This window comes from Amblyomma mixtum, chromosome 4 (assembly GCF_055824585.1).
Source record: "Amblyomma mixtum isolate Tamu chromosome 4, ASM5582458v1, whole genome shotgun sequence".
NCBI lineage: Eukaryota > Metazoa > Arthropoda > Arachnida > Ixodida > Ixodidae > Amblyomma > Amblyomma mixtum.
Genome location: NC_143015.1, coordinates 18221412 through 18509769, shown reverse-complemented (window position 1 = coordinate 18509769; position 288358 = coordinate 18221412). Strand labels below are relative to the sequence as shown.

At 46.8% G+C, this 288358-nt stretch overlaps 1 protein-coding gene and 1 pseudogene across 1 annotated transcript; both read left to right on the top strand.

The window, feature by feature from the left end:
* The first annotated feature begins 44924 nt into the window (after positions 1-44924).
* On the top strand, positions 44925-45647 carry LOC149345802 (uncharacterized; annotated as a pseudogene).
* A 98475-nt stretch (positions 45648-144122) lies between these two features.
* LOC149345801 (uncharacterized) lies at positions 144123-145311 on the top strand. The gene has a single exon (XM_089585294.1). The coding sequence runs from the start codon at positions 144123-144125 to the stop codon at positions 145041-145043; it is 921 nt and encodes a 306-aa protein (XP_089441420.1). The 3' UTR covers positions 145044-145311.
* Positions 145312-288358: the final 143047 nt, after the last annotated feature.

Here is a 288358-nt window from a genome sequence, read left to right as displayed (position 1 = left end):
CGCGACCGACGCGGTACGCGGCGACTGTCCTGCGCTTCATGCACACCAGTCAACGCTGCGAAGGATGCGGAAGCAGTGCGCCCGCAGCGCCGTATTACTCGGCCACGTAACATTCAACCTGCTCGAAGCCTCGGCGAGTGTTTGGATGAAATCTAATGGTGTCTTCGGCTGACGACACTCGTGGAGTTTTCTACGCACTCGTGCGGTGCCCGACGTTCGGCTGGATGCCACTCGTGCAGTGCCATACATTCGGGTGGGACGAGCACGACACGCGTGCGCGCCACCGCGCCACCGTGGAGACCGACGGTGGTGGTGGTGGAAAACATTTATTTACACATGCACTACTGGAGGTATTGCATGAGCTGACCCAGAGGGGGCCAGCCCTTACAAGTACTAGGTGGAGGTCCCTAGTTCGGGACCCCAGTGGCGTCGGCCGCCGCCCGGGCACGCGCGACCAAGGCCCGTTGGGCCTGCAGGTCAGAGCAGCCGAGCAGGGTCGCCTCCCAGTCCTCCCGGGTTGGGTTGGGGTTAGGGGGGATAGCAGGGTTGGAGGGGCAGGCCCACACCATGTGGTAAATGTCCGAAGACTTCTCCGCACAGTGCGGACAGCTGCCCGAGAAAGAAGGGTCGAAGTGTTTGAGAGCTGCCGGGCACAGCAAAGTATTGGTATACAGGCGAAGCAAAAGCCGCTCCTCCGCCTTTGAGAGACCTTTACACGGGCGGGGATAAAGACCATGGCCAGATTGATAATGTAAAACAATGTCTTTAAAGGAGTAAGCGGGAGTGAATTCGAGTTCCTGATCGTCGGGGTCGGAGGGGAATGTCCGGTGAGAGAGCGCGCGGGCGGCGGCGTCAGCTGCCTCATTTCCCTCAAGGCCCATGTGAGCAGGAGCCCAAACGATACGCCGGTGCGCGGGGTCCCCGGTGTAGACGCTGCTTTGGAGAATGCGGTAGGCTAGATATGGTACCCAGCCCTGCTCGACGTTCCGACATGCCCCTCGCGAGTCGGAAATAATTGTTTTTGAATTGGAATCAGATGCAGCCAACGCAATGGCGACCTCCTCCGCGTGTGTTATGTCACGGGCTCGGAAAGTAAGGCCGTTCACTGTTTTGGATTGGTGGACGACTGCGGCCGTGTACCATCCCCCGTGGTGGGGGCCGGAGGCATCCACGTAGAATACGCCGGGTTTCGATCCATAGTGGCGGGCCAGGGCTTCCGCCCGCGCCAGGCGCCGGCCATTATGGTCTTCATGGTTCATGTTCGCGGGAAGAGGGCGCACGTGGAGGGCGCATCTCCACTGGGATGGAATACGTGTGCGCTCTTCCATAAGAGTGGTGTGTTGGATGTGCAGTCGGGCAAGCAGGCGGCGACCCGACGATGTCTTTGAGAGACGTGTGTATTGGTTGGTCAAGTGGGCTTCGCGGAGCTCCCGAAATGTGTTCACCATGCCCAGCCCCAGGAGGCGCTTGTTGGAGGTGTTCACGGGGAGGCCCAGAGCTCGCTTAATAATTTTGCGGAGGAAGACTTCGAGTGAATCCTCGTCTTGCTTCTGCAGGTGGAGGTATGGAGTCGAATATAGAATTCGACTGGTTACAAATGCATGCGCCAGCCGCAAGGCGTCCTTACATCGTAACCCCCCGCGCTTGTTAGAAACCCGGCGGACCAAGCGGCCCACCTGGTCACCCACCTGACGGAGTTTGGCCAATGTTGTTTCTGACCGTCTGTTTTGATGTATGAAGAGCCCCAGTACCCGGACTTCGATATTTTCAGGAATTGGACCTGTCTCAAGAGACAATGAAATTTTGGCTGTGCACTTTGGTGAGGGGCGTATGTGCACAAATTCAGACTTTTGGGTGGAGCATTGGAGGCCGCAGCGGCGAGCATAACGGTCCACTATGGTCGCCGCCTCCTGCAGGTTGGCCTCAATGTCTCCAAGGAACCCTGTGAGCGCGGTGCAATGCAGTCGTGCAGCGCGCGCTAGGAGACGACGCTGTTCACGCTCGTTGGTTAAGGCAGCATCGACGAAGAGGAAAAACGAACGAAGCATAACAAGTGGGCACATTTTAAAGAAATGTTAAATATTATAGCAGCTGCAATACATTTATTCGCGCTGCAATCACGCAGCCACCGGCCGGCGAGCCGTGTGCTTACCATTATGAGGAAATGAAAGGTTTGTCAATATTTTTAGTCTTGCAAGTTCTGCCTTAGTTTTTGCATCGAACGGCATATGCTGTTCAACCGGCATGCCTGCACTTCATAACATCGTACTTTTTGCCAACGTATGCGCAGGTTAAAGGATATCAATAAAGCGACAATATGGGGCGCTTAGTGGATTAAGAATCACCCGGTGACATTTTCAGAAGTTACTCTAGCTGAAGATCTAAAGGCGTATGCATCGAAACCGGTGAGCATAAACGCCTTGGTGTGGAGTATTACAAACCTACGCCCCCATAATTAATCGCAGTATCTGACGAGCAGGCTCGTGGGTCCCGCGTTTCCCGCCGATTCTATCAACTCCTGTTACAAGCGCGGTACTGCACTGTTCTGAAGAGGCTGTTGCTAATTGTACAAACTGCGCTCGTTGGCGTCGGTCGCTCGCAGGAATATCCTCTGAGATCTACGAGGGTCTCGGAGGCCTCGGTTAACAGACGGCAGAAAGAGCAACGGCACTCTGCGAGTGTTTCGCACGTTCGGCTGATGTGCAAGGAGACGTCCCACTAGTGTAGTATTTGACGTCACTTCCTGCGCACCGGCACGGAGGCCGTGCGTGTCAGCCGAAGACACCATAAGAGTTGTATAAATCCAAGTGCCAGCTTTGGGAATCATGGTCGCAGCTGTGAGGCGCTCATTGTTGGGCCCCTCTGGCTCTTTAGTTTTGACTGAGTGTGAGCTGCTGTCGGAGCGATTCGCCTTATCAGCCACGTATAACATCGCCACATGTGATTCTTGTCGAGTCTCGGTGTGTCACAGGATGAAAATGTGGCCAGGCGTAAAACAAAGTGCACGAAGGTGCCAGTCACCGTACTTCGGATTTCTCACAACGAAATATATATGACCGAGTTCACTTCGGTTGTATGGCGAACTACGTTTTGGGCGCACACTTAGCTTGCGCGAACATGCACGCTGCTTTCGCAGCGTTGACTGTTGTGCATGAAACGGAGCATGCAACACGAACGTGATTACCGTAGTGTAGCTATTCTCAAGGACAGAACGAGCTCTGTTCCCCACCGCGAAACTGCTATGGAAAGAAAGTGGGTACGTACATAAATAAAAACTCGCACAAGAACGCAGGCTCGCGGCGGTTGGACGCCCTTGTACACGCCCACATTCACTGCAGGTAACCGGCGGAGGGGTGTCTGGGTGCGCGGCTCGTGGGTTCTTTGAGACGTCGGTTTTCGCCGTTGTTACAGTGTACTACTTGTCTATCCCCGAAATGTCGAGTTTCCTAGAAAACGCTCCGTAATCTCGACTCAATGCGGGGCACAATGTGGCAGTACAAAACGCGCCTGAAGAAACTGCGGCGGAACGAGCTTTCCACGACACATACGTGGCTTGTGCAACCACGCCACAGTCTACTCTCGTCACCGCCGCCAGAGTAGTAGCTCACTCTCCGACAGCGGCAGAAGAAACCGCCATCGCGCTGGCCATCGCTGACCCAAGTACGCGCACAGTCCTCAGCGACTCCAAAAGAGCAATACAAAATTACTCGGCAGGTTTTATCTGCCACCCCGCTGCACGCATCCTTCGCGGCTGCATTCCCGACCATAAGATCAACCTGGTCTGGGTACCCGCCCACGCGGAAAACTCTGGAAACAAAGGGGTCGACCGACTAGCCCGAGGACTAACCAATCGGGCGGCCGGCCCCACGGACCCAGACGCTCTTGCCGAGGCTCCCCAGACCTTTGCCGAAATTACCAACCTCTACAGAGAGATGAGACGCCAGTTCCCGCCTCCACACTCCGACTTGAATCGAGCGCAAGCCACCTTGCTCCGCAGGTTGCAGACACACTCTATCCTTAGCCATTCCAGACTTTCACTCATCACAGACGGGGAATACGACCCCGTCTGCCAAAATTGTGACCAGGGAGAAATCGCCACCCAGGCTCACATCCTCTGGGGTTGCGCGGGAAATCCGCCCCCTCGAACCTTACTGCCAGCTCCCTCCGAAGACGGATGGAACGAACTCCTCAAAAGGCCAGACAAGAGCATCCAACTGGCACTCATTTCATGGGCCCAGGAAGTCGCCCCCACCTGGGGGCCACACCAAGCCCACCTGCCCTAAATCCCGCCAATCTATGGCAATAAAGTTGTTTCTCTCTCTCTCTCTCCACGGTATGCCATTTCAGGCTTAACAAGCAAGTTCCCACAAAGACCAATGCCCGCGTGCTGCATGCAGTGTAAAGTCGTCCACATAACCGCTTTCAACAGTACTAATAAGTCAGGGGGCACTTTGGCTCTCTAAAGTGCTGCAAGGCGAAAGCGTTTACTGGCCACTGTTTGTTTTTATTTACTTTTTTTCATATTGTGACGCTCATGAAAAGGCAATACCCATTCTGCGTGGTCGGCGTTGCTGGATAAGCCGAAGATGAGAACGAAGTTGGTGGCATCTCGTGCTCGGCAAGCGGACCCCGGTGTTCTTCGATCCTCCGTCCCGGTCTTAATAAACCACTGGGCGTAACATCTTGGTGGAAGGTGCCGGGTATTCAGGTGCCTCCGAAGACGCATCCCCAGATTCACATTCGCCGCAGTCGTCGCATTGTTGGTCTGCCGCCTTCTGTGGCAATGATGTCCCTGGACGGCGACGCTTCGAGGTCTGTGCCCAGCAGTTCGTGGCAGCAATACCGGGAGCCACGGTCATTCTCGGGTTCATCTAGCGACGACGTTGATGAATGGCTGACCCACTACCTACGGGTGAGTCGCTACAACAAGTGGAACTCCTCCGCCCGGCTTGCGAACGTCGTGTTTTCACTAACCGACACGGCCCTAACGTGGTTTGACTACCACGAGGATTCCCTCACGACTTGGGACCGCTTTGTAGAGGAGCTGAAGAAGTGCTTCGGTGATTCAGTCGCGAAGAAGAAGCGCGCTGAACGAACACTGGCGAAAAGGGCTCAGCTCCTCGGGGAAACATGCACGAAGTATATTGAGGAAATCGTGAAGCTATGCAAGGTCGTCTCTCCTGCCATGACAGAGGAAGACAAAGTTGGCCATTTGCTCAAAGGATTCGCCGAAGACGTCTACAATTTTTTGATCGGAAAAGAAAGTCTCGAGTCCGTGTCTGACGTCATCAAGCACTGCCGGACGTTCGAGACGTTGAAAATGCGTCGCATCACGCCGAAATTCGGACGTTTGGCCGAGGTGACGACGGTGGCAGCTGTAGATACGCCATCGTCTATCGATCTGGCTTCCACAATCCGCCAGATCGTTCGCGAAGAGTTAACGAGGTCACTGGAACTCACTCGAAATTCATGAGAGCTCTCTCATGTGCATCTCACGCGTCCTAATCCGCCAACCGACGTTAACACAGCGGACTTTGAGGATCACCAGGTACCCCGAGGGCCGCGGCCGAACAACACACCGCGATTGCCCCCAGAGCACCGGTCCGGCTTTTACCAGCCGGTGCCGGCCACATACGACGAGAACTTTCAGCCCAGTCCTTCGTATGGTGACTACTTGCCGGCGCAGCCTGCTCCCGGTCCCTTTCTTGTGTGTTACCGCTGTGGTCAACCCGGACACATCTCCCGATTTTGTCCCCGCCGACAACCATCCCGTTACGACTCCTCGACCTATCCTCGGCGTCCGGAATACCAACCCGGTCCCTCTCGATACCCGTTCTGTCTGCCTGATTCTGGCAATTCATGGCCTGTACAAACGCGGAAACATTCGCCGGCATCTGACAGAAGTGTGACGCCGCCTCCAGCTTTCCGAACACGTCGATCTCCATCACCCCGACGCCGCTCCTCCTCGCCTCCGCCGGAAAACTAGTCGGTGCGACCGATGGGGGTGAGGTCGCTGGAAGTCTGCCGCCGGAAGTGATACCCCTGCCTGTAGTTATGTTACAGAACAAAGTGCATGTGCTAGTGGATGGTGTACCTGTGAAGGCTTTAGTGGATACCGGTGCTACTGTTTCGGTTATGAGTGCTGCGTTTAAGTGTCTCCTGGGAAGAAAAGTTTTGGTTCGATGGGACAAAAATTTTCAGTTCTGTGGCGTGAGTGGTGAACCGTTGCCAGCAGTTGGAGTGTGTAGTGTTAAGGTTTATTTGGGTGGTGAAGTCTTCAGCACGGAAATGGTGGTGTTCGCCCCGGTCGACGCACGACGTTATTCTTGGCCTCGACTTTTTGCAGATGTGTGGCACTAACGTCGACTGTCACACAGGTGAGCTCAATGTCGGCAAATGTTCCACCACCGATCTTCTAGAAGGCTCATGTAGTGGAGAGAGTGTGTTTTGTGTTGCCCGAGATAATGTCGTGCCTCCTTCTTCGGCTGTGTGCGTACCGGTTTCCTGCCCCGATACTGCTCTCGACGTGTTTGATGCGGCTGTGGAACCGAACCACTTGAACTGCATGAAGAAGAACATCTTGGTTCCTCATGCCATGGTTTCCGTCATCAACGGAAGAACTGAACTGTGGACAGTGAACAGTTGGACGGAATCTGTAGTTCTGCCTGAAAGCCTGAAGCTTGCGTCATGCAGCAAGCTTCAGGCTTCAGGAAATAACACTAACTGAAGAAGGAATATTTGCCCTACTTCTCAGTCTTGACACGAAAAAATCGGCAGGCCCAGACAATATACCGAACGCATTTCTGAAACGTTACGCTGAATGGGTTTCCAAGTATTTGCTTATTTTATACAAAAAACAAATAGAAAATGCAGAACTCCCAGAAATGTGGAAAATAGCCAAGGTAATTCCGGTACATAAATCAGGAGACCCAGCAAATGCTTCCAACTATCGCCCTATTTCTCTTACATGTACGGCTTGTAAAATCTTAGAACATTTAATTTTGAAGCACATTACAACGTTTGTAGAAAACCACAATTTACTTAATCCCAATCAACATGGCTTCCGAAAAGGTTTGTCCACGACAACGCAATTAGTAGAAACTGTCCACGACCTAGCTATGACAATAGACAAAGGGGGGCAAATAGATATGGTATTCCTTGATTTCTCAAAAGCATTCGACCGGGTATCTCATTCTAAACTTCACTACAAGCTAGTTCATTTTCTTGGGAACGGATCAATAACTAATTGGATAAAAGCCTACTTAACTGATCGACATCAGTTTGTCTGTTTTGAAAACAGCCAGTCGGATTTAGCAGAAGTATTATCTGGCGTGCCACAAGTGTCAGTGCTCGCCCCAATTCTTTTCCTTCTCTTTATTAATGATCTGTGCAAGAATATTGATGCAACAGTACGTATGTTTGCGGATGATTGTGTGATGTACAAAGAAATCAATAGCGCTGCCGACCAAATATTGCTAAACAAATCCCTGCTGTACATATTGGAATGGTGCGACAACTGGCAGATAGCCCTCAACCTGGAGAAAAACGTCTGCATGACCGTCACAAGAAAGAAACAATCATTAAACTTCACTTATGGAATTGAACAGAAGTCCCTTACAAAAGTAGAGCAATTCAAGTATCTTAATGTGATTATTAGCTCCGATCTACGATGGAACAAGCACGTGACACACATTGCCACAAAGGCACATTCCGCGCTTTATACCATAAGACGTTCCCTTCGACTTGCTTCACCTGAAACAAAACTGTTAGCCTACATTTTACTTGTCCGCTCAGTTATAGAATACGGTATTATTGCCTGGTTGCCCTACACTAAACAATATATTGATAGATTAGAAAGTGTTCAGCGAAAAGCTGTCCGCTTCATTTATATCAAATACAGTCGCCATGACTCTCCCTCACTGCTTTTACAAAAAGCCGGCCTATCTACAATTCACACGCGAGCTAGACTGTTGCGGCTTAAGTTCTTGTTCCTCCTCTTGAATAACGACACAAAACTTGATAAAACTAGATACCTGCTTACGCCTAATACACGTGTCACAAGAACAAAACATGAAAAACATCTATCTGAATATAGATACCACAGTGATGCATTCAAATTTTCATACTTCCTGCATGTAATCCGTGAGTGGAATATGTTGCCTTCTGAAATTGTAAGCAGCTCACTCCTGAAGCATTCGTGTCGAAGGTAGCAAACCACTTTCAAAACGGTTAACATTGTCACCATGTGTCATTTACCATGTTTCTATGAGAGTGAAAAGTTCCTTCTCTGCAGTCTTTTATTGTGTACTTTTTCATGCATATGTGCACCCAATCCTGTTACGGCCTCAAAGAGAGGCCAACAGTATGTAATAAATAAATAAATAAATAAATAAAAATAAATAAATACACGCCGGTATCCATTGCCTTGGTTACCGACGCCTTGGGCGCAGCAACACCAGAGTTTTACGACGAATCGCAGTTGCTCCGAATGATCGACAACTCGCTTTCCACGCATGAGCGCCGTGCAGTGTTGACAATCCTCCAGCGATACTCCACTGTGTTTCACTTTTAAACAGCCTGCCGAAATTACATGAATGGCAGGATAGGTCGTCACGCGCTCCGTATACTCCTCGCAGCGAGCGACAGAATTAAAAACCAGGAAGAACAAAACAACAAGATCCGACACAAAATTGTGTGGGTACCGGGGCACACGGGGGTGGGAGGGAACCGAGAGGCCGACAGGATAGCTCGGGGATACATTACTTTCCGAGCATCCGACGAAACCGCGGAACTCGCGCCAGCACCCAGGGAATACTCGGCCATACTACAAAACTATAGAGGAAGAAGAATGCGATATCCCCCACTGCACAAATCTCTCAGCAGAGAGGAAGCTGTCACTTGGAGACAATTACAAACAGGCTCTTTCCCAAACCTACATATACTAAACAAAATGCACCCTACGTTATACACGAACAAATGTCCCTGGTGCGACGAAAAACCTACTCTATACCACATCACATGGGCCTGCCAAAACATAGACGTGGTCCCCAAAATACAAAACCCGAGTGCGGAGCAGTGGGAGACTCTGCTGTCCAGCGACCGCTGTGAAGACCAACAAGGTCTGGTACGGCGAGCTCAACGGGCGGCAGTGGCCAGCGGAGCCCTGGACTGAGGGCAACCGACCACTGATTAGAGGCGGACGACTTCGACAGAGATGGCTCCTGGGGGTAGAACCAAGACGTCTCTGAAGATGCCCCCAAACCGCAGGAAAAACCATTAGTGTAAATAAAGTTTTCCCTTCCTTCGCCGCCCGGCGGCCCATCTTCCATCCCCTTGTCTCGAACCCTGCATAGGCTTGACACTGGTACCTCACATCCGATCCGTCAAAAGCCCTACCGAGTGTCACCGTCTGAACGCATGGCTATCAATGACCAAGTGGAGGAGATGCTAACCAAAGGCGTTATACAAGAGTCCTCAAGTCCCTGGGCTGCTCCAGTAATTCTTGTTCGGAAGAAGGATGGATCATGGCATTTTTGCGTGGATTACCGTCGTCTGAATGCCGTCATGAGAAAAGATGTATACCCCCTACCTCAGATCGACGATGCCATCGACTGCCTTTTTTCAGCGTACTACTTCTCTTCTATTGATCTTCGGTCGGGGTATTGGCAAATTCCATGCATCCAGCGGACAAAGAAAAAACAGCTTTTATTACGCCTGATGGCCTTTATGAGTTTAATGTGATGCCATTTGGCCTCTGCAATGCACCTGCCACCTTCGAGAGATATATGGACACTATACTCCGCGGTTTGAAATGGGAAATCTGCATGTGCTACCTCGACGACGTTGTCATTTTCGGGAAGACGTTCAGCGAGCACAACGACCGTTTAGCTGTCGTCCGCGACTGTATGCGCCAAGCTGGCCTTGTGCTTAACTCTAAAAAGTGCCACTTTGGTGCGCGTCAAGCGTTAGTTCTTGGACACCTCGTTGATAAAGACGGCGTCAGGCCTGATCCAGCCAAGACTGCAGCTGTCGAGTCGTTCAAGCCACCACAGTCTTTTAAAGAGGTGCGGAATTTCTTGGGCTTATGCTCTTACTTTCGCCGCTTTATTCATCGCTTTGCGGATGTAGCTTACCCTCTGTCAGGTCTACTTCAGAAAGATGTGGCTTTCGAGTGGACACCTGAGTGCGACTCCGCATTTCGCCAACTAAAATTCCTTTTGATGTCCCACCCTGTACTTCGCCACTTCGATTCCTCCGCTCCCACAGAGATTCACACCGACGCCAGCGGTGTTGGCCTCGGCGCTGTTCTCGTCCAGCTAAGCGACAACAAAGAGCACGTTGTTGCGTATGCGAGTCGCTCGCGCAGCAAGCCGGAGCGCAAGTATACAGTCATCGAGCAAGAATGCTTGGCTGTCGTCTTCGCCACACAGCGTTTCCGTTCCCATCTGTACGGACGACCGTTCATCATCGTCACCCACGATCATGCCCTCTGCTGGCTCGTTAACCTTCGTGACCCGTGCGGACACCTTGCACGGTGGGCTCTCCGGACACGAGTTCGACTACACAGTCGTCTACAAGAGTGGTCGCCGTCACGCTGACGCGGACTGTCTTTCGAGGCTGCCCCTTCCTGAGTCGGAGTCTAACATCGATACTTTGGACTACTGCGTCGCGTCAGTGTCACCTGTTTTTCCTGATGTCGCAACGTTCAAAGCGGAACAGCAGAAAGACTTAACCCTACAGTCTCTCCTTGCGGAGGCTGAAGACCCTTCCAACGTCAGCAACTTTTGTGTGCGAGATGGTCTTTTGTGGAAGAAAAACTATTCTTCTACGGGTCAGCGCTTTCTGCTGGTAGTTCCGAAGAGCCTGTACTCCTCTGCCTTGCAGGCCATGCACGATGACCCTACATCTGGACATCTTGGTTCGGCACGGACGCTGCACCGTACCCAGGCACGCTTCTATTGGCCGAAAATGCGGGCCAGGACTGAGCGGTACGTCTCCAGCTGCACTCAGTGTCAACGATACAAGCGACCTACTAGCTCATGATGAGGAAGTTAGAGCGCAAAAAAACAAAGACAAAGTGGAGACGTGGACGAGACAAGCGCTTGTCCCGTCCACGTCTCCACTTTGTTTTTTTTTTGCGCTCTAACTTCCTCATCATGAACTACCAACAGGCCCAAATTACTACTCTGCTGACCTACTAGCCTTGCATCTGGTCAGCTTCACCCTGTGACACCGTCTGCAGCACCGTTTGAGCAAGTGGGCATAGATCTGCTGGGCCCGTTTCCAAAGTGCTATCATGGGAACCGCTGGATAGTGGTTTGCGTCGATTACCTTACTCGTTATTGTGAAACGGCAGCCCTACCCGCGGCTACAGCGTATCATGTGTCCTCTTTTTTGCACCGATTCATAGTTCTCCGTCATGGACCTCCAAAAGTTATCATCAGTGAACGTGGTCGGCAGTTCACCGCTGACGTCGTGGAGCAGCTTCTCCGTTCCTGCTCATCGCATTTTCGCCCTTCCTCGCCTTACCATCCCCAGACGAATGGGCTCACTGAGCGCACGAACCGCACGCTCACTAACATGCTGTCAATGTATGTTGATTCAAGGCACAAGAACTGGGATAGCGTCCTGCCGTTCATCACGTATGCGTTCAATACCGCGCGCCATGAGACTACTGGCTACAGCCCCTTCTTTTTACTCTATGCTCGCCCCCCACGCTACACCCTGGACACCATACTACCATTTTCTGACGAGCTTCATGAAGATCCCTCTATCGCTGAGGCACTTTGTGTCGCCGAAGAAGCCCGGCGCCTTGCTCGCCTTCGTGTTCTCGCCTCCCAAGATCGGTCAAAAGCGCGCTACGATGCCCACCACCGTCGCGTTACTTACAGCGCCGGTGATTTAGTCTTGTTGTCGCGGCCTATCAGAAAGCGAGGGTTGTCTCAAAAGCTGCTGTGCCACTACGATGGACCCTATGTCATTATTGACCAAATTAGCGAGCTCAATTATCGCATAGCTCGTCTCACGGCAAGCCGCCGTCGTTCAACGCGAACCGAAGTCACTCACGTTGCCCGGCTGAAGCCCTACCATTCGCGCGGCGCTTTTTACCTCTCCCAGCGGGCTTCGGCTACGTATGGGATGTGTGACGCCCATGAAAAGGCAATAGCCATTCTGCGTGGTCGGCGTTGCTGGATAAGCCGAAGATGAGGAGAACGAAGTTGGTGGCGTCTCGTGCTCGGCAAGCGGACCCAGGTGTTCTTCGATCCTCCGTCCCGGTCTTAATAAACCACTGAGCGTAACAATAGTTTGTTTTTTTATTAATTTTTTTACTTTTCTTAATTCTATTGCTTTTCATTTTTATTTTCACGTCTTATGTTTATTTTGTTTTTATTTTTGTTTATTTTCTTATTTCTATTTCTTATTTTCCTTTTCTTGACTTTACTCCTTTTATTTATAAAGCCATGTATTCACTAGATGCGCTTTTATTCATGCTGCAACCTTGAGCTTTTTAAGCAGTGACGCCGAAAGGCGGACGAATTTACCGACGCGCCTGTCGACACTTCTGCCGACGCGTCGGTCGACACTCCTGCCGACGCGTCTGTCGACACGGCTGCCGATGCGTCTGCTAACGACAGTATGAGGTATTAAAGGCTTTCGCCTTAATAACAAAAATTTCGAGGGGGCACTTTGGTGATCTGAAGTGCGACGAAGCGAAAGGTTTTCCCGCAACGCTCTCTAGCATCCTTACTCTAGACACGGAGAACTGCATATGCGTTGGCAGGAACTAGGCTCAGCATAGTGGTTAGCACGCTTAGATGGGTGGCGCCATCTTTTGTAAACGCCAAAAATCACGAACATTTTGTGCAACGGACGGAAGAACAGAAGAAAAGACAGAGTCATGGCAGGCCAGTAAGAGCCATTAAAGGCATTCGCCTTAATTCCACATCGGGACCGCTCCCATCAGCGACATTTGCCACCTCTTTCGTCCTGTCTTCGACGATTCCCGCCAAAAAGTTCCTAGCCCGTAGTACGGCTCTTGCCTGGGCTGAACGCCACCATAGTTCTCGCCGCAGTACGCTACGCGTGTGCTCTCATGGCACGCAATCGTCACCCGCGGAATCTCGGCGTGGCTCGAGCAACTCCCAGGATTCGACGACCGTCAAAGGCAGACACTTCACAGTAGGCATTCATGACGCGCACTCCAAATTTCTACCAGCGGATGACCGTTTTCGAGAATGCGTCTCATAGCTCAATAAGAAAACTTAGCGGTCCCAAGCATTCAACCCTAACACACAGCTTCATTAAGGCATGCACGTATACGTACCTCTGTGCAACGGGAGGACACTCTTCCTTGCTTGCGTCGTTGTCCGTTCCTTGGTTCACCTCCTTTCCATCGCCATCCATGTCTTCGTTTGAACTCGCTCAACTAGAGCAAAGCTGTCGAGTACCAAGGATGCAATCGCGCCACAACCAGACAGTACAGGTACCGCTTCGGCGTGTAACTGCTTCTGAAGAGAGCGTCCGCGCGTGATAGAAGCACCGCTGCTGTGTGCGCATGCTCCGCGTTCCTATAGCAACGCAGACGCTAGCGTCTCTCGGCTCGCTGCCCGTGGGCTCTCTCGGCGGCCGCCGCCTCAGGACTCCGCGGACGCTGGTAGCGCTTAGAAACCACAAAAAATTCAGAAGGCACTTTCTCTAAAGTGTGTAGAGGTGAAAACGTTTTCCGCACAACTTTGACTGCCTCTCTGGCACTGGTGACGTCACCACTGGATGATGTGAAACGTAAATAAGCACTAAATACTAAGTAATGACCAATTACTAACTAATGGCTAATTACTGATTAAAAATTCAGGGGGCACTTTGTTGACCTAAAGTGCGGTGAGGCGAAAGCCTTAAGCGCAGTGTTGCTGCATGTGTCACTGATGTGTGGTTAAGATGTTAAGCTTCGCCTCTAAGAACGGAACGCGACAGCGTCTTGCAACGCTGCCAGAGAGTCCATAGAACGCCATGTCCCGTTCGGTTTTACGCCTTGCTCGTCGGTAAATTGGTTTTTGAGGAAAGGAATTGTGTCTCTCATATCTCGGTGTGCACTTAAACCTCGCCGTAACGGGAAGGGAGGACGATCAGAGTGAACGAAAACACCGTATTCACTAGACGCGCCTTTGTTCATTCCAAACCATCGAGCTGCCATGCCAGAGTGGTAGCGTGCTCGTCTCGCACTCCGGAGACCGGGTTCGATTCCCAAGCTCGGCCAATTTCCTACTCGGTTTAATTTATCTATCTGGTCTGACTAGAAAGGTTAATTAGGCTAATTGGTTAAGTAAGCAATTAACTAAACTCAGTCCTACTTACTTGGAGCATCACTATACGATCCCTTTAATTGGTTGCATGGTTAGTAGCCAAAGTGCAATTGGCTCTGTTTGAAATTCGCGCACTGCGACATCACGACCGTTTCGCCCAATCATCAGTTACATCACTGTCGACAACTGCTGCTTACAACGATGAGGCATTAAAGGCTTCCGCCTTAATAGCTAAATACTAATGGACTGCTAATTAACAGCGCTTAAGCTTCGCCTTTAGGAGTGGAACGCGACAGCGTGTTGTAGCGCTGCCAGGGGGTCCACGGAACGCCACCATCCGCTCGGCACGATGCGTTGCCCTTTGCACGCAACGCTTTTTGAGGAAAGGAAATGGGGCAGAAATACTCTGCCATCTCGGTGGACACATTAACCGCACCGTGCAGGAAGGGAGGAAGTGGGAGTGAAAGAAGAAAGAAAGGCCGTAATGAAGAAAATGAAAATTTCATTCGAGGAAAGGGAATTACGCAGTAACTGTCTCACATATCTCGGTGGACACCCGTCATCGTCGATGAGTCACCCCAGGGGCTGGATGTAACGCCGACGGACGGACTGGAGTATGGGCCATTAAAGGCTTTCGCATTAAAAAAATTATGCTTTTTGAGGAAAAGAAATGACGTAGTAAATGGGCAACTGTCTCACTTTCGGTGGACTCCTCAAATGCGCAGTCAGTGAAGGGAGGAGGGTAGGAGTGGAAGAAGAAAGAGGTAAAAGAGGTGCCCTAGTGGAAGGAAGGGAAAACTTTATTTACACTACTGGTTTTTCCTGCGGTTTGGGGGCATCTTCAGAGACGTCTTGGTTCTACCCCCAGGAGCCTTCTCTGTCGAAGTCGTCCGCCTCTAATCAGTGGTCGGTTGCCCTCAGTCCAGGGCTCCGCTGGCCACTGCCGCCCGTTGAGCTCGCTGTACCAGACCTTGTTAGTCTTCGCAGCGGTCGCTGGACAGCAGAGTCTCCCACTGCTCCGCACACGGGTTTTGTATTTTGGGGACCGCGTCTATGTTTTGGCAGGCCCATGTGATGTGGTATAGTGTAGGTTTTTCGTCGCACCAGGGACATTTGTTCGTGTATATCGTAGGGTGCATTTTGTTTAGTATATGTAGGTTTGGGAAAGAGCCTGTTTGTAATTGTCTCCAAGTGACAGCTTCCTCACTGCTGAGAGATTTGTGCGGTGGGGGATATCGCATTCTATTGCCTCTATAGTTTTGTAGTATGGCCGAGTATTCTCTGGGTGCTGGCGCGAGTTCCGCGGTCTCGTCGGAAGCTCGGAAAGTAATGTACCCTCGAGCTATCCTGTCGGCCTCTCGGTTCCCTGGCACCCCCGTGTGCCCCGGTACCCACACAATTTTGTGTCGGATCTTGTCATTTTGTTCTTCCCGGTTTTTAATTCTGTCACTCGCTGCGAGGAGTATACGGAGCGCGTGACGACCTATACTGCCATTCATGTAATTTCGGCAGGCTGTTTGAGAGTCCGTAAGTATTGTTAGTGACCGCCCGGTTCTATAGCCCTCCGCCACCGCTAGAGCAACGGCTACTTCCTCGGACTGTGCAGCTGTGCAGCCTCAGAGAGACGCGCTGGTCATTTCGCGTAAAGACGAATCGACCACCGCCGCTACAGCGATTTTGGTATCTCCTCCTCTCCAAGACGCGTCTGTATACACGGTCGTGGCTTGAGGAGCGTATGTTTTCTCGATGAATTCGGCCCTCGCTTCTCTTCTGCCTCGATGGAGGTTGGGATCCATGTTTTTTGGAATTGGCGCTACCTTGAGGGTCTTGCGAAGCTCGTCGGGGATCGTTGCCGTCCTCGACACTTCTCGCATCTGCTCGCGGTATCCGAGCCTCTGCAGGAGCTGGGGCTTAGCTAAAGTTAGGCCTGGATATCTCGAAGTGAAAAGCTGCGGTGATGCTTATGGTTTAGCTTATTGGCATGCTTTATGATTTAGCCTATGGATATGCTTACGGTTTAACTTATGGATGTGCCAATGGTTGAACGTTCTCAGCTGACATGGCCGAACGTCACTGCTCAGCTTCGTTTTCACGCCGTTTAGCGAGACGCGCCTCGCTGTGAGGGGAAAAACTGCAGGCTAAATTTACGCGTTAAAATTCATGAGTTAAAGGTACAAGAAGAAATGAACGGCGGCGCAACAAGAAGAACACAACAAGAGAGGGGACACCACATGCGCACATGTGGTGTCCGCAAGTGGTGCGCATGTGCGCATGTGGTGTCATCATCATGCACCAACTCGCCCCTCAGGCCATTCTTCTAAGGTACAAGAAATAAACGAGGCGCATTTGGAGGAAAGGAAACTCTAATTTAAGTATTGAAATGAAAAGGGGAAAAAAAACAAGAGGAGAAAGAAAAGGAAAAGAAAACAAAACAATCGCGAGAAGAGAGCTAGGAAAGGAAAATCACACTCAAGAAAACCTCACGTGTATCTTTTTTCCGAGCTCCAAAGAAAGCCCGCGAAATACAAAACAAATCACGTGACTAGCGCATTTTCGCACCACGATTGTGCTGCTCTCAACCGTGGCTTGAGTGAACGAAATCAGCTGTTGGAAAGGCGCGAAGACCTCAATGCGCCGGCAGGCCGATATGTCAAATGTGGCTGCGGCGCCAGCGCGAGCCAGTCTGCAAGCGCGACGGTGCAAGTTGCAGCGGACGCGCCGGGCATTGTGAGCTATGAAATGGCCAAAGTTGACGAACACAAATGAGACGAGTTTTATTCGGCACTGAGAGGCTAAAGAAGATAAGTAAAAGAAGATAGGCAAGTATTTTACATATCTTGTTTTGCCTCTCAGTGGCGAATAAAACTCGTCTCATTTGTGTTCGTCAACTTTATATAGCTTGTTAGGACAGAAATAATAGCAGCCTTTCATATTACTAACACTGGTGGCAAATGCATTAGCACTGTTTCTGTTGTACTGCAGGACAAATATATAACATTCTTAGATGGACATGTTGGTTGGTTTATGGGGTTTAACGTCCCAAAGCGACTAAGGCTATGAGAGACTCTTAGATGGACATGCGTGATTTCCTTTTCCTGTTTGCCTTAACTCGGTTTAATGGTAGTTTTCTGTTAGCGTAGCCTTCGAATCGTGTTTCTTTAAATCAACCTTTATCCAGCGTTTTTATCGTGTTGGCTTTTAGTTATTTTTCTTGCTTTATTGACACTGTTTTTGCTACGATGAGCAAATCTTACGCATTGACCGCTTTATTGTTTTTATTTACTTCGACGCTGCTTTTCCTAAGAGATGTTTTAGAGCTATGTTCATGGTTCACCTCATCCATGATCCTTCCTTTTGTTTTTGTCATTTTATATTATTATAGAATTTAAGGGTTCTATATCAATTTCAAAATAAGGAAATAGTTGCAGGTATCTACATAGATTTCACAAAAGCGTTTGATTTATTAAGTCACAAAATTCTCTTACATAAAATGGAAACCTACGGTATCCGTGGAAAAGCACTAGACTTAATGGAATCATACCTCTCCCATAGAACACAGTATGTAGACTTTAAAAGCTCCTTGTCCTCAGTACAGAATATCTGCACAGGAGTTCCCCAGGGAAGCATATTGGGTCCGCTTTTATTTTTAATTTATCTAAATGATATTGTGCATTGTGAACCTGATAGTACATTTGTATCTTACGCCGATGATACTTCACTGTTCATTTCTGGGAAATCAGAAGATGATATTGAAGAAAAAACAGGTAGAACAATTAATGCATTAAATACATGGGCAAAAGCAAATTTTCTGAAGATTAATCCTAAAAAGACTAAAATAGTGTTGTACTTGCCGAAAGGGAAGGTATTGTTTAGGCCACTCAATGTATGTTTAAACCATGATCCTGTGGAGATAATGGATTCTGTCAAAATCCTTGGTGTCGTGTTTTCAAAGCACTTGACTTGGAATGATCATGTGGATTATATCAGATCCAAAATATCTTCAACTGTCGGAGTTTTGTCGCGCCTGCGCACCATTCTTCCTGTCAAAATTAGGCTGTTGCTGTATAACTCCTTAATTCTATCTCTCTTACAATACTGCATTATCGTTTGGGGTACCACCGGTATCACGAACATGACCAAGTTACATCTCCAAAAAAGAGCTGTGAGATGCATTGCTGGTGTTCCGTATTGTTTCCCTACGAGTGACCTCTTTTTAAAATATGAAATCCTGCCAGTCTTAGCTTTACACGAACACAGACTTTTAATGAGTTTCAAAAGTGCTTCGCGGAGCAATGAAAATTATGTTGGTAATTTGGCAGAACTTGCAAAAAACACCCATATTCCACAAACCAGAAATAAAGAAATGTGGCTAGTTCCTACACCTAGAGCATATTACTCACAACAATCTATCTCGTATACGCTGCCAGTGCTATTAAATAACTTAAACAAAGAAATGTTTGACCCTTTCCAGCATTCAAATACCGTTATTAAGAAATTTTTCTGAACAAGTTTGTGTCATGACCCTGCATGTATTTTTATGTTGGTACTTTTTGCTTTTTTTTCAAGGTGTGTTATTTTCTTTTGTGCTATAATGTATAGCGCAGAATTTATTGCCGCTTGTCTGTTGCAATGCCAGCGTGAAAAAAGGGGGCAGGACCTCTGTCAAGCTTTCGAGCTTTTAGTCCTGTCTCCTTCTCTAATATAGAGAAAATAAAAGGCAGATTGGTTGATTGATTGAATTTTACGCAATCTGGTGTAATTTTACAATTTTACACTCTGGTGGCACGCTTGGTGGCGGGATGCTGAGATGAACAGTGCTTGTAATTGCCTGTTAATCTAGTGACTTTCCAGAACGGGTATAAATGTATCTGCCTTCTACGAAAATAAACTAGTTGGCAGTTCTGCTCTGTACATATCGTGTGTGCTCCTTTGTTGTGTCCCATCTTCTTCGCGCAAGTACGTACCCGTTCAAAGATGAACCAACTCGCTCAAACAAGAGTACTACTAGGGCATGTAATGTGAAGGCAAGATAACCACTGGTCCTTAAGGGTAACGGAGTGGATTCCAAGAGGAGGCAAGCGTAGCAGGGGGCGGCAGATAGTTAGGTGGGCGGATGAGATTAAGAAGTTTCCGGGAATACAGTGGCCGCAACTGGCAAAGGACAGGGTTAATTGGAGAGACAGGGGAGATGCCTTAGCCTTGCAGTGGTAGTAGTAGGGCTGCCGATGATGATGGCGATGATCCATCGAAATCACTCCCCAAGTCATCATGACCACTGTGCACAGAATTAAACTTTCTTTAGGCGCAGGAGCAGACCAATTCTATTCACTAAGATAAAAAAATTCAAACAAACACATTTGTGACATATACCTTTCATTATTGTCTTCGCAATCGCTTTTTACAGGATTCCTCCCTAACGACGCGAAGGTTAGGGGGGGGGGGGGGGTCATTCCGGACCACAAATCAATTAAAAAGGTTCATCCGTTAAATCATTATCTCATATTCTTGTCCAGTGTTCCATGCAATCAAGTGTCGCTGCTGTCGTTACAGTGTGCGTCTTCGCTTGCGAGAGACGCACCAATCTAAACCATCACTACTTGGCACATGCGCGCGTACAACTGGGATTCCCGCTGCCCCAAGCTCCGCTGTACCTATTGATTCTGCTGCCGTTGCCCACCTGCTGAAGTTGGACGCGTCACGGCGGTGGAAGCGGCAGCACAAGTGGTAGGTTTCTCCTTTCAGTACAGAAATGTGAGCGTCGCGGCGGTCGCCTCCTCATTGTTTCAGCAGCAGTGGCGGCGAGCGCATGAGCCTCTAATCTAGTGCATGTACCGTCGTTTCTGGTTGATGCGCAATCTCTTGTTTTCAGTTAGCCGACTCATGGTTGTTTACCCACTGCTGCTGCCCTTTTGAACGTGATCTTGTTAATACTGTCTACTTGTTTCTCGTCTCGCTCATGCTGCTTTCAAGTACATCTGATGAAATTCCAGAATTTTTTTTTTGACAAATGGGCTGTTCCCATAACAAAACCGATGCGCATCTGCTTTGCTGCAAATGTCCGGGTCAATTTCACTTCATAAATACTTGCTTTGCTGCCAATGTCCGGGACAATTTCACTTCATAAATACTTGTTCTAGTAACCAAGAAAATATTCTGTCCAATATCATTGCGTTTTCTTTTTTTGGTTTTTTTAATTTTGTTTATTTTGTGTCTTGTTGTTCCGCCACATTTCGATTCTTGCTGACTACCAGTTATTGCTCTTTTCTTGCTTCTCCCCCCGCCGCGGTGGCTCAGTGGCTGTGGTGCTCGGCTGCTGGCCCGAAACACGCGGGTTCGATCCCGGCCGCGGCGGTTGAATTTCTTTGGAGGAGAAATTCTAGAGGCCCGTGTACTGTGCGATGTCAGTGCAAGTTAAATAACCCCAGGTGGTCGAAATTTCCGGAGCCCTCCACTACGGCGCCTCTCATAGCCTTAGTCGCTTTGGGACATTAAACCCCATAAACCAACCAACCATCTTTTCTTGCTTCTTTTTTTTTTTGCCCTGTTACTCATGTTAATGTTCCTTCTATGTATTCAAGTTGAAATTTTTACCACCCCCTATGTAATACCCTCGTGAAGAGGGCCTTTAGGGGTATCTTGAAATAAATAAATAATAAATAAATACGGTGAACCCTTCCAGCTGTAGCCTTCACCGTTAAAAGGGCTCAACTGGTAGGCCGAAGTGAGGGGTGATCATCATCATCAGCCTGATTACGCCCAATGCAGTGCAATGGCCTCTCCATTGCGTCTCTAATTGACCCTCAAGAGTGGGTCAACAGTATCAATAAAAAAAAACCCTGTCCTTTGCCAGCGGCGCCCACCGTATCCTCGCAAAGTTCTTAACCTCATCCACCCACCTAAATATCTGCCGCCCCCTGCTATGCTTGTCTTCTCTTGGAATCCACTCCGTTACCCTTGAGGACCAGCGGTTATCCTACCTTCGCTTTACGTGCCCTGTCCACGGCGATTTATTTCTCTTGATTTCGACTAGGTTGTCGTTAACCCGCGTTTCTTCCCTCACCCACTGTGTCCGCTTCTGGTTTCTTAACGTTACACCTATCATTTGACTTTCTGTAGCTCGCTGCGTTGTCCTTAACTTAAGCTGAACCCTTTTCGTTAGCCTCCATGTTTCTGCCTCATGGGTGAGTATCGGTAAGATACAACTGTTGTATACTTTTCCCTGAAGAGATATTTGTAAACTGCTATTGATGATTTGAAAAAAACCTGCCATATGCGCTCCGCTATTATTCTTCTAGTTATTTTCCTTTTATGATCCGGTGGTCACTACTTACCCTAAGTAGAGGCATTTCATTACAACTTCCGACACATTGCTAATAATTGTGTAGTGCTAGTCTCCTGTTATAATGCTGAACATTAATTTGTCGGTGGGGCGATCGGTCAGCGTCAAAACCAAAATCTGAGGCTACCCGGCTCTTCGCCCAGCAGGCCTGCAAGTGTGACTCTTTCGTTGGTGCCTGGCGTCATTGTGCGCGTCAAATAGACGGAGGGGAGCACAACAGTGCGTGTCGGTGACTTGCGGTCATTTATGGAACCTCCGGGACTTAATCAGTGTTTTTCGGGGGAGGAGGAGCACCGGAAACCAAAATGCGGATGCGGCTGGCAACTTCGCTCTGTGGGCGATTTAGCTGACGGGTGTGCCTCAAATACACGGCCGGCGTGGTCAGCAGTGTCCTGATGTCCCTAGATGCCTCCACATTTACCTGAACCAGCATATTCTTCGGCGATGCCGGAGCAGGGAGAGTGAACGGGATGACTCCAGATACAACGCACCTGCCGCGGTGGCTCAGTGGTTACGGTGCTTGGCTGCTGTCCCGGAAGACGCCGGTTCGATCCAGGCCGCGGCGGCTGAATTTCGATGAAGGCGAAATTGTACAGGCCCGTGGGCTGTGCGATGTCAGTGCACGTTAAAGAACCCCAGGAGGTAGAAATTTCCAGAGCCCTTTACTACAGCGTCCCTCATAGGCTGAGTTGCTACGGGACGTTAAACCCCAATAAACAAAACCAAACCAAGATACAACGCGCTCGTTACATTTTTGTATTGCTCCCGTACTCTCTGTAATTAGGTGCATTTCCAACATGCCTTCCTTGTTTATTGTGATTTTTTAAGAGAACACGTACTGCGCGTATTGATAGTTGAGGATTCGCGTGGCACTGTGTCACTTCATGCTCCAAGCAGCCACGCTTGTTGCGCTTTCTCTCTCTGCAGCACCGCTGCTTCGAGCTGCGGCTATCGTAGTGTGCGCAGGTGCTTCATGACAGCTGTGCGTGTCTGGCAGACTATTCTTCCCTTTTCATTACCCCGCTTCCTCTGAGGGGGGAGGAGGCGGAGGCGTGGGGGGGGGGGGGGGGGCGTGCCCATTGTATTCAGGATCGGAGCACGGTGCGCCCCATGCTTGCGCGACATTTACGTGATATGCTCCCCTGCGCAGCAGGACGTCAAATTTAAAGGACGCGGAGGTAAAGGCAATGATCGGAGGCGTCACTAACCAGACAGAACGGAGGTTTTCGGTCCGCTGCACCTTACTGATACAGAAGTGCAGTGTGGTGTTGTCTGTGAAACTGCGACACATTCGCCAACCGTGCTGAACACCTGCAGAATTTTTGAAGACGATGTTTTGGACTGGTTCCACCTGCGCAGTGCCATCTGTGGACAGCGTCAAAGTAGGATTACATTGTTGCTAGGGGATCTTATTCATTCACTTCATAGGACATTTTATTCCCTTTTTTTAACTGCGTCGTGGGGTCGAATCCTAACCACGTATTTCCAAACAATACGCCATGAAGGCGGCGTGTTCAGTAACATTTCGTAGCACGAATGTGGCGGAACAGCCCATGATATGCAACCAAGGTGGCAACATATATCCGGTGGAAATGAAAATGATTTGCCTGCTGGTGACGGTTGCTTAAAAAATGAAAAAAAAATTCATTCTGTGCGCGAGGTTTAAACGGTGAATCTGGCTTTACATTGTCTCATTGACACCTAAGAGGTAGCGCATTCTCAGCGTAAATGATAGCTCACTTCCTTGCGGTTGAGTCTTAGTTAGAAAAAAAAAACAACGAGAAAAACTTCAGTTCAAGGAAAATTATTTTGGTGCTTTGGAAAAGGCGCCGCTAAGACATTGCGCCGCGGAACCTTCTTTTTCGTTGCCGCCAAAATATTATACTCCATATGCAATTAAAATGTTTATGCCTCGCGTATAAAGGGAAAAATGTCCTGTTCACTTTAATTATCGAATGCAAGGCAGCCAGTCAGGTGCCGGATTCTCGAATTTTAATGGTTTAAGCACATCTTGCAATCGCTTCTTAAAATTGCTGCCCAACTGGCGGTTCCCAATAATCTGCTTTAGCCGCACTGCCATCCTGCACCGCCGTATGCTGTTTAGGGGCAAAACGATGACAAGGCATCATAGCACTCCATTCTCGATTTCGATCCAGAGGTATGTGGTGCCATGGGGGTCAACCGGAAAATTCTTTCTACCTTCCTTCAGGGGATACCGCGCAAGTAAATCTCACGGCAGCAGTCAAGGAAAACGCTCTCATTGTTTCGTTTTTTCTGGATAGAAAAAGCGCACTTTTCATGACACGAATAACCCCTTCACTTATAACCACATTTTTGCGGGCGAAGTGCCACTGGATAAAGGAAAAAGAATAGTTTTATCAGCAGTTTTTTTCGCGGTTTTTATACATCTTGCCCTGGACCTGAATTGGACAAAGCCCAGTGCAATGTTGGAGGGAACAAGACCGCAAAAAGGTCTGTATAAAGCAATTTTCGAGTTGCCCTAGTGAGACCATCACAGGAAAGTGTGTGTACGGCAATGGCAGGATTGTCCTTTTTTTATGAATATAGAAACTGTGCAATGAACGGGATACAGAAGAACGCAACCTACACGTACAATCAGAAGGTGACTGTATTTGATGCCAATGAGCATTTGGTTTTCATGCACTTCTTTGCTGAAAAAAGAAGGAGGCACTGGCGCAATAAACCAGTCTTAAGCCTGCGCTCGCCCCGCATGCCTCTTTTCTGCGGCTCGTCCTTTGCACAGTTTTCATATTTATAGAATATCAGAAAAATTACCACCCTACTGCACTATTCTGGTTTGTAAAGTTTCATTCAAATATCAATATAAAGTTGTTTTCGCTAAAATATGATTTAATCACAAATTAAGACAACACTCTTCCCAACCACATTTCAATTGAAAGACATGAGCTTAATGGTACTTTTAACCATTATCGATGAAACTCTCCTATTTTTCATTAGGTGGCACAGCAGGCCTGCTCTGTGCAGGGTAAGAAAGGAAATGGTGCGTTCCTGCCGCAGATGCAAAGAGGCGAAATGAAAAAATCACGCCGTGTGCTGTGCGGTCTCCGCGCACGGTAAAAAGAACCCCACGAGCCTAAGTTATCCCGGAGTCCTCCACTACGGTTTACCTCATAGCCCATGTGTCGCTTCGGGACATTAAACTTTACATATGATTAATAATGGAAGCTTTTTTGAATGAAAGCCAATTATAAGCTTGAAAAGTAGAAGCACATTGGTGCGGGACAAAGCACTTAGGCTAGGTTAGCAGCCAGTTAATCCTATTTAATCAGGACAAGATTCTTGTCCTTTCGCTTGACACCCGGAACGTTTGGTGTCATGCGCGTGGATAATCGCCATCGCTGGCCGGGAGCTTCGACGCGTTCCGTCTGCCTTTGTCGCAGGATTCATGGACACCACCGCCCTGTTCCGCCCCAGTCCGACCTGACCAGATCAGAGACAGCCGCTCTCCCTCTGCCCCGTCCCCAGCCCGGCCACTCGACACGACGACGACGCAATGATGAGACTGGTGTGAGACGACCTCACGATGCTACAACACCAAACAATGTGGCACCCCCGCTCTCGCTGTCATTAACTTATTGATGACTTAATTTTTACTTACAATGATGTTTTGTGATTCTTTGCCATTTTCACACTGCACTCATATTAAACCTGGCTAGAGATTTTATGTGCGTTATATTATATTTCTTTAATAACGATGTAGTTGTTACTCGGACAATTGTATACTCATTTTATTTATTTATTGTTACTGCGGTCTTTTTACTCAATATCAACATGATGGCCCACAATACCCATGTGAAAAAAGCTGGAACCAATGCAACTTCAAGATGTCGCAACAAAGAAAACTAGAAAACATCATGAACAGGATTGAAAAAAGTGCATAAATACAAATACAACACAATGATGTCAAACTGTGCGAACCAAAAAGCAAATTAAAGTTGGGTTTCAAACATATTTAGTAAATTTGCCGTTACTGCATCGTTAGTACGATTACTACAGTCTAGTCGCTCTGGGGCCGGCCTACTAGGACTTGGAGAACGAAGCAGAAAGGGCAGAGAAACATTATTTCCGATGCGCTGCTGCCAAGACAACAGTAACTAACGACAACTGCTTTTCTACGTGTTTTAACTATGTTAATTTTCAGTAGCAGATCATCTGACGGCTTTTTAACCACGGGACTTCCTACACTGCTAAATTCTTGTATTCGTTTTTCTTCTATTTTTACTGTATTCGTAAATTCCAACTGAACTACACAACACTACACTACACCACTCTAAACTACACTACACTACAATAAACTACAATGCACTACACTGGAGTACACTACAAGGCAATTATTATGTTATTTTGTCTATTTGTTTTGGATATTTTTGTCATTTTCGTCGAGCGGCTAAGTTCTTTCTTTTGGAGCGGTACTGCAGACCTTCCCAGATGAGCGTCAAAGCAGGCGATTGATCACAGCAGTGTTTGGAGTGTTTCGAGTTCTGTTCGCAAGTGCTACGACACTAACAATAGGTTTCAAGAACAGCAGTTCGTTCGCTGAGGTCAGATATTTTTTTCTCTTTTAGTACGTGTAGTTTTTCAGGCCTGAGACTTGGGAAATATGTGTTGACTGACCAAGGATCAACTTCTGTAGCTGGGCCAAGACAGCATCAGCGTTAGATAGTTCCCGATCTGTTTCCGGACTATTTCTAGTAATCCTTCTTGGATCCTGCATGTTACTACCATAACATCGTCAGCAAACAAGATGTTAGGTTTCCTAAAGCGCCATCTTCACCGTGCTCGCCAACGTGTCAAGCTTAGAAATCATTCGTGAGGTCCAAACTAGAATCTGCGTCGCCCATCTGGAATACTCATCAAGCATATCTCATCAATGCCCTCGAATCTGTTCAGAATCGCACTGCTCGTTTCATTTATTCATCCTGCTCTTATGACATCAGCGCTTCCTCCTTAAAAACAAAATCTGGATTACCACCCTTATCGATACGCCGTCGCATTGCCAGCATGTCTTTATTTCACAAATTCTTCCACAGCCCTATGCACATCACACCTTATATTCTTACCCCAGCACGCATATCTCATCGCACCAGCCACCACCTAAAAGTTTCCCGTCCACGCTCACGCACCGTCACTTTTTCTAATTCCTTCTTTCCTCGTCCAGCCGCAGACGGGAACGGCCTTCCAAACAACGTTGCCATCATCACTTGCCCAAGTGTTTTCACTGATAATGTAGAAACTTTCCTGTTATTGTGAATTTGTGCTTTTAGTTCTTCCCACCCCTTATGTAACACCCCTTCTAAGGGACCTTTAAGGTAATAAAATGAAAAGAAATGAGCCACTCATCTCCACTGGGTGGCTGGATTCCGCATTGCGAGACAAGCGTGAGTGTAGCCACCGGAAGTTGGACGGCCTATGCCGGAAGTAGGGTGTCTGCTGTGTAATGCAATGCGAAAAGTCGTGTTTTCGCTCTTTTGTTTTCAGTTTTTGTCGTTGTTCTCGTGTAATGTCTGCTGTTATATGAAAGGAACAAGCAAGCTGGAAGCGAGAAATGTGAGCATTATGTGCAAAACCCTGTAATTTCAAAGAAACCGAAGAAAACAGGCACGCAGGCCTCACCCTGCCGCGGCAAAGGTGTACGTGAATCAAACACTATTTTCTTCCGAGCCTACAGGAAAAGTAGTAAATGAGGATGAGGCTAGGTCATCTAGAAACCAAATTTTTGTGTAGCAATGAATGATGGCGCGGAAATCCTTACACCCGAAGAGCCACTCCTTCTGCAACTGCCGCAGTTTCAGCTTCGAATTGGTAGCGGACGATGACTCTTCCCATCGATGACAGGTGATGTTTACGTGCTTTTGACCTAACTCCAAAGCACAGCCACTCTTCAGCTGCACAGCGCGATAGAAACGACTGACAATCAAGACGAATGCCGCAGCACGTGTGAGGATTCAATTCAATTCAATTCAATTTCATTTATTTTCCAGAAAATTCTGGCGGCTGCCTGGACTAAAAGCTGTAGGTATACAGCTTGACGAGGCCCAGGCAGCCGTTACACAGGATCGCTGTTAGAAGTTAACTGCGCCAAGCATCGTGAATAAAAGCCCATTCAGGCTTAACTTGCTGCAGTACGATACAGAACATGACACGCTCCGTCATAAAAGCCATACATTTTGGAGGCTTGAATGTTAACCAACCGAACACCGTCGACGCGTCACCAGATAGTAGCCAAGCCCTCGCTCCGGTTCGATCTAGACATAATTCGGTAAAATGGTCAATGCAAAAAGTCGGCTGCCTGGTGAAGGATTCCACGTAATCTTTCTGAAATTTATCCCCCATTGATAGCACAATTTGGGCTTGGGCGTGGGAACGTGCATCACTGTAAAGAGCGTAGTTAGCGACGCTAGCGCCACGGGACGACAAAGAGCTGAGCAGACGAGGCTCCATACTTGCTGTGTGTAGCGACGTTCTGTCGTCTGCTAGTGTCGTCCCGTTGAGATCCAATGGACCCATATTGTGAAACGTCTTTCCCGAAGACTTTGCTGGTCTCCTCATGCAGTTGAGGGCGCAACAGGTAGGCACTGTCGTGGAAAAAGATGAGAACGGCGAAAAGACGAAATGCTAAGTGGAAAAACAAAACTGAAACTGAAATCCGTGCTGAGGTCCGATTTCGTGCACTGCCAGAAGCTGACTTCCGGGAAAAAAGCCGCTTATTTCTGGTGGCGTCATTTTTGGGCGCTCCATGTGCCATCCCGCCCCCTAGTGAAGATCACTGGTTTCAACCTCATCCGAGAGGCGCAGAAAGAACGGAGGACATTGACAGGCTAAACAGCAATGCAAAAAGCAGCGCGCTGAACTCGGTGCTGTACCAAGTTATAAATACTAGTTTTCTTCGCCAAAATGGTATAGTGACAACGAACCTGCATAACAACGACAAGGTGATGAGTGGCCTGTGCACGGGCATAGCAACAGAGCCCCCAATGTGCAGAAGGCGGATGTCACTGCTTTACAGGTCACTTATCCGTTGTTGTCAGTGACGATGGTGCCACTGATGCGGCTTCTTTATTCCGGTATTGAAGAGGTGGTGCTGTCAGGGGTTCCGAATTGTCGGTGGTGACCAGGCGGCGAGCGCACAATTCGCCTTCTAGGTGTAGTGTCTAGACGGCTGCTGCGAAGACGGGTGTCGTGGCCATCAAGACCGACAAGAGAGTAAAGCTGATGATATCAGCAGGGACCTGCATGACAAAGGTTGTCGGGTTAGCCGTTTGTGCAGCACACATGAAACCACAAAAATATACATAGTGTCACATATTATTAAAAATTATATAAGCTTTAATTCAGGTTCAAAGTGTCAAGCTAAAAATTAGAACAAAACTTCATAAGAGCAACAGACACTAAACAAATTAATACCAGCTGATACAAATTAATACGAAGAATAGACTTCAAATTAAACAACAAAAAACATTATTTTAAAAAATATAATGCAAAATGAACACAATGCATTGGTGTTGAGCAAAGTGCGCAAGAAGTTGAGCAGTAGTTATGGTAGGCATGAGAGCGTTCGAGGTCGTGGTAGACCTAAGAGGTAAATAAACCTGCAACTGTGCAGTTCACAAAAAAATGTACTTTAAAAGAAAAATAGACCATCAACGCAGTGCACATGTAAATGCACAAGTACTGCAACACAAAATTTCTAATGTGTATTTCACGCAAGTATATTGCGCAGCGATGAGAACAAAGTTGAATACACTCTCAAAACGCACGAAACACACGAAGCATGGTAGCTTGTCAAACATCCGGCGCTCCTAATCTAACAATGAAGTGATGTGACCTGGCTCAAAGAGAAGTAGAAGGCTTGAATTTATGAGATAGCCGCAAGAATGGCCGGGAAGCGCTTCCTGTTACGAGTGGTTTTTGGCAAAAAAAAAAGAGTTGCTGGATGCTGCAGCCAAGCATTTACATTCACATACTCTTTTTTTGCGGTCAAGGCATGCGGATAACTAGTATAGTTTGAAGATATATGTTTAGCGTTGATTACCAATGTGCGAATAGTAAACGTTATGTAAAAGCTTCAGCCTAGGGTTGGTTCGGCGATGGTCTAATAATTTGCAAACTCTACCTTTTTACCCATTGTTGCACTGATTTGGAGACAGGGTGTGATGTCATGCCTCCGCTAAGTGTACCGCTTTGTGTTCATCATGAAGGTAACCATCTGGAGGAGCGTGCATTCGGCTCTCACGGTAGCTTACTTCTCATTTTAGGTCCTCAAGCGGTCCTTCACTCCGTTCTGTTTGCAAAGAGGCTGTACAGTAGCGCCCTCTTTTCACCCAGCCACATCTTCATCCTTGCCGGCGTCCTCTTCGGCACTGCCGAAGCTCACATCGTAAACAATTTGAAAGCAGAGCAAAAACAAAGTTCAGTGCTGCTAGCTAATTACCGAGTTTGCGAACCCGTGCTGTGCGGTTTACCGCGCCCACCAATATGTGCCTTCCGCGCTGCGTCCGCTCTTTTAGCGATGCTTTGCGCCATCGCCCTCTGCCGGTCGCGTTGAAGCTCACTTAATTGGTTGGCCAGACACGATAAAAGCGGACGCACGCTGCGAGTTACCGGCGCGCTCTACTCCGTATCGTAACGAAGTTAGCGTGTTGAGCTCATGCATAATTCAACGCGGCGTTTCCCCTTTCGCAGTCAGTAAACGTCAGCTGATAGCGCCTGTCTGACCCGAAGCGCTTTTGTTGGCTGCGCTGGGCCACAGGTGCCCTGGAAGTTTGCCCTCCTACAGCTTTCCCCGTGTTCTTGCATGCCTTCTAAAGTTTAGTCTGCTTTGTCCTGAAATTCTGAGTTGAAGGCTAGATACTTTAGCAAACACTGCCATTTCCTAATCACTTCCAAAATGTGGCCTTTTTGGGGACAAGGAGGGCAACAATATGCAGTTTTTGTTGTTGGAAAAAATCCAATACTATGGCTATGTCTGGTTATGGCATTGCCTGTACGGCAGCAAGAGACCCATACAATAAGTAAGAATAACTAAGAACATTGTTTTTCTCAGCACCCAATTTAGCCATGATGCCAAGACCTTAAAAGGCTGCTATCACCTTTTCGAAGTCAGCCTAGCATCAGGGATCTGCAGAAAAAAAAACTTTTTCGATGCACCGCCGTTTGCATGCGGGAAGGCTGCTTCAGTCCAGCTAATTTCAGTTTTATTCCAATCGCGTACAATGATTAAGGAGTGTTTAAAAAGTACCGATCTGCTGTGCCAGATGGGCATTGCGACTGCAGTTTATAAGCAAAAACAAAAACAAAAAGGTGACCTGCATAAAGTAATAGACACAATTGCTTCGCAACAGGTCCCAAAGAAAAATCACAATACAGTTTACTTACCCACAAAGAAAAGGTTAAAGATGCACTACAGAGGTACCTGACCTCGTCTTTTTTACCGCAGAAACCCCATCCACACGTTCCGAGCATTCTTCGAAACTTCGAGTTATAGTCACGTGGTGCCGAATTCCCCAATTTAAATCGCATTAAACGTCCCAGTTCCCGCCATTTTTTGAACTCACCGCTGACGGTAGGAGGAGTCTAACAACCAAAGATTTTAGCCTCGGCAGATGTCACCCCCTTTTGTTTTGACGAAGCGAGTGCGCTTGAGGCATTACATTTGACTGAACAGTTTTGCGAGCTATTAGGTGCGGCTGTTAATTTAGATGAATCCAAGGGCTTTTGGTGGGGCCAGTGGGGTACAACACCAACGGTTGCATAAGCTAGGACTGTGGGTCATTCGCTACCTAGGTGTTCCTCTTCACCAAATTCGCAACAGTGGCGCCTTCTGGGATTCACAAGTAATCTCCATGAAGCGAAAAACCCAATTTTGGCTGGGATAGGGAACTGCCAGCGTTTGCTTGGGCTCAAGTCTGCAATATTTTTTTATTTGCAAGACTTGCCTGTGTGCTGCAGGTTCTCCACTGTGCGAGGAAGAAAAAGCACTTGAAGCACAGAATATTTCTACCTTCGTTTGGCGTTCCCAACAGGAACCCATGCGTCCCGATAACATATTTCTTTCTATAGAGTTTGGTGGAATAGGCCTTGTTCACTTGTTCGTGCATCAGCTTGTTCAGCGTTTTTTTCTTTTTTAAAATCGGCAAACCACCCTTCTTTAGTTGGTGTGCTTATTAGGCACAGCTCATTTGCTGAGTGCTCATTTGCCGTTCCTGTTCGCACACTCGTGAGGGGCCTTTATGGGGATTCCTTAAGGAAGTTGCTGACACCTTCAATTTCCTCACTGTGCCGTTTTGTTTAGAATACCTCTATAGCCTCTCCAGAAGACAGATGACTAAGGCGCTTAGAGAGTATTTGTTCCCTGTACCGTTGTACAGGAAACTTCATTGTGGAAAATAAACCTTTCCTGGAGTTCCTTGACACCAGCGTTTTAAAACGTGTTAGGCGAAAGTGCTTGTCTCCTGCTGCAAAAACATTTAAACTGCACACATCTATGCTGCCTTTCAAGGCATGGTTCATGCGAAGGAGATGCTTGCGCCATGGACGGTGAATTGCCGCCTGCGCAGTACACCAGAGACAATTGACCATTGTTATTGGGTCTTTATTCAGAGAATTTGTCCCAAAAGAAAAGAGGGCCCTAGTCCCTTGGAAGGTACAGACTGCCTCCCCGAGCAGCTGCTCTCTTCCGCTGCTGGAGGAAGGCTCCCCTCGTTGACTGCCGCTCCATCGAACGCCGTGCCCACGTGACCAAGATGCGCGTTCTCGGAAGGAAGCGTCATTCGGCGTTGACGGTCGCGTTTTGAAACGCCGAACATGAGCCCTGCGACCGCGTCAAGGACGGCACCCAGCGGCGCCGAGAGTAAGTCGGAACACTCTCGGCACAAACAGTTTCCGGAGCTCGCGGGCCCACAGGCGAGCAGTGTCTTGCAACGCAACAAAATCCTCCCCCAGATGAAGTCCTTCGCCGAGGCTGCGTCCCCAGATGCAGGGTCGAGAGAAGGCGCTCCGAACGGCCACAGGTTACATGCATGCGCTCACTTTATACGCACACACACACACGTTCGGAGAAACCCTTGGCTGACGGTGACCAAGCGACGGACGACTGCCAGACGGCGTTTACCAGAAAACGTCTCCTTGTCTGTTTTCGCTGAACAAGTATCCGGATCTCGACAGACACAATTTATTGTCAGTTGCCACGATTTGCCAAAACATTACACCACAAACATTACCACCCACAAAAGCGACAACACCCAGGAACGACCACATCCTCCCCCCGCTAGGACCCAGGACACCTCTACACAGTTCACTCCAAAGACTCGCGACGCTGGCACACAGACGGTAACCGTGGATCCCACACCAGCGGAACAGCACGTAGGAATCCCACCGAAAGTAGCCACTAAACAACAAAGCCACCGCTTCACACAGACACCTACGCGATCAGTGACGCACACTAGCACCCAGATTGGCACCGACGCGGACCTCGACACCGATACCACCCCCAAACAGAAGTCCCCTAAACACACAACACCCGTCAAGAGGTCCACTCGGCACAAGCACAGATGACTTACATCTGGCAGCACCAATCGCCCCGAACCCAAAAGACGAATTTTCCTGGTCGCCAGAAAACTAGCCACTAAACAAACTAACTACAGATTCCACCTACACACTTACAAATCCTACTCGCAGCACAGGACAATACCCAAAGGACTTCGAGTTAATGTTAGGTGCTCCCTCGCTGCGCTCAGGCCCGAACTCCTCGCTCGATGAGAAAATGTTTCAAAGGACGCATCCCTTTCATTCATAGCTATTTTAAAAGAACATTGTCAAGAGCACTTAAATTCCCTCGATGATCAACTTAGTAAGATAGAACTAAATTCGGACGAAAGCCAGGCATTAGCAGATTTTGTAGCCAGATAGGAACGCAATGCTGCAGGATAAACAACAGCGTAAACAAATTAGAGATAAATTTCCGCCAGATACGAATACATCTGGACAGTTTAACAACCGCCCGCCAATTTCGATACAGACAAAAGATACCCCCTTTCTGCCGCAGGACACTGACAGCAACATTGTCGATATTTCCAAATCCCTAAGTGATAGCTACAAACGGATTCTGAAGCATGGCCTTACATTTTGCCCAACTAACAATAATTTTAACGAGTGTGAACTTCACAGAGATCTCACAGAATTTGCGCGAAGATTGCGAATTAAGGAATTCTTTGCTGAAAAAACGAACACCCCGATTATTAACCTAGCTCTTTCCTGTAACACGTGGTCAACACGTGCTCACCCTACTGAAGTAACCAGCCTTAATCCCATCCCTCTCAAAGCCGAAAGCACGTGGACGCCGGAAGCGCAGCAGAGTCCCGAATTAGACTTGTACATTAAATCTGTCTCGAAAGAAATTATAGACCAAACAAAGCAAGCTCGAAAACGCAGAAACGTTACCCCAACGGAACAGGCTACTCTAAACCACTTAGCTTCTAGAACCGATATAGTCATTAAGCCTGCAGACAAAGGAGGTAGCATAGTTATTCTGCCGGCCAAAAAATACAAAAAAGAAGCTTTTAGGCAACTCAACAACCCTTGTCATTATAGGAAATTAGATTCAGATCCCACTTCAGAGTTCTGCAAATTGATTCTGAACAAACTGGCAAACTTATTATCAAGGGAACTAATCACGCAGTCCGACTACCACTTCTTAAATCCGCTAAACAAACAGGCAGGACGCTTTTACCTACTTCCCAAAATCCATAAGGTATCCGCAGAAGACTTGTTTATCGCATATATCCCCGGCAGACCTATCGTTTCAAACAATAACACGCCCACAGAGAACCTATCAGTTTTCCTGGACAACTCTCTTGCAGATATTTCCACCCAGCTCGCTTCCTTTGTCGAAGATACACCGCACTTTCTCCGCATAATAGAGTCTCTGAATGACGCTTCCATTATTCCAGCAGATAGCATACTTGTCACACTTGACGTCGCCGCGTTGTACACAAATATTCCCATAAATGAAGGTATCGACGCACTCTCCAAAATTCTAACTCAAAGTCCTCACCCGCACCAAACTGAAGTGTACCTCACGCTACTTGAATTGGTACTAACACTCAACTACTTTGAATTCGATTCTTCTTACTACTTTCAAGTATTTGGAACAAGCATGGGCACTGCCTTCGCACCCACCTACGCGAACATTTTTATGGGGCTACTAGAATCTAAACTTCTAAATTCATTTCTAAAAAAAAAACTACTTATATACCTCCGTTACATAGACGACATTTTCATGATATGGGAGCATGGGGCTGAGTCCCTGAAGGCATTCGTCACACATTTCAATTCATGTCACTCCAGCATTAAATTCACCTTCAACTCCTCGAAAACGCAAGTCAATTTCCTTGACACCACTGTCCATTTAGAAAATAGCAAGCTCAAAACCACACTTTACAGGAAGCCTACTGAGTGACAACAATACTTAGATTTCACTAGCCATCATCCAAGACACTGCGAACAAGGTATATTCGTAGGACAGGCAACGAGACTAAGAAGAAAATGTAGCGACGACGACGACTACCTGAAAGACCTCCACTCGCTAAAAAACACACTAATCACCAGAAACCATCCACAGACAACCCTTAATAATGCGTTCCAACGAGCAGCCACTTTGAAACGAGATGTAGTTCTTAAAAAACGAACAAAAGCTAACAGAAGGGTATATGCTTGGGCATGTTGGTTCATAACTAAAAGGTGAAAAACGTAGCGCAAAGAGACGAGGACACAGAAAGACGGACAACACACGGCGCCGTGTGTTGTCCGTCTTTCTGTGTCCTCGTCTCTTTGCGCTACGTTTTTCACCTTTCAACGCCCTCCTGCACTTATAACAAAATACTCAAACGCGCTTCCAAACATAAACAATATCCTGCGGAAATACCACCCCATTTTAACTGGTAACGACCGTCTCAAGAAAATATTTCCCGACGCACCAAGGGTAACATACAGACGCAACACAACCTCAAGGACATCCTGGTGCATGCTAGGCTCGGTAAGAAACCACCACCGGCAGTAACTTCATGCTCTCGACCTAGATGCAAGACATGCAAACATTTATAAAGGGACACTGCGGTTAAAAGTACGGCAAGCGATTTCAGTTTCGATATTAAGACCAGTTTTGACTGCACATCGTCCAATATTATTTATTTATTTATTATTTATTACAGATACCTGCAGCGCCCAAGGGCATTATTGCACTGGGGGAAACACAATAACGTCTGCTCATTTGGCCGAAAGATACACGTAATAACAGAAATATAATCACACAACTAATAGATGAGAAAAAAACATGCACTGAAGGAAGACAACCACGCTCCAGAAATAAAATAACACTAATGAAATTAAAAAGACACGCGCAAGACAACTGCGCGCCACGTCACACATCAGATAAAAATGCGCGGAATTGACCTTCCGTGCAGCACTAAGTGACGCCGGCTGGTAGCCTGTTCCACTCCTTGATCGTCCGTGGAAAGAACGAGGTTTTATAAACATCTGTGCGACACTTAATCTCTCGGATCTTCCACTGATGATCAACTCGTCTAAAAAAAAAATGAGGTTGAAGCAGATACCGGTCTTTGTCAATGCTCAGCTTTCCAATATAGATGCGATGCATGATTTGTAATCTAAAATGTTTCCTACGGTTAGCTAAAGATCCCCAGCCAAGGTGGTTTTTAAGAGACGTGGCACTAGTTGAGAAGCTGTAATTATTGGACACAAATCTCACAGCATTATTTTGGACGCGCTCGAGCATATCACATAAGTAAGCAAACTGGGGGTCCCATACAGGACAGGCGTATTCAAGAATTGGTCGGATGTAAGTGAAATACAGGAGTTGTTTGACATTAGACGGTGCTTTATTGAAATTTCTTTTTAAGAAATTAAGCACTCTGCAGGCTTTGGATGTAGTGTACTCAACTTGCCTCGTCCATGTTAGGTTAGATGAAAAATAAACGCCGAGGTACTTGTATTCAAGTACTTTTTGCAAGGGAACATTATGTAGTGAGTAATTTGTTTGTAATGGGGAACGCTTTCGAGTGAAAGAGACAAATTGGCATTTTGTGGCATTCAAAGACATTTGCCATTTTAAGCACCAGGACTGGATGGAATCCAAGTTTCGCTGTAGTTTTAACGCATCAGAGGAATTTTCCACAACAGTGTAAACGACACAATTGTCAGCATAGAGCCGAACTTTGCAGGTAAGATCCAAGAATATATCATTGATGTAAATCAGAAAAAGAAGGGGTCCAAGAACAGACCCCTGCGGTACACCTGAGGAAACGTTTACATAATCTGAGTGCGAACCATTAATCAAAACACGCTGCATGCGGCCCTGAAGATACGAATGAAGCCAATCGATGACACTGGGGTGCAGACCAAGACAACGTAACTTATGTAACAATAGTAAATGAGGTACAGAGTCGAAGGCTTTCTTAAAATCTAGAAATACGCAATCTATTTGAGAGCCACGGTCACAGGAAGAAACCAGATCATTACTAAACTCAAGCAACTGAGTAGTACAGGAAAAACCTGACCTAAAGCCATGCTGAACTTCTGTAAAATACCCATGAGAGTCAAGGTGTTTTATGACTGCACTATATATTATGTGCTCTAACGTTTTACAACAGACACTCGTTAAAGAAATCGGTCGGTAATTAACAACAGAGCTTTTTGAACCACTCTTATGCACTGGTACCACATTAGCATTTTTCCAGTCATTTGGCAGAGACGCCGACTTAAGTGATGATCGGAACAAGATGACTAAGTAGTAAGATATTTCATCTACATGCTCCAGTGCTCCTTCTGCCATAAACAATATATCGGAGAAACCGGGCAAACAATGAGTGCCACATTAAACGGGCACCGGGCTGACACAACACGGAATGAACAGAAGGCAGTGTCGACCCATTTTAATCAACGCCATCACACATTCGACGAACTCAAGTTGTTCATTCTTCAGTCAGGCTTCAAATCGACTAGGGACAGAAAATACAGAGAAGCATTCCTAATCTACAAATTTAAAACACTGCAACCAACAGGGATTAACATGTCCAGAGGAAACCTGGAATCTCTCAGGTACATTCCAGGGTTAGCATAATTTTAAATTAACAAATGTCTTGCATGCGGTCAGAGCATTTCCTAGAACCTCGCATAAGTATATTATCGCTCTTTGCACTCTTCCCACGTCATATCTTCCACCCCATTTCCGGCCTTCTCACCCTCTCCCTTTGTTCACCCCTTTTTTTTTCTCCTAATCCCCTACTATCAGTTCTCGGAAACCATGACATTCCTGTTACCCCCTCCGCCCCACCTTTTTGGCTTTCTCTGAACTCGAGCCATTCCCCCCCCCCCGTGCCTTGTCCTTCCTTGGAAATGCCCCCCCCCCTTTCTTTGGAAATGCCCCTCCTTCCAGTGCCAGCCTATGTTGTTTGCCTTCTCATTTCCCTGTACCACACTGACTAATCCTCTTATCTGAGTTTTTCAGGTCCTACAGCACCTCCCCCCGTCGCAGCCCCTTCAAAGCCTTTGTTCATTACACACACCCCGTATATAGGTTTTTCCACTATTTCAGCTTAACGAATCAAGGTTCACCTCCCTCCCCTTCCTGACACGCATCCCCTCACACACCACTTTCCTTCCCCACCCCCGGGGCCTTCCTCCTCGGAGCGAAGGCCCTATTTAATCCCTGCCAATGATGAACGCTTTGCCCAGACGAAGACAAGTCCCCTTGTCGAAACGTTGGCTCAAGCAACCTGAGGTTTCCCCCTCCCTTGTTCATTTTGTGTTCACTATCTATGTGAGAGTGGTCTAAGCTCTTGGCAAAATGGACTAAACTTACTTTTCGCTGTAGTCTGCTTTTTTTACTACGGCAAAATCATTAACCATTAACCGAGACCTTGTTGTCTAAATAAAGATCTATCTATCTATCTATCTATCTATCTATCTATCTATCTATCTATCTATCTATCTATCTATCTATCTATCTATCTATCTATCTATCTATCTATCTATCTATCTATCTATCTATCTATCTATCTATCTATCTATCTATCTATCTATCTATCTATCTATCTATCTATCTATCTATCTATCTATCTATCTATCTATCTATCTATCTATCTATCTATCTATCTATCTATCTATCTATCTATCTATCTATCTATCTATCTATCTATCTATCTATCTATCTATCTATCTATCTATCTATCTATCTATCTATCTATCTATCTATCTATCTATCTATCTATCTATCTATCTATCTATCTATCTATCTATCTATCTATCTATCTATCTATCTATCTATCTATCTATCTATCTATCTATCTATCTATCTATCTATCTATCTATCTATCTATCTATCTATCTATCTATCTATCTATCTATCTATCTATCTATCTATCTATCTATCTATCTATCTATCTATCTATCTATCTATCTATCTATCTATCTATCTATCTATCTATCTATCTATCTATCTATCTATCTATCTATCTATCTATCTATCTATCTATCTATCTATCTATCTATCTATCTATCTATCTATCTATCTATCTATCTATCTATCTATCTATCTATCTATCTATCTATCTATCTATCTATCTATCTATCTATCTATCTATCTATCTATCTATCTATCTATCTATCTATCTATCTATCTATCTATCTATCTATCTATCTATCTATCTATCTATCTATCTATCTATCTATCTATCTATCTATCTATCTATCTATCTATCTATCTATCTATCTATCTATCTATCTATCTATCTATCTATCTATCTATCTATCTATCTATCTATCTATCTATCTATCTATCTATCTATCTATCTATCTATCTATCTATCTATCTATCTATCTATCTATCTATCTATCTATCTATCTATCTATCTATCTATCTATCTATCTATCTATCTATCTATCTATCTATCTATCTATCTATCTATCTATCTATCTATCTATCTATCTATCTATCTATCTATCTATCTATCTATCTATCTATCTATCTATCTATCTATCTATCTATCTATCTATCTATCTATCTATCTATCTATCTATCTATCTATCTATCTATCTATCTATCTATCTATCTATCTATCTATCTATCTATCTATCTATCTATCTATCTATCTATCTATCTATCTATCTATCTATCTATCTATCTAACATAACACCTGAATAGCAAGTTCTTGGTCCTAACAATTTACTCTCCAGGACCCAGCAGAAACTTTCACTGGGCTGTAGCCTGTCAACACGTTGTCAAGCAATGACATGAACCATTTCAAAATGCTCACAAAAAGAAAACGATAAGCAGAAGTACCCTCTCTTTTGTGCTCGGGGATTAACATTTCCGCTGTGCCCTTCGGAGTCGCGTACGTCTGAACCCTCCAACTGCGGAAGCGCGACGAATGAAGTCAGCTCTCGCGTTAGACGTTCTTTGACCGCTGTGTTCGTCTCTGTGCCCTTTCCAGACACTGTGAAAGCCTCGGTAGCACGTGTAGTGCCGAGCCTTACTATACAACAATGGTCTGCGAGCAAGACAATTGCCTGTCCCCGCTTCACACTCTGAGCCGGCTCAAATATTCTCCTTCTGACCCGTCTGCTTACACAGCAGACGCAAACGAGTTTCCCGTGCCTTTTCCTGTAGCCTGGCGCCACAAACTTGCTGTGGGGGCTTTCGACGTCGTTTATTCGGCGGATCGTTCCACACAATTTCAAAGAGTCTCGCGGTTGTGTGTATGTGCAGTTAGGGTTGTTTACTTGTATTTTGTTCTCGTTTTTCGAGAAGCCAATGCTCTGTTTCTAGCAGGAAATGTGAGCCCCTTGTGGGCTCTTTTGAACTGCTCCAAAGTTTCTTCCAACACGTTGGGCGTGGCAAAGGTTTTATCTGCACAAACCAAAAAGTCGTCTACATAACGGAAGCACTTTGTAACACCAAGCGGTACCAATGTTTTTTCCAACTCTCTGTCCCCTCTGGCAAGGAAGATGTCACAGAGAACGGGGGCTATAGCAGATCCTATGCAAATTCCGTCATTTTGAGAGAAAACAGCACCATTGAACTCGACACACAATGATGAAAGGTATGCTTTCAGCAGAGCAAGGAAATCTGTGGTACTAATGGCGCTCTCATTCACAAATTGCACGCAGCCATATTCTCCAATGCACTCTTCTACGCACTCAAGCACCTGCTCCCGCGGTACACAGTAGAAAAGGTCTGTCACGTCAATGGAGAAACAAGTCACACTGGGATCATTCTTCAGGTATTCGATGACTTCGTTCGAATTTCTGATGACGAACGGGTCTTTCACCGGAAGCTTGTTCAGATGGCACTGGAGGTATCCCGCTATGTTCCTTTGCCATGTGCCCTTATCCTCAACTATAGTTCGGAATGGTGCTCCTGGTTTGTGCGTCTTAATTGAGAAGAATGGCCTCAGAGTAAGCTTCTTGCTGTCCTTAACTGCTTTAGCGAGTTTTTCCAGGCCTGCGCTCTCGCATAGCTTTGCCGCTTGGTTGCGGTTTTTCTTCAGGGTTCTTTCGTTGAGTTGCTCTTGCCTGGTGAAATTTTTTGAGATTGCATCCAGAGCTTTTGCGTGGTAGTCACCTGCTTCCACTACGGCAAAGCCTCCTGTCTTGTCTGCCATCAAAAGTTTCAGTCTGTTATTACGTAGAAAATCGACAGTTTTCTTTGGAACCACTCTGGCATCCTTTTGCTTGCTTCTTTCATTTATGCACAATAATGCCTCTTTGACGCATGCATTCTTTTCTTCTGATTGAGCTCGGTTTGCAATGGAGCGAATCAAGCCTAGAACTTCCAATGGCTTGAGGGTTCCTTGAGGGACCTACAGTTCCTTGATCTAGCTCTCACTCTTGAACCACATATATGCTGGCAGTACAAAACGCGGAATGAGAAAGGCCTACTACCGTATGACTCTGCCCATTCCAAGCTGATCAAACGAAATATGGCCATGTCATGTTTTGAGCAGGCCATAAAGAAATCATGCAGCCACAAGATGCAAGAAAGCTTCCATCTGCAGGCAACACGCCTGAGAAAAGCAGGCTATCCGACACCTTTGCTCGTTTCCGTGGCAGAGAAAGTGCTAAGAAGGACAGTCCGAACAAAGGACCAAGGCAATGCCAAAGAAAAGAAGAGGCCTGTGGTTATCCCATACGTCCATGCACTTTCCCACAACCTGAAAAAGGTTGCACAAAGACACGACGTAAAAGTTGTTTTTTCAGCACCCAAAAAATTGAAAGCAATGTGCGCGAAAGTAAACGACGAAGACAATGCCGAGAAAGAGGTGTCATGTGGCGTCAAACATGAGACAAAGTTCGTGGAATGCCGCGAAGGTGTTGTGTATAAGATACCGCTATCATGCGGGCAAACGTACGTTGGCCAGACCAGTAGGTGCCTCAATGAGAGGCTCAGAGAACATAGGCGCAACTGCAGTCTTGTCAACTCACCGGGAAATCTGGCAGCGCATTGCGCCAGATGCAAAAATTGCACACCTCACTTGAAGCAGACAGCAATACTGCTCGGTTCAAGAGAGAAGCTAATCAGGGAACTTTGGGAAGCATACTGCATACAATCAGGAAAAGAAGGGCCATGTGTAAGCGTGCCTTCTATCGAGCTCTCAAATCAGGAAAAAGAATTTTTGGAAAAATAAAAACAAACAGCTAAGTCAGAAAGATAATGCATGTTTTTTACTGCTGGACAGGACGTTAAAAGATATCTTGCCATGACGATGTGATCACGGATTTGTTTTTGTTTTTGTTTTTGTCTTGACAATGCCTATATATCCATGCACTCAGAAATAAACTTGCAGTTGATAGTTTGCGCACATCTGTTCTGTGTCGTCCCTGATTGTGTCCCAGTTCCTTCGTAAGCGCAACAATGCACGAGAATAACAACCACCAACTAGCCCAATTTGAAACTCTCCTAACATATTTGAAAGCTCTACCATGAATGCAGATGGAATTTAGGAAACTAAGCTGGCTACTGATGGGAATGCAGAAACTGCTCTTGGAATGTTTGTAACGCGATGTTATATTACTGCCAGACATTCGAAAGACATCTCTGGAGGGTGCATGCTTTTTGTTTTTGCTCTATACTGGATACAGCTGACCTGTCGTATTGCATTGCTGATGAGGGGCGCCTCATATGTTCTGGCCTCGCCATTTTGGGTCAGCAGTGCCGAGTTACTTGTGAGTATGTGTCTGAAAAGCAGGAAGATAGAAAAGTGCTTTTTTCGTCTGGCAAACGTCCGGCGCACGGTTCGGGAAATTTTACTGCTGGGAGACTGCAGTTGTGTATTTAACCAAGAGGATCGATCGGTATATCAAGGACGTGATGACCCAGTTCTGCAGTTCTCACCGACTTAGTTTGTGAGCACAACCTTGTTGACATTTCCAGAATAAAAAGCGATATCATTCAAGAATTTCCAGTCATCTTCGAATTCTCGACTTGACAGGGTTTACATTTCAGCTGGCACATTACCTACTGGGCATGGATATTGGGTGAGGCCGATATTTTTCAGTGACCACTCCGTGGTGTCTGTACGGATTACTAGGTAGACTCGGCGGCTGCTCCAGCCATGTTGGGAGTTATGACAGCTAAATAATTCCCTTCTCTCAAATTTTTTTTTTGCGCACTGTAGCTGTTGCTTCAAAGAGACATGGACTCGTACATATCTCTCATTCTTTCAAAAGTGCGGCCTCTTTGAACAGGAGGTTGAAAATAATGCTATTGAAATGTCATCACGGGTCACATTCTTGAAGCGCCTTGACCTTCGTGAATTGAAGCGCACGTGGAAGGAATTGAATGAGTTGGGAAGTATTGCTCCGGGATCGTATCATCACCAGAACGGGAGACTAGGCGAGCTTGTGTGGGTTGATGCTTAAGCAGCGTCAAAAGGGAGGACAAAACAGGACAAAAGGGAGGCGCTCTTCCTTCTGTCCTGTTTTCTCCGATGCTTAAGAAAGAATAATATCTTGAAGATACCAAAAAAATTAATTAAAGCGCAGATATATCAGTTCAGTTTAACGCACAAAAATATCAAGGTGTACTGTCTTCATTAGTTCGCGAACACGGGGGTTCGTTAATGAACGACCGTCTCGCCGCGCGTGCAGTGATGACAGGCAGGCTGCTCTTTTTAAAGAGGATTTAGAAATTCTTTGAGGCGGTAATACTGACACACCAAGTATTATTCGGGCTTTTTTTAGCTATTATATGCGGCTCTTTGGTGGTAATAGTGATTCGATCAGTGGGTATAATTTCAGTCACTTAAAAGAAACATTTCCTAGCCTTGAAGATGAGCAGCGTGCAGTCATTGAGGGACTTATTACTTTAGATGAGGTCAAATCGGCCATTTCTTTTCTACAGGGTCAGAAGTCCCCTGTCCCGGATGGTCTACGTAGCGAGTTCTATACAGTTTTTTATCCATAGCTTAGCCTCTACCTTGGAAGTTTTCAGTGCAGCTTATGGGGTGGGCGTTTTACCTCCCTCGTTCTACACTAGCCTCACCATAGTAATCACGAAAAGTTCAGTCGCAGATGGGTTGAAAACTGTTGAAGGGCATCGTCCGATATCCTTATGCAACGTGTATTATAGGATGTTTTCGAAGGTTCTTTCTTCTCGATTGCAGCTTGTGGCTTTAGACTTACTAGGGCCGCACCAAGCGTGCGGAATGAAGCGTGCCCGCATACTGCGGCATGCCCGCACACTGCACTAAGTGTGCGGGCACATCGCAGGCACGGGTTCCATTCCCACTTTGAGCTAAGTTGTGGTGATAGCGCCTGTGCCGCGTGTCATGTGTCTGCGTTATCGGATGCCTGAAACGTTGTCTGTCCATGACATCACTTGTCACATGAGTGCTTGCTATATAAAGATGCTGCTTGCGTGAAATAAAGGCTGGTTGTTATCGTGCCGGGATCGGGGCCCGTCTCAGTTCCTTCCTGCCCGCTGCCCGGCCGCGCTCGGCGTCCGGCAAGGGCCCTATCGCCACATGGTGTCAGAAGTGGCGGGATCCTCTGGCATTTGAAGGGCATCGCCTTAACTTCGTCAACCGGCGCCATGTAAGAGGACAAGGCAGTCAAGCCCGTTCACGGCATGTTCGCGGTTCCAGCTCCGCCAAGGTTTGACTTCAACCGGACGTCCCAATTACCCGCTTGGATCCAACTCTTTGATGACTACCGCTTCGCCTCGGGCCTAAATGAGCAGAGTGAAGAAGCGCAGGTCCGGACTCTACTATATACGACGGGCAGGCAAGCAAGAGAAATCTTCTCTACTTTTGCATTACCGAAGAAGAACAAAAGCAATACGAAGTCGTCAAAAAGAAGTTCGACAAGCACTTCGTCGCCGCAAGGAACCTTCTTTATGAGAGCGCGTGCTTTCACCGTCGCACTCAAGGACCTGGAGAGTCAGTCGACCAAATCGTTACCGCGTTGCACACGCTCGCGGACCGGTGAGACTACAAGGAAAAAGAGCGCATGATTCGCGACAGCTTCGTGGTCGGCCTCAGGGATGCTAAGCTCTGCGAGTCGCTTCAAATGGATGCGGATTTGACTCTCGCCAGCGCTTTGGCAAAAGCGCGCTTAAAGGATACCGTCCAACGACAGCAGCAGCAACTGCGAGAAACCGATTACGAACCCTTGGTAGCGGCGACCGGAAATCTTGACGCGGTCAGCAAGCAAGGGCAGCCCGGAAAATCTTCTTCAGGACAGCACTCTGGCAGCTCGTCAAAGAAGTGTTCACCTGGAATGCAAGGTACGCGCCCCAGAGTCCAGTCCTACCGACCAGGCACCCCCGGGTCATGCCCCAACTGCGGTCAAGGAGCGCGCCCCAGAGCCTCGTGCCCGGCAAAAGCAGCGAAATGCAACTACTGCGGTTGTTCCGGACACTTTGCAGCTGTGTGTCGGAAAAAGGCTGCACGTGATGTAGAGAAGGTACAACTTTCATCTTTCCATGTGGACAAGGGGGCGTACTTCGTTGGCGCGGTGAACGGGTAGTACTCTTATTCCCGTTATGTACAAGTCGTCATTAACGGCACTACGTGTTCGCTAAAGTAGATTCCGGTGCCGAAGTTTCCGTTGTGCCCTCAACGTTTCCCGGTTTGCCTACCAGGCTAGAAAACTGCGACCTAATCCTAACAGGCCCGCCGAATGAGCCACTAAATGTTCTGGGAAAGTTTCATGCCACTATCCAGTGGAAACAAAACGCTGTCCAGCAAATCGTGTACGTGGTCTCACCGTTAAGCTCCGTACTTTTGGGTCTCCCAGCGCTTGAGGCTCTGGAAGTTATTAAATTCGCGGACTCGGTCAGTAGCGCAACAGCAGTCGAAGCTTCCTATCCGCAGCTTTTCAGTGGTCTGGGAGCGATAAAAGGAGAATACAAAATTAGACTAAAGCCGAACTCGATACCTTTTGCAATTCATGTCGCGCGTCGCATAGCCTTACCCTTGCGTGACCGAGTTGAGCAAGAGCTCGAGAGTATGGAGCGAGATGGCGTGATCCGCAAAGTAGATGAACCAACAGAATGGTGTGCAGGAATTGGGCCAGTACTCAAACCATCTGGAGCGGTTCGTAGTTGTGTTGACTTGACGCAGGTAAACAAAAGTGTACTTCGCAAGCGCTATGTCATGCCGACAGTGGATGATAGCCTCGGTCTTTTAAGTGGGGCCTCTGTGTTTTCAAACTTGGACGCCAACTCTGGCTTCTTTCAAATTAAGTTGTCGCCTGAAAGCCAGTTGTTAACTACGTTCATAACGCCAGTTGGGCGATACTGATTTCAAAGACTGCCGTTTGGAATAACGTCAGCACCCGAGATCTTTGAGAAAAAAATGTCGCAGATACTTCACGGAATCCCAGGCGTGATAAACCTGATGGATGATGTTCTCATTTTTGGCAACGACAAGGCTCAAGATGACGAGCGCCTGCGTCTAACTTTCGAACGTCTCGCTAGTGCCGGCGTCACGCTAAACAAAGAAAAGTGTTGTTTTGGGGTAACTGAAATAAAATTTCTTGGCTGTGTGCTTAGTAGAGATGGTATCAAGCCGGATCCTGAAAAAGTTCGTGCTATCAAAGAACTGGCGACGCCAGATAACGTGTCTGACGTTCGACGGCTGCTCGGTATGGCTAATCATCTGGCAAGATTCATACTAAATTTGGCTTCGAAAACGGCGCCTTTACGTCACTTGCTTTTGAAGGGTTCCGAATGGACGTGGGTAACCAGCCCAAGAGCAAGCGCTGTCGAACGTCAACGACGTTCTCTCTACGGCGCGCGTCATGGCCAACTATGATGTAAAGTACCCTACGATTCTTTCCGCTGACGCGTCATCGTTCGGTTTGGGGGCCGTATTGATACAAAATCCATATGTATCAGCAGCACGAACACCACACAGGAAGAAGGAGAAGAAGGTAAAGAGCGCTCTTTACCTTCTTCTCCTTCTTCTTCCTGTGTGGTGTTCGCGCTGCTGATACATATGGATCGCAACCAACTAGCCCGACAGATGGTGGTATTGATACAAGTTCAACCAAACAGTGAAAAAAGACCTGTTGCATTTGCTTCACGCTCGTTGACGCCTGCCGAAACCACATACTCTCAGATTGAGAAGGAAGCGTTGGCAATGACTTGGACGGCAGAACGATTCGAAGGGTACATCAAAGGTCCTGAAATTTTGTTTGAAACCGACCACAAACAACTCGTAACGTTGTTGGGAAAATCACCTTAAGATTTTTTGCCACCTCGTATTCAGCGCTTTTGCATGAGGCTTATGCGGTTCAGCTTTTCTATTGTGCACGTCCCGGGTAAGAGCCTCGTTACTGCGGATGTATTATCTAGAGCCCCGATTCAGGGAAACCAAATCGATGCTTTTGGCAGTCAGCGGCAATCCGCTTCTTAGTCCAACCCTGCTTCTCGCTCTTGGCAGGCCGATCAGGTGTACCGCGATCTTCAAAGGGGCGGCTGCGCCCGCACGGCGATCTCGGACGCTGCCACAAGGACTGTCCCGTTGCGCATGCGTCCACCTGGTCGGTTATCATCCACGTGCAGTCGACAAGCCCAAAGTACCCGGATGCAAGAAGCCGGGCGGAGGATCACGTGATGTCCGCCAACAGCTATATAAACCGTCAACACCCAGGCATCATCGCAGTAAGCGGCAATCCGCTTCTTTGTCTAACCCTGCTTCTCGCTCTTGGCAGGTGAGTTTGATTTGCCAATTGCTGTAACTGGATATATTGTTTTTTTTTTTCGCCGCTGACTGCAAAATGCCTGTTACATGCTCTGCTTGTTCCAAACCCGTGGACGGAAAGTGTTTGACTTGTTCTCGTTGCAAAAGTAGCTACCACTTTGGAAAGAGCTGTTCTGCTATCACGAAAAATGCTTTTTCAAAAATGTCGACTGCTAAGCGTGAAACCTGGACATGCCCATCATGCGAATCCAGTGCAAGCAATCACTCAGACTCAGATGATAGTGACGTTTCTTTTGGTCATGAATTCTCTGCAGTTAACAGCAAACTTGACCAACTGAGAGCTACGGTTGAAGCTCTCACAACTAAAGTGGAGGAACTGCTCCAATTAAAGGCAACAGGTGAAAAGATGGCTGAAACCGTCACTGAAATCCAAACGTCAATTGAGTTCCTTTCTAATAAATATGACTCTGTTATGTCTACCCTAGAAGCGAATCAAGCTGAGCTAACTCAGCTACATGCCCGAGTGGAATCACTTTCTGAGACTGTTGTCGCTCAAGCTGAGCTGCTGGATCAATCAATTATGAGAACAAAAGTAACTGCGCAAAAGGACGGGACAAGTGAAAGGGAACCACGCGGGACAAACGCAGACTGACAACTGATTTATTCCACCAACTCCTCTTTCCTTCAGCAGCAAAGCGCATGCGCACCAACCACAAAAACAAAAAACACAAGCGACACTCATCTCGTGGAATCAAGGAACTCGAACTCCTTGCGGTACAGGTGTACTGAAGCATCGCTAATGCACTTATCAGGCCCTAACCTTGCGATTTCCAAGGCCTCGATAATTTCTCGTTCTTTCTTATCCCTAGAGCGTCCGATAATCTTAGTCCTATCGAAAAGCGGATTACAATCTTTGTCATCATGCTTGCAAGTGTGACAATGCTTAGGCAGATGCTGCCCCCTTGAATCATCTAAGGAATTTGCGTGCTCTAATAATTTAATGTTGACGCAGCGGCCAGTTTGCCCTATGTAGACCCTACCACAGCTCAGGGGAATCTGATAAATTACATTGCATGTACACTGTACGAACTTATTCCTGTGGTTAATGCCACACACAACCTTCTTTTGCTTATCTTTTCTCGCCAAATTGCACAAACGCGACAATTTGCAAGGTGCAGAAAAAATGACCTCTACGCCGAATTTCCCGGCGACCATCTTCAGGCCATGCGAGACCCTGTGAACATAGGGCATCACTTCATACTTCCGCCTGTCCAGTGCATCCGCCCCCCGAGGTTTTGAGTTTGGGCGGAAGGACTTCAACAGGGACTCAGCGACAGCCTCAAGAAGGGCCAGCGGAAAACCAGCAGACCTAAGGCGATCAACCTGAGCCTCAAAGCTAACCTGAACCTTATGTGGACAGGACTTGGCTAATGAAGCCCTGAGGCTTCATTAGCCAAGTGAAGTGGTGAAAAATTGTAGTGCTCACTCTGTTCTTCAGTGCCAAGAGCCACAAGATAGAATGCCCTTTTAGAGCCATTGTTGCAGAAACTGGATCCTGGCAAGCTATGGTCAGTCAGTATACCATCAGCGCCATCTGGGAAGTCTGGCGCCCGACGATCCGTACAAGGTCAGCAGCTCAGACCGAGTGGCCGAAATGTTAGGGGATAGCCTCTCCGATGTTAACTCGGTCTTCTCGGTTGACATCGAAGAGTTGTTCTACTCCCTTCCCCACGATGACCTGTTCCGTGCAGTCCGGAACTGTATCGAACGTTCTGGTGTTGTGTCTTTCCAGAATGCGTGCGGTATTTCTGTTGAAGGTTTTTTGGAATTGCTTAAGGTTTATCTTACTTCAACGATTGTGAGTTTCATGAAAAATTTTACGTGCAGAAACGCGGAATTTGCAGCGGGTCATGTGTAGCCCCAGTTTTATCGGAAATCCTTTTAGCTTAAATTGACCGTTCGCTATCGCGGGTACTATCTAACGACCGTATCGTTCGAGTGTTCCGATACGTGGACGACTTTTTAATTCTTTTAAATATTGACCACAACGACGACTTAGCCCAGGTGGCAATGGAGGTTTTAGCATCTTTTAAGTCAGCCTTTCCGAGTTTTAATTTTACCATTGAACTTCCTGAAAACTCTTGTTTGCAATTCTTAGATTTGAAATTATTTTTTAACGATCCTAACCACCTCTGCTGGGCGTACATGCCTAGGTCGAAAAAGGCCCTCCTACCCTTTAACTCGTGCCAATCGAAGCTGGTCAAGAGGGGTATTGTATGAACTTGCCTCAGGGCTTCATTAGCCAAGTCCTGTCCACATAAGGTTCAGGTTAGCTTTGAGGCTCAGGTTGATCGCCTTAGGACTGCTGGTTTTCCGCTGGCCCTTCTTCAGGCTGTCGCTGAGTCCCTGTTGAAGTCCTTCCGCCCAAACTCAAAACCTCGGGGGGCGGATGCACTGGACAGGCGGAAGTATGAAGTGGTGCCCTATGTTCACAGGGTCTCGCACGGCCTGAAGAGGGTCGCCGGAAACTTCGGCGTTGAGGTCATTTTTTCTGCACCTTGCAAATGGTCGCGTTTGTGCAATTTGGCGAGAAAAGATAAGCAAAAGAAGGTTGTGTGTGGCATTAACCACAGGAATAAGTCGTACAGTGTACATGCAATGTAATATATCAGATTCCCCTGAGGTGTGGTAGGGTCTACATAGGACAAACTGGCCGCTGCGTCAACATTAGATTATTAGAGCACGCAAATTCCTTAGATGATTCAAGGGGGCAGCATCTGCCTAAGCATTGTCACACTTGCAAGCATGATGACAAAAATTGTAATCCGCTTTTCGATAGGACTAAGATTATCGGACGCTCGAGGGATAAGAAAGAACGAGAAATTATCGAGGCCTTGGAAATCGCAAGGTTAGGGCCTGCTAAGTGCATTAGCGATGCTTCAGTACACCTGTACCGCAAGGAGTTCGAGTTCCTTGATTCCACGAGATGAGTGTCGCTTCTGTTTTTTGTTTTTGTGGTTGGTGCGCATGCGCTTTGCTGCTGAAGGAAAGAGGAGTTGGTGGAATAAATCAGTTGTCAGTCTGCGTTTGTCCCGTGTGGTTCTCTTTCTCTTGTCCCGTCATTTGCGCAGTTACTTTTGTTCTCATAATGTCGTACCAACTAACCCCTCACCGCACTCTTCTGGATCAATCAAGGTGCGCAGTTAACGATCATGAACAGTACAGCAGGCGATGCAACTTTGAAATACATGGCCTCCCAACCTACCCTAATGAGAATTTGGTTTCTTTCATGGGCGATCTAGCTCAGACACTAGAGTTTCCAGAATTTGAAGCGAATACAGTAGCTTCAATACACAGACTGCCGAAAAAGGACAGTTCGTCTCCCCCTATCCTTGTGGAGATGCGTGACGGGGCGTCTAAAGAAGTACAGCTTGCTCTACGGAAAAAGCTTCGCGATTTGCCTACGGATGAGTCTCACCCTCGGCTGTATTTCAACGAAAATTTGACACGGACAAAAAAGGAGCTTTTCCGATTGGCCAGGTCCAAGGGAAAAGAAAAGCAGTACAAATCTGTTTGGACACGTAACGGCAAAGTACTGGCCAAGAAATCAGAAGAAGTGAAGACTGTTATCCGCATTGAGAAGATGTCTGACCTGGATAAGATCTGCTGAGCATGGGTGATCTCGAATTCCTTGCATGTACGGCCGCCGCGGTGGCTGAGTGGCTATGGTGCTCGGCTGCTGACCCAAAAGACGCGGGTTCGATCCCGGCCACGGCGGCTAGAATTTCTTTGGAGGAGAAATTCTAGAGGCCCGTGTACTGTGCGATGTCAGTGCACGTTAAAGAACCCCAGGTGGTCGAAATTTCCGGAGCCCTTCACTACGGCGTCTCTCATAGCCTTAGTCGCTTTGGGACGTTAAACCCCCCAAAACCAAACCATCCTTGCATGTACAACATTTTCCGAACTAACAAAATTTTTCACCAGTGACGCACAACCTGCTTTTCGCGCGACGCACGTCAATATCAGCAGTATCTGAAAGCACTGGGATGAAATCATGGCACTAACTTCACCTTTTCATTCTACATTTGACGTATTTGTACTGACGGAAATCAATATTCCAGCCGATATTTTCAATCATTATGCAATACCAGGTTACCAAGCAATTTCCTGTACCCGACCTGCTAGAAAAGGGGGTAGCGTTGCAGTTTTTGTGAGAGACAGTTGGACTTTCACAGAGCTAAATTTTGACTTCCAGCAAGCAGAAGTAGTAGCATTGCGTATGAGCACGCCTGCTCTCTCTCTGATACTCTTTTCAGTATACCTACCCCCTGCTTCAACGGCAGGCTCTTTTTGGCCGAACTTGACAACGCCCTCTCTGCCCACTCGCATGAAGATTATATCTGTGTTATAGGCGATGTTAACATAGATACATTTCGCCCTTCTAGGGCTCTGGTCTCAGATTATCTTGATCTCTTATCAAAATGGGGACTGCAACCAACTATCCAGAAAGCTACGCGAGAATTTCTGTCGGGGCAACTTGTCGTCTCTTGCATCGACCACATAAACATAAGAGCTCCGAATTCTGCCCTACATTCTGCTATCGTCGAAGCAAAACTGTCAGACCACTACTTTGTCTGTTGTTCTTTAGCCCGGAAATTGATCCCTCCAACAGCAGATAGCGGTAAAAAAGAAATTTCCATCTGCGATCCCAAAATCTTTTACTGACTGGCATCGGAATACGATTGAGAAGTGTTCTTGGAAAACGTGCCCCCGAAAGACATTTATGATAAGCTTGTTGAGCTACTACAAGAGTTTAATTAAGACAGCGGCTACTCGCGTGGTTGAAATCAGGCAGCGCAATAAAGAAAACTCATGGATGACCTTAAATATACTATCAGCTATAAAAGAAAAAGATTTGCTCTCGGCCCAGTCGAAAAGGGCACCTGCATCTATCCTGCTACGGTCCAAGTTTAAGGTTGCAAGAAATAAAGTAAACGCAATGATTCGTCAGGCTGAAAGAGTACATTTTCGTAACAAGTTCAAGAATGCAGGCTCTGATACTAGAAAAACATGGTCTTTGATTAACAATCTACGAGGTGTCAAAAGGCGTGGTAATGATGGTAAAGTTTTTGTGTCGTATTTCGGCACTGATGAAGAAAAAATAGCTAATGAATTCAACAGGTTCTTCTCCCAAGTTTCGGGCAGTGCGCAACCGAATCCCTTAGTTTGTACTCTGAAGAACAGCACAGTTGAATCTGCACACCTACCTTTGCTAAGTGAGGATGAGCTCTGTTCAATTATTTTTTGTCTTAAACGCAATAGATCTGTGGGAATAGTTGGCTTATCAGTTGATGATTTGCGAACCTTGGTCTACATACTTAAAGGCGTGTTGCTGTCGCTGTTCAACAGCATTATCTCAAGTGGCATGATCCCGGTGAACATGAAAGCGGCTATAGTTACCCGAATTCACATAGGTGGTGCACGTAATAGGTTTGAGAATTATCGTCCTATTTCAGTCTTGCCCTGTTTGACTCAAATATTAGAAAAACATCTGCTGTTTACAATGACAAGTTTTTTAGATAGTAGTAGTAGTAGTAGTAGTAGTAGGTTTATTTGGCCATATTATATACAATATGCCCTCGAGGTGAGGCTAAAGGAGGTAGACCAAGCATGCCTCCTGACAAGGCCTACACCCCGATCACACATCATGGAAACGGGGGCCGAATGGACAAGAGATAAAAAAACAATGAGCAAACATGATCACAATAGAAAATAGTTAATGATAGACAATAATAAATATCAATTAACAATAAACAAAACATTTCATAATATGCACATTTAAAAAAAAAAGCAGAACACAAACACACACTAAAAAAAACAACTAAGTATACAGAATTAGCTGAAATTTAACCGGGCGAGAAAAGAATCGTCAGTTTTTTCTTGAATACAGACACACTATAACTTTCTAAAGCAATCTGAATAAGAGACTGGTAGGTATTACACAATGTTATAATTTGATAATCGGTTGTTTGTTTACCATAATTTGTTCTGGGTCTTGCAGTAGATAGGGCAACGGAACGTAGACCATACGCAACGTTTCTTGAATTATAAGTGTTAGAAAAAGAGCTAAAGTCATGCTTGACTTTATAAAAAATATGAAGAGCCAAACTAAAATTGTATGAATGAAAGAAATTGCGAACATGAAATGTTTCGAAAAGATTTGTTTCAACAGATGAACTTGAACTTAATAAACGTAGAGCTCTTTTCTGGAGAGAAAGCAATTTGTATGAATCAGTTTTGTTGCATGTACCCCACACTAGGTTGCAATACACCAGGTGAGAATGAACAAGGGCAAAATATAGCTGTTTTTTAACTTGTAGTGGGAGGAGATGTCTAACACGATAAATAACATAAATAGATCTGGCCATTTTTAGTCTAATGTAGTTTATATGATCAGTCCAACCCAAATCGCTACGAAAAAACACACCAAGGAACCGGCAACTATGAACTTGCTCGATGTTAAAGTCATTAAAAAATAGTTTGATGTGATGATCTAATGGTTTGTTTTTTGGATGGAAGAGCATAAACTTTGTTTTGTTTACGTTTAATTGAAGTTGATTAACATAGAGCCAAACCGCTAACTCCTCAAGCCAGGCATTACATTGGTGTTCAATTACTTGGAGACTGGAGCCGGAAAAAAAGACATTAGTATCGTCGGCATACATCATGATATTAGGAGTTAATGGAATGTTTACAATGTCATTAATATAGAGAATAAATAAAAGTGGTCCCAAAATTGAACCCTGAGGGACACCGAATTTTATCATACCAAAACTGGATTTTACATCATTAATCTGAGTGTACTGTATCCGTGCAGTTAGATAACTTTCCAAAAGTGAATTTGCCACTCCACGGATCCCGTAAGTCTTTAAATTATGGAGCAGTATTGTATGTTGCACAGAATCGAAAGCTTTGCGCAGATCAAGAAAAATTCCAACTGAAAAAAGCTTAGTTTCTAAATTGTTAATTATAGAGTTCTTAATATCTAACAGAGCAGATCCTGTTGATTTACCGGCCTGAAAGCCATACTGTTGGGGGCAGATAAGATGTTTAGCTTGTAAGAAATTGTTTAGTCGCCTATAGAGTACACGCTCAGCTAACTTCGAAAACAAAGGCAATACCGAAATAGGACGGTAATTATTTGGGTCATTTTTGTTGCCTCCTTTGAATAAAACGGTAACTCGTGCGACTTTTAATTTGCTAGGGAATACACCAGAAAGTAGCATTCTGTTGCAAATATGCGTAAGAGGGCCAGCAATAATATTTACAGCACATTTGATAGGAAAAGCAGCAACTTCGTCATCTCCAGGTGAGCAGGTGTTCCTAAAAGAATTAATGATAGAAATAACTTCATCCTCTGAAGTAGGGGACAAAAATATAGATTCAGTACTGCAAGAGGGTAAGTATGAGTCTACAGTCCGAGTTGAATGACAGCTAGCAGAGGGTCGGTATGCTCCGGCACCTAAAAAGTGTTCATTCAGCATATTGGCAAGTGAAACTCCAGCATAATTCACCCCATTGACTTTCAGCTCAGAGGGAAGACAATTCTTCCTGTTCCCTATAATAACGTTAATACCTTGCCAAAGTAATTTAGGATTGTGTAAGATTGACGAAAACTTATTAATATAGAAAAAAGATTTAGCTTTCTTTAGATTTGAGTTTAATTTATTTCGAAACTTCTTAAACTTAACTAAATCATCCGGGCATCGCGTTTCCAAAAAACGAGAGAACATTTTGTTCTTTTCTTTAATTTGTTTCAAAAGTGCTCCTGTCATCCATTCTTTTCTAGCCTTTCTATGTTTTTTTATAGTTTGAGTTGGGAACGCAGCGTAATAGCATTCAAGCAGCTTCTGAATAAATATATCATAAGCACGGGACGAGTCATTTTCACCATATACATCTACCCAATTAATTGTAGACAACAAGTGACAAAATGTGGAGATGCTCTTCTCATCATTAACTCTACGAGCGTGAACGGGTTTGCTCAATTTGGTCGTATCAGGAAAAAGTGAAAAGAAAGGCAAGTGATCACTAATCCCAGAAGAAAAACACCGGATATGCAACTCTGAGGTGGGAAATTAGTGAAGCACAAATCAATTAATGTTTCAGAGTGCAAGGATATGCGAGTAGGCAATTCAATAGTATTGTCACAACCATTAGACAGCATTATTTCATTTAAATTAATCTTCAGAGCGTTATCCTCCAAAAAGTTGATATTGAAGTCACCTAGCACAATGATACGCCAGTTGTTTTGGTTTGCAAACTTCAGAAAACAATCAATGAAGCGAAAAAAATTGTCAGAATTTCCTTGAGGGGGGCGATACACAACCATAATAGCAACTCTATGAAAAGCAATACAGACAGTTTCAAAATCAGTACAAACAAGTGAATAATCCGACAAGACCTCAAAGCACAAATAATTTTGCACATATAAAGATACACCACCACCACGCTTTCCATCTCGAAATACTGAAATAGGTTTGTAACCAGGAAACTCGCTGACATCTGCATTTGAGGTAAACCATGTTTCAGTGAAGGCAATAAGGTCAAAATTAAAGTTCAGTTTAGTTAATTCAGCTTCTACTTCTTCTGATTTATTTTTTAGGCTTTGACAATTCAAGTGGTAAAGAGATAGTGTGTTGCGAGGATTGTAAGCACCGTCCTTTAGAAAGTCGGTGAATGACTCGGCAGTAAAATAAGCCATTGTTGAGCAGGTGTACTGCGCAGTCTCGCAGCAACAGTGATTAAACCATCTTATCAATGTCCTCCTCACAAGCTATCCTGATGGCTCGTGCACCAGCCTGCTTTCGAGCGTAGATCTTTCCTTCCTTTGACCAGACGAAAGCGTACTTCATTTCCTTAGCCTTCATTTTAGCGAGCCACAGTAAATTCCTGCTAGAAGCCGGCAGGTTATCAAAGAATCGAATGTCATCATCGCATTCTTTGCGCTGTGAAATCCAGTCTGTTTTTGTGGATCGGTTGGCAAAACGGATCAAAACCACAGGCACCTTGTCAGGTTGAGATGGAAGGCGGTGTAGCCCTTCAATGTCCTTTGCTACAAGTGTGGGCAAGTCAAGCTTCACAGCAAGGCTATTTACTTTGCTCAGTAAATCTTCACCATCTGTCACAGGCATTCCATGTATTTCCATGTTTTGCCGCCTACTGTACTGGCTCAGGTCGTTCAATTCCTGACGCAGTTTTCGAATTTGCTGCTCGTCCTGGTTTGCCTCAATGTCGTCAACTCTCTTACGTAGGAGCTCGATTTCCTTTTCATGCCTATTAGATACTTCGAGCAATTTGTCATACGTGTCAGACATATGTTGTACAGACATTTCAATGCTTGAAACGGTTTCCTTCAAAGATGTCAGATCATCCACTTTGGCTGTGAGATTTGCCAAAGACCTACTAATCTCAGCAGGCTGTTTGCATAAGACAGCAGAAGATGCATTACTGCTGCCATCATGACTGCGAGACGCCGAAGATCGACATGTCAAGCATTTCAGGGCTTTTCTTAATTCAGCATTTTTTGCTTTGAAACTCCGCTCCCCAACCCCTGCACACTTCCCTATATGAAACCTTTGACAGCAATCCGCACAAGTCATAAATTCTTCACCATCTATAATGTCTTCGTAGCATGCAGAACAAGGATCAAAATTTTCAGATGACATTGCAAGCAAGACACTAGACCATGGGCAGCAGTGGCAGCAGTGGCGGCAGTATGCACTGGCAGCTTAACAACAGTAAGAAAAGACAACTGACCTGCAAATTCAAAACAGTTGTTTGAGCACTCTTGTGCAGCAACGTGCCACCGCCACCGCTGCCCGATGTGTGAAGGCTCTCGACGACTTGCGCAGCTTTATAGGCAGAAGGAAGGGGCGTATCTTCACGTGATGACAGCACGATAGGCAGCCCGCACACGGTGCGTCAACGAAGCCAGCAGAATGCAGATCGCGCTTGATACGGAAATTCTTGCAGACGGACAGCAGCGAAGGAACTGCAAATTCAAAACAGTTGTTTGAGCACTCTTGTGCAGCAACGGGCCACCGCCACCGCTGCCCGATGTGTCCGCTGCCCGATGATTTTGTGAGATAAGCACAAAATCCTGTCACCGTGTCAATATGGTTTTGTACAAGGTAAAGTGATGGATATGCTTTTGGAGGATTTTTATGATATGTTAAATTGATCTTTTGAACGTAACCGGGTGGTGTGTGCACTGTTTCTGGATGTCAGCAAGGTTTTTGACAGCGTGTGTCACAGTGTGTTATTGTGTAAACTGTCCACGTTAGGCTTCCGTGGAGTGTTTCTTTGGCTTTTGGAAAAATTTTTACTGCAGAGAACGCAATATGTCTCCATTGGGCGGGCAAAGAGCGCTTCTTTGTTAATTAAAGCTGGCGTTCCGCAAGGTTCCATAATTAGTCTCCTGTTATTTAACGTTTACCTTTCAATCTTTGTTCCTGTAGGCTTGTTCCAGTACGCTGACGATACTGTACTCGTAACCCAGTCACCGAACTACTCTGACTCAATTTCTTCTCTTCAAGCTGCAGCAACAATTTCTATGGACTGGTTCTCAAACAACCTAATTAAAGTTAACAGCTCTAAGACTCAGCTCATATGCTTTCACAGCCCGATGAAGAAGGTAGATTTAAACCATCACCTGTTCTTGCACGGATCTGATTGTTCCCAATGTCAATGTGTACACTTGAGCTATACAAATACAGTGAAATACCTAGGATTATACTTTGACAGTGCTCTTTCATGGAATGATCACTTGTCCCGCGTTTGTAAAAAGCTCCGAACCGTCTCCTGTGTGCTTTACAACATCAGGTACTACATGCCGCTTTCAATACGCAAAGTTATCGTAAACGCCCTTGGTTATAGCATACTGCGCTATGGCATAACGATCTATGGTCACTGTGCAGTTCGCTGGAAGTGCAGGATTAATTCTCTCCTACGATCTTTGTTAAAAAATATCGGCTATGATTTAGGCCTTCCCTCCAATTCTGATCTCTTTAAGGTATTTTCGCTACCTGATTTTGATCGCCTTTTGATGGAAACGATCGTCCTGAAACATTTTTGGCTTAGTGACTATAAGATTCCGTATGTTCCCACGCGGTCTCTTCGACCGAAGGAACCATTTTATATTCCCCGACGGTCTACAAGATATGGAAGGCGTGTAAGAGATTATTACGTTCCCTTTCACTTTAACAGGTTACCTCCAAGCGTTCGCCGGGCAAAAACTAAATACAAAATAAAAAAGATGCTGCCATACATTAATTAGAGGGTTTACGACATCATACGCATGTGCTTTACCCCCTGTCAAGTAAATTCCGTGATTTCATTGGTTACTGCTGTATTTATTGCATTGATCTGAGGTATTGTCATGCCGCTTTGGTTTTTCTTCCTCGCAATTTAATCTGAGGAGCATTTTTTTTTCCTACATGTAACATGAGTCTTGTGTCTATTTTGTTCTCACCACCATAATAATTTGATGTCCGTTGTTTTGAATGTGCTTTTTTTGCCCGTGTGTATGTATGCGCGGTTCCGCTGCCTGTCGGGCTCTGCCACTCAAGCCCTATGAGGCTTTGGCAGGCCGGATTTCTGTACATTTTTTTAATATTTGGTGCAATAAAGTATTATTATTATTATTTTTATGCTCATTCGCTGAGTATCGGTGAAGTCGCCAAATCCGTTTCGGGCTGTTTGACAAATGCCGTCGAGGGTAGCCTTTTTGAACGAGTCAAAGCTGAACAAGCAGCCGATGAAGTCTGTCAAGCTCTTGTAAAATTCAGCCTGGAAGGCTGTCCCAAGTTCTCATCGCTGTCGATGCTCTTGCGTCCATACTGGCAGGAAAGCGCAACGCTTACAGTCGCTGAGGGCGTGCTACTCAAAGGTGTGCGGCTGGTGATCCCACAAAAATTACGCGAAGATGTCTTGATGCGCTTGCACGAGAGTCAACAAGGAACTGAGAAATGCAGAGCTCGAGCCAAAGAGTCCGTATGGTGGGCTGGGTTGAGTTGCCAGCTGAGTGCTTTGGTGACCGATTGCCCAGTGTGCGCGGAGCACAGGCAACAAAAGTCGGAACCAATGATTCCAAGAACCACTCCACAGCGTCCTTGGCAAAAGCTAGGCGTTGATCTCTGCCATATTGAGGGAAAATGGTATCTGGTGGTGGTAGATTATTTTTCTAGATACCCAGAGGTCGCCTTGCTATCTTCGACAAAAAGTGCCACTGTCATTATGCACCTCAAAAGTTTCTTTGCAAGACATGGCATACCAGAGGTTGTCATGTCGGATAATGGAACACAATTTGCATCTGAGGAATTTCAGTCGTTTGCTCGCGACTATGGCTTCCGCACTGTGACGTCGAGCCCCAGATACCCCCAGGCAAATGGGGAAGTAGAAAGGATGGTCCAAACAATTAAACGGCTGATTATAAAAGCTAAGGACCGCTATCTTTCGCTGCTAGCGTACAGGACACCCCAGGGCCACTGGGAAAAAGCCCTGCATAGCTTCTGATGGGCAGGCGGCTACGCACAACAGTCCCTGTCCCTCCCAAGAGCCTTCTGCCCCAGAGGGTGAGCCTGAAAAAATTCAGAGATCGCGATGTAACCATTCGACAGCGGCAGCGTAGGTACTTCAATAGTTGTCATAGGGCTCTTCCGCTGCCAGTCCTCAAACCAGGAGCGGAAGTATGGGTGACAGACTGCAAAGTGAAAGCGCGAGTCTTGCGTCTTGCACAACGTCCGAGGTCGTATGTAGTTAGAACTTCTGCGGGTGTAGTTCTAGAAAGAAACAGGAAATTCCTGGTTCACTTTCTTTCCCAGCAGAATGACTGCGAGGAAGAAGGAGGTAGCTATGAGTTTCCGCAGGCATATGATACTCGGGTAGAAATGGAAAGGAAAATTAGTTCACCTAAAAGCAAGGCACCTGCCGATCCGTCGAATACTCCCTTGCCACGAACTGACCCACCTGGATATAGAACGCGGTCTGGCCGTCATGTCCGACCGCCAGACCGTTATGGGTTCAGTAACTGACTGTTATTTTGTTTTGAGCATTGGTTCCCTATTGAAAAATCTCATATGAATTCATATGTGTCTCATATCATTCCATATGTGTTACCTACGAGCTATATGTGTCAGATATGCGTCTCGTATGAACTCGTATGCAGCCCATATGAGTTATATGTGTCAGTATATGTGCCTCATATGAACTCGTATGCAGCCCATATGAGTTATATGTGTCAGTATATGTGCCTCATATGAACACATATAGGCTTCATACGAGTTCATATGTGCCACATATGTGCCTCGTATGGACTCATATGGGCATCATATGAGCCATATATGTCACAAATGTGTCTCGCATGAACGCGTATAGGCTGCGTACGAGATCATACGCGTCACAAATGTCACGGATGAACACATGTGCTGCGTATATAGTAGTTCACGCGCTACGGAAATGTGACTTGTACGGACTTATTGCATATGTGTCATACCTCAACTGACACGCGACACTCGTGCGTACACAACAGCTCCGATATGCATCGTATCAATAAAACTTGGGTTGGGCCTAGCTGGTACATGATGTTGTGAAGGTATAGGTTGAAGGTATAGGTCCCTATGTCGCTCTTGACGGCGGTTGCCGAGGCCCTGATACGAAAGATGAAGACCGGTACGCCAAGTATGAGAGGGACGAGTGAAAGCGAAGCGTTCAGGCCTGTGGTGGTGCCATATCTGCATAAGGTGTCTCATCACCTCAAGAGAGTTGCAGGCAGGCATGGTGTCCCTCTGGCGTTTTCTGCGCCGAATAAACTGGCGAAGTTGTGCGTCCGCACGTGCGGTGATAGAAGGAGTGGATGCCTAATCAGGCACGGGTCTACCTACATCCCTTGCGCCACCGGGGTGGTATACTCCTTCCCTCTTTCATGTGGTAAGACCTACATCGGGCAGACAGGGCGGTGCATAAACGAGCGACTCAGTGAGCATGCGAATAAAGTTAGGAACAACACAGACAAAGGGGCACACCTTGTGTCCCATCTTAGTTCTTGCCGCAATGCGCACTGCGACTTGACGAGACCGTGATACTGGGAAAAAGCAAAGCGGCTGGCTTTGGAAGCTTTCCACATAAAGGAAAACGCTGTAGACTGTATCAGTGACACGTCCGTGGCTCTGTACGTAGCCGAAATCAACTTTTTGCGTTAGCGTCTGCGTTAACAGCCCTTGGCATGACTATTGTGGTTAAAGGTTGCATTTGAGCATGCGTGGCCAGGTGTATAAGTAAGCGTTCCAAGGAAGAAATAAACAGTTAGTGCGCTTGTGTGTGTCTCTGTGTCTTTCTTCGTGGTTCGTCCTTTGATTGCGCAACCTATACCTTCACAGCATCGTATCAGCTTACATCAATGTCGTGCGAAACAGATAGCAGCTGATGAGTGCCTCTTATAGAGTGGGCCTTGCTGTTTGAAACACGCGGAAAAGAAGGGATGAACAAGAGATTAACAAGTTCCCAACCAACGCATAAAAAAAACTCTTGACCTGTTTCAAATATTTTTCTCCTTGATTCTCTGCTTGTGCCCTCTTGTTGTAAACAGCGCCTATCCAAACAGTATGACGTTAGGCGTTTCCAATGTGCTTGGACAAACGTTCAGCTAGAAGGAAAATATTGCCTTCTGGGCTTAGTTGAGCTGTTGAGCGAATAACGCCAGGTATTTTCATGCAAGAGCTCCGACTGTAGTTAAGAATAGGTGTGCAATGAGAGTACTAGCGTGAATGGTGCAGGCGCTGTGAAAATTAAAATACATACAAATATCAGATCTTTCAGTGCTTATCACAGAGCACATCAATATTCACAATATTAATGGAAGTGCAATAGGCTGTAGTTCAGCTCCTTAAACCTGAGAAATAAACATTTCACCTCGCACCTAACCGTCGAATTCTAAAGTAGTGGGAAGCATAGCGCAAGTCTTGTCATCCAAATATAACGCAATCGTTTTCGGTGTCAGCCTGTTTGTCTACAAAGGATCACTTCAGTCGAATGGTTGTTCATCTAGGAGACGTGTATGCCCCGAATGAGTACGAACCGGAGTGGCACTCACTATTAGGGAGGTGCTCTGCATTGCCCCTTTTCTAGTGCATGGTCTTTTCAATATGTACTGTTTAACACTGTTTTCATAATGGCTTGTATGTAGTTCCTGTACATAGAACATTACATCACTGTAATAAATACCATGTTGAAGAAAAAAAAAGTCAGCCGTGGTGTAGTGGGTAGTGTAGTGAGCTATAAAACCGTAGGTCAACGGTTCGAATCCGGAACGAAGTGCATTTTTTTGGCGTCCAATTTTTTTTTTACTTTCGTTCACTAACTTCAATGGAAGCAATTTTATTTTTAATTGCCTTTTAATTCCACCCCAGCCCTTCCCTTTCCTTTCCCAATAATTGTCAATCAGACACATGACACATATCACAAATATGACACATATCACACATATCACACATATCACACATATGACACACATTCCATAGCCGCCGCGGTGGCTCAGCGGTTATGGTGCTCGGCTGCTGGCCCGAAAGACGCGGGTTCGATCCCGGCCGCGGCGGCTAGAATTTCTTTAGAGGAGAAATTCTAGAGGCCCGTGTACTGTGCGATGTCAGTGCACGTTAAAGAACCCCAGGTGGTCGAAATTTCCTGAGCCCTTCACTACGGCGTCTCTCATAGCCTTAGTCGCTTTGGGACGTTAAACCCCACAAACTAAACTAAACTAAACTAAACCATAATCTCGTATGAACCAGACACATCTGACACATATATATGAGATTTTTCGATAGGGTTGCTTCCATTAAAAAGTGTTCATCCTTTGTTGGCTGCAGTGCTAAGTTTCGTTGCAAATGCCGGTGTATCTTTTCAGAGAAAAGGGGAGATGTGCTGATAGCGCCTGTGCCGCGTGTCATGTGTCTGCGTTATCGGATGCCTGTAACGTTGTCTGTCCGTGACGTCACTTGCCACATTGCCACATGAGTGCTTGCTATATAAAGATGCTGCTTGCGTGAAATAAAGGCTGGTTGTTATCGTGCCGGGATCGGGGCCAGTCTCAGTTCCTTCCTGCCCGCTGCCCGGCCGCGCTCGGCGTCCGGCAAGGGCCCTATCGCCACAGAAGTTTTCTTTTTCCTTCATTGTCAGTTCATGCCATTTTGGATTATGGATTGGATTTTAGATTATGGTATGGATTGATGAATTGTGCTTTGGAATACGGATTGCCTTGTTTGGTGGTTGTCATTTCGGTATGGACTGGTAAAAGCAAGACACATCCTGTCCACGCCACTCTTGAGCAATATTGTCTGGCTTAATATTGTCACGGAACCAAGGAAGGAGACATCGTTCACCAGCAGCGTTTCCAGAACAAGCTCTCAGGGCACGTGAGCCAACCTTGGTTTGGTTTGGTTTATGGGGTTTAACGTCCCAAAGCGACTAAGGCTATGAGAGACGCCGTAGAGGAGGGCTCCGGAAATTTCGACCACCTGGGGTTCTTTAACGTGCACAGACATCGCACAGTACACGGGCCTCTAGAATTTCTCCTCCAAAGAAATTCTAGCCGCCGCACCCGGGATCGAACCCGCGTCTTTTGGGTCAGCAGCCGAGCACCATAGCCGCTGAGCCACCGCGGCGGCTGAGCCAACCTTCGTCTCCTTGTCTTCTGATGCTACCTGGGGCCACCTGGTGGCATTATTCCCCCCTCCCGAAAAAAAAAGAGGAACGCCATTAGGACGTTACGAGCTAACAGAAGGTATTAACGAAACAGCAATCGAAGGGGCAAAATGACAGGAGGAAAACGGTCCTGCGTGAAAAAACAAAACGAGAACAACTGTGGTAGTTTAACAGAGTACACTGTGGGGCCAGGTGGTCATACATAATCTGAACGAACAAACGTAGCGCTTAAACAGGACACAGAAAGATGAGGACAGGACGGGGCTACAACTTACAACTGAATGAAATTGATAAACGAAAGACACATTCCTTCTCGAGCAAAGACACGCATGCGCAAACTTGAAAGAATGACAAAACAGTGATAATCTAGAAAAACCCGGTAAAGGAAAAACGAAAAAGAGAGGAAAGGCGTGGAATAGCCACCGGTCATGGAGACTGTTTACAAACATTAAGTGCGTCTTAGAAAGTTTCTTTTTCCATTAGATAAATAGATGGTGTGCTAATGCACGTGTCACTACATCGTTGTGATATTTCATGAGCTTCCAAAATTTCCCTCGCCAATTGATCTTTACCCCTTCCTAAAATCTTCGTGCGGTTCAAAGAGGGAAAGCAACCTGGGCAGCTCTTGCAATCCTTTGGCAAGTGCTCACCAGTTTGCTGACGAAGTGAAGATGCGTATTCACTCAGCCTCACGTTTAGGCATCTGCCCGTCTGCCCAATGTACACACTTTGGCAGCGTAGAGGGATCTGATAAACAATATCTGTGGCGCATGAGACGTGCGGCTTCTTGTGTTTTGTGCTACAACCTGAATTCTTGACGCTCTCATGATCTGCCAGAGCGCAAAGCTTTGCAAGCTTGAGGCGAGCTGAAAATACCACATCAATACCAAATTTTGCTGCCACTCTCTTCAAGTTGTGCGAGAGCCTGTGTACATAGGGCATAACTTCAAACTTCCTTTTCTGTTGTCCCGGAACATTTATCTTAGATAACTGGATGTGTTCTCTTTCTTCGTGCAACTTTTTCTTTAGAGTTTCTGCGACAGCCACAAGAACATTGCCAGGAAAGCCTTGTTCTTTAAGTCTTTGAACCTGGTTGTTAAAACTACTACCAACTTTGTGCGGACATGACTGGAGGTGCGCCGACCTGAGACATGTGGCTGCTATGCCTCGCTTAATGAGCTTCGAATGAGAAGAGTCGTAAGGTAGTAGCGCTTTCTTGGACCGTGGCTCGTAAGCCCAGCAAAAATGACCAACAGAATTAAAATACAGGTGAATATCTAAAAACTGAATGGAATCGTGAGCCGGAAGTTATATGGAAAAATTCAGTGACTTCATGATACCTTTGAATCGGTTAAAACTCGAGTCTGTAACTACACTCAAGTCATCTCTAGACGAAAGGTTGAGAAGAACAAGGAAATCATCTACATATCTAAAGACACGTACAACGCGCTCATCGTTCAACTGAGACTGAAGCAAACGTCCAAACTTGGCAAGAAAAATTTCACATAGCACAGTGGCGACACTTGAGCCAATGCAAATCCCACGTTTCTGGACATAGAAATGTTCTTTGTAGCTTATGATTGTAGAATTGAGGTACAGGACCAAGAGTTCCAGAAATGATTCAATACTAACACCACATGAATACTGAAAAGGCACCTCACCCGCCTCTTCAATACACTCTCTCACAGCAATGAACAGTTCATCGTGCGGCACCGAGTTAAAAAGTTCCTCTATATCCACTGAAAATGCAGAGTTTGCACCGCACACGTCACTCCGTAGGATGTCAACTAAGACGGCTGAGGAGGCGACTTTAAAAGGGTCCACAGTACAAAGGCTGTTGAGGTGACGCTGGAGGCACCTGCCTAGACGTGCCTGCCAGCTGTGTCGCTCTGTGATAATGGCTCTGAAGGGACATTCGGGCTTGTGGGTTTTTACGTTGAAGAAAACTTTCAGTGCATCTCCTTTGCAGTTGCTCACCTCCTTCCCCAGCCTGTCCAAGTTGCACTCTTTTAGAAACTGCAACGGCCTACTCTTAGCCTTAGCTAGCTTAAGAAGGCTTAAGTGGGGCAAACAACTTCAAAACCGCCCGAAGACGCCCAAGAAGCAGGTAGGAAAAGTTCCAGTTACGTTCTTGGGGAATGCCTCAGTACCAAGCGCAGTTCAGCGCGTTCTGGAAAAGGGCCCCAAGTTCAGTCTGGAGGTGACTGTCCCGAAGCATGAAATGCTTTCTTCGGTTCACAGAATAGCACAGAAGGCCAGTGGCGAGGAGAGAACACATTGCATTTCGGAGTGTGCTGACACTCTCGAAAAGGCCTACACGTCTGAAACAAGAACAAGAAGCCACACAAAGGTGAACAAAGTCGTTGGGCACTTTCGTGATTCAAAGCTGTCTCTGATGCAAGCCGATAAGGATGAAGGCTTTTTCGTTCTTCCTCGGGAGTGGTATGATGCAAAGGCTACAAATGCAATTGAGAAGAACTTTAAGCGCTCGCTTCTTGACCCAGCTAAGGCTAAGAGTAGGGCGTTGCAGTTTCCAAAAGAGTGCAAGCTGGACAGGCTAGGGAAGGAGGTGAGCAACTGCAAAGATGCACTGAAAGTTTTCTTCAACGCAAAAACCCACAAGCCCGAATGTCCCTTCAGAGCCATTATCACAGAGCGACACAGCTGGCAGGCACGTCTAGGCAGGTTCCTCCAGCGTCACCTCAACAGCCTTTGTACTGTGGACCCTTTTAAAGTCGCCTCCTCAGCCGTCTTAGTTGACATCCTACGGAGTGACGTGTGCGGTGCAAACTCTGCATTTTCAGTGGATATAGAGGAACTTTTTTACTCGGTGCCGCATGATGAACTGTTCATTGCTGTGAGAGAGTGTATTGAAGAGGCGGGTGAGGTGCCTTTTCAGAATTCATGTGGTGTTAGTATTGAATCATTTTTGGAACTCTTGGTCGTGTACCTCAATTCTACAATCATAAGCTACAAAGAACATTTCTATGTCCAGAAACGTGGCATTTGCATTGGCTCAAGTGTCGCCCCTGCGAAATGTGAAATTTTTCTTGCCAAGTTTGGACGTTTGCTTCAGTCTCAGTTGAACGATGAGCGCGTTGTACGTGTCTTTAGATATGTAGATGATTTTCTTTTTCTTCTCAACCTTTCGTCTAGAGATGACTTGAGCGTAGTTACAGACTCGGTTTTAAACCGATTCAAAGGTATCATGAAGTCACTGAATTTTTCCATAGAACTTCCGGCCCATGATTCCATTCAGTTTTTAGATATTCACCTGTATTTTAATTCTGTTGGTCATTTTTGCAGGGCTTACGAGCCACGGTCCAAGAAAGCGCTACTACCTTACGACTCTTCTCATTCGAAGCTCATTAAGCGAGGCATAGCAGCCACATGTCTCAGGTCGGCGCTCCTCAAGTCATGTCCGCACAAAGTTGGTAGTAGTTTTAACAACCAGGTTCAAAGACTTAAAGAAGCAGGCTTTCCTGGCGATGTTCTTGTGGCTGTAGCAGAAACTCTAAAGAAAAAGTTGCACAAAGAAAGAGAACACATCCAGTTATCTAAGATAAATGTTCCTGGACAACACAAAAGGAAGTTTGAAGTTATGCCCTATGTGCACAGGCTCTCGCACAACTTGAAGAGAGTGGCAGCAAAATTTGGTATTGATGTGGTATTTTCAGCTCGCCTCAAGCTGACAAAGCTTTGCGCTCTGGCAGATCATGAGAGCGTCAAAATTCAGGGTGTAGCACAACACACAAGAAGCCGCACGTCTCATGCGCCACAGATATTGTTTATCAGATCCCTCTACGCTGAGAAAGTGTGTACATTGGGCAGACGGGCAGATGCCTAAACGTGAGGCTGAGTGAACACGCAATTTCGCTTCGTCAGCAAACTGATGAGCACTTACCAAAGCATTGCAAGAGCTGCCCAGGTTGATTTCCCTCTTTGAACCGCACGAAGATTTTAAGAAGGGGTAAAGATCAATTGGCGAGGGAAATCTTGGAAGCTCATGAAATATCACAACGAGGTAGTGACACGTGCATTAGCACACCATCTATTTATCTAATGGAAAAAGAAAGAAACTTTCTAAGACGCACTTAATGTTTGTGAACAGTCTCCATGACCGGTGGCTATTCACGCCTTTTCCTCTCTTTTTCGTTTTTCTTTTACCGGGTTTTTCTAGATTATCACTGTTTTGTCATTCTTTCAAGTTTGCGCATGCGTGTCTTTGCTCGAGAAGGGATGTTTCTTTCGTTTATCGATTTCTTTCAGTTGTAAGTTGTAGCCCCGTCCTGTACTCATCTTTCTGTGTCCTGTTTAAACGCTACGTTTGTTCGTTCAGATCAACTGTGGAAGCGCTGGTCGTTAGTGCGTGAAAAAAGGCTTCATAAGGAGTGCGTGCACTACTTCAGGCTGGGGTCAACGGCGCGCACTCTGCACAGAACCGTTCGGCATAACTTCATAAGTCACATCCGTGATGCGACGAAACACTCTGTAGGGGCAAAAGTAGCGGCATAGGAGTTTCTCCGCAAAGCCTGGGCGACAAACAGGGTCCACACCCACACTTGGTCGTCCTTTTGGTACTTGACGTGGCGCTCTCGCTCGTCGTAGCGGCGTGCATCTGTCACCTGTTGTGTCCTGATGTGCATGCGAATGAATTCTTGGGCTTCCTCCGCGTTTTGGGGAAATTCCTCGGCGTGTGGCCTGAGCGCCTTGTCGTCGGCAGTGCATGGAAAGAAGGCATCCAGCACTGTGTGCACATCACGCCCATAAACAAGGCGAAATGGCGTAAAGTGAGCAGTCTTCTGTACGGCCGTATTGTACACGAAAGTCACGTGTGGGGGGATCTCGTCCCAAGTCTCATGCTGGACGTCGACATACATTGCGAGCATATCCGCTATAGTTTTGTTGAGTCCCTCGGTGAGCCCATTTGACTGCGGGTGGTATGACTCAACTTGAATACGTCGTGCACGAGCTGCGCTGTGAAAGCCGTTCCCCGATCGGTGATTACGTAGGACGGGGCGCCGTGTCGCAAAACAATTCGATGCATGAAGAACTGCGCGATTTCAGACGATGCGCCATGCGGCACCGCTTTGGTTTCCGCATAGCGTGTCAGGGAATCTATGGCGACAATTATCCACTTTTTTCCGGCCGACGATACAGGGAATGATCCGAGAAGATCCATGCCGACTTGGTCAAAGGGCGTCCGAGGCGGTGCAACTGGTCGCAGTAAACCCGCTGGCTTGAGGGGAGGTGACTTGCGGCGCTGGCACTCACGGCAACCTCGGACGTAGCGGCGGATAGTGACAGCAAGTTTTGGCCAATAATAAGTCTGGCGTACTCGAGCGAGGGTGCGTGTAAATCCCAAGTGACGAGAGGTGGGCTCGTCGTGAGGTCTGCCGGCATGACGAGGAGATAGGCGCGGTCACCGTGGCTAAAGTTTTTCTTGAACAGTAAGCCATTGCGCATGCAAAAAGAGGAAAGGTTCGGGGAAAACTCCCGGGGTATGGTAGCAATGCGGCCCTCCAAATGGTCAATGACTGGTCGTAAGCTCATGTCAGCTAGATGCCTCACGATAACGTCGGAATCGCTAACCATTCTAAGGAAACGACTTTCGTCCTATGTGCTATCAGTTAGCTCGACCGATGCGCGAGAGAGCGCGTCGTCATCTTCGTGCTTGCATCTAGATTTATAGGCAGTTGTGCAATCAAAATCCTGCAGGCGGACGCTCCACCTTGCTAGGATACCTGATGGGCCCTGTAGATTCGCTAGCCAGCACAAGGAATAGTTGTCTATCACGACTTTGAAATGGCGGCCGTAGAGGTAAGGGCGAAACTCGATCGGAGCCCACACAACCGCGAGGCACTCCTTCTCCGAGGTAGAGCAGTTAATTTCGGCGCGAGACAGAATGCGACTCGCATATTCAATCACGCGTTCCAGGCCATCTTGGTGTTGGACTAAGGCAGTTCAGGCCGATGTTGCTGGTGTCGGTGTGGATCTGAGTGGCAGCCTCCTTTTCAAAGTGAGCGAGAACAGGGCTGGTGTGCAGTCGTCGACGTAGCTCTGTGAAAGCCTCCTGTTGTTCGGTAGTCCACACGAACGGGGTATTGTCACGCGTCAAGCGGGTCAGGGGTGCGGCAATTTTGGAGAAGGTGGCGATAAAGCGACGGTAGTAGGCGCCCAGACCAAGGAAGCGTTTCAGCGCTTTCTTTCTGGTAGAGATCGGAAACTCGGCTACGACGGCAGTTTTGTCGGGATTGGGTTGGACACCGGCGGCGCTCACAACATGGCCGAAAAACTTCAGTTGTTCGTAGCCGGGCTGGCATTTTTGGGCTTGAGCATTAAATTGGCCGACCGCAGAGCATCTAATACATTCCGCAGGCGTTCAAGATGTTCGTCAACGGTTTCAGAGAACATGACCACGTTAGTCAGGTAAACTAAACACGTTTGCCATTTGAGGCCAGCGAGGACTGTATCCATCATTCGTTAAAACGTCGCCGGAGCTCAACAGACACCGAAGGGCCCCACATTCAATTCATATAGGCCGTCAGGAGTAATGAAGGCTGTTTTTTCTCGGTCCCGTTCATCAACCTCAGTTTGTCAGTACCCGCTCTTTAAACCAATTGAGGAAAAATATTTGGCGCGGCGAAGTCGGTCGAGCGAGTCGTCTATGCGGGGCAGTGGGTATACGTCCTTTTTAGTTATAGTGTTCAACTTCCTGTAATCGACGCAAACGCACAGCTTTCCATTTTTCTTAACTGAAACCACAGGAGATGACCACGGACTCTGAGATGGTTGAATAATGCCGTCATTGAGCATCTCCTTCACTTGTCTTTGGATGGCCTCGCGTTCTTTAGGTGAAATACGGTACGGCTGTTGGCGTATGGGACGGGCATCTTCACTCGTGATGATGCGGTGTTTCGTAATGGCTGTCTGTTGAACTTCGAAGAAGACGCGAAGCAGGCTGTGTATTGATGTAGTAAAGTACGTAGAGCGCGATGCTCAGCCTGTGACAGCCCTGAGCTGATGTCAATCGATCGAGAGACATGTTGAAGGCAGCTTGAAGTGCCTTGATTTGTTTTAAGAATGTCACATTCTGTTTTTTTTCTTATCTCCCATTCCTGCTTACAGTCTCATGTAGAGGCTAGCAGTAGTCTGTAAATAAATAAATGTGCGGAGATCCCACTGCTGCGCACGTAAAGCATTCAGAAACATCAGCTAGCTGGTCGGCGAACGTGATCACTGCGGCGCGGAAGAGGTGCCAAGGTTCGTGTGTGAAACTGGTAACCAGTAGTTGGGACCTATCATTACGTAGGTGGGCGAGGCTTCGGGCTGAACAAATGCCGTGCGTCAGCAACAGTGAACATTGCTCTCGGCGGCTGCTGTCCCGTCACGGAGCGTGGTGGAATCAAAACGCTCTCGGAGGAAATTCGAAGGGCGGAGCGACATGGGCTAGTGTCAGAACTGCCATCGGCATTCTCTGTAGAAAAGTAAATGTGCGCTGCAGGAGGTTGATAATGGCCCCAATCACCCGCAGGAAGTCAACACCCAGTATAAAGTCACGAGAACAATCACTGAGAACAAGGCAACTGAGAACGGAAATAGAGTTGTGGATCTGAACCCGACCCCTGTACACTGCCCAAGCGTAGTGACGAAGTGGCAGCCTGCCGTGCGGATCTGCGTGTCATACCATAGTGTCGTAACTTTGTCAGAAGACCTGCCAATTTGCCGCTTAAAAGTGAAAAATCGGCTCCGGTGTCCATCAGCGCGCTAATGTTGTGACCGACAATGCTTTCACGTTCCTGCCAGCCGATGTCCGCGTCTTGAGGGTGGGGGGGGGGGGGGGGGGGGACTGTAGAGCGTCGAGTTCCAGCGACTCCGGCCCCGGTGGTCGCTGTCGTTAGTTTTCCTGGCGAGGGCTCGGCGACCGGCATTGCGCCGGTCGTGGTCGTGAGAAGTGATGGCTTGCCGGGGACGGCGAGGGTCGGAGAGGTAAACGCGATCTCGACTGCCATTGTTCGGTGGGTGGCAGACGCTGAAGTGACACCTACTCTTCAATCTTACGGCATCCTTGACCAAATGGAGGTCTGGGTGCATCGGCGGGGAAGGCCTGCAGGCCGAGCACACGATCTGGTCACTGACAGAAAATATGACCGGTTTCTCCACACTGGAAGCACAGCGCCTTCGGTCGGGGCCACGCCAGACGTCCGCCTTACGCAGAGGTGGTCGATCATTCGGCAAATACCGCGCCGGATGTACGGAAGATAGCGGGAAGGGATGGCCGAGAACAAATGACGCAGACGCTGGAGCAGGGCGTCGCAGAGCATCAGCGTTTGTAGGGCAGTGGAAGTCACTCCGGAAGGGATCAGGTTTGTCACCCAGAAACGGAGGTCTCATCACTTGCTGCACCTCGCGGAAGACGCTAGCAAGAGAGCCGACCGTTGGTTGCGATGCACCACAAACCCTCTGGAGCTCTTCACGTAAATTACAGCGCACGATGTCTCGTAGGAGGTCAGGGTTGTGTTCGAATGTCGGGCAGGACTCTGTGGCTGGAGCAGCAAGTACTGGCCTGTCGTATACGGTGTAACGCCGGTGGAGGACCTGCTCCATTGAAACCGCCTTCGTCAAAACTCGGCGACAGTCCGTGGCGGGGGGGGGAGGGGGGGGGGGGGGGGGTTGCGCACGAGGACAGCGAAAAGCTGTTCTTTGACTTCGCGCATTAAGTGGGGCAGGTTTTTTGCTTCCGGCATGTCTAAGACATCTATAAGACAAGAGTGGGTGCCGCATCAGACATGGAAAGAAGTTCACGTATTGCTGCATCAGGGTGATTTACGAAATACCGCCGTCATGCGGGAAGGCCTATGTGGGTCAAACAGGGCGGTGCATCAATGAAAGGGCAGGTCAGCACGCCCGGTCAGTAAAAGACGTAAGTGGCGAACACCTTTCTCAGCACTGCGCTGAGTGTTATGAATTCCCTCGAGCGGCAGAACATTTGCACAGGCTAGATGCAAATACTGCAAAAAGTGCCAACCACGGTTTCACGAGATAAAGTTTTTAGGTAAAAGCAAAGATGCAAGGGCAAGGGAACTATTGGAAGCATTTCATATAAGAAAAAGAGGTGTGTTTTGTGTTAGCGATACGTCGGTGAGCCTCTTCAAATCGGAAATGGCGTATGATGAACGGTTCTAGATAGTGTTGTGTGGGAACTGGTATCTGTCTGCACGTGTCCTGGTTCTTCCTTATATTTGCTGCGCTGTTAGTGAATAAAGTTAGATGAAGTTTAGCGCTAGTCCTGTGTGGTCCTCTCTTGTGTACGTCTTGGCTGCGCTACAGTTCTTTTCTTACGACATATCTGGGTCAGCTCGCCGGGACAGCCGCGCCATGTCTTCGACGTACATGCTCGCAGTCTCATTGGGCAGTTTTATGCGGGTCTGCAGAGCCCGCTCAGCATGTTCCCCGGCGATCCGCGCTGGTGTATGTCTCGAGCAGTCGAAGGTAGAGCTCATGCTATCACATCAGAACTTCTTCACGATTCTCATACCACGTACGAGCGCCGTCTTCCAGTCTGAAGAAGACATTCAAATCAAATCAAATCAAATCAAATCAGTTTATTTAAACATCCTACGATGCTTAGGGGCTTCCGCAGCTTCGTGGCGTCGTCTACGGATTGAAAGATGCGGCGAGTTCAAACTGCACGAGCCAGTCTTCCACGTCCTCGTGCTAACTGCCGTGGAAGGGCTTCGGTGCTCGTAGGTTCTAAGGGGTGTAGTAATGAGCACCTTGCATGACTGGTCGTGGGGCAGGCGCCGAGTTAGAATCCATTGATCTGTGCTCAGGGGGTGGTAGTCCTATTGCGGTGACTGACTCTGTGAACTGGTGTGTCGACCGGCAGAGGCCCAAGGTCCGCGGGGCGAAGAGGGGTGTGTGACATAGGCCAGAAAGTGACCAGCGCACGCCACAAAAAATATGTCATGGAACCATGGAAGGATACACCGTTCACCAGCAGCATTTGGTTGGTTGGCCTCAAATAAATTCCATAACCAGCTCTCAGGGCACGTGAGCCAACCTTAACCTCCTTGTCTTCTGATTATATCTGGGGCCACGTGGTGGCAATATGAAGGTTTAGTTACACTTCCGGTCAACCGAGTCGGAGGCTGTTCAGCGCACAGCTTATCTTTTTTTCACACGAAATTCATAGGCCCTAATGAAAACGGGATAGTAAAGTGCTAGATTATATTCAAAGATCAGTGAAGAGGAAATGCAGCCTAGTGGTGATTTTTAACTCTTAGTAAACATTGCAGCCAGACGCACAATCTCCTGCAGAGCCAGGATTCGTTCTGCGTGACAGCATGCTGCTTTACTAACGTGAAAAGAAGTGTCTAGGCTAGTAAGAAACAGTAAGTTATTTAGAAATTTCTTGAGCTTTTCATTGTTTTAAAGAATGCTATCTATCCTGTAAATCTCGGTATTAGCTTTTTATCCTACAGTGTTCGTGATGATAGTAAAGAACAAAAAGGACTGGTCAGCGCAAAATTTTGCTCAGCCGTATTAAAAAGCAACGGTCGAGCTGGTCTCAGTTTTAAACAAGCTCACGAATGACACTCAGCCTGCACTGAAATCATCAGGTGTGACTAAGCCAACATGCTTCAACTCAACACAAGACGAAAGCACACGCTCTCACAAAAATCTGCAGTGCGAGGTGTGATGTCCCTTCAAAATTTTCCGTGCATACTGAATGCTTCCAGCAGAAGAGGTTTAAATTTCTTGCGCCAGTGCCCAAATAAAGAATTCGCACTTAGTTAAATGCACAATATCAGTATTACATATTTATATCAGACGACGCGAGTTTTCCTATAAACAAGGCTAGTTTTCCCTATGTAAACAATCTCATCAAGTTCCAATTGTTATTTGCACATCGCTTTGTATCCATGTTCTTGGCTTACGCAATATGCTCAAGCCCTCAAAGCGCGGTTTTTTCATGCCCAGACTTGGGCAAGTAATGGATTGATTGTTGGTGCTACTTTTCATTCCAAAAAATGGTTTATAGTTTACAGGTGTTTAACGTCCCAAAGCAACTCAGGCTATGAGGGACGCCGCAGCGAAGGGCTTCGGAAATTTCGACCACATCAGGTTCTTTACCGTGCACTGACATCGCACAGTACAGGGGCCTCCGGAATATCGCCTCCGTCCAAATTCTACCACCGCGGCCGGGGTCGAACCCGCGTCTTTCGGGTCAGCAGCCGAGCGCCGTAACCACTGAGCCACCGTAACGGCTCCTTCCAAAAAATGCAGGTTGTGCGCAATATTTTGTTGTAATATAGAAGGATGCCATGTCTGGCAGCTAGCGTCAGTCCGTTATTTCAATAAACAACATAATACAAATGAGACTATACAACTGTGCAGTGCGTGCAACTATTCAGAGAAAATCTGAATGATCAGACAGCGCAAGAGATTAAGAGAAAGCAAAACCTTGCAAAAGCTTTCCCGGACTCGAAACTGCGCGCAATCTCTGAGCTCATTGTAGCGGGGTTTGGACTCGCTCACAACCGTTCGCGATGCTCCTGCAGAGAGCTCGTAACGGTACTCGTCTGCGTGAGTAGATACATCTCAATGGTGCTGAAGCAGTCGGTGTCGAGATTGCACATCATAGTTGGAGGGAGTGGCGCAGCATGTTCGTTTATACACTCTACAGAACGTTTGTCTGTAGGTGCTGCCATACATAATTTCGTCACTTAATGTGTAAAGATAAAGATATTTGGGGGTGTTTTAACAAATACGCCGCGTCCTGCCTTATGCACAAAAGTTTAGTGCCGCGTGAAATATATGTAGCAGTTCAGAAAACAATAAAGTTACGGCTTGAGCATGGGATAAGTGCGTTCTAAAAATGAAATAACATACACATGCGGATCCAACAGTCGGTGACGAGAGATAGGGATCGATTTTAATATTTAAAATGAGATCGACAACGCCGGTTGTTGCCATAGCGCTAATCTCCGCCGACCGCACCACCAAAGTAAACAGGCTGTGTTTGAGCAAACCCCATGCCGAAACTCGGATGCTCTCGTCCATTACGAAGCTAAGGTTGTGTGAGCTGCGTCAGGGATGTCAATATTTTCCCGACGTGCCGGAGCCTCAGTTCGCGTGCATGTCGCCCGCTTTTCTTCCTGGATACAGTGTGCACACTCCACAGAGAACAGGTTACACAGTGCACGACCATCTTTTTGTGAGCTTGAACACCGTGTCTCTCTTATCTAAATATTTTGTCTGTGGCATAAAATAGGATGATACAAAAACTGGACGCTAGTAGTGATGATGGCAATCAATGATGGATGTCGGTCTTCAATGAAATTATGGAAAAAAATGAGAATTAATCTGAGCTGGGCTCTATCTAAACAATAGCGTACATGTGCTGAAAACAAAGATATTTTTTCCGAACACTTCATAAGCAAGCAAATGACACAAAAATGAAAACTTAACACCACCACCTAATGCTTCTGCAAGAGAACACCGGTGACCGCTGGTGGACATCTTCTCGAGTGGCGCATTTAGCAACCACGGCAGATCAAGCACTTGTACCGGCTACACCAATCATCGTGCTGAAAGAACTGCCTGAGGCTATTTCTGTTATGACGCCGTACGTGCAAGCTTTTGAACGCCATACTATACTCTCTGCAAGACATCCACCCGTCAACCCTCTGCAACCTTGACGATACCCCACTTCATCACCTGATGGACCTCTTTTTATGGATTGTGGCGCATGATGCCCGCCTCCTCGAAAGTTTTACACAACACTTTATTCCCAAAACAGGCCAAGAAGTCCTCCTCCAAAATTTTACTCCCTGTGCAGGCAGGGCAATATCTTCCTTATATCTCCCTACACTACTTAGTCTCCCTCATCGATTGCGCGGGAAAGATATTTGAACACATCCTCCTCAGTATACTGGAACCAAGCCTAGGGAGTCCTACCCAACAATCATGTCGGCTTCCATTCCGGTCTCTTGGCACAAGAAGTAGTCCTATCCCTGAATGAAGTAATATTGAACACCACGAAGCACGTGGCCAGCCCCCCATCTAGTCGCCCTACACGTTCGAAACGCATTCGATAATATTAGCAACAACCATATTCTTCGCACTATGGACACCACGGGATGTGGGTCGGAAGCCATATTTATATTTCAGTACTAACAAAACCAACCCATAATACGATAATGCTGAGTTTGTGCCTTCCCACAGTGAGAGAAAAAAGCCACAACCGACAAAAAGTGAGTAGATAATTCTTTTCGGCTTCAGTATAACGTTATTGCGGTTTTTGCGGGCGCACGCAATATTTACTCTGGTGAAAACAGCTCAAAGTCATGACACACCTACTCATTTTGTTCTCCCGCCGCGGTGGCTCAGTGGTTACGGCGCTCGGCTGCTGACCCGACAGACGCGGGTTCGATCCCGGCCGCGGCGGTTGAATTTCGATGAAGGCGAAATTTCAGAGGCCCGTGTGCTGTGCGATGTCAGTGCACGTTAAAGAACCCAAGGTGGTCGAAATTTCCGGAGCCCTTCACTACGGCGTTTCTCATAGCCTGAGTTGCTTTGGGACGTTAAACCCCATAAACCAAACCAAACCATCATTTTGTTGCATGCTGCAGAGCTAATTTCCCGTTCCCTCTCTAGTACGGTGCGCATCCACGAAATTCATGCTGAAAATACCGCGCAGTGAAATGCCATGATAGACTGCTCAGCCCATTTTGCTACCGCAGCAGTGCCGTAGTCGTTTCAGCACCCGACTCCTATGCGGAACAAAGGTGTCGGTGCCCAGTGCCGCTAGGTACCCTTTTGAATAAGCAGCGTGAACGACGACAAGCACAAGAGACAAGGAAACGAACGACACAGCACTGAGTAATAACTGAGGGTTTATTGCCGGAATTGTGAATGGGCAAAGAAAGAGAAAAAACAAATAGTGCGTACCGCTATGTCGTGAAACTACAGTCATTGCCAAAAACCGGAAAAGAAAGACAGCAAGGGAAATTATCCAGGCCTACAACATATTGAAAAAGTGAAATACATGTATCAGCACCCTTTCGCTAACACTACTGCAAAAAGAGCTGTCACTCCTGGGGTCTGATAATCTCTGCTGCGTGCTTCTGTTTCTGTTGTCACATTTATGTTTTTTGTCACTTTTTATATCTTTCCGCACTGCTGCCATCTATGTATTTATACGTGTATCATCAGCAATAAACACTCAGTTGTTAGTAGCAGCGCTGTGTCGTCCGTTTCCTGGCCTCTTGTGCTTGTCGTCGTTCGCGCTGTTTATTCAAGATGCTTAACCAAGTAGCCCGCCACAACCTGTTAAAGCTAAGTACCCACCCTTTCTACCATCGTACAACACTTCCCTGGGCCTGTACGTCAGCTCACCTGCGATAAAATGAACGAAAAAGTAACTCTTTTGATTCCACCTCGTTCTGAAGCACGAGCGTTAGCCATGGCGCTGCTTGGCCCAGCAGCCCTCGCCCCATACATACATTATGCTCATATTCAGCAACACATTCCACTAATGAAGTCGGTTCGATGTCCTTGGTAACTGCAGCATACTTAAGGCAACTGCAGAGAAAAAGGCGCGTGTTCTTTTAGCAGAAAAAATTTTACAAGTTGTAGATTGCACAAAAACTTTCTTAATGCAGGAACCTGTCCATAAATCTCATTCACACGTGGGCAGGTGCAAGTAGGATATGACTTACTGGAGGGCCTGTGCGTCGCGCATCTCGGAAGTGTGACTACATAGGAGTTTTGAAGAGCGCCTCTGAGGCCCGGCACCCACTAACGCGCAGTGCACACCCTCGTAGATGCACCTTTATTCGCACTTCTGCTACACAGAGGCCTTTTTTTATTAATTTTAAGAGATTATTTAGACGGTTTTTCAGTACATGATACACGGGTGTACTTTACGAAAAGGCAAACGAAGGTAGGCTGATGGGATTACGATGCTTGCTGGATTAGGATGACCGCGGCGGGCTCAGCACAGAGTTGATTCAAGGTTAACGGGCGTGTCCTTTGCGTTGGGGTGGATGCAGACTAATCGGGACGATGGCGCTTAAAAAAAAACTATCCACATTTAAATCATACATCCTCTTATCTGAAACGCTTGCAGAAACATGTTCGGTAGCATAAATTTGGACTCTGTTCAAGGACAACATGCTGCCGTTAAGACATTCCTGTGATCTTGAGTCTTGAGTAGAAGGCGTATAAAGAGTAAACCATAGATTACAAAATGGAGTTGGCCATTAGTGCGCGGAAGACTGAATTTACCGCTTACATAAAAAAAATCCTTCGGCAGAAATGCTAGTAACTTGAAAAAATAGCCGCTGATGTAAACGATGCCTTGAGGCGAGCCTAACCGACTTATATGAAAACTTTGCAGTCTAGAATAAAAAAACCGAAGGAGTCATAGTGAAACAGCGGGCGAAGATGGAACACACCAGGAAAAGACACGTAACCCAAACGCTGAATAACACCATCTGTCGGGCTAGTTGGTTGCGATCCATATGTAAGCAGCGCGAACACCACACAGGAAGAAGAAGGAGAAAAAGGTAAAAAGCGCTGACCTCGCTGACCTGACAGCGCTCTTTACCTTCTTCTCCTTCTTCTTCCTGTGTGGTGTTCGCGCTGCTGATACACATGGACCCAAACGCTGACTCGCATCTGGTTTTTTATTCAGAGGAACGCAGCTTATATGCTTTCCTTTCCATAAAAAACACAATAAGCACTAAATGGGAAGAATACAAAAAAAAATAGAACTTTGTATGGGCTATGCACCCTGGCCAATCCCTCGCCAAGGGTATATGCCATTAATACTGGAGACATCATCATCATCATTACCAACACCATATAGAACGGTCAAGGATCCTCTGTATCGCATGATTGGGAGTGTACGGCCTATCTTTCAGTTTTATTTCCTCGCTAGGTTGCTACAACGCTGTTCTTCGGAACGTAAAATGCGAGCAACACCATTCGTCTACTCACGCTGCCTGCTCGTCGAAACGCGATAATAAGGGGTGACGTCCTTAAGAAGGAACAGCCTGGCAGTACGACGGGCTCAGCCGAGCGTGCTTTGTGAGCATGCGCTTAGCCTCATCCTGTTTCCAACTTCGCCCCGTCATATGGCGCTGAAGCACAGAAAAGTCGCCGCTCGCGCACTCCAGTTAAAGATTTGGGCGTCTGTACAAATGTTGTGGCTTATATCTGCCAGACGCGAAGATGAAGAAACGTTCGTCTCAATAGCTGCAGTTACATGAATGCGACAGAAGCCGACTTAGGTCCACTTTTAGATGGAAAGCTCAGAAGCGTCGAGGAAGAGAGTAGACGACAAGTCATACCTTTCGTTCTCAAACCTGCTCTTTTCCTCAAAAAGGCGACTGGAGTCGACTTCTGTCTCATTCATGTACACGAGGCTAAAGAGAACAATAATACTGGTATTATTCCAGTATTCTTCAGTGATTCTTCATGCAATCTTGGTCGTCATTGAAGGAAAGGCACGCGCACTCTTTTTTTCCTTATCATCCTCATCCTCGGGAAACATAAAACTCAGCTAACACGTGAAATTTTAGAAGCCTTTAGAGCGCCCGGCGACGCTATAAAGCGCAGGCGCTGAGATCGGCGTTCCCGCTATAGAGGAAAATAAAGATGGACAGCGCGTGCTCAGAGTCTGACTCTGGCAGCTCGACACTGTCGCAGCAAGCGTCTGCTTTGGTGCCTGACTTGAGCCACCTTCAGCAACGAATGGTCGAGCTACCCACATTGAGTAGTGCGGCAGTTGTCCATATACCATCTGTGTCTCTTGCTTTCAGCCAGCGGTGTGATGTAGCAGTCTCAGCTGTACGGCCTGTAACTGCCACAACCTTCTTGCCGCCTCTCCCACCGCCGACCATGCCCACGCCAATCAGCACTGGCCAGTCGCTCCGGACTGCCACTCCCGCTTTACCCAAGCACCTGGAATTGAGCCCAGCAACTTCTTCCGGCATCGTCACAGCTATTGCCGTTACGTCCACGGTTCCACCACAGCCGCTGTCAGTCCATGGAGCCGTTTCGGCCCCTCCTGTGCTTGTGACCGCGTACACAGCACGTCAGATCCCCATGGACATCAGCCGCAATGTTCCAAAACCGATGACACTTGTGTCAGCGGGCAGCACTACAGTCGGTGACGGCCCGAGCATGGCCTCCCCTGCCCCCATGTCCATTGCCAGCTCGGCACCCTGCATCATTCGCCCGTTGCGCAGCAGCCAGGCTCGTCCACCTGAGCCCGCGCCCTCCACCCGACGGCTCTTCCCGGCCCCTGACATGAACTTACCGGACCCTCCATCTCCATCTCCATCTCTGGCTACTCCATCTCTGCCCCGCCGGCGCGTACATTTCGACGTTCCGTCTAGGCGGGGGGCCCTATAGCGCCCGGCGACGCTATAAAGCGCAGGCGCTGAGATCGGCGTTCCCGCGATAGAGGAAAATAAAGATGGACAGCGCGTGCTCGGAGCGCACGCCCGGCACGGGCTGTTCGGAACTAGAAGCCTGCCACGCTGGTCATCTTGCTCTGGTGCTCCGCTGCGACCCCCACAAATCTTCAACACCTTGCATATTCACGACGACACAGATGTTTGCATTAGTCATTCTTCAGTTACACTCCATGATAAGGCAATCACGTATCTATGCGAAGAAGAACTCTAGCTTTCATGCGGTCTTGCACCACGGCGATGTAGTGTGTGTATTTCAGTGTGGTGTATGATTAGTAGTATTGGGTTTTTGTTCTAATTGCATGAGCTAGTAGGTTCATATTGCACTTTAAAAGCAGCCAACAATGGACAGCACACAAAAAAGCGGCACAATACGAGGCTGGCGAGGCACGAACAGGAATATATAGGCGAAAAAGAGGGGAGATAAAGAGGAGGAGAAAGGAAAATAAAAACACTGCGCAGTCGTGATGAGGTACAAGTGGTCAACGGTACCGGAAAAAATGAAGTAACGAGAAAGAACATATATAAAAAACGGGACGTGTAAAGCGCGTACCGAGGTGAAATATGTTAAGCGACAAAAAGAAGAACCAATTTATGAAAACATATGAGAGATAAAAATCAGGTGAAGCAAATATGAGAAGTAATAAAACAGCACGTGCAAAACAATAGAGGTGTAGAGCACCAACCCAAATGAAATGTTAGAAGTGCTGCAGAAAACTAAAAACCAAAGTAAGAAAGCCCGTGGATAAAAAATCCGCGAAGAGGTCAGAACAGAAGAGAACTAATTAAAAAGGGTGCGCAAAAGGAACCATCCTCTGACATAAAGCGAAGCGTTAAAATTATAAAACCGTCCAAAGTACGTTTTTTTTTCTTTTTCGGTGAGGGCTACGGGTTAGGTAGTGATGCATGATTCCTTGTTTTCGTTGATCGCAACGGCTTCCAGCACTTCGCGTGTTAACTGCTCGCTCTTCTTGGCCAATAAAGTATACTCGCGCAGCAGCGGGACACATCCTGTGATATAGCAGCGTTTGCAGTAGAGGGTGAAATGTGCCTCACAGGCGATCTTGTCGAATCTTGCATGCTCGTTCGGGCGTTCGTTGAAGCGCCTACCCATTTCTCAAATATACACTTCTCCACGTGACAATGGGAACTTCAAACAACACCATTCTCACAAGAGGTTTACCGTTTCTCTTGGCGCGTACCAGACTTCTGCTCCTTGCTTTTGTTAGTCATCTTCGCGCACATTCTGGACCGTCTAGATCCACGCCACCCGACGGAAATGAAGATCTTCGGCCACTGGCCGCGGCGATCGGCGGCGGTGAAGGCCTCAAAGGCAGTGCTCCGCTTCTTACGGACTTCTGGCCTGCACGATAGGCTGCGACTTTAACGAACAGTGACGTTTTAGTGACTTCAATTTTCTGTTACTCTCCTTTCACTTTCTTTTTTTTATCCCCTTACTCCCTTCCCCCCCCCCCCCCCCGTGTAGGGTAGCAAACCGATTATTCTTTCGGTTAACCTCCCTGCCTTTCCTCTTATTCTTCCTGCTCCTCCTTCGCGCACATTGAAACAGCTTTTCTAGGCGCTGAGAAAACAGACACCCGACTTCTTGCGCTTACTTTCTTGAGGTTGTGAGAAAAGCAATGTGCGTAGAGAATCATCACAATACGCTTGCGCGAGTTCGTGCTCGTTGATAGATTGTTACTTAGGCCGCTTGAAGTGGCTTTGTACCTCTGGAGCAGTGATTCTGAGACCGTAGAGATGAGAGATGCAGGGAGGCCGGCTCTTCAAGCCTGGCGATCTGAATGGCGAAGCTGTGACCCATCTGGCATTCACATGAACGATGAAGCGCCGAGGACAGGGCTGAGATGGTGCTCCTCTCTCAACAATTTTTGTGAGTAACTAAGTGGTATGGTAAGAACTGCCCCTAGCACCAGCTTCCATATCCAGCAGACGTGCTTGGCGCTGAATATGAACGCCAGATTGAGGAAGCGTATACTAAGTTCCCGGGGTAGCTCCATTTTGAAAGCAATATTAGGAGAACCGGCTTGGAAGGCCTCCAAATTGTTCTCCTTGCAATGATACGACTCGTTTGTGATATCCTACACGTAGAGGTTGAAAAAATCGTCCGCGCATGTGAAGATTGCCAACACTCGTCGCCTGTCGCAGTGTCTCCGGCAGCTTCCTCCCGAACGCAGCGAAAAACAAATCACACAGGCACTTTTTTGGATGAAGCAACATTCTTGGAGGCTCACAGCCGCAGCCCTCGAGTAGGTACTCAGCAGCTCTAGGAAAGCGTCCAACGTCGTCCCTACAGCGTTTCGAAACGGAGTCACACCTTGGTCTTCCACAGCCGTACGGACGTCCGGTAGAAAGCTGGCGTGAGGGACGGAGTAGAACCTGTCCTGGATGTCGATAGAAAAACCGGACACATGTGCAACACGGTCCTGAAGAAAGGCTGCCACAGGGACGGAGTTACGGATCTTGAACGCGTCCCGCGAGTGCACTTGCGACCAGCGTTTAGCCACGAAGGCTGAGACGTGCTCTTGCTAAGTGCTCCTCGCAGTTACAGTAGCAACGAAAGAGACGACGCTATGGTGCATTTTAGCGGCAAACAACACACAGAGCGCACATTGTTTTGTTCGCTTTAGTTGAGTGGCCAGCTTGCTGATACGCCTCGGTGCTAAACAGTTTTAAGCTAATAAAGATCAGTTGCTAGTCAGACTCGTGTCGTGTCACCTTGCTGTGGGCTCTCCCTCATTGGCTGCTTTTATGAGTGCATTACCTTTGTCGTTTGTTGCTTTTTTTATGGAAAGGAAACTTTCTAAGGGACAGTTCTCTGAATAAAAATCAATTGCGAGTAAGCGGTGCTACGCTTTTTCTTCGTGTGTTCCATCTTCCGGCGCTGTTTCACCATGGAACATTACCAATTCGGCCAAATCGCAGCAATAATGAACCGAATGATTTTTGGCGACATTTGCTGTGAAACAATGAATGGCGCCCCGATTTTCAACCTGAAAGATGGACCCAGAATACTAATTACGTTGCAAAAAAAGCCGAGCCGAGATATCTACTCCATCGATGCCGGGAAGCTGTTTTTGCCGTACGATTTGGTCAGTTGCGGTAATTCATCGTTGCAAGGACCGCAGTATGGCAGGAAAAGATTAGGTTCGTATTCACTGCACACTGCTATCGAACTGATATAAATAAATAAGCCCCACTGTGTTCTTAAGAATGCGAAATTACAAATGCTAAAAATAATCAGTGGTGTCCCGCCGGGGTCTGAACTTCGGCCAATATTACTTGCACCTAACTCGCCTCCTTTAGTTATGCACGCTGATGAGGTCAATGTGAATTCTGCGTTCACATCGCTTACGTATTTATAATTCATGTTTAATGAATATTTTGTCTCATTATGTTTTATGGTTTATGGGGGTTTAAGGTCTAAAACCAACTCAGGCTATGAGGGACACCGTAGTGAAGGGCTCCGGAAATTTCGACCACCTGGGGTTCTTTGACGTGCACTTACATCCACTGACATGCACTGTTGGACAAACAGGGCTTTGCCTGAACGACAGATTAAGGGAACATAAAAATGATTTTACTAAATCCAAAGAGCCGCCGCGGTGGCTCAGCGGTTATGGTGCTCGGCTGCTGACCCAAAAGACGCGGGTTCGATCCCGGCCGCGGCGGCTAGAATTTCTTTGGAGGAGAAATTCTAGAGGCCCGTGTACTGTGCGATGTCAGTGCACGATAAAGAACCCCAGGTGGTCGAAATTTCCGGAGCCCTCCACCACGGCGTCCCTCATAGCCTTAGTCGCTTTGGGACGTTAAACCCCATAAACCAAACCAAACCAAACTAACTCCAAAGACCGCAACCTGCCGCTTCGCTGCTCTGAATGCACAAAGGAAAGTCAAAAAGTGTGTAAACCGATGTTTGATAAGTCTCGAACTTTCAGAAGAAGCAAGGGCCGAACCACGAAGGAAATAATTGAGGCCCAAAGCACGGGGTGGCTTCAGCATCAGCGCCCCTTCTCTTGCGCTATCTGGAATAGAACGGGCGTATTGAGCAAAACGCGCGACACATAATCAGGTTTTTTCAACTTTTTTTGGCGCATTGTACCAGTTTGCCACCTCACTCGCATGATGCCATGTGTGTATATACATGTATATTTCATGAATAAATTTAGTGGCAAGTCAGAGCTGTGCGTGTTTTTTCCTTCTGTGTCCTTGTATTTTACGCTGCTTGCGGGAATCATGGTCTACCAACTTGCCCGCACGTCTACCCTTGTATCGCACAGTACACGGGCCTCTAGAATTTCGCCTTCATAGAAATTCGACCGCCGCAGCTGGGAGTGAACCCACGTCTTTCGGGTCAAGAGCCGAGCGCCAAAACCACTGAGCCACCGCCGCTGTATCTGCACATGAAGGAGCTACAGCTAATTCCATCAGCATCATCATCATCACCCTGACAACAACTACTGCACGACAAAAGCCTCTGCCATGTCTCTCGAATTAACACTGCCCTTTGCCAGCTGCGCCCACCGTATCCCCACGAACTTCTTAATCTCACCCCCCCCCCCCTAACTTTCCCCAGTCAAAAAACCTATTAACAGAAATACAGCTAAGATATTGTTGTGTCCCCTTATTGCTTTTTTGTGTGTGCGCCCCCTCCTAACGACCACTCGCATTCCCCTCCTAACGACAGTTCGCATCCTCCTCCTAACGACCACTCAATCCTCCTCCTAACGACCACTCAATCCTCCTCCTAACGACACTTGCCCCTCGTCGCACGCTGTCACCAGATGCCCCCCCACGGTGCGCCCCCGCACCCTCCTCCTGTTCTGGGAAGCCACTCCCTCCCGTGGACGATTCTCCGCTCCCCCCTTTCTTCGGGCGGCCAGTTCGGCTGCTGCCTCGGTCGACGCTGGTCGCACCCTCTTCAGCTTTAAATAAACGAAGTCTAAAAGTACCGTGTGCGTCTTTCGCTGCATTCAACACAGCGACCGGACACGACAGTGGCGACGAGAAAGTGGATTCGACCCGCGCTACGCAACGCTATTGACAAGCCATGGCTACGCGAGGGTTTCCCAATCAGATACCAGAATTCAACGGCTCATCGTGGTCATCGTGGGTTGGACGCCTTCAGTTCTACTTTGAAGCTAACAACATCACAGACCCAGCCTTGAAGAGGGCCAACCTGCTGACGCTGTGCGGGGAGCAGACCTACGATACTGTCTGCGCCCTTATTCAGCCAAGCACACCAGCGGCAGTGTCTTACGACGACATCGTAAAAGCGCTGCAAAAGCACTACGACCCAAGGCCATCCGAGGTCTACAGCCGGGCTCGCTTCCAACGACGAGATCAACTGGGAGGAGAAACTGTGAGCGCCTACGTAGCCGCGCTCAAGAAGCTCGCTGCCGACTGCAATTTTGGAACGCTGTCGACAACAGCTACCGGGCAGGAGGGAGACGCAGCTTCTTCTGCTAACACCACCATGCTTCCCTTGGACGTGATGTTACGCGACAGATTTGTGTGCGGACTGAGTGATGAGTCACTGCAGCAGCGCCTGTTCGCTGAGAAGGACCTCACATTCAGCAAAGCTTACGACATCGCCGTTCGAGCGGAGAGCGCCGGTCACCAGCAGAGAGGGATTCGCCGGAACACCGAGCCGGTACACCAGACAAGCAACCAGGTGCGCAAGCCTTCTGTTGTAGTAAAATCGGTCAAAAAGGCACAACGCTGCTGGCGGTGTGACGACCAACACAACCCCCAGGGATGTCGATTCCAGTCAGCCACGTGTAATTTTTGCCACAAGCGAGGGCATATCGAAAGAGCATGCATTACGAAACGGAGACTTGCCAAGATAAAGTCACCTTCCCAGCCTAATCACAGCGTCAACGCCTCAGAGAATACGCCGCTATCTGATCTCCATGGAACAACATCAGCAACACCATCTGTGTTGTACGACCTGAACACCATGAATCTCGGCACGCGACCGAAGATTTTTACAGAAGTAAGCGTACATCACCAGCTGATTAAGTTCGAGGTGGACTCCGGCGCAGCCTGTACTCTGATCAGTGAGGACACGTTCCGAACTTCATGGCCATCTGACGCACCAGCCCTGCAACAAGACGACACGCACCTGCGAACGTGGTCAGGACAGAATCTGCCACTATTGGGCTCTGCCAACGTGCAGGTTAACTACAACGGCCAGACCCATACGCTACCTCTGCTTGTTGTGAAGGGCACAGGATCAAGCCTTCTAGGAAGAAACTGGTTTTCTCCACTAGGCGTGATGATATGCGGCATACACCAGACGCCGAGCCAGAACATGGTTGAACAACTGCAAGAGAAATACGAAAGAGTATTCTCGGAAGAGATTCCAGGAAACGAAGGGCCCCCGGTCACACTGGAGTTGTTGGACAACGCGCAACCCAAATTTTTGAAAGCCAGGCCGGTGCCGTTTGCTCTCCGAGATTCAGTTGAAAAAGAGTTGGACAAACTGGAGCAGCAAGGTGTCATCGAGCCGACGCAGCATTCCATCAAACTCTCAGCGTACGACTACGCTCTGGTCTACCGCAATGGGAGTAAACATCAAAACGCCGATGCGCTAAGCCGTCTGCCACTAGACGCAACTGTTGACGAACCATTTCCACCAGGAGACGTTCTGATGTTCGAAGCACTGCCAGAACCTCCGCTTACAGCAGGCACAGTTGCAGCATCTACGCAGAAGTGCGCAGCTCTCCGGCTAGTTTACACAGCTGTTCAACAAGGCAACGTGCATAAACTCAAAGGGGACAACTTCGACGCTTACCGCAGGCGAGCTACAGAGTTGAGCACCCATCGCGGCTGCATCATATTTGGGTCCCGAGTTGTGATGCCGAGAGAACTACGCGCACAAGCTATGTCTCTCATCCACGCCGGACATCGGGGCATCGTTGCAATGAAAAAGTGTGCCAGAAGCTACATGTGGTGGCCTGGCATTGACAACGACATCGGAACAGTGGTGCGAGAATGCAAGCCTTGCCAGAGCAGCCGGAGCGCCCCGCCGAAAGCTCCTGTCCCAGAATGGGAAAAGCCAGACACACCATGGCACACACTGCACATTGATTTTGCAGGACCAATTGAGGGCTGCACTTTCCTTGTGGTCGTAGATGCCTACACAAAGTGGCTTGAGATAAGGCAAATGGGACAGACGACTTCGGCAGCAGTCATTGACAACCTCCGATCACTATTTGCAACGTTCGGCCTGCCGCGCAAGGTAGTGTCGGACCACGGAACACCGTTTGTGTCTGCGGAGATCCTCAAGTTTTATCGCGACAACGGGATCTCATCAGTTACATCGGCCCCCTACCACCCAGCGACAAACGGACAAGCCGAGCGCTACGTAGCCGAGCTAAAACGCGCCCTTGAAAGAGATCAGACAGGCTCGCTGCAGCGCCGCCTTGCGCGCTTTCTCTTCAAGCAGCACACGACGGTTCAGAGCACAACAGGCGAGACCCCCTCGAAAATGATGTTCGAGCGTGAAATGCGAACCCAGCTCACAGCCATCCTCCCCGAGCCAAAGGCAGAGACGTTCCGGGAAGAAAAAGCAATTCCGCGCTGCGGCACGCTTAATGAGGGGCAGCGCGTCCTCGCCCGACAGTTTCTGAAAAAGCCACGCTGGGAGGAAGCTACAATTGTCAGACGCATAGGCCTGCGCTCTTGGCTCGTCAACATACATGGCACAGTAGCACGCCGACATCTCAACCAGCTGCGTAGATTTACGACGCCGTCTGAGAGCTGTCCGTCAGCGGAGAGAACACGTGCACCATCTTCCCACATAGCCTGGCACCCCTTCCCGGAAGAAGAGACTTCGCCCAGGACAGACCCAGGAGACACAGCGAACAACAGCCAGCCTACAAGTGTTTCTTCCCCGAGCGCACAAAGCCAGCGCGCCTCCACGCGTGAGCGCCGACCCCCTGCACGATACCAGGCAACTTTCTAAGGGGGAAGGAAGTGTTGTGTCCCCTTATTGCTTTTTTGTGTGTGCGCCCCCTCCTAACGACCACTCGCATTCCCCTCCTAACGACAGTTCGCATCCTCCTCCTAACGACCACTCAATCCTCCTCCTAACGACCACTCAATCCTCCTCCTAACGACACTTGCCCCTCGTCGCACGCTGTCACCAGATGCCCCCCCACGGTGCGCCCCCGCACCCTCCTCCTGTTCTGGGAAGCCACTCCCTCCCGTGGACGATTCTCCGCTCCCCCCTTTCTTCGGGCGGCCAGTTCGGCTGCTGCCTCGGTCGACGCTGGTCGCACCCTCTTCAGCTTTAAATAAACGAAGTCTAAAAGTACCGTGTGCGTCTTTCGCTGCATTCAACACAGCGACCGGACACGACAGATATTGAATAATATTCTAACAGAACAAGTTGCTACCCGGAATTTGTTATCTTCGCGCCATGGCGAACTTCAGAAAAATCAGCCTGCTGCAGCTGCAACGCACACATTGCACTAAAAACAGAGACATTGTCCAGATGACCCATTTTATTTACCATCAGCAACCAACCTTGTAGTTACATCACCGGTGACCACATCTACAAAGTCGCAAAATAGGTAAATAACGATAACAGTCCTGAGATATTACTCTGTGGTACAGCCAACATAACAGGTGGCACAGGTGATGAGCAATTCTTGATTTTGACAAATTTGCTGCTTTTGAAGTGATATGCACTAATCCGTAGAACAATAAAAGAGGGAAGTCCAGTCCAATATATCTTAAATAGCATTTCACCATGAGGCACACAACTGAAGCAATAGAGTATGTTGGGCGGCTTGGCTTAAAGTTCATGGTGAAGAATGGAGCGAAGAGAATTCCTAAGATGGACAAGATGACGGTTCTTGTCGGCGTCGTCGTGCCCGACTTTAGTCTTTTCTTCGCGCTATTTTTCATCAGAAATATTTTTGAACGTCACAGAATAATATGAAATCAATGTGACCCTTAGGAGAAACATCAAGTACACTCGAGAACTCATATACGCTAAAAAGAACTGAATAACACCTGACATTCCCGTCCTGAAGCCATGCTCTTATGAGGACAACACTACGCGTTCTGCAGAAAGCATTTTTTTTAAACCAATGTTTGACTAACCGCCAGCAATTAGAGTTCGCCCTCGCGATGGCTCAGTGATTGTGGCGCTCGGCTGCTGACCCGAAAGACGCGAGTTCGATTGCGGCCGCGGCGCTCAAATTTCGAGGGAGGCGAAATTCTAGGCGCCAGTGTCAGCGCACGTTAAAGAACACCAGGAGGTTGGAACTTCCGGAGCCCTTCCCCAGGGTGTCTCCCAAAGCCTGAGTCGCTTTGGGACGTTAAGCCACCATAAACGATAAACCAATTCGTATTCGCTAACAACCATACGCCTTCAATGTCCCTTGCGCCATCTGGTGTACCGCAAGGCACCCTTATAGGCCCTCTACAATTTTAGTCGATATTAAAGATCTGCCTCATAAACTATCACCGACTGTTCGGTTGTTCGCCGATGACTGCGTCGTCTACCGGAGCATCACTAACAATAGTGACTCATTCCATCCTCAAAATGGCTTAACACTCATTGAAAATTGGTGTTCTAACCGGTTAGTGTCTTTGGATGCTACTAAGACAACTCCTGCCTCATTTCATTGCCGTCAGTCCTATCATTCAGCAAATTACAGCATATGCGCTGCCGCGGTAACTCACGCACCATCATACAAATTCCGAGGAATCAGCCTCACACACGACCTGACTTGGATTTCCCACATTATAAATATAACTAATGATGCTAACCATGTCCTTCGCTACCTAAAACGCAACATGCGGCTTACTACTCCCTCAGTAAAACTAACCGCCTATTTAACTTTATCCACACTGAAACCTGGATATGCATCTTCCATCTGGGACCCCCATCACGTAAATTGTACCAAAGCCCTGGAATCCGCTCAGAATCGCGTGGTGCCTTTCATTCCGATTATTGAGTAAAACACGTTTTTGGGCAAGTTGATAACATTCTTGATTCATATTGCAGCGAAGAAGCACGAACACAAGTAGAAGGAACACGCAAAAAACACGCACGAAGCGTTCGTCCGTGTTTTTTGCGTTTTCCTTCTACGTGTGTTCGTGCTTCTTCGCTGCAATATGAATCAAGAATTCCGATTATTCTTACCATTGGAGCGTTGTATCACTAAAATCTCTAGCTAGCCTCCCCTGCTTTCAATTGCGCCGTAAGGTAAATACTTCGCCTTTATCATAAATCCTACTACTCACCCCTGAGCACTTCCGTCACCACCCCAGCCCAATGTCATTCGCGCCGTATCAGCCACCCGCAAGGCGTGCATCCACCTCTGCCCATTTCAAATCATGTTTCAGCCAGACTGCCAGAGTGTGGAACAACTTTACAATGAGAACTGTACTACATGACATCCCTGACCGCTTCAACGCATCAATCTAACAATTGCTTAACACATATGTCAGCCCACCCCTCATGTAATGCCTTCTTGCGGGCTTCTGAGGTATAAAAAAGTAAATAAATAAATAGGTTGGCTGGTTGGTTTATGGGGTTTAACGTCCCAAAGCGACTAAAGGCTATGAGAGACGCCGTAGTGGAGGGCTCCGGAAGTTTCGACCACCTGGGGTTCTTTAAGTAAATAAATAAATGAGTATACCAACCGACTGGCGCACCGCATGTGTTACTCATTTCCAGAAAACAGGCTACCACCTTCTGTTAATAAGTATCGTCTTGTCTTCATCAGAAGTACTCGTAAGGTTTTGAAGCACGTCGTTGCATAATAAACTTGTAAATAAATAAATAAATAAAAGTTTATTATGCAACAACGTGCTTCAAAACCTTACGAGTACTTCTGATGAAGACAAGACGATACTTATTAACAGAAGGTGGTAGCCTGTTTTCTGGAAATGAGTAACACATGCGGTGCGCCAGTCGGTTGGTATACTCATTGTAGTTGTTGACAAGCTGAGCAATAAGGTTAAGAAGCCGAATTCTGCTCGGCATAGCATTCAGGAAATGTATTGCCAACGCCATCAGACCCTCTGGATTTCTTAGTAATCGAATTAACTTGCGCTGCAATGACGCTGTTGCGAATAATTAATAGTGCATTCACTAAGGCCATCGGGGAGCCCTGATGTTCGTATTCAATCAGTTCGGAAAATGCTGTACAGAAGTAGAGATTAAATATTATCGCAATTTTACATGGCTCCTTGAGGGTATATATGTAGAGGTTGGCGCTTTTTCTCAAATAAAGTTGCATTTCAGCACTCTTGTGTGTGTTTTCTCGTCTTGTGTCCTTGTGCAGCATGCGCTGTTGAAAAAATTATTATGAATAACCAACTAGCCCGAGAGCTCGTCCCGGCTCCTTTAAGTTTCGATTATTAAAAATCATCTTATTACCACCGGCCCACCTCTACATATTTTTCTCTCATTAAAATTCCTTTCCGTCTCATAATCATCTTAGCTATCTTTTCGCTAGCTTTGCTTTCCTTACTGTGAACTTTCTAGGGTCAGTAGCAGTAAAATCATCAAGAATTTTTCCAAAAAATGAATTCGTGCATGTTGTAGTGTAGTGTAGTCTTCGAAGACGCTGCGTCGCGAACGGCTAGCGGTACGCCTCGGTTCAGTCTTGAGGCAGCGATCAGTCCCAGCGGCAGCGATCAGCGCACACGCACGAGCATCGGCGCCGGTGTCTTCGTCCTCTTTTTCCTTACGCCAGCCGCCCAAGGTTCGGGAGCCGAAGGCCTGTCTTACAATGTTTTCACTTCTCACAGAAAATCACATTAAGTAGTTACGAGTTGATCTTTTAACGCTGCATACCACGCGGACACTCCAATAATTCTTGCCAGAATATTAAAGTATCCCGATAATAAAACAAACCTTATCGCCGAATGCCGTGTCTATACAAAACTTGAGCCTGAACAAGCAATTAAGCGCTCTGCCCGACGTAAGTATTATGCGATTTCCGCTGAGCGACGTAACGCTCAATATGCCCAGACTTTATACCGGGCGTTTCATTGAACAGCTTCAGAATTCCGAAAAAAAAAAGAGAGTTCGAAATAAAAAGACCAATCTTTTCAGCAACAAGCTATCGGCTGCGGCCGACGCCAGTTGCTCTTAAAAGCTTCATAACTGGGCACTTAAATAACTAAAATGCATTGCCTTTTTAATTAACTATATATAGCGGTTAGTGCCCATTGACTGTTTCGAAGCCATAGACAAAACGATGACGTACTAGGTTCTGAAACAAAAAAAAAGCTGTTCAGTAAAGCTCTGTAGCGCGAGAAAATAAAGGCCTTTCTGCTGCACGAAACCGAAAGTGGGCGCATGAGGAGCCCAGCAAGCTCGATGCAAACGCAACGTCAGCAAATCGAGTGACTGCAGCGCCAGATCCGAACCGGCTGCTCTTCTGCATAATGGCTCGTTTATGGTTTATAGTGGCTTACCGTCCCGAAGTCACTCAGGCTATGAGGGACGCCGCAGTGAAGGGCTACGGAGATTTCGACCTCCTGGAGTTCCTTAACGCGCACTGACATCGCACAGTACACGGGCATCTAGAATTTCGCCTCCATCGAAATTCAACCGCCGCGGCCGGGACCGAACCCGCATCTTTCGGGTCAGCAGTCGAGCGCCGTACCCACTGAGCCACCGTGCCGGGCATCTGTATAAAGACATTTTGTATTCTTTTGCGCCGACGCTCTAAAAAAAAAACTCTTAGACGATGCTCGGTGGGCCATTTAAATGCGTTAGCAGCCAGGCGCTCGTTACATGTGAGACTGACACGCTAAAGCTGGATATACCCGAGGTGGTAGGTTCGCTACATGCGACGTCAGCACATTGATTTTGTGATATTGAAAATGCCATGCTTAGGTTCTATATATCCGAGGTTAGCACAGTAAAGTCCATAATATCCTACGTAGCATACAATGTAGCATGCATGTAGGTCAGCCGCTGGAATATCTGGCACTGTCTACAGACAAACGGCGGTCACCATCACCGCTTCCAGTGAATCATCTAATGCTAATGCATTAATGACGACTACGCATTTCCGATAAATATCATTTACCTTTCACCCAGCGCCGAAGCAAAGGAGTGTGGACCAAATCGTACAACAGTACAAACTGTTCGAAATCTGCGCCGTTCGGATCAGGCGCACCGGATTTTAGGTGCGCCTGATGCGCTGAAAGCGCCTGATTTCCTCTCACTGCAGTAATATCTTTTTCTTCCTTTCAAAATTTAAGTCATCCCCATTTCGATAGCTTCGCAGTCCCTGTTGACACTAACCATCGAACTGCGCTAATTAAGAAATAAATTCGCTTAAAGCTACATCTTATCAAGATGAATTGTATATCAACTGAAGTTAGCGGCGGCTCATAGTTCCTGAAAGGTTTGTATTTTCTATTTTGGTCTCTGAATTTTTAGTAGGCATGCGCGTAAAACTATCTCTGAAGTATTCTTGCAATTATTCAGGTCTAAGGGGAACGGAGCAGGTATATAATGTCTTTTTACTACCTTTCTTGATACGGAAATAGACATTCTGCTGTTCTTTTCTTTGTTCGTGTTCATTGTCTCAACAACAAGTAATTGTTCGCAGGCTGTTCTGTAGCAGCGCCTGCGACACCTTATCTGCTGCCGGCGTAAGTGAGTCACAACCGATTTGATTTCCGCTTCTGCCGTTTCGGTCAGTCAGCTGTAGCCGAATGGGCAGCTTTCGAAAGTGTCGCAAAATTGAGGCACTAGGCCAGACACGCAGTTTTGATGTGAACACTAATTATTTCTGAAAACCTTGAGAGGGTTCTATTTTTATATGTATTGTTTTCTCCTTATCACATGATTAGAATACCGCAAAGCTACACCCACTTAATGCGCCAGTGTCAGTTACTTTCGATCCATCTTCATAGGCTTACAAACTGCCAAGAAAATGAATGCCTAATTTACGCTGCATATTTTATGACAAGTATGCACCTGTAACGTAGAAGGGTCAGGGTCCGGGCTAGTGTAGTCAACATGAGCATCCATAGCGCTATATGAGTGGTGCATTAGATACAACTTTTGCTACTTGTTGAAGTTTACAATTATGCCCAGCTCTTAAGTACGTTGCAGGTTAAGATGATGATCCATAGCGCACAATATAGCGCTGGTGTTGTGTCCCTTGAATATTGTGCGCTATGGATCCTCATGTCAACCTGTAACGTACTTGCGAGCTGGGCATATTTGCAAACTTCAACAAGTAGCAAAAGTTGTATTTGATGCACTACTCATGTGAGAGGTCTTCTAGACAAAACGCTTTTAAGATAATTTGCTTAGCATAATCATTTAACGAAAATATATTCATGGCACTAGCAGCCGTAGTGGCTCAGTAATTGCGGCACTCGGCTACTCACCCGACAGACGCCGGTTCGATCCCGGCCGCGTTCGCGCATATCTACGGACGAGCAATGCTGGAGGCCCGTGTACTGTAACGAACCCCAGCCGCCGCGGTGGCTCAGTGGTTATGGTGCTCGGCTGCTGACCCGAAAGACGCGGGTTCGATCCCAGCCGCGGCGGTTGAGTTTCTTTGGAGAAGAAATTCTAGAGGCCCGTGTACTGTGCGATGTCAGTGCACGTTAGAGAACCTCATGTGGTCGAAATTATTCCGGAGCCCTCCAATACGGCGTCTCTCATAGCCTGAGTCGCTTTGGGACGTTAAACCCCATAAACCAAACCAAACCAGATGGTCGAAATTATCCGCAGTGCTGCACTACGGCGTCCCTCATAGCCTGAGTCGCTTTTGGATAGTAAACCCCATAAAACTATTCTCAACCCGCCAAACAGTTCTTTATATTGAGCAAAGATATCTCAGTTCAACCAGTCTGCGCTACAGCGGCGTGTAGAGGCGTCGTGAAGAAGTTGGTCGAAACGCTTCGGTAAACCGGCCATTGAGTGGCGCGATTGGGCCCAGTACGCTGCACTCGCGAGAAGGACTCATAATGATTCACTCCGAGTCTCGTCACCTCGCTTCGTTGTTTGCGCAAGGGGGGCACACTAATGGTAGGGATTCACTGAAAACAGCTCATGCAATTTAATTAGCGGTACGGGCGCGCTGACCGAGTTCAGCGTCCACCTCTGAGAAGGCGGCCGCATAGCCAACGGGGGGCAACAAATCAAACGACGCCTCGAGGCGCGAACAAACAAATTTGGAGGGATAAACTAATAAGCCATATTTCGCAACCCTGACCGCGACCACACTATGATTCAAGCAAATATTTGTGCAAACGTTGGCAAGCACGGCTGTTGAAGGCTCTCTTGTTTTGATTGTCATTTCCGTTGATTTGAGCAGATTGTTTTCTCAAGCGTTTATCTTCGGGAATTGTGTTATGGTTCTCCAATGATTGATCGCATAACTTTTCTCCTTTTTGCTCATCGTCCCACGTATCCAGCGCGAACTAAAGATGATTTACGGCCATAAACTACTCAAGTCCATTTGAAACCACATCGCTACGCTGTGAAGAGACTGTTTTGTCAAAAATGTTGATTTTGACAACTTGGAATCATCTAATACAAAATTTCTTCATCTTTGAGAAAGTTTATTACACTGGGCCATTCGCGAGTTTAAAAATGATCTTTTAGTCCTTTTTCGTCACCACGTCAGCGAGAAAAGTTGGTGCGTCTGGACGTTGTCTCGATTTCGGATACTTGCAAAATTTCACTTGTCTGAAGTTTTTCATTAGCAACATAAGTTTTGGTTTCGGCTTGAAATTTTTCGTTGCTCTTAGTACATTCTTCAACCACAAGTGATCCTCTTGGAGGTCTTCTATCAAGGGAAGTTTTGTCTAATCATACGGTTTTCAGAGATTAAGTTTGCGTTTTTCTGAAAAAGACCATTTGGAGGTTTGTGAAGCTCTTTCTCGCGAACTATAAAACATAAGCAAACAAAATATTTCAGTTATTTTAATCAATGCAAATTACATAACTGGTACTAGAACCAATCGCCTATGTTCATTTGTATTTTTCTGACTGAAAAAAAAATTCATGGTTGGAAATTTTATTCAATCGAGAAAAAAAAACAAACCAATCTAGTTTATGCTCAAAGCGCATAATTATGGTTCCTGTTGTAAAAAGCATTGCTTGCTACTCTGCTACACAATTTCAGCAGCGTAAAGGTAGTTATTTAAAAGAAGGCAGATTAGCAGAAAAATGAAGATGAAAATAAGAATACTAAACAACATTTTCACCTAGTTTTGAGTTCTTATGTAAGATTCCACACAAATTTTGTAGAAATAGTTTCTATTACAACGGCAGCACAGATAAGTTTTAAAGCCATTTTCAGTAATATGGCAGTCGACAAGCCTTATTATTCTGAAGAGTGCGTAGTACTCCTACTGTTGTGCACAAGTAACATTCATTTCAAACTCTGAAAACCCCTGAGGATCAGAAGATAGAGCACCTGATTCAAACATGGGATAAGGATTAGTGCAGAAACACGAGAAATACGAATATAGCAATGTACAGGCACACAATAGCGCACACAATATACTGTGAGCTTTATGGAAATACGCGCCGCTTTTTAAATATTGGCCTCATAAGGCAGGAGCGTCCCCATTTTGACGTGGTGATACGTGTGGTGGCAGGCGTTAGAAAACAGAGAAATTGCGTTAGCTAGAAAGGAGGTTTATTTATTTAAATTGGAATGAATAAGATTACCGTGCACCGATGCCAACGATAACAAACCTCGTGAGCCGGCGGGCTGTCGCTCGTGCCACAGTGTCTAGAATAGGAGGACTGTGCTGACCGCGCCGCCGGCGATAGGGCCCCGCCGCGATGCACTGGTAAAGTTGGTCTAGGTGGCGCTGGCAACCGCTCAACGTTTATCAAGGGACTTTACTTAATGTCTCCTTGCTGCGATGTCGTCTGATTGCGGCGCAGGAAACCAGCCGTGTTTGGCGAAGTGCCTTTGAGCTCCGCTGTGCTCATTCGGTTCTTACTTCGAGTTGCACATAAATAAAGGGTCTTTATTTGCCAACGATGTACGTCGTGCCGATCTGAATGAACACTTTCGTAAAGCTATCGATTTTTGGCCGTGGATGTCATTGTTGCACATCGCTCTTCGATCTCGCGGTCTTTATCAAACCCGTGTCTTTGTCAGCATGCTGATGCAGAGCCCATTCTAGAAGCCGCAGTTAGTTTTCTGCGCATTGAAATTTCTTACATTTGGCCGAAGTGGGGATGCGGCGCCGCCATCAAAGGTGACGCACTCTGCTGCGCAAGCGGTGCACGGAAATGATTTCGCGCAGTGGCCACCTTATCCAGGCTATCGGACAAAGCCTGGAGATTTGCGGGTGAGCGGAGCGAACTTGATTACTTTTGTATTTTTAAATAGCGTATAAAGCTCTCCTCTGTCCTTTCTTGCTATCGCTCTCCTCTATACTTTTTCTGACTAACCTCTCTCCTTCCTTTTCATCCCCGCCGGCTGCAGCTCGGGTGCTTAAGATATTAGATAGCAATTGCCACGGCCGGCGACCTTCTTTATCTCCACTTTTTTTTTAATGCGCAAGTATATCCAACCTATGCCGGCGGGGCTCGTGTAACTAAAAGATGTCCGCAGCAGTTACGTTCTCAGAAGAGTTAGCGTCAAACGAGTGATTGTAATCGAAAGAGGCTGATTTCGCAAAAAGAATTATGTAGATAGGATGATTAGTTAATTAATGCGAGCAAAAAATGTCCAAAAAGTGCGACGAGCTATAGCAAAGTGCGGCGCAAAGTTTGAAAAACTGGAAGTTTAGCCGCAGCCAACATTTTAGATCAGGCACGCTCTGCGAACAGGTCCTGTGGACGCCACCGATATTTCGCCGCTTTGTCCGCAATTTCGCCTCTATCGTCGCGCTACTTACGAACTTTCTGAATTGTCCCACCGACCTGTCTACGTGCGACTCGGCCTGCGATGCAGCTTTTGCAACGCTCCGTCGTCTTCAATCTTCACTGCCTATCCTTCGCTACTGGTTTATGTGGGTTTGACGTGCCAATGCGACTTACGACAAGAGGACGCCGTAGTGATGAAGGGCTCCGGAAATTTCGGCCACTTGGGGTTCTTTACCACACCGTAAAACAGCGCGCTTACACGGCGCTGTGTGCGTGCGTGTCTTCTTTCTTCGTCCCGTGTAAGCGCGCTGTTTTACGGTGTGATCATGTACCAACTGGCCCGGCAACCATCCTTAATGCGGTTCTTTACCGTATGCACTGACATCGCACAGTACACGAGCCTCTATAATTTCGCCTCCATCTAAATCTGACTGCCCCGGCCGGGATCACACAAGCGTTTTACTGGTCAGCAGCCGGGTGTCATAAGCACGGAGCCACCGCGGCGGCTATCCTTCGATATTACAACCCCAGTAACTCTACTGAAGTGCACACCCATGCAAGCGGACTCGGCCTCGATGCTGTTCTTGCAGAGCGCAAGCCCGGATATTGTGAATATGTAGTCTGTTGCGCCAACTGCGCTCTTATCAAAGCTGAGTCTAAGTACACCATGACAGCAAAGTAATGTTTTGCTGTAATGCGAGCCTTAAAGAAATCCCCCCCCCCCCCCATACTTCTATGGCCACTCCTTCACCATAGTTACTTATCATCACTCCCTGTGCTAATTGGCCTCAAAAAATGATCCCTCGGGCGCCTTGGCTGATGGGTCCTTCGTCTTGGTTTGTTGTTGGTTTGGTTTTTGAGGAAAGGAAATGGCGCAGTATCTTTCTCAAATATCTCGACGGACACCTGAACCACGCCTTAGGGGAAGTGAGGAAGGTGGGAGTGAAGGAAGAAAGAGAGAAAGAGGTGCAGTAGCGGAGGGCTCTTCAATAATTTCGACTATCTGGGGATGTTTAACGTGCACTGACATCGCAGAGCAAAAGAGCGCCTTTTGCGTTCCGCCTCCATCGAAACGCGGCCTCCTCGGTCGGGTTCGAACCCGGGTACACCGGATCGGTATACGAACGCCTTAGCCGCCGCAGTGGGTGTCCTTCGTCGTCAACAATTCGATCTTCAAATCGTCGGAGAGCTACAAATACAGCGGAACTGGACTGGCCGATCACATTGGCGGCAGCGCCAGCGACGAACGAACATCTGAAGCCACATTCACTCTGATCTTGCAGGTTAGTAAAAATAAGATCCCCATATGCTCCAAGCGTGAATTTTTACCTCTGATGCTGCTGTTAAGGTGTAGCAATTCGTGGCAGTGCCCCAATATTTGCAGTGTTATGTGCGTAGCAAATAATGTATTATGTCAGATAGGAGAATTGACTGCAATGAATGGGAATCTAGGTATCATACTGGCGAATGCGCTGGAATTTCCGATGCTGCACTTAAGTCAAAGGGAGACTAATATCGTAAGACCTGGCGCTGCACTGCTTGCAGGCGCTCGAAAACGCGAATGCCGGCAACGCAACAAAAACAAGATGAAAAACTCACCTTTGAAGTTAGCATTGATCTAAAGATTTAGATGAAAGCGATTAGTGACAAACTCGGCCAGCTGATGCCTCCTCAAGAAACGTTTGACGGTATCGAAGATGCATTGCAGCTTTTAAGCGAAGAATATGACGATTTGCCTTCGCGCACGTAGCGGAATGAGCGCGAGGTAAAGGAACTGAAAAAGTGGGCGAAAAAGGTCCCCACACGAAACGATGGAGCCGCCCAGTTAAAGGACGAAACTGAAAACCTCAAATGGAGGACCCGTAGCCTCAACTTTGAAATCCATGGCATCCAAGAGAATGAAAATGAAAACCTACTGGACAATATGAATGCAATAATGCTGAGAACAAACCTGCAATGCTTTCACCGTCTGCCAGTAAAAAAACAATCAAAAATTTGGTTGATATTTAAACGACTTATCTCCTTTGCAAATAAACTCATCTCGAAGACAACTTTCCATGACATTCGAAACTAGGTGTGGTTCACGAAGTCACTATAAAAACTCGAATGTAAAAAAAAAATGCTTATTCCGCACAGCTAAAACCAATCCGAGTAGCGACGGCGCATGGGACAAATACTACGCCGCTGAGAGCAATAAAGAAAGCTAAGCGGTACTTTAATCACGATGATTTGTAGAGAATCCCAGAAAGCAGCAGAGCAAATTTCTCTCCAATTTTAAGCCGTAATAATTCGCATTCAGTTACCTTCAATAAAGGCTAAGGAGAGCCATTCAGTGATACTGATTGTGCTAATATCTTTTCAATTCATTTTTTTGTGTGTTTTCACGATCCAGACTGATACGTCCTCACAAATTTTACGTACTACCATTTCGGACACTATTTCTTTAGCCAATGTGCCTGCTAATGGAATGCTGTCTCTAATAGATAAAATTTAACCTTCATCCTCAGCAGGTATTGAAGAAATTAATTGTGAACTTTTAAATAACACAAAATACGTTCCTGCCGAATATTTACCGTTACTGTTTCCTCAGCCGTTTTCCACATACACCGTACCTAATGACTGGAAGAGCGGAAATGTCGTTCCGGTCTACAAATCCGGTGACAAAAATTCACCATTAAATTATCGCGCTATCCTGCTTACAAGTGTAACTGTAAAATTATGAAGCACATCATCTACTCTGAAATCAAGCAATTCCTGGATGCTAAAAAATCGTTTCCATCCTGCACAACATGGATTTCGCAAAAACTTTTCCTGTAACACAAAATTAGCAGTCTTTATTCACAATCTACATGCCAAGCTCGACTTGAATATCTAGACTGATCCCATTTTTGGACTTTGCTAAAGCATTCTACAACTGCACTTGCACCCTAACATCTTAAAATGGATTTAAGGATTTCTAACGGGTCGCGTTCAGTCAGTTGCTATTAACAAGTCATCTCATCCTGCCCCCGTAACTTCCGGGCTTGGCACTATGTCTTCTCATCTTCCTATTATACCTAAATGACTTGCCAGAACATCTTTCAAGAAATATTCGTCTATTTGCCGCTGATTGCTTTATCTACCGCTCAATGACTGATATTTCTGACCAAAAAGCCCTTCAGGATGATCTTAACCGCATTGAAAAATGGTGAGATCATTGGCTAATGACACTCAACTATAACGAATGCAAGCTCATTTTGTTTCACCGCCATCACAATCTGCTTTCGCTTCCTCACAGAATTACAAACAATCCAATAGAGCACATCCATTCATATATATGCTAAGGTATAATTGTAAGTCATGACTGAACTTGGCGCGAACATGTTACTAATGTTATTTCATGAGCAAAGAAAACCCTGGGATATCTGAAGCGCCATTTACGCCACCCAACAAAAGATGTCAAAGTACTCGCTTGTACATCAGCGGTAAGGCTAAAACTGGAATACTCATCCTCCATTTGGTGCCCCCACCCAGCATATCTAATCGATGCACTTAAAACCTTTCAAAATCGCGCCACCCATTTCATTCACACCCTATATTTAAAAAAATCACTGTGTCATGCTTGTAATCAGAGTGTATTACAGCTTTTTATTACAGCTCACTGGGCCAAGAACTATACATCTGCGCTCCTCCGCCGCGCATATCCCATCTCACTTGCCACCTCCCCCCCCCCCCCCCCTCAAAGTTACTCGTCCATGCGCCTCCACCTCCTTTCCACAAGCCGCGCCAGACTGAAACGGCCTTTCAAACCGCGTTCCTGTTATCGCGTGCCCATCATCCTTGAACGCCAGCATTGAAATTCATTTCATTTCATTTATTTTCTCCTTAAGGGCCCGAGGGCATTACATAAGGGGGAGGCGAATTAACATGATGTAAAAAAATCTTGAACGTGGAAAAATGTGAAGAGCAAAATACAAAATACAATGAAGGCAAGCAAAAACAAAAGCAAGAAAAAAATACAGTAAAAAATGCAGACATGAGCTACTCATTGCAAGGGTGCGGGTGGAAATTCGTGCTAGAGACTGGCTGTGGCTTAAACGGGAAGATCTTCGCAGTGGTGTTGTTAGTAGCTCATGTCTGGACCGTGGGTGATAATAGAATGCGTGAAGAAGGCACAAACGAGATATGATGCGGCGTGATGCGAGGGACGGCAAGTCGGGGTCTCTTTTCATTGAGGTGACGCTGAAATTTCTTGAGTAGTTCGAGGTGATAAATCGTGCTGCACGGTTTTGAATGGCTTCGAGGTTAGTGGCGAGGTATGATTGTGACGGGTTCCAGATGGCTGATGCGTATTCAAGCTTTGGTCTGACGAATGTGAGATATGCTAGCTTTTTAATGTCTGAGGATGAGTCGGAGAGACTACGCCGCATGTAGCCGAGAACGCGTGAGGCTTCGGAGCAAATGGTTTCAATATGTGTTATCCATGATAGCGATGGTGTCATGTGCAGGCCAAGATATTTGTATGATGATGTGTAGGCAACGGGTGTAGAGTTGAGGTAGTAGGTAGTCTTAATCTGGTTGCGAAGGCGGGAAAATGTCATGACTTTACATTTAGTAGTGTTTAAAGGCATGAGCCATGTTTCACACCAAAGTGAGATAGCGTTTAGGTCTTGTTGGAGGGTGCACGTGTCGTCTTGGTTAGTTATGGCGTGGTATACGATGCAATCATCGGCGAACAATCTCAGTTTAGTTTTAATGTTGGAGGGCAGATCATTGATGTAAATTAGGAGCAGTAATGGGGACAACACGGCGCCCTGAGGAACACCGGATGTTACGCTCGAGAGAGGAGATGTCTAATTGTTAGCACATGTGCACTGAATACATCCTTTCAAGTAGCGTTCTAACCATGATAACAGTTTTTGTGTTAAACCAAGGCCGGAGAATTTTAGCAACAAGTGATTATGAGGGACACGATCAAACGCCTTCGAAATATCTAAAAAGATGGAATCGATCTGGTAATGGTCATCCATGTACTGCAATAGATCATGAGTAAATTCGGCTAGTTGCGTTTCACATGAATATAGTTTCCTGAAACCATGCTGTTGTGGATAGAAGAAGTTAATTGATTCAAGGCGTGCCATAAGGTTAGATGCTATAATATGTTCAAGGAGTTTTGAAGGAATACTAGTCAGGGATATTGGGCGATAGTTAAATGGGCTTGAACGGTCACCTGATTTAAAAACCGGTATTATTGGGGCTTTTTTCCAGTCGTCAGGTATGTTCCCAGTGTCCAGTGATTGAAAAAAGATTAGGCAGAGTATGCGGCTCGACAATGATGCAGTGTTTTTTAACAATTTGCTGTTGATTTCGTCGCAGCCACCTGATACTGACAGCGGAAGTGAGCTAATGAGGTTTGATATGCCCTGTGCATTAATTTCTATATCTGTCATGGGGTGTGAACGAATGATAGGTGTGTGATTGACAGGGGTGATGCTAGCGGGCGTGAAAACAGAAACGAAGTAGTCGTTTAGTGCGGTTGCGCATTTCTCAGGGTCAATAGTGTCGCCACCGGGATCTGCGAGTTCGATTTGGCTAGGACGGGATTTGTTCGATAGAAGACGCCAGAATTTCTTCGGGTTGGATCTCAGAATGAAAAGCAAGTCAGATGTTTGGAATTTCTTCTTAGCCTCAGCTAGCTCCTTTAGGTACTGTTTTACGCATAAGTGGTACCGGTTCCATTTTTCAGGATTGTTGCTCTCCTTAGCAGTCCTGTAAAGTCGTTTTTTTCGATTTAGTAGTGATTTGAGGCGTTTATTAAACCAGGGGTTGTTATTGTCAGATTTTAAGAGAATTGTAGGAATATATTGGTTTTTTAAGTTGACTAATGTGTTCTTAAACAACTCCCAATTAGCATTTACCGTGCGAGTTAGATAAGAACTGTGGAAAGTTTCCAAAAACTCATCAAGTCTGTGATTAATGCTTTCAAAGTTTGCTCTTTTGTAATCCGTGATTAGTTTTCTTGCGGGTGATCGCTTTTTGAGAGCTAATGAAATGGTAATGTGAAGCAGGTTGTGATCGCTGATACCGGGCAGGAGTTTTATACATGTTACACTATCGGGGAATGACGTCAGCAGGTGGTCTAGAGTGTTATCGCCTCTAGTAGGCCATGATACCATTTGCTGGAGGTAATCATCTAGCACTAGGTCGATAAACTGTCTGGAGTCGGCTGACGAACCATTTGAGGTAGACATGAGAGACCAATTGATGTTAGGGTAATTGAAGTCGCCAAACAAAAAGATAGGTATGCCAGGAAATGTATTTTCAATATCGGTTAGGGCCTGATCTAAGAGATCACAGAAGGATGGGATGAAATCAGGTGGCCGATAACATATGCCAAAGATCGCCTTGGGAGGCGCATTGCCGATACGTATCCATGTTAGTTCTAAGTTTTCGTCATGACCTATGAGTGAAGATGATAAGCAATTTTTCACTGCCACGAGAACTCCCCCTCCCCTCCGATAGTTCCTATCTCGTCGGTATAATGTGTAATTTGTGTTATAAGAAAAACGTTCATTGTCACTAATGTTTTCGTTCAGCCAGGTTTCTGTTAAGAGTAGGATGTCAGCGTCAATATCTTCAACGAAGCTGAGCAGCTGATTTCGCTTAGGTATGATGCTGCGTATGTTGGTGAATCCGATGTTAAGACTTGTGCATGACGGTGGTTGGTGCCGGGATGGTAATACGGGAAGCCGAACTGATCGTCAATGATTGATACGCGAAGCAGTATCGCTAGTAGAACTGCTTGCGGGAGCGATTGCAGTGATCTGGGTGATTTCTATCACGCTGTTAGAAATGGATTGGTTTGGTTTTGTGGGGTTTAACGTCCCAAAGCGACTAAGGCTATGAGAGACGCCGTAGTGGAGGGCTCCGGAAATTTCGACCACCTGGGGTTCTTTAACGTGCACTGACATTGCACAGCACACGGGCCTCTAGAATTTCTCCTCCAAAGAAATTCTAGCCGCCGCGGCCGGGATCGAACCCGCGTCTTTTGGGCCAGCAGCCGAGCACCATAGCCACTGAGCCACCGCGGCGGCTGTTAGAAATGGAGTCGAAAGCGTAACATTTGTCGCTAACGTGAAGCTTGTCGAATCGAAGTTTGAAGGGGCATTTCTGTGGTCGGATAAACTGCAATAATTTTGATCGTGCCATCCGCGTGGGAGCCGCAAAGTCTTCCCTGATTGCAATTTTGGTGCCTTTTAGTTTAGTGCCACATGCAAGGATGTTTTCCTTAGTTTTGAAATGAGTGAATTTAACTATTATTGGGCGATGCTTCGATTCCGAGAATTTACCTATGCGATGCGCACGTTCAATGGTGCTGGAATCAAGATAAAGATTCAGTTTGTCCGCACACAGTGTTAGTATTTCTTGTTCTGAATCTTCCATGTCTCGTCTTTGCTGTCATTTAAGCCAAGGAAAATAAGATTATTTCTGCGTAGCCTGTTACTTGCATCAGTGCTTGCCGCTTTAAGAACGGCAATATCTTTCTTGATCTGAGCGGTAGCGCTATGTTCAGAGGTAGGTGTTGGGGAATGTGTTGCTTCTAGTGCCGCAACGCGGTTTGTTACGGACACTAGTAATTCGTTGTGGGAGGACTGCGCGGTTTTAAGCTGTTGAATTTCATGCAGTATAGTTGACTGATTTTCTTGTAATTGTTTTATTGTTTCCATCAAAGACTCGAATTCGGCTGATCCGGGAGGGCCCGGATTAAGCTCAACATCACCAGAAATCAACAGCACAAGTTCAACGAGTGCGGCGAGCATTTCTGCGCCGCAACAAGCACGAGCAAACAACCTTCGCCACATCAAGCTGTCGGGGCACGACACCGCAATCAAGCAACGATTACTGCTGCGATATTCTTTAGAGAGGCTTAAGTAACTAACCTGAAACGTGAGAAGGGCGTTCAACATTGTTCTTTGAGCGGTGTCGCGCCCCCATATCATAGTGAGAAAATACGACGAAATTTTTGATTACCCCATCCCGTATCTAATACCTACAAAATTATTTTAAGGTAAAAAAATTAAATAAAAAAATAAAAACCAAAGCAAAACGCCAGTCATCATTTTTCGGTTTGCAAGGCAGGTTGATAGGAGTTTCAAGGTATGATGTTGAAGGTATTCAAGTAAAACCACTGAAACACTTTTCGCATTTTCTTGCTCCAAGTTTAGTGCATATACTTAATTTGTGCTTTGAGTGGACCATTTTCTTTCTAAAATGAAGGTTGGTCGACTAAGTGTATCACATAAAAAGTTGACGGAAACGATATGGCAAATTATCGTTCCATATAAATACCTCCATTCTCTTCGAAACCTTCAGAAAAGGCTATTTTAAAAAGCGTGTCAACTTTTGAAGAAAAATATAAGCTGTAAGCTGCCTCCCATTTCGGTTTCTGCAATGGATTTAGCCAGGCACTTGCAGTCTTAGCAAAAAAAGAGCACTTTTTAGGCAGATTATTAGGAATAAAAGATTCTTTCCTTGGGTCGTTACATCGACTGCTCCAAAACTTTCGACCCTATCAATAACGCAGTATTGATGAGGTCGCTGGAACATTATGGTATTCACTGAAAAGCCGGGGCTCTCATAGAACCTGAGCTAAACATCCTACCCAAATTAGGGTAGGATGTTTCCACCCACTTCGTGTTTCCAATGGTGTGCCACAAGGCACCACTGCACCCCTTTCTTATCAGTTTGTACACAAACGATGTGTACATTATTGCTCCATCTGCTGCATTTGTTAATTATGCCGATGACACATACATACATACATACATACATACATACATACATACATACATACATACATACATACATACATACATACATACATACATACATACATACATACATACATACATACATACATACATACATACATACATACATACATACATACATACATACATACATACATACATACATACATACATACATACATACATACATACATACATACATACATACATACATACATACATACATACATACATACATACATACATACATACATACATACATACATACATACATACATACATACATACATACATACATACATACATACATACATACATACATACATACATACATACATGAATTTTATTGCAAGATATATATACACAGTACATAGCGTGTGCCCGCAGAAGCGCAAGCGCTTGTGGGCGGGCCACGGCAGTCACAACAGCATGCGGTGAATACAAAACGCTGAAAGTGCACACTTTACAATCCATAAAGAAGAAAAAGAAGAAGAAAGAACAAAAAAAAGCAATAACACAAAGTCGAAATATTACATATAGTTCTGTCAACAAATTTAGCGATTGAGAATTATGTAAAGCAAAGAAAATCTGCAGTTAATAAATGGAACACAAATTGAAAAACAAGATAGAAATTACAAAGCAACTCAGTATCCTATCTTTGAAACTTTCAAACCACGCTTGCAGTCCAGATTTCACAGCCGTCAACGAATCACAACCAAACACCTGAGCAGGTAGTTTATTAAAATGGTAGGGTATATAGAACTGTAATGTCCTTTTACCATAATGTGTGTAAACCCTGGGAACTTTATAACGCGCTATATGCCTAAGTGACTCTGGTTTTTTATCTGGCTGTTTAAACTGTGCTGAAAAGTAACTTCTGAGAACTACCACCTGTAAGTACAAGTCATGCAGAGGAATAACTCCTGCTTTAGCCATTCTGGTGTTATGGTCGGACTTCTCGTGAGCAGTGCCATACAATAAATTAGTGGAGATTCTGCACAGGAAACTATCTACCTTCTTAATCTTACAAGGTGCACAAGAACCATACACTGAAACGCCGTATCTAAGGATAGATTCTTCTAAAGATCTATATACAGTCTGACGCAAGTTTATAGGTGTAGTGTATTTTATACGATAAAGCTGGACAGAAAGAGCACGGAGTCGTTTTAATAAATAGTCAATTTGGGAAGACCAACACATGTTGGAATCAAGATATAGGCCAAGATATTTAACACTGCTCGAGTAGGGTAGTGGCGAACATTCGCAATTGGCACAGTTGCTACCATGCAGTAGAACCGACTGGGTAAGATCAACATTCTTGTGCGGATTTCTGAAACATATTAACACAGTTTTGTTTTTGTTGATGTATATTTGATTTCCAGATAGCCAGTCTACTATTTTATTGATATCGTACTGAAGGAATTTCAGTGCGAGTGGGCTAGATTCATGGGATATCACTAAAGCTGTATCATCAGCATACTGAAATAATTTTGCATTTAATGTAAGGTTAACCATATCATTTACATAAATATTAAACAAAAAGGGTCCCAAAACAGAACCTTGTGGAACGCCGTACTGAATATCAGAAAAAGTACTAAATGATTCTTTAATTTTCACTACTTGCTTACGCTGTGACAGGTAACTTGCAAAAAATTGTTGGTATGGACCACGGAATCCAATACTTTCCAACTTACTTAACAAAACAGAGTGCTCCACGGTATCGAATGCTTTCGATAAATCCAAAAACAATCCAAAAACACATTGATTAACATCCAAGTTACCATTGATAAAATCACAGCAATCTTCGAGAAGCTCAACCGCACCAATATTACGACGGAAACCATACTGTGTAGTACTCAAACAAGAATACTTCTCACAAAAACATGTCATATATTGGTGAACAATTTTTTCGATCAGGATGCTAATGACTGGTAGTATGGCAATTGGTCTGTAATTTGTTTGATCTGTCTTTTTTCCCGACTTGTAGATGGGTCGTAGTAATGAGATCTTCAGACCTGATGGTATTTCTCCTGTCTTGAAACACCCATTAAGTATATGTAAAAGTACATCTTTAAGTTTGGAGTAATTGTTTCGCAAATCACGCAGTCTAATCTTATCGTAGCCTGGTGGTTTGCTGTCTGGTAGCGTCCTAATAAGGTTCCACAACTCATCTTGATCAACAGGAGGAAAAGCAGCAGAATTAGTTGTTTTCTTGCCTTGGTATTGAATGGTAGAAACGACGGTTTGTTTTTTAAGTTCCCTAATGGATGATACAAACGCATCATTAAAAGAATTTGCAATGGTCAAAGGATCTGCTTTTAGAAAAGTACAATGCAACTTCTCATCCAAATTAGATTTCTTCTGTCTACCTAATAATTCATTTAATAGACTCCAAGTTTTCCTCGTATTGCTGCTGCACCTAGAAAACTCAGCAGAAAAATATTGCTTCTTTGCTTGCCTCAGCATAGCAGTAAGCTTATTACGATGTGCCCTATACTGCTCTTTCAAGGCAAGATTCTCGACATCTTGTTTGTAGTCATTCCATAGTTTGTCCTTCTCATGAGAAAGTTTAAGTATATCATTCGTTATCCATTTCTTCTCTGGATTTCTTAACTTGATTTTAACGTCCTTCGTGGAACTGGCATATAGCTCATCAAACTTAGCTACTAACGAGTTATAAGCATCAATGTGAGTTTGACTTAGCAGAGACCTCCAATCAAAAGTTTGAACGTGATCGTCCAAGCACTTGTTATCAATTATTTTTATCGTTCTAACGGTTTGACCAGGCGTTTCCCTTTCTTGCACCAGAACACATAGCACTGTGAAATAATGATCCGCCACCTTTCTTCGTATTACTGCAGCGTTAGAGACATTATTCGGGAGTCTGACTGCTATATGGTCGATGCACGACTGAGTAAGTCTGGTGCCCATTACCTCTTCCCTGGTAAAACTAGAAATCATATTTTCTATTCCATATGAAGCTAGTAAATCTAAATAGCACTCAACACCGGGTTTCTTTATCTCGGAAATGTCAATATTAATGTCTCCAGCTATTATTACATTAATTCGATTGTGGTGAGTTAAAAATTCCGCAAGTTCAGAAAAAAATACTTCGAGTATTGAGTTCGGAGGGCGATAAACTGCTAGAACAATAAATGTCTCGTCTTTGCAACTGAGCGAAAGAGCTACTACTTCCGCCGCAGTAAAAGCACAAGGTACTATTTCAATGTGCCAGCATTCTTTAACAAATCCTAATACGCCACCACTCCTACCAGAGTCACGGCAACAAGAGAAAGATTGAAATCCTGGAAGAATAAACGTATCAGACTCATAGTCGTTAACATTAGTTTCAGTCAAAAGTACAATATCAAGGTACCCAAGCAAATCAGACAAGTAGATATTTAATAAATTCCAGTGCTTCTTGATGCTCCTTATGTTGATATGGATAAGATCTAATGCAGAATTGACTTGGGAGTTTAGAATTGACAAACTACTTCTGTGTGTATTCCAGTCTGTAAATGAGCCGAAGTCCTCACTCATGGTTACTCAAGCTTAACAAAGTCACATATGCTCTCAATTCTTATAGCTCCAGAGCCCTCGATCTTCCTCACAAATATTTTGCCATTTTTCAGCCATACAAACTTCTACGACTTCTTCTTTGCTTCCTGTTTAGTTTGGATATTTTTATGGAAGAGTCGAGCGATCTGTTAATAGCTGCAGCAAATACAGCACTGGTTAAGCAGAGAAAGCGAAAGGGGTTTTGTTTCACACTAAAACGAAAACATAGGTACGCAAAATAAAATAGTGCTACGGTGAACTCCAGCAGAGATTGTGCCTAAGTTTAAAACTTTGAGAGTCATTTTTCAAGATACCCTGTCATGGGGTGCCCACAATTTTTCTGTTAAAAAAAAAGTTGCCCCAAATATCAGGTATAGTTTCTCGTAGAAGGGTCAGGGTTCGGGCTAGTGGGTAGTCAACATGAGGATTCATAGCGCACAATATTGAAGATACAGAACACGAGCGCTAAACTTCTAGTGAACAGTCTTTATACCTATACCTTACGCGATCTTTATAAGGTTGTCAGCGCCAAATAAAGATCGTTCAGTGGAAGTTTAGCGCTCGTGTTGCGTCCCTTCAATATTGTGCGCTATGAATCCTCAAGTTTCTCTTAATCGCCACGCCTCGCCACTCTATCATTTTATACAATAGGCTTTATCCCTGGAGGCTTACCTGCAGTCACTTGATATGGGCATCAACTCCCAAATCTAAGGTAGAAGTACTGCACATTCATTTATTTAGTTGCCGCCGTGGTGGCTCAGTGGTTATGGTGCTCGGCTACTGACCCGAAAGACGCGGGTTCGATCCCGGCCGCGGCGGTTGAATTTCTCTGGAGGAGAAATTCGAGGCCCGTGTTCTGTGCGATGTCAGTGCACGTTAAAGAACCCCAGGTGGTCGAAATTTCCGGAGCCCTCCACTACGTCGTCTCTCATAGCCTTACTCGCTTTGGGACGTTAAACCCCATCAACCAACCAACCAACCATTTATTTAGTTACTTATTTTATTTATACAAAATACCCCCGAGGGCCCTCAGTTCCAGGGTATTACATGAGGGGGGGGGGGTAAAGTACGTAATCAAAAATAAACAAATAAACCACAATTTCAAGAAACTACAACAAAAAGATAAAAGCATATGAGTCATTGCAAGAAAAATGCAGAACACAAAATTAAACATTGAAGCGTAAAGGGGAAAAACAAAAACAAGAACAAAGCTACAGACAGCAGCGCTAATACAAGTTATAAAATGTTTCACAAACAACGGCATGAAAATAAAACAAGAATCATCAACAGGAGAAATATAAGACAGAAATCTAAGCAACTAGTAAGTTAACAATGTAGCAAAAAATTTAAGCACAGGTGGTGGCAGCCAATATATTATAAAATTTATCCGCATCAGTGACGGTAGCAACATGTGAAGGCAGAGCGTTGCAGTCAGTTATAGTAAGTGGTATAAATGAACGTGCATAGTTAGATGTAGGATATGATAAGTGCTCAACTTTAAATGGATGGTCGCGGTGGTCAAAAATGGAAGAAGCCAATGAAAAAAAGTTATTATGAAGCGCTGAGTGATGATACAGTTTATGAAAAAGTGATAAACGTGCAACTTTACGACGGAGACTTAGATTCTGAAGATCAGCGCATTTCTTCAAGGCTATGATGCTGGTATGACGCGAATAATAGTCATCCTGCAAAAATGATTTTGAGAGCTGTTGTGAACGTTCAAATGCACTATCCCACATACCAAATTATTCACAAAATGCAACGCTGTTCGAGCCGCAAAATGTTACAACTATCCGCTTTACAAGTTGTTCAAAGAAGAAAGAAAACGTTATGACACTTTTTTGTCATAAAGTAGCTATACTTCAAAATAATGTGGAATCTTACAATGCGTGTCATTTTGAACCATATAGAACATTAAACAAGCAGAACATGTGGTCTACTTATGCTGCAAAATAAATCCCCCAGAATACTGAAAGTTTACACTCTAGAAAAATTAAGCTAGAGAACATCACGTTCAAGAAATTTCACAATCTTTTCAAGATTAACACATGTATTTTTTTCTTTTGTATGTTAAACAGTGAACTATGTTTGTGCGTACTTCAAACGCGAAACGTCGTGACCAAATTCAATTTTTCTTGCTTGCCATGCATCTTGCGTGCTGTTATTCGTGTACTGTGCTGTGATGCTTTTTGTTTTGATTTGCTGTGACAGAAATCCTGTTCATATTATTCTTGGTTTTCTTCATGCGAACTGCCAATGAATGAGGCAAGCGGCCGTATCAAGCTGGCTTTTCGGCAGCTTTTTACACGACAGCCTATACAGCTCGTTCGGTCGAAAAGCCGACCGCGTCGTAGTAGTTGTGAGCACCACGCGCCGAAAAAAAATTGCATCAGGCCAATCATCTTCGCTGAATGCTCCGGATGATGTCATACGATTCAGCGTTTCGTGCAGCATACACTTGCTAGTTAACTTAGAACCTAGCTCGCTGCAGGGTTTCGAACCGGTGACCTACTAGGGGGAACCGGCGACCAGTAATTCTGAGGCTGCTTATCACGCGCGGTTCGGGTGTACACCAAGCCAAGGGAGACTGTTACTACGTCATTTAATTTCCTGCAAAAAAAAACAATCTTCAATTTGTCCAACGGGCAAGGCATCGCGCCGAACTAGCGATGGCTTTCCGTGGACTCCCTGGCAGAGCAGCAAGACGCTGTCGCGCCGCACTCTTAAAAGTGCAGTGAAGAGGAAGCTGAACTTGTATTTTTGCTGCGGGAACTGAATCTACACGTTCCGAGCGTTCTTAGCAACTGCAACTTATTGGCCTGTGTGGCCGATTTTCCTAATTAAATCGGACTAACGTCCTGTTCCCGTCTTTTTTTTAATTCTCTGCGTACGGTGGGCGGAGTCGACCAACTCGTGGAGTGCCTTTCTGCAAGCTCCGTGGATGCTTTGCTTTCGTTTTATTTTATTTTTTAGGTTTTCTTGAATAAATGGTTTCATTCGCAGATAATATAGCCGCAAAATAAGCCCGCAGAAATAAAAATACGCACGGACTATTTCCTACTGTGCATTATTACGTATTGCTCCGCCGATGGCAGAGCGGCAACCCTCCACAGAGCTGGCTGAAACGCACTCCGCGCGTTGATCGGCTCCACCCACCGTACGCGGAGAAATAAAAAAAAGGCGTTAGTCGGACCTTAATCTTAATTAATTAGGGAAATCGGCCGCACAGAGCAATAAATCGAATTTTCTACGAATTCTCGAAACGTGTAGATTGAGTTCCCGCGGCGAAAAGACGAGTTGAGATTCCTCTTCACTGCACATTTAAAAGAGAAGCTTAAGGGTCCTCGAAGTCTTCCTGTAGGCTTTCTGCATCATGTAAAAAGATCTCAATAAAGTCATATTTTTATTGCTATTATTACTTTTACCGGTCGGGCCGCAGGCACTCCGACGCTGTTGCCTTGCCACGTTTGCCACTGGCTTCTCCTGCGCTCTCGTTGCAAATATCTGACTGCCCCACTCGCAGCGCTCACTACTAGGAACATTCCTTTTGAACAACCCGAGCTCTAGGCATGTCGTTCCTGCTCGACGCCCTCCGCGCGTCCTCTATTGCTTCCTTCCTTCGGGCCCTTAGTCCCCTAGCTTCCCATTTTACGATTCGACACGCTCTCCTCTACCGCCGCAACTATCGTCAGGATGGCCAAGAGTGGCTTCGGTGATTCCACGACATCAAGGCCTGAGATTTGTTCACATCACCATGCCGACCCTCAGAGCGATAACACTAGCTTCCTGAAAACATACCAGTGACATACCAGCGATACTGTTCGTGCGGCACGGACAACATCGTTCGTCGCTATTTTCGCTCGTGCACTGTCTGTCACCGGAGGAAGTCGACTCCTTGCCCCTCTACTGGCCTGTTACAGCTATTATCGTGCCCGGCTCGAACTTTCGATCGTGTTGGCATCGACCTATAGGACCGCCTCCATTCACGCCCGTCGGGAATCGATGGAACATGGTCGCCGTAAATTCCTTCACTCGGTCTGCTTAGACCGCTGCCCTCTATGCGGCGACTGCTAGCGACGTCGCACTCTTCGTCACTTCGTCCTGCCTCACGGGCGTCCTCGGGAGCTTCTCAGTGATCTAGGACGTGCTTTATTATCTGAAGTTCACTAGCTGTTGGATGCGTGCCAGACAATTTACCACGGCACTACTGCTTACCAAACTCAAGCCAGCGGCCTCACCGAATGAGTCTGCTGAACTCTTGGGGCCATACTGGTCACGTACTTTCACTGCTACAGCTCTAAGATCAGGTCTTTCTTTTCGCCACTTATTAACACTGCACCTCAAGCAGAGACCGGCTATTCCCCGTTCTTTTTGTTATTCGGGTGCGAGCCTTCCTTTATTTTAGACACCATCGGAACACACTCCCCACTCTCAGGTTGCACGTCACCCCGAGCAGTGCCGCAGCTGGTTCGCTCCTTCACCTCAGAACATAAAGGCGTTTTCAAACATGAGCCCGATCAAGACCAGTCCGCTGTTCACTTCTCCCCTGGGTTATTGATCTGTCACTCTCTTCTCGCTGCGTCCAAATTTTTGGCCATGCACGTCGGTCCTTACCGTATCTTGGAGCCTGTGTCACCTGTAAACTACATCATCGAACCGATTCAGGCTTCTTGTGAACATTGCCGCCACGCCCGCGTTGTCGTTTCCGTGAGCCTCCTGAAGCCATTGTACAACCCCCTCGTCGTCTTATCGCCTTTATCCGCCAGGAGGGCTCCCTCTTTCCGCCAGTGCAGTTGAAATGAAGATGCTCATGGTAAGTAGAAAACCAGCGAAAAGGACGCGTTCAAAAGGAGAAGTACACAGGACAACGCTAGGTACACAACCGAAAATTCTTCACTTCATGAATCGCCAACATCAGGACAGGGCGTACATGCGCGAGAGCACCACAAACGTTAACAAAGCAACAAACACGAAATTGATCAAGCGATTGAAGAAAGCGTGTGGCAACCTATGTCCCATTCATGAAACTATACTCTTTTGCCGTGAACCTGACAGAGCTGTCGCTGACGCATTCAGTTCCTAACTGCTTGATTTTGAAGGCTTCTAAGATTTCTCGCTCTATCTGCGTTTTGCCGCGGCCAATGATTATGACATTATGGATTAAAGGGGTGCAGTCTTTGCAGTGGTTGAAATGTCGTGGCAGATTTACTGTCTTGTCTGACTGCAGCGAAGTGCGGTGCTGCCTCATACGGTCGTTGACGCATTGACCAGTTATAGGCTTTTTGGCTGCCCCCCTAACATCTCTGTGATGTTGAAATAAAGATGACTTGACTTGGCCTATGTAGGCCTTGCCACAGGACAGTGGAAGCGAGTAAACAACATAGGCTGTGCATTTAGTGAAAATGCTCTGGTGCTTGACATTACATTTCTTTTTTGTGCTAATTATAGAGATACGTGAACAAAGCGACGACAGTCTGGTGGGCGCAGAAAAGACAACCTTAACGCCGTATTTCATGATTCCCTTCTTAACGTTATGTGAGACTTTATGCAGGTATGGCATTACAGCACGTCTGGATTCTTCACTAGGCGTTTCATCTTTTTTTTTACTGTGATTTAAACTTGCTGGTCAAGGTCTCAGCAATAGAAACGAGGACGTGCTCAGGGTAGGCTGCTGTCCTCAAGCGGTCAAGCTGCCCTAAGAAACTCTTTTGCATATTGTGTTGTGTACAAGACCTGCGCAGAGCATTACCGAGGCAAAGCAGGTACATAACGAAGCAGGGCGTTCGAATTGGCTCGTGTGTAGGTCCTATTTTGTGGCACATATTTTTATCCCATTTTGACAACGTGTTGCATGGCAAGTAGTTAAAGTGTTTACGTATGTGGACGATTTCTTAATTTTCTTGAAACTAACTTCCCGTGACAGTGTCGAAGCGGCCGCAAATGACATCTTGACCTTTTTTACCGATACCTGTCCTGACTAGAGTTTTACTCATGAGGTGCCCCTTGATGACTCAATTAGGTTTTTAGATTTGACTCTCACCTTCTCTGAAGAGACCCACGTTTGCTGGAGCTACTCTCCACGGACTAAGAAGAGCCTGCTGCCCTACTCCTCCTCGCATTCAAAACTTGTGAATAGAGGCATTGCGAACCTTTGCCTCGGTAATGCTCTGCGCAGGTCTTGTACGCACAATATGCAGAAGAGTTTCTTAGCGCAGCTTGACCGGTTGAGGACAGCGGGCTACCCCGAGGACGTCCTCGTTTCTATTGCTGAGACCTTTACCAGTAAGTTTAAGTCACAGTGCAAACAAGTTGAAACCCCTAGTGAAGAATCGAGAGCCGCTGTAATGCCATACCTGCATAAAGTCTCACATAACGTTAAGAAGGGAGTCATGAAATACGGCGTTAATGTTGTCTTTTCTGCGCCCACCAAACTGTCGTCGCTTTGTTCACGGATCTCTAAAATTAGCACAAAAAAGAAATGTAACATCAAGCACCAGAGCATGTTCACTAAATGCACAGCCGATGTTGTTTACTCACTTCCACTGTCCTGTGGCAAGGCCTACATAGGTCAAACTGGTCAATGCGTCTACGACCGTATGAGGCAGCACCGCACTTCGCTGCAGCCAGGCAACACAGCAAATCTGCCAGGATATTGCAACCACTGCAAAGACTGCACCCCTTTGTTCCATAATGTCATAATCATTGGCCGCGGTAAAACGCACATAGAACGAGAAATCTTTGAAGCCTTCAAAATCAAGCAGTTAGGAAGTGAATGCGTCAGCGACAGCTGTGTTAGGTTTACGACAAAGAGTATAGTTTCATTAATGGGACATAGGTGGCCACACTCTTTCTTCGATCGCTTAATCAATTTCGTGTTTGTTGTTTTCTTAACGTTTGTGGTTGCTGTCGCGCATATACGCCCTGTCCTGATGTTGGCGATTCATCAAGTAAAGAATTTTCAGTTGTGTTTCCAGCGTTGCCCTGTGTACTTCTCCTTGTGAACGCGTCCTTTTCGCTGCTTTTGTACTTACCATGCACCAACGGACCCAACAAGCTTCGCTTCTTCAAGAAGATGCTCATGAGCCGACACCAACGGCGACGAAGCCCTTCAGGCCGCCGGCTCACGCTCGACCTGGAGAATTGCTCCTTGTAACCCGGTCTTTCGCCCCGATGCTTCTTCGATTACTTGTGCAAGGGTCTTCGTAGCTGACGCTTCCTACGTCCCAATAAACCACCCATCAACATTGGAGAACCTTTTATTGTTACCGTTTGCTGTTTGCTTTTCACGCAACGTGCGTCATTAGGCGTCACTCCATGGCGCATGCGTCATGGTATGTTCACAGTCTTATGTTGTCTGGAGCAGCGAGCAGCGGTTGGCGTAGGTAGTACGGGCAGAGTGTCGTCGTAGCACAGATAATGGCGACACGTTTCTTCTCAGTCGTCGATTAGTAAGCCTTTTACTTCGATAAGGAACGGGTACCGTACGTTATTTATTTTTTCCCAGTCTCGCTTTTCTGACCAAGGACGGGGCCTGGGCCCAGGCTGCATGCATCGGTATGATTTTAGTACCTGCGCTTTCGTCAAAATTCCCAAGGACCGAAGGGGACTGTAAACGACCCTGCAGTTCGGTAAAGGGGCGCTTCCCACTTTACTGGCACGTGCACCTTTGTTGGCTAACACGCACACAGTGCCAGCAGCCTTTATATGGCTTTACTGTCGCCAGACTGGGCGACAGAGAATAGTTGCGGTTTTCTGTGGGTTGGGGTTTGCTGATGATATGGCTGACAAACAGAGGCTTCGGGTAGGCGAGGCGGCACTTTTCGGGCTTTATTTATTTATTTATTTTCACAATACTGCAGACCCTCATTTGCATCCAGGCAGGGAAGGCAGAAAAACACATTCACACAACACTGTAGCACATATACAATCTAAAATAGCTCATCAAGTGCATGGTCAAAATCAACAGCCGATATCACTTGTAGAGGCAGGGCGTTCCATTCGTCAATTCTTCTCGGGAAAAAAGAAAATTAAAAAGCGTTAGTATGCGCGAACTATGGTACTAAAGTGTGATTATGATGACGAGTTCTACGCGTTTCAGAAAACTGTACATAGGGGGTTGGAGAGATGCCTAGTTTTCCACAGATTAGTTGGTGAAGGAAGGATAGGCGGGCTGTCTTGCGTCTGACGTGGAGAGGTTTAATGTCATTTGCTGCCACTAACGAAGATGGGGAATCAGTTCTGTTGTACTTATTTAATATAAAACGTACTGCCCCCCTCTGTATTTTTTCTAGTTCTGTAATGTCTTTTTTTGCATGTGGGTCCCAAATGATGGCGGCATGTTCGAGTTTTGGTCTTATAAGAGTACTGTAGGCTAATAGTTTGCAGTTGCTAGGTGCGTCCTTAAGTTTATGACGAAGAAAACCAAGTTTACGTAAAGCTGAGGATTTAATGTGGTCTACATGGTCATTCCATTTTAGTTGCGAGTTAGCTGCGACTTAAGGGTAAGTCCTGAAGAGTTGACTGCGTCCGGTACTACCTTCAGTTTCTGCAGGTGTTCGTCAAAACTATGGTCACAAACACTACAACCTCGTCTAGATAGGCTGGACAGATTTGTCAGTTTAGGCCTGCCAACACCGTGTCTATTAGTCTTTAGAACGTTTTTGGTTCGGAACAAATTACGAATGGCAGGACCCTGAACTCGAGTAGGCATTCTACGGTGTGATGAATGATCTTTTAACTCTGTCTCTTTCATTGGCTTCAATCTGCCAGCCCCTACTCTTACAAATCCATCGACCAAAAGTACTGGCGTTGGCATGCTCGGTGTAGCACATCCATGACTCGGGTTAAGGAGTAGACATCTTTCCTCCTAATCTTGTTAAGTTGGCTGCAATTGGCGCATAATCGGAGAGTGCTTGCTGTCGTTTAGTGCAAAAGTATTATTCCGATATGGGTATACACTGATCAAGATCTTGCGATGTGTGTCGGTTTCTGCCAAGTAAAAGAAGCAAATAAAAATAAATGAAATAAATACCCACGAATGGGATTAGAACTCGCGGTGGCCCTAACTGATAATCTTTCTGGCCCCTGCGCGAGAGCACTAGGTTATCGACGCAGTCTTTTTTTTCTTTATTGCATGCAAATAGTGCCGAAAAGGAAAATCTGAGCATGCTAATACAGAAAACATGAGGCTGTGTAATATGAGCATACCATACCCCTGCACGTCCTTACCTGAGACTGGGAAGCACGGACATCTATCAAGATAGGGAGCCAGCTAGGCGGCTTTTGCAGTGCAGCATATACTCCCCGCACCAAAGCGCCCTCCTCCCAGAACAAAGATTTTGATGACCGCGGTGCTTCGACGTGCCGGTTTATTGTAAGGCTCTTCCACAAATTAAACAGTTCCATCAACATAAATAGATCACGTGGTGCACCACAGTTTTCTCCACAGACAAAAAACGTACACAGTAGGGTGTGACTTTAATATCCTTCTAAGTGTTCGCTGTAATATGTCCGACAACAACATAGCATCACTTTACAGAATAAAACAATGGTCTATGGTGTCTGGCACATTGCACAGGGGGCAATTCACAGTCCATGGCACCAAATATGTCCTTAGCATGTAGCCATGCCTTGATGGGTAGCGTTAATGTGTACAATTTAATGAAAAACGTTTTTTGCCGCATGATAAATGTACATTAGCTTAATACGTTTTAGAACAGTGATGTAAAGGAACTCGAAAAAGGTTGCCTTTACAACTGTACAGGAAACAAATACTTTGTAAGTGCCTGAGTCATCTGCCTTCTGGATAGGTTATACAGGTGGTCTAAAAAAAGCGCACAGTGAGGAAATTGAAGGTGTCCACTACTTACTTAAGGAATCCCCATACAGGCCCCTCACCAGTGTGTCCAGTCGGTGCGAATAGGACAGGCAAGTAAGCACTAAGACACCCAATAGGCACATCTACTAAATAGGGTTGTTTGGCGATTTGAAAAAGAATAACTAGAAACAAGCTGATGCATAAATAAGTGAACAGGGCCTATTCCGCCTGTCTCTGGAGAAAGAAGCAGCTTGTCACGACGTTTCCACTGGGAGCGCCATACGAAGGTAGCGAATATTCTGTGCACCACCTGCCCTTTATTCCTCGCACAGTGGAGAACCTGCAGGGCATAGGCATGTTTTGAAAATAAAAAAAAAAATGTTGCATACCTGAGCGCGAGGAAATACTAACGGTTCCCTACCAATCCAACCCTTCGTTTGTCGCCTCATGGGCATTATCTGATAATACAAGTAGTGACAATATAAGATAATGCAACTAAGTTTCGAATTTGGGGTAGAGGAACCACTAGGCAGTAAAACACGCCTCTTGTTAAAGTGAATGGCACTCCTGCACTGCGCATCACACATTGCCGTCTTCGTCAACTGCCATCTGTCTTCATCGCGGTCGTTTTGCTCTGAATGTTTGCATGAGATGTTTCAATGAAGTTCAACTGCTAACTCGGACTCGTGTTTGAGGACTTGACTGAAGCGGCTTCCTGATGATAATCGCGTCGACTTGAGGAGAATGGGGCATAAAATAGTAAACGGCTTAAAGGGACGCTGAGAACAGCTCCAGGCTTCTCTACAAACCGGAATGTGGCCTTCTACCCAAATCAAGACGACCCTCACCACAAACGGAGCTCTTAAAAGATAGAAAAGAACAAAAATGACATAGAAGTGTCCCCATGACCGGTGAGTTTCTGAAGTAAAATGAGTGCATCGACACCGAACATTTTTGTGGTGATCCCAGAGGCTATACTACACTGCCATTAACTTCAAAAAGGGACGTCACGATGTACACTCGACTGGACTGATATTTATTTTGCTCATTTGGCCCGCAAATTAAATGCACCCTTTCCTGCTTGCAAAAAAGTTTACACACCCACAAAGAGCCAGAGCATCAATATGCACTGAACTTGATAATTGAATACAGTTCTGCTCTGTGTTCTTTTGAATTTCGCGACGGCTGCACTTTCGTTTTTTTCTTCGAATCACCTTACAACTCGCGACCAATCGTTCTCGCATAAAATTTGGGCACAGTATACACGAATGATTCGGAAAAAAATAAAACAACCGAGAGAAGCACGTAGCTCTTAGCTGCAATATATAAAGTGAGCGGTCGTTGCGACGAATCCTGAGAAAACGACATCCGGATATGATGGCTGGAATCGTTTCTTTTGGTTTTAGAGCATACATTTTAAGCACAGTGTGTTTTGTTCTAACGGGATAGGGTATAACCGACAATAAGCTACAGCAAACTAAATTTGGGAAAGTTTTGGTCCTTTTAGGGCGTAAATTTTTGAAGTCAGCTCCAGATCGCCGAGCTGGATCAGAAGTGTGAATTCCGCTGTCAACGAGTCCGGCGCTATCACCTCTCCATTGCGCTTATCATCATCATCATCATCATAATCAGCCTGACTACGCCCACTGCAGGGCATAGGCCTCTCCCATGTCTCTCCAATTAACCGTGTCCTTCGCCAGCTGCGGCCACTGCAACCCCCCGCATTTTTCTTACTCTCATCCGCCCACCTAACTTTTTGCCGCCCCCTGCTACGCTTGCCTTCTCTTGGAATTCACTATAAGGTTGTATCATCCACGTGTAGCTGGCTAGGACACCAGCTGTCCGGGCCATCTCCGTCTTCTGTCTGAGGGTGAACGGGTGCTCTCTTCCGTTCTTCACTTCCTGCATCACTCCTTAAATACTTTTTTTTTCATTGTAGCTAAAGCTTCATGAACTTTTCTTTCTCTCTCATTCTTTTTTTGCGCTGTCTCTGTTTTGCATGAATTGTGGTACGGGTCTAGTAAAACCTTTTTGTGGCTTTTTGTCTGTGCTCCGGACATCACTGAGATGTTGAATAACGATGGTATTATTTTTATTATTATTAGAATGTGCTGCAAAGAGCTACTTTTGGTGAAAATGACTTCGCATCCAGTCATTCGGCGAACGTAGACAGTCACGGCATTCGTAGAACAGCAAAACAACTGTTCTCAAGATGTACGACTTCGCATTTCAGATGCAATGACACGTTACTGCCGATGCGTTTCGTATGATTCGGGCAGTCCTTCATAACTCACGTGTTCAAATGTTTGGAGGAATCGCCCAAGGTGGAGCAGATTTGAAATAAGGGAGTAATTACTTATTGACATCCACCCAGGCGCAGCCATACGGCTACAAAGGAAAGCTATCCAGCTTTCTCAGAAACTTCGCAGTTAAAGAAAAATTCATCCTGGTCCGGGGTCCGAACCCGTGACCACCGCTTCACCGGAGCAGTTGCTCTACCATTAAAACTTCCTGTTGGGCGAGTTGGTAGTTCATCTTGAATTAGAAATTTTATAGCGCAAACAAAGACACGGACAAAAGAGAGGAAACACACACAAAAGCGCTAACTGTCAACTGAATTTATTCGTTGAAAGCCACACCTTTTATAGGCCGAAGAATTGTGAGAGAAAAAAATGACAAAAAAACAACAAAAACAAGGGTTGTGTCAGGTTGCGAGCGCATGCGCGGGTAGACAAGGGCATCACACTTCCGTTTATCTTCCATCTAATCAACAAGTAGCTGCATTAAAATAGCCAATCTCAGCCTGGAACAGAGGTCAAGAAGGTTCGCTGATGCACTCGCTGCCAAGTTCCCGTATGTGGTAGGCTTCTAGGCTTATCCGTGCTGTCCTGTCTTTAATTTTACCAAGAACCTTTGTCTCCTCAAACCGGGCCACGCATGCTCCACACTTACTTACATGTGCAACAAGATGCTTGTATTTATCGCTTTTGTTTTTATAAATTTAGGGCGTGTTCCCCTAGACGGTCGTTGACACAACGTCCAGTTTGGCCTACATAAAACGTTCCACAAGACAGGGGAATGGAATAAACCACTCCAGTGGAACACCTTACAAACGGCTTCCGATGCTTTTTCATCAGAAGCATCAAAAAGCATCTGACATAACCTCTGACACAACCCTTGTTTTTGTTGTTTTTTTTTGTCATTTTTTTCTCTCACGATCCTTCGGCCTATAAAAGGTGTGGCTTTCGACGAATAAATTCAGTAGTAAGGTGGAAAGTTGGGCGAGTTGAATCTTATTCATGATGAAGTTAGCGCCAAAAACGAGGACTAAAGTAGGAGAGAAGACACAACACGAGCGCTTTTTCGCAACTAAAACTTTAATGGAAGAGCACATGACGTATCTACCCATCTCGTGAAAAAAATCAAAAAGAAACATACATGGTATCGTCAAGATAAACCTTAGAGGGTTTATCAAGGGTTTATCAAGATAAACCTTAGAGGGTTTATCCCAAAACAAAGGAGGGAAAAAAGAAATGATATTAATTCCACGTGTGACCCAGGTATTCCAGCTCCTTTGCTGTTAAAGAAATGGACGGTGCGCTTATGCATGAATTTCCCTGTCGCGAAATATAAAAAGCCTCGGTGATTTCGCGCTGGAGGCGTTCTTTATGATGTGACAGAATTTCAGCCTGCGCATAAAGTGGATTGCATTTTTTCTTGCACACTGGCCCACATTCCGGCACACAATCCGGCTTGCACTCTTTACATCCTTGGCAATGGTCAACCATGGTCTCTCCTACTTCAGTCCTCGTTTTTGGCGCTAACTTCATCATGAATATATTCAGTTGACAGTTAGCGCTTGTGTGTCTGTTTCCTCTCTTTTGTCCGTGTCTTTGTTTACGCTATAACATTTCTAATTCAAGAAGTTGATCTACCAATTGAGCTAACCGTGATGGCAAGATTATGGTAGGGCGAGAGCGAATTCATCAATAACTCGAAGTGGGAACAGTGTTGACCAAATGTTTAGGGGAATCCCCCAGGGTGGAGAAGATTTGTAATCAGGGTGTAGTTACTCATTGACATCACCCAAGCGCAGCCATACGGCGCTTGTGTGGATGTGAATGAGTAACTGCTTCCTTATTTTATAACTCACTTCTTTCAAAAACAACACGCCAATGAGAGGACACCGTAGTAGCACTAACAAACAAGGACAAGTCCATGGTAGAGAGAGGGGGTGGTAGATGGTCCTTGGCGATCACAAAATGAACAAGGGAGGGGAAAACCTCAGGTTGCTAGAGCCAACGTTTCGACAAGGGGACTTGTCTTCGTCTGGGCAAAGCGTTCATCATTGGCAGGGATTAAATAGGGCCTTCGCACCGAGGAGGAAGACCCCGGGTGGGGGAAGGAAAGTGTGGTGTGAGAGGGGGGATGCGTGTCAGGAAGGGGAGGGAGGTGAATCTTGATTCGTTAAGCTTCTATAGTGGAAAAACTATATCCGGGGGGTGTGTAATGAACAAAGGATTTGAAGGGGCTGCGACGGGGGGGAGGCGCTGGGTGTACCTGTAAAACTCAGATAAGAGGATTAGTCAGCGTGGTACAGGGAAATGAGAACAAGAAAAAAAAAAAGGCTGGCACCGGAAGGAGAAAGGAAGGGGGGCATTTCCAAGGAAGGACAAGGCGGGGGGGGGGGGGGGGGGGGGAACGGCTCGAGTTCACAGAAAGCCAAAAGGTGGGGGCGGAGGGGGTAACAGGAATGTCATGGTTTCCAAGAACTGATAGTAGGGTATTAGGAGAAAAAAAAAGGTGAACAAAGGGAGAGGGCGGAAGGCCGGAAATGTGGTGGAAGATATCGCGTGGGAAAGGTGAAAAGAGCGATAATATACTTATGCGAGGTTCTAGGAAAGGGTCTGACCACGTGCAAGACATTTGTTAATTTAAAATTATGCTAACCCTGGAATGTCCCTGAGAGATTCCAGGCTTCCTCTGGACATGTTAATCCCTGTTGGTTGCAGGGGTAGACGAAGGGTAGACGAAGACAACACAGGCGCTAGACATCAACTGACTTTATTCTCGAAAAGACCCACGAATTTATAGGTGACAATCAGGAGCATAAAATAGAAACAATTTTTTTGCTCCTGACTGTCACCTATAAATTCGTGGTTCTTTTCGAGAATAAAGTCAGTTGTTGTCTAGCACCTGTGTTGTCTTCGTCTACCCTTGTCCCTGTTTTTTAGCGCTACTACTGAGTCCTTTCAATACAAACACCAACTAGCCCAGCTTTCTGCGTTAAACAAGTGAAGTTTTGTTGAAGTCGCATTGCGATGAACCTTTCAGTTTTGTGGCCCTGAACTGTGTTCGGCAAAAAGCTTACTCCGCGGACACAAGATGCGTCCTATAGCCGGGTCATGCAACTTTGTTGCCACTAGCTTTGTGTGTATTTGATAATAGACAAAGCTGTAAACCATAAATAGCGTTTTTCAGATGCTTTTTCACAAAATCTGCCATTGGGTACCCGTTTCACACAGCGTCTTTGCGCCCTTCTATTTCACGGAGCACTTCAATAAGCCTTGCCATTTGAACGGGCTTCGTCACGCTTGCCAACGTTCGCAGTAGACGCAAGGCGAATTTACATGTCTCCAAGGCGCAGCTCAAATGCTTTCCAGAACCAACCGCCAGCGACACCAGAAATGTTGCGGAACTGAAGACTAAAAATGAAGTGCGAGGACATATACAAATAAGGGAAAAGTAATGATTATGTATCTTCAGCTTATAGCCATTTAATACTCGGTTTGATCATCGGGTTTCAAAACCATTTTACTTGAGTACGCTGGCTAAGAATGTACAATGCGTTTCAGAAAAAAAAAGTGTGCTAGAGTTTTAACGTAGTTCAACCGAGCAGACGTGCAAAAGCATGTGCGAAAGCATGATTCGCTCATGGTTTTGCTTTGGTGGGGCATTGGCACGTCTGGCAAGGATATTATATTCAGGTTAAGCTCTTATCGTGGTTGAGCTGACCTATCTATTCGCGCCGCATATGGAACTTGATAAAGGCGACGATGTGCAATAGACAGCGTGAGTGGTACAGTTCAACACGAGGCGTGATGTGCTGCGGCGATAGCATCCGCCTTGACATTTCTTAAATGCACCGCGCTTTCACGTCTGGATCAGATTTGCGTTTCCGCAGATATTCTTAAAACGCATATTTCGTGTGAAGTCGGCCTGTTTCTTTCTCTGATCATGCCATGGTCATTGCGCGGGTTGGAGAATGTGCCCATCCGAAATTTAAGCTGCAGCGTTTTATGTGGAAGCTTAACTCTTCGTTGCTACATGAGGACGACTTCAAGCAGTGAGTGAGGACAGCTTTCGAATCTTGCTTGACCTTGGCAGTCTTATTATTTGCAGCTTGGGAGATGATTAAAGAGGAAGTTCATGGCGTAGCTGTATAGAGAGGCCCCATGAGGTCATACTTTAAGGATACTGAAGAGAAACGACTGCTTTAGCGCCTTTATGATTTGCACAAACTTGAATGCGAAGCTCCAGGGTTGCACACAGAAGAAATTGCAATTGTAAAGTTTCGGTTTGGTTTGGTTTGGTTTATGGGGTTTAACGTCCCAAAGCGACTAAGGCTACGAGAGGCGCCGTAGTGGAGGGCTCCGGAAATTTCGACCACCTGGGGTACTTTTACGTGCACTGACATCGCACAGTACACGGGCCTCTAGAATTTCTCATACAAAGAAATTCATCCGCCGCGGCCGGAATCGAACCCACGTCTTCCGGGTCAGCAGCCCAGCACCATAACCACTGAGCCACCGCGGCGGCAATTGTAAAGTTTCACCTTCAAAGGTTCAATGCAGAACGCTTTAGAGCGACCCTTGTACGTTCCTGCAGCATTCGTGCTTTGCACTGTGAGGAGCCAACTAGACAGGTCTTGCTTGATGAGCGTTGGCACGTGGCTGCCAAGCGCGTCTCTGAGTTCTACTGTAACGGCGCACAGGTCACAAGTGCAGAAGAAATAGTAAAAGAGTTTTTAAAAACATAATACCTAGCTTTTTCCTGCCGCTTCAAGTATTGCTGACGGTGTTCATGTAGCGTGCTTGGTGTCTATGGTTTCGCCGCTTTCTGAGGATGAGTGCGCGATAATAAGTGGTCCTATAACCTTGGGTCAACTGGACGCTGCAAGCGATCGATTAGCACTTCCGAAAACCAAGAGGCCTGACGGCCTCTCAGGGAAATTTTAGAAGAAATTTAAATCTGTGCAATGCCTTGTCCTACCCCAAATTATTGAACATAACATTGATGTTGGATTTTTGCCACAGTCATTTACCAAAAATGATATTCTCTTAATACCGAAAACTGACGATAAGGAAAAACTACGATTTTTATACGGCTAGACAGCTATCACGCATTCTAATGTTGATTATAAGATCTTCGCTAATGTCTTGTGAGAAGGGCTACAACTTGCAATGGCTACTTTGAATGGACCTCATGAAACATTTGGCCTGAGGGGTCGGTCACTAAAATATAATCTACATATAGCCCGCACAATCTTGTGGTACTGCAGTGAAGCTGATGAGCAATTAGCACTGCTTAAAGTATACCTGGCAAAGGCATTTGATCTGATGTCCTATTCATTCCTTTTTTCTCTTCTAAATGACGTCAATCCGGGCTCAGTTCTTTCTACTGGGATACGCTTTTGTTATAAAAACGGAATTCATAGCATTCTAATGCCATTTATAATTACAGAAGAGAACTAGCTAGTTTTTATACTTGTCCTGCCGGCTAGTTCACCAAACTCTTGCCGTGTCGTTAGTATAATTCGAGTGTGCTGAGTTGTTGAAGTAATAAATTATAATATTGGTTAGAAGTTTGCACTATTATCCCTTTTTATGTGAGACAAACTTAATCGGTGTAATTTTGTCACAAGCCATTAATTGCAAACTCGGGTGCTCAGGAACGGCTCTCAAACAAGGAGCTATAACTGTATCTATAACTGTTGGTGCAGCGATGGCCAGAGGTAGAGCATTCATCTTGCTCAATTCTTCACCGGATTTCGAAAAAAAAATCAAGGGGCACTTTGGTCTCTAAAGTGTTCCAAGACGAAGAAAGCTTTTCCTGGCCCATTGTGTGTTTGTTTTTATTTATTCGTTTATTTCATTTTATTTTTCAATTTATTTTTATCTTTGTTTCTTTTTTATTTTATTGTTTTATTAGTTTTCATTTATTTTATTTTAGTTATTATTGTGGTTTCTTTTTATTTTTATTGTTTTTTTTTTCATTTCTCATTTTCTTTTTTTTTCATTTTATATCTCTTTCCATTTTTATTAATTTCTTTAAGAGTTTCTTTTCTTTTTTATTGTTTTATTTCTTTTATTTTATTTATGAAACCCATGCATTCACTAGAGGCGCCTTTATTCATGCTCAAACCTTGAGCCTTCGTGGCGGAGTGGTCTATAGCGTCTCCGCTTATATAAACGACATTGTAAACATAATAAATAACACTAAGTTAATTTTATATGCAGATGACACGAATGTGTTTTTCTCGGGCGCTGACGTTGTGGACGTGTTTCATCAGGCCAACGAATGGTTAACTGGACTGAACTTATGGCTTCTTTCGAACAGACTCCAATTAAACACAAGTAAAACTAAATACATACTGTTTAGACCGAGGGGAACCCATCCGCCCACGAACTTGCACTTAAAATTTCATAGCATTACTATCGAACAATCGACTACAGTTAGATTTCTGGGGGTAATATTCCAGGAGAACCTTTCATGGACGCCTCACGTTGACGCACTGCGTAGGGACCTTGGGCGAGCCGTGGGAATTTTAAACAAGATAAGATACCATGTTCCGTCTGCTGTAAAAAAGCAAATCTACTATGCGCTTTTACATTCACGCTTCTGTTACTGTTTCCTAGTATCGGCTACAACGACTAAGATAAATTTGGATTGTATTTTCTCTTTGCAAAGGCGAGCAGTGAGAGCAATAGACAATTTAGATATTTCGGAGGACACTGCACCTCATTTTAAAAGTAAAAAAATAATAATGGGATGTCATAGTGCTTAGCGGGGCTTTAGGAGGAAAGAGGAGGCGTTTACGGTAAAAATGGGCGGGCTGGTACCGCGCTGTCGTGGATTAGGTAACAGACGAGAAATAGGAGTGGGATTCCTGACGGGATTCCTCAGCAACATAGAGGAGTTCTACAGGCACAGCATTAAAGTGGGGGTGGCAGCTATCGTAATTAGGCTTAATAAGAGGCACAAGCTCAATGAGGTGCAGGTCTACGCGCCTACATCAAGCCATGATGACCATATCGTTGAGAACTTCTATGAAGACGTGCAATCGGCAATGACCAAAGTGAAATCACAGTACACTGTGCTGATGGGCGACTTCAATGCGAAGGTAAGCAAGAAGCAGGCTGGAGACCAGGCGGTAGGTGACTATGGCATAGACTTCAGGAGTAGCACGGGAGAGTTATGAGTAGAGTTCGCAGATAGAAATAATTTACGGATCATGAATACCTTCTTCCGCAAATGAGAGCACAGAAAATGGACGTGGAGAAGCCCAAATGGCGAAACTAAAAACGAAATAGTCTTCATAATATGCTTTCACGCTGGTGTCGTGGAGGTTGCGGAGGTCCTCGGAAAGGTTCGCTGTAGCGAGCAGAGAATGGTAACGTCTCGAATTAGCTTAGAATTGAAGGAGCAAAGGCAAAGGCTAGTGAAGCGGAAGCGCATGAACGAGTTAGCGGTGAGAGGGAATGTAGAGCAATTCAGGATATCGCTGCAGAATAGACATTCGGCTTTATCTGAAAAAGACAATCCTACTAGGTTCAAACAATGACCGATATTCCTGTAGCTATAATTACGGAGTGCGCACAAGAACTAGGCGGTAGGATGGTTCGACAGGATGCTGGCAAGCTGTCTTAGGAGACGAAAGATCTGATTAAGAACGAGAAAGCATGAAAGCGTCTAACGCTGTATAAAGGATATAACTGGCAGAGTTATCCAGGCTAATAAATAAGCAGAAGAAAGCCGACATACGGATGTTTAATATGGATTGAATGGAGCATGCTCTAAACAACGGAGGTAGCCAAAAATCAGTGAAGAGGAAACTAGGCATAGCTAAAACCAGATATACGGGTTAAGAGACACCGAGGGCAACGTGATCAGCAATATGGATAAGATTGTTATAGTAGCCGAAGACTTCCACTCAAGTCTATACAGTAACCAATGCGATCAGAATGTAATGAGATAGGCTCAGGCACGCACCAATAGGACATCGAGCCAGTAAAGAAAAAGGAAGGAAAGGAAGCTTCAGGAGTAATCCAAATGTGGAAAGGAGCTGGTGAGGATCGCGTAGCAGCTGATTTCTTGAAGGACGAAGGGGAGAATGTGCTACAAAAATTAGCCACCTTGCATACGCAATGCCTTATGCCCTCGAGCGTACCTGAAGCTAGGAAAAACGCTAACATTATTCTAATTCACAAGAAAGGAGGTGTCCAAAATTTGAAAAATATCAGCTTACTGTCTGTTGCCTACAAGGTATTTAGTAAGGTAATTAAAAATAGAGTCAGGACATCCTTAGACTTCAATCAATGAAATATTCAGGCAAGCTTTCGCAATACACCTTATTCCCAATATCAATCAGGGGATAGCGATCAGCGCAGAATATAACCAGCCCCTATATATAGCCTGCATTGATAATGTGAAAGCATTTCCCTCAGTGGAAACATCAGCAGTCATGCAGGCATTGCGGAATCGTGCTGAGGGGAGCCTTATGCGAAAATACTGGCATATATATACAGGTATAACGACCGCACAGCTACCATAGTCCTCCACAAAGTCAGCAATAACATACTGATATAGAAGGGTGTCAGACCGGCAGATATGATCTCGCCAGTTCTATTTACTGCCTGCTTATAGGCGTTCCGATTCTTGGAATGGGAACAGCTTTTGATAACAGTTAATGAACAATACCTAAGTAAACTGCGATTTGCTGACGACATTGCCTTGCTAAGTCACTGAAGGGATCAAATGCAAAGAATGGAGAACGAGTTCGACATCCAGAGCAGAACGGTGAGTCTAAAATTAACATGCAGGAAACCAAAAGTAACGTTCAGCAGTCTCGCAAGAGAACAGCTGTTCACTGTCGGTAGCGACGGGATGGAAGTGGTGAACGAATACGTCTCCTTCTGGCAGGTAGTGACCGCTGATCCGGATCATGAAAGCGAAATATTTAGTAGAATAAGAATGATGTGGAGCCGAATATGTTTACGGATGTGTCTCAAGAGAAAAGTAGACAACACCCGTATCTTACGGGTACTGACCTATGGGGCAGAAAAGTGCAGGTTAACGAAGACGGTTAAGTTTAGAAAGCTCAACGCAGTGAGCTATCGAAAGAAAAATGATAGGTGTAGCCTTCACAGACCGGAAGCGGGCACGGTGGGTGCAGGAACCAACGCTTGCTAATGACATGCTAGCCGAGATCAAGAGGAAGAAATGCGCTTAGGCAAGGCATGTAATGCGAAGGCAAGGTAACCGCTGTTCTTTAAGGGTCACTGTGTGGATTCCAAGAGAAGGAAAGCATAGTAGTTGCGGAAGAAAGTTATATGAGCGGATTAGATTAAGAAGTTACGGGTATACGGTGGCCTCAGCTGGCAAAGAACACGGTAATTAAGATTCTTGCCGGAGGCTTTTTTCCTGCAGTGGGCGCAGTCAGGCCGATGATGGTGATGATATCTGTTATTAAGCGTAGAAAGTTGGGCTAGTTGGTTGCTAGTGCTATTTTGAGACATTCCAGTGGCTAAAGAGACGAGGACGAAGGTAGACAGACAGGACGAACGCCGGACTTCAACTTGAAGTCCGGCGTTCGTCCTGTCTCATCTACCTTCGAACGCCGGACATCAACTTGCGCTGTGATCGCCTCAGTTTGACGCCATGGCAAGGACTCCGTCAGCCAGGCTGCAGGTGCGCCGGTTGTGTTCGTTCGTTTTCGCATGCCACTTCGTAACCATGCTGACTTGCTGCTCAGTGCCGCAGGGCGAATCGCAGAAAGAAGCCGGTTTTGGCGTCCACTTCTCCCTAACGTTGTCGAAAATGAATGGCCTAAGGCGATTTCTAGCTATATTTTATGACTGTTTGCGCATGCTACTGGAAATATTGTTGCTCACAATCAGGGCAGTAAAAGATACTTCAACTTTTAAGCTGTACCAAAACAACTCTCGCTGATTATGAGAAAACACTAGCGGACTTAAACACCATACTCGCAAAGATTGGGACTCACTTTCAATTCCTTTCTAACCTAACTTCTCAGGTCAATAGCGTGCAAAGTATTGCTACCAATTGCTCTGCACGTATATCCACACTGATTGCCTGCATTGATGACCTTGAAAATAAATATCGGCGAAACAACTTGCTGTTTTACGGCCTGAAGGATGCGCATCATGGAAGCTGCAAGGAATCTAAGAATATGATAATTAACATCGGCCAGGATAAACTAAGTGCGACTATCGAAAGTCGGGGTATTGAACGAGGACATCGGCTGGATGCTTTTGGTTTTGTACCAGCGGATATACCTGGCAAAAGTATTGCTCTCGCAATAAAATTAGCTGCGGATCAACTACTGCTGAACATGGTCAGAGAGTGAAAGCTATGGCGTATCGGGCAACTTTACACGTCTTCGCGTCTGTAACGTCGAGTTCGTTCCGGACACTGCATAGGCAGCGTACCCACCTTGGCAGGTGGCAGTTAATGGTCGTTCGCGAGAGTTTCCTCACCCAATATACGCTGTGGCCTATTGCTGCAGTGCCGCGTGTCTGCCACAACGTTGTCAGCGCTAAAGCATGCAGCCCACATCTCTCTCTCTCTCATCATCCCATGTACCCATAAGCGCGATTCAGGCGTCCACTGAATCAGGGAGCCAGTTATGCGCACTTCCTTTCGTTAAAATCATCGGTCTCAACGCCGGCGGCCTCTGGCTTCAATGCCGCGTTTTTGCCGTAACGATGCCAGTGCCAACGAATGCAGCGCACATCTGTCACTACCGCCACGTAGCTGAAAACACGACTGAGGTGTCCACTGCCCCAGAGGGGCCAGTTAGGCGCCTTTCCTTTACTTTCGAAGCTCAAGATGATTTGATGGTGAAAACTGGGCACCCGACGATCGAAACACGAGGTCCTGTAGTGACGCTTTCGCTTCAAAAAGTTTTTTTTTTTTTTTTGACAATGACAAGGATGCGGTTGAGGCACATATCCCCCGCAACCCCTTAGTTTCAGGTGGAACACATTGGAGGGTCTGTGAAAAACGATGCATTCCCTTGCCCAGTTGAGGCGATTCCTTGCAGAAAGTTTGCAAGACCCTTAATTGATGCACAGATGCGTGCCTAATTATTTTCTAATCAGCGCAACATCTACCAGAGAACTTCTAGCCGCAACTTGAGTCAGCCGTGAATCGGCAGTCAAACTGTCAACCAGCGCATGCATGTACGTTATGGTTGCAGTCCACGCCGTTTACCATCTGAATGGGCACAGGCGACTCCGAATGTGCGGCCACGCGCCTCGCGGTCCGCAACAGGCAAAGATGCGTTCTTCGTGGCTCTCTTGCTGCAGTGAGACAACCACGTTGAAATGGATACTTGATGACAGCAGCCAGCGGAGAAAATGACGACGCAGCCGGGCAAGGCTTGAATAGCCACGCTCCGCACTACTCAGGAGCGTTCGTTCAGTGCGATAGCTTAGAGTCCTTGTGCGACAAAGTGGGAATGCTTCTCACTGTACTCTTAAGGGTACCTTGAGCTTCGTCCAAGTTTCCTACCTAAGTTTATCGCAAAACCAGCCTGCGCTCAAATTTCGCATTACAAGGTACCATACCTTCGGTCGATTTATAGTACGCATCTCTCAGCCTGGTTGCCCGATGAGCGGACTTGGTGGTCTAGCAGATCATGTGAAAACTCGCAGGTCAGGTGACAACGGACTGATCACGTGTCAGTGGTTCTCATAATCATTACATTATCAATGCATGTCTGTAGCAACGCCTTTTATAAGTTTTGAGAATCATGACGCATTTGTCCACGTCACGTCTCTGACTCCCGTGACTGGTTCTTAAGATTCGTGATTGGCTTTTCAATAATTAAAACAGTTAAATGAGAAAATGCATTCATTATCTGAGTAAATTGTTCATTTGCTCCAGTGAGCTTTAATATAAATGATCATTCAATCCGAGAAATCCCTCAAAAAAGGTGCTCGTTGTAACGCGTTATTAAATACATTACTGGCTTCGATGTTTCTGTATATTTAGTTTAGGGCTCACGAATTTATTCATGTTTCACGCTGTTAGCTACAAAAACAACCAGGAACAAAGGGTCTTGAAATGATTATCATTGTGGTTTGGAGTAGCGTTTTATTTAGGTAAAAAATGACCGTTCTTCATATCTGTATCAAATACGGCGAATGTTGGAGCCTCCAAATTATCTCTTAAAATTTGTTTGGAGCCTAATACGCTAGGAGAGTAATAATTGAGAGAAATGTCTAAAAATTCAGAGTGAAAGCCGGCTTTCGGCACACCAAAGTACATTTTACTAAAGGTAGACGCGTATTACTATAGCGTTTGTTGTTTCAATTCCTTGAAATCAATTCTTAATGGCATCTTTCGACCTCTGCATTCCTTATTTTTTTTATGGAACCCGGGATGTTTTCTATTTTCCAGGTTTTCCTGCTGCCGTTGAGAAAAGAAAAAAGCACATAGAAGAAAATGGCTAACAACCTTGCGCAAGAGCCAGAAAGCAACATCGGAGGAATGGGCCGCCACGGCGTCGTGGTAATTAGAGGAGCCGCACGTAAAGTGCCTGTTAAACGCAAAGCAAAGAAGGCCGACGGTGCGGAGCCGTCGTTGGAAAGGAAACCATTGCTGGTGTTTCGGACTGCCTTCCACAACTCTAATTAACGAAGCGAAGGTTAGTTGCAAAGAGTGATGAAAGAGAGCCCGGAGAGGTTCCTGCCGCGCATGTGCCATTGAAGCGCTCTGGAAATCTTGAAAGCAAGGCTTCAGGGGCCGTTTACAAGAGTGCGATGCTCACGAGTACTTGTTGCAATTCTACTCATGCCAGGGGTTTGGTGAAGAATAAATCACTCAGGTAGAAAGCGGAACCACAGGAGATGAGGCTGTATTGGTCACGCGCAGTCGCGTTAAGCTATGTTTTCTCAATTTTTTTCTAGATAAAAAAGTACAATGCTCGCTGTGGCTTTCCATGTAGTCTGCTGGTGCCGAGTAGACATGTCTGAGTTTTTGCTATTGTGCATGAGGTTGCTGTCCTCAAGTAATGTTACTTTTCGTCCTGCCTAGCGGCTTCTCAGTAGTCCCAGTGTCTTCAATACTTTGATACATTTAAGTAAGCACCACCTCCATCCATAATTGCAAAAGCGAATAGTGCCCTACGCACTGGGCCTATTAGAGTTTATAATTTTATTTAGGCAGAAAAGTTGGGCATGTTACTATATACAGTTTTAGATCTTCGGACCTTGGTGCAGCGCGGAGTTGACCTCGGGGGAAATATCGCACCTTCAGAAGCTCTTGACTCCCACAAAATGACACAATTGGAAGCATTAAAAGAAAATGAATACCGAACCTACACTATAATTTGTTAGTCGTAAGAGAAGTTGTAATTGAGAGAGCGGGAAATACTGTAAGAAGTTCGCGCTGAAATAATACGAAAACAACACCAATGCAAAATTCCAGCTTAGAAAGCAAAATAAAATTTGAGAAATCAGAGCATTGATTGGCTGTAACGATCTGTGCTATAAGCAAAAAATGTTGAAATGCACAGTTCAAGTACAAGCACAAAAATACATACGCCAAACAAAAATGGATACTAGAATAATGCGTTATTTTTACAAAAGAACAATGCAACTATTGCTGGCGTCCATGCAGTTCAAGGAAATAAAGATGCCAGCAAGTGAAATCCTTGTACACTGCGCGCTCCCTCGTTAAATTTCTGTAATTAAAATTTTAATGAAGACGACTGCGAGAATATTTTTTCTGCTCAGGTGCATAACGTGAAACGGATGAAGTGACTATGAACGTCAAGAAAGCTTTGCAGAAACGTCGGCGAGACGCAAGGCCGAAACAGGCATACACTTATGAGCGCTGGTGTGTGCGTGCTTGTTCCGGTCTCATGCTCCGTCGTGGTTTGCGCAGTTTTCTTGATTATATCGCTTCACCAACAGGCCCAGCAATCTGCACTACTAAGCTGCTTGACTGCAAAGGTTATGGAGTCACTCCGCGCCCAGCCGGCCGGGAAGGCGAACTTCCGTGCCGGCGTTATTCGTACGCGACACCTTTCTCCAACACTTGGCGCAAAGTGGCAGCCACGGCAGGTTTGGACGAAATATGCAACGGCAGAGCACGCTAGCAGATAGTTTATTGTCCTAACGCGACGTAAAGCACACTACGGATGAATGTTCTATCCGAATGTTCTACCACCAAGTCGTCCATAATTAAATAGTTTTTAGGTGCAAAAAACAGAGAAGACATATACGTAGGTGACAGGACGGAGCGCCAACTTCCAACTGATTTTATTGCATGCATGAAACTTACTTATATGGCTTGTCGTCACATGCGCAGGTGGGTCACCCAAAGCTCAGGAACGACATGATAAGGTGCGCTCCAGGAAGACCAGAGACTTGAAGGAACACACGACTAGCACTCGTCGTGTGTTCCTTCAAGTCTCTGGTCCGGGGGTCGGCTGGCAGGAAGTGGACTTTCGGGTCGGCACGCAGCAGGTTAACGGCAAGAGAGCCGTTCCCGCCGCGAGCTTCTCTTTTAAGGCGGAAGCCTTTAATGTCTCATCGTTGTAAGCAGGAGCTGTCGACCGAAATGTCACGCTTTTCAATTGGTCGAAACGGTCGTGATGTCACAGTGCGCAAATTTCAAACGGGGCCAATTGTACTTTGGCTTGTAACCGTGCAACCAATTAAAGGGATCGTATAGTGATACTCCAAGTGAGATTGAGTTCGGTTAATTGCTTAATCCCCCAATTAGCCTAATTAACCTTTCTAATCAGGCGAGATAAATAAATAAAACCGAGTAGGAAATTGGTCGAGTAGGAAATAGAACCCCGGTCTCCGGTGTGCGAGACGAGCATGCTAACCACTCCGCCATGCCAGCTCGATGGTTTGGAATGAACAAAGGCGCGTCTAGTGAATACGGTGTCTTCGTGCGCTGCCATCTTCCTGCCTTTCCGTTACGGCGAGGATCAGGTGTGCGAGACAGATACATTTCCTTTCCTCAAAAACCAATTTACCGATGAGCAAGCGTAGAACCGAACGGGCGATGACATTCTCTGGACTCCGTGGCAGCGTTGCAATACGCTGTCGCGTTTCACTCTTGGCGAAGCTTAACATCTTAACCACACATCAGTGACACAAGCAGCAACACCGCGCTTAAGGCTTTCGCCTCACCGCACTTTAGGTCAACGAAGTGCTCCCCTGAATTTTTTAACCCCTCGTACACTCCTCGCTAGGGGCAACCGGTTGCCACAAGCTAAGGCAGCCGTCTCTTCCCTAAGGAGCCAACGGGTTGTCGTGACGTCACGTTATTGTTGGGAACGGGGAGAGTAGCCGGAGCGCCTTCTCTCCATAATCCCGGCGGTGCGAGCGCTCGTTTCGGTACTCCGCCGCCTTCGCCTTTGGCGCGCGGACAATGAATGATAACAGTGTATCCCACAAGGTACAGCCGAAAGCCATCATTTAGGGAGGGAAGGCGATCATTTGGGTACGAATTCTCGCAAGTGAGCGTCGCAACCATTGCTTGCTGTTTAAGCTTGTAGTTTCCGAATGACGTCGTTTCCAATGCAGCTGTGAAGAGAACAGAAACTTGTATAGCTTGTATTTCCAGGGATGGTTTAAGCTTTGTCCGAAAGCTTTTCCTAAGAGCTCAAGTGCCGACACAAACTATAGATGGTGAACACGGGCTTTCCTTTGCGGGGGGGGGGGGGGGGGGGGGAGAGAAGACAGGCGGTCTGATGGATAAAATATGCCTGGAGAGTATTTCCAATTACCTTCCTTAGAAGCAGATAAAACTTTTCCTGAGGAGTCTGTCAATCACTTGCCAATCAATAACATAAGACCACATATTGCCACGCGCCTAACGCGCCGCGCGGCGTCCGCGCTGAGTCGAAGACGACGACGAAGCGGCGGTGTGCTCTCGTGGCGCGCTGTTCTGTTCTGTGTCGTGGAAGCTGGCTCCATAATTAAAAGAAGGCTCCCGGTCTTGGGTTCTTCCCGACGTCTACCTTCACGGCTCCTCTGGTCGTGACACTGGTGGAGGTGCGGCCGATGCTCCCTACTCCTGAGGACGACTCGACGCGTTCGCCTCTTGTGACCACCCCTGTCCATCGTGCCAGCCGGAGGATCCGCGGCCTGTCCCCCGAGGCCCTTCCTATTGTCAACGCGCCTTCAACTACCACTCCACTCATGGCGACGCCACTGCCCGCCCTGCCTACGACTGTCCCTGCAGCCAGCCCCCCCTATCTCACCCTTCAGACTCCACGCACGCCTAAGCCCTTTCACGGCGACCTGTTTGAAGATGCCGAAGACTGGTTGGCTCAATACGAACGGGTCGCGACCTTTAACTGCTGGGACGACGCTACAAAGCTGCGTAACGTTTACTTCAGCCTTGAAGACTCTGCACGAACGTGGTTCGAAAACCATGAGACTACTTTCTCTACGTGGCCGGACTTTCGACGTCAGCTCCTGAGTACGTACGCCAACAGCGACCGCCGGGAGAGCGCAGAGCGTGCACTGTCCTCTCGAATTCAGCTTCCCAATGAGGGTGTTGCCATGTACGTCGAGGATGTGAAGCGTCTTTGCCATCGCGCCGATCCGGCCATGCCTGAAGAAAAAAAGCTGCGGCACCTGATGCGCGGCGTAAAAGACCAGCTCTTTTCCGGCCTCGCGCGGAACCCGCCCAACACCGTCGCGGAGTTCCTGGCCGACGCCGTGCACATGGAGAAATTGCTGCGGCAAAGATCCCATCAGTACGACCGGCAACTGCGCCAAACGTCGACTCTATCAACGTTGGACCGGTTCGACCATGATCCCAGGACGAATCCGGACTCCCTTCGCGAACTCATCCGTTCCGTGGTCCGCGAGGAGCTGCAGCACCTTCAAGCCACCTTTGCCCCTCGCGTCGATTCCGTCACCAGCGTCATCCGCGAGGAAGTCCGACAGGCACTCAGGGCACAAGACGCTGCAGCTATGCCGGCGCCGAAACCGACCCCATACGATCCCGCGCCGTACCAGACTCCTGTCCAGCCAGTCACGTACGCGGACGCCGTGCGCCGTGCTCCGCGCGGCCCCATCTCCTGGGCCTTCGCCTTACCCCGCACCTCCACCAGTGTCACGACCAGAGGAGCCGTGAGGGTAGACATCGGGAAGAACCCAAGACCGGGAGCCTTCTTTAATTATGGAGCCAGCTTCCACGACACAGAACAGAACAGTGCGCCACGGGAGTCGACCGCCGCTTCGTCGTCGTCTTCGACTCAGCGCGGAGGCCGCGCGGCGCGTTAGGCGCGTGGCATTTGTCACGACCAGAGGAGCCGTGAAGGTAGACGTCGGGAAGAACCCAAGACCGGGAGCCTTCTTTTAATTATGGAGCCAGCTTCCACGACACAGAACAGAACAGTGCGCCACGGGAGTCCACCGCCGCTTCGTCGGCGTCTTCGACTCAGCGCGAAGGCCGCGCGGCGCGTTAGGCGCGTGGCATTATTCCCCCCCGCGAAAGCAAACATCGTCCCGATGTGGAATGGGGTATGTACACTGAGGGGAGGAGGAACAAAAAGAAAGACTGGGGGTGAGGTGAACTATACAGTGCGCGCTAGATGACATGCAGGGAGAGTGAAGTTCACACGGGGGGAAAGGGGAAAACACCAAAACAGCGTGAACACAGCGCTCAGTCACGCGAAAAGTACGGCTTTAAGCGCACTACATGCACGATTTCAGGCCGTTGACGCTGAGGGCCGGCGACCACAGTTCCATGGGGGACAACTTCGTAGTTGACGCTGTTCAGGCGGCGCAGGACTCTGTACGGGCCAAAATACCTATTTAAAAGCTTTTCGCACAATCCCTTGCGGCGCACTGGTGTCCACACCCACACGTGGTCGCCCGGCTCGTAGTGCACGTCCCTGTGCCGAAGGTTATAGTGTCGGGCATCGGCGGATTGCTGGTCCTTGATGTGCAAGCGGGCCAGCTGACGGGCCTGCTCTGCTTGCTCCACGAAGTGGCCAGCTTCAGGGAGAAACTCTGCGTCGCCGTACGGCAGCATGGCGTCTAGCATCATGCGGACCTCTCTGCCATACACGAGACGGAACGGGGTGAACTGGGTGGTTTCCTGCGTCGCGGTATTATATGCGAAGGTGACGTACGGCAAGACCTCATCCCAGGTTTTGTGTTCAACGTCGACGTACATCGAGATCATGTCCGCCAAAGTTTTGTTGAGCCGTTCCGTTAGACCATTGGTTTGGGGATGATACACTGTTGTTGGGCGATGAGCAGTATGGCTAAGCGCTAAGATGTCACGTAGGAGTCGGGCTGTAAACGCCTTGCCTCGGTCAGTAATGATGGCCGATGGGGCGCCGTGTCTAAGCACGATGTCGTGCATAAAGAAGTGGGCAACTTCGGCGGCAGTACCTCGCGCAAGGGCCTTCGTTTCAGCGTAGCGGGTCAAGTAGTCTGTGGCGACTACGATCCACTTGTGGCCGGAAGACGAGAGAGGAAATGGCCCCAGAAGGTCCATGCCGACTTTGTCGAATGGTATTTGTGGCGGCTCGATGCACTGAAGCTGTCCAGGAGGCTTGAGCGCGGGTTTTTTTCGCCGCTGGCATTGCCGGCATGTCCGGACATAATGCTTGACACTTGAAGTTAGGTTGGGCCAGTAATAGTTCTGCCGGATTCGGGATAAAGTGCGGGTAACTCCAAAGTCACACTGGCAAGGTCACACTGGCAAGGTCACACTGGCAAGGTCACACTGGCAAGGTCCAAGGTCACACTGGCAGCGGCAGCGGCACGGGAAAGGCACCATCTTAAGAAGTTTTTCTCTGCAATTGCAGATATGAAGTTTTGACATCGACTACAACCGTCTGCGTGCACGTGTGCTGGTTGCTGCGGAAGATAACGTCATCCAGGACTGCATCGCTACCGGCCAGCGGACACGCCCACCCATCGGACGAGGCTATAAAATATGAAGTTTTGACATCGACTACAACCGTCTGCGTGCACGTGTGCTGGTTGCTGCGGAAGATAACGTCATCCAGGATTGCATCGCTACCGGCCAGCGGACACGCCCACCCATCGGACGAGGCTATAAAGAAAGCCCAGAGACCTGCGGCTGTCACACTGGCAGCGGCAGCGGCACGGGAAAGGCACCATCTTAATTTCTCTGCAATTGCAGATATGAAGTTTTGACATCGACTACAACCGTCTGCGTGCACGTGTGATGGTTGCTGCGGAAGATAACGTCATCCAGGACTGCATCGCTACCGGCCAGCGGACACGCCCACCCATCGGACGAGGCTATAAAGAAAGCCCAGAGACCTGCGGCTGTCACACTGGCAGCGGCAGCGGCACGGGAAAGGCACCATCTTAAGAAGTTTTTCTCTGCAATTGCAGATATGAAGTTTTGACATCGACTACAACCGTCTGCGTGCACGTGTGCTGGTTGCTGCGGAAGATAACGTCATCCAGGACTGCATCGCTACCGGCCAGTGGACACGCCCACCCATCGGACGAGGCTATAAAGAAAGCCCAGAGACCTGCGGCTGTCACATTGGCAGCGGCAGCGGCACGGGAAAGGCACCATCTTAATTTCTCTGCAATTGCAGGTTAGTTGCTGCTCTGTTAATATATTTTCCCGCTGTCTTCTTTTACTGCTGCTGCTGCTGCTGCCAGAAGTGTCGCTATGCCCCTTGATGAACAGTGTGGGTCATGTGATATGCAACTCGAGGAACTTGATTCCAAAATCGACTGTAGTGACTGTAGATCTGTCTATCACACGGGAAAATGTGCAGGAATTTCAGATGCTACTATCAAGTCAAAAGGGGAGCAGTATCGCAGTGCGTGGCGTTGCTCAAATTGCAGGCGTTCGAAAGGTCGTGCTCCACAACTCGATAGATCCAGCATTGATACGGATGACCAAGATGTTCGTGCACTGCTGAAATCAATCAGTGAAAAGCTGGAGTACCTTTTACCGCTAAAAGAAACAGTTGACAGCGTCGAAGACACAGTTCAGTACATGAGTGACCAGTACGATGAGCTTCTAACTCGGATAGAAAAGAACGAACGTGAAGTCAAGGACCTGAAACACAGGGTAGATAAGATTGAGAAGCAGGACGATGAAATAACGCAGCTGAAAAACGAAATGGACTGTTTGGAATGGAGAAGCCGAAAGCTCAACCTTGAATTCCATGGAATTAAAGCAATGAAGGATGAAAACCTGATTGATGAGATAAATAAGCTGGCAACTCTAAACAACCTGCCACAGCTTCAGGAAAGTGACATAGTGTCCACTCATCGCCTGCCCTCAAAGCAAGATAAGATACCTGGCATTATCTGTCGTTTCGCCAAACAATCAGTAAGAGACAAATGGTGGCAAAACAGGAAAACACTGTACCAAGGAAATGACAGCATTTTTGTGTTAGAAAACCTGACAAAAAGGACACGTACTCTGCTTACCGAAACAAAGCTCTGGGCCAAGACAAATAACTACAAATACGTATGGCACAACAACAACAAGGTCTTGGTCCGGAAAGCTGATGGGCAAAACGCGGTGGTCATTTCCTGCTATAGTGACCGCGACAAACTTAAGCAACAGATCAGCTGAACACTAAGAACACTATGGCACCTACTCACTCGTATGTATTGCCACACACTTTCAACCATCACTTAGGTACAGCGTTTTCGAAGGCTTTCAAATGTTTTCACTTAAACATACGTTCTTTTACTCGCAAGGAACATGACTTACAACTCTTTTTTGAGCAAACAAAGCAATCCTTTGACGTCATTATGCTGACAGAGACTTGGTGTGTTGACGATGTGAACATCTTTCGGCTTCCATTGTACAATACTTTCTACCTGAATCGATCAACAGGTCGTGGTGGCGGAATATGCACCTTGGTTAAAAAGCCGTCTGCATATGAAATATTGAACCAGTTTTCAGTAATAACTCATGACTATGAATTTTTATCAGTGATACAAAACAATACTGTTTTCGCTGTTTGCTATCGCCCGCCGAATGGTTCCGTTACATCATTTTTGGAGTTCTTAGAAACTTTTCTCGTCTTTATAAATGAAAACAATTTCAATTTAATTTATGGCGGAGACATTAACATTAACATGATGAAGAATGATTCACCAAAACTTAGGTTAGATACTCTCTTGGAGATGAATGCGTGTTGGAATACTATCAGTCTTCCTACCAGAGTGACCGAGAATTCGTCATCTTTAATTGACGTATTTATTACGAATTTAAGTTCTGAAGTCATTAATGCTGGCGTCTTCGCATCGGATCTCAGTGATCACTTGCCGATATATTTATGTTTCAAGGGTCACGTACGAAACAAGGAAACAAAGACAAACCATTTCATTCAACTAATAACAGATCAGACTCTTTCTATTTTTCGTGAGAAGATAGCTCAGACATGTTGGGATACTGTATACGATCTTAAAGACGCAAATTTGGCTTACGAGGCTTTTTTCAGCCTACTGAAAGAAAGTTATGACATTAGCTTTCCTTTTAAGTGCATTAAACAAAAAAAGAAAATACGTAAACCATGGATTAGTGCAGAGCTATCTGCCAGAATACGGAGAAAGAATGCATTATACAGTGAATTTATAAAGACAAGAGACCCCGAAATATTTTAGGCTTTTAAAAAAATTAGGAATCGTTTAGACAAAGATATAAAAAAGGCCAGGCGAGATTACTATACACTTTCTTTTAATTCACTGGTTCCACGTACGGCCACAATGTGGAAAAAACTGAACTCTTTGTTGAATTGCAATATTCCTGAGGAAAGGATACAGAGCTTAAAAATAAATGGTCTTGAGTTAGAGGGAAAAGCAGTTGCTGACGCTTTTAACGAACACTTTGTAAAAATTGGAAGTAACAACGCACCAGACAATGATCTTGATGGTATTCCATACAACTCTAGCTCTATATTTTTGTATCCACTAAATGAGGGAGAGATAATTAGCACAATTCACAGTCTAAATAATAGTACCGCTAAAGATATTGATGCTATCCAAATAAAACCCATCAAATATGTTGCTGACCTTCTCTCTCCTTGTCTTACATATATCTTTAATATCTGTATAAGCGAAGGCACGTTTCCTCGAACGATGCAGATAGCGCGAGTCGCTGCGCTCTTTAAAAAAGGCGATAAAAACGACTTAGGAAACTATCGACCGTTATCAATCCTTCCCGTTTTTCAAAAGTCTTCGAAAAAGTTATTTTAAAGCGACTATCCGAATTTGAGCAGAAACATTGCCTGCTGACTGATTGCCAGTATGGCTTCCGTAAGGGTTTAGGCACACAACTCGCATTGCTACAACAAAAAGAGCACATACTAAATCAGTTTGAAGAAGGAAGACTTGTGTTAGGAATTTTTATTGACCTGTCAAAAGCATTTGACTCCATTAGTCATCAACTTTTAATTAAGAAACTCTAACACTATGGCTTTCGTGGTAAAGCCGCATCTCTTTTATGCTCCTACTTGGAATTTCGTGGACAAATAGTCGTCATAAACAACCACAGTTCTAACCCATTATCTATTTCAGCAGGCGTCCCACAGGGCAGTATATTAGGACCTTTTTTATTTAATATGTACGTGAATGATATTGCGAATATTGATGCAACCGTGAAATTTATCATGTACGCGGATGATACCAGCATATTATTAACCGGTAAAACTAGTGACGACCTTGTTGATGCTGCTAATTTAACACTAATAAAACTAGACGAATGGACGCGTAAAAACAACCTGACGATTAATGCAAACAAAACAAAAGCCGTATTCTTTCGAAGTAAAAACAAAAACCTAACAATACAAAAGTCTATCTACTTAAATGCCACTCCTCTCGAAATAACTTCCAGTATTAAGACATTAGGTGTTATCTTTCAGCAGAATATGTCATGGGATGTCCACGTGGACAGTATGCTTATTAAGCTGGCACAGGTAATTGCGCTAGTATACCGCAATCGCAATTTACTACCACCAAAAATCTTACTGTTAATTTATAATACCCTATTCTCCTCCCGACTCAACTATTGTCACTTAGTTTGGTCTACGACAACTTACGGAAATTTGCAGAAGCTTCACAAGTTGCAGAAAAGGTTTATAAGAGTAATAGAAAATCTGCCGTTTTATTCACATACGTATCATCTATTTCCCAAATACAACATAATTCCTGTTACCAAGCTGTTTGATTATATCCTTTGCAAGGCAATTAAGAATGAAAACGCCAGCAACAGTTCATTTCTACATCGTCTAGCCAGGTTACAACAAAACGCTACTACACGCCAGACACGTTACACGGAGCTCTGGAAAGTAAGGACGTTTCGCACAACATACGGCCTACAAACACTACAGAATAAATTACCCCGGTTACTAAATGATTTAAATCATAAACATATCCAACTTGAAAAGGTAACGTTCAAAACACTCCGCCGGTATTTCAACATGTACTAGGACACTTCGCTTGCCATTCCTGTTTACTCTGTCACATTGTTGTTTACCCTGACTGTACCGCTTGTCTGTATTCACTTTGATTTGAATTTTATTTGAAGCAAAAATGTGCTTAATTTATCTGTTACTTTCGCTAAACTCATTGCTATCGCACACGAATGTTCCATTGCTTTTGTAAGTGCTTTCTAGCTTCATTCTAACACATTTTCTGTATAATTTTATGTAGTTCTGATGAGTGATTGTAATTGCAGATGTTTTCATGTTTTGTTCTATTTTCTTTTTGGATGAGACATGCCGTTTCATTGCGCCTATGATGCTGTCAAGTGTATAGGGGGGCCTCCGGCTTTGTCAAGCTGTCGCTTGTGACAGCTTTTACTGCGGGTCTCCCGCGCCATGTATTAATTTGGCGCAAATAAAACCATTATTATTATTAGGTGGCCCGAAGTCGGTTCATCATGGCAGGCAAGGAGGACTTCATCCCGCAGATCAGACGGTATGACGAGCAGGTACGTTGTCGGACTTGAAGTAGAGTTCTTTTTATAAAGCACCCCTCTCCGCAGGCAGAACGACGATAGTCCACGAGCTAGGTTTCGTGGTATTTCAGGGCACCCACCTTCGAGATGTTCGATGAGTAGACGGAGCTCGGCGTCGGCACGCTGTCTGGAAACGATCTCAGATGTGCTGACCGCTCCAAGGAAGCTATCATCGTCGGTGGTGTCTTGCGGAGGAGGTTCGACGGGAGCGCGTGACAAGGTATCAGCGTCGGTGTGTTTCCGGCCTGACTTGTAGGTGACGGTGAAATCGAATTCCTGCAGGCGTAATGCCCAACGTGCTAGGCGGCCGCAAGGGTCCTTTAAATTTTTCAGCCAGCACAGCGAGTGGTGGTCGGTGACGATACGAAACGGTCTGCCATAGAGGTATGGGCGGAACTTGGCGGCGGCCCACACTACCGCTAAACATGCTTTTTCCGTGGTAGAGTAGTTCAACTCAGCACGCGACAGTGCGCGGCTGGCGTAGGCAATTACTTTGTCGACACCGTTTTGCCGCTCAACTAGAACGGCGCCAAGACCGACGTTGCTCGCATCCGTGTGCACCTCCGTATCGGCATCTTCGTCGAAATCTGCCAGGATGGGCGGTGATTGGAGTAGGCGTCGTAACTCGTCGAAGGCAGTCTGTTGTTCGTTGCCCCAGGAAAATGACGTCTCATCACGGGTTAGGAGCGTCAGAGGGCTGGCGAGCTGGGCGAAGTTTCTAATGAAGCGGCGATAATAGGAGCACAGGCCCAGAAAACGTCGGACTGCTTTTTTGTGGGAGGGAACCGGAAAGGCAGCAACGGCAGCAAGCTTCTCTGGGTCAGCGCGGATTCCGTCAGCACTAATGACGTGCCCGAGGAACTTCAATTCGGTGAACCCAAAGTGGCATTTTTCTGGTTTGAGGGAGAGGTTGGCGGATCGAACGGCTTTGTGGACAGTCCTGAGGCGGTGCAGATGTTCTGTGAACGTTGCGGAAAAAATGATGACATCGTCAAGATAAACAAGACAGGTCTGCCACTTCAAACCGGTGAGAACGGGGTCCATAATTCTTTGGAACGTGGCAGGAGCACAGCAGAGCCCGAATGGGAGGACGCGAAATTCATACAGCCCGTCCGCTGTAATGAAGGCGGTTTTCTCACGGTCCCTCTCATCAACTTCTATCTGCCAATAACCACTTCTGAGGTCGACCGAAGAGAAGTACTTGGCTTGACGAAGTTGGTCGAGGGAGTCGTCGATACGCGGGAGCGGGTACACGTCTTTCTTGGTCACACTGTTCAGCTTCCTGTAGTCGACGCAGAACCGTAGTGTCCCGTCTTTTTCACGAGGACGACAGGAGACGACCACGGACTGCTTGACGGTTGGATGACGCCGTCTGTGAGCATCTCTTCGACCTGTGTTTGAATAGCATCTCGCTCACGAGGGGACACACGATAGGGCTGCTGATGGATGGGTCGGGCTCCTTCATGCGTGATAATGCGGTGTTTAACTATCGACGTTTGGCGCACTTTGGACGACGACGTGAAACCAAACCAAACCAAACTTTATTTTATTTTACAAATGTGCATACAGTCTTTAGGATGAGCCACAGGCCAAAAGCTAAAGAAAATAGCTTGAAAATGCCTGTGGCTCATCTAAGAGCCATTACAAAATAATAAAATAAACACATGCATACAACGGTGGCAGATCGCATACGAGCACACTGTAGAAAGGATTTATAATATTTACGATTGAACTGATGGGTACACAGAGATGTAGTTTGAAACTAGAAAAAAACAATTAAAACTGAACAAATGCATTTGAAAGTTATACACTGCTGGGTTGATTACAAAGGGGAAAAGGACACCGATACATACACAAACTACAATATATGAAAAGAAGTTATGGAATATTATTTACAAAGTACACTTTTAAATCATGTGGTCGGAGGTTATACATGCTCAGCTGGTTAGATTCGTAGCTGTTTAGAACATTAGGTATAAGGAAGTTAAGTGCTTGTTTACCATAGTTAGTTCTAGCTCGTGGAAGTGTCCATTTTGCAGTTGATCGGGTTTGAACATACTTTTCTATGGGCTTTAACAACGCACCAAACTCCCGCAAGAGGTCCTGGAGTTGCCTCTTTTCAGTGGGTGGAAGGCCAGGATTTATGTCTACACTGGTGACCGCTTCGGCGTCAGCTCCAGGTGTGTCCTCCGCACAAGCAAAGCATTCGGCCACTTCCTGAACATGGTCGACGTAAGCGATGGCTGTGCCACGGAACAGATGTCGATGTTCATTGCAGAAGTTGGCGACAAGGACCTCTGTACAACCGTCATGAAAGGATCCAAGGCCCCGTGCCACCGCAACCCCCTTAGTGAGTACGAGGGATACATTAGGCTCGACAACCCGGAGTCCCCTATGTGGCTCGTCGCAGGTAACTCTCGTGAGAATACTGGCACGTGGTGGCACCGTAACGTTATCGTCGGCGACTAGCAGGGCGGACTGAGAACCCTGGTGCGCAGGTTCTGCTGTGGCCATTGCGGTAGAAAACGTCACCAAGCGGTTCGGGAGGTCTATGATCGCACCGTGCTCGCGAAGAAAGTCGATGCCAAGGATGACATCGCAAGAACATTCGCGGAGAACGAGAAAAGAGGCAACGAATGTGCAGCCTCGAACCGTAAACCGGGCCGCACACAGGCCGAGTGGTGCGACAAGATGTCCGCCTGCCGTGCGTATGTCGGGACCGTCCCAGGGTGTCGTCACTTTTTTCAGGGCCGTCGCAAGCCGTCCGCTAAGGATAGAGTAATCTGCGCCCGTATCAACCAACGCGCTGACCTCCTTTGTGTCGACGAGAACAGGGATATCTAAGGAGACCCTGCCTTCAGCACGGCCCGTCGATGGCTGTTGTGGAGGATTCAGTCGGTGCGGAGGCGCAACCTGGTCGGCGACTGGGGTTGCGCTGTCGGAGCGATTCAAGCGGCGCGTTGGGGGAAACTCTTCGGCGATGCGGCGTTCGGCGTCGGGGCGATTGGGTCGGTGCGGCGGCGGAAGCGGGTCGGCGATTGGGGTTGCGGCATCGCGGCGATACGAAAGGCACGTCGGAGAAAACTGTGCAGGGATGCGGCGTGCGACGTCGGGGCGATTCAGTTGCTGCGGCGGTGGAAGCTTTGCGTCGGAACGGCGTTCGGCGGCTTCGCCTCCAAAGGCCGTCGGAGCTAGTTTTCCCGACGAGGGCTCGAGGAACCACGTTGTCCTGAGGCGAAACGGGACCCAGAGGGCGAAGACCGGCGTGTAGAGGGCGATCGCGACTCGCGGCGCGGAGGAGATGGTGAACTACGCTGGCGGGTGACATACTCGGCGATGTCTTGAGGGCGCTCTCCAGGGCGTGGACGGGGGCTGTCGACAGAAAAACCGCGTAGTCCCATTTCGCGATAGGGGCACCGCCGGTAGAGATGGCCGGCCTCACCACAGTGGTAGCAGAGCGGGCGTTGATCCGGAGTGCGCCAGAGGTCAGTCTTCCGCGGTGCCTGGCGCCGATCCGCCCGGTAAGGAGTCGGCTGGGCAGAGTGCACCGCGACCAATTGTGCGGTGTAAAGCGATTGCCGAGTTGCCCACTTCTTTATGCACGACATCGTGCTTAGACACGGCGCCCCATCGGCCATCATTACTGACCGAGGCAAGGTGTTTACAGCCCGACTCCTACGTGCCATCTTAGGGCTTAGCCATACTGCTCATCGACCAACAACAGCGTATCATCCCCAAACCAATGGTCTAACGGAACGGCTCAACAAAACATTGGCGGACATGATTTCGATGTACGTCGACGTTGAACACAAAACCTGGGATGAGGTCTTGCCTTACGTCACCTTCGCATATAATACCGCGACGCAGGAAACCACCCAGTTCACCCCGTTCCGTCTCATGTATGGCAGAGAGGTACGCATGATGCTAGACGCCATGCTGCCGTACGGCGACGCAGAGCTCGCCCCTGAAGCAGGCCACTTCGTGGAACAAGCAGAGCAGGCCCGTCAGCTGGCCCGCTTGCACATCAAGGACCAGCAGTCCGCCGATGCCCGACACTATAACCTTCGGCACAGGGACGTGCACTACGAGCCGGGCGACCACGTGTGGGTGTGGACACCAGTGCGCCACAAGGGATTGTGCGAAAAGCTTTTAAATAGGTATTTTGGCCCGTACAGAGTCCTGCGCCGCCTGAACAGCGTCAACTACGAAGTTGTCCCCCATGGAACTGTGGTCGCCGGCCCTCAGCGTCAACGGCCTGAAATCGTGCATGTAGTGCGCTTAAAGCCGTACTTTTCGCGTGACTGAGCGCTGTGTTCACGCTGTTTCGTACCTTTTCCCCTTACCCCACGTGTGAACTTGACTCTCCCTGCATGTCATCTAGCGCGCACTGTATAGTTCACCTCACCCCCAGTCTTTTTTTTTTGTTCCTCCTCCCCTCACTGTACATACCCCATTCCACATCGGGACGATGTATGCTTTCGCGGGGGGGAATAATGCCACGCGCCTAACGCCCCGCGCGGCCTCCGCGCTGAGTCGAAGACGATTACGAAGCGGCGGTGGGCTCTCGTGGCGCGCTGTTCTGTTCTGTGTCGTGGAAGCTGGCTCCATAATCAAAAGAAGGCTCCCGGTCTTGGGTTCTTCCCGACGTCTACCTTCACGGCTCCTCTGGTCGTGACAATATTGTCCACTGGATGGTAAACGTTTCTGCCAGTGATATCTAGTTCACCCTGCCCTGTGTCAGCTGCCACCACATTAGCTCCAAAACATCCTGTCATCTGCCCACATAACTGACACCCACTTCCACGTACGCCCTGTCTTAATGTCCACTCCTATTCTCATATGGAGCATTATTTACCTATTCCCTTCTTACACGCCTTTCCCATGTCCATTTCCTGGTCTTGGTTTGAGCCTAGGAATAACTCGCCTTTCTCTCCTTACTAGTTCTGCCCTATTTACCGTCACCATCCTCAGCCTGACGACGCCCAGCGAAAAACTCCCATATCTCTCCAATTAATCCAGACCAGAGCCAGCAGCGGCCACTTTGAGCCCTCTGAGCGAAAAAAGGCTGCGCCAGGAATGCACGGCTGGCGCGGTTCCGTCGCCTGCCCAGTTGCTTTGTGCTGGTGCAGCTGTTCGGTGCGTCATTTGCCTCGTTCTTGGGAGGAAGCGTGAGGAGGGCAGTGCAGTGGAAAGAAACGAAAGAGGGACGGCGCAGGAGGGAGATGTTCACCGCAACTACTCTACAGCTTGTTTTCACATCCGTCCACGCTGTCGTCCTGTATCGCTGTCCGTCATGTGCATGCGAGCCGCTGCCGCCCGTGGATGCGAATGTACCGCGTCCCCATAATAATGTACTCGATAATTATGTATTGACAATATACAAGTGTGGAACAACATCGCTGTCTCATTCCTCATCATAGTGAAACGAATATTTTATTGACAATAGTGTTGAAGCGTATAATCAACGTCACTTTCATGGATGATTTCTGAGAAAACTTACAAACCTACACACTATTGGTTATTAATAAGGCAATTTGTCTTGCTTCAAAGTTGCTTTATTTCCACATAGTCTAGAGTACAGTCTTTGGAAAAGGCTCCCCAGCTATTTTTCACTAACTAGAACCCCAGTATCGTGCAGAACCGCTCAAATGGCTTCATGTCATGTACTTTTTGTCGCATTGCGTAACTAGCTGAAAACGAACCGTAAATCTCACATCGCGCTATATTCTTTAACATGACCCGTTCGTGTCTTTCTCATAAGGCCGCCGTTGCAACGTTTTATGAAACTCGCTATTATCATTCCTATGCTCGAGAGCCACTGTCGCACATAAGTCAGTATATTGTCACGTAGTGGTGACTGCAGTACGGCGAACAGGAAAACAGCGAGAACGCCTTCGAAACGAAACTCTTTATTTGGGGTGACTTTCGCCCGCAAAGAACTGAATCACTCGGCGGCGGCGTAGCAATAAGCGTGCTCGGCGGTCGTCGAACAGAATGCCCGCCGCTGTCGGCCATGCTCTTTTTAAAGCGGACAGCGAACATTCGAGATAAAGCTTGGAAAGTTACTAGAACATTCTGGCGCAAAGTAGAATCGGCTCCGCCTGGATGCGATCAATCGAGATAAATCTAGGCGCGTCTTGCGTCACAAACGAAGCGATAAAGCGGAGTGTCAGCAGCCTTGAAGCAATAAACAAGCAGAACAAAACATTACAAAAATTCGCGGCAATATTCAGCCGAGATACGATGACACGAGCACTAAGTCGTGGTGCATGCATGCCATCATTTTAACCGCTTGAGTACCCCACTATTTACCTTCATCCACAGTCATGCCATTGGCACAGCACTTGCCTGTTTTCTTTATGTGCTTGCATTATTAGAAATATAATGTGCTCTTCATAATGAAGGATCTAGACACACGTGGCCATAGGAGCGCAAATAAAAGATAGAAGAGGCTAGCATTAGTGGTCCCTTACCAGTCCTGTTAGTCATCATTAGTCTCCTCGCTTTTCTTTTTCTTGACATATTTTTGCTACTGTAGCGAGTAATACTTTAAGCGACTTTCTTCAGATGGAATTTTTCGTTCGCAAGCTTCGTTTGTGCTTTGCCTCTGTATGTCTATGAATGCACTGTGATATTTCTTAGGAAAGACTGCGTATGCTTTTCGGTACACTTGGTGGTGTTACGCATTTGTCTTTTTCTCTCAGCAATTTTTTTTAATTCTTCCGGAATTCGTTTTTGTCTGAAATTCTCTCTCCTTTCGACAGTGGCGCTCATATGATCAGAGTTGTTTTTAAATACACTGTATTTTACTCCCGTTAGTGAATACTATATATTCTTCCCGACCGGCCAGGGGATTTTTATAAACATTAGTTGAACACTTGGTTCTATTAACAAGCACGTTCTAACGAAAGATCTGCCCTGGAAGTTCCATTCTTTCGAGGCACGTTTCCGCTATGAGAGCTCTGGAGGAATCATGCATGATCCGCGCGTACTACGATTCGACTGAGGAGTGCGTGCGTAACTTTCACGCTTTGTTGTGTCATTCACTGCATACAGAGAGTTTGAAAACACACCTCAGAAGTGACGCCAAGCGACACAGATGAGGCCGGCAGAGAAACTCATCAACGGCTGCTGACATGTGTAAACAATATGCGAGGTAGCGTTTTCTTTCAGTGAGTTTGAAAAGCTTCCTTTTCCGTAATACGTACCGGTCTTTTCTAACACCGAGATGTTCCTCCTTGCCAGCGGTTTTTCTTTATTTTCTTCAGCGCTACACAAGGGAAAGCCGAGGAAGCTTTCTAAAATACGAGTCCAATAAATCATGTGCTTGGTCTGCTTGCTTTGCTTCCGTCCAATGCTGCGGCGTAATCAAGGGCAGCCTTGGGTTTAGATTGAATTTCTCGGGGCCGAATCGATCCCCGAGGAACAGTGTACTGCTTGTTTTCTATCGGAGAGTGCCTAGGTCGCATCACACGACTCCCTTCGTTTTCATTTTACCGCCACTGGCCTCATTCGTCGCAGTAGCTTGTGCATGGTTCTCATGGTAGAGTGGCGCGAGACAGCTTCAATGGTAATGGGTGCCTTCTCGCGACTGTTTTTGTGACGAGTAAATGTACCCAGAGATTTTTGAAAAATTGTTGTTCTATGCAGCTGGCGGGATCTGAAGTCAAGGTTAAATTTAGAAGAGTCAGCAACTGGCAAAATATTCAGCTCTCTGAGTCCAACAGCCACTGGTTCAGAATGTATCTTTGGTGCTTCCGGTTCCCACAGCCAAAGCAACTTTCAAATATTGTTTTCTGAGCGACTTCTAGCTCTTGGACAGTTTCGAATAAAACTTCTATACATTTTTGTACCAGTCATAGCTTTATTCTTAATGCGACGGCGGAATTCCTCAGATCGATCTGTACACAAGTGAGCACGAAAATTGTGCGCCTGTGGTGTCCCCTCCATTCTAAGTAAAAGTCTTAACTCCTCTGCCGTTTCAGTTCCGTTTTTTTTTTTCCAGAGGGGACCTTGCCGCGTCGTGTCCTACTCCGCTGCAGGTGATATATGCCTTCGTCGCCCCTTTCACGAGCCGTGTTGTATGGTTTGTTGTACCTCGCATCGCAGAAAGCAACTCAAATTCTGTCGAGGCCATGCGACGCCGATGGTTGATCTCGTTCCACTTTAGTATACGTATGCTTGTTCTTGAGAATGTTTTGCTTTGGGCAGACGCTTCTGCTGTTGGCAGTAAAATGTGGATTTAAGGCCTTGCTGGCTGTAGCCTCCGCGCCGCGTTCACCATATATATATATATACATATATAGGGAGAGAGAGAGAGAGAAGAACGTAGACCAACGTTTGAAACGCTTGAAACAATTTATTGACGTTTCGACCGTGGAACGGCCTTCGTCAGAATGTCTGGATCGAGAGGGATGTCACAATATATGTAGAGAAGAACAACGCACAGGATAACAGAGCCAAAAATTTCGATAAAAAGCACCAGGCGCATGTCTACAGAACGATAAATGAATCACAGTGTCAATCACAAGACGATAAATGAACCACAATACACAACAGTTACTTTGCGAAATTTAGTCTATCTGCTGTGTTAGCTACATATAATAAACATGGCAATGTACTTTGCTTATAATCAGTCCTAAGATGACAAGTGACCATCTTGAACAGCGAGAATGAAGAAGGAAGAAGTCACACATGATCAATGAAACACATGGAGGCAATGAACAGCATAATCAGTATAAAGAGTATCTATTACTAAATCTAGAAAAGAAACTGATGACGAACCAGAATACACTGACCTAAAAGCGAAATATTTGGGCATTAAGAAGGTATGGAACTCAATTTTCCTGTGCTTTCATTTAAACCGGAAGACATTGTATTGAACTTATAGATAAGGTAAGACTCCCTAATTTCCCGGTCATGATTATTTTTAAAGCCTGATTTCAGAATGGCAGCAGAAATCTGATCAAATGAGTGGCCGGTGAGTTGGACATGCCTTGATAGCGGTAAGTTCGGTAGGGCTTGAACGTGGGCTTCGTGGTTGTTGAAGCGTAATCTGAACGGGGTTTCAGTCTGCCCTATATATTTTGAATTACATACGGTACACTGCAGCAGGTAGATGACATTTGCGGTATCGCAGTTGAAATCATCGCGAATGCTTAAACGAAAGAGTGAACCGGTGCCATTGACGCTACAAGATGTGGTCATGTGCAGACATACTTTACAGCGACTCTTGTTACATGGATGGCAGCCTACGGGTTCGGGGGAATTGGTCTTTGACGATGTTAGTATATCGCGTAGGTTTTTTGACCTTCTGTAAACTACTTTGGGTGGCTCTAAAAATATATTCTTCAGGCGATCACTTTGCATAAGAATGTTATAGTGCTTATTTAGGATTGTTGAAATTTTTGGAGCAGATGCAGAATGGGTCAAGACAAGGTTGGCATGAAAGTGCTGACCTGTTGGTTTATCTTTGGCAAGTAGACTCGATCGGTGTAGTGTATCAGCCCGCTTAATGGCGTCATCTATCAGTTGTGGTGGGTTATTCTGCTTAGTCAGCGAGTTACGAAGTGTAGCGCAGTTGCGTTCAAAATCAAATTGTTCCGAGCAGATGCGTTTGAAGCGGACCACTTGACTGTAGGGGATGCTGGTTTTAACATGCTTGACATGGCTACTGTCAAAGTGCAGGTACTGTTGGCGGTCAGTAGGTTTACGGTACACTGTTGTAGTTAAGTGGTCTTCATGAAGTGAGACTGTGACGTCAAGAAAATTTATTGTAGATCTAGAATACGTATGGGAAAATGATATCGAAGGATGCACGCTGTTGAAATCGGCGGTAAATGATAGGAGTTCGGCTTCGCCATGTGGCCAAATGAAAAAAATATCATCGATGTAACGCCTATAGCAAAATGGTACTAAAGACCGGCTTTCCAAAAATTTGTTTTCAAGCATACCCATAAATATGTTTGCATAATTTCGGCCTATACGGGTACCCATTGAAGTACCACTCGTCTGGACATAATGTTTTCCTTCGAATTCAAAATTATTTAACTGCAATATAAGTTTCAATAAGGTGGCCAAAGTACAACTACCTACTGTTTTTTCTATGCTAGCTTCATTATAGGCAGTCACTACGGCCCGGATACCATCTTCATGCGGAATGTTCGTGTAGAGCGATGTGACGTCGAGCGTGACGCTCGACGTCACATCGATGTGAGCGATGTGACGTATCCGCCGCGGGTGGCGCTGATGAACACTCTCAAGTTTAGGTCACTTGTAAACATAAATACCCCCGAAAGCAGAAGATCTGACAGCCGTCGCCATAGCGCAGTTGGTAGAACACCCGACGCGTATTTCGGAGGTCGTGGGTTCGGTTTCCACCGGCGGCATGAGATTGTGCTTTCATCTGCTTTTCTGATCAATTATCTTTAAGCGCTAACATATTCAGTAATATTCTAAGTTTATCAACACAACAAAATATGTAAATTAATTTTTAAAAATCCCCTGTATTCCCTTGGTTTCTGTGGCGGTTGGCCTTTCTCATATTTATAACGAGCCCCTCATTCCCCTTCCCTTGTCTGCTTAATTGCTTAGCGAGGGCCTCGGTTCTGGCAGTTTGACCGTGTCGCCGTATTCAACAGTCGGGATAAAATAAACCACGTTTCCTGCGCCCTTGAAGGACCAGAGAGAATTTGGTTGTCAAATCACAAAGATCATCTGAAGACACGGGAATCATTCAAGCGAGAGTTCCTCAAGGCATTCACAAGCATCGTCAGGAAAAAAAGAGCTCAGCTGCTTCTGTAGTCACGCATCCAGCACAGGAATGTGACTGTGACGACGTACGTAAAGACGAAGCGCCTTTTTCGACGTGTCGACCCTGATATGGAGGCTGAGAAGCAGGAGCTTTTGATGCGTGGTGCTAAAGAAGTGCTTTTCGTTGGTCTCACTCGCAATCCACGGGAGACGAAAAATTATTCAACCAGCATGCTTTCTGTTACCTCCGGAGTTCCCCAGGGAAGTGTTCTGGGACCATTGTTATTTTTACTTTATATAAATAATGTATTAGATGTTTTACCAGATGATATTTCAATCAGGTTATTCGCAGGCGATTGTGTTGGTTTTAAAAAGATCTCGAGCACGGGAGACCACGCTTCTCTACAGGCTGCCCCTGGATGCAATTGATTTCTGGGGTCAAGAGTGGGGCATGGAATTAAACGGGGAAAAAACTGTTCTGCTCCGCGTTACAAGAAACACTCCAGCATATTCACATACGAAATAGGCAAGACTGTGATCTCTGTAGTTGATAAATATAAGTGTTAAGGAATAACCCTCAAAAATAATCTATCATGGTCCATTCATATCACAGATATTTGTGCTTCCGCTTTTCAAAAATTATGCTTTTTGAGACGAAAGCTTAAAAATGCTCCCGTCAGAACAAAACTTTTAGCTTATAACACATGTATAAGATCGGGACTGGAATACGCATCGGTGCTGTGGGATCCGTACTCCAAGAAGGACACAGAAAAATTGGAACGCATTCAAAGAAAAGCGGTGAGGTTTATATTTGGTAAATATAGAAGACTACATTCTCCTTCACTACTCCTGCACGAAGATAAAATTCTATCATTAGCAATACGGCGGAAAATAAATCCACTTTTGCTCCTTCATAAGTTTTTGTCAAGTAAAATCCCATTTAAACTTCAGACTGCATTCAGAAAGCTACCACCAGGCGAACAAGGCACACTACACTACACTACACTACACTACACTACACTACACTACACACTGGCTCCGATTTTTGCAAAAACTCATTCCTACCAGAACAAATTTTCCCCTAAAACTGTGAATGAATGGAACAAACTACCACCGACCATTTCTGAATCGAGTAATTTTCTACCAGAACTTGAATGTCTTTTTTTTTCCAAGTAAAGACGCCTTGATTGCACTGTATTCTTGATTTTTCTTTTCTTCCCTGCCATGAGTTATGCACAATATCATTTTCTCAGTCTTTCTGTAGTAATGCCTCTTTACGTTGAATGTTTCGTATTTTGGACTGATGTCCTTTTTCTTGTATAGTTTTGTTCCCATTTTTTTTGTGGATATATATTCATTTGTTGCGAGACTTACTAGTGCTGAATTTCTGGACTTTTTTTCATTTGTTTGTGTAGCCTTTTCACTGGATAAAAAATAAATAAATAAATAGACGGTCGCTGATTTCACCAAAGAAGCAGCCACATTTAAGGCATCTTTGTAAGCACGAGCCCATCATTTCCCTCGACAGCTCCAAGTGACATAACAACCTTCTCAGATAGCGCAGCATTCGGAGGCAACCTGCGAGATGTCATCCTCGAAATTGTACAGGAAGAGCTGCGTCGCCTGTTATTACTTCCAACAAGCCTCAAGTAGCGACGCTTCGGGAAATCGTCCGCGAGAAAGTGCAGCATACGCTTGACTCCCCGTCATCGACGCATTTTGTTGAAGCTCCAGCTTTGACCTACACCGCTGCAGTACGCATTCCTCGGCCCCAGCGACCAAGGCCGCCCGTTCGACGTGAACAAGCTGTTCCCGAACGCCGCCCCCCTTCTCCAGCCCACCTTCCCCCGCCCACGCAGCTGACGAAGGACGCTCAAGCCCCAGGAAATACGGCGCTTGGAAGACTTCACACATCCGCCTGTTCTGCCTCCACTGCAGTGAAGCCGGCCATATTCTTCGCCACTGCCCGTACAGTCGTATCGTCCTGCGTGGCTTCGCCCTTGACGCACCACAGCCACGGTTAGGCGAACGTCCGCAAGAAATGGTATGGTCATGGCCACCTACTCCTGCCCAATACCTTGCATAAGGTTGGCAATACCTGTAAAATAAAATAAATAAATTGACGACTAGCTGCATCGACAAGAGTAGCGCCGAACGGCCTTTCGCGCTCACGATCGCCGCCAACCTCGGATTTCGCGTCGCCACGCCCCAGCTACGCAGTCGCGGTATGAGGAAGGGCTCCCAACTACCCTTGGGAAACTAAAGACAGCAACCTCAGGAGGTGAGGGTGCTCGCGAGTGAAACGCCGCCGATCCTCCACAGACCACGCCGCATAAAGACGCCGCCCCCGATACGCCGACGCTGCTTACAATGGCAACCTTGACCACGACGTGAGCCGCCTTCAAAATGGCGCCGCCACCTAGAAAAGTTTCTACGACACGCCCTACCCACCATTCACATACGGGACGAATCCGTGACCCGACGCAGAGGACGACGGGCAACGCAAGAGTCAAGACACCCGACTTAGAAGTTGTTATCGACGGCTGGAAAGTTACCGCTGTAGTCGACACAGAAGCCAACAACCCAGTGATGAATGAAAAATTCGATGCGAGACTGAGGAAAGTCATGACCGCTTTGAACGGCACACAAATTCGCACCGCAGGGGGCCGTCAAATTACAACATTAGGACGATTCAAAGCACGAGTTACCGTCAAAGTAAGTACCTATCCTGCGACCTCCGTGGCGCTATGGCAATGTTTGCGCGAAGTAATCTTGGCATGGATTTCCTTAATGAACATTAGGCGATCGTCGACCTGCGATTCAAGTTGATCATGCCTTCGATGAACAAGGCCATCCCCTCGGTGAGAATTCTGGAACTTCACGTAGCCCTCAGTGTCCCGGAGGAACAAGTGAGTATCCAACCCCGATCAAGCGTCATCGTCAACGTAGGCGCCAAGAAAGCCTGAAGCCATCACCGAGTGGAACATGCAATTGCTTCTAGACCTAGGAATCGGTATCGCAAGACTCATCACACATTTCCGCAATGGCCAAGCCTAAGTAAGGCTGGCTAACTTCACCGAAGAATTACGGTACGTTAACAGAATAACGAAGATTCTCTGTCCGTGTTTTTTTGCGCTTCTACGTGTCTGCTATGAACCAACTAGCCCAAAGGTCTGTGCTCCTAAGGAAGATCGTTTCCTTTGACGAAATATTTCATGTATGAGACTTGGTCAAATGTTTAGGGGAAAACCCCATTGTGTAGTAGATTTGTAATAAGGGAGTAATTACTCATTGACATCCAACCGAGCGCAGCCATACGGCTACAAAAGAAAGCTATACAGCTTTCTCATAAACTTCGCAGTTAAAGAAAAATTCGTCCTGGCCCAGGGTTCGAACCCGGCACCACCGCTTCACCGGAGCAGTCGCTCTACCAACTGAGCTAACTGGAACGGCAAGCTTATGGTAGGGCGAGAGCGAATTGAAAAATAACTTGAGGTGGGACCTGTGTTGGTCAAATATTTAGGGGAAACCCTCAAGGTGGAGTAGATTTGTAATAAGGGAGTAATTACTCATTGACAGAGTAAATTTCAGGTTCTCTATCTTCCTTCCTTGCACCAGGGGTGCCCCGCCAGAGACGGTTTGTTTAAGTGGAAGACTGAAGCTTTTCTTCGCAAAAATAAAAGTAAAAACAAACACAAAAATACACTCGTGCGAGCACGTGCCATCAGTTTTCCCCGATGACCCTCGACCTTGGCGTCGTCCCGGAATTGGGGATTATCGGGCTTAAACGGTCATTTACTGCTGTAACTGCCACTGCGAGCTCGGACTCGCGTACCAAGGCGACTTAGCATTCCCGAGGCTTGCTAGCTATGCGGCGCCTCGCCGACACCCGGTCAGACGCGTCAACCAACTCAGGCTTTCGCTGCTCGCGGCTAGCCGCGCTGTCGCCGGCTATTGCTCATCTTTCAATGGCTCAAAGCCATTGAAAGGAGCGCGGTTTCAGACAAGGAAGAACATTATGGCTGCAACGACAGCTGAGCTAAACTCCATTCCGAAAAGGCCTTTTCGGAATACTTCCCTCAATGGCAGCACCACTGGGAGAAGTGTGTGGAGTCCCAAGTACACTACTTTAAAGATGACTAGGTTTGCAACGCTCCAGTTATGCAAGTTTTTTTTTCAACGGCCAAAGGTCGGATACTTTTCTAACAGACCTCGTATAGTATCGTTTTTGGGCAAGCTATCGCGTGTGGTTGGTATGACTGTGTGGCTGACAACTATATTACCATACAATATAAAGGTTCTTGTTCACAATACCCTCTTTTTTTTACGGTATGTTATATTTTGCTCGTTTCTGGTGCCACATTAATTACCAATCTAGATAAAATACAAAATACACATACTGCTGAAAAAATTCGTCGAGCACTATTAAACTCACCTTACAATGCCCGCAGGTGACACTTACTCTCTAAAGCAAATATAATACCCGTATTTAACGTTTATCATTGCAAGTTTACTCAAGCTTTCAAGGAGGAGGTAAAAGAGGATTTAAAATTTCTTCGCGAATTATCTAATCTCACGAGGAACACACATTCTTTCGTCGCAAGATGCATGGAACAGTTGAAGGTCACACCACAAACCCTTTATTCTACACAGTAACTATCATACACTCTGCCAACACTTTTAAATTCGTTCCATAAATCAGGTCTTGGTTTCTATACTCTTCATGTACGAGCCCTACGTGAAGTTTTTGTTACTCGTTCTTTCTTAAATAATTGAACAGCCTTCTTTATTTCGTTTTGCATGTCTCTTTTCTCTTATGTTTTGCACATATTTCAGTTGAAATCTATTGTTATTTATGTTTATTTTCTTTTGTATCGTTGCTTCCTTTGTAAAGGAGGCGTCAGTCAAGTCGCTCTCTTTCTGACGCAACTTTTGCCCGCAGTCTCCTCCATCATGCATAGAAGTAAAGAATTATATTACTATGTAGATGCCGAACACAGGACCTGGAACGTCATCCTGCCTTATATCGTCTTCGTCTACAACACCGCAGTGCAGGTCTGCAGGAGACCATCCAGATGACGTCTTTCAGGCTCCTCCATGGCAGGGATGCCACGACCAAGCTAGACGCCATGCTGCCGAACGTTAGCGAGGAAGGTAACGTCGACGTCGCCGCCTACCTTCAACGCGCAGAAGAAGCCCGAATACTTGCCCGATTAAGAATCAAAGACCAGCAGTGGACCGACGCCAGACGATAGAAACTACGACGACGCAAAGCGCAATACAAGCTACGACACCGAGTATGAGTTTGGAAACACATTCGGCACCACGGATTAAGTGAAAGGCTTTTGGGCCGCTTTTTGTGCCCGTTCAAGGCTCTCCGTCGACTAGGTAAGCTGCACTACGAAGCCGTCCCCGACAAAATGACTGCATCCCAGTAACGCCGCCTACGGCCAGAAGTTGTCCATGTCGTCCATCTAAGGCCCTATTATGCGCACTAAAGGATGCTGTATCCACAAAGGGTGTTTATTTTTGCATAGTCCGTTTCACTTGTTTGTAGTCGCCTGAGGTTTTAAAATCACATCGATGTTTTTTCAAGAGGGGAGCAATGCTACGAATCTTTGTAGTTTTTGTTTCCTCATTCTTCAAAGCTGCCGGCACGCCGCTTTATCGCTTTGTTCACGATGCAAGACACGACCAGATTTATCTCGATTGATCGCATCCATGGGGAGCCGAGTCTACGTTGTCCTAGAATGTTCTAATAACATTGCACGCTTAATTTCGAAAGCTCGCTATCAGCTTTATATTGAGCAGAGCCGATGGCGGCGGGCATTCGGTTCGACGACTGCCGAGCACGCTTGGGCCGCTTTTTGTGCCCGTTCAAGGCTCTCCGTCGACTAGGTAAGCTGCACTACGAAGCCGTCCCCGACAAAATGACTGCATCCCAGTAACGCCGCCTACGGCCAGAAGTTGTCCATGTCGTCCATCTAAGGCCCTATTATGCGCACTAAAGGATGCTGTATCCACAAAGGGTGTTTATTTTTGCATAGTCCGTTTCACTTGTTTGTAGTCGCCTGAGGTTTTAAAATCACATCGACGTTTTTTCAAGAGGGGAGCAATGCTACGAATCTTTGTAGTTTTTGTTTCCTCATTCTTCAAAGCTGCTGGCACGCCGCTTTATCGCTTTGTTCACGATGCAAGACACGACCAGATTTATCTCGATTGATCGCATCCATGGGGAGCCGAGTCTACGTTGTCCTAGAATGTTCTAATAACATTGCACGCTTAATTTCGAAAGCTCGCTATCAGCTTTATATTGAGCAGAGCCGATGGCGGCGGGCATTCGGTTCGACGACTGCCGAGCACGCTTGTCGTTACGCCGCCGACGACTCACTGACTTCCTTGCGGGCGCAAGTCAGCCCAAATAAACAGCTTCGTTTAGAAGCCATTTTCTCTGTCTCCCTGCTCTATGGACTTCAGTCACTGCTATGTAGCAGTATCAACGGCTGGAATTTATAAATCAGGAAAATGATGGTTGCGCTGGACACGACAGGGACACTTTTACAATAACGGGTAAAATTTAAAGGTAGCAATGAATTGATTGGCTTCTATAATTCTATTGTGCACTATAGGAGTTCTACGTTCGTGGGAACTGAAAAATGTCGATGTCCGAAAGTATGCGGATTTGCTCAATATTGGAAATGCTGAGCAGTGCCGTTACCAGTAACTCCTTTTTTCGATTCCAGGAATGGAAAGACGAAACCACCCAAATATCAGGTAAAGGAACACCACTCTCAGGCGAGGAAAGAGCGCACTACATAAATATAACAACTTGGGGCTTTGAAGGAAAAGGCAAGGCGCACACTCGACGACATCGACTTTGGCGAGCGGAGGGCGGGGGACAATATTGACTGCCGTGCGGCTGCAAACAAAAGGCGCGCGTGGGTACGCGCAGAGCCGCGCGCCTGCCGAGCTCTTTTCCTGCATGCTCAAACACGTCCCTGTTTGCATTGCGGCGGAGCTTGAATTAGATCACCCCATCGCCCGGAGTTTCCTAGCCGGGGCTCATTTTAAATATTGAATGTTGTCCCGGTCGCCCAGCACGTGGTTCGGCAAATCTCCGACAGGATCTACTCGGCCCCTCATGGATTTCTAAGGCATATATCTAACTCCTTTTTTTTCGCTTTGAAGCCCGAGTAACACGAAAGGGAACAAAATACATGTTCTTTATGTGCTCCTGTTTCTTTCCTCTGGATGTGTTTCAGCGTTAACAAAATGTACGGCAGACGTCTACAACGCACAGAGAGGTATTGAGGCGCCCTGCTCTTTATGTACAGAAAACGTCACAAATACAGAGCTTGACTCGATTTAGCAGACTCGAGCTATCCGATATATGCAAGAGTCGATATCAACACAAGGCGCCCCTTGTGGAGGATTAAAGTAGGATCGTAACATTAATTCGCAGGGAATTTATCTACATGTTACCCAGATACCAGTATTCTTCGAGTGCAATATTCTATCTGTGCACATAGGTTATCATAACGGAACTTGAGCACAGTAAAAGCAAGACAGGCGCGTAGCAAGAATAATATGAGACAACGTTGAGGTTATATACGTACACACAATGAATTTCCTGGGAGTGTTATTAGTAACACCTGAGTGATTGCTAGGCTATTTATACGCAGTACAAACAAAAATAAACAGATTTTTTTTTCAGCGTGACACCCACTATTCAGATTATGCTCTATGCGACGCCACGCCTGTAAAACGAAATGATATGTACAGTTTCCTCTTGTAACCGGAGAATTGTGTTCTTGAATTTCTCCGTAAGTATTCAATATCGGAAGATGATACCTATCTGTGGTGCTATACGCACAACTTCAATGTAGGGTTTCCCCCGCAATAATTGTGTATGTGTGCGCATATTTTATGACAATGAACTTGCGCTTGTAGGAAACTTAGTATCCCGGTTGTGCCAGTGCTGTTCGCTTGGATTATTAATTTCTGTATGAGAAGTACTGTGAATGTATACATAGGTTGTAAATATTTTTTCATTTTCTTTTGCTTTTCCCGCTGGCTTAGTCGTTTCGTTTACTTTAGCTGTGCCTCGGTGTGCTGCAATTTTTGGTGCAGTCCTCTCAGGACATGCCTCGATGCTCACCCGGGAGGAATAGCTAGGGTTTTGCGGCCAATGCCGATGAAAATCGCTCAGGCTATTGTGAGGAAAACACTGGCAAGAGGCGGAAATGTAGGAGCGCTAATTGCTAACACCGACGAAGTGAAGAAACTGAACGACGGTTATACTGCCAGCAAGCTTTATTAGTGCGAAAGAACTCACGATAACACTAACACCGACTAAGTATCTTATCATTTTTTGATGTTGTGCCGTCGCCTAGCAACATCGAAGCCAGGTCAAGTTGGCTTCATATAAGTTAAAAAATTTACATGAAGCCAACAGTCATAACTGGGAGTCGAACGTGTGGCGGCGCAAACAGATCAGCTGCGCAGGCCGCGGCGTTGGAGCAGCAGGTCATCGCCGCCATTTTCTCTTTTAATGCGAAAGCGCGTCTAGGCTATGTCGGCGGGGTCATGTGACCAAAACGTGTCCGCAAAAGTTGAGACATTCTCAGAGGTAGCATCAAACGAGTGCTTAGAATCAAAAGAGGATTATGTGTGGATGCTGCGCAAAAAAAGTTACGCTGATAGAATGATTAGTAATTCATTAGAGCCGAAAATGTAAAAAAAACATCGAAATAGCGCGTACGTCGATAATATGTGTGGGCAGTAAAACAGTCGTGCACGTCAAAATAGTGGGAAAATAGGCAAAATAGGCAAAGTTTGAAATGAATTGAAATGTATTTGATGAGTGATAATTAATGCAAGAAGTTTTATTGACATAGATTATATAGGAAATATTTATCACAAAAACCATTGGACGGTTGAACAGGCTGGACGGGGATGAAGTAAGTGGACGAGAAAGCAACCACGTCGCCAAATTTGAAAAACCAAAATGCCACCGCCGCGGTGGCTCTGTGGTTACGGCGCTCGCGGATCGAACGCGGGTTCGCTCCCGGGCGCGGCGGCTGAATTTCGATTAAGGCGAAATTCTAGAGGCTCGTGTACTGTGCGATGTCAGTGCACGTTAAAGAACCCCAGGTGGTCGAAATTTCCGTAGCCCTTCACTATGGTGTCTATCACAGCCTGAGTTGCTTAGGACATTTAACCCCGAAAAACCAAACCAAAAGGGTTCATTGAGATGTAAGAAGGTATAATCAGAGTAAATAAATCGAACTTAAATCAAAGCGAAGTATAATTACGCTAATTAAGCAGTTCAGAAATTAATAAACAAAAAGAAAATGATAAATAAAGGCAAAGAAAGGCTACGAGCGCCGAGAAGGCGTCAATGCCTTCGCATTCTCCCAATGCGGGTCGCCGCAGTGGTCTCTAATTTTTATTCCAAGGAAAAAACCCCGCAGCCGAAGACAGATCGTGTTAAACTGCAACCCACTCCCACGCTGAGCGTTGCACACCGTCGTCTCCGCCACTAATTCTGTTTCGCCGTTCGGAGCCTGCGCTTTCGCACTGTAACCGATCTAACCAAGTTAAAACGCAGCCAGTTTTGTTATTTTTAATGACTTATATGACGTTGAACGTGCACAAAAAATTGTATTTGCTGAAGAGCATTTCATTTCATTTCATTTATTTGTCCCTTAAAGGCCCGAAGGCATTACATAAGGGGGGGCGTACATCTAGGTTGGAGGGTAGTGGCAGAGAACACAAAAAGGGGAAAAATACACGGGGTACAAGAAGAGTACAATAATATACAAACTAAAAGCAAGAAATAAACATACAAAAAGTGAACAATAAACAGTTGGCACTTCGGTGTCGCAGTATGAATGGTGTTTATGAGAAGTGATTAGCCAGTTTCTCGCGGAAAAGGTGGCGATCGGAGCATGTTATTATGTTGTCGGGAAGGACATTCCAGAGCACTATGGCGTCGGGAAAAAATAAACTGCTCATAGCCGAGGTGCGGGTTTTAATGCGTGCGATTGGGTTACTGCGGTTTAGGCGGGATGACGTACGTGGGGGTGGCTGCAGCAACAAATGTCTTGGTGAGCGATAAAAGAAAGAGTGAAAGAGGCATAGACGGGAAATAACACGGCGGGTTGCTAGCGTTTGAAGGCCGAGGGATCGCTTTAGTAGTGTTACGCTGGCATTTCTTGAGTACTGCGATGTAATATATCAACTTCTTTCCCCACGTGCCAATGGACGGACAGCGAGCATTCGTGCCTTTACCAAAAGAGCAAAGAAAAAATATTTCACTCCCGCAATGCACAATCTATCTGTGAGTGATGCAATCATCTCTTCTTTTCTTGAAATAAAAGGGCTTGTGCAAGTTCGTGTGCTGCTCTTTAGAGACTGTTCCGTAAAGCTCTTCAATCAGACTGACGAGGGGTGCAGATGACGCGATTCTGTTTCGAGCAAGCTTGGCAATGGTCCGGGTGATGGGCGCCTTGCTTTGATGATGAACGTTTGTGCATACGCCGGCGCTCAGTAAGACATCAACCAGCTTGCCCAAAAGCAGACTTTTAAGCGGGAACTCCTACAAGATTGTTGTTTTACACTCTACGTTGAGCTTTGTTCTTCTTACTGTGCACTCTAGTGCTTTTTTTCTTAAGGATGCGTGATCACAGGCCACCGAGCTTTTGAGGGGCAGAAAATACTACGTCTACTTCTACACCCAGGTTGTGTCAGGCCGTGTTCTGCTCGCTGGCTTACAGCTTTTTCGTCAGAAACTGGATCACGGCCAGCAGATGCGAAGTTCGGATATCTGCCTACTGCAACCTGAGCATATGTGATATCAAAGAACACTGTAAATAAAAACCAACCTAGATGGGAGTTTTAATGGTTGACGTCTACATTTAAACTCCATATACGCAAATATTTATTTTATCATTTTGGTGTAAAAATGTGCTAAATGACCTATTTTACTCCTTGCACGCCGTAATGGGGCATGAAGGAGGATTCTCCTCCTTATAACACCAATTTTTAAGTGGAGTTTCTTTGTATCAATGTCAGTGGTCTAATAATGGCGGTGAGTGACGACCCCTTGGTTATCATCGTCGCTGGACCTCTGCTAACTTCTGCTCCTTCACGGGTGCCTGCCGGGGTAAAAGATAACGGCTTGTCGCCGTTTTCCGCTACAGTAAGCTACATAACTGAACTGCTCCTGTGAAGCCTGTGTGTTCTAACGACCTTCCTTTGCTAGGGTCGCCACCCCGTTTCAGCCCCCGCTTCGGCCTGATTCTGACAGGCTTTTTTCAATGTGGTCCTCCCGGTGTGTTGCAGAAGATTATAATGCGTTGCATGAACATGGAACTGTGCGAAAACTTAATTTAAATGCTGAGCCCTTGATTTAGCTGATGAGCCTACATTTTTTCTCAGTAATATTGAAAAGCCAAGCCTTACAAAATGGAATGTGAAAGAAAACACTGGCATACCAAACTACCTTCAGGGGTGTTTTGATTTTACACTTAATCTGCTCTGGTTTTTAGTCAAATATAGCATGGTGCGTGGCAGTGATTACAATCCCTCGACTCTTTTAAGTTTTAAACTATTTATTATAATGTTACATTCCTTTATCTATGAACATGGCAAACCAAACGAGCTCGTACAGCAAAAGCAGACGACTCCTGCCGCCTACGCTTACGCCGCCACTGGCTCGCAGTCGGCGAAAAGAATGCCTGACGCGGGGTCACATTAGGGCAGCGCAGTTTCCCAAGTTACTTCTGTAGGAAGTAAAAATTTACTCCCCTGTGCTCCTAAATACCTCCCTTGTGTATGGGAGTAAATAAAGTACACCATTTATATTGTAACGTGGCGGCCAGCCGAAGAATGAGGCGTGATAAACCATGAACACGAGATGATTTAATGGCCGCTGGCCAAGCGCGAGCGCTCCGTCCCGCGCCACTGCCAGCTTCGTCGTTTTCGTCACACTTCCCGGGGCCACCGAGCCATCGTCCCGATCGGTGACCGAGACGCGCAAAATGGTGATAAGCTTCAGAGGATGGTGGGACGGAAAGGAGAAAGTGGTGAGGTGCTGGCCGCCACAGTGGATGAGATGATCGAAGGATGAGTCCCGGTCCACGAAGCATCCGGGCCGGAGGGTGCCAGGAGCTGACGGCCGAGGTCCGTGTATGCACCGGACGGCAGGGGCAGGGGGGCGGCGTCTTCACGTGTGGGTCTTGGGTCTCGGGTCGGTCGGGTCTCGGGTCGTCGTGTCTTGTGGTCCGGGCGGGGAACGGGGCTGGAGTGAGCGGCGAGGTCGGTACAGGTCGGGCGGGCTGGGGCATGGCCGGGCGGCGCGGACCAGGCACTCACGGCCGACGTCCACGACAGGCGCAGGACACCGAAGCTCCGGGACCAGGATGGCGATGAAGGGAGCCCAGCACCTCCACCAAATGTAACGTGGCGGCCAGCCGAAGAATGAGCCGTGTTGAACCATGAAAAAGAGATGATTTTGTGGCCGCTGGCCTAGCGCGAGCGCTCCGTCCCGCGCCACTGCCAGCTTCCTCGCCTTCGTCAAAATATGGAGCAAATAAAACACCTTTTGGGTGTTCGTTAAAGAGCAAGCCGTTTACTCCATTTCCTTGTTTTCTTTTTAACAGTGTAGCATGCATTGCGTGGGGACAGGGCCATAGTTTTTGCGGTCCAGATGCGCTGAAATGCGATAGCCCCCGTGACACTCTTAGAATTGCTAGAATGATATGCTAACAAATAGTTTTTCGCGTACACAGTAACTCCAGCAAACATGTAAAGGACGAAAGCTTAGGATAATGGTTAAAAACTGCAGTTGCTTGTCACTTCTTAGAGATTAACAAGAAAAGGTGAGACTCATGCCAAAGGGAGCAAATGTATCTTAAACGGCAGCTGAAGTGTCTTTAAAACACTTAAAAGGACAAGGCTCTGACTTGCATACCCGCATAAATGAACTTAACGTTCGATGTGAAGTGCTGCTGTAAACGAGCAGTCAGTTTCAGTTAAAAGTGTTCTTAGGTACTGGGGCTGCGCAAGACTCTAAAGAATTTTATTCTTTGTTGATACTTTCGGTTTGTTAAAATCAATATCCGCTACTTTGAGACAAAGCGCAGGTAATGGGGCATGATCTTGTCCGCATTAAACCGGTAGCGGGAAGAGAACAAACACGCATTAATGATGGCCTAGTTGAAATCAAGAGGAAGAAGTGGGCTGGGGCACGGCATGTAATGCGAAGGCAAGATAACCGCTTGTCCTTAAGGGTAACGGAGTGGATTCCAAGAGAAGGCAAGCATAGCAGAGGACGGCAGAAATTTAGGTGGCCGAATGAGATTAAGAAATTGGCGGGAATACGGTGGCCGCAGCTGCCCAAGGACAGGGTTAATTGGAGAGACATGGGAGAGGCATTTGCCCTGCAGTGGGTGTAGTCAGGCTGATGATGATTATGTATTCAAAGCTTGCGACACCATACTTATCAGTGCAATTAGGGACGGCTCCAAAGAGTTGGTAACGCGCAACAGGGTAGAATAGTCCTTGAATATCGATTGAAAAGCCACACTTCTGTTAGAAAGCAGAAGGGCTGCAGCAAGACGTGCGGCGTCGTTAAGTGCATCAGTAGAATTTGACTTGCCGTTGCCATATGTCCTTTTTGTTTACAACAGTGTCGTAAGTTAATTACTTCTTGTTCGTGTTCACGGTGTGCAACACCGAAGGCTGTTCTTTACACACTTGCTAATGGCGTCTGCCAGTGTATGCAGCTGCAGTTCCATGCAGAGCGACTCCACGCTTTGGCTCACTCGCGTTTTTTTCCCTTTCACGGACTATAGCAACTAGCTGCAAGAAAAAAAAAGCTTTCAAGGCCGAAGGGCATACCGTAGGTACACCAAATCTCGCACAACCTGGAGAAGTTCGCCAATATGTTCGACTTCATCATCATGATCATCATCGTCATCATCAACCTGACTATGCCCACTGCGGGGCGAAGATCTCTCCCATATCTCTCCAATTAACCCTTTCTTTTGCCATCTGTGGCCACCGTATTCCCGCAAATATCTTCATCTCGTCACCACGTAACCGTGCTACGCTTGCCTCCCCTTTGAATCCACTCAGTTACCAGCGGTTACCTCGCCTTCGCTTTCTGTTAGTTTCCGCACCATTGTCTCTGCTTTCATTTCTTATATTTCATTGTGGTATGCCCAACTGTCTGATTAATATCTCTTTCCTTTTTCTTTATATTTAATAAAACTGAGAGTTCAGCTAGTTGGTACATACTGCGGGGAAAAAAACAGCGCTGAGACGAGGGACAAAGAAAGATGAAGGCAAAAGGACCGGCGCTGACTATCGACTGAAAGTTTATTAGAAACAACACGCAATATACGAGGTCTGTTAGAAAAGTATCCGACCTTTGGCTGTAGAAAAAAAAACTCGCATAACTGGAGCGCTGCAAACCTAGTAACCTTCAAAGTAGTCTACTTGGGACTCCACACACTTCTCCCAGCAGTGCTGCCATTGTGCGAAGTATTCCGAAAAGGCCCCTTTCGGAATGGAGTTTAGCTCAGCTGTCGTTGCAGCCATAATGCTCTTCCTTGTCTGAAATCGCGCTCCTTTCAATGGCCTTTTAATTTTGGGAACCAGCCAGAAGTCCCAGGGGCCATATCAGGACAGTAAGGAGACTGTTGAACTACAGGAGTCTGGTTTTTCGCCGAAAAATCTGAATCGAGTGCGAGGAATGTGCAGGAGCATTGTCGCGATGGGTGCGCCAATTTCCTGTTGACCTCAGCTCCGGGTTCTTGCGCCCCAACGCATCACGTAGGTAACGGAGTACAGCCCTGTAGTACTCTTTGGTCATTGTTTGACCCTGTGGAGTGCGTACTCGTGGTCTGCCACACAGAGGGTGTCAAAGAAAGCAGTCAGCATCACTTTCACATTGCTGCGCACTTGGCGGGCCTTCTAAAGTCTTGGTGACGTGGAATGTTTCCACTGTGACGACTGGGATATGGTTTCCGGGTCATACCTGTACACCCAAGACTCGCCACCAGTGATTATGATGTTGATGAAGTCGGGGTCACTATTTGCGGAATCCAGCATGTCCTGTGAGACTTAAACACGAAGCTGATTTTGCTCCACCGTGAGCAGCTTCGGCACGAATTTCGCCGCAACTCTCTCCATGGCCAAATCTTCGGTGATAATGGAATGTCCGAAGAAATTGCTCATGTCCACCTCTTCCTCAATTTCTCGGATAGTCACGCGACGGTCCCGCATCACCATAGCGTTCAGTTCGGCAATGACCTGGTCATTTTGGCATGTTGATGGCCGATTGGAGCGTGGCTCGTTCTCCATCGATGTGCGGCCATCTTTAAATCAATTGTACCACTGCTTAATCTGTGTGCTGCTCATAGCATCGTCGCCGAAAGCCGTCTGAATATTTCGAATGGTTTGCACTTGGCTGTCGCTCAGTTTATGGCAATATTTGATACAGTAGCGCTGCTCCTTTCACTCCGCCATTTTCCTTGCAATAAAAAAACCGACGAGAGCACTGCGCCCTGCCTCACTCAAATGCTGCATCCCAGCGACTAACGCTATCGGCCGGCGGGAAAATATTCGTGCATGCGCATGATGGTTCAAGGTCGCCTGATGCAAGCGCGCTTGTGTCATATCAATCAGGTGTTCGCAAAAAAAAAAATAAAGTCGGATACTTTTCTAACAGACCTCGTATACTCCATCGACAACCAAGAGCGCATCGGAACGCCAAAAGCTATACTGATACATCAATTACCTGGATCAAGATACTTTAGTTCACAGTCATGAACTGTTACAGAACGGTTGCTCACGCACGAGTCACTGTTTTTGTGGATATGAAATGCTTCACTGCTTTCCCTTGTTAGTTCATCTTTGTGCTTGTACAAGATCCTAGTTTCATTAGAAATGAGGGAATATGATTTTTCGGAACTATCAGGTTGGTTATTCCGGGTACAGTTCCTGTAATGCAAGGCCAAATTTGACAACGGAGCCCCTTTCAAAGAAGTGTTGTGGTCTCTTAGGCGGGTGTTCAAGCTCCTACCTGTTTGACCTATATAGGTCTTCCCGCACGTGAACGGCACTTCATACACAACCCCTTCAGCACAAGGGACAAACCTCAGGTCATGCGCAACCTGGCAACCTTTTTTTTGTTTTTCTTCGTTTCTTTTCCTCTTCCCTGGCCCTTCTATCTACAATGGCGCACAATTTGAGGAGCTTGTTTGGTGCAGAAAAAAGAACATCAATGCCATATCTGCTGCCTACTTGGTTCAAACGGTGTGACATTTGGTGAATGTATGGTAGAACAACGAATTTCTTATATATTGACGCTTGCGCTACAGAAGACGACGACGTGAGGACTGTAAGAGGAAGGGCAATGAAGTTCTCCTCCGTCGGTGTCGTCCTCGGACGACACCGACGGCCCAACAGCCTGCCCAACAGCCTAGTGCGTTAGCGCGTCTTTGCACCAACGTGACATCTGGTAGAGGTGCTCGGAACATCGTTCATATACCGGACGCCCCCATCAAGCCGCGATTCAAGCATAGGTCGACCAGCCCAGGTAGACACGCCTGTTCACCAGGGCAGCCGCCGACGGGATGCACCAACGGAATCCGCCGTGTTTCCACTACCTACCTCATGAGGACAGCGAAGACTGGCTGGACCAGTTCGACCGGGTGGCCACATTCAATTCTTGAGAAGGGGACTCAAAGATGCGCCATGTCTATTTTGCTCTTGAAGACTCTGCAAGGACAGGGTACGTAAACAGTGAATCTGGCCTCCGAACATGGGAGACATTTAAAACAGAATTTCTCCAGGCCTTCACCAGTACGTTTCGCACGAAGTAGGCCGAACTTCTACAGAATCGCATCCAACTTCCGAACAAGTGTGTGATTGTGTACGGGGAAGAGATGACACGCCTCTTCCTTCGCGCAGACCCAAGCATGTCGGAGGAAAAGAAGGTTCGGTTGCTGATGAAGGGTGTAAAGGAGCAGCTTTTCGAAGGCCTGGTTCGAAGTCCACCCGCAACAGTAAATGACTTCGTCAAGGAAGCAACATCTATCACTCGACATGTTGGCATGGCAGTACGAACGCACCAACACCGTATCGATGCTCTGCGCCCGTACTGAGGGAACCTTCATAACCTCAGCAGAATCACTGAGTGAGGTCATTCGAGCCATTGTAAGGGAGGAGCTGGCGAAGGCCTTGCAGCAGACCCCTATTTAGCTGCAGATTGCGTCATTTACGGATGTCATTCGGGAGGAGGTCCAACAACCATTTTGTACGCCTCAGCTTCCGGCAGCCACTCCACCGCCGCCACAAACATTTAATTATGCTGCTGCCGCAAGCCGTTTCATTCCGGCATCGACCCCACGATACGAAGCACCTACGCCAGCCGCTCCTCAGCTTCCACCTTCCCAGTTGAACATTGTCCAGCGCCTCGGCCTCGCAGAACTGACGTCTGAAGAACCCCGGACCATCGACCGTTGTGCTACCATTGCGGGGCACCTGGGCACATCTGGCGCCGCTGTCCATACAAGGAGGTGGGTCTTCGAGGGTTCCCCTTCCGTGCTCCCTGTCCGCTGCTTGGAGAGCGACCACGGGAGATCACAGATTACATCTCCCTAGCGGACTCCGGCCAGCGCCGCATCTCCCGATCACTATATCCGCCCCACTACAGTTCTCCGGGACCCAGCGACAAGGGCCAGTCTCGTACTCCCCGTAGGGAAGCTAGACGCGGCAGCCTCTGGAGGTGCGGCTGCTCGTCGACAAGTACAAGACGTGCAACACATCGATCCCGGCGACCCACGAATGACCGCATGTTAAGACAAGCCCACAACCTGCCACACTTCTTAACCACGACGATTCTCTTCGACGCACCAAAGCCGCGATCGGACACCTCGACTGTGCCGCAAGACGCGACCACCGGCCGATTTAGACGTTTCAGTAGACGGCACCGCCGTAACTGCTTTAGTTGCCACTGGGGCCGATTATTCTGTACTATATAGACAATTCGCCCTTGTGCTCAGAAAGGTTATGACAGCTGGGGACGACCCGCCGATACGTACCGCTGAAGGACATTTGATTACGCCGATAGGAACGTTCATGGCGAGGGTCGCGGTACAAGAGGAAACCGTCACAGCAAAGTCTGTGGTCCTAGCTGATTGCCCTAGAGATGTTCTGCTGGGTACGGACTTTTAACTGACAACGGCGCCACCGTCGACCTGGAGTCTCAGTCCATCCAGTTTTCGAGAGTGAATGCCATTGAAGCCACAGACGCCCTCCCGTCGGCGCTTCATATTCATGACGAGCAAGCGACCATGCCTCCACGCTCCAGTATACTGGTGTCTGGCGGTTCACATATCGTTCGAGACACTGAAGGTATAGTCGAGAGTAAAAGCTTTTGCTTCTCGACCGCGGTATTGCAGTACCTCGGGTGGTAGTGTTTCCAGAAGACGGCGGAAATGATGTACTCCTCACTAATTTCAGCAACGAGCACCAGCTTTAGAACAAGGGGACGACTGTCGCTTACATGGATGCTGTCACTGATAATAAGTGATCCCAAAGCCTGACTCGTGCTTCACGAACGGAACCAGAGGTCATCGTCGACGTCAAGTACGACATTAATCAGACATTGCCGCAACAACAACAAGGCATGCTGAGCTACGTGCTCAATCGCTACAGACACGCATTTCCATCGTCTCCGCGCGTCGCCAGAACACATTTTGCTTCACATCGCATTATTACGGACGACACGGCGCAACCACTGCGACAGTCACCCTACCGTGTTTCCTCTAGAGAACGCGCCGCCATCAGCACGCAAGTAAAGGAAATGCTTGATAATGACTTCATTCGACCGTCTCGGAGCCCCTGGGTCGCACCTGTCGTGCTCGTAAAGAAAAAGGACGGAACATTGCGGTTCTGCGTTGATTACCGGCGACTGAATAACATCACTAAAAAGGACGTTTACCCTTTGCCCAGAACCGACGACGCTTTGGATTAAGCAAACCGCTTTAGATTAAGCATAACGCTTTGGATCGTTTATGCAACGAAAAAGTATTTCTCCTTCATGGATTTGAAGTCTGGGTACTGGTAAATAGAGTTAGACGAGAGGGACCGCGAGAAGACGGCATTCATCACTCCAGACGGGTTGTACGAGTTTCAGGTCATGCCATTTGGTGTTTGCTCCGCCCCAGCGACCTATCAGAGGCTTATGGACACAGTCCTCGTGGACCTGAAATGACACACTTGCCTCGTATACCTGGGCGATATGATCGTATTCGCCCCAACTTTTGACGAGCACCTTCGTCGCCTCGAAGCGGTGCTGCGGGCCATAATAGCCTCTGGACTAACTGTAAAATCCGAGAAGTGCCACTTCGGTTACGAGGAGTTCAAGTTTTTCGGCCACCTCGTGAACCAAGAAGGGGTCCTTCCGGATCCTGAGAAAATCGTCGCCATCGCGAATTTCCAGCCGCCAAGCGATTAGCAAGACGCTCGGCGCTTCCTTGGACTATGTGCATATTACCGCCGCTTTGTGAAAAACTTCTCTAATATCGCTGCGCCCCTTATTTACCTGACCAAGGCCCACGCCCAGTTCCAGTGGGAAGCGCCGCAACAACAGGCGTTCCTAGAGCTTCAACGCCGCCTATAGTCCCCACCCATTCTGGCACACTTTGATGAAGGTGCTGACACCGATGTACACACCGACAACAGCAGTGTTGGTTTAGGTGCAGTCCTAGTTCAGGTCCAGAAAAATCAACATCGTGTAATTGCCTACGCAAGTGGTGCACTGTCTAACGCCGAGGTAAACTACTCTGCCACCGAAAAAAAATGTCTCGCCATCGTGTGGGCAATTTTGCAAGCTTCGACCATACCTTTACGTTTGACCTTTCAAAGTAGGGACAAACCACCACGAACTTTGTTGGTTGGCCAACATAAGGAATCCTTCACCGCGTTTTGCACGACGGAGTCTCCGACCGCAGGAATACATTTCTGTAACATAAAAATCCGGCCAGAAACACTTGGACGCCGACTGCCTTTCCCGTGCCCCTGCACAACCAGCTCCTAACGTTGCTGCGGACGACGACGCCTTTGTGACTGCCCTAAACTCTACCGACTCTTCTGACCAACAACGCTCCGACCCGGACCTTCGAGACATCATTAATTATCTTGAAAATGCCAGAGTACTAGCCGCCAACCGGCGCGCTTGACCCCCCCTCTGCCAGCGTGACGGCATGCTGTTCAAAAGAACTTTCCTTCTAACAGTCGCGAATACTTGCTCGTCGTGCCCGAGAACCTGCGCGTGGAAAGGAAATTTTGAATGCCTGCTAAGACGAACCTGCTTCCGTCCACCTTGGCGTCATTAAACCCCAAGCCAAGATTCGCGAAGAATACTACTGGTCTCGCCTTGGACATGACGTTACGCATTACGTTCGCCCTTGCCGTGACTGTGATCGCCGCAAGGTTCCTCCTGCCAAGCCTGCCGCCTTCCTCAAGGCCATTGACCCGCCGTCCCGACCATTCCAACAAATTGAAATAAGCTTGCTCGGCCCGTTCCCCATATCAAACTCCGGAAAGCGGTGGGTAATAGTCGCCACAGACTATCTCATGCGTTTCGCGGAGCCGGCCGTTCTTCCGAGTGGAACCGCTATCGATGTGGCCAAATTTTTGTGCTTGAAATCATCCTGTGCCACGGCGCACCACGGGTTCTGACTACTGGCAGAGGAGCTCAGGAGCTGATAATTTTGTACAGATAACGTCATTTCTTGCCTACATATTGTAGTGACTACGCTCTGTATCACGTGCATTATATTTTGTTAGCCGCTAACTTTTTGCATATCATGTATAAAACCCCGACATTGCCATCTATATATATGTATTGTGGGGACGCCTTCGTCCCCTGCGTTCGCTTTCCCTCAACTCACTAGTTCCCTGTGGTTAGCTTCCCTGCAACGCACTCCGTTTAGTGGGGTTACTTTTAACTAACAGGGGAGGGCGCTCGCATCGCAGCGACAGCAGCGCCACGGATGGCGTGTTTTGCCGCTCGCGCGCGGGGGAAGGCTCTCTCTCATCTCCTTGGGACCGGGATCGCAAACGGACGTTTCCGCGCGCCGCTGCGCTCTTCGTCGACGGGCGCCTCTTGGTCGGAACTTGCTCCCGCCGAGCCCGTCCCGCCCGGCCTCGGAGTTTATCTCTTTGCCCTAGCGTGGGCGAACGTTCGCTCGTAACCGTGCTGGTGAGTCGGACATCCTCGATTCCTCAGTGTATTTCTTGCTAGCTGGCGTTATTGTTGTTATAGCAATAAATGATTTGTTTGTGTCAGCCAGTTTGTCGTTCCTTTGTTCCCACGAGCAAGGCCCGCCGTGGTCGGCGAGCGCTCGGTAGCGTACCCGACCACGGGGTGGGGTAAACGCGGTTTTGAACTGCGTCAGCCGCGGTAAAACGGGGAGAACGTGTTTATCGCCCCGATTTAAACCCCACACCTGGCAGCCCAACGTGGGGCCTGCTCTTGGAACATTGGACGACTGTCTGTTCGGTTCGAGGAACGCTCTTTGTACGGATTTTTTACAAGTGGTAGGCCTAGTGTGAATTTTGATCGCTAGGACCTGCGGTATGTTTTCTTCAGTGCGAGGTGTATTGCGCTGCAGCATGTTTGAACTTTTTGACATGCTCAGGATGTTTTTTTTTTCAAGTTTTCCTTCCTGGAGTTTCTTCAAGAACCACTTGGTCCGCATCGAGGGAGCGCGAGGCCTAGCGCCCGCGGAGTTGCCGAGCCCGAAGCGAGTGAGTACGGAAGCCGCGTGGGTGGTCCGAGTTTTCCGTATATATTCTCGCTGTCTCTTTTTTGACTCTGGGAGTTGCGGCTCCGGGAGCCGGGGGGCCTGCAGCCACGGGTGCCGCTACGAGCTCGCGGGTATTGCAGCTCGGCACCGGGCGTTCCGGCACCGTCCGGTACGGTGGGCGCCGATCACTCAGAAGCTGCTTCGTGCAGTGAGTGGGGTAGGACCATCCCACAACGCTGATGTCTCCTCGCGGCTGCGCGCACGAAACCCGTTTCGGGTCCTTTTTTGTTGGGGGTCGTCGACCGTCACTATGGTAGTGAGGCCTAAAGCTATTCATAGCTGCCTGCACCTTGTCAAAAGTGATACGACCACCGGACCGTGGTGTTGAGAGGGGGCGCACTTTGCTGCCCCACCCGTTTTTTTAACCTCGCATGAACTGAGCATTGTCGTTCAACTCAAGAAAGGGCTTTTTTCACTCGAACTTTGCGTTGCACAGCCGCCCGACACGTTTTGCTAGCGGGTTGAGCATTGAGCCACGAGGCCCTTGTGTACGCAGTTTCCCCTCCCGTGACCTACGTTAAAGGCATGCGGAGTGTGTTTCGGAAATTTTGCAGATCCAGTGGAGCCGCTCCGGCTTGCTGTCCTGTGCACATCGTCTCGCTGCCACCTGCTGCGACTGAGCGGCCTGTATCCTGTTCGCCGCATCCATCCGGGGCAGCCGTGGCGAGACCAGACAGCAGCCACCTCTGGCTGCTGTTACCTTGCAGACTACTGCAGAATCCTGGCCTGCAGTGGTCAACCTGCCCTCCTCTTCGCGGGACTGCGGACACGTAGTCCGCGGGCCATGCGAGTCGTCCCAGCGGAGACCTTCACGCCGCCTTCGGAATACCGCGGAAGACTGCGTGCACGCTGTCGGCGTGACCTCCGCTGCACGACCTGCCTACTGCGCATGAAGACCATGAGATTCCTCCATAGTATGTAACTTGCAGGCGCGTGGGTCTATTTAAGGTTGGGGGGATGTGGGGACGCCTTCGTCCCCTGCGTTCGCTTTCCCTCAACTCACTAGTTCCCTGTAGTTAGCTTCCCCGCAACGCACTCTCTTTAGTGGGGTTACTTTTAACTAACAGGGGAGGGCGCTTGCGTCGCAGCGACAGCAGCGCCACGGATAGCGTGTTTTGCCGCTCGCGCGCGGGGGAAGGCTCTCTCTCTCCTCCTTGGGACCGGGATCTCAAGCGGACGTTTCCGCGCGCCGCTCCGCTCTTCGTCGACGGGCGCCTCTTGGTCGGAACTTGCTCCCGCCGAGCCCGTCCCGCCCGGCCTCGGAGTTTATCTCTGCCCTAGCGTGGGCGAACGTTCGCTCGTAACCGTGCTGGTGAGTCGGACATCCTCGATTCCTCAGTGTATTTCTTGCTAGCTGGCGTTATTGTTGTTATAGCAATAAATGATTTGTTTGTGTCAGCCAGTTTGTCGTTCCTTTGTTCCCACGAGCAAGGCCCGCCGTGGTCGGCGAGCGCTCGGTAGCGTACCCGACCACGGGGTGGGGTAAACGCGGTTTTGAACTGCGTCAGCCGCGGTAAAACGGGGAGAACGTGTTTATCTCCCCCAATTTTAAACCCCAAAGTATATATAGACCAGATTCTTTTACCCTTACACGCAGGCTGCTGGCGCGCCCCTACTGTCGACACCAGTCGTGGCGACTGGTGTCGCCACGACTGGTGGCGACCGATAGTGGCTATCGGCGCGCGCGGCCCGATGGACTGCGGGTCGCGCCGGCGCCGCGCGTAGAATGCATGTTTACGTGTTCGCTTCTGTCGTTGTAGGGCTTAATCATAACGTATGAGGGTGTGTGCTGTGCGTCACTACTCAGATTTTCCCACTACCAGACAGTACTGCGGTTATCTTGCGCGCACTTAGTCGTTAACGTGACATCTCCGAGTTTTTTTCCGTTCATTTGGATGCGAGTGCGGCGAAGCAGTGCGCGTCTGTCTCGTTGTTTGTGCCCACCATGATGATATTGATTTATTTATTTATTTACAATACTGCCAGTCCCAGCAGGGACCATAGCAGGTGGGCGAACAAAAATGACAAACATGATACAAATTTGAGCAGTGCACTCTGGAATTAAAAAAAAGTGAATACAAATCAAACACAGGTGAACAGTAAGGAACAAGCAAAATAAAAGAAAAGGTAAACATTAGTAAGGAAAAAGAAAAATACATGTCTAGGAGTCGGGTGGAGCATTGCCATAAGGAATTCAATTAGAGCACATGGGAACACAGCAGCGGAAAAAATAAGAGAGACTTTCTTCACGATTGATTAACAATCTAATGAAGTGATGAAAGACGGTTGAGTATGTCAGTGAAACTGCTTTATTCGGTAATTGATAAATGATGATTAGCGCTTGTGTCCTGTCTTCACCTTTTCTGTGTCTCGTTTTTCGCGCTACGTTTTTCAATGATGATATTCTGCTGGCTCAGGATTCTAAACGCTGGCACCGCAGCGGCGACGCTGCTCCACCGAGCCGCTGGTGCGGCGGCGCTGCTCAGGGAAATTCTGGAATAGTATTGCAAACAGCAAGAATTTTTTCAGCGGAGTAGTCGGCCAGATAGCGTACGGACTGGAAACCGGCTCTTCTAGGCAGATTTCTGCGCTGGCATGTCGTTTGTTGCCGTGTTTTACGTGCGCTATCATCTATGATAATTTTAGGCGCAGGTATGTGGATTTATTGATTTGATTCAGTGGTGTAGTAACTGAATAGGCGAGCTGCAGACTGAAGGTTGTCCAAAGAAGCGCGTGTTTTCGATTACCTCCTTGCGCTGAGCTTGCTCTAGTTCCCATTAAACACATTTAATGCACAGGATTGTAAGCACGACCGCTACCGATTTCAGTTGCTCTTTCCGTACGCAAGTCATAGGAATTAAGGGGGGTTTAAGGGTTTACCGTAATGTCTTTCTGCTTTTGCTATCTACCTTAATCATAGGAAAATATGCGCAATTTTAATATATTCATTCACACTTAGCCAAACGCCTATGCAACGCTGTCACACGCGGCGAGAGCTACCGAATAAAATGAACGCGATTTCAGACCTCAGAATACGTGAAAGCTGGATTCGCTGCTAATATCCATTCAAGCTTTGATAATTTGAGCAAAAGTACGTTTTTATGCACCAGGTTGCATAAACCATTACAAATTTTGTTTTTTGTTGGCGCTGCGACTCAGTCAAGCTCACAGGGGTAATTTGTTGATAAACTGGCGCACCACGCATGCGACAAGAAAGCCCTATGTGGGTGGTACTTTATGGCCGAAGGATTAAGAGTGCATGGGAATTGGAACTGCATGCTAGCCGCACACCTAATACTTGATAATGAACAAAAAGTTTTTTTTTTGCATTGGAGCACCAAGACGGTAGCGATATAAGCACGAGCGCGTTCTAAGCGTCAGCATAATTCACGTGAATGTCAAACTAAATGTCATTAAAACGAATCAATGTGCTCCCTTTGATAACGTGAATATTTCCTGCAACACAGCCACGCTGCGGAAGTATGCTCGGCAATGTTTTTTTAGCGCCCGAAGCGCGGCTATATGCAGGCGCGGCAGCGGAGCTGCCGCAGCCCCGCAGTCCCCAAAGAAACGCCCGCACCGCGGCGCACCAGTCGGCGGAAAATGGCCGCGCCCAGGAGCGGCTCTGGATTCTGGATTCCGGTACAATACGTGTTGCCACATTAAGTGCTTTTCGTATATTTTTTTTAATGCTGCTGACCTGTATTCAAGAGGGCCGGGCCCCCTTAAATACGGGCCTCCTTTCTTCCGTCGCCCCCTTCCTTCATCTCGGAGAGAAAATAAATTTGACTTGACCAACCTGCCCTGCCCAAGCCCATTTCTTCCACTTTATTTCCACTGGGAAGTCATTAACCCAGGTTTGTTCCCTCGCCCACTCTACCACCTTCCGATCTCTTAACCCTTTTGGCTCTGGTGGCGGCACTTGACACCACATTACAAATATTCCAGTCGCGCTTTAGTAGCAAAAAAATACAATTAATTTTTATTAGGATCATTCCCCCAGGATTCTAGTTTCTATCGACATAGCTGTTCATGCATTTCCACTGAGCTGTGCGGTCTAAGAAAGAAGCAGGAGCAGCATGGCAGGCATGTGGTGAAGAAGCCGAGGAATAGCAAATCTTTAGATTTATATATCACTAACAATTCCCTTTCTCGCGTTCAGGTATTTAAACATTTTGCAAAACACCTATCAAAAATCATATTCGCCTCACAAATATTATTGAATGCGTAGCGGCTGCACTGCAACACATTTCTGGCATGTGCTATTTTGACACCATCAGGGCTCTACGGTTGCGAGCGGTGGCCATGGAGTAAAGACAGGTCCCATTTCTGGAGGAGTTGTACTAGTTTTTTTTGCTGATGCACCTATGCTGATGAGTTTATTCTACTGCTGACACGAATATTCCTGGCGGCAAATAGTCAAATAAAAAAAAAAATGACCTTTTCGATGTACTGGAAAACGGAAATTTTCGCTATTTTATAGTGTTAATATTGGAATCAAAATTGGAAATGACAATGCGAATGTCGGGGGACAGCAACCGGAGCAAAGGAGCAGTGAGCAAAGGACGCCTGACCTTGCGCTTTTATTCCTTTTCTTTTTAACGCTCTCCCCCTTCTGTGAGCACCGGCAGTGAGCTGCAAGAAACGATGAGGGCTTCGCACCGCAACTCGCGGACCGCCGCTTCTGCGGCACGTGTGGCGCACCCTTAACTCTGGGAGCAATGTGGCATGTTTGCTTACTTTTTCTTGAGAACGCTTATACCTTATGTTCATAAGGAACTGCCGCTTTCTCCCCGGACAAGAGATATCCGCGCCGCGCTGGTTGACAGTGAATTTCTTGTTCACTGTATAGAACACCATTTCTCCATTATTCCTGCTTAAGATTTTTTTTTATAGTAGACAGCTGGTTTCAAAACATGAGCAAGACAGAAGCATTCTGCTTCGTGCAAGCTGGGGACTTAGATCTGGTGGGTTCTGCACTAAGCGTTAGTGAAGCGCTTCATGAAGCTCGATACAGGAGGGCGTTACAGATTTGGGTAGTCGCTAGAGTCGCCTTCCAGGAATGCTGTGCAAATTTTGATCAGGTGTGTTGTTGGTAAGACGTACTATCAGATGGAACACACGTATGTCAGTGACGAGAGCGAGGGGAAAGGATTGAAAACGCAAGGCAAACAGCGGAGAGCAAACAGGGACGAATTATGATTAACCGTCTCACTATTAGGTTTGTTCCAATCTACTTATTGAAACAAACCTAATAGCGAGACGGTTAATCTAAACTTTTTGCTTATGTTTGAAAAGTGCCGGCAAATGTTATGAATTTGAGTGTGTTTATGTGCTGGTATTTTATGTTTTTTCCAACCATGCTACAATCTATACATGACAGCAGTATCTGTATATAAAATAAAATAAAATAAAAAACACGTATGTGAGCGATCAGAACGAGGAGAAATGATGCAAAACGCAAGGCAAACAGGGGAGAGCAGCGCCTTTTGTGGCAACTGCAAGACCCATCTATACATTACAGAGTAAAAAAAAAAACTCATTTAGAGTTCTGAAAACTAGAGAAAATTTTTTTGTTCAAATTCTTGTTTCGAATTGTGGAAACCAATGCGGTTCATTCCACGTTTTACACCCACTTTAAATCAATTAACACTTCCACCGCGTGCTTTAACTTTTCCCGTCGTGGTTATGGGGTCTTAGACATGATAGAAACACTGAGGAAAAATATTGCGACCAGAACAAAAAATTAACGGTCGAAAGGGTTAACTTTACACCTATCATTTTACTTTTCATAGCTCTCTGCACTGCTCTGAACTGGAGCTGAGCCCTTTTCGTTAGCCTCCACGTTTCTGCTCCATAGGTGAGTACCGGTAAGATACAGCTGTTGCATACTTTTCTCTGGAGGGATGTTGGTAAACTACCATTCATGATATGAGAGAACCTGCCGTATGCGCTCCACCCCATTCTTATTCTTCTAGTTATTTCCCTCTCATAATCCGGATCTGCGGTCATTACCCGCCCTAAGTAGACATATTCTCTTACTACTTCCAGCACCTCGCTACTAACAGCGAACTGCTGTTCCCTTGCTAGGTTTTTGAACATTACTTTAGCTTTCTGCATGTTAATTTTAGACCCATTTTTCTACTCGGCTTGTCTAACGCACTGATCATGCTTTGCAGCTCGTCTCCTGAGTGACTTGCTAAGGTAATGCCATCAGGAAATCGCACATTACTCAGGTATTCTCCATTAACTATCTCCAACTGTTCCCAACCCAGTACTCGGAACACCTCCTGTAGACAGGCAGTCAATAGCATTGGCAAGATCGTGCCTCCGTGCCTGATACCCTTCCTTATTGGAATCTTATGTCTGACTTTATGAAGCACTATAGTAGCTGTGCAGTGCTTGGAAATATCTTCCAGTATTCTAACATTAGAATCTTCTATACCCTGATTCCCCAATGCCTGCATGGCTGCTAAGGTTTCCTATGAGCCAAATGCTTTCTCGTAGTCAGTGAATGCTATGTATAGGGGTTGGTTGTATTCTGCGCATTTCTCTATCACCTGATTGATAGCATTAATGTGGTCTATATGCTCGAGTATCCTTTATGAAAGCCTGCATGATCATTTAGCTGAGTGAAAACTAAGGTTACCCTGCTCTGTTTGGGATTACCGTAGTAAATACCTTGTAGGCAGCATACAGTAAGCAGTTCGGTCTGTAACTTTTCAACTCAAGTCCTTTTGACGCGATGGGCTAAACAGGCACTTTTGAGTGGTCGGACACACAATCCACCGCGTAAGAGGTCTGACCGCTGCCTTGGTCATCTGCTTCGCAGCCGCTCGGGACTGAGAGCCCGAGGGTTAACTCGTTTATTCATAAATAATGAGGCGAAGTACTACACCAAGGTGCCCAAATCCTGCTGTGGTGAGGCAGTGCTTTGTCGGTCCTGCTCACCGAGATATGGCCGCACTCCAGGCCTAGTTAGGCATTCCTATTGACCCTTGGAGTTTCTTTATTTCAAAAAGGCGTGAGGCGGATGCTCTACCTCTAAGCCACCGCTGCATCGGTCTAAGGTACACGGAAGGCTAATGTAAGGGAAGAGTATAGTGACACCGAACGCAATTATGTATCTGGCACACCTATAGAATGTTCTCATTGGAGAGGACGTTCGCGGAGTCAAAATGCACTTCGTAGAACATTAAAAAGCAAACGCGGCGTGATAGCATGCGGGTTTTATGGCAACCACATATTTCATGCACGGCTGTTTCTACCAGCTAAGTTTCACCCCTCGGCGGATAGAAGATGCTGCGATCAAAGGACCGGTTTGAAGGTGCGAGAGTGGTACGTTTTAAACGGAAAGAAGTAAAAATTGAATTGTCCTTCAGCGAATTCCCTTTCTATGAAAGGGTGAACGCAAGAAGGCAGCTTACTTTCTTTTTCTCTCAAATAGGTGAACCAGTGTTTAACAGTGTACTTATCTGGCCAGGTAGTTAAGAAGAACTTCTTGTTGGGCGAGTTGGTGCATACTGTTGTAGGAACGAATTGCGCACAAAAGACATACACAGGAAAACACGAGGGAGACTGAAAGAGCGCTCTTTCAGTCTCCCTCGTGTTTTCCTGTGTATGTCTTTTGTGCGCAATTCGTTCCTACAACTTATCTGGCCGCTGGCGTCGAATGCGTTTCGCCTATAGACCTTACACAGTGTGGCAGATTCTGAGGTACATTAAACTGATGATCTTATATGTGCGAAGAGAGAGTTATTGCATGCGCAGTGCGACAGAAGTTTTAGCGTGTAGAAAAAAGGGAATAACTTCAAATGCGCGACGAGGGAGTAATTACGAGTGCGCATAGAAATATAACTGCATATATGTATATGTATGACCGGAGAGTAACCGCGTGTCATGCACCCAGAGATTAATTTAATGGGCAAGAGGAGAGACTAGCTTTGCGTGTACTAGGATTCGCACGCGTGACGGAGGGGGCTTGATTTGCACCCTAACCGACGAGTCAACGAGACACGGTATTTTCTCTATCCCAAAAAGTCGCTGGCCTGCGGTCACGCAGTGGATAAAAATAGTCCTAGAATGAACTTTAAGAGACAAAACAGCCTTCGTAGACAGTAAAAAAGGAGTCGCATAAGACTTTCAAGTTACGAGCGGTAAAGTCTACTTTGGGTAAACTGGACGATACCGTAATGAGCGCTTAAAGGAGCACAAGTGTTCGTTATTAAAGAAAGGTGCTTCTCTTCCACATTATTGTTGAAGCATTTTGTTGGCGGGATAGGAGAGCATAACGTCAGTGACGCGTCAGTTGTGCTATGCGGCAGTGAATTTTACTTTCTTTGTTCATATCTGCAATGGCGTGCACGATTTCGGCCTGTTGATCGGCGCATGGATTGAGAAGCTGGTATGTAAACGCTCTTCTCCAAATAAGCTCGTTGATAATACAGCGCTCGTCCCGTTCCTTGTTTTCGTCTGTGTTCGTAATTCGCGGTCCTGTATCATTCCTTAATATGCATCGACAATTCTAGCTACAAATACAGCTCTTTGCGATGTGTTTCATTCTAAGGACCTTCCGGGTTTATGTTTGCGCCAACACAAGGAAATCTATTGAGCAGATGTAACACGTTGCTTGCTGCCAACTGAACACTACTTGGTGCTGTGCTCAAGTCGCAGGAATTTTCGCCACTGGAAAGCAGTTTATCTATAGGCACTCCTGAGTCTCCGCTCGTTCGAGAGTTTACGTTGGCAGGCACTAGTATGTAGCTTGGTAAGAAGACAGAGCAAAAACGACAACCACAGAGGAGGACAAGACACTGAAGAGCGCTACTATCAACTGATTTGTTTTCTTATCAAGTTACATTTATATAACCAGCTTGACTTGATGACAAAGTAAATCACTTGATAGTTATCGTTCTTTTGTGTCTTGTCCTCCCTTGTGGTTGTCATTTTTGCGCTGTCTTCCTACCAAGTATAAATTACCAACTAGCCCAGCACCACGTTTTATTGTAGTATGTGGACATGTTACGGTGCTGAACTCTCATTTTCCGAAAATCAAAGATATAAACCTCAAAATCGTTCCGACTGAACTTGAAGGAGCCCCGCCGCGGTGCCTCTCTGGTTACGGCGCTCAGCAGCACGCCCGAAAGGCGAAGGCTCGATCCCGGCCGCGGTGGCCGAATTTCGATGGAGGCGATATTCCAGAGGCCCGTGTACTGTGCGATGTCAGGGTACGTTAAAGAACCCCAGGCGGTCGAAATTTCCGGAGTCCTTCACTACGGCGTCCCTAAGAAGCCTGAATCGCTTCGGGACGTTACACCCCAATACACAAACAACAAAAAAAAAAACTTCAAGGAATGTCTAAAACAGAGCACAGTTTTAGAGTACAGCTGGGTTGTGCGGCATTCCTCGCCGTCGCAGTCGGGCTCGGCGTAATCGGGAGAGCGAATGACCAATACAGAGAAGGATGAAAGAGAACGAGCGAGGAGTGCAGCAGCCGAGGATACCAGTACGATGATAGCAACGAAGGCGCGAGGATGAAAGCGGTGGAGGAGGGTATACGGCGGCGACCCCTGAGAGATTGCGCTTGAGTGCACTTGCCGTCCTCAGTTCGCGAGAGGAAACAAGTTTAGTGTAGTCGAGGGTTTGACGGCATACCGTCTGGTCAGGAATCATGGTGATGAGGATTGCTGGCCACTGGCCAAAGTCAATAAAGATGGAAAGACGTTTCGGGAGCGCTACGGCTACCTTGTTCACTATCGGAAACAAGTTTATTGCGGTGGAGGACCGCGGTGTGCTTCCCAAGCCGACAGCCAGAGCCGCCTCAGTTCGGCGCTGCGTGTTCGGTATTTATGCGGCCACCTATGCTTGAAACGCCGCCGCAGCTGTGCTCACAATCTTATTACCGAGCAGCGGAATCACCTTCTAATCTTTTTGTAGTCATTGTTCTTTGCCTCTTTTGGGCAGCACTTGCTAAGAAAGGGAGAAGTTCGACGATAGAATTACAGTGAACGTTTCGGCCTTCGTGGCCAACTTCCAGTCGAGACCGGCGTGTTTTTTAAGGAGAAGCATATGCTTTGCGAAGAGTGAAAACGATGCGACGAGAGAAAACAAAGATGCAAAATAATGAGGGTCGGTTTGCGTACATAGGAAAACTGCGAATTAGGTGCGCTGGCACTTCGATTTTCGTTTCAGTTGCGGTGTTTGGACACCGTCATGCGGTCCATACCCACATGTGGGAATTGGTCATTGTCTGTTTTACATTCATAGCTTCCAGGGAATCCTCATTCCTATTCTGGCGGAACGGTGCAGCAGTTATGTGCCACTACCCTGTGAATGCAGGTGCTGCCATCTCTCAGAGCACCTGCGTATATATATCTAGGAAATCAAATGTACAGGATATAAAGTATTCCTCTGAGGAAAAATAAAATACTTGTAAGGGATATATATATATATATATATATATATATATATATATATATATATATATATATATATATATATATATCCTATCCTTCCGCTACGCAAACAGGACCGCCCACTAAACGTACTCAACTTTTACAGCTCTCCCAAACTTCCAAACGTCACATTTGAAGACTTATTCAGTCGCGCGTTAAAGGTAGCGAACTGGGATCCCCTCAAGGTCGTTGGGGACTTTAATGCCCCAGCCCCATATGGCGGTACGTACAGTCGAGCGCGATTTGAAGGTTATCGCACAAGCGTCGACCAGCCTAGCACTCCAGGCGCCTGGCGGCCGGTTTTGGAACAGAAAAAATCATGATTTATCACCGTTCTCTCCCTCGTTCTCTGTTCCAAACAACAACCGTCACCCCCGCGACAAACCCAGCGCCCTTTCTCTGTATTCTAAGCTTTCCATTTGTTGCGATAAAGTGTGCACTTGGTTACCTGGTATCTTCGCCGGCGATAACAAAATTTGTGGGAAAGATCTGGTAAAGCCAGTGCTTCCCTCGTCTTGATTTTAATGACTTTGAAGTTGGAAAAAGTATACGAACGCAGCATCGCCTAGTCAAATCTCCTTTGTTCACCAGATAATACCGAAGAATACGTCGTGCGCACTACCATCACTGCCTGTACGCAAAAATCCCCCAAAAAAGGAACTGATAGCCCGGCAGGGAGTGACGGCTGCTGAAGGAACAGCAAAAAGAGTGAGGGAAGCTGGCCTGATAACCCCCTCGCCTCGGCAGAGAATTATGGGCCATGGCGCTGTTCATGTTCCCGGTCGACGCTCGCACGATAACCTTGAAATCGCGCTCGACTGTACATGAATAAAAACGAGGACGCAAGCAGGCGGAACCGGCGCCAACGTTGGGCCTTACTCTTCACACAGACCCTGTTTACGGACCCCTCATACGGACACCGTGACACGCGGCACGCGCCCAGATATCACCTTTACCAAAAATATAAGATATACAGAATGGCACAACACCGAGGAAACCCCGGCTAGCGACCATTGCATTCTTGCCACCACAATCCGCACCAAGCACCTTACAAGAACCCACACTAAAGCAACCCTTCCTGGCTTGACCAAATTCAGATCCAACTAAACTAACCCTACCCTTCAGCGGGTCATCGTTACACTACCTGGTCACAACACCTCATCTGCCAACTCAAAGATACCGAACAGAACGTTCAGCTCTCAGAGGCGAACCCGGCGGTGGTCAACCACCTCCTTCACCTTTGGGAGGCCGGGCACAGCCTCGTCAGCTGATGGCGCCGGCAGAAGCATTATCGGCAGCTGAAAATCCGCACCGCGGATCTACCAAGAGTGAACTCTCAATAGTATATTGAAAGCGGGGAGCAGCGTTTATACGTAATCCATAACCCATATGACATCAAGAGGACGAGAGTAAGATAACAAAAATTACCAAACAAAACGCGATCCATCTCTTGTCCTAATACCTCATCAACAAGAATTTGAAACCGTCGCGCCGTCAAACGTAACCGCAATCAATGAACAGAAGGATGCAGGAAAACAACGAAAGAGACGATGAAAAACAAAGAAAAAACTAAAACAGCAAGAGAAAAGTCAGGACAATCAGCAAAAACAGAGTAAAAAGTAACAGTCAAAAACAACATTAAAAACGAAGAAAAACAAGCCGGGGCAAAAGTTGAGTCATACCTGTGGACGCATGATCAACGCACACGTGGCAGATCAAACCAAAACAAAACTAAACAACCATTACCGCAAAAGCAGTGCCAGTACTTGGCAGCAAAACCAGAGTTCCATTTAAAGCCGTTCTAAAAAACCTAACTTCTTGTCAGTCAGTAAAGCCGAAGGGATGTTGACACACTGGTCTCGGGCTTTAGCAATCAGCAGTGGCTCAATGATGACCCTTGCGACTTCGGTCCGAGCCCGTGTTTTGATTATCGTTTTTGCAGACTTTGGCTCATACTTTATACCAATCGTTTGGCACACTTTACAGTGCTCATACAGATGGTCGCTGCCTATGTTACGTACAAGCCGTCGGTGTTCAAGCAATCTCTCTTGAGGTACCTGCCCATTTGGCCGATGTACACACGGCTACAATTGTGCGAGATTTCATAAATCACACAAGTGGCACATTCAGTGAAAAGATTGAACTGTTTTCAAAATACTGGTTTTTACTCCACTTTGTCAACATGGAACAAATAGCGGTAAGTTTTCAAGGGGATGAGAAAACAACATTCACAATAATACGTTTCGCAATCTTCTTTAAATTGTGGGACAACTTATGGATGTAGGGGATTACAGCTAGAGTCCGCCTATTAGTTTGCTTTTGCTTGTTGCCCCATTTTACTTTGGCCTTCTGTAGCAGGATCTCCGAGACGCTACGCTCAAGTTCTGGAGGGTAACGTCAATATGAAGTCGTTCAACCTGTGTTTCCACACTGCTCCGCATGGTGTGCGGAAAACTTTTCGTTAGCGTAGCTTGGATAGCTGATGAAATATTGCAGCGATTGACCAATGTCGAGTGCGCGCTATCAGTGGGAAGCAGGCCTTCCTTAGAACGAGGATGGCGCATCCAACACGAGTGATCAGATTGAAAACTAATTATCAAATCAAGAAACTGCACAGAATTGCCTGTTGGCGGTTCCCACGTGATGATTAGTTCTCCGGATTTTGACCTGAAAGGAGCAACAGTCTCAGGAACAACCCTGTCAGTTAAGTCAAGAGAGCGGCTTTCAAGGACAAGGTATGATGCTGGGCGAGTTGGTAGTGCATTCTTTTGAAACAGAGCGCTGGCGGACAATGTACAAGAATGAAGACACACAGAAGACGCACAATGCGCAGACTATGCGCTCATAGGACAGTTAGGAAATCATCCTCATAGTGATATACGGACAGAACTTCAGCACCTGGAAATCTCTCGCATATACGGTTGTTCACGAGAACAGAAAACTGGGCAAGCTGGAACAGATTCATCTTAAAGCAGCGCGATACACAGGACGAGAGAAAGAAACAAGAGACGACACGAGCGCACGGTTGTTAATAGCACCCAGGAAGATGTCACACAGAATTCTTGCTATTGATGACCCTATGCAAATTGCATGCTTTTGAACAAAGTATCGGCCATTAAATTGGATAACCGTCGATTCTAGATACAATTCCAGTAGCCGAAGTAACTCATCGCTGGTAATACCGGAGGTGTTCTGGAACCGCAGCTCTCCTAAGTGAATATCGCCTCACGAAAAGCAGTGAATTGGCCGCTGTGACGGACGGAGTAGAAAGGTCTTCGACATGATTCGATAGTGAAAGAAATGATAGCATCCTTCATATCATCTTTCAGTAACAGAACTACTTTTGGCGAGCTCTTTATGAGGAAAGGGCATCCTTCATATCACCTTTCAGTAGCAGAACTACTTTCGGCGAGCTCCTTATGAGGAAAGGGGCGTCTACATTCAAGCTGTTCAAGTGGCGCTGCAGGAAGGACCCGACTTCTGCTTGCCATGTGCCTTTCTTTGAGACCAGCGTACTCAGTAGGCAGTCAGGCTTGCGGGTCTGTCCTGCGAAGAATACCTCGAGAAAAGCGCTTCCTGCTTTCCTGGCACGTGTTCTTAGGCTATCGAGATGGAAATCCTTCAGCAGCCTCAGCTCTGTGGTCATGCTTTTTAGGCGCAAATCTGACCATCCTGAAATTCTGTAACACTGCCGTAGCTGTCTGCAGGATGAGTGTGTCAGGTAGAATGACAAACTAGCCTTCTTTGTCGCTTTTCAGAGCCACCAGCTTCTCCTTGTTTAGGCGCTTTGCAATGGTCAAGGTGGGAAGCTTAGCCTGCGCTGCCAAATCCCTACAGCGAAGTAGGACATTTACGCTATCTCCAATCACACGCACGTTGTCTGCATGAGGTATGCGCTTGGCAACCTCTCGCACCATCGCTAGGAGCTAGTACTTCTTAGATGCCGGTTGAAAGTTGAACTTAGGCCCATTTTAGAATCTTGCTGTCCTCAGGCGGCAAAACTGCGTCGCTAATTACTGTGACGTTGGCCACTGGGAACGGTTTGACCTTGGTGTTGGCCGGAAGGCTCAGAAGATGCCAGAGAAATTCAGTCGTCTGTGCTCTTTAAAGGAGCTGCATGATTCGGCCAATGTCTGGCCTTGTTTTGACGTGCACCCTCAACCAGCCTTCAAACAAAGGTACTTGCAATAAGGGAGTAATTACTCATTGACGTCCACCCAAGCGCAGCCATACGGCTACAAACATCTGGTCAAAGGTATTTGCGTCCAGAGCTCCGTCTTCAAAATGTTGGAACATGTCTGGCATGGCCCCGAGATGGTTCTAACATGCCAAACATGGCACGGACTTCAAAAGGGACTGCTCTTCTTTTAAGGCACAAGGACAGGATCCTTGCCTGACATGCAGAAACAGCAGTTAAATCCACACAGCTTATGGAAGCTTCTTGCTCACTCAGAGAAGGTAGGAAGGAGCCTAGTGTAGAAGAAATTAGATGAACCTGATCCTTGATTGGGCTCCTTGTTCAGAGTATTTAATTCAATCATCATGTTGTGTTTGGTGCTATTAAGTTGGTTTTTTGGAATGAGGGCTCTTGTCAGGACACGACCATTTTTCAGTTTAGATATTATTTATTACGCATTTATACAGTCCCATATTAATTACTGTATTACTTCCTGGGGTAGCACATACAGAGCCGATGTATCTAGACTTATTTCTATGCAAAAACAAGCGCTCAGAATCACCACCTTCTCTTGTTTTACTCAACCTTCGGTACCTATGTTCCAGTCTCTGCATATCCTGCCCCTTGATCAACTACACACATTTCGTTTCATTATTTTCCCTTTTAAAGTCATCAAAATATACTTGTTTTCATTTTTTCCATTAAATCTGCTGTTTCCTTGCTGGACTGTTGAACATTAATTTGGTTTTCTGCATGTTCATTTTACGACCAGCATTCTTCACTCCCTTTCTAACTCATTTAACTTGCTTCGCAGTTCTTGTTCATAGTTACTTAGCAAGTCAATGTCGCCAGCGAACCACAGATCACTTAGATATTCTCCGTTAACTCTTACACACAAATGTCACCCATTTTCGGCCTCGTAATACCTCCTGTAAACAGGCAGTGTGTAGCACTGACGAGATCATGTCTCCCTGCCTCACACACTTCCTTATTGAAATTTTATTGCTTATTTTTGGAGGACTATGGTAGCTGTGCAGTTGTCACCGATATCTTCGAATATTTTTGCAGACCACTCTTCTACACTCTAATTGTGCAATGCCTGCATGAAAGCCGCGGTTTCCCAATCAGTGAAATGCTTCCTCGTAATGAATAAAGACTATATATAGGTGTCCGTTTTATTCTGCGGATTTCTCTATCACCTTATTTAATATGGTCTATTGTCGAGTATAATTTACGAAAGCCTGCCTGATCATTTGGTTGATTGAATTCTAACGTTGTCCTGACACTATTATCCATTACCCTAGTAAATACTTTGTAGGCAACCGACAGAGCTCGCCGGACTGTTGTAATTTTAAGGTCCCTGACGGATCTTTTCCTATGAATTAAAATAATATTATCGTTCTTCCAAGCTTATGCTATTCTCGAGGTCACAAGGCATTGTGTATACAAGGTAGCTAGTCTTTCTAGTACAATCTCCTATCTCTCCTTCAACCAATCGGCTGTTACTTGACCTTCACCAGCCCCGTGCTCCTTTTTCATTGCTCCTAAGGCTTTCTTTACTTCCTCTTTTGTTACTGGCGGGATGTCCTACTCCTGTGCGCTACTGTCCCTCTCATTACCGTTCTGATTTCATTGGCTACTGTATATATTTCTGTATAATTCTTCCGCTATTTTGACTGTCTTCTCCGATTGCTAACTATATTGACCTCTTTGTCTTTAACGCACACATCTGGTTTTTACCTATGCCCAGTTTCCGCTTCATCGCTTTTACGCGACCTTTGTTCTTTAGACCATGCTCGATTTTCTCCCTGTTAAACTTCCTGATGTCGGCTACCTTGCACTTGATTATCAACTTCGACAGCTCTACTAGCTCTATTCTGTCTATGGAGTTAGACATCCTCATGCTTTGGCGTTTCTCAATCAGATCTTTCGTCTCCAGGGGTAGCTTGCCGGTATCCTGTCGAACCATCCTACCACCTACTTCTACGGCGCACTCCGTTATGATATCTGTGAGACGATTGTTCATTGTTTCAACATTACGATCATCTTCCTCAGTTAAAGCAGAATATCTGTACTGCAGCAAAATTCTGAATTTCTCTACTTCCCTTCTTTCAGCTAGCTAATTAAATGGCTTCCGCTTCACTAGCTTCCTCCCTTCCCTCTTCAAATATAAGCTAACACGAGCCCTTACCACTCTGTGGTCGCTCAAATGGTCCTTTCCGATGACCTCCTAATCTTCTGCGATGCCACGGTGAGCACACAGTATGAAGTCCATCTCATTTTTAGTCTTGCAATTGGGGCTTCTCCACACCCACTTTCTATTTTTCACATCGAACCTAACCCGTTTTTAATGAAGGAATGAGATTAACGTCTCCATTTCGATTTTCTTTTGTCCGTGCACTTTTCTCTGCCTTTCCATCCGTTTAAGCTAAGCTGGTGGGCATATACAACTTATCCTCTTACCAACACACTGCCGCCGTGGCGGTGGCTCAGCGGTTATTGAGCTCGGCTCCTGACCCGAAAAATGCGGATTTGAACCCGGCCGCGGCGGTCGCATTTAAATGGAGGTGAAACTCTAGGGGTCCATGCACTGTGCGACGTCAGTGCACGCTATAGAACCCCAAGTGGTAGAAATTTGCGCAGCACTTCGTTACGTGGTCCCTGATAGCCTGAGCTTCTGTGCAACGGGACGTTAAGCGCACATAAACCATAAGCCAAACCAATAGACTGCTGTATGTATGGTGTACGCTGTACTCGGCCGTACTCTGCAAACACCTTACGCTTGTGAAGGCTAAAATAGCAACTCAGAAGAGGGGAGACATCGCGAATTGGCAAGTATTTTATTGTAAGAACCCTATGTGTAAACCACGCAGACTAAAAAGAAAATGCGAACCGAAGGTCTTGGCCATGTCTTCCCTTCTGTGCCTTAGTGTTCTGTTGCAGCGTTGGAAGAAAATAAAGAGTTTGTCCCATGTCAGTAACAATAAAGAGCGCCGATGCTACGTAGGTGCAAACACTATATGCAAGCCCATGTGTAGCTTGTGCTGCATAGATGGCTGTGTACGTACGAAGTCATCATCATCATCAGCCTGACTAAGCCCACTGCAGGGCAAAGGCCTCTCTCATGTCAGTTTATCTTTATTTTTCAAATGGGCTAGGAAAAAGCAGAAAGGAAAGTAATGTTAGGCGGAAAGGAAAGCACGTGCTATTTTCCATTTTACAAGAAAACCAAGAACACGATATACTCGATAGAACACATTGGCACCGCGAGGATACGTTGCAACCAGCCGAAAATTATTTCTACCTTCGCAAGTATGGTCTCTTGATCCTCCGCGGTGGCGTCTTTGTCAGTTATACAAAAATCCGCTATCGAACACGGGACAAAAACAAAGTACGCACACTGTTCTAAGCAAAATGTGTTCCGTATTGCCAGTTAAGAAAATTTGGGTCACATCTCACCTTTGATGTTGACGGCCATCAATTATTATCTTGCTGACTAAGATAAAAAAATAGATTCATTGGCAATTTAGGTTACCTGTAAAATTATTGGTCTCTGTAAAGTACTGATTCTTCGCCGCGCAGTACAATCCAGCTCAACGACCGCAGGGACGTATCTCTGTTTTTAAAACATAATTCTGCTAAAGCCAAAAAAAAAAACCTGTCTATACTAGCGTGGAACCCGACGAAAGCGAAAACACTGGTTTGATTGTGTTAAAAAATTTTAGAAAGCTGGGGTGGCATCAAGTTAGGCTGCGCGGATTGTGCATTCAATCTCGGAGAGCACATGATGTACGCGTTATTTTACAGATGCCATTCTTCTACACTGTTATGAGTTTCTTTCATATTTATTTCGTATATTTAATTTTTCTGCCATCCTCGTGGACATTTACTAAACCTCTTGCATTGCACGAAACTGTCTAGAACGGGGATTCAGGGTATTCTCCGTCTTAATTATAAATTGCACTGTACGCTTCCCTTTCCCGGTCCCGAGGTGACGGCACATCGAAGGCTTAAACTTCCCCCTCCTCTTTCGCGTGCGGCTTAGCATTCGGTAATTCCCATAGGCCCTTTTAAGAGTTCCATTTCAAGTCGCTTGCAGCTTTAATTGGAGCGGCGCGGCGAAGCAGGTTTCCAGCGGTCACAGGAGTGGAGCACAAGGATAAATGGTTCTTCCTTGAGGGAAATAAGCTTGGGGCGGGAGGTGATGAGGGGATGGCTCAACATGTTTGTTGAGGAGAGTTCACCGCACTTAATTCGGAATGCTAGAATGCGGCCAAACTCTCTAAGGGATCTGTGGTTGATTCCACCTTTTTTTATGGAAATGAGGAAAGTCTTACTAATGCTAGAGCATCTGGTGAAAGAGCCGGAACTTGTTAAGCGGGCTAATCTTGGATGCGGGCTAGACGCAAAATACGTGCACGTGGCAAGAAGTACAAGGATCGCACAAAGGAGTCCGATGTGCGGGTTTTTCAAAAATACAGGAGATTCGCATGGTTTTTCTGACGCTTTTATCGTATCACTAACTGTATTGTGCTGCCGGGGACTACTCTTCGTTTCTTTATTTCAGCAGTAGTCTGTATAACAAAGGAATACAGTGAACGTACTTGTATTCCTGAATATGACAGAAGCCAACAGCCACAGAAACCAACGGGCACAGGGGATTTTTTTTATTTATTTATTTAATTTGTGGTGTTGATCAATTTAGAATATTACTGAATATGTTATCGCTTAATGCTAATTGATTAGAAAAGCAGAAGAAAAAACAACCACATGCCGCCGGTGGGATCCGAACCCACGACCTCCAAATTACGCGTCCGGTGCTCTACCTCTGAGCTACGGCGACGGCTGTCAAATCTTCTGCTTTCGGGGGTATTTATGTTTACAAGTAAGCTAACCTTGAGAGTGTTCATCAGCGCCACCCACGTTCATAAGCGGCGGACGTGGAACGTCCTGAGGTACCGCAGGTGTGACGTAGAACGTCATCGAACCAAGAGGGTGGAAGCTACGTGAGAACCCTCTTATGCTTCCTATGGCGTCAAGGCTGCCAGAACCGAGGCCCTCGCTAAGCAATTAAGCAAACAAGGGAAGGGGAATGAGGGGCTCGTTATAAATATGACAGAAGCCAACAGCCACAGAAACCAAGGGGCACAGGGGATTTTTTTTATTTATTTATTTAATTTGTGGTGTTGATCAATTTAGAATAGTACTGAATATGTTATCGCTTAATGCTAATTGATTAGAAAAGCAGAAGAAAAAACAACCACATGCCGCCGGTGGGATCCGAACCCACGACCTCCGAATTACGCATCCGGTGCTCTACCTCTGAGCTACGGCGACGGCTGTCAAATCTTCTGCTTTCGGGGGTATTTAAAAGGTGCTGTGTTGTGTTGGGTTTAATGGCACATAGGCAGCAACGATGGCCTATGTGCCAAACGATGGCTGGAGCTGGTAAAGTGTCAGGTGCGTTTATGATATTTGGAGTTTGGGAAGATAAGGTGGCCGCAGCTGCAGCAGCGTGGTGTTAATTATCAGAGGTCTTGGTCCTACATTGGACGCAGTGGATGATGCTTGGATGCATTGGATGATGATGGTGAAGATGATGTGTTCGCTGGCTGGGCTCTACAGGGTGATTGCCGCGAGTGTGCCGTCTTCCAACCGAGGAAACCTACAGTTGAATACTTGAATTCATGGATTATTTACGAGAATCGCCCGCCTGCTCGCTATCTTTGTATTCAGAAGTTGACAACCCGTATTAGTGCGAGCCGTTGAAGATTACAGAGAATTTGTAGCCCCGTGGTCGATAGCTTCATCCATGTGGTACCCTACGACTGGTTTTGAGCAGTAGGGCAGGCAAAACTTTGGGTCTTCATCGCAGAAGGGCAGTGAAAGAAGATTAAGCTAAAGAAAAAAAAAGAATTTATATGCCTTCAACTAAATCATCAAAATTTTGGTGCCTTTGAAGCTTCGTTCTCAAGGGCATGCGCCTATTTTCGAATAAACAGAAGCAAATCGGGCAGAATGCCTAGGTTTTAAGAATCAAAGATCCCGGCGGACAAGTCGCTGGCAACCTGCTTACTGGATTGTGAGCGAATTATCCTCGCTTCACGTGACAGTTCAATGAATGTTTCGTCGTCAGAAGCTGCTTGGGAAGCCCAAGCGGGGACTCACAAGCGCTACCGATGGCAGCAGCTGCCATCGGCATGGCAGGGCGCATCGCTGCACCACTGCAGCCCTGCGCCAGGACTGGCTACGGGGACTCCCACGGACCCATGAAGACAGAGGATGAGCAGTTCGGCACATATACATGTATGTTTTCGCTGTCTGAACACCGCAACTGCAGCGATAACTGAAGTGCTAGCGCATCTGATTCGTATTCGAGCTGACTGCGCAAATCAACGGTCATTTTTTTTCAAGAAAGTAATGGGAGGTCATAGATTCCGATCCCACTGGCGACTTGATATTTTTTTAATGCGAAAGCATTAGAGACACATCATGCGACTTCGCCTCCTGCGGCAATAACAAAAGTATCTGATCAGTCGAGATGGCCACAAGGTCACGTGATCACTGCCCGAAGATCAAAAACTGAAAAGTCAGAGGGAAGCGCGCAACTGGGAAAGCAGGTTTAAATACGCAGTCCACCTTATAGCGGACAGCAGTAGACCATTCATAATGCGAACTGTGCTTTTTTACCGCATCTGCGCTTCGGTGAACCGTAGAGCCCACTCAGATTGCACAGTTGGTAACTTTGTAGGGAGGAATGATTGCTTTAGTGGTTTACTGGGGTTTAACGTCCCAAAGCGACTCAGGCTATGAGGGGCGCCGTAGTGAAGGGCTCCGGAAATTTCGACCACCTAGGGTTCTTTAACGTGCACTAACATTGTACTGTACACGAGCCTCTAGAATTTCGCCTCCATCGATATTCGGCCGCCACGGCCGGGATCAAATCCGCGTCTTTCGGGCCAGCAGCCGAGCGCTGTATCCACTGAGCCTCTACGGCGGGGCTGTAGGGAGGGATGAAAGCCATACATAGTTAACAGTGGTTTTCCAGTAATCTTCTTTACAGGAGCTCTGAAAGGGGCTCTCAATAACGTTGCGGGATACGTCGAAAGTTAAAACACTCCACTCCACAAGCGTCCTCCGGCAAGATTTTTTTATTGGGGTACCACGACTTTACGAGGACTAACAGACTCACCGAGTTTGTTTGAAGCTTGCCCTTGAATATGACATGTACGAAACAAAGTAACAGCCGATGAAGAAATAAAATAAATATTACAACGACTGGGTTTCGAACCCGCGATGGCGCGAACAAATCAGCATTGCTGGCCACTGCATGAGGGGATTATCCTATTGCCGCAGCCGGTTACGCCTCCTGCTAACTGCAACACACTTCCACGCTCTGCGTTGCACATCATCGTCCTCATCAACTTCCATCTGCGGTACGAGCCAAGCAGATAGGCTTAACCTCAATCAGATCTTAGCCTAATTTGTCGCCAGCCGTTGAGTTTAGCAAAGCCAGCTTTGCTAAACTCATGCTTTCGAACGGCTACTCGGTTTGGCTACGTTAAAACACTACCAATTTTTATGAATGCGTTCGTTCGAAAATCGGTCATCTGCACCCAGAATTAGAATTCCAGTGCTTCCTCGCCTTTCCGTCTCCTCTCGCCACTTTTTGCCTACTGAAAGGTCGCCGCTTCTGCACTGGCGCTACCCACTCGGCCCCGCCACCGGCTGTCGACGCACGCGAAAGTTGCCAGGGGGGCGTAGCTTCTTGACCCACCGTAGCGACGCAGCTCACTGGCTGCAGCCGGGATAGCCGCGTTGTGTCTGAAATAAACTAACTGATAGCCACCTATTAAGCGACGTACGCTTGGACTTTAAATGGAGCTGTTCACCAGTACGAAAAAGTCCCCAGAAAGGGCTCGCGACTTTTGCCCGCGAATGAGGGGTCCCCTGCTATGTGGAGAAGTGTATATTTGCCTCGCATGTTCAGGACAGCGCAGTACAATCATTGAGGTAGTTTACGTACTTTCCTCAGAAAGTGTAAGTAGGGCCCCTTGACATTGCGCGACAAAATATTGTTATATGGTATCAAGCGGCCCCTTTTGTCACTGTCTGGCTGAGGAATCCTTTACTTCGTTAGCAACAAGGCGTCTCAGAATGCAGTTTTCAAAAACCAGCGGTGAAACAGGCTAGCCGGCGCTGCGTAGAAAAAGTTCAGCCAGTTGAGTGGTGAAGTGGTGAAGGAAAGAAAAGACTTACTATTCCATAGTTTACTGACCTAAAATTATCCGAGGGGAGAGCTAAGAGGATCTTATAAGAGCGAGTTTCATACCTCAAGGAAACATAATTTACCAGTAGTGGATGTGGAGAAAAAAAGCTGATTATCTCCGTTCGAGGCCACTTTCTGTGCCCTAGCAATAAAGCTACCAATCTCGAAAAAAATCCGTTTTCTGTTAGAGTGTCTAAAGCCAGCGAAAGGTGCAGAAATAAAATAAACGCCTGATCTTCTAGCACAGGGCGGCGAGCACAGATCAGCTTCACTGGCCACGGCACGAGAGCATTATGCTAATGCCGCAACAGGTCCCCCCTCGTGTTTGACTGCCACTCGCTCGCGCTGTGCACTGCATGTCCTCGTCTTCGTCAGCTTCCATCCGAGCGCAATGGATCCAGAACACACGGCTATCGCAGCGCCCTCATAAGTTGCGTCAAGCACTTCCTATATTTTATGTTGTGAGACCGCTAAGGTTCCAAATGATCGATTTCGGCGATATTTGCCTGAAGCCTGGTCTTGGAATTCTAGCCTCAAACAGAAATCCAAATGAAACGAAACGTGCTAGCGCACATTGCATTCGGCCATGTCAGCTTAAATAGGCTGTAATTTTGCGGGGATGGTTTTAAGCAATTTAAGGAATTATGATCCGATGTTAAAATCTAGCTGGCTATGCGCTAAAGACCATTTTGATTACAATCATTAAATTTAAAAAAGAATGAACAAATCTACAGAACATCAAAAGTTTTGAACCTTTCAAATGACTCAGAAGAGTTTAGTCATCATCATCATCATCGGCCTGACTACGCCCACTACAGGGTAAAAGCCTCTCCCATGCCTGTCCAATTAACCATGTCCTTTGCGAGTAGCAGCCACAGTATCCCCGCAAACTTGTTGTCTCAGACGCCCACCTAACTTTCTGCCGCCCCCTGATACGCCTGCTTTGTCTTGGAATCCACTCCGTTACCCTCAAGGACCAGCGATTATCTTGCCTTCGCATTACATTCCCTGCCCAAGCCCACTTCTCTCTCTTCAGTTCGACTAAGACATCATTAATCCGCGGTTGTTTCCTGGTTCAAGTGATCCACGAGTGGTGCGACCTGGCTCTAGAGGCTTTTACCGGGGACATTTTGAGTGTGATTGAACTCATTGCTGTATGAGTAAACTCACTGCTCCACTCATAACCTCATACAGCAATGAGCTTAGTCGCGGTTACGTAAAAATGTAACTGTATCGAGGTTCAACATCCCTCGTGAAGTTTCTCATATTACATCATGGCAGTACTTTTTAAGAAAATCTGCAAGTTTATCACTAACTAGTTGCGACTGGTTAATGACTAACAACTCATGACTAACCAGTCATGACTACTCATGACTAATCAGACATGACAAACTGGTCACGAATGGTTGATGACTAGTTCATCATGACTAATTAGTTGGGTCTAACTAATCAAGATTGGTTAATTACTAACTAGGTTGGTTGGTTTATGGGGTTTAACGTCCCATAGCGACTAAGGCTATGAGAAACGCCGTAGTGGAGGGCTCCGGAAATTTCGACCACCTGGGGTTCTTTATCGTGCACTGACATCGCACAGTACACGGGCCTCTAGAATTTCTCCAAAGAAATTCAACCGCCGCGGCCGGGACCGAACCCGCGTCTTCCGGGTCAGCAGCCGAGCACCATAACCACTGAGCCACCTCGGCGGCTAATTACTAACTAGTCATGACTGATTAATGACTAACTAGCCATGACTAACCAGCCATGACTAAGTAGTTATTACTGAGTAATGACTAGTTAGTCATGACTTGCGCCTAGTAATGACCAGTCACGACTTTCACTTCAGATGTAACGGATGGTTGGACAGAGTCGTGGCGCGACTATGAGCGCTTAAAGGCTTTCGCGTCAATAGATCGAAAGAATAGGTCGGTCGACGTCATAGTGGGCGCAGGAGTGCGGGAGCTGAGGGCGATTCTGCGGTGGCGTCGAGCTTGGGAACAGAATCAGAGGTCGGCACGGTTCCGACGCATTCACCTTGGCTTAAAGGGAAGGGGCTTGAAAACTGGTTTGAAATCCAGAATGCGGTCAAGCCAACGGATATGCTGAACAGGACATACGGCAGCGGCAGACAGTGGCGGCGCAGAAATGCATGATACGGCGTAAAGACAGATTCACAGCAGACAGGCAGACTCATGAAAGAGCATGTAGGAATATCAGTACTGTCGGCGACAAGCTCTTTAGCATATATATATACTATATATTACCGATATCGCGCAATAGAGTCCCGTTAAACATAAATTTGTGTGCTGATGACAGTGTACTTTACTCTGAAGATGAAAGCGCTACTCACTAAATAGTGCTACTCACTAAATAGTAGGTGGGTAGGTAGGTAGGTAGGTAGGTAGGTAGGTAGGTAGGTAGGTAGGTAGGTAGGTAGGTAGGTAGGTAGGTAGGTAGGTAGGTAGGTAGGTAGGTAGGTAGGTAGGTAGGTAGGTAGGTAGGTAGGTAGGTAGGTAGGTAGGTAGGTAGGTAGGTAGGTAGGTAGGTAGGTAGGTAGGTAGGTAGGTAGGTAGGTAGGTAGCTAGGTAGGTGGGTAGGTAGGTAGGTGGGTAGGTAGGTAGGTAGGTAGGTAGGTAGGTAGGTGGGTAGGTAGGTGGGTAGTTAGGTGGGTAGGTACGTGGGTAGGCGGATGGGTAGGTAGGTAGGTGGGTAGGCGGGTGGGGGAGTAGGTAGCTGGGTGTGTGAGTAGGTAGGTAGGTGGGTGGGTGGGCGGGTAGGCAGGTGGCCTAACAGCCAAGTGGCCTAAACGATGCTTTAATGCTTGGCAAATGGCTGTAAATGTTTAAAAAGCTGTGTATATGAAACTAACAAAAACTATTTTATTACGGTAGTACTCGTGCAACCAAAACATATTAAAGGAGGTGTCGCAATCTAAATATTTAGGGCTCTCAGCCATGAATAATCTTAACTGGAATAAACATGTATATTATGTGGTAGCTGATGCTAATATGAAATTGTTTTGTCTTTGAAGGACGCTTAAACTTTTCACTCCTAGTGTTCGCCTGCTTGCTTACAAGTCCATGTACTTCCAGTACTCGAATATTCTGCCGCAATTTGGAACCGGTACACGCAAACCAATATCAATTAAATTGAAAGTGTGCAAAAACGAGCCGTTCGCTTTTTATTCAACACGTTTCCGAAAGCATCAGCAAGCGCATTACTAACAAGAGTAACTTTAGTTTCGTTAGTTAACAGACATCGCCTGTCGCGTCTTAAATTTTTCTATCAAGTAATTAAGGGACATTGCAAGTGGCTTTCGCAAACATTATTTCTTTTCAGTCTGGGTGCGTCACAAGGCAGCGTCAAATCTGACAACCCATAATAATACCTTTAAGTGTTCGTTTTTCCCGAGAACTTTCACTGACTGGAAATTACTTGCAAAGCACGAAGTTCTGTAGCCATCCTTGAATATGTTTGAATGTCGTCGGAAGGTTCTGAGTAAGTTTTTCTCGGGACATATTTTATTGTGTTGTTTCTTTTCCTGATTACACTGTTGAAGCATACTATTTTCACTTATGTCACCTCAGTTGAAATATATTCGTTCTATTTTTCATGTATTCCCACATTGATAAAATACCTCCACGGGTTTGACACGTATATAAATAAAAATAAAGAAACACAAAGTTCAGTCCCTGGCACGGGATTCGGCAGCGTAGAGAGCGGTTCTTGAGCCCGAGAACAGTCAACGACCGCGTCGTGGAGCGATAGGAAGTCCCAGCCCAAAATGATCGAATGCGAACATTGGGCAGAACGATGAACTCTATCAAATATTACATGTCTTGTGTAACTACTCGAGCAGTGCACGCTGCGCACGGCTAGATGAGTTACGGGCTTACAGTTCGTAACGACAGGCTAGAGAGGCGCGTCTTCACTTTCCTCAAGCAGGGCCAACAACAGTCTCAGATCAGCCAGTCAAGACTGGAGCGTGCACTAGGCGATGGCCATGCGGCTCGCGCGTATGCCGGTCGTCTTCCTTACACAAGGAAGGAGCGTAATAGCCAGCACACAGAACCACTGACTGGAATACGCCAGGTAAGTAAAGCAAGGTATCATTTGCAAGGCTAAGGTATTACGTAAGGATCTCAGGAAGTGGGCGGCTCTACTAATATGTGGAGGAGAACTACATATTTTGTTCTTCGATGGCTGGTCACAGAGATTGTGGGAAAAACCGTCTCGGACATGGCGCTGCTGGGAGAACCAGGCCGAAGTAGACTGATTCGTGTTGTCTTAGCGTCACTGTGTAGCTTTTTTTAATTTGGGGTCGGGCATTCCAGAATATTCCATGTTAAAAGGTGGCAAGGGGGCAGTCAGAGATCTTTAGAAATATTCTTAGAAGCTCACCTGCTGACACGTGGCTCTGTTGCGCCGCGCAGTTATGTACTTCGCTTCCTTCCATCGTCTTCTCTCTGCATGCTGCCGCCCACCATAACGATGTCATCACCGATTGGCCTGAGGGGCATCGCTTCCTGAGAGCAGTTGTGCAGCTAACAGCACTTATCCGAAGTGTTACGGATTAATATATATATAGCAAGTACTAACACCATGCACTTTTCAGATATATTTAGGGCTTCCTGTTTCTTTTAGAGGTAACTTGAGCGCGGACCTCACAACACATTTTAATTTATCTCCATCCTCTCACTCGATCTCAATATAGTTAGGTATCACCGGTATTCTTTACTGAGACAGTAAAAGAGGTTGCTGGGCGACTTAGTGCACAGCTTGAAAAGATCAAGCGGGAAAAAGGCAGCAGCAGAAGACGGACGACGGAACATGCGCTACTTGCAAGTTTTTATTGATTCCAGGAGCGTCTGAATAAGCATACATGAGATGATGGAGGAGGGATAAAGAAATTCCCACCGTTCCTTCCACTCGTCCATTCCGTGTGAGCGAGGCTTGTACGTCCCTTTAGGTTAAGGAGAAGCGGTAATCATTTTCATATTGTCAGCAGCAGCAGTCTGACTACGCCCACTGCAGGAGAAAGGCCTCTCCAGTATATCCCCAAATTAACCCCATCCTGTGCTAATTGCAGCCACCTTATCCGTGCCTTACAGAATGATTATTACTGTTTAGCTAACAGCAGCAAAAACTCACAACCATATTGTTTTCACCCGAATTTAGAGAGAGATAGAGATCCAGAGAGGGGACAGGCAGGGATGTTAACCAGAAAGGTTTCCGGTTGGCTACCCTACACTGGGGAAGGGAATGAGGGGATTAAAAAGGGAAGAGAGAAGGAACGAGAGACAAAGTCACAGTCCATCATTCAAGGCAGTGTCCCGGAAAAAACAAAACAGCGCCTTGTGAGCCTTGATGGTAGTCGACTGTGGTGGCCCCGGACCGAGGATCTTGGCCTACAAGAGATACTGGTTGTTGTTGTGTGGGGGAACTCAATGGAGCACACATATGTAAGTTCATGTCGGATGGAGACGTCGACTTTGCTGGTTCTGTTGCGCGTGAGAGAAGTAAATGCTTCATAGCCGGATAATCGTAAAATGTTGGGGAGAGTCTGTTCACAGATAACCAGAATGGGGAAGCGGTTGTAATAAACATAGTGTCAAATATCTGAAATCCGGGACTGGAGCCCGCGGGCATTCCAATGAAAAATAAAAGCTTGCTTGACTTTCTTTGGAAAAGAGAGTTTCGGGGGACCATGGTGTCTTCGAATGTAGAGCTGCAAGAACTGGCTGTAGCGCGTCCAGTACTTGCAATGCGTTGTGTGCTACTGGCGAGCGCAAGCTGGACAGCAGAGCACGCATGACATTCATCAGTGACGTGAGCATTGCGATCATTTGCACATTTTGCCCATGGTCGGAATCATGCCTTTTGCCCGGATCAGTCGTAAATGTCGCAGACATGGGGTGCGGCAGCGCACCTGACGCAGTGCGCGCTCTAGGCTTTGGTAGTGGTGGCCACGTGGTATCAGAGGCAGCAGGCTTTCCTGATTTGTTGTCGGTGTAGGCGGACAAACTACAGTGCCGCTTGAAATTTTCTCTTCGAAGGTATTTGTTTCTTTCAGCGACCTTCGGTGGCGGCGCGAACGATGTCGTCGCACCTTTGCAGCGGCTTCTCTACGGGTGGAATGGTCACGCACCCTTTGCTTCAGTCTTCAGGCGAGGGCAGTCTTTCGAGGAAGAGTCATGAGGGCCACGACAGTTAGCGCACTTCAAGGCAGTCGCGCGCCAACTGTCGCCGCTGTGTGGCTCAGAGCGTCTTGGGCACACGATGGAGTTTTGAGAGACGCCGCTCACATGACCAGTCCTCATACATTTCCTGCACTGTAGCGGCTTTACTACGAATGGACGAACTGGGTGACGAAAGTGCCCCACCTTCACGTATGATGGAATGCAGTCACCCTTGAACGTCAGCTTGATGCACGTAGACCTTCAAAGGCGCTTAACTTGCATTATGGAAATGCTGTTGGCTGCCGGCTTGATTAAGATGGGCAAGTCGGCGTCAGGGATGGCGATGTCGACGTTGTAAATTACGCCTGCAGTGGTTCCGCTGTCTTGTAGAATAAGAGGGCGTACACTGAAATTGCCGAGTTTGGTGATGGCGGCCAAACTGTCTAGCTCGCTTCACTTCATGACATCAATGGCAATAATGTTCTTGTGGGGGCTTATTCTAACGTATTTAATCCCTCCTGGTACGAGGCTTTCAAGAAACACAGAGATGGCTTGCCTGTTTAGGAGATTTAAGTTGTCCGTTGACTCTAATGGCACGAACAAGGCTGTATGTGCCTCGCCACTTCGCGCCCTGATGATCGTATCCATACTTGAAGACGTCGTTGACGTTGACTCTGTTTGTCTGCGCAGTCTGCGCTTGGCCTTCTTACTAACGACGGGTACGAACCCATCGTCGGTCGAGGAGTCGAGTAGTCATCACCGTACACAACGGTGTCCTGGGCGGCCGTTGCCGACCCGCCGGGATCCATAGAAGGCACCGCGGCTTCCACTTCCATCGCCGTGACACAAAGGGAGCGGCGCCTCCCTAATTATGACGCAAAATATAAAAAAACTGCAGAGACATGGAGTCGGCGTTCTGACACCGAACAACTTCTTTCTCTTCTTCCCCCAAATTTAGCTTAACACATATTGCTACTATCCTGAAGTGCACTGCTTACTCGATTTGGTGTGATGCAATTTCACAAGGAGTATATATTTCTTTTCGGCACTCGGTCTTAAGTTGAACAGTTACCACGACGACTAACGCCGAAGAATTTGTGCTAGAAGCAATTAATCTCCACTAATAAGCCCATGTTTACCATACTGCTGTTAAATTCCGGCAACGCGAGCCCGGCGCTGGGCACTGCGCTTGTGTGGTGGTGAGCTAGCGTCTACTACTAATTATTTTTCTTCAAAAACTCTAGCAGTCAGCAGCACATACAGACGAGATAAAGGTACTTAATAAAGGTACTTAATGATCGCAGCTATACACCGGCTGAGATAGAAAAATATCCCTCCAAAGTAAGGAAGAAAACCAAATAGTATCCCACAGTTTTGTTTGGGACCGTCCTGCAAATGTGTTTATTTGCATTTAGACGCTGCAAACATACAGGATGAATGAAGTGGTTTCTTTTAATCATGACTGCATTGCCAAAATGTACATTTTCATATCAATTTGGGTTTAATTCGTATGATTCACGATGTAATGGCTGTTTGAGGCCGATCGGCTGAGGGTACTTTGAGGAAGGGGCTACACAGCACATCACAAAAGAGGCCTAGAAAGGAAGGCAGCAATTATATGAGAAAAGTAACGATTGTGGGAATGAATGTCTGACTGATGACTATTGCGGTCTTATATGAGTATGCATTTGTTGAGGGCAATTTTGTGATGTCGCTCTTTTTTCACTTAAAAGCTAATTATCTCAAAATGTAATTTTTTGCCACATTTGACCCTTTCTATCAGGAACAACAAGAGCTAGAACACATTATTTTTGACCAGTACATACACTGTAAAAAAAGTCCGTGACTTTACGGAGACTTACTACGTGGAAAAAAGGACGATTTGCATTTTTAGAAAACACGGAGGAGGAGACCGTACTTCAGTTCAATAACGGAGGAATCGTCATTATTCACCCGTAGACGTTGCAGGGAAGAAAACTTGAACATTCTGTTAGGCAGCAAAGCTTAACACTACACAGCGGTTGACTCCTTCGGCATTGTGTTACCGCCAAACGCATTAATAACGACAACAGAAACAGAGCAAAGGTTGTCGCGATTTGACGCCGCTGCTTACTTTCATGCCTGCATGATCAATAATAATTTTTTATTGGAAAGGGGGCAATATCTGTCTCACTGTTTCGGTGGGGCCCTGAGCCGTCCCAGCTAATACGGGAACCATCACAGCAGCGTTACGTTTTTGTTTTGGTCAAACGTTAATGACATTGCTGTTAAATTCTTTTTTAGAGCATTTGTCAAACGCTGCAAATGAGCGGAGAGAAGTCACTGGCGCGCTTTCTTAATATTCGCTTCGGTTCAGGCCTGCCCACAGAGCCGAAATACTCCAGGCCGTAGCATCTATTAAGACTTTTGAATAGTGTTTGGGTTACAACACATTCAATTCAATTTCAATTCTATTTTGCAAATGCAATATTGCCTCTGAAATTGATAATTATAACTTGAAGCATTTTTGTTAACTGACAGCCTTTTTTTGCACGGTGCCACATTTCCAGGGGGTGCCAAGCGTTACGGCCTGACAGCTGAAAATGGGCTTACGCAGCACCCTTTATTTGCAAAATTGGTGCTGAAAAAAAATTGCATGTCTGCTACCTTTGCGATCTCTGGGAACGAAAGGGGGGAGGCCAGGGGCATGTGCGCAGCCAGGCAAGTTGTGCTGGTGCTCATACACCTTTCATCCCACTCCCTCCTCCTCCCCCGAAATTTTAGAGATACTCGCTTTGAACTCAGTAGGTGCCTTGGGGTCACCTTTATACCCCTACGCCACTGAGTGCGCTGCTGTGGTGGCGGCTCCACTTTGCTTCTCTTTTCAACGACAATTTGCGTTCTTGTAGACGCAGTGGCGCAAGTACGCTTTGGCGCACGGAAGACCGATGTGTGAAAGGTAAGTGTAATTTCACTGCTCTGCATCAAACGATTTGTCGTGCCGGAGTCGTATTTCACCTTTCGCTGCGAAGACAGGTGCTGTCTCAAGCGCGCACAGCTCGGTGTTCCTGCGTAAACGACATTCCAGGTCCCAGGTATGCAAAAGCGTTGTCACTAGCCCACAAGAATCTCGCGTTCATTTAGTGCTTACTACGGAATGCCCTAATGCGTAGCGTAGATTACCAATGAGAGTGCAGCAGCTTCCAGAGAGAGAGAAACAACCTTATTTTGCAGCCGCTTCCAGCAATCTTCGAAAAACGACCTGTTTTGTTCGTAACGCAAAGGTGTTTCGTTCGCTTTAGGTCAATTATAAATACGACTAAACTTTAACAAACTGATTCAATTAACGCACTGGAAAACAAGAAAGCAGTACGCAGAGAATTGCTCACTACAACTGCTCTTTGAGGCGTCTCGCTGCAGATACATGCTACTGCTTTGGAGGGTGCGCGTTCAGTTACGTTCTGCTTCTCTTTGGGTAAAGCTTTCTTTTTTCGCAGGGGTAGAGGCAGCAGAGAAGGGAGGAATGGGCCCATTGTGAAAAGGAACCTTTCCTACCAGAGAGCAGGGAGCACGCCGCACGTGCCGTTCGGGAGAGGGCTTCCTCCTCTCAAACTCAGCGTGAATGTCCGCGGTCTGTTTTTTTTTCCTGTCTTTCTAGGAAACCTTCCCCTGCATTCCAAGGTTGACCGTACCATGCGACTTCCTCTATGTCGACTGTCGCGTTCGTTGAACAAGTCAAGCTAAGCCAAGCACTGTATGTGTTTGGCTAGCGGTGGACGGTGGTTGTTTTCGGGCGTTGTGGTCCACGCCGGCGTACGCCAGCCATTGCGCCACTCTCGTCGTTCCAGTCTTCGTTCTACGCGCAACCAGAGTAACCCTCAACTGTTTTTGCGCGCGTCTTACGCCGACAACGTTTCACCGCAGCTCCTGTAGTGGCCCGAGTGTCCCTTCTTCGTGCCGGGTGTGCGGCTGCCCGACACAACGTCGGCCATGGCGGTACAGTCGCGAGCAAAACATATTAGCACAGATCACTGGCGATTAGAATTCGTATATCTCACCACGCGGCGCTGCGGTACGCAGACCTGCCTAACGGACCGCTTCCATGTTTGCAGCCTAGGGGGGGACGGCAGGAAGTAAACTGTATCAAACGTGCACCGCCCGAGCGTTGAAGTGCGGACCCTACGTGACTGTGCTTGCGGCATTTATATTGGCTCGGTTATCATCAGCAAAGATTGCTTCTTTTTATTACTGTTTTTTTATGTCCGCGACGGTTGGTCAAAAGGAACTCGCGGGAACAATAGATGATAGCGCTGGTCTTAGCCAGTAATTCTGCTATAATACCCCCCTAATACTGTAGAATAGGAACGGCCCGGCACTTTCGTTATCAGTAGGGCCCGGAAATTTAGGCATCTGCCTAAACTTGCCTATAAATGCCTAAACGAGGGATTTTTGCACTTGCCTGCCTTTTTGTCGTTTTTTAGTAAATACCTCCTATTTAACCGCATTTTTTCTCTATAAATGCCTAAATCCGGCACTTTGGTCCTCGTTGCCGTTTTTCAATTTTGAGACATCTGTCTAAGTGCGGTGAAAGGCGCGCGCCGCTGCACGCACAAAAGGCACGGGTCTCGCCGAGCGTTTTTCTCGAATTGTAACTTGAACGCAGTGTAACGAAGTGTTTATCTCGAAGTGTAGCAAGAGACGAGTTTGGAAAGAGACCTGTCATACATTAGTGCAAACTTCTCAAAATTGACGGAAAGGATGACAAAGTTGGAAAAGGCTGGACTCTCAATAGATAAATCGTTGAAGGTAGTGGCAGAAGTACCAGCAGCACTTTGGGGACTGGAAGGAAAGGAATATACTGCTTCTACGAAGATGCAACAATTGGTAGAAAAAAATAGATGCCTGGAAACAATTTCCCAAATCAGAGACTTTCTACGCGGAGACGATACGGCCACATCATCTGAAGGCCTAAGCCTTTATCAACTCTCATGTTTTAGGTTCGCGCCACTATCTTCAGGTGATGTCGAAAGAAGCCCTTTAAAGTACCAAGCTATGCTTAGAGAAAACCGAAGGAGCTTCAAGTTCGAAAACCTGAGAATGCGCTTTATTGCTTCAGTTGAGGACTGCGTACGCTCCGTGCTTCACTTACAAATCTTGTACATATGAATAAAGAGTATTATTCAAAGCGCCTATTTTTGCTTTATAGCGCCTATTTCAATATTTTTTAGAGCCTAGATGCCTGCCTACTTCGGGGTTCTTTAGTGCCTAAATTTCCGGGCCCTAGTTATCAGCCTCTTCGCCACCCGCAGCGCCACGCGTTGTCATTCCGGCGCTCTGCTGTTCCGTCGTGTGTGCTAATCTTTTTTGCCCGCGACTGTATGTCTCTCGAAGCGCTCGCCTCGCTCCCCATGCCTCTGCCGCGGTTCTTCTCTCTTCTCGACATGTTCTCAGCGCTCTCTTCTGCGTCGGATTTTGTCCGTGCTGTGCTCCGCGCGCGCCTTCGCGTGCCAGCTCGAGCTTCTGCCTGCTTCAGCCATCGTCGCCTCGATTATCGCCGTGTTGTACTGTTTTCAGGAGGGACCTTTGGTGTGCGCGCCTTTCGCGCTCCTTTCCGTTTCGCGCGCGCCTTAGTGCGCCCGTTTTCATAATCTAGGTTGCTCATCGGCTGCTGCATGTGCTTGGCTACATCTGCTTTGCGCTCACTTGGATACACTGCTTGCTCGTGTTTTTTGGTAGCGTCGCACATTCGGTGCAACCTAGGGCAGTACGTGATCCAAGAGTTGGCGTTGACTGGCGGCCTGGTGCAGAGCGCGTGTGAATCGTTTACGTTATAATGACGACGTGGTAAATTTACTCTTATATCGTTGGCATTCGAACCTCCGTGTATTTGTGTCGCTGCACTGGCGGGGAGGCTTGCATTCCAAATGCATTAAAGGCTGTCTTCGTAAATGGAATGACGAAAGGCTGCATGACTGGCATTGCTTATTTCATTGTTTGCTCAGAGAAAGCGTTTGTTGTAAGTGAGCAGTAGCCGCTATTTTTTGTTGTTAAAGTAGCAACATCAGCCAGCATGCATTATCATTTTTACACTTGAATGACTGAAAGAGTATCACAGCATTGCCTTCATTTTTTTTCTTATTGCTTGCACAGCATGAATTGTTGTGCCTACAGATTACACTTTTGCATGCGTTTTGCATTTTCGCGAGCAAATTTTAGGCAAGAAGTTTCAAAGGCACCGTGTATTGACCTGAAGTGCTCGCTATTAATGTAGCAGTATTTGCCGTGCTGAATATCAAATCTACATACTTCAAAGCATGTTTAGCATCTTGTCTGCATAGACTCTTGCCTTCAAGGAGGGCTTGGAGGTTTCACTTATCTGCTTAGTGTTGGAAGTAACAGCCATCACTGATAGTACTTATTACAGACATGTTCTGCATGTACAGTCAGGGCGGAATGAAATGCAAACACATATACGTCGTACTTTTCTACTTTACAGTGAGATATTCATTTAGAAAAGGATTGTAAATGAGTACTTCAGGCGATTCTTTACCCTGAAACATGAATTAGGCTAGCTGTATACTGCAGTTGAAAGCACACAGGCAAAATAATTTGTTTTGTTCATCCGCGTAGCTCATATTTCATTCCAGCCTGACTGTACACTACTCTCCCAGCAGGTACCCCAACTGAAGCATGCACTGTCTTCTGAAAAATGCTGCACATATGTTTTAGAAATAAAGTTCAGAAGAGCAAGCTGCCAGACTAGTTGGTGAAGCATGTTAAGTAGAATTCAGCTCAAAAAAGCGGACGAAGAGAGACACACTGAGACGTTCACGAGCGCTAACTACCAACTGTTTATTCATGCTGAAGTACAGGGGATATATAGGAAGGGAATGAAGAGCATCAGCGTAGCGAGGTACAGATAATGCACATCCGTCAAGCAAACGAGTTAATAAAAAAAAACGAATCTAAAAAAGCACATTCAGATGAGTATATGTGTACCGACGTGTCACTGACACAACGTTCGGACAGCTTTCTGATATAATAAGCTTCTAAAACGAGCCTTGCCTTATCATTACCGCTCTTGCCAAGAATCGTGGTCTTCTCTAATCTCGCCCTACATTTACACGAAGCAAGGTGCCGCACAAGATTCACATTCGTGTCGTTATTTTCTATGTTTTTGGCATGCTCCCGTAGCCGGTCATTAATACAGCGGCCAGTTTGGCCAACGTATGAAGCCCCACATGAGAGGGGGATGCAGTACACCACACCTATTGCACATTTGGCGTAGGCGATCCCATGTTTTTTGTTGCAGCCCCTGCCGGCACAACCAGTAATGCGAGGGCATAGCTTGGACAGCTTGTTTGGAGCTGAGAACACCAAGCGCACGTGGTGCTTGCCAGCCACTTTTTTGAGGTTGTGAGAGAGTTGGTGTACATAAGGGACCACCACCGGCTTAGAAGAAGAGGTTTCATGTCTTTTCTGGGCGCCTTTATGCTTCTGCAGGAGGGTTTCGGCAACAGCTGAAATGACCGGGCCAGGGAAGCCTGCTGCTGATAGTCGCGAAACCTGATCGTTCAAACTCTGTAGCATTTTATGTGGGCAGGATTTTCGAAGCGCAGATTCCAGACAAAGCGACGCAATAGCTCGCTTTACCACCTTGGAATTAGCGGAATCATAGCTGAGCAACTCTTTGTTGGCTCGGGGGGAGTACATCCAGCAGGTATGGTCTCGGCAGAACATGAGCTTAAGGTCTAAAAAACGCAAAGTCTGACTTTCAGGTAGATTATGGGTAAAAACTAAACCTTTCCCCAGTTGATTAAAAGTAGATAAAACCAATGAAACAATATGGTCAAGGGATGTAAAGTTCCCTGACTTTAAAATAATTAAAAAGTCATCAACATATCTAAAAACTTTAAAAACTGGCCCCCCTTGAAAAGTCCGTGCAAGAAGGTGGTCAATTGAAGATAAAAATATGTCACATAAAATGGGAGCTACACATGAGCCGATACAAATGCCCTTACGCTGCAGAAAAAACTCGTTGTCATGAGAGATAAAAGTTACCTGCAGGTAGTATTCTAGTAATTTTAAAAAAATTAAGTAATTTTAAAATTACTTGCTATGATTCCGCTCATTCCAAGGTGGTAAAGCGAGCTATTGCGTCGCTTTGTCTGGAATCTGCGCTTCGAAAATCCTGCCCACATAAAATGCTACAGAGTTTGAACGATCAGGTTTTCGCGACTTTCAGCAGCAGGCTTCCCTGGCCCGGTCATTTCAGCTGTTGCCGAAACCCTCCTGCCGAAGCATAAAGGCGCCCAGAAAAGACCTGAAACCCATTCGTCTAAGCCGGTGGTGGTCCCTTATGTACACCACCTCTCTCACAACCTCAAAAAAGTGGCTGGCAGGCACCACGTGCGCTTGGTGTTCTCAGCTCCAAACAAGCTGTCCAAGCTATGCCCTCGCATTACTGGTTGTGCCGGCAGGGGCTGCAACAAAAAACATGGGATTGCCTACGCCAAATGTGTAATAGGTGTGGTGTACTGCATCCCCCTCTCATGTGGGGCTTCATACGTTGGCCAAACTGGCCGCTGTATTAATGACCGGCTACGGGAGCATGCCAAAAACATAGAAAATTACGACACGAATTTGAATCTTGTGCGGCACCTTGCTTCGTGTAAATGTAGGGCGAGATTAGAGAAGACCACGATTCTTGGCAAGAGCGGTAATGATAAGGCAAGGCTCGTTTTAGAAGCTTATTATATCAGAAAGCTGTCCGAACGTTGTGTCAGTGACACGTCGGTACACATATACTCATCTGAATATGCTTTTTTAGATTCGTTTTTTTGATTAACTCGTTTGCTTGACGGATGTGCATTATCTGTACCTCGCTACGCGCATGCTCTTCATTCCCTTCCTATATATCCGCTGTACTTCAGCATGAATAAACAGTTGGTAGTTAGTGCTCGTGAACGTCTCAGTGTGTCTCTCTTCGTCCCTTGTCTGCTTTTTTTGCGCTGAATTCCATTTAACATGTTTTAGAAGGGTGCGTGAAACAATGTGCAGCTGCTAATATTGAACTATTAGTATCTGAGACCTGATATTCAACTGAATCATCAATCTGTCTCCTGCTAGGAAGGCACAAGTATCACGCCCATGGCTAATTCACTGCCCTTCACCCCTGTATTGGTTTCACTCCTTGAGTTATGGTATTAATAATTACCAATTTTACTACAACGACATATGAGAGCACATTGTGAGCTAAATATGGTTAATGAAAGTCTTCCACTCTGTACAGTGATGTGGTTGGTCTTGTACATCTTTACTATTGTCTTAATTTTGCTTTATGCAAGCCTTGCCTTCCTATTGTATCCTATGTCCTCCATGTCCTCCTATGATATCTGCCTTCCTCCTGGTCCTCTCTTCGGCCATTTCTCCTGTTTCCTTTGCCTAGCTATTGGTCCGGTGCTTGCTGTGAAAATGACAGCCAACACTAAGTCCCTTCCTTTGTTTCCATGAAATCTTCACTGCTACTACTAATGCTGATAGTACTATATCAGTATTTTTGTGATAATAATGTACAAGATAGTAGCTAAGCCAATGGTAGCTGAGTTGAATATCATGCATATCTTGCATGCGATATATTAACATATTCACTATTACAATACCCTCAATTTCTTTCAGTTCAGACATTTGGCCATAGATATTTTGTGCTTTTTTTCCTAGTTTAGTCCACTCAAACAAACTTTGCTTTTTGCGTTGCAGGTAGAATCTACAATGAGTGCCACTCTGTCTTATGAGCAGGAAGCAGTATTTATGGATCCATGACCTTTTCTTGGAAATTACAAACCTTCTGTCGCCTTATTATGTGCTGAGCCTTCATCATGGGGGAAGCAAATGTCATGACTTGGATTTCTACACAGGTGAGACATCACACCCAGCCTCATTTTTTCTGCGACGTGCTTAGGGGATTAGCAAACCTTCGTTTAGTACTTCTTTCTCCTTTTTTCAGTGCTCCGAAATGGTGAATAGATATGGTACTCTGGCTATAACATAATGATATATGGCCACATTATAAAGGCGTAAGAATTGCTGCACTTATACTATTTTGCATGGTCCTCTTTTAATGCTTTTTCAGCCTTGGTTTGTTGAAACGAGTAGCAAAAAATGAACACAAGAGCGAGAAAGAACTAGGACTTTCCATATTTTACACACATTTTCTGGCTTCAGCGAATTAATGCCAAATAGCCCAGTTCTGCACAATAGTTCTCTCAGTTAAGCACAACTTTATCTGTATTAACAATTTTATGCAGAGACAAAAGGCATTTTGCATTTATATTCTGTACCTCCTCAGTAGCTGAGGCAATATGAAAAATTAATTTAATTTTTAGTTTTATACTACAAGACGTCATATAGAGAGCAAAGCTATCAAAACTGAATGCAAAACGTGCCCAGTTCGCGTGTACTTGCAGAGGCTTGTGAACACAGCCCATAGGATTTTTTCCTTTATGCAGAATGGAAGGTTGAAATTTTTTTGCATAATTAGATCGTGATTAGAGCATGAAGTTACATGCTAGAAGATGAAACCTGCCATATTGTACAGGGTCGTCCACTCTTAGTGCGAACACGCGAGCGCATGGCTGTGCTCTTTGAAAGGCTCATTGGAAGGCCATTGAAACGAAGTTGCAGATGAGGCAAAACACCACATTCAGCTCCTTCTCCTGCGCCACACTGCTGCGATGAGCGGCTGTGTCACTTGCAGTGGCTGTCTGAAAAGAGCGGCCATGTGTTCGCAGTGAGAGTGGATGACCCTTTACATTTTGTATGCTTGAGTGCCGACTCTTGCATCCATCTAAAAACATTCATGCAGGTTATCTGGTTAGCCTCCGTCCTTGATACGACATTTCTAGAAATGATGCTTAACCATGTCAGCTTTATTTTGATCAGAATTTATAAGAATGTTTCATATACACCAAATTTTGTGATCATATATGACAAAATTCAAAAGGTGATTCATCAATGGTATTGTTTAGTCTAGGGCAGTAAAATGCCATGTACCTAGTGCAAAGTAAAATTAAATATGACCAGTCTAACAAAACAAACTCCTTTTTTTAGAGGGAAATCTTTCGACCGAAATGCTGGAGTGGCTTGACGTGATGAAGACATTCACAGGGGCGCACTCAAAAGTACCCATATTTGGGATGGCACGAGAACTGGCAGACAGCTCTTCAAGCAATTGGTGAGTACCTTGGTGCTCTGCTTCTGCTGTTTCGTATGTGACCAAATTTTGTTTTTCACCTAATAAGAGTGCGTATCCTTAAAAATATCAGCACAAATTGAAGAGAATTTCGATATTCTTGCATGAGATGCCACTGCGAGAACTTGAAAATAATGATATCTCGCATGTACACTTCACTGCTGAATACAGTAAGCATTGCTTGATAGCTGAGTGCCACTGACGTATGAAACAGCCCTGTCGAGCACTTTGTCTTCAGGAAGTGGAGGATTAAGTAGTAATTTCTTAAAGAATTTCTAGAAAATAGCACAAACCACTCGACCAGGAAGAAATAGCTTATGCAACACACTGACTCGAATGACAACATGTGCATGAAGGACCTTATGGAGTTGCCTGCTATGTTGCACGAGAAGAAGGTCACGCAAGATGGGTGTCAAAGACGAGCTGATTCAGGTGCCTTCTTTCTGTCCCTAGTACTCACTGCAGAACTCAATGAACAAGCAGCAAATGTTACAGCTGAGCATGGCCAGACTCTTGCGCTTCCCTCCACAAGCAAGCTGGAAGCACAGTCCTTTGATACCTTTAATGCGTTTGCTCACAACATACATTGTTGCAGCACGTGGCGAGGAAAGGTACACATCCTTGATTTTAGTGCCAGTGCACTCACATGCCCCAGTAACAGATCATTGAGGTATCCTGTCATATCAACAGACATCTCATGAGGAATGAATTCTCAGGCTTCAGAACTTATTTTGCTCTTTGCAGAAAATGTCCGAAAGTTTGTTGCCACATGGACCTTTTCGAAATAATGGCCCAGAAAGGCGAGCCTTCCTTATGTATTTTGTGAAAAAATGCCTAAAATGTGGGTATTTCTGCTTCTTCATGGGTGCTGAAATGTTTGTGAGGGAGATGCTTTGCTGATAGAGAACGGTTTTGCAAAAAGATAAAAAGAAACTGTGAGGCTGTGCGAAGCAGCAGGAATAAAGAACATTTCACAGCTGATGAAGAAGCAGAAAGACTCACGTTTTAGCCCTTTTTTGCACCAGACACATTAGGACACTTCATCTTTTTGGGTCATTTCGATAAGATCCACATGGCAACAGCATTTGGTTAGATTCCTGCAAAGAGCCCATTCTGAAAGCATGAGGATACGCTGCTTGTAAGGCGTACTGCAGACTTATTGGAATAGCTCAATGGGCAGTGACCGGTATCTATGACTGCATTTTTATTCGAAATCGGAGATCTGTACATTTTCTTGCTCGTGCTGAGATAATGGAAACTGTGAGCGAGCATAAGGTTTGGGGAAGTGCACTTGCACATTGCTTGTGGGCAAGTTTTCGGCCATACTCAGATGATGCCATTGTTCCTTGCTCACTAAGATTTGCAGTGAGTACTATGGACAGCAAGAAGGTATCTGCACTGAATTGTTTTTGGCACCCATCCTGAGCTACCTTCTTTTCGGCAGCTCAGGGCATTCATGCACACAGTGTTGTCCAGGTAAGCACGTTGTGTGTTTTTTCCTGGCCCTGTGGATTTTACTTTCTTTCCTATAAAGAAAAAATGTATTTGGTCAATGAAACGTAATGGTTTGGTTCTCATTAAATATTTTTGCGAGACCCTACAAAAGCCAGTTGGTCATTAGTGAATAGTTTGATTGTGTTTGCTAAGTGAGGTCTTTCTTATGCTTTTCAGATGAATCTGACACCAATATGCAGACGTACAATGTATGCAATTTGTCATGAAAATAAAACGTATGTGCCTTTACTCACCCAAACACTGTTCTTTCATTCTAAGCCACATGCTTTGTATGTACGCAATGCACAACATGCATTAAGGAAGAGCTTATGTGTATTAGTACTTCATTTCTTCTGCACCTGGACTGCTATTGTACATGATTGAACGTGAGTCAAGACACGTTGATCAGTCACACAAATTAAGAATCTGGATGCGGTTGACAGCTTATATTCAACTTAACACTCCACGCCATCATTCTGGCCGCACCATGCATCAGCAGTGTCAGTATGACTTCAGAGGGCTTGCCAGTATGGTCGTCTGGCTTTAAAGTTTTGTTCAAGCCATTGGCGACAAGCCGCATCATTAGAGTACACGGAAAAAGGTCCAAGAGAGGTTAAACGTAAGAATACGTAAACAAATTTTTTACGGTGGGCTTACGTATGAGTACAGAGAGAAGGGTTCGAACGAGGTTAAACGTAGGAATACGTAAACTAATTTCTTTTTACGGTTGGTGTACGTACTAAACTCTACGTAATATCCGTGATTAAGAGCACTGAGTCCTTATTAAGGATTTGTCGTGTTTCTCAAAGTGTCCGTTTATGAATTGCGGAAAGTGCTCGGCAACGCATTGCCTCCAGGTTTCTACGTAAACTTGAGCAAATTTTTTTACAGTGTAGCGAAGACAACGGCATACCTACTGAACCAGAATTCTAGAACATGAACTGGTGGGCGAGTTGGTCTGACATATCTGGTTTGGTTTGGTTTGTGGGGTTTAACGTCCCAAAGCGACTAAGGCTATGAGAGACGCCGTAGTGAAGGGCTCCGGAAATTTCGACCACCTGGGGTTCTTTAACGTGCACTGACATCGCACAGTACACGGGCCTCTAGAATTTCTCCTCCAAAGAAATTCCAGCCGCCGCGGCCGGGATCGAACCCGCGTCTTTTGGGTCAGCAGCCGAGCACCATAGCCGCTGAGCCACCGCGGCTCTAGTGAACCACATATCTAGCACCACATATCTAGTGAAGCAGCGCAACGGCACAAGGCTGAGGGAAGGAAGAGGCAAACACAGCGCTGTGTTTGTCCCTTTCTTCCCTTGGCCCTGTGCTGTTGCGCTGCTTCACTAGAATTCTAGAAATTAATGGGGGCAGTTTTGTTTCACAGGATGTTTATTGCCGATTTTAGCTTAAAAAATTTTAGGGTTCAATGACGAAACAAGCCAGAAGTACCAATCAGCTATTAAACAATTATCCAGCTTCACTAAAGAGAACATAAATAACTTTTTACAATGCCACCATTGTGACTTCTGTAACCGTGGCAGATGCTGTGAAAGAGGGTTTCAAAATTAATCTAAAACCCATGGGAGGTTTAGGCCCAACCTTGTCGCCCTAAAAAATCGGCCGGTATACGGGGGCCACAACTCACAATGGACAGGGTTTACTGAAGAGACATGGTGAAGGCCGTTGCCCTGCAGTTGCCGTACTCACGCTGATAATGATGATAATAATTTTTTTTTATTTAAACATACTGTCAATCCCCAGAAGGATTGTAACAGGGGTGGGTACAGAAAAACAATTTTACAGTATTATTAACAAAGAATTATACCAGAGAGAGCGACACAATCGACTGGTTACATTAATACAGGACGTGTCAAAGTATATGTACAAGGAATTCAAGAGGCAACACAGAAAACTTACTGTGTTTCAAAATACATAAATAACAATGGTAAGTACACAATTTGTAAAAATTAGGATCATAAAATACATGCAAGTAATGCAGCACCAAACAATGAAAGCAAAATGATCAATGTAATAATAACACAGATATCATACAATAGTTTTACTCTGCGTTTGGCCACAATAGCGCTTCTTCTACAAGCTGGGTAAACTTTTCAGGCGAGCTTTGTTGTGCAATTATTGGATGAAGTTTGTTCCACTCGCGCACTGCGAGAGGAAAAAAGGAGTAGTGAAAGGTGTTGTTTTTACACGAGAATTCCTGAATTGTGAGAGCGTGTTTGTGGCGTGTGTTTCTAGAACGGTTGATACTAACAAAGGCTAAGGGATCAATCTTAAAGGAATTGTTAAGCAGTTCAAATAGGAACTTTTTCAAATAGGAATAATGTTTTCCCGCAGCCGCGTCTTCCGGGAGCCTATAAGCAGACGCCGAAACAATATGTTCTAGCGGATGAAAAAGAAAAACGAACCATAGAAGCAAGGCAAGCAGCTCCCCAACAAGCAAAACAAATCACTATCTCATGCATGTGCTCATTGCCCGCGGTGACGTCCAAGCGCGGATCACAGCGAAAATCCTTTGTTTCCAGTATCACACATTTTCCATGCCCTTCTTGTTGCCACACGCCGCGCAAGCTTTGAAGTGGGCCTTGACTGATCTTGGCCAGTCATCAACACTTATGCGGAGTGGATAAGTGGGGCAGTTGACACACGGTCAGGCCAAATAAATCCAATGGGAAGAACTCCAGCAAAATGGCCACAGAACAATGGTGAGGTTTGGAGGAACTACATTGAAGTGAATACCAAATGAAAAAAAGCCGCCACGGTTGACATGACATAATTCGCACGGAAACGATTAAAGGGTGATACCAGTTCATTCCATAATTTAATTTTCAAAGAGACAGTCAGCTGATCATGCTGCCTTTTCCTTTGTCCTTCTCTATTGTAAGTCATTCTGTCTGTTTTGAGTGTGTGTTACTGCAATTTGTTCTCATGTTTTGCTTCATTCGCGTTGCATGCTCAGTGTCGGTAGTAACGACTTGTGTAGTAACAGAGAAAGCTTCCTTTACGCTCAGCAGAAAGGCACGCCTACTCTCAGCGTCTCACAATGGGTATCTCGCAAGGCTTATTCTTCGCGCGTGGGCACAACTACTCTTTGTCGCATTGCATGTCGAACACTGACAGCTGTGCTCCCAGAAGAGTAAACAAAGCCGGTTGTGCGCTGTCACCTCCCAGAGCAAAAGAGACGGTTTCAATGGTGTTTAAAAGACTGCTTGGACAATTTTTCATCCACGTTTTCTTTTTTTTTGTACGTGGGGCGGTGAGGAGAAAGGGAAACAGACTGGCTGAATTTCGCCCGCGTGCCTGGAGTCGATATTGTTGCTCTCGGCTGCCGTCCGTTTGAACAGATCAAAAGAAAGCCTTTAAAAGAACTCGGTGTTTGCTTGCCGACGCTACAGTATCTGTTTGTATCTTATCGATCACTTTTACTCTCCTTTGCTTTTTGTTCAATGTGCGCTTCTTTGTGACTTAAACACCGCCAAGCGTTGGTCCCGTGATTTTAGCTGTCCTGGGTCCCACTCAGGAGCCGATAGCTCCCGTCACAAGACGTCAGTGGCAAAGGACGGAAGTTGTACTGCTACAAATATCAACATAAAAGTAGTTGACTTTTCGAGGCGTTACAAGAGGTCAGCGAACCACACGGCCATTTTATATCGAGCAGCGAGCAGACATGGAATTTTTCTGTCTTTCTTACGGCATAATGCTTGAAAAATTTAAACAACTGGATGTCAGGTAGCAGCAACTGACACTGGAAGCGGTAAGAAACAGAAAAGTTGCCGTGGCCATGACATGCAATGACTTGCAGTGGCCATAACGTCATTGCGTGTATAAAAGCAGAGCATGATAGTGAAAATAAATGTGAGTCTATGTGAGTATTCTTTTTACGAGAAATGTGACTATACCAGAAAGTTTAAAAAAATAATGGATCACGTGCCCGCTCTCGGTGTATATATGATGGGTGTGATGGTCGCGAAATATGGCAAGTGTATTTGAAAACACTGTTTGAATTAACAGAAGCACTCATGCCAAGTAAAGACTTGTCTAGACTGTCGAAATGAAAGAAGCGACACGTAACTTTACGTGTCGTAAGGATGATAATGAAAAGAAGTGCGCATCTCAAATTTAAAGAACAAAACATAACCATCACTTGGGAAAATGTTTTGAACTAGCGCATGAGCTCAAGTTATCCCTTTACTGCAGGAATTTTTATTTTAGCGCAAAAAAATTTTAGTGCCCGTGATTTGTAGCAGGAACATCCAAACCAATTTTAGTTTAAAAAAAAAAGCGTGCGGTTTTGACTTGCGACACCATTTCCTTCGCTTATTGTATATCATAAAGCATGCAGTTACGGGTAATTTTTCTTGACACGAAGAAAAAAGAGAGGATATGATGATAAACCAGCCGCAGACTGAAAAACTGAAGAGGAAAGCACTGAAATAACACAACTTAATGCACAGATATGACGAAGCTTCAGAAAATAGACGCCTGTGGCTCTTGCACTGTGATGACGTCCCTCATTTGCATGAATAGGCCTTGTAGCTTTCTTAGTGAAACAATCCAGAGCAGTTTCGCTTTCTGTTGAAACAAATGGAAGCTTTGTACTTTCTGCAAGATACATTTGCGAGGCGGTCGCAAGAGGGCACCCTGCAGTGCACACGCTTGTCGAGCCAATAAGGTAAGTGGTCTATTTTGTCCATGCTAACGCCAGTAGTTGGCAGCGGTGCCCTTTTCTTTTTTGCATGGTTGATTGGCACAATTTCAGAACTGGACCGCCCTGCGCGTTTCCTCTCGTGTGGTTTTCCTGCTCCGCACAGTCCTTCGGCGACTGAAGACTTCAACTCAAGTAGCGATGTCTTGGCGCTTTTTTGCATCCGCCAAAGAAGCCAAGCATTGACCACAGTTAGGTCCATCACATGACAAAATATCCGAATGCATCACATTTTCAAACGAACCTTGATGCGGTAATAACCTAACATTTAGCCAAGGAGGTTCACACCGTCCATGTGAGAATAATATATCAATACGGCATTTGGGCAAGGTACCATTTTGTGCGTTCTTTTTTTCTTTTGCGAAATGGCGTTTCACTTCGCCCTCTGGTTCACTGCCGGCGAAAGTGGACAGAAAGGTTGGTCCCCGACACCTCGCACACCATCGCTTCAAATGTTCCTCGCTCTTTCTTTTCTCTTTCTTTTTGGTGTGTGCAGAAGAGTAGCAGGTTTCGCCACAAAGAGCCAAATCAGTTGAGTCTTTGCTTGTCTAAAAATACTTGCAGAGGAATTGGAGTGATTCATAGTGAAAACAGCGCTGGAAAACGAGACGAACGAAGAAAGACACAACCAAAGCGCTGACTCGCAACTGATTTTTATTCGAAGAAAACGTTCTTTAAATGTTTTCCTGTTGTTTTGTGTCTTTCGGCGTTCGTCTCGATTTCCTGCGCTGTATTCACTATGAATCAATACCAACTCACCCAAATGGCAGCCTTAATTAATGGATGCAAGTAAAGCCATTTGTCAAAAAACAGCTAGTGACTGTTTTGCCATTGCATTGTATGAACCAACTTCACTACAACATTACTGCTTGCTCCTACGTGAGTCTCATCTTGTAGCTACTTGCTGACCGCAGCGCCACTGCAGAGGTTAAAATCATAGCAGAGAGCAGATACACTACTGAGAGAAAAAAACTTTGTAGCCCCAGTGATGAGGTTTCCTCGGGTTGTGTTGCTTCAGTGAGCTTTTTCCACTGAAAGAGACGATTTACTCGTCGACGTAGAGCTCCTCCTCTCGGAACTAAGCTCAGCTGCTCAGACAATTCCTTCAGGAATGGTCGCACCTTGTGTAACTTGTCGTGCCCGTTTTTCTCCAACCGAAACAAACTTGATTATCATTGAAATCAAGAAATCGCTTCAGCTTCTCCCAGCGGTTAAGGCACATAAACTTTTCGTTTAATTAATTCACAATAATTCCAAAGTTGACACCTATAATATCCTTATTTATTCCTCGCGGTACCAAACTAGAAATCGCCATTCTCTTTCCATAAGGCCATTAAATTCGCGAGTTACTTGTTTTAAATATTCTTTTTTTCTAAGGACCATCACTGATTGGAATAACCTCACAGATGAAGTTGTCAGGCAGACATCATTGCACTTGTATGAAGAGCACTTGAAATGATTGTTGTTGATGACTTTGCCGCGGTATTTTCTTGCTGATTTTCTATGTGCAATTCTGCTTTGTTTGTATGTGTCTGTACTTTGGTATCTTAACCCACTGTTTCCCACCTGCTATGATCTTGTGTACAAGATCGCAGCATCTATAAATAAATAACCATATAAATAAATAAATAAATAAATAAATAAATAAATAAATAAATAAATAAATAAATAAATAAATAAATAAATAAATAAATAAATAAATAAATCTGAAACCTTGTGGTGTCCTATGCTGGAGCTCCAATAGTCTCATGTGCTTGGAAGCTCGAATATAGGCTTATAGAGAGCCATGCTGACGAACCGTTCTAATTCCTCTACACTCGTCGCCAGTGACTTTTCAGGGCGGCGCTGAATTGAGTAGCGCAGCGACTCCTCGCGAATCATACAAAAGACTTCAGCGGGACAGAATTTGAAGAACTGGAAGGGAGTATCAAGGTCCGCGATATTTGCCGGCAGCGCAGTATTTCCAGACAATTGAATTTCTTTTGGGTTCCCCTCAAGAGAAGTTTTTTGTTCATGTCGTTGTGCATTTCAGAGGCCCTTTCTAGACTATAGAAGTTGAGACTGCAGGAGGAGCTTCATCGCTAACTCCCGCGCTTGAAGACGACTCATCTACACGCACTGGAAGCCCCCGGCCCGGAAGAATGTCCTCCCCATCATCATCATCGTACAGCTCACTATTGCTGCTTCTGTGACCATAGCCTGGGATTGGCCGGACTTATTCCTATTCCGCCTTATTCTTATTCCGCCGTAAAACTTGCCGGCATCCATTGCCTGTTGAAAAAAAAAAGAGTGCTTCATGTTTCGGCATTGATAAAGCATGCAAAGCTATTGCATACCAACGCAGAGCTCTTTATTTATTTAATTATTTGTACCACAAAGTCCCCATTGAATGGGTATTACATGAGATGGTGGAATATTGAGCAGTACGTATCTTCGATGGACGATTTGAATGATGATGAGACGGTCTGATCCACGATAGTGTTTGGCAGGTAATTCCACTCCCTTGCTCTATGAACCAAAAATGATGACAGATGCGCAGAAGTGTGGGCAGAGGGAGGATAGACGGCCTTCCCGTGATTTGTGCGATTGGAGATGCGATGTGCGGGGCTGATAACGGAGTTAAGAAATGGATGTTATTAGAACTTATGTAACAGACACAGTCTATAAATTTTTTGGCGGATCGCGAAGGTTGTGAGAAGAGCATTACGTTTTAGTTCAGTTACACTTACATGATAGGAATAGGCTGAGAAAATGGAACGAGCTGAGCGATTTTGTATCTCTTGTTTTTGTTGCTCTTGTTTCAGTCAAGAAGGCGCCGACGCTTTTCCGAACACTAAACTTACCGCCTACTCCATGATGTGTCATATATGATACGGCCGTACATATGGCCCTCACGGCGCACTGAAAAGGTTTCGCGTTCTCAAAATCTTGCAAGTGGGAGATAAGCTATTCTACACGCTAGTAACGTTTTCAAATGGCAATACAGGTAGGAATTAAAAATAGTGTATTTTAACAGTACCTTTTGCTGGGCTAGTTGGTGTGACATTGTGTTCAGAAAAGAAAAAAAACAGCGTAAATTCTACACAAACCACACAGAAAGACGGACAGGACGGGCAGCGCCCGTCCTGTCCGTCTTTCTGTGTGGTTTGTGTAGCATTTAGCGCTGTTTTTTCTTTTCTGAACACAATAGTGTATTTATTTAGCGACTTTCTGCATGGACGCACGACGCTACCTCCGCGTGTCGTCGAAAGTATATGGGGCTAAAAATAGCTTCAAAAGTTAGAGCCTCTGCAGGTGTGGTTGATAGACATGATACAGATTAAATGCTAAGCACGAAAGAATTCTTTTTTTTTTGCCACAACTACACGACAAGAACTAATTTGATGGGTATCATATGTGATACTCTCGCTCAAAAGTTCGAAACTAGTGTACTTCAAAACCCTGGACGTTAAAATGAAGAAAAATCATAAAATTTTCTTGCATTGCTAAAGGGAGTGTGCTGTAGTAGATTAAATCACTTGTAATCAGCAGATACTCTCAGATATGCGCTGTAGAAAAGGCAACTGTGTTCAAAAATTACTTTAAATTTGTTTTCCCACCTCAACATATAAGCAGTTAAAAACAGTACACTTTTATTTATTTATTTATTAAACATACCCCTAAAGGCACTCATTTGAGGGTATTACATAGGGGGGGGGGGGGTCACATGTAACAGGAACATTATTAACAAGCAAATTAACAATAAATAGGCTAAATATAACATTGGAAAATAATTAAGCACCAGAGAATAAAGAAACAGGCTAATAGAAAGCAATATAATAATAGGTTTAGGAAAACAATAAGGCATAACAGAAATGAACGTACACAGCGTGTACGTATTGCCCATAAAGAGAGACAGACGCAATCACATACATTTCAATCAACAGTATATTTCAAATGCCAACGTCGCTGCGGAGGAGATCCAGAAATGTGGAGGCGTTAGATTCATTGGCTATGTGTGCTGGTAGATCGTTCCACTCTATGATAGAGCGTGGTATGAATGACTTCGCAAATGCAGATAAACGACACGCGATGCGCTTAACTTTGTGCGGATGGTCGAGCCGTGGAAAGACGGCTGATGGTGATAGGAAAAAATCGTGCTGGAGCGATGGATGGTGATAAAGTTTATGGAAAAGAGCTAGTCGTGATAATTTGCGGCGGAAAGACAAGTCTTCTAATTCGGCACGATTTTTTAGGGCAGTGACACTGGTAGTATGTGAGTAGTCTGAAAAAATAAAACGCGCAGCAGGGTTCTGCAAGGACTCAATGTTTGCTATGAGATAGGCTTGTTCAGGATCCCAGATGGCTGATGCATATTCAATCTTCGAACGAATGAGTGTGAGGAACGCAAATTTCTTCAGAGTGGGGGGGGGGGGGGGGGGGGGAGCCTGTCGGAGGTTGTGCTTTAGTAAGCCGAGTGAGCGGTTGGCGGATGCTAAAGTTATATTCATGTGGCTGTGCCATGTTAAGTCAAATTGCAGATGAACTCCAAGGTACTTGTAGGTAGTAGCAAGTTCGGCAGGGTTGTTATTTAGAAAATAAGTTGTGTGAATGCAAGCGCTGCAAGTGAAAGACAAAAACTTAGTTTTGGAAGTATTAAGTGGCATAAGCCAAGCCGTGCACCATGCGGTTACTGCATCAAGGTCAGTTTGTAAACTTTGTTGGTCAGTGATAGATGAAATATTTCGGTATATTACGCAGTCATCGGTAAAGAGCCTAATTCGAGAAGACACAGAGTTGGGTAGATCATTAAAATATATTAAAAAAAGGAGTGGGCCAAGGACGCTCCCCTGTGTTACCCCAGAAGTGACTTTAGAGTGAGTTGAGTTCTAGTTATTAATGGAGGTGAACTGAAGCCTAGCGCTGAGGAAGTCCGCAATCCAAGTAACAACAGTAGGGTGAATATTCAACTGAGTTAGTTGAAGTATAAGACTATGATGAGGAACACGGTCGAAAGCTTTTGAAAAATCGAGAAAAACGGCATCAATTTGTCCACCAGCATCAATGGATGAATGCATATCTTGAAAGAATCCGGCGAGTTGTGTGTCACAAGAGAAGCCCTTGCGAAAACCGTGCTGATATTTGAAAATTGTGTTGTTGTTTTCCAGGTACTTAAACATTTGACTATGAATAACGTGTTCGAGAAGTTTGCAGAAAGTATTCGTTACTGAGATAGGGCGATAATTAAGCGGAGAAGAACGATCACCTGTTTTGAAGATCGATATAACTTTGGCAACGCGCCAGTCATGAGGTATGAGACCAGGAGACAATGATTGAGAGAACATGGCAGTTATTATTGAACAAATAGAGTGCGATGTGGAGTGCTAAGGACCGCTAATGCGGCCTGTTTAGATGCGAGTAAGAGAGATTCCAGCGCTTCCACAGGATATAGGTGTCGCGAATCGGGTGGACGCGTCCCAGACTGCTGGAGGGGAACGCTTTCGCGTGCAGGTTCGAATAAAGAAAAGAAACGAATTAAACAAAACGAAGCCGTGTTTATATTTTAAAGGAAAGGGAGCCAAAGAAGAAGCGAAAACACTAAGGAAAACACACACTAGGCACGTGTAAAACACAAGAGATAAAAAGGAGAGAGTTCACCGTCTACAAAGCGTTCCAGGTGGTGCAGGAATGCCTTGCAGGTCGCACAGACGCGGTTTGGCGAGTTGCGATGCGTCGCTGGCGTTGCGTCCAGGGAGGCGGTGCTAGAGAGCCAGGAGATGAGGAATGGAGATGGTTACGGGAGACGCTGACGAACTCGTGTCAGCCGCCCCCAAGAACTGAGCAGCTGCAGCAGGAAAACTGTAGCCAGATACTGTCGACGGCGTTCTGCAAACACCGTAGGCTTGTGCAGCCTATCCAAGGAAGCCTTGGCAGCACGGACCCGAAGTCTGACGGCTGCCACCTCGGCGCTTGAATGAGCCTTAATGGTCTTGCGTCCATGATTCAAGAGAAGTCATTGGCAGCTCGAACCAAACGTCCGACAGCTGCCACTTCCACGCTTGAACGACCAGACTTGTGCTGAGGTGTCTTCCTCAAAACCTCGGTTTGCTGACATGTAGTTCTAAGCTCCTCGTGCCTGCCTCGCGCACACCACTCGCACGCGCCCACGCGCAACGGGGGGCTGGCACGTGCGGCGCTCCGCTGTCCGACGCACCACTGCCGACACGCCGCGTTCCAAAAATCCCTCACCAGTCTGGTGTGCACATCACATATGCCCCCCTTCGGAAAAGTTGTTTCACAGAAAAAAACTGCCGTCGGTGCACACAAGTTGTAAACAAGTAGTAGTAGCACATAAGTAGCTCAGGTATTAAACAGACAAGTTAGATTTCTCCGAAGTCCACGAAGGCACTGTACGCAGTCACACATGGAGGCACATGGAAACGCGCACACAGGGGTCAACACATGGGGTCAAACACTATACATCTGGCAAACGCAAAATGAAAACTATACAAAACATCAGAGATAAACTTTAAACACGTCTATACCATACAAGTGAATATGTACACTCTAAACAATCCTTAACCTGAGAACGAAAGAAGAAAACAAAGCACAACTTTTACTACAATGCATTTGCACAGATTAAAAACACCAGATAGTAGCACTGTATGTACATTGGGCATCATCCTCCGTCATTGAATATGCCAGGACGTAATTTAGCTACGGGCCTTGTTTTCTTTCAATTAATATCTGGATTTGACGGCTCACGGGGCTCTGGTATATTTACAATTATGACATCGTACAATGGGGTCTCCATGCACTTCACCAGAGCCGTCCCAGTGAAATAAGGGGAAGCGATATAGACTTCGGCCTCGGGAACTTCCAAACTACTACCATCAATGAAGGACACCGTAGATCTCGAGCCGGTGAGAGCTGACTCAGGAACTAGGGCCCTCCGCACAACCACCGTATTGCTCCCCGTGTCTCGTAAAACACGTACGGGTAGGCCACGGAGCTCTCCCTCTAACATAGGCATGTGTTGCGCGTCTCAAAGATTTTCGCGGACAAGCCCGACCACCACCTTATCCTCAGCTGATTCAAGCATATCTGCTGTTGTGGACATCAATTCAGGCTCAACACTCTCTGGTTGAACACAACAAGACGAATGCTTTTTATATTCTTGCTTTCTTGAGCAAGAACTAACTTCATGCCCTGTTTTTCGGCAATAAACGCAAAAAAACTGTTTTGGCTTTGAGCGACAGTCGGCAGCCTTATGTCCTAGACGGTTACAAATGAGGCACCTTACTGTCTGTCGATTTGATAGAGCATCGTTCTCTTTCGGAATGCCCACCTCGGAAGGTTCTTTGAACAAAGACAAGTTTCTTTGCCGCTGGGCCTCTAGAATGTTGTCTGCTGCCTCAGCCATTTTGTCCAGCGTCTTGCATTCTCTTTCTCGCAGAAAAATCGCTAGACGAGTATGGCAGTTCCTCATGAACTGTTCGGCCACCACCAAGTCACGTAGATATAACTAACGAACGAAAAAAATTCAGGGGGCACTTTGACTGTCTAAAGTGGGTAGAGGCGGAAGCGTTTTCCGCACCACCTTCGCTGTTTCTGTTGCACTGGTGGCGTCACATATAATTGACTACTAATTATTAAGTGATGACAAATCACTAGCTAATGGTTCATTACTAATTAATGCCTGATACTAATTAACTGTTAATTACGCTTAAGCTTCGCCTTTAGGAGTGGAACGCGACAGCGTAGCGCTGCCAGAGAGTCCACGGAACGCCACCACCCGTTCGGCGCGATGCCTTGCCCTTTGAACGCAACGCTTTTTGAGGAAAGGAAATGGCGCAGTAATTCTCTGTCATCTCGGTGGACACCTGAACCGCACCGTAGAGGAAGGGAGGAAGTGGGAGTGAAAGAAGATAGATAAAGAGGAGCCATAATGAAGAAAATGAAAATTGTATTTGAGGAAAGGAAATTACGCAGTAACTGTCTCACAAAATTCAGGGGGGCACTTTTTTGACCTAAAGTGTGGTCACTGATGCCCGTAAGAGTGATACGCGACAGCGTCTTGCAACGCTGCCAAGGAGTCCATAGAACGCCATCGCCCATTCGGTTCTACGCCTCGCTCGTCAGTAAATTGGTTTTTTGAGGAAAGGAAATGTATCTGTCTCTCATTTGTCGGTGGACACCTAAACCTCGCGGGAAGGGAATGGAGGAGGATGATAGTGAGTGAAGACACCGTATTCACTAGACGCGCCTTTGTTCATTCCAAACCATCGAGCTGGCATGGCGGAGTGGATAGCGTGCTCGTCTCTCACGCCGAAGACCGGGGTTCGATTCCTGAGCTCGACCAATTTCTTAATTGGTTTTATTTATTTATATGGCCTGACTAGTAAAGCTAATTAGGCTAATTGGGTAATTAAGCAATTAACTAAACTCAGTACCACTTAATTGGAGCATCACTATACGATCCCTTCAATTGGTTGCATGGTTACTAGCCAAAGTACAATTGGCCCCGTTTGAAATTCGCGCACTGTGACGTCACGACCGTTTCCACCAATATTTCATGAAAAGCGTGACATTTTCTGTCGACAACTGCTGCTTACAACGATGAGACATTAAAGGCTTCCGCCTTAATATAATTTCTTTTCAGTACAGTATTGCAGGTCACGATTTGGTTAATGTTAGTACATTGAAGTATCTGGGGGTGTCAATTTCTCACAACCTAAGTTGGCACAATCATGTCGAAAATGTTTGTGCGGTGGCACATAGAAAACTTTGTTTTCTAAGAGGAAAGTTGGGGAGAGCAACGAAAGATGTCAAACTTTTAGCATACAAATCTCTCATAGGGCCTTCCCTAGAATATGCATCTGTAGTATGGTCTCCTCGGCAGAAGATTCTTTCAACGGAAATAGAAAAGATTCAAAGACGTGCAGCGAGATTTATTTGTTCAAAATACAGGAAAACAGATTCGGTAACGGAGATGTTAAACTCATGTAGTCTAGAAACATTAGAAAAAAGACGTAAAAAGCAGAGATTAAAAGTACTTTACCAAATCATGCACGGAGAAATTAACATCAATAAAGAAAAATATCTGCAGCCTCCAGGTGGACTAAACTCCCGCCTTAACCACCACAAAGCGATTCGGCCATACTTGACACGAACTAACGTCTTTCTCTGCTCATTCTTTCCGGATGCTATTGAGCACTGGAATAAACTGCCCGCTCACGTTGCTGAGTCTACAGGTGTAGCGGCTATCTTGAATGCACTTGGGGATTCCGTCTAGGCATGGGATTATTGTAGATGGGCGCGTAACTGATTGTCCAATATTGCTTTTTGTATAGCAGGTGGTTCTACAGTGGTGTGAACTGTGTTGCGTTTGAATGCTCTCTTGTATTGTACTGCCACATTCCTGGACATTCTCGTGGCGCCGTCTCCTGGCCGAACTGTCTCAACCGCCATCCTGGCTAGCCTTAGCCATGGTGGCGGGCGGGGCTTCTTCGTCGTCTCTTCTTCGGGTTCCGCTCGGGAGTTCGCTGCTACCTGGCGCTGTTCAGTAAAACGTGACCTGGCTGTCCCGACTGTATAGCCGTGACATATTTGGTGGAGCCGGCTGGGTAACGTCCCATGTACACTGACTCTGAAGACACCTTTGAAGCCAGCCCTCAGTGCGTGGACACAACCCCCGTCCACAAAGCGAGCCGCCGCCTGCGAGGCCTACAGCCAGAGTTCAGCGGCCTGACAAAACCGGCAAGAGATATGACATCAACCACAGCTAGCCAGACCACTCAACATTTTGGAGCTGACACTCCCTTCGTACTTCACGCGCCCAGGTCACCGCCGACGTTCCACGGTGACAGGTTCGAGGATGTTGAAGACTGGTTGGCCAGTTTCGACCGTGTGGCAGCCTTCAACCAGTGGGACAGTGAGCGCAAGCTGAGGAACGTTTACTTCGCGCTAGAAGACTCGGCAAAGATCTGGTTCGAGAACCACGAGTCCTCTTTTGCCACCTGGGAGGTTTTTCGTCGCGAGCTGCTGGCGACATTCGGCAGCAGTGAACGAAAAGAGAAGGCGGAAGTCGCTCTGCACTCGAGATCGCAGCAGCCTAATGAGAGCGTCACCATGTTCGTTGAGGACATGATGCGCCTCTTCAGTCGAGCCGACCCTGCTATGGCCGAGGCAAAGAAAGTGCGGCACCTGATGCGGGGCGTTAAGGAGCAGCTGTTTGCTGGACTTGTCCGCGACCCTCCAAGCACAGTGGCCGATTTTACGAAGGAGGCAGTGAGCATGGAACGCTCCTTGCAGGAACGCGGTGCACAGTACGGCCGGCAGGCTAGTATGGCAGCCGCTCAAACCTGCACGCCTACGACGCTGCCTCCTGAAGATCTTCGAGACCTTGTAAGGAGCATCGTTCGCGAAGAACTCGCGAAACTTCGCTTCGAAGCTCCACAGGCCAGCGTCGCCGCCCTGTCGGACGTGGTACGGGATGAAATCCGTCGAGTGGTGCAGCCAGCAACAGTTGTTCCGGAGCCGCAGCCGCAACCGTACATCATGACCTACAGCGAGGCACTTCGACGGCCTGCGGCAGTGGCACAAGCTTTTTCACCTGTGCCGGCTGTGCAGTACCCACGTCCAACTGTGCCCACCACCGTGCCGCAGGAATTCCGGCCCGCCATGCGTAAAGCGGACATGTGGCGAACGCCGAGGAACCGGCCACTCTGCTACCACTGCGGTGAGCCCGGCCACATCCTGCGCCACTGCCCCTACCGTCGGATGGGTTTAAGGGGTTTCGCTTCAGACGCTCCTAGACCACGCTACGGCGAGCGAACCCAGGAGATTGAACAATACCTGACGTCCAACGTGCAGGCTCAGACCGTGCCGCGACGCCAGTCTCGATCCCCATCGCCCAGGAGACTCTCTTCTCCCAGCCGCCCGTCGACCTCTGGCGAATTCAGAGGCAGGTCCTCACGACGGGAAAACTGAAGACTGCGTCCTCTGGGTGTAGGGCCGCCGCAGCTAGAAAGAAACAAGAGCCTCCACTCGACGATCTGAAGCGACGACGAGACCAACGACCACCTGACCCGACGAGACCACCGCCGACGAAGAGCCAGCTGTTGGCTTCTACGGAAATTCCAGTAACCGCCGATAACTGTGAAGTAACCGCACTAGTAGATACCGGCGCTGATTTCTCTGTGATAAGCAGCCGGCTAGCCACGACCCTTAGAAAGGTTTTGACACCTTGGACTGGGCCCCAGATCCGCACAGACGGCGGCCATGTTGTGACGCCGACCGGCGTTTGCACCTTACAAATTCATATCCGCGGCGTCACTTTCCCCGGCTGCTTTGCTGTGCTTCCTGAGTGTTCTAAAGACCTGATTCTCGGTCTGGATTTCCTACAGGAATATGGAGCTGTCATCGACTTTGAGGAGCTGATCGTCTCGTTTGCCGCACACCGTACTGTTGGCGACGAACCGCAGCAACGCAGGACTAAGTAGCGGGTCTGCGATGATAACGTGGTAATTCCGTCGAGAACCACCATGCTAGTAACTGTGGAGTGCGATCACAGCGCCGGCACTCATGGCATCGCTGAAGCCAACATGTCACTGCTCCTGGGTCGGCAAGTGTGTGTAGCTCGCGGGCTTATAGAACTGAACAATAAGCGAGCCGAACTACTGATAACAAATTTCGGTTGTGAACCCCAACGTTTAGCGGCCAACACAACGATTGCTTATTTTGAAGAACTCGGGGAATGCGCCGGAGAGTACGCGTTGACAGGGACTACGAAGTCCGTGGAATCAAGGAATGCTCCGGTTAAACTCGACGTGAACCCGAATCTCCTGCCTAGTCAAAAACGCAACCTGCAGACTGTCATTGACTCTTTCCAGGACTGTTTTGCGTCAACCTCCAGAGTTAGGCAAATGCCGATAACAAAACATCGAATTATAGTTGATGAAAGCCAGAGACCATTACGCCAGTCGCCGTACCGGATATCTTCAAAGGAACGGGATGCAATTCGAAGGCAAGTTCAAGAAATGCTCCGCGACGACGTGATCCAGCCATCGAAGAGCCCGTGGAGGTCGCCTGTGGTCCTAGTTGCAAAGAAAGATGGGACCCTCCGGTTTTGTGTTGATTACCGACGTCTGAACAAAGTCACTAAGAAAGACGTTTATCCTTTGCCGCGCATTGATGACTCCCTAGACCGTCTGCGCCACGCCAGATACTTTTCATCACTCGATTTACGCAGCGGCTACTGGCAGATAGAGGTGGACGAACGTGACCGGGAGAAGACCGCATTTATTACCCCGGACGGTTTGTACGAATAATTCAGGGTGCTCCCCTTCGGCCTATGCTCAGCTCCGGCAACTTTCCAACGGATGATGGACACTGTGCTTTCTGATCTCAAATGGCAGTCGTGTCTTGTGTACCTGGATGATGTTGTCATCTTCTCCGACACTTTCGAAGAACACCTCAGCCGCTTACGCGCTGTTTTCGAAGCTATCCGTTCAGCTGGTCTCTCCCTTAAGCCCGAGAAATGTCACTTCGCTTTCCAGGAGCTGAAGTTTTTGGGCCACATTGTGAGCGCCAAGGGCGTAAGTCCAGACCCCGACAAGACTGCCGCCGTCGCTTCTTTTCCCATTCCTGCTGACAAGCGAAGTGTGCGCCGTTTTCTGGGTCTCTGCGCCTACTATCGGCGCTTTGTGAAGAACTCCCGAATAGCTGAGCCCCTAACTCGCCTCACCAAAGATAACGAACCGTTCGTCTGGGGTCGGGAGCAACAACATGCCTTTGAAGAGCTACGCACGCGTCTTCAGAATACACCCATACTTGGGCACTTCGATGAGGTCGCTGACACAGAACTGCACACAGACGCGAGTAACGTTGGCCTTGGTGCGGTACTTGTACAGTGGCAGGATGGTGTCGAACGCGCAATCGCTTACGCAAGCCACACGTTATCACGGTCTGAGGTGAACTATTCCACCACCGAAAAAGAATGTCTAGCTATTGTGTGGGCAGTAACGAAATTTCGACCCTATTTGTATGGCCGCCCTTTCCGAGTGGTGAGCGACCACCACTCGCTGTGTTGGTTGGCAAATCTCAAGGATCCCTCAGGGCGACTCGCACGCTGGAGCCTCCGACTGCAAGAATTTGATGTCACCATCGTGTATAAATCAGGGCAAAAGCACAGTGATGCAGACTGTTTGTCCCGTGCCCCACTTCCTGCCAGTCCCGTGGACCTCGATGACGATTCCCTTTTCCTTGGGGTCATTTCCGCGTCCACCCTGGCTCACCGCCAACGAGACAACATTGAATTACGGTCCCTGATTGACTATCTTGAAGGAAGCGCTCAGACTCCGCCCCGCATCTTTTCACGCGGCCTGTCATCATTCTGCTTACGGGAGGGTATCCTGTACAAAAAGAACTATAGGTCGACGGAGCCTGCCTATCTGCTCGTTACCCCTAATGCCTTTCGCGATGAAGTCTTGCAGGCGTCCCACGATGATCCTTCCTCTGGTCACCTTGGTTTCTCCCGAACGTTGGCCCGCATACGGCAAAAATATTACTGGCCCAAGCTCGCGGAGGTTGTGAAACGCTACGTCCGAACTTGCCGCGAGTGTCAACCTCGCAAGACGTCGTCGACTAAGCCGGCCGGACTTTTGCAGCCTATTGATCCACCACAAGTTCCTTTCTACCAAGTCGGCATGGATTTACTCGGCCCCTTTCCGGAGTCTTCGCTGGGTAACCGGTACATTGTGGTCGCCACCGACAACCTCAGTCGATACTGTGAGACAAAAGCTCTTCCCCGCGGAACAGCTGCGGAAATTGCCACCTTCTTCATGCACAACATCGTGCTTCGTCATGGCGCACCCACGGTCGTTATAACTGACAGAGGAACGGCCTTTACCTCGGCGCTGACACAGGAAGTTATGCGAATCAACGGCACGAGTCACCGACGAACAACAGCTTATCACCCCCAAACTAATGGACTCACTGAGCGCCTAAATAAGACGATCGCCGACATGATTTCCATGTATGTCGACGACGACCACCGCAACTGGGATGCAGTACTCCCTTACGTTACGTTCGCATATAACACCGCGCTGCAAGAGACTACTCACTTCACACCATTTCGCTTAGTCCATGGTCGCGAGGCCGTGACAATGCTCGACGCCATGCTGCTTCCTGGTAGTGAAAACTCCACTGTCGTGGGGGGGGCCGACCGCTTTGTTCACGAAGCCGAGGCCGCCCGCCAACTCGCTCGGCAGCATATCCGGCATCAACAAGAAAAAGACGCTCGCCGTTACAACCATCGCCACAGGGATGTCACTTACCAGCCCGGAGAACATATTTGGGTGTGGAGCCCAGTCCGTCAACGAGGGCGCTCTGAAAAGCTTCTTCGGCGGTACTTTGGCCCCTATGAAGTGTTACGCCAACTCGGCGAGGTAAACTATGAAGTTCTCCCTCAAGGAACTGTTCGTTCCTCTAGGCGACCAACGTCCGAAGTTGTGCATGTCGCCCGAATGAAGCCTTACCACGCCCGCTAGCAGCTCACTCGTCTCTACCTTCTCTCTCTCCACTCGGCTCTTCACCGTGCGCACCCGTCGAGATGGTGATCGGCCAGAACCGCCTCATGGAATTCGGCAACGTCAACATCCATTCCACACTTGCCGTGCTGTTCAACCACAACACGCTGCAGCTTGAATATTTCGTCGGATGGAGTACCCACGCTTCACTGTCGCGAACGCTGAACGACCGCGTGCTGCTCCCACTGGAAGTAGCCTATGTCCAGACGACTAAGAGCGCAAAGATCATGGCATTCTCCATCCTGACCGTCCATATGCTCCAGCTATCCGCATCTATGATGATTGTCTTAATGCCTCCCTCTCCTCGCGTACGAGATCACGACGGCCGAGAAAGTGGATTCCGCGCCCGTCGCCGATACCTACTATATACACCAGGACTACTGCGCCTCTGCAAGGGCACTCTATGATCAGCGGATGTTCGTGCCCCAAAAGCCTGTGCCCGGGGAAGCGGCTGCCGGACCACACGCCCTCCAGCGCCGCGGGCGGCGCTTTCCAGGGGGGGGAAGCAATGCCACATTCCTGGACATTCTCGTGGCGCCGTCTCCTGGCCGAACTGTCTCAACCGCCATCCTGGCTAGCCTTAGCCATGGTGGCGGGCGGGGCTTCTTCGTCGTCTCTTCTTCGGGTTCCGCTCGGGAGTTCGCTGCTACCTGGCGCTGTTCAGTAAAACGTGACCTGGCTGTCCCGACTGTGTAGCCGTGACAGTATGCTCAAAGAAGATTGTTCATTCATGGTTATATATGCATTTTTTTTGTCTCTTCACTTTCCCTCCCTGTAATGACCCTCAAATGAGGGTTGACAGTATTCATAAAATAAAAATAAATAAATAAATCATTGTACGCCGTGGCCGTTCCCGACATCTCGACCCATCGATCGAAAAGACTGAGCAAGCGCGCTCCGTATTGCTAGCCTGTTTCTTTGTCAAGCAGCTTACTTTCACGAAACCTTTTGCGATAACTCTCTGCTGTGAAATGAAAATGTTGGAGCAGGGCTAGCTTTGCCTTATCGTAATCCATCGAATTGGCTGGAGACAATCGACCAAACACACGGAGAGCCATTTTTCTTTAGGCCAGCTGTGCCCTTGTGCGATAAGCTCAAAACGTGTGAGGTATGCATCTAAGTCATCCCTGCGATCGTCGAAAGGCGGGATCAACTTGTGTGGGCTAACCGTTGCTGAGGGCCCCGGTGCAGGTTCTCGATTACCTCCACCAGCTTCTGGGAGCCTTAATTGGAGCTGCAATCTGCGTTCTTCAGCCTCTGCTAGCGACTTTGCATGCTCGCGTTCGGCTTCACGTGCTGCGCGTTGGACTACTGCTTGGGCCTTTTCGTGCTCGCGTTCTACTGCACGTGCAGCGCGTTCCTTCTCCTGCTCAGCGGAAACCCACGAACGCAGCTCGGGATCTCTCAACCCCATCTTTTCGCCTAATTCAACCAACTCCTTTAGTGTTGCCATCGTTTCTTTTTACAGACTCAAGAAAGGAAAGAGAAAAAAAACACGGCTTCGTCCCTGTCGCGGACGCCAAATTGTCGCGAATCGCGTGGACGCGTCCCCGACTGCTGGAGGGGAACGCTTTCGCGTGCAGGTTCGAATAAAGAAAAGAAACGAATTAAACAAAACGAAGCCGTGTTTATATTTTAAAGGAAAGGGAGCCAATAGAAGAAGCGAAAACACTAAGGAAAACACACACTAGGCACGTGTAAAACACAACAGATAAAAAGGAGAGAGTTCACTGGCTACAAAGCGTCGCAGGTGGTGCGGGAATGCCTTGCAGGTATCACAGACGCCGGTTGGCGAGTTGCGATGCGTCGCTTGCGTTGCGTCCATGGAGGCGGTGGTAGAGATCAGCCAGGACACTAGCTTGGGCATGCTGGTTATTCATTTGTGACGGAACAGTGTTTCTTCGAAATAAAAACCAGTTGTAAGTCAGCGCTTGTCTCTTGTCCCGGTGTTTTGTGCTGTTCCGTCACAAAAGGTGGTAGAGAGCCAGGAGATGAGGAACGGAGATGGTTACGGGAGACGCTGACGAACTCGTGTCAGCCGCCCCCAAGAACTGAGCAGCTGCAGCAGGAAAACTGTAGCTAGATACTGTTGACGGCGTTCCGCAAACACCGTAGGCTTGTGCAGCCTATCCAAGGAAGCCTTGGCAGCACAGACCCGAAGTCTGACGGCTACCACCTCGACGCTTGAATGAGGCTTAATGGTCTTGTGTCGAAGATTCAAGGGAAGTCATTGGCAGCTCGAACCCAACGTCCGACAGCTGCCACTTCCACGCTTGAACGACCAGACTTGTGCTGAGGTGTCTTAATCAACACCTCGGTTTCCTGACACGTAGCTCTACGCACCTCGTGCCTGCCTGCGCTTCGTGCCGCCCACGCGCAACTCGGGGCTGGCACGTACGGCGCTCCGCTGTCCGACGCACCACTGCCGACACGCAGCGTTCCAAAAACCCCTTGACAGTGTGGTGTGCACATCACAATAGGCAAATTAAAGGCATGCTGTCTGGACGTTATATCACCAGTTTACCAAACCGTTGTGCTGGTGCTACTTCATAGTACATATACCTTATTTATACAGAATCTTAGGATACAGGTATTTTGACAGGCGGCCGGAAAATAGCTCATGTGGTTTCAATTCATAAAGGGAGAACAAGAAAAAATGTATCTAATTACAGGGCTGTTTGCTTATCTTCAGTTTCTTTATCTTCTGTTTATTCACCTAGTACACAGAAGTAATGCACCGCGTACATGTTATTAAAATATCAACTGTTAATGAATAATGAATGAACTGTTAATTCAGGAACAACATGGGTTCCGTAAAGATTTATCGCGTACTACTCAAATAGTTGAGTTTTGCCATCAGCGTTCTTCAGAAGTTGACGATGGGGGACAAAAAGACTTTTTTTGAACTTGTGCACAGCTTTCGACAATATTGTCACGACTGGAGAGGCCGTGGAGATAGGCGTCGGGAAGAAGCCAAGACTGGGAGCCTTCTTTTAATTACAGCGCCAGGTTCCAGGACACCGAACAGAACAAGCGCGCCTCGAGAGCCACCGCCGCTTCGTCGTCGTCTTCGACTCAGCGCGGAGGCCGCGCGGCGCGTTAGGCGCGTGGCATTATTCCCCCCCGCGAAAGCAAACATCGTCTCGATGTGGAATGGGATATGTACAGAGAGAGGAGGAGGAGCAAAAAAAAGAAGAAAAATAGGGGTGAGGTGAACTATACAATGCGCGCTAGATGACATGCGGGGAGAGTCAAGTTCACACGTGGGGTAAGGGAAGAAAGGTACAAAACGAAGCGTGAACACAGCGCTCAGTCACGCGCAAAGTACGGCTTTAAGCGCACTACATGCACGATTTTCGGCCGGTGACGCTGAGGGCCGGCGATCACAGTTCCATGGGGGACAACTTCATAGTTGACGCTGTTCAGGCGGCGCAGGACTCTGTACGGGCCAAAATACCTATTTAAAAGCTTCTCGCAAAATCCCTTGCGGCGCACGGGTGTCCACACCCACACATGATCGCCCGGCTCGTAGTGCACGTCCCTGTGCCGAAGATTATAGTGTCGGGCATCGGCGGATTGCTGGTCCTTGATGTGCAAGCGGGCCAGCTGACGGGCCTGCTCTGCTTGTTCCACGAAGTGGCCTGCTGATTCAGAGGGGAGCTCTGCGTCGCCGTACGGCAGCATGGCGTCTAGCATCATGCGTACCTCTCTGCCATACACGAGACGGAACGGGGTGAACTGGGTGGTTTCCTGCGTCGCAGTATTATATGCGAAGGTGACGTAAGGCAAGACCTCATCCCAGGTTTTGTGTTCAACGTCGACGTACATCGAGATCATGCCCGCCAATGTTTTGTTGAGCCGTTCCGTTAGACCATTGGGTTGGGGATGATACGCTGTTGTTGGTCGATGAGCAGTATGGCTAAGCGTTAAGATGTCACGTAGGAGTCGGACTGTAAACGCCTTGCCTCGGTCAGTAATGATGGCCGATGGGGCGCCGTGTCTAAGCACGATGTCGTGCATAAAGAAGAGGGCAACTTCGGCGGCAGTACCTCGCGCCAGGGCCTTCGTTTCAGCGTAGCGGGTCAAGTAGTCTGTGGCGACTACGATCCACTTGTGGCCGGTCGACGAGAGAGGAAATGGCCCCAGAAGGTCCATGCCAACTTTGTCGAATGGTACTTGTGGCGGCTCGATGCACTGAAGACGTCCAGGAGGCTTGAGCGCGGGTTTTTTCCGCCGCTGGGATTGCCTGCATGTCTGGACATAATGCTTCACACTTGAAGTAAGGTTGGGCCAGTAATAGTTCTGCCGGATTCGGAACAAGGTGCGTGTAACTCCAAGGTGGCCGGAAGTTGGTTCATCATGGCAAGCAAGGAGGTCTTCATCCTGTAGATCAGACGGCATGACGAGCAGGTAAGTTGTCGGACTTGAGGCAGAGTTCTTTTTATAAAGCACTCCTCTCCGCAGGCAGAACGACGACAGTCCACGAGCGAGGTATCGTGGTATTTCAGGGCACCCACCTTCGAGATGATCGATGAGCAGACGCAGCTCGGCGTCGGCACGCTGTCTGGAAACGAGCTCAGACGTGCTGACCGCTCCAAGGAAGCTATCATCGTCGGTGGTGTCTTGTGGGGGAGGTTCGACGGGAGCGCGGGACAAGCTGTCAGCGTCGGTGTGTTTCCGGCCTGACTTGTAGGTGACGGTGAAATCGAATTCCTGCAGGCGTAATGCCCAACGTGCTAGGCGGCCGCAAGGGTCCTTTAAATTTTTCAGCAAGCACAGCGAGTGGTGGTCGGTGACGATACAAAACGGTCTGCCATACAGGTATGGGCGGAACTTAGCGGCGGCCCAGACTACCGCGAAACATTCTTTTTCCGTGGTAGAGTAGTTCAACTCAGCGCGCGACAGTGCGCGGCTGGCGTAGGCAATTACTTTGTCGACACCGCATTGCCGCTGAACTAGAACGGCGCCAAGGCCGACGTTGCTCGCATCCGTGTGCACCTCTGTGTCGGCATCTTCGTCGAAATGTGCCAAGATGGGCGGTGATTGGAGTCGGCGTCGTAACTCGTCGAAGGCAGCCTGCTGTTCGTTGCCCCAGGAAAATGACGTGTCATCACGGGTTAAGAGCGTCAGAGGGCTGGCGAGCTGGGCGAAATTTCTAATGAAGCGGCGATAATAGGAGCACAGGCCCAGAAAGCGTCGGACTGCTTTTTTGTGGACGGGGACCGGAAAGGCAGCAACGGCAGCAAGCTTCTCTGGGTCAGCTCGGATTACGTCAACACTAATGACGTGCCCGAGGAACTTCAATTCGGTGAACCCAAAGTGGCATTTTTCTGGTTTGAGGGAGAGGTTGGCGGATCGAACGGCTTCGAGGACAGTCCTGAGACGGTGCAGATGTTCCGTGAACGTTGCGGAAAAAATGATGACATCATCAAGATAAACAAGGAAGGTCTGCCACTTCAAACCTGTTAGAACGGTGTCCATCATTCTTTGGAACGTGGCAGGAGCACAGCAGAGCCCGAATGGGAGGACGCGAAATTCATACAGCCCGTCCGGCGTGATGAAGGCGGTTTTCTCACGGTCCCTCTCATCAACTTCTATCTGCCAATAACCACTTCTGAGGTCAACCGAAGAGAAGTACTTGGCTTGACGAAGTCGGTCGAGGGAGTCGTCGATACGCGGGAGCGGATACACGTCTTTCTTGGTCACACTGTTCAGCTTCCTGTAGTCGACACAGAATCGTAGTGTCCCGTCCTTCTTTTTCACGAGCACGACAGTAGACGACCACGGACTGCTTGACTGTTGGATGACGCCGTCTGTGAGCATCTCTTCGACCTGTGTTCGGATAGCATCTCGCTCACGAGGGGACACACGATAGGGCTGCTGATGGATGGGTCGTGCTCCTTCATGCGTGATAATGCGGTGCTTAACTATCGACGTTTGTCGCACTTTAGACGACGACGTGAAACACGCACCAAACTTCCGCAAGAGGTCCTGGAGTTGCCTCTTTTCAGCGGGTGGAAGGCCTGGATTGATGTCGACGTTGGTGACTGCTTCGGTGTCAGCTCCAGGTGTGCCCTCCTCGCAAGCAAAGCATTCGGCCACTTGCTGAACATAGTCGACGTAAGCGATGGCTGTGCCACGAAACAGATGTCGATGCTCATTGCAGAAGTTAGTGACAAGGACCTCTGTACAACCGTCATGAGGGGATCCAAGGCCCCGTGCCACCGCAACTCCCTTAGTGAGTACGAGGGAGACATTAGGCTCGACAACCCGCAGTCCCCTATGTGACTCGTCACAGGTAACTCTTGTGAGAATGCTGGCACGTGGTGGCACCGTAACGGTATCGTCGGCAACTCGCAGGGCGGGCCGAGAACCCTGGTGCGCAGGTTCTTCTGTGGCCATTGCGGTAGAAAATGTCACCAAGCGATTCGGGAGGTCTATGATAGCACCGTGCTCGCGAAGAAAGTCGATGCCAAGGATGACATCGCGAGAACAGTCGCGCAGAACGAGAAAAGTGGCAACGAATGTGCAGCCTGGGACCGTAACCCGGGCCGCACACATACCGAGTGGTGCGACAAGATGTCCGCCAGCCGTACGTATGTCGGGGCCGTCCCAGGGTGTCGTCACTTTTTTCTGGGCCGTCGCAAGCCGTCCGCTAAGGATAGAGTAATCTGCGCCCGTATCGACCAACGCGCTAACCTCCTTTGTGTCGACGAGAACAGGGATATCCAAAGAGACCCTTCCTCCAGCGCGGCCCATCGATGGCTGTTGTGGATGACTCAGTCGGTGCGGCGGCGGAAACTGGCCGGCGACTGGGGTTGCGTCGTCGGGGCGATTCAAGCGGCGGGTTGAGGGAAACTCTTCGGCGATGCGGCGTTCGGCGTCGGGGCGATTGGGTCGGTGCGGCGGCGGAAGCGGGTCGGCGATTGGGGTTAGGGCATCGCGGCGAGTCGAAAGGCGCGTCGGGGAAAACTGCGCAGCGTTGCGGCATCCGACGTCGGGGCTATTCGGTTGCTGCGGCGGTGGAAGCTTTGCGGTGGATCGGCGTTCGGCGGCCGCGCCTCCAAAGGCCGCCGGAGCTAGTTTTCCCGACGAGGGCTCGAGGAACCGCGTTGTCCTGAGGCGAAACGGAGCCCAGAGGGGGAAGACCGGCGTGGAGAAGGCGATCGCGACTCGCGGCGCGGAGGAGACGGCGAACTACGCTGGCGGGTGACATACTCGGCGATGTCTTGAGGGCGCTCTCCAGGCCGTGGACGGGGGCTGTCGATAGAAAATCCGCGTAGTCCCATTTCGCGATAGGGGCACCGCCGGTAGAGATGGCCGGCCTCACCACAGTGATAGGAGAGCGGTCGTTGATCCGGGGTGCGCCAGAGGTCAGTCTTCCGCGGTGCCTGGCGCCGATCCGCCCAGTAAAGAGTAGGCTGAGCAGAGTGCACCGCGACCAATGGTGCGGTGTAAGGCAAAGGCCCAGGAGATGGGGCCGCGCGGCGCACGACGTCCGCGTACGTGACTGGCTGGACCGGAGTCGGGTACGGCGCGGGATCGTATGTAGTCGGTTGCGGCGCCGGCACAACTGCAGCGTCTGGTGCTCTGAGGGCCTGCCGGACTTCCTCGCGGATGACGCTGGTGACGGAATCGACGCGAGGGGCAAAGGTTCCTTGAAGGTGCTGCAGCTCCTCGCGGACCACTGAACGGATGAGTTCGCGAAGGGAGTCCGGATTCGTCCTGGGATCATGGTCGAATCGGTCCAACGTTGACAGTGTCTACGTTTGGCGCAGTTGCCGGGCGTACTGTTGGGATCTCTGCTGCAGCAATTTCTCCATGTGGACGGCCTCGGCCAGAAACTCCGCGACGGTGTTGGGCGGGTTCCGCACGAGGCCGGAAAAGAGCTGGTCTTTCACGCCGCGCATGAGGTGCCTCAGCTTTTTTTCTTCAGGCATTGCCGGATCGGCGCGATGACAAAGACGCGTCACATCCTCGACGTACATGGCAACACCCTCATTGGGGAGCTGAATTCTACAGGACAGGGTACGCTCCGCGCTCTCCCGGCGGTCGCTGTTGGCGTACGTACTCAGGAGCTGACGTCGAAAGTCTTGCCACGTCGAGAAAGTAGCCTCACGGTTTTCGAACCACGTGCGTGCAGAGTCCTCAAGGCTAAAGTACACGTTACGCAGCTTTGTAGCGGCGTCCCAGCAGTTGAAGGTCGCAACCCGTTCGTAGTGCGCCAACCAATCTTCGGCATCTTCAAACAGGTCACCGTGAAAGGGCTTAGGCGTTCGTGGGGTCTGATGAGTGAGATTGGTGGGGCTGGCTGCAGGGACAGTCGGAGGCCGGGCGGGTATTGGCGTCGCCATGGTCATGGAAATAAATCTGCAGTGGAAGTCAGCAAAAAGCGATTGGAGGATTGGTGGCTGAAAAGCAGAGATGTGGCATAAGGTTAGAATTGTAGGAAACCGTAGGCAAAGATGATGGAGAATCTTAATGAGAATTGCCAACACAGTAAACAAAAAAAATAATAAAGAAAAGCTGAGCATGGTGGCAATTGCCACCACCCCGTTTCAAAGGGGGCGCTCCTATCCATCCATCCATCCATCCATCCATCCATCCATCCATCCATCCATCCATCCATGAGTGTAGGGGTAGTCGAGGGCTCACCGACAAAAGGGAGGGCCTCGGGGGACAAGCCTCGGATTCTCCGGCTGGCACGATGGACAGGGGTGGTCACAAGAGGCGGGCGTGTCGAGTCGTCCTCAGGAGTAGGGAGCATCGGCCGCACCTCCACCAGTGTCACGACCAGAGAGGCCGTGGAGATAGGCGTCGGGAAGAAGCCAAGACTGGGAGCCTTCTTTTAATTACAGCGCCAGGTTCCAGGACATCGAACAGAACAAGCGCGCCTCGAGAGCCACCGCCGCTTCGTCGTCGTCTTCGACTCAGCGCGGAGGCCGCGCGGCGCGTTAGGCGCGTGGCAATATCACACGTACTGCTTTTCTATCAACTAAAAATGCTAAACGGGCACACAGGTGTAATAAGATGGATTCAGACTTACTTGTTCAAGCGCCGCGATCGTGTAGCCTTGAGTGGAAAGTGCTCAAATTATGCTGATATGCCTTCAAGGGCCGCAAAGGGATCGGACCTGGGACCACTCCTACTATTAATTTCTATAAAAGATGCCTCACTCAGAATTTCTTCAAACATACGTCTGTTTGTAGGCGTGTGCATTTTGTAGAGAAAAAATGTTTATTTTTATTTTTAAACATCTTACAGTCCCGTAGGTCATTCTGAAGAGCACCGCACATTGAAAACAATTTCTAACGGAATAAGCACTAGCGAATAAAAAGAAAAGTGCAGCGCACCAAATATGCACCAACACATGAAAAAAGTAGACATTAAGAAACCTAATAACAGATAAATATAAAAAAGAGATACGCAATACATGTTAAAGAAATGCAATAAAATGCTATAAAATTCTCGTAGCACGTGCTATTTTCAGCGCCAAATCAAACAAGTTTTAAGAAAGTGCAACTTATGATCATCATAATCATCATCGTCATCATCCTGACAACGCCCACTGCAGGGCCAAGGCCTCTGCCATGTCTCTCCAATTAGCCTTGTCCTTCGCCAGCTGCTGCCAGCGTATTTCTGCAATGATATGCTGAGCAAAATGAACGCCGCTAGTGATTCTGTTCCACTCCAAACTGACTAAATGTTTATATATGACTGGTGTACAAAATAGGAAATGTATATCAAAGCGGAAAAGTGTGCTCACTTTTTCTTTTCATAAACTAAAAGATCAAAATTCAAGCTCAGTATAAACAACTAATGCTTTTCTTATTGTTGTAAGTACATGTAAATACATGTGAGCTATATTGTCGAATGACTGTTCGTGGAATGCACATGTGGATTACGAGGGTACCAAAGCTGGCAGGGGCACTGAATTTTGCTCAGCGAGATACAAGATGTTCACAGCCAAACCTCAAGAAAACTTCTTTCGTTCCCTGTGTTCGACCTACCATGGGATATGCTTGTATATCATAGAACCCTGCACAACAATTATTGTTTAAAAAATTTGAGAATATTCAAAAAAGGGCAGCGAGGGTCGTCTTGGGCAGGTAGGGGCCAATCGATACTTCTAGAGCAACGAGAAATCATTTGCAGTGAATAGAAGGAAGTAAAGACTAAAAACGTACTTATTGTTCCACTAACAAAGCCGAGATGAATTGTTAAAGTTATTTTAAAAAGCCCTTATAAGTTTCTAAATGGCATTACTAGTCTTGTAAGATTCAAAGCGTACCGTGCCAGGATGCACTTGTCCGCGAATTAGTTTTTCGTTAAAATTCCGCAACAATGCAACCGCCATTCAGAAGCGTAAGGGTGCTTCGTAAACGAAGATGTATTTTGCCAACCTGCAACCCCCCTGCTATAACACTTTCGGTCAATGCGGATAATTCTTGAATAAAAAATGAACAAAGAATGAAGCAATGAACATTCAACCTGATGCACACATTCTGCTATATGCAAGACAATCAGATCGTCATCTTAATTCCTGACACCTTAACCGCTGTTTTGCGGTAACGATCATCCTTCGTTATGCAGCTTTCATTGGCATGTAAATTCTAAAAAGGATGCTGGAAGATTTACCCTATGCCTTTTTTTTTGTTGCTGAGACAACTTTAAAAACAGTACTCTTTTCCCCATTTCATTCCTTCGGACTGTACGGCGCAAACAGGAATTCGCAAAGCGCCGTTTCTGGCCAGTACTTTCTTGGCAATGTGCAACAGATAGTGTTGTACTCGTGGCTTCCGGAGAGAAAGCAAACGCACTGGAATTCTTTGGTACCATTGTAGGGGTCAATGCAGAATGTTTTGCCGTAATCTGTTAATCACTGATTCGTGGCAATGTGCACTCTAAAAATTTTTATCGTGTAAGGGAAAATACATTACGTTGCCAAAAAACACATGACAGTCTAAAAGCCTTTCACCTTGCCGTTGAAGCAAATAAGCACCCTTTTTTTTTTTCGTTAGAGAACGGATATGGTGTGATAGCACGCAGCAAAGAGCAACATACACAGACAGACTCAAATACGACGCATGAATGAGCTGGTAGCTTACCAGAAAACATCACAGAGCTTATGCACATGCCAAAACACGGTTTCCAGTCAACAGGCAATAATGGACAAAGGTTCGTTCTGCTTCGTAGGGTTTAACGTCTCAAAGCGACTCAGGCTATGAGAGCCGCCGTAGTGAAGGGCTCCGGAAATTTCGACCATCTGGGGTTCTGTAACGTTCTCTGACATCGCACAGTACACGAGCCTCCAGAATTTTCAAGAAGTAAAGAAATTATGCAGGCGTCGCTCCATGAACGAACCGCTATACACGTCGGGTTCAGCCGCACCTTTTATCACATGCAAGATAAATACTACTGACCCCGATCGTCAGCCGACATCACATAGTGTATCACAATATGCTGGGAGTGTCAACGACCAAAGAAGCCGCCGATCATGCCGGCTAGAGTTTTGAGTAAGCGAGTAAGCCCTTTCAACAGATTGGATTGGATGTCATCGGCTCCTGACGAACGTCAACAACGGCAGAAGAGGATCATCGTAGCGACAAAAATACTTGACCCGCTGCGCCGAAGTAAAAGCCCTGCCGAATTGTACTGCGGTCGAAGTCGAAAAGATGTAGGGGAATGGTAGTTAGGGGAATGGTATTTACGCCCAAGCTCACCCAAGCCATTCAACTAACACTAGTCCAACACTAGTCCGGCGGACAAGAGCGTACAATCCGCAGACCAATGGTCCTATGGAGCTTCTGAAATAAACTATCGCTGACATGCTCGCCATGTATATGAACGCCCAACCCTCGTCCTCGACAGGAAGCCGACCACCCCGCCTGACGCCATGCTCCTGAACGTTACATATGAAGACAACACGGACGTCGCTGCCTTCCTTCGGCGCACAGAAGAAGCCCGATGGCTTGCCGATTGCGGATCGGAGATCAACAGCGCACCGACGCCCGGCGATGCAACGCACGCCGGCCCCGCGCGAAGTACAAGCCGGGCGACCGTGCATGGGTGTAGACGCCCATTCACCTACGCGAACTTCGTGAAAAGCTTTCGCGCCGCTCCTTGGGGCCACTAGAGATCATTCACCATCATTCGCCAGGAACGAAAAGTCCCTCGACGGAGCGACAGCATCACAGCTGCGCCAGTCATGCCCCGAAGTAGGGCATGTTGAGCGCCTAAAGCCTTATTATGAACGTTAACGGCAGCTCTGTATAATAATAATAATAATAATAACCTTTATTCAGCATAATCTGAACATACAAAGAAACGGAAGCGCCGAAGCCACAAGTGGGCTTGTGCGGCGACAACCGCAGAGCCCTAGTGCGGCCCTAGTGTTGCAGCCCTAGTGTTTAGCTCTTTTTCTGTTAATTTGAATTCATTTTTTTTGCTGCAAAGCATCGAGCCGACGCTCAAAGCCACTGGCAGGCGGCTTTATCGTTTTAAGGCGAGAGCTTGTAATGGCTCATGCTCGCGGTGTCCGTCCGTGCGCTGGAATCGTGCCAACTGCGGCCTCTCCCCCGCGCAGCGGCGCAACCTCGACTCCTCCTTAGCAACTGGTTCACTGGTGGGGGGCGCAGCTGGGCATAGCAACCGTGACGTCACATAGTAGTGGTAGAACGAGCGCGCGCATGTCGGCGGTGGCAGCTACACCGCCGCTCCTTCGCCAGACGTCTCGTTGCAGTCGAGTGAGTGAGACGCATGGCTCCAAAGCGGCCCAGTAATTGCGCGCCAAGCGGTTCGGGGACGCGACAGTGGGTTGACCACAAGGCTTGCGCCATGCACACTTTAGAATTTCCAAAGTGTACTCGGCAATGTTTTGTTTGTGACGGGAGATACGACCAAACTTATCTCGATTGGTCGTGGCTACGAACAACTGCTTTCATATTTATTCTGACTGTTGTAGTTAGATTTCATTCCTGATGTCGAAGGTTCGTTGCCAGCATTTAACCGACCGCGGCCAAGAATGGTGTCATTCTGTTCGACGACCGCCGAGCACGCTTATTGCTTTCACTGCCGCTGAATCGTTCCTTCCATTGTGAGCGCAGGTCAGCCCAATAAACAGTTTTAATTTAGAAGAATTTTTCGCTGTCTTCCTCACTGCCTTTATTGCCGTCACTATTACGTGACAATAAAAACAAAGAGGTCGTGTGTTTAAATAATGGTTTGCAAGCAATTTCTTTTATATCCCTTACAAGGGTGCGCTAAGAAGCCTCCTGAGGAATACCTTTTTGCCGAAAGTTGTTCGCCTGTTCTTTCCTTAAGACTTCTACTAGCTTGTCCATTGTAGATGCTCCCACTAGTTAGGGAAAGTTTTGTACATAAATCCTTGAACGAACTCAGTGCTTCTTAGTACACTACGAGCTGTTGTTATTTTATTAGCCACCAATGCGCACACTCTAGTAAGTTTACACGGCACCGAAGAAACGGCACTAACCCTGATTTGTAGTGCGACAACGCAACGGCACGAGGCCACAGAAAGAAAAGGGACGAGGCACAGCGTTAGTCATATCTGACCAACGTGCCCATCTGTTTATGTTCCACTCACCCTATTTCCTTAAGGAATAAAACTGAACTGTAACGGCTCGTCAGCAAGTTTTTGCAGTCCCATCTGAGTGAAACCAGAAGATCCGTTCAAAGTTTCCAGCTCTGATTGTGTGGTTGGCATTCTCAAACAACGTGCTCCAGGGGCCAATTCTGTTTTTTTTTGGTAGATGTGGAGGAACTTTTTTATTCACTTCCGCACGATAATCTTTTCATTGCTGTAAGGGAGTTGATTGAACAGTCGGGTGCTGTGGCCTTTCAGAACGCTTGTGGTGTCTCCATTGAATCTTTTCTAGAGTTGTAGTCGAGGGTTTGACGGAATGCTCTCTGGCGAGGCGGGAACATAGCAGCAGAAAAAGAGTAACACTCAACAAAAAAGCAAAAAAGAAAAAAATGTTCACAATGCAGCGGATGCACAAAGGTGGTGACTTTTGTACGGAGCCGGTGGCGTAATGAGCATGCATAAATCTCATGCGCAATATCAGGCGTGATGAGCATGCATAAACCTCAGGAAGAAATCGAACGCGGGGTAATCTTCCTGAGGCTTACGCATGCTCATTACGCCCCCTGCACCGTACATAAGTCATCACCTTCGTCCATCCGCTGCATTTTGAACAAATTGACCTGTACAGGCCCCGACACGTCAATTGTTTTTCCTTTTCTTCTTTTTTTTCCTTTTTTGGAGGGAGTTCCACTTTTCTTCTGTTTGTTAGAGTTGGTACAGTTTTATCTTGAGTCGACTATTGTCAGATTTGAAGACGGGTTTAATGTACGGAGAAAAGGAATTTGCATCGGATCCTGTGTTGCCCCTGTTCTTTCGGAGATATTTCTTGCTAAGTTTGACCGTCAGCTTGCCCTCATTTTGACACAAGGTTACGTCGTGAGAGTTTTGAGATATGTAGATAATTTTTGGTTATTTTAAAGATAGGCCAATCAGACGTTCTTGAAAATATAGCCGGAAAAATTCTATCGGTTTTTTCTAGCGTGTGTAATTCCCTCCGTTTCACCTCTGAGTTGCCATCTCTGCAGTGCATTCAGTTTTTCTATTTAAGGTTATCTTTTGATAATAAAGAGCACCTTTGTTGGCAGTATCTCCCGCGGTGTAAGAAGGCTTCATTGCCCTTCAATTCCTGCCATTCAAAACTTGTAAACCGCGGCCTTGTAGTTTCCCTATTTAAGTCCACCCGTGTGAAGTTTTGCGAACACAAGGTTAACGAGGGTTTTACAGCTCAAACAGAGCCTCTTAGCATGGCCAGCTACAGGTCATCCCTGATAGTGGGACGCACGAAATCATTATTCAAGAAGTTGAAGCACCCAGCAAGAGCTCCCACATCACAGGAACCTTGAAGAGAAAAGAAATTTGAGGTTGTACCATACATCCACAAGGTTTCACACAACCTTCAAAAGGTGTCTACGAAACATGGTGTCGGCATGGTTTTTACGGAACTTTGTAAAGTGTCAACACTATGCTCGATGGTTGGAAGGGTGCAATCAGAAAGAATAGCCTGCGGCAAAAAACACAAAAATCTTTTCATCCCATGTGCAGTAGGCGTGTTAGACAAACCGGCAGGTGCGTAAATGACAAGCTAAGAGAACACTCAAACTCTCAAGAACAACACTGGGGAGCACCTTCCGGCGCATTGCATGGCCTGAAAGACAGAGGTGTACAGGCTCTTCGGAACTACCAGGAGGGAGCGCTAGCCTGTAGAAGAGTAGTTTTTCTTCCATAGGAGACCATCTCGCACACAGAAGTGTTTTGCAACTGAGGTGTATTCAGCCTCCGCCAGGAGAAACTGCAGTGATGAATCTTTCTGCTGTTGCGCTCTGAATATGGCGAAATCAGGAAAAACTGGTGACACTGACGCAACGCAGTGGTCGAAAGTATCGATGTTAGACTCCCACTCAGGAAGGGGGAGCCTGACAGACAGTCCGCGTCAGCGCGACGGCGACCACTCTCGTAGACGACTGTGTAGTCGAACTCTTGTAGCCGGAGAGCCCACCGTGCAAGGTGCCCGCACTGGTCACGAAGGTTAACGCGCCAGCAGAGGGCATGATGGTCGGTGACGATGGTGAACGGTCGTCAGTATAAATATGAACGAAAACGCTGCGTGGCGAAGACGATGGCCAAACATTCTTGCTCGGTGACTGTACAATTGCGCTCCGGCTTGCTGAGCGAGCGACTCGCATACGCAACAACGTGCTCTTTGTTGTCGCATCGCTGGACGAGAACAGCGCCGAGGCCAACACCGCCGGCGTCGGTATGAATCTCTGTGGGGGCAGAGGGATCGAGGTGGCGAAGTAGAGGGTGGGACATGAGAAGGAATTTTAGTTGGCGGAAGGCGGAGTCGAACTCAGGGGTCCCCTTGAAAGCCACATCTTTCTGAAGCAGGCCTGTCAGGGGGTATGCGATGCCCGCAAACCGATCAATAAAGCGGCGAAAATATGAACATAAGCCTAAGAAACTTCGCAGCTTTTTGACAGACTGTGGTGGCTTCAACGACTCGACAGCTGCAGTCATGGCTGGATCAGGTGTGATGCCTTCTCTGTCAACGAGGTGTCCAAGCACTAACGTTTGACGAGCACCAAGGTGGCACTTCATAGAATTAAGCACGAGGCCAGCTTTGCGCAAACAGTCCAGGACGAGAGTTAAACGGGCGTTGTGCTCACTGGATGTCTTCCGAAAATTACAAGATCGTCTCGGTAGCATATTCATATTTCCCATTTTAAACCACGGTGCATAGTGTCCATAAATCTCTCGAAGGTGGCGCGTGCCTTACGAAGGCCGAATAGCATTACATTAAATTCATAAAGGCCGTCAGCTGTAATAAACGCTGTTTTCTCCTTCTCCGCGGGATGAATAAGAATTTGTCTGTGCCATTACCGGAGATCAATAGACGAAAAGTAGGAGGCTGAAAAAAAGCAGTCGATGACATCGTCGATTCGAGAGAGGGGGTAACGTCTTTTCTTGTGACGGCATTTAGACGACGGTAATCCGCGCAGAAAAGTCATGATCTATCCTTCTTTCGAACAAGGATTACTGGAGCATCCCAAGGACTCGAGGACTTTTGTATACCACCTTTGGTTAACATCTCCTGCACTTGTTCGTTGATAACGTTTCGTCTTGCGTTCAGACGGTGACACTCGGTAGGGCTTTCGGAGCGTGCACCTGACGTGGATAACCACCTAAGGCACCTCTGGGAAGCTCGCCGCAGCCTCACTAAGCGATGGCGGCGGCAGAAACACAACCGTAATCTCCGCGCTCGCATCTCTGACCTCACCCAGCAAGCTGCCGAGTATGCTGCCCAGCTCGCAGACACTAACTGGGTAGATCGATGCAACAGCGCAGCAAGACAGATGTCCAGCCGCAACACTTGGCGGCTCTTCAGGAGTCTCATAGACCCCACACAAACACGCTCGGAGACCCAGAAACACATCAATCGCGCGATACACAACTTTCAAGGAAACACGAAGCAGCTAGCGAACACTTTGCGCTCACAATACCTCAATCAGCATCAAGACCCGCGCGGGCAGGATTATTCGTATGCAGGCTGCGATAATCCGGAACTGGATCAACGTTTCCAGCTTCACGACCTTAGCACGGCTCTTGCCAAAATGCGCAAGCGGACGGCGCCCGGGAGGGATAAAGTCACAGTCAAATTATTGGCGAACCTTCCTGATCGGGTATACGAAACCCTACTCGAATATATTAACACCATTTGGACCGGAGACACTTCGTTGCCACCGGATTGGAAGACATCATTGGTAACCTTTATCCCAAAGGCGGGGAAACCGGTAAACACAGACAACGTCGGGCCCATCTCCCTCACTTCATGCGTAGGAAAACTGATGGAAACGATGGTCCGTGACCGCCTCTCAGAATATCTCGAGAGCAAGAGCTCCTTTGCCGACACCATGTTCGGTTTCCGACCCAGTAAGTCCGCACAAGACATCCTCTTACAGCTTCATCACGAGGTTCTCGAACCCATAGAACACCCACACAATGACAAAATAGTCCTAGCACTCGATCTCAAGGGTGCGTTTGACAATGTAAAACACGGCGTCATACTAAAGCACCTTAGCGAGACCAACTGTGGTCCTCGTACATTCAATTACATCAAAGATTTCTTAACAGACCGATTGGCCTATATACGTATACAAGAGACCGAGTACGGCCCGTTTGAGATGGGAACGCGGGGCACACCACAAGGCGCTGTGTTGTCCCCGCTTCTCTTTAACATTGCTATGATGTACCTCCCGGCACAGCTGGCGGCTGTCGGCGGTGTTCAGCATGCGCTGTACTCCGATGACATCACCATCTGGGCCACTACGGGAAACATAGGAGAGATGGAGGAATGCCTGCAAGCAGCGGCGAGCATAGTTGACCACTATGCCACGTACTGCGGCCTCCAGTGCTCCCCGTCCAAGTCTGAATTTGTGCATATTCGATCTTCTCCGAAATGCAAAATCTCCGTTCAGCTTTCTCTCGCAAGCGGCCCCATCCGTGAAGCGAAGGAGCTACGAATACTCGGTCTCTTCATTAATCAACATCGTAAGGCAGACACAACTCTTGCCAAACTCCGCAAAGTCGGCGACCAGGTGGGCCGAATGGTTCGCCGCGTTTCCAACAAGCGAGGAGGGTTGCGAAGTAAGGATGCGATGCGGCTCGCGCATGCCTTCGCAACTAGTCGAGTACTGTACTCGACTCCTTACCTCCGCTTACGGAAAGATGACGAAGATCACTTGGAGATTGTACTCCGCAAAATTTTCAAGAGAGCCCTCGACCTCCCGATATCCACTTCCAACGCGCGACTCCTCGCGTTGGGGGTGGTGAACACCTATCTAGAACTCCGCGAGGCGCATCTCGTTAACCAATACACGCGTCTCGCCCAGACCGTATCCGGTCGCCGCCTCTTGGACCGGTTACATATCAGACATGATCACCATACCATGGAACGGGTTCGAGTGCCAGAACTGTGGAGAAGCGCCCTCTACGTTCGACCCCTTCCGACTAAGATGAACAAGGAAGACCATAATGGCCGGCGCCAGGCGCGGGCGAATGCCCTGCACCGCCACTATGGCTCAAAGAAACACGTCTTCTACGTCGACATTGCAGGCCCCTACCGCTCCAGGGGGGAATGGTACACGGCTGCAGTCATACACGAGGGAAAACAGGTGGACGGCCTCTCGTTCAGAGCGCCCAACTCAACGCATGCGGAGGAGGTGGCGATCGCCCTCGCAGCCTCCCATCCCGACTCTAAATTCATCCTCACAGACTCTCGCGGAGCCTGTCGTAACTTTGAGTTCGGTTGGATCACTCCACTCGCTCAACAAATTTTACACCGCAGTACTCGCGACGGCGATCCAACTCATCGCGCAATCATATGGGTCCCCGGCCACCAAGGCATGCCAGGTAACGAAGCCGCCCATGAGGCAGCCCGCGCACTAAATCACCGGGCACCAGGCGTCCCTTGGGAGGACCTTAACCAAGATCACAGCCCTCTTCTTTCTTTTAAAGACATTACTGAGCACTATCATGCCGAACACCGGCGATACCCAGTTCCTATGGATGGACTGGGTAAAGCTAGCGAACGGATTCTTCTCAGGCACTTTACAAACACCCTGCTGTGCCCGGCGGTTCTCAAGCACTTTAATCCTTCTTTTGATGGCCCTTGCTCATTCTGTGGGGAGGTGGCCGACACCTTCCACATGGTTTGGGCATGCAGAAAAAATCCTTCTCTCCCCCCAATCACCCCTTCCCCTACCCGAGAGGTCTGGGAGGCGGCCCTGCTCAGCTGCCAGGAACTATTGGCCCAACAGGCCCTGGTTCGGCGGACTTGTGTAGCGGTCTCGACCAACGGGATCCCGGAATGAGGGACTCCGCCTAGTATTGTAAGGGGTGAGACCCATTAGGGGCCTCTCCCCGAGCACCTCTCTGTAAATAACTAAATAAATGCTCTTCACCACCACCACAGTGCACGACGCTGATGCATGGAAAGCTAGTAGTTGTCGATCATGCGAAGTAACTGCGAGTCTTCGCAAAGCTCTGGTTCTGCTGCACCCAAGGCGTCGGTAAGCAAGGCAACGGATACCGGCGTGTCGTGGCCACATGATGCTAGCTTCAGGCCTTCAGGCAGTATGACAGATTCTGTCGAACAATTCATTCTCCACAGTTCAGTGCTTCCGTTGGTGACGGAAACCATGGCATGAGGAACCAAGGTGTTCTTCTTCCTGCAGTTCAATTGGTTCGGTCTCACAGTGCATCAGGCACGTCGAAAGGGGTATCGGTGTAGGAAACCGGCACGCATACAGCCGAAGAAGTTGTGACAGTCGACGTTAGCGCCACACATCTGAAAAAAAATCGAGGGCAAGAATAACGTCGTGCATTGACCGGGCGAGCACCTCCATTTCCGTGTTGAACACTGCACCACTCAAGGAAATCTTAACTCTACACACTTCAACCGCTGGCCATTCACACCGCAAAACTTGGTGTCAGTTTAAGTCCGAGGAGACATTCAAAAGCAGCACTCATAACTGAAACAGTAGCACCGGCATCCACTAAAGCCATTACAGGTACATCATCCACTAGTACATGCATTTTGTTCCGTAAGATATCTACAGGCAGGGGTATCACTTCCGGCGGCAGACTTCCAGCGACCTGAGCTAAATTGGTCGCGTCGACTAGTTTTCTGGCGGAGGCGAGGAGGGACGGTGTCGGGGTGATGGAGATCGACGAGTGCAGAAAGCTGGAGATGGTGCCACACTTCTATCTTATGCGGGCGAATGATTCCGAATTTGTGCAGGCCATGGGTTGCCGGAATCAGTCGGGTAGGATGGGTACCGAGAAGGAATGGGTTGGTAATCCGGCCGCGGAGGATAGCTAGACGAGCCGTAACAGGATGGTTGTCGGCGGGAACAAATTCGGGAGATATGACCGGGCTGACCGCAGCCGTAACACACAAGAGCGGGACCGGGAGCAGGCTGCGCCGGCAAGTACTCATTATATGAAGGACTGGGCCGAAAGTTCTCGACGTATATGGCCGGCGTAGGCTGGCAAACACGGGACCTGTGCTCCGGGAACGATCGCGATATGCTACTCGGCCGTAGCCCTCGGGGTACTCGGTGCTCCACAAAGTCCGCTGCGTTAACGGCGGCTGGCGGAGTAGGGGGCGTGAGATACACCGGAGGGAGCGCTGAGGAATTCTGAGTGAGTTCCAGCGACCTGCTCAACTCTTCGCGAACGATCTGACGGATTGTGGAAGCCAGATCATGTGACGATGGTGTGTCTACAGCTGCCACCGATGTCACCCCAGCCAAACGCCCAAATTTCGGTGTGATGCGACGCATTTTCAATGTATCAAAAGTGCGGCAGTGCTGGATGGCGTCAGACACGGACTCAACATTTTCTTTTCCGATAAGAAAATTGTAGACGTCTTCGGCGAATCCTTTAAGTAAATGGACATCTTTGTCTACCTCGTTCACGGCCGGAAAGACGACCTTGCATAACTTCACAATTTCCTCAATGAACGTACTTGGTACAGGTCTCTCGGGGAAGCTGAGCCCTTTGTGCAAACACTTGTTAACCCCACTTTTCCTTCGCGACTGAATGCCCGAAGCACTTCTAGAGCTCCTCTACAAAGCGTTCCGATGTCGTCAAAGAATCCTCGTGGTTGTTACACCACGTTAGGGCCGTGTCGGATAGGGCAAACACAACGTTGGTAAGCCGGGCGGAGGAGTTTCACTTATAGAGACTCACCCGTAGGTAATGGGTGAGCCATTCATCGACGTCGTCGCTGGATGAGCCCGCGAACGACCTTGGCACCCAATAATGCGGCCACGAACTGCTGCGCACAGACCTCGGAGCGTCGCCGTCCAGAGATATGGACACAGAAGGCGGCAGACCAACAATGCCACGACTGCGGTGAATGGGAAGCTGGGAACCCATCTTCGGAGGAACTTGAATACCCGGAACCTTCCACGAAGCTGTTACGACCAGGGGGTGTATTCAGACCACGACGGGCGACTGAGAACCAGATGATGATGATGATGATGATGTCCTGAGGCTGAATGTGTACACTTGCCGCGCGCGAGGCACATCCACCTCGCTCTCCTCGTCTTATATATATATATATATATATATATATATATATATATATATATATATATATATATATATATATATATATATATAAGAAGTTGGATAGTCACATTGAAAAACTTAACAGATTTATTCAACGTTTCGACCAGGGACTGGTCTTTTTCAAGAATGATCATACAGTGCATGGAAGGGTCTTCTTATAGCAGTGAACATGGCACACACAGGGCTTGAAAAAGAAAAATGGGAAAAATCAAAGGGGAAAGAGGAACACAGCGAAGACACGAAACCCAAACACTATGATGCGCCAGCACAGGCGCCGCGTGAAAGAGGTGAAAGAGTGAAGTGGGCCCGGGCGGGCACGCGACTAGTTGGAAAAAAAAGCGTGGGGGTGGTTAACAAAAGAAGGGACTTAAGTGCCTGCCAATAAGTCCCTTCTTTTGTTAACCACCCCCACGCCTTTTTTTTTCCAACTAGTCGCGTGCCCGCGCGGGCCCACTTCACTCTTTCACCTCTTTCAAACGGCGCCTTTGGTGGCGCATCTTAGTGTTTGGGTTTCGTGTCTTGGCTGTGTTCCTCTTTCCCCTTTGATTTTTCCCATTTTTCTTTTTCAAGCCCTGTGTGTGCCATGTTCACTGCTATAAGACCCTTCCATGCACTGTATGATCATTCTTGAAAAAGACCAGTCCCTGGTCGAAACGTTGAATAAATCTGTTATGTTTTTCAATGTGACTTCCCAACTTCTTATATTTTTAATCAGTTGCCTTGAAGGTTTTGTTATCCCTTATATATATATATATATGACAGAAGCCAACAGCCACAGAAACCAAGGGGCATAGGGGATTTTTTTTTTCATTTATTTATTTATTTTGTGGTGTTGATGAATTTAGAATATTACTGAATATGTTATCGCTTAAAGCTAATTGATTAGAAAAGCAGAAGAAAAAACAACCACATGCCGCCGGTGGGATCCGAACCCACGACGTCCGAATTACGCGTCCGGTGCTCTACCACTGAGCTACGGCGACGGTTGTGAAATCTTCTGCTTTCGGGGGTATTTATGTTTAGAAGTAAGCTAACCTTGAGAGTGTTCATCAGCGCCACCCACGTTCACAAGCGGCGGACGTAGAACGTCCTGAGTTACCGCAGGTGTGACGTAGAACGTCATCGATCGGAGAGGGTGGAAGCTGCGTCAGAACCCCCTTATGCTTCCTATGGCGTCAAGGCTGCCAGAACCAAGGCCCTCGCTAAGCCTAAGCAATTAAGCAAACAAGGGAAGGTGAATGAGGTGCTCGTTATAAATATGACAGAAGCCAACAGCCACAGAAACCAAGGGGCACAGGGGATTTTTTTTAAATTTATTTATTTATTTTGTGGTGTTGATGAATTTAGAATATTACTGAATATGTTATCGCTTAAAGCTAATTGATTAGAAAAGCAGAAGACAAAACAACCACATGCCGCCGGTGGGATCCGAACCCACGACCTCCGAATTACGCTTCCGGTGCTCTACCTCTGAGCTACGGCGACGGTTGTGAAATCTTCTGCTTTCGGGGGTATTTATGTTTAGAAGTAAGCTAACCTTGAGAGTGTTCATGAGCGCCACCCACGTTCATAAGCGGCGGACGTAGAACGTCCTGAGTTACCGCAGGTGTGACGTAGAACGTCATCGAACGAAGAGGGTGGAAGCTGCGTCAGAACCCTCTTATGCTTCCTATGGCGTCAAGGCTGCCAGAACCAAGGCCCTCGCTAAGCCTAAGCAATTAAGCAAACAAGGGAAGGTGAATGAGGGGCTCGTTATAAATATGACAGAAGCCAACAGCCACAGAAACCAAGGGGCACACAGGATTTTGTTTAATTTATTTATTTATTTTGTGGTGTTGATGAATTTAGAATATTACTGAATATGTTATCGCTTAAAGCTAATTGATTAGAAAAGCAGAAGAAAAAACAACCACATGCCGCCGGTGGGATCCACTCACGACCTCCGAATTATCCGTCCGGTGCTCTACCTCTGAGCTACGGCGACGGTTGTGAAATCTTCTGCTTTCGGGGGTATTTATGTTTAGAAGTAAGCTAACCTTGAGAGTGTTCATCAGCGCCACCCACGTTCATAAGCGGCGGACGTAGAACGTCCTGAGTTACCGCAGGTGTGGCGTAGAACGTCATCGAACGGAGACTGTGGAAGCTGCGTCAGAACCCTCTTATGCTTCCTATGGCGTCAAGGCTGCCAGAACCAAGGCCCTCGCTAAGCCTAAGCAATTAAGCAAACAAAGGAAGGTGAATGAGGGGCTCGTTATAAATATGACAGAAGCCAACAGCCACAGAAACCAAGGGGCACAGGGGATTTTTTAATTTTTTTTATTTATTTTGTGGTGTTGATGAATTTAGAATATTACTGAATATGTTATCGCTTAAAGGTAATTGATTAGAAAAGCAGAAGAAAAAACAACCACATGACGCCGGTGGGATCCGAACCCACGACCTCCGAATTACGCGACCGGTGCTCTACCTCTGAGCTACGGCGACGGTTGTGAAATCTTCTGCTTTCGGGGGTATTTATGTTTAGAAGTAAGCTAACCTTGAGAGTTTCATCAGCGCCACCCACGTTCATAAGCGGCGGACGTAGAACGTCCTGAGTTACCGCAGGTGTGACGTAGAACGTCATCGAACGGAGAGGGTGGAAGCTGCGTCAGAACCCTCTTATGTTTCCTATGGCGTGAAGGCTGCCAGAACCAAGGCCCTCGCTAAGCCTAAGCAATTAAGCAAACAAGAGAAGGTGAATGAGGGGCTCGTTATAAATATGACAGAAGCCAACAGCCACAGAAACCAAGGGGCACAGGGGATTTTTTTAATTTATTTATTTATTTTGTGGTGTTGATGAATTTAGAATATTACTGAATATGTTATCGCTTAAAGCTAATTGATTAGAAAAGCAGAAGAAAAAACAACCACATGCCGCCGGTGGGATCCGAACCCACGACCTCCGAATTACGCGTCCAGTGCTCTATCTCTGAGCTACGGCGACGGTTGTGAAATCTGCTTTCGGGGGTATTTATGTTTAGAAGTAAGCTAACCTCGAGAGTGTTCATCAGCGCCACCCACGTTCATAAGCGGCGGAGGGAGAACGTCCTGAGTTACCGCAGGTGTGATGTAGAACGTCATCGAACGAAGAGGGTGGAAGCAGCGTCAGAACCCTCTTATGCTTCCTATGGCGTCAAGGCTGCCAGAACCAAGGCCCTCGCTAAGCCTAAGCAATTAAGCAAACAAGGGAAGGTGAATGAGGGGCTCGTTATAAATATGACAGAAGCCAACAGCCACAGAAACCAAGGGGCACACAGGATTTTGTTTAATTTATTTATTTATTTTGTGGTGTTGATGAATTTAGAATATTACTGAATATGCTATCGCTTAAAGCTAATTGATTAGAAAAGCAGAAGAAAAAACAACCACATGCCGCCGGTGGGATCCGAACCCACGACCTCCGAATTATGCGTCCGGTGCTCTACCTCTGAGGTACGGCGACGGTTGTGAAATCTTCTGCTTTCGGGGGTATTTATGTTTAGAAGTAAGCTAACCTTGAGAGTGTTCATCAGCGCCACCCACGTTCATAAGCGGCGGACGTAGAACGTCCTGAGTTACCGCAGGTGTGGCGTAGAACGTCATCGAACGGAGAGGGTGGAAGCTTCGTCAGAACCCTCTTATGCTTCCTATGGCGTCAAGGCTGCTAGAACCAAGGCCCTCGCTAAGCCTAAGCAATTAAGCAAACAAGGGAAGGTGAATGAGGGGCTCGTTATAAATATGACAGAAGCCAACAGCCACAGAAACCAAGGGGCACAGGGGATTTTTTAATTTATTTATTTATTTTGTGGTGTTGATGAATTTAGAATATTACTGAATATGTTATCGCTTAAAGGTAATTGATTAGAAAAGCAGATGAAAAAACAACCACATGCCGCCGGTGGGATCCGAACCCACGACCTCCGAATTACGCGACCGGTGCTCTACCTCTGAGCTACGGCGACAGTTGTGAAATCTTCTGCTTTCGGGGGTATTTATGTTTAGAAGTAAGCTAACCTTGAGAGTGTTCATCAGCGCCACCCACGTTCATAAGCGGCGGACGTAGAACGTCCTGAGTTACCGCAGGTGTGACGTAGAACGTCATCGAACGGAGAGGGCGGAAGCTGCGTCAGAAGCCTCTTATGCTTCCTATGGCGTCAAGGCTGCCAGAACCAAGGCCCTCGCTAAGCCTAAGCAATTAAGCAAACAAGGGAAGGTGAATGAGGGGCTCGTTATAAATATGACAGAAGCCAACAGCCACAGAAACGAAGGGGCACTGGGGATTTTTTTAAATTTATTTATTTATTTTGTGGTGTTGATGAATTTAGAATATTACTGAATATGTTATTGCTTAAAGCTAATTGATTAGAAAAGCAGAAGAAAAAACAACCACCTGCCACCGGTGGGATCCGAACCCACGACCTCCGAATTACGCGTTCGGTGCTCTACCTCTCAGCTACGGCGACGGTTGTGAAATCTTCTGCTTTCGGGGGTATTTATGTTTAGAAGTAAGCTAACCTTGAGAGTGTTCATCAGCGCCACCCACGTTCATAAGCGGCGGACGTAGAACGTCCTGAGTTACCGCAGGTGTGACGTAGAACGTCATCGAACGGAGAGGGTGGAAGCTGCGTCAGAACCCTCTTATGCTTCCTATGGCGTCAAGGCTGCCAGAACCAAGGCCCTCGCTAAGCCTAAGCAATTAAGCAAACAAGGAAAGGTGAATGAGGGGCTCGTTATAAATATGACAGAAGCCAACAGCCACAGAAACCAAGGGGCACAGGGGATTTTTATTAATTTATTTATTTATTTTGTGGTGTTGATGAATTTAGAATATTACTGAATATCTTATCGCTTAAAGATAATTGATTAGAAAAGCAGAAGAAAAAACAACCACATGCCGCCGGTGGGATCCGAACCCACGACCTCCGAATTACGCGTCCGGTGCTCTACCTCTGAGCTACGGCGACGGTTGTGAAATCTTCTACTTTCGGGGGTATTTATGTTTAGAAGTAAGCTAACCTTGAGAGTGTTCATCAGCGCCACCCACGTTCATAAGCGGCGGACGTAGAACGTCCTGAGTTACCGCAGGTGTGACGTAGAACGTCATCGAACGGAGAGGGTGGAAGCTGCGTCAGAACCCTCTTATGCTTCCTATGGCGTCAAGGCTGCCAGAACCAAGGCCCTCATTAAGCCTAATCAATTAAGCAAACAAGGGAAGGTGAATGACGGGCTCGTTATAAATATGACAGAAGCCAACAGCCACAGAAACCAAGGGGCACAGGTGATTTTTTTTAATTTATTTATTTATTTTGTGGTGTTGATGAATTTAAAATATTACTGAATATGTTATCACTTAAAGCTAATTGATTAGAAAAGCAGAAGAAAAAACAACCACATGCCGCCGGTGGGATCCGAACCCACGACCTCCGAATTACGCGTCCGGTGCTCTACCTCTGAGCTACGGTGACGGTTGTGAAATCTTCTGCTTTCGGGGGTATTCATGTTTAGAAGTAAGCTAACCTTGAGAGTGTTCATCAGCGCCACCCACGTTCATAAGCGGCGGACGTGGAACGTCCTGACTTACCGCAGGTGTGACGTAGAATGTCATCGAACGGAGAGGGTGGAAGCTGCGTGAGAACCCTCTTATGCTTCCTATGGCGTGAAGGCTGCCAGAACCGAGGCCTTCGCTAAGCAATTAAGCAAACAAGAGAACGGGAATGAGGGGCTCGTTATATAAATATGAAAGAAGCCAACAGCCACAGAAACCAAGGGGCACAGGGGATTTTTTATTTTTAATTAATTTCAGTAATATTTTAAATCCAACAACAGCGCAAAATAAATAAATTAATTAAAAATCCCCTGTGTCCTTTGGTTTCTGTGGCTGTAGGCTTCGCTCATACTTATTTAGGGGCTCGTTATAAATATGAGAGAAGCCAACAGCCACAGAAACCAAGGAGCACAGGGGATTTTTTCTCTTAATTTACTTATTTTTTTGTGGTATTGATCAAGTAAGAATATTACGGAATATGTTGTCGCTTAAAGCTAATTGATTAGAAAAGCAGAAGAAAAAACAACCACATGCCGCCGGTGGGATCCTTTATAATATTACTGAATATGTTATCGCTTACAGCTAATTGATTAGAAAAGCAGAAGAAACAACAACCACATGCCGCCGGTGGGATCCGAACCCACGACCTCCGAACTACGCGTCCGGTGCTCTACCGCTGAGCTACAGTGACGGCTGTCAAATCTTCTCCTTTCGGGGTATTTATGTTTACAAAAACCTAACCTTGAGAGCGTTCACCAGCGCCAACCACGTTCTTCAGCGGAGGACGTAGCACGTCCTGAGTTACCGCTGATGTGACGTAGAACGTCATCGAACGGCGAGTGTGGAAGCTGTGTGAGAACCCTCCTAGGCTTCCTATGGCGTCAAGGCTGCCAGAACCGAGGCCCTTGCTAAGGTTAAGCAAACAAGGGAAGGGGATGAGGGGCTCGTTATAAATATGAGAGAAGCCAACAGCCACAGAAACCAAGGGGCACAGGGGATTTTTAATTAGTTTATTTATTTTGTGGCGTTGATCAATTTATAATATTACTTAATATGTTATCGCTTAAATCTAATTGATTAGAAAAGCAGAAGAAAAAACTACCACAAGCCGCCGGATGGGATCCGAACCCACGACCTCCGAACTACGCGTCCGGTGCTCTACCGCTGAGCTACGGCAACCGCTGTCAAATCTGCTTTCGTTGGTATTTATGTTTACAAATAACCTAACCTTGAGAGTGTGCACCAGCGCCACCCACGTTCTTAAGCGGCGGATGTAGCACGTCCTTAGTTACCGCTGATGTGACGTAGAACGTCATCGAACGACGAGGGTGGCAGCAGTGTGAGAACCCTCTTAGGCTTCCTATCGCGTCAAGGCTGCCAGAACCGAGGCCCTCGCTAAGGTTAAGCATACAAGGGAAGGGGAATGAGGGGCTCTTTATAAATATCAGAGAAGCCAACAGCCACAGAAACCAAGGGGCACAGGGGATTTTTAATTAATTTATTTATTTTGTGGTGCTGATCAATTTATAATATTACTGAATATGTTACCGCTTAAAGCTATTTGATTAGAAAAGCAGAAGAAAAAAAAAACACATATAATAAATAACCAGATATAAAAATAACCATATATATATATATATATATATATATATACTATACACACACACCATTACAACCGCTAACCAGCAGCGTGCGACAAGTGATCAGTGAGAACCGGTTGGCGAACTGCCAATTAAATGCCACTCACGAAAAACAAACAGCTGTAGTTATCTTCGAATGACTGGGCGGGTTGGATGCTGAGGACAAGTAATCTCTCCTTCATTGTCCGTGTGAGCGCTGGTGGCTTCAGTTCGGTTGCCTAAGTTCGGCTTCCCTGTAGGATGGAGTCCAGGGTAGTGGGGCCGTGGCACTGACTCGGCAGCGTGGTACAATTATTGTGCATTGTCTTTCGGCTCCAGAATGGGGCATGTGACTGGACGATGACAACGTCGACACGGACAACGTGTAACCAGGACAATTAGACCGATGCAGCCATCTGACTAAAAACGAAACGTAAAGGTCACATACGGACAGAAAACCACATATCCAATGATATTTTCCGAAACCAGCATAGGAAACTCTGAAACGGTCTAGGCACAGGGCTTAATAGTATTTTTTTCTCATGAAGCTAAATATCCTCTCACATTACATTAATAAAAACGTTTTTTTGGCGAAACCCAAACCTACTTTTTGTGGCGATTATGAAATTGGATGGCCCCACAGTCACCGAATGTTCTTTTTAATGGAAAAGCGCTGAAATATCTCCCGGACAGTTTTTATTCAGCACGAACTGAGCAGACACGTGCTGCTGAAAAGTAGCACACAGACGCTCACATGGCCGTAGCCACCAAAAGCCAGCCTACCACTCCTACCCTGAATTCTGCTCGTCGATTTCGCGATCTGGCTTTGAAAAGTAAGCCCATTTGGCTGAAACTCGAAAGTTGCTTGAGTCCAGCCTCTGCTAGTAAATACAAAGTGCATGCTCTCATTCTTTGGGCCCCTGCACGTACAACCAAAAAAAGTCGGTAAACGGAAAAGTATTCGCAAATTTTTTTTTTCCCCTCCTGTTTTCACTCTTGAAACGCCAAGAGAGTGAATTTTTGGGGCGTATTTTCGCTTTTGCACGCCGCTACATCACTACGTCGTCACAGTGTCGGTGGCTTCCTTTTCGAAACTGAATTTCACGATGGAGCGAGGGTAAGCGTTTTTTTTTTTGCTTCAAGCACACCCTTAAACGAGATTTTGTAACCGGCTGCTCCCGATTTGGCCCACTGGACATCCGCACAGCGTAGTAAGCAGATACGTGATCTGTGGGCTGGGATTCAAGAATATTCGTGCTCCTTTCGCAGTATCGTATCCGTCATGTTTCGCCCGTCTCCCCTCACACACCAGATGAGAGTCCCCAAAAGAACGCCGAGTTCCACATTCTGTGCGACAGGGAAAATCTCTTTGGGAATAGAAGGCAAAAATAACCCAATACGGATATTCCAAAGCATGCCACCACAAGAGAGCAGTGAAACAGAAGGCCTGATACAGATGCCACACAAGGCTTGAAGAAATGAAGGGACGTCATTAGGGACGTTGAAGTAGCAGCAAAACATACAAGATACCTGATCGCATTAATCGACTAAGGTGGTATAGAGATTATTTGAGCCTGCGTAAGGAAACTGTAACATCATGTCAGACATGCGGGGTTTCTGGTGTCACAAATATGAAAAATTACGCATGCGGCATTATATTTACAACATAAAAAACACTATATTTGCAGAATATAATCGGTTTCCATTTGACAAATAACACCGATTGAGATCTGGAAGTTCCCATTTTAATGCAAAAATAGAGAAAAACTTCAAAGCTATGCATAGGATGGAGCGCCAGAGATTGATGAACCGAGTGCAGATATACGAAATACAGTTAGTATCCGTTGTAGTCGTTTCTATGCATGCATAATGTCGCAGCAGCTAATCAAAGCCTCTCAATTTACTCAACCCGATGTTAATCTACGATGGCGATGTAAAGACCTTTCCGACAGCTAGGGGCCGCCTGAACATTGACAGGTATTTTTTTTTACTTATTAGTGCAACACCTTTATAAATATGTTTGCTTGAGGAAATGACGATCGACATCAGTCGGGCCCCATGCTGGGCTACGAAAGAATTGCTATACTGTCCAAGTGCCTGTTCCTGGTAATGATATCGCGTCTGAGTTCAACAAATTCCTTTCATCCGTCTTCACGAAGGAAGATCATTCCGGCGTACCGTTTGTCCCCGAATATTACTGGCCGTATATGGAACCCATTACTGTTACTTCTGGAGGCATATGGCTTCTAATCGACAACCTCAACCTTTCCACTTCGTGCGGCGTCAATAATATCACTTCTAAGGCACTGAAAAATGCAAAGCCGATTTCCAGAAAAATATTATGTCATATATTTCAGTAATCACTCTAGACAGGTCAACTCCCTGCAGACTGGAAAATGGCAAAAGTTATTCCAGCTTTTAAAAGCGGTGATAGAAATTCTCCTCACAGATAGAGACGAATATAGCTGACATGTACATGTCGTAAACTACTTGAGCATGCTGTTTCTTTTAATGTTCGTCGCCACCTTGAGTCTCGTAACTTTTTCTTTCACAACCAGCACGGCTTCAGAAAAGGTTATTCGTGTGACACTCAACTGCTCGAGCTAACAACTGATCTAAATTTTGATATGGATAATAGTGAACAAACAGACTGCATCTTTCTTGATTTTTCTAAGGCTTTTGACCGTGCAGCCCAGTGCCGTCTAATCTCCAAGTTGTCAGCACTTCGTCTTGATTCCCTCACTTCTTCATGGCTCTGTAACTTCCTTTCCTTTCGCGAACAATTTTCCTTTCTTAATAATCATTCTTCGCCATCTTCTTCTGATTTCTTTGTCCTTTGTTGTTCCTTATTTATATATTAATGATCTACCAACTAACATATAATCTCTTGTGTGCTTGTTTGCCGATAATTGTATGATTTACCGTGAAATAAAATCGACTGATGACCATCACCTTCTTCAGCAGGACCTTAATATTATTTCTAGGAGGTGTGAAAAGGGGCTCATGACGCTCAATCCCTCCAAATGTAAAACAATGACTTTCAGCCGTAAACGTTCCACGTCAGAGTTCTGCTACTTTTTAAATCTGTGGCTCAGACTACGTCGTACAAATACCTGGGCATTCTTTTATCACCACACCGCTTATGGACCGAGCGTATCACTTCCATCTGTGCTAAAGCATCTCGCTCACTAGGTTATGTCCTCCGCAACCTTAAAAATGCGCCTGCTCACGTTCAGAAGCTAGCTTACGTGACTTACGTTCGCCCCCAGCTTGAATTTGCATCTCCGATATGGTCACCACATAAAAACTATATGAACATAAAATTAGAATCGATACAAAACAGAGGTGCTAGATTTATTTTTAAGAATTATACCCGCCAATCAAGTGTGTCTGAAATGAAAAGAGAACACAATCTTTCGACCTTAGAAAAACGCCGCGAAGTCTTGCTTCTATGTTTGATACACAAATCCATATACACAGAGAGACCATCACGTCTGCCACTCAGCAATCCACGCGCACGTCTCGACGCTTGTATAATAATCTAAGTTTTTCTCGCATCTTCAGCCGTACAAAAACGTTCAATTCATCCGCACTTCCTCATGCCACTTTATTCTGGAATTATCTTCCTGATGCAATAGCATCGCTATCTAACCCTGCGTCATTACGTGAAAATGTGTTAAACTTGTACTGCTAGCACAACGTACATGTGTTGTTTTGTACAAACGTACATGTGTTACGATGTTAGCCTTATGTTTATGTGTATATGTATGTATGCAGCTGTATGTATTGCGCTGTGTAGGTTTCTGTTTGTACTCGTGAATTCTGTTCTGTTTTGAAACTGATATACCCAGTGTTTGCTTCTTGTTACTGAAATCCTTTTTGATATGATAACCCCCCTTACACAATGCCCGTTGGGGCCTGTGAGCTTCAATAAATAAATAAACAAATACCAACTTAGTACACTACTTCTCATATAACAAACATTAGTATGTGATCTCGATACTGCGAGCGTTCATGTGTTAACCTAGGATATCACGAGCCTTACTCTGCCATCACATATATAACGACCTAGCATGCTTTAACCTCTGACATACCTATTCTAAGAGTACGCCACCTCGGTTATAAGGTCGTTATATCCGAAGTTAATTTTCGTGCGTTAGCTAGGGTATCACAACTTTAAGACAGGCGCACTTTCGTGTCTGGACATCGGATGTAGCGAACTTAGTGAGTAGGGGTCGGATGTAACGATCCTTAGTGTACCCCGTGGCGGGGCACCGGACGAAACGATGGATAAGAAGGGGTATTATTCAACTTACGTGCAAGTTAGCTCAACTAAGAAAGCTAAAGAATAGACTTCGGCTACAAAGTTACGTCGTGAAAACCCTCAGACATTGCCAGACACTCAAAAAAGCTATGAAAGCGGCCAAGCAGTAATACATGAATGCCGCATTATCTAGTTTATCAATACGGCTCCTGAAATATTCTTACGTCATCTAAACTCAAGACTTAGAAACAGTAAACCTCCTCCGAACGCAGTGCCAAACATCGGGACTTCTATCAATGGTTACTTCAAATGCATGCTTATGCTTGATGACGACACCATCCCTAACCTATGATCATCGATCAGCGAGAACGCCAATACAGTCGGAGCAATAACAGTAACTGGAGCACAAATATATGACTTACTGCAATAAAATGATATGAAGAAATCGACGGGACCTGACAACATACCAAACGCATTTCTTAAATGATAGTCTGAATAGATTTCAAAATTCATATTTACAACAAATCGCTGGACACTTCAGAACTGGCGGAAATATAAAAAATAGCGAGGTTTATCTCAATACATAAATATGGATGCCCGGGCTATACTGCTATTTATGGCCCTAATTCGCTTACTTGTACGGCCTGTAAAATCTTTGAATAATTCATTTTGACGCATATTTTGATGTTTGCTCGAGACCAAAAATAATTACTCGCAATCAATATGGCTTCAGAAAATGTTTGTCAACTAAAAGCAATTACTATAAACTATTCATGACCTAGCTATGAATATAGATAAAGTTGGGCAGAGAGACATGTTATACCTTGATTTATCAAAAGTGTTCAGCTAGGTGTTCCATTCTAAACTGCACTATAAGTTAGGCCACTTTCTTTGTAGCGGGAAAATCATAAACTAATTTAAATCCTACTTAAATGGTCTGCGCCACCGTGTCTAATTTTTTTTATTCAAGAAAATTTAGACAGCACAGTGCCTTGGTGCAGAGGGCAAAAGGCGAAAATCAATCCGCCTGACTGGGCCCTAAGCACCACTCGAACACAACAGCAAGGGGCACATACATGCACATACATAAACAATATAATGATCACAATGTAAATGTTTGTGCAACACAACTTCTTAATGGAAACATTCATTATATTCTTATTAAGCAGAAAACACGTCTAAAGAATCACAGGAAAGCACAGTGCAAGAGCATAGATCAAAAATATGTATGGAAACTAATAGTATACCTAGAAAAACAAAAGAAAGAAGAAAAAAAACACAAAACAAAGCAGTGCAAGAGCAGATACAGACCCCACATATATATAGAAACTAACTGTGTACACAAAAAATAAAAGAAATGTGCGATCAATAGAAAGGTGTAAGCAGAAAAAAAAAATTATAGTGCATTTTTCTGAAAATAAATTTTCGCCCGCTTACGAAAAGCAAACAGAGAGGAAGATTTCTCCATAATATCAATGAACTCGGGATGAGAGATCAAAAGGTTTGGGATTTGTCAGTTTAAAGACTGCCTACCATAGTTTACTCTGTTTCTTGGTTTCTGTATTTTTATGTGCCTGAACTCATATCGTGTTTGATCGGTCATGTACATGTATTTAGAAAAAAATTGTTGACAATTAGCTATGAGTTCCAAGAATGCCACCTGAGACAGTCGCTCATAATATAATGTTTGTATAGGTAGTATTTGGTTTTTGCTGAAGTAGGAAGATGTGGAGTCATATATTGATAAACTTTCGATAAAGCGTATAGATTTATTTTGCAATAAAAATGGCTTTCAAGATTTTCTTTTCCAGTGACTCCCCAGATAAGCAAACAATAGCGCAACCTTGAATGAACTGCACTGAAATAAAGCTGGCGCTTAGTCCGAGCGGTAGAAATGGGCGAAGCCTGTTGAGCATTCCAACGCATTGTGCTATCGTATGCTTAATGCGCTGAATATTTGGTGTGCAGCGGAGATTTTCGTGGAATTGTACGCCTAAGAATTTTACTTGCGTAACGCGCTCTGAAGGTCGAGACTGGAAAATTATCGGATTAGCGAGGTGTGAATTGGTCTGTTGCTAGAAGAGAATACAATATATTTGGTTTTATTAACATTGAGTGCTAGTTGGTTGGCTGGAAGCCACTGTGACAAATTCGTCAGCCATATATTTATAGTAGCAACTGCAGTTGATAAGTTAGATGTAGAAAAGAAAACGCTGGTGTCGTCTGCATACAGAATGATTTCTGGCGTGCCTGGTATTCATACAATGTCGTTAATATAGAGAAGGAATAACAGAGGACCCAGTATGGAGCCTTGCGGTACACGATATATTATGTTTCTAACTTCAGATTTAACGTTGTTGGCAACGACATATTGGGAACGATTTGAGAGATAACTGTCTAGTAGTGTAAGGGAAATACCTTGTATTCCATAAAACCGGAATTTTCTAATAAGTATGTCATGTTTACTGGAGTCGAACGCTTTGCTAAAGTCTAAGAATATGCCCAGGGTATAGATATGAGTTTTTATGTTCTGAATAAGTGCTTCTTTTATACTAAGTAAGGCCGATTCAGTTGACTTATATTTCTGAAACCCATATTGACTGTTACATATCAAGTTGTATTTCTGTAGATGGCTAGTAATCCGAGAAATAATAACCTTTTCAAAGATTTTTGAAAACAGAGGAAGTACTGAAATTGGCCTGTAATTTCCAAGATCGTTCACCGTGCTGCCTTTGTAAAGGACAACCACCCTCGCTATTTTCATTTTCTCTGGAAAAATGCCTGCTGTTAAAGTAAGATTTGTTATATGGCAGAGCACAACACATATTAATTCAGAAATTTGTTTTATTGGTGCTGCTTTGATACCATCATAACCAGAGGAACAGTTGTTTTTTAAGCTATATATTAGGCTACAGATTTCTGCAGGGCTAGTTGGAGACAAAAAAATCGTATCTGCTAGCCTATGCTCTAAGTATTTCTCAAAATGTCCAGAGCCAGCCCCATCAAAATTGCAGCAGTTAAAAAGTGTTTCTTCATTACATTGGCAAGAGCTTCACCTCTTAGGACCTCCCCCCTTATTTCCATTTCAAGTGGGATTTGTGTTTGCAATCTTTGCAGAAGTCCCTTGACAGTACGCCACGTTTTCTGCGGATCATAATAAATTTCTGAAAACCTTCCACTGTAGTAATGAATTCAAGATTTCTTTAGGTCCGAGCCTAATTTATTCCCAACTTATATATACTGTTCTAGAGTTGACAAATCTTTCGTTTTTATAAATCTGCCAAACAGATGGTTTCGGGCTCTTATGCGCTTTACTAAATCAGAAGTAATCCAAGGTTTTCGTGCTTTTTTGCACTTGGTTAAGATTGCTATAGGAAAAGCGCAATTCTACAACTCTATTATTTTTTCTATAAACGTATTGCATGCTACGTTCGGGTCGATTTCGCGAAGACAGTCGTTCTAATTTACTGAGCAAAACCAAGTTTTGGAAGTATTGAATTTTTTCCTGTGTTATTGGCTGAACCGTAATTTCCGAGGATTTAAGTGCAGTAATCAAGGGTTCGACAGAATCCTGTCTGGCGAGGGAAAGGCATAGTGGTGAAATAAAACGTACACTCGCCAAAAGATGGTTTATAAAAAACTTAGTTTGATGTTTCGGGACCCGTACGGGTCCCTTGTTCACAATGAATGATGGACGGAATGGGCCGCTTCTTATATGCGCACTTGACAACGCAGTGAGTGGGCGTAGTTATCCGGGAGATTACCCTTCGTCCTGTTTATGACATGATCCGTGGTCTGTATATAAAAAGATTCTAAAAGCAGTCGTGACGATGTGGGTTTCATGGTATCTAATATTGTGGCGTTCTCCCAGTCAATGGTGTGGTTCTTTTCTTGAGCATGCTCTGCCAGCGGGTTCGATGAGGTGCGACATTTGTTGACGTCGTTCTTATGTTCTCTTAATCTTCTTCTTAAATCGCCTGATTCGCCAATGTATGATGCATCGCAGTTTTTGCAGGGGATTTTGTACACCACTCCGGGGAAACGTGTGCGCTCCAGACGATCTTTCACGTGACAGAGCTGTTGTTTCAGCTTGCTGGACGGCACGTGCGCAATGCGCACGTCGTATTTAGAAAATATCCGTGCCAGAGCCTCACTTGTCCCCCGGGCGTAAGGAATGCTCGCGCGCTTCTGTTGTCCGATGAGTCGGGGTTCGGCAGGTTGCAGAGAGCGGCGTTGTTCGTTGCGCAGCAGATGTCGAGGATAGCCATTGCTCTCGAGGTCGGCGCGGACATTATTCTGCTCGGAACAGCGCAGACCGGGATTGAAGCAAAGACGAGTTGCACGGTTGTATAGAGCTGACGCGACGGAACGTTTGTGGCCAATGGGGTGGGCGGACTGAAAATCCAAGTACTTCCCAGTGTGTGTGGGCTTCCGGAAAACAGTAGTGGCAAGACCATCGGGAGTACGGAGAACAAGGACATCAAGAAAAGCAATCCTTTCGGAAACTTCTTCTTCCATTGTGAATTGAATTTTGGGTTCAAAAGAATTTAGGTGGTCCAGAAACGGTTTGGCGTCCTTGCGGGGAATTATACAGAAACAATCGTCCACATACCGCAAGAAGAGCTTCGGACGAGTATGGAACGATTGCAGGGCCGAATTTTCAATAGACTCCAGAGCGAGGTTGGCACAGGTTACGGATACCGACGCACCCATAGCCGTGCCAAAGATTTGCCTGTAGAACTCGTTGTTGAAAGTGAAATATGTGTTCTGCAAACAGAATTTCAGGAGACGGCATAGATCAGATGTTTCAAAAGGCGTTCGGGATGGCAGTGATGCGTCTTCTTCCAGTACCCGCTCGCAGCATTCGACAGCGAACTGAACAGGGACGCATGTGAACATGGATTTCACATCAAAAGAAACCATGATGTCATCGTCGTCAACCGCCACAACCTTAAGCATGGTAACAAAATCAGCCGAATCTTTCACATAAGTCAGTGTTCTTCCAACGAGGGGCCTGAGGACTTGATGCAGATACTTGATGAGGACTTGATGCAGATCAGGCCTATTGTTGATTTCACGCGTTCGCCATTGCATAACCTGTCCAAGTATCTGCATCAAGTCCTCAGGCCCCTCGTTGGAAGAACACTGACTTATGTGAAAGATTCGGCTGATTTTGTTACCAAGCTTAAGGTTGTGGCGGTTGACGACGATGACATCATGGTTTCTTTTGATGTGAAATCCATGTTCACATGCGTCCCTGTTCAGTTCGCTGTCGAATGCTGCGAGCGGGTACTGGAAGAAGACGCATCACTGCCATCCCGAACGCCTTTTGAAACATCTGATCTATGCCGTCTCCTGAAATTCTGTTTGCAGAACACATATTTCACTTTCAACAACGAGTTCTACAGGCAAATCTTTGGCACGGCTATGGGTGCGTCGGTATCCGTAACCTGTGCCAAAATCGCTCTGGAGTCCATTGAAAATTCGGCCCTGCAATCGTTCCATACTCGTCCGAAGCTCTTCTTGCGGTATGTGGACGATTGTTTCTCTATAATTCCCCGCAAGGACGCCAAACCGTTTCTGGACCACCTAAATTCTTTTCAACCCAAAATTCAATTCACAATGGAAGAAGAAGTTTCCGAAAGGACTGCTTTTCTTGATGTCCTTGTTCTCCGCACTCCCGGTGGTCTTGCCACTACTGTTTTCCGGAAGCCCACACGCACTGGGAAGTACTTGGATTTTCAGTCCGCCCACCCCATTGGCCACAAACGTTCCGTCGCGTCAGCTCTATACAACCGTGCAACTCGTCTTTGCTCCAATCCCGGTCTGCGCTGTTCCGAGCAGAATAAAGTCCGCGCCGACCTCGAGAGGAATGGCTATCCTCGACATCTGCTGCACAACGAACAACGCCGCTCTCTGCAACCTGCCGAACCCCGACTCATCGGACAACAGAAGCGCGTGAGCATTCCTTACGCCCGGGGGACAAGTGAGGCTCTGGCACGGATATTTTCGAAATACGACGTGCGCATTGCGCACGTGCCGTCGAGCAAGCTGAAACAACAGCTCTGTCACGTGAAAGATCGTCTGGAGCGCTCACGTTTCCCCGGAGTGGTGTACAAAAATCCCCTGCAAAAACTGCGATGCATCATACATTGGCGAATCAGGCGATTTCAGAAGAAGATTAAGAGAACATAAGAACGACGTCAACAAATGTCGCACCTCATCGAACCCGCTGGCAGAGCATGCTCAAGAAAAGAACCACACCATTGACTGGGAGAACGCCACAATATTAGATACCATGAAACCCACATCGTCACGACTGCTTTTAGAATCTTTTTATATACAGACCGCGGATCATGTCATTAACAGGACGAAGGGTAATCTCCCGGATAACTACGCCCACTCACTGCGTTGTCAAGTGCGCATATAAGAAGTGGCCCATTCCGTCCATCATTCATTGTGAACAAGGGACCCGTACGGGTCCCGAAACGTCAAACTAAGTTTTTTATAAACCATCTTTTGGCGAGTGTACGTTTTATTTCACCACCATTTAAGTGCAGTGATTTGTGCACGCGATCTTGGAATAAAGCGAAAGGTTGACAGGTGGTCACTAAAATCGCTTAACAAGACACCTGACGTCGGGTCCTGTTCATCGTAATTAGTCAGGCATAAATCAATTAGGGTCTCACTCTAGCTAGTAACCTGTGTAGGCACATTAATAATGTTAGAGGCCATATAAAGATATGATGTCGAGAAAGTAACTTGTTGCCGGTGATTGTTCCAACACATTTATGTTAAAATCACCCATAATTACAATTTGTTTCTTATCAGAAGACAGCATATCTAATGTATTATCAAGAAAAGAAAAAAATTCTTGCATAGACGCAGAAGGGGTCAATACACAACACCAAACACAAAACCACTTGTTTTGATAAAAAGCGTTTCATAGTGCAGAGTTGAGAAACTGTACTGTGGCATAGCCTGATACGAAAGATTATTTTGAATGTACTGTGCAACTCCACCACCTTTCTTATTTTTTCGACAGATGGTTTCGCACCTGTATCCTTCGAAGTGGACAATGTCGGCAGTATCTGCATACCATGTTTCACTGAATGCCAATACGTCAAAACTATGGTTTAAAGAAGATAAAAAAATGTTGACCTCCTCATCCTTATTTTTTAAGCTACGCGCGTTTGCGTGATAAAAGGAAAATGTGGACCGGGCTTTTGCGGCCGATTTTAGAACATCGAAAGAAGTTGAATCGTGATAAACACAGTCTCGTGTTACGAATGGCATTTCGTGAACAGTTCGTACCAAGTGTGATACATCAATGCTATCACTCTATTTTACTCAGGTCATTTTCATCTCGGATGCGAATGGCGTTCATGCCTGCAGCCTTTCGCACAAGGACGTGCCCGATTTCTGCCACACAAATTCGTAGCCTTTTGCTTTACCTTTTTCACGTGCCATCCACAGTAGCCGCTTATTCATGGGTGTGATTTATCAAGGAAGCTCATCTCTGGGGCGTCAGTTTGCAGGCGTGATCGACAATTCATCCACGTTTCTTTCAAATATGTGTTGAAACAAATCGGACAAGTACCCTAGGTTCTTTCCCTTTTTGTTGCGGAAGACGATGCAAAGCGTCAAGATATACTGTTCGCGAACTGCAGAAGCTCGAGCTTGCTGGCCAGGCCATTCATTTTGTCAAGCAGGTTTTCATTTGCCTCCACCTTGAAGCCATGAACCTCCATATTCTGCCTTCGACTGTACTGCTGTAGCTCATTGAGCTGTTGCTTAAGTTCTGTTGTGTCTGGCGCATTTCCTTGCTCAATAGACTCAACTTTCTTCTGCAAAACCGCAACGTCGGAGGCCTGCTTGTCAGCATACTTGCGATGGTAACATACTTGTCATCATCATCATCATTTATTAACCCTTAAGGGTCCCGTGGGGACATTACATAAGGGGGGGGGATACAAGTGTCCGGCGGTCATACATAAGAAAAGGCAAAAAAAGAACAACAAGAGAAAAAAAAGAATAAAAACTAAAAAGAAAGCTAGACAAAGCAATGCAGTAAACAAATTATGAAGTCAATCAAAGCCAATGTGAGAAACAAGCAAAATAGTAAGTACATTAATATAATCAATCAAAAACAATGTGAAAAAAAAACATACAGAAATACACACCACTGTAAAACAATTCGTCCAATAAAGCGGTCGTTTTGCAGCACATCGCAACTGATACATGGAAAGTTTTATTTTTCTTGGAAATGGTCGATGAGTAGCTGTCTAAAGTTGGAAGGATTAGTTTCAACGACAATGTTTTCGGGCAAGTTATTCCAAAATTCGATCGCGCAAGGAAGAAACGATTTGTTGGATGCATTGGTGGAGCCGTGCAAGCGCTGTATGCTTAATGAATTATATAAACGGCGAGATGATCGTACCGGAGTGCGCAGGAGGTTTTCACGAAGTGCTGGAAAATTAAAGTACAGTTTGTGGAATAGGCAAAGGATTGAAATTTTTCGGCGAAGCGCTAATGATTTGAGACCGAGTGATGATTTCATGAGAGTAACACTGAGCCGAGGTGTGTAATGCGAGGTGATGAAACGTGCTGCCCGGTTCTGGGTGGCCTCGAGTGAGTCAATGAGGTAGGCTTGGTGCGGGTTCCATATTGTTGAGGCGTATTCTAGTTTGTTGCGAATATATGTTTCATATGCTAGTTCTCTGATGGCTGGGGGGGACATGGCAAGTGATCTCCGGATGAATCCAAGTGACCTGGAAGCGCTAGCGCATAATTTTGTTATGTGATCTGCCCATGTTAGACTGGTCGTTATCTCAATGCCGAGGTACCTGTATGAATTAGTTTGAGACAAGGCTATGGAGTTCAGGGTGTATGGGAAATACATATTGGAGCCTTTGCGTGAAATGTGCATGAATTTACATTTTGAAACATTGAGCTGCATTAACCAGTCGGAGCACCACTTCTGGATTCTGCTAAGGTCTTCCTGTAATATTGTCTGGTCACTGCTGTTGCTGATGCGGCGACAGATGACGAAATCGTCCGCGAAAAGACGGACGGTTGATGAGATGCCAGAAGGTAGATCATTGATAAATATTAAAAGCAGTAACGGAGCAAGAACCGATCCCTGGGGGACCCCGGAGATTACTCGAGTAGTTTCGGAAGTACGACCGGCGATGACTGTGAACTGTTGGCGGTTGGTTAAGAAGCAATGAATCCAGGATAAAGTAAGAGGGTCGAGTGACAGACGGGAGAGCTTGGACAGCAGGCGCTGATGGGGGATGCGATCGAAGGCTTTGGCAAAATCTAAGTAGATGATACCGGTTTGAAATGAGGAGTCTAAATTTAAGTGAAGATCAGTAGTGAGCTCGAAGAGTTGTGTTTCGCACGAAAAACCTGCCTTGAAACCATGCTGATTGAGAAAGAAAAAAGAATTCTGATCGAGGTGAGATGCAATTTGTGAGTATAATATGTGCTCGAAGAGTTTACACGAGATATATGTCAATGAAATCGGTCGGTAATTCGAGGGGTCGGTGCGATCTCTAGCTTTGAAAATTGGTACAACTTTGCTTATCTTCCAGTCTTCCGGAAGTTGGCTCGTTTCGAGAGATTGGGCGAAAATCAGTTGTAGGATTTGGCTTGCAATGTATTTTGTTCCTTTGAGGATCTTGGCGGGGATGTTGTCTGGTCCAGGAGAAGTGTATGGTTTCAGGTTGTCAATGAGATTTAAGATTCCCTCTGACGTGATGACAATAGGGGGCATAGGTGCATAGTTAAAGTTAGGCAGGTCAAAGCTGCTGCTTTTTGTGGGGTCATAAGTGAAAACAGAGGTGAAATATGTGTTCATTACATCGGAGCGCTCGAGATCTGTAACATCGGAGCCGTCTCGCGCCTTCAAAGAAATATTGTAGGAATGGTTTTTATTGGGCATGAGTAGGCTTCAAAATTTTTTCGGGTTCACTCGCAATATGTTCATGAGGTCGTGGCAGTAAAATTTTCTTTTCGAAGATCGTTAAAGGTGTATGTATTTGTGTAGGCAATCGACGTATTTCTGCCACCTCACAGTGCACCCTGATTTCTTGGCACTGCGGAAAAAGCGTTTCTTCTTTCGAGATAATTTTCTGAGCGCATTGCAGTACCAGGGTTTACCGGTGTCCCCTCGGATGCAGATTAGCGGGACATAAGTATCTATAAGAGATAAAATTTTTTCCTTAAAAAAATACCAGTTTTCATTCACCGATTTCGTGTGTCTGGAGATTCCAAAAGCGCAAAGGAAATCTTCGAGATGGGCGTTAATGCTCGCGAAGTCAGCCTTGGAATAATCTCGGATATATTTAATAGACGGTTGGCGGACGGGAATTTGAATGGAAAGGTTGAAAGATATTAGGCAGTGATCGCTTAGTCCACTAGTACACGAAAGCGATTCGATCAATTGAGGGTTAGAAACGAGGACTAGGTCGAGAATGTTTGAACCTCGAGTTGGAAGGCACACAGCTTGAGAGAGGTTGAAGGTAAGGACTAGTTCTAAAAAGTCTTTGGATTGCCGAGATGATGCAGTCAGGTTTTCCCAGTCGATGTCAGGGAAATTGAAGTCCCCACAGACTGTAAGATTGGCGTGAGCGAAACGATACTATAAGTTTTCAAGAACAGAGTGAAGGTCATTAATAAACGAGGGATCGCTGTCAGGGGCTCTGTAGCATGCGACTAGTATGTTGGTACCAGAGGGAAAGGAGAATTTAATGCATAATATTTCACTATGGCTGGTAATACTAACTAGAGTGGAAGAAAAGCTTGATTTCACTAGAGTAAGGATGCCGCCTCCCCTGCGGTCTACTCTGTCTCGCCGGTACACGTTAAATGACTGATTGTCATGAAGTAGTTCGAAATCTTGAATGTCGGGTGTCAGCCATGATTCAGTGAATAATGCGATGTCTGTGCTGAGGTCATCAAGAAGGGCTTCAACTGTTTCTTTTTTAGGCAAGTAGCTTCGAATATTTGCTAGCAAAACCGAGGTTTTCTGATAGGCTGCAATAGGGCGTGGGCACTGAGAAGGACTTGAAAGATGAGATTGCGGGTCGTGCGGTGCTTGCGGTAATCGCTATGGTTTCAGCTCAACTACGGAATCCGTATCTGCTTAATAGACGAAATGCTTTTTGCCGATGAGTAGCTTGTCGAAACGAATCTTGAACGATGCTTTGCTTTGCTGACCGTAAGAGAAAAGTTTCTTTCTAGCTAATCGAACCTTAGCTGAAAAATCTTCGCGAACAGAAAATGCTGTTTTCTTAAGCTTAGGCCCGGCAAGCAATATTCTCGATTTGTCTTTGAAGTTTGCCAGCTTGACAATGATTGGACGGTTTTTGCCTGTCTCGAAGCGACCCAAACGGTGCGCACGTTCAATCTGATTGTTATCAATTGAAATTTCGAGCTTTTCGGAGCAAAAGGAAACAACATCAGCTTCGGACTGTTCCCAAGTTTCACCGAGTTCGTCTGTGATGCCGAAGAATAACAGGTTCGAGTGGCGTAAGCAATTCTCGGCATCGTCGTACTTATCCTTCAAAAGTTTGAAGTCGGATGAAAGCTTAGTGAAGTCAGAGGTGGTTTTAGGAGCAGCGCAACTCTCAGGGTTGACTGCTACGATTTTTTCAAGGATTTCAACGCGTGATGAAAGTCGACGTACGGAGTCCTCAATGTTAGTTTGTGCGGATCTGATCACGACAAGCTCTGACAGAATGGTGTTCTGGCTCAATTCGATGCGCAGTACTGCTTTGGAGATTGAGTCTAAAGACTGAGGGATGTCGTTCTCGGCAGGACCTGGGTTTAGCTCGACATCCCCGGAAAAAGCGAGCAAAAGGCAAGTAAGATGAGCATTAAGGCAATAAAAACCAGCAATACATAAAATCCTTCGACAAAAATAACTGGTGTTTTTGGGGCACGACACCGCCAGCAAGAAACGATCACTAGAGCGGACACAGTTGGCACCAGGTAAGTAACTGACCTGTAGGAGAAAAAAATGCTTCTGCATGACCGGTTGATTTGCGGCGGCGTGCCCCAAGTGGCTCCAGCAGGGCAGCGGCTTATGTAGTCGTGCAGTTCCGGTGGTGGTACTGGCAATGGGTTGCCAGATGACGGTCCCGTCCATCGCCAGGAATCGCGGGTGAAGGTGAAGGTTGTAGTCATCACTGCTGTTTTCGGTCTCGGCCGGCAGCCAAGTTAGTGTCGTTCACCGCGAAAGGGAACGAGCAGTCAATGTCGAGCTGTTCAAATGCGATGGTCCAGGATAAGATAAGCCTGTAGGAGAAGAAAATGCTTCTGCATGACCGGTTGATTTGCGGCGGCGTGCCCCCTGTCGGACATCATTTGTACTGCTTCCTCAATGCCATTGACTTTATCAACTAGCTGTGCAAGAGCCTCGACCTTAGCCACAAGAGGAAGCAATAAAGCGAACTTTTCATTCAACTCAGCAAGCCTGAGCTCGACGTTAGATCCTTGCGATTGTTCGGACACCTTTCCTTGCCGCTTTTGAGCTGACTCACAGGCTGGGCAATTCCAAGTAGACATGAGCGCTTCGCTTTTTGCTTTTGAAATTCCTCGCCGATATGCCGGAACATTTTTTCAGGTGGTACGGGTAATCACATGAGACACAAGTTAAAAAAACAGCGACATCAGGTACCGGGTTGTGACATGCCATACAATCCATCACAGAGCAAAACTCTGAACCGCAGCAGCAACAGCGGGCGTAAAGACGTTACTAGCTATACAAAGAAGTGAAACGCCACCAACCTGCGAAGGATAGTAGACCGAGTTTAAACGTGTTGTCCAGTGTTGTCCACTGCTGCTGCGTGCGAGTGCCAGCGGATCGCTGTCGTGCTCCTTTTAAATGCTGCGCTTGGGGGCGTGGCCTGCGCAGACAACTCGATGCGCAGAAATCCCTGGGAGATGATCAGGCCGGCGCACTTGTCATTCGGCTTGGAAATACTTCGGAAAGCTTCTAGG

Coding starts and splice junctions, on each gene's coding strand:
- LOC149345801 (XM_089585294.1), top strand. CDS start 144,123: ATGCCCCTTGATGAACAGTGTGGGTCATGTGATATGCAACTCGAGGAA.